The 204,619-nt window shown below is 50.8% G+C and overlaps 2 protein-coding genes across 9 annotated transcripts; one reads left to right on the top strand and one right to left on the bottom strand.

The window, feature by feature from the left end:
* Window positions 1–488: 488 nt before the first annotated feature.
* Window positions 489–153,597, top strand: PTPRE (protein tyrosine phosphatase receptor type E). Of its 4 annotated transcripts, XM_087862572.1 has the most exons (22): window positions 597–695; window positions 61,231–61,253; window positions 64,784–65,055; window positions 109,033–109,151; window positions 115,369–115,474; window positions 115,762–115,835; window positions 117,692–117,828; window positions 123,147–123,237; window positions 127,048–127,124; window positions 127,788–127,824; window positions 129,559–129,656; window positions 132,674–132,793; window positions 133,939–134,102; window positions 137,912–138,047; window positions 138,392–138,541; window positions 138,874–138,967; window positions 139,980–140,056; window positions 140,910–141,044; window positions 144,148–144,273; window positions 144,853–145,019; window positions 146,719–146,854; window positions 150,052–153,597. In XM_087862572.1, the coding sequence occupies exons 4-22, from the start codon at window positions 109,040–109,042 to the stop codon at window positions 150,124–150,126; spliced, it is 2,112 nt and encodes a 703-aa protein (XP_087718698.1). In that variant the 5' UTR covers window positions 597–695; window positions 61,231–61,253; window positions 64,784–65,055; window positions 109,033–109,039; the 3' UTR covers window positions 150,127–153,597. The 4 variants fall into 4 exon arrangements, with proteins under 4 accessions (XP_045665459.1, XP_087718698.1, XP_045665461.1 ...); XM_045809503.2 differs by lacking the exon at window positions 64,784–65,055 and having other exon boundaries at window positions 489–695; XM_045809505.2 differs by lacking the exon at window positions 64,784–65,055 and having other exon boundaries at window positions 598–695; window positions 133,942–134,102.
* Window positions 153,598–157,468: 3,871 nt separating this feature from the next.
* Window positions 157,469–184,476, bottom strand: MKI67 (marker of proliferation Ki-67). Of its 5 annotated transcripts, XM_087862571.1 has the most exons (16): window positions 184,225–184,476; window positions 183,639–183,818; window positions 180,346–180,424; window positions 180,123–180,238; window positions 177,238–177,304; window positions 175,329–175,374; window positions 173,753–174,835; window positions 172,189–172,358; window positions 170,638–170,959; window positions 170,429–170,547; window positions 170,159–170,330; window positions 168,158–168,313; window positions 163,564–166,926; window positions 161,942–163,461; window positions 160,462–160,905; window positions 157,469–158,788 (listed from the first exon to the last, which is right to left on the bottom strand). In XM_087862571.1, the coding sequence occupies exons 2-16, from the start codon at window positions 183,728–183,730 to the stop codon at window positions 158,723–158,725; spliced, it is 7,815 nt and encodes a 2,604-aa protein (XP_087718697.1). In that variant the 5' UTR covers window positions 183,731–183,818; window positions 184,225–184,476; the 3' UTR covers window positions 157,469–158,722. The 5 variants fall into 5 exon arrangements, with proteins under 5 accessions (XP_087718697.1, XP_045665463.2, XP_087718696.1 ...); XM_045809507.2 differs by having other exon boundaries at window positions 161,942–166,926; XM_087862570.1 differs by having other exon boundaries at window positions 161,942–166,926; window positions 183,639–183,758.
* Window positions 184,477–204,619: the final 20,143 nt, after the last annotated feature.

Below are 204,619 nucleotides of genomic sequence, written 5' to 3'. Positions count from 1 at the left end.
TGAACACCGCTTTCAGGACAATTAAACCCTTCAGCATCCTCGGGGTCACCCCATCCCGTCTTTACAGAGGAGGACACCGGCTCGGGAGATTTCGCGGCTCTCTCTACTTCTGGAGCCAGAAGTGGTACAGGGTGCCCTGTGCTCGCCTGTACAGGAGCCAAAGCTTGTCCGCAGCCAGGCCACTTCCTGGTGCCCAGGGCCAAGGCGGGGGCAAGCAGGGCCTTTCCCGCATGTAAGAGTGCCTGTCACACCTGCCACCCTCGGTTCGCGCCTGGGTCCCGGCAGTGGGGGCCCGGCCAGGGTGTCCCGGAAGGGGCACCAGCCTGGGAAAACGTCCAGGGCGGTGGGGTGCTTCCAGGTGGGGCCGGCGCCCGGGATGCGCTCCCCGCGCCGGACACCAGGCGTCGCCCCCGCTCCTCGCTGCGCTGGCCCCCGCCCCCGCCGCGGAGCCGGAGCCGGAGCCCGAGCCGGAGCGGAGGCGGCGGCGGGACCCGGCCGGACAAATTTCCTGCTCGGCTGCGGGCGGCAGGAGGCGGCGCCAGCGGCGCCCGGACCCCGCGGCCTCCGCGCGTCCCCACCACCTTCCTTCGCGCCGGCGGGGACCGAGGGGCGCCCCGGAGGGCGGCGGGCGGGCGCCGGGAGATGCGGAGCCGCCGCGGCGGCGCGATCGGCGCGACCGGACCGGCCCCTCCGAGGTGAGCGCGCGCGGGGTGCGGGCGGGGGCCGTGCGCCCCTCGGGTGGCGGTGCGCCCCGGGCGGCCAGAACAGGCCGGGGCCGGCGCCTCTGCTGCCGCGGCGGGAGGGAGGGGCCGCGCCGGGGTGCCGGCTCCCGGAGCCCGGTCCTTGGCGGCCCCGAGGCGCGCCGGGTGCCAGAGGCTGGGGACGGCGCGACCCTGGCCTCGGCGCCCCGGAACCCCCGCCCGACTTGGCCACCGCCTCGGCGGCTCTCGCGCTCCCCCTCGGGAAACGGGCACACAGAGCGCGTGTCTGCGGGTGGCGACGGGGCTAGGGGTTGGCGACAGGGACGTAGGTGAAAGCGGGCGAGAGCGAGAGGGGGTCCCACGGGATGTGCTTGGGGCGACACGATACAGGGGTAGAGACAGGAGCTTTTTGAGAAAGTGACTCGGAGTTGCGACAACTCTGGGAGGGGCGGGGGCCGCCATTCCGTGGCTGCCCCGAGGGTCCCGCGCCCTCGCCTTGGCAGGGAGGGGAGCGTCGAGTCCGGGAGGGGTCTCAGACATGCTGCGGGGAGTCCACCGGCGGCCGGCAGACCGGGCTGGCCCAGACAGGACCGCTAAGATCTGCAGTGTCAGTGGCGTGGGTGACCTGTCAGAGCTCCTGGACCAGAGGTCAGCGCGGTGCCACGCCTGCCGACTCCCGGGGACCAAATGGGGAAGGCTGGAAAACCCATCCGGTACAGAGACAGAGCCAAGCCCTGCCAGACCGTGCTGGACCTGACCTAAATTCCTCCCTGGCGTGGCAAACCTTTCTAGAAAGGTTCACGTTCTACTTGCAGAATTCTATTGATTTGTCTTCAATCGGGACCACTCCATCTGAGTTTCAACGTGGGGAAACTCAAGGAAAGGAAAAGGCTCTGTGCTTGTGTTCTGGTGTGCTAAGCCCCTTGAGTTGAATGGTGACCAGCCAAGGGTGGTGGCGAGTTTGAGAACTCAGTGGGTCCATGTTTGGTCAGCTCTTGACCCCAGGTGCCCCTTGACCCAGAGTGCCTGGAGGTCGTTGCGTCCCCAGGATTGGTAAAATTCCATCTCCGTGAAATAAAGACTCCATCCCATTTAAACTGAGTGGAGGGAGAGGTGGAGGGGGCGTCTCCCAAAACAGTGCACTGAGCCAGAGGGGGCATGACATGCTGGGGTGCATTCGCGTGGCCAAGGCTGGCTCCTGACTGCGGAGGTCACCCAGCCTAACTGATATGGGGCAGAGCTTTGTGTGCAAATAGCGTTGAGGTCTGCGCTTTCTGAGCCCAGGCTCTAGGCCTTCAGGGAGGAAAAGGCCAGCTGGTGACATAGGAACAGGCCCAAGAGATGGGACTATGCTGTCAGTGAGAGGGCCCGTAGTGGCACCCGGCCCTTCCCAGACATGGCTCTGCCTCTGACTGTGAGCTCAGGGACAGAGCTCTTTGTTCACTGGTATTAGTGATGCCTGTGGATCAGTACCCACCACAAGGAAGAAAAACCTAGATTCTCCATGGGTTGACATGAGCCAGGAGCCGGATTGGTCCCTAGAGAGGGCCAGGTCGTTGTACCAGTCGATGGTTTTAGATTTGAAAACATAGCAAAACCTATTACATTGACCCCCTGTGCCAAATCAGTTGCGAGAAGTGGGTGAGGCATGACCGTCACCGTGACACTTCTGGGACCCCTTGGAGGCCCAGATGCTGTGCACAGAGGCCACTTCTCACGCGTGCGTGCAAATCATCCATCCTTGAGAGGGGCTGCCGCAGCTGTGCGGGTGGGGTGGGGGTGCGTTGGAGGGCCATATGGAAGGTGGGGCACATGGAAGGTGGAGGCCTGACGAATCCACAGCAGTTGCCAGGTGCTTAGTAATGAAGCTGGAAAGAGTTTCAATTGGTCAAAACATATGCCTCCTTCACACTACCCCTCCATTGGTCCACTTGGCTCTGTCTCCGCTGCCGTCGTCCTGGGCCAAGATACCATAAACTTGCTCAAAACTCCCTCCTTGCAGGTCAGAGGTGAGTTTCCCAGCCCAAACCACTCCTCAGTAATTCTCACACCCAGCTGCCCCCTTGACGTTTCTCCTGGAATACGCAGTTCCCCCTCCCCCATTAGCCCACCATTTTCCCACTGTTTTCCCACCTTATCTATCGGATCACACCAGCCTCCCCATTGCTGTGGAAAGATAGGCTGGACTGTCATTTCCTGGAGGACAATACTGTATCCTCAGCATCCAGCCAAGCACCTGACAGTAGGCTCGTCATAATTGTCACGGGGCAGATAAACAAATGACCGAGTGGAACATTCTAGGAGCTCATCTTCTGAAGTAGTCTTCTTAGTGGGTGTCCCTCGTGGTTGGTAGGCAGCCACACATTTCTGTTGGTGTCGATTGGACTGGATCGTGGAGAGATGAGAGAGGTCGGTCTAGGGCTTCCATTACCAGTTCTTCTGGTGATGCTGAGCCCATGTGCTGAGATGACTGAGCTGGATCAGAGACTCCCAGTGCCCTCTGGGAGGCAGGTCTGGGAGCCGTGAGGGAGTGCCATGGAAGCTGCCCCCCATTCCTTTCCCAGAGCTGCACTTTCAGAGCTTCTGCGATCAAAATAGGAACAGATGTATCCATTAGGATAACGACCGGCCTTCTTAATATTCGATTATCACTAAGAAAAGAACTGTGTTTCAAGAGCATCTCCAGTTGTTTTGGCGGGCTCTGTCCTCGGGAACGGATGGCTCACCGCTCCCTGAAGGCGCCCTGTGCTTTCCAGATCCTCGGAGGCAGAGCTGCTCAGGCTCCTGCTCTGAATCTCCTTCCCCTTTTTCTCCATCTTACGAACTCCTATTCACACCTCATGGCCCACTTCGGACGCCTCAGGCTCCTCAAAGCCTTCCTGACCCCTCTCCGAAGAACATCTCTCTTCCCTCGAGTTCCATAGAAGGTTATCTGTACCTGTCCTAGAGCACTTATCAGACTCTTTTTTGTGTCCACCTGACTTTTTTGAAGTTTCTCTCTTCTACCAGGTGGTCAATGCTTTTACGGTAGAAGATGTGTTTTTGAGAGTTTGGACTTGAAGTTGAGGTATGGATTGACATAAATCCTGGCTCTGGTATGACCTTGGCTAAGCTATTCGAATTCGATGCCTCAGTGTTCTCCTCCGTAGAATGGGAGTGGTGATCTCTACTTCACGTGGCTATTTGGAGAGTGACAGGTGATACGTACAAAGTATAAGGCAGATGACTGGCACTCAGTAAACTGTGTCAGGCTACAGCCTACAACCTAAAACACCTGACGTTGTGCCCTGCGTGCATTAGGAACCAGGGAAATTTGAATGCATCAGTTAACAAAGTCGGAACTCATATGAACAGATACGTTTTGCTTGCCATCCAAAGCACTAGGTCAAATCAGTACGGTGTAACGTGCTAGCTACTTTAATTTTTTGGGTGATAATCTGAATGATTATGAAAGTTTTGTGTGATTAAGTATTTTAATCTCATGATGCCACCACTTACCTGTGCTCCAGGAACAAGCCCATTCTCTAACACGCACCCTCTACTCTTCGATGTTAGAGGGGTTTACGAGGCAGAAATGCAATTTTGTCTGCACATTAACCTGTGGTCATGGACCGAATTAAACCAGTCTGCAGGTGAGACAACACAAAAGTGAACTAAACCAGAGCCAAGAAGCAAGTGGGCTAGAACCAGGTGTGTAGACCCAGGGTCAAAAGTACGGCTTCTGGACGAGAGCATACAAGCCATGGAGCTGTGGGCTGCCCCCGAAACCATCACAGCTTCGCATCGCTTACCTTCACAGAGGGAAGGATGGCCCTGGGCCATCTCCGAGCCCCTCCTAGCTCCCGTGCACTGACCAGTCTCACCCTCTCCGCGGCTGCTGCGGGCAGTACTGATGACTCTGCAAGGACTCAATCCACAGCTGGGGCTGCCTCCCGTTCCCAGGTCATCCCTTCAGCCACATCTCTCTCTGTTCTGGGTACCGGATCTACCTAAAGTAAGATGTGGCTCGTGGGTACATTTAGCACTCTTGTATTTCAAATACTAACTGTAGACATACCGAAAATTGATTTTGGAGGGTTGGCTTCTCATTATTCTGTCACCTGTATTTTTTCCCCAAAGCAGAGTGCTGGATGGTGTTTTAGCTGGATGGGGTTCTGGACCAGCCACATCTGAGCTAATAGGGGTTTCACTGAATTTTACTAATCCTCGAGCCGACACAGGTGCACAGTGGCGGGGCTTCTGCCGGATGCAGGCTGGGAGATCCCTGGTTTGGGGATTACCAAGCCAGCTTCCTTTTCTTCTCTTGGTCTGGCTGCTGTTCCCCAAATGTCATTTGTTAAGGTCCGCCCCATCCAGGTGTTGTACTTGGGGAGTTTTGATGTGGTTCATAGCCTCTTTGAACTTGAACAGTACCCGGCTCAGAGCCAGAAATGTGGGCATTATGCCTTTCTTTCAACTACACAAATACTTCAAAAGGGCTGATTACGCTTATGAAATAGAAAAATTTTAACACTGCGTTTCAGGCAGACAACTTTCCTATTGATTCCCCCATGAAATAGGAACCAAATAAATATTTTTAAAGGATGTCCATTTTAAAATATCTTTCCAATACAAATCAAGACTTCCTGATTCATATAGCCCAGGAGTGTATATTGTATGAGATAACCAAAAGGGTGGAAAAAAGTCTTCTTTCACCTGGAAACAAATATAAACTCTATAGGAGATGAGGAAAAGTTCACAGGAAAAACAAAAATCCCTGATTACGTGCTAAAAGCCTGACGTGTTATTTTGGACAGGTATTTTGATGTCAGTGTTTCCTGGGTGAAGAATGAAGAATTGATAGGAAAACTTGTCTAGACCCCAGACTGGGGTTCTGGCATCACTAAATTTGATCCAGCAGGTGGGCTCACACTGGAATGGGTGTTCAGCGATCAGCCGTGCTCCCGATGCTGCATGGTCCTCTCCGGGGAGGGAGGGACACCTGCGTGACACCTGGGACTCACAGGGCATCCAGCACTTGTACGTGAAGCGTGGACGGTGGAGGATGGAAGCAATAGACTGGAGTGGGAGCCGCGCCGGGACAGTGGAGGTTGCTGCTTGCGGAAGGCTCTCCCCTTTGTCTGAATACCAGCAACAAACCTGACCAACAGGAGTTTGCTTTTTGGTACTAGGTTCCCAGTCCCAGGCTCAGAACACAGACTTTGGAGCAGAGGGATGGGGTCAGATTGGGGCTCGTGGCACTGAGGCTTTGAACAAGTGACTGACCCTTTCCCAGTGTGACTTCTTGTCTCTATAATGGGGACAGTGACACTTCCCAGACAGGGTTGTCGTGTGGCTGGGTTGCAGTCACGTGTAGAGAGCCCGGCCTAGGGCTTGCCGATCGGTCTGTGGCCTGCTACTGCGCCCGGGAGTCTGGGGGTGGTCCGCCTGCAGTCAGAGCATTGGCATAATCTGGGCTCTGACCCCTCCCCTGCCGCACTTGCTTCGTCCTCAGGGCAAGTCACTTAATTTCCATTCTATAAACGCAGACATAATTTTTGGTTATTAATGTCCGTAAATCTATTTGCACATTTCCAGCTGAACATTAGTCACCGATTTCTGTTACTAGGGAGCAAATTAGTTCCATTTTTCTGCTCACCCAAGATTTCAGAATGTCCTATCACATGGCTGCTTGATTACAATGTATTATTCGACGTGAGCTTTGTACGAAGACTTTTTATTTTGTTTCTCACTCCAAAAGGACTTTGCATTTTTCAGGCTGGGTCTCTGTAGTAGGACTTTTGTGGGTCTGTTCAGTTGGCTTTCGGCAGACTTGGCCCTGACTCCTTTGCCGGTGCGCTCGAGTGCCCTTGGCGGGTGGGGGCGCAGCCGCTGGCCCGGAGCCCGGGGAGGTGGCAGCTCCTGTCCCGGCAGGTTCCTCATGAAACTGGGCGCTCTGGTCTTCTTTCTTCTCCAGTTCAAAAGGCCGGCCTCAAAGCTGGACACCCACTTGCCTGATTTGATGTCATGGCCCTGAGGCCAATCCCCCCCCCTCCTCTGTCTGCTTGTCTGGATTCTTGTCGTGGGATAAAGCTTTCATTTTGTGGTGTGAAGTGTGGCATACGTGGCAGTCCGTCCATGGGAAAGGCTGTGTCCTCAGAGTGGGCTCACGTTTGAGCTCTGGTGCTGACTCGCTTCCTGTTGGGGTCTTGGGATGAAGGGTCAGAGGAGGCAGAGGAGGAGAAGGGCAGAGTGTGTCACAAAGCACAGCTTCAGTACAAGGCAGGGCTCCTTTTGAGGTAAGATGGCATGGGTCTTTGGCGATCCCATGTTTTCCCGTGGAGACAACGTAGCTCCTCCCTACAGAACGCTGTGGCTCATTTTCTAGATTCCAGAAATAGGTGCTTGTGAATTAAGCTAAGAAGTCAGTATTCAGCAGCACCGTTCCTACAGATGTTCATGTTTCTTTCCAGAGCTTTCCTGTCTACAGCACACTTCTCCACTGTGGTACATACAGAAGAGGAAAGTAAGAGAGGAGAGAGAGACAGCAACAGAGACACAGAGAGACAAAGAGAGACACAAAGAGATAGAGACACACAGCAAGGCAGAGATAAAGACAGAGATACAGCAGGAGAGACACAGAGAGACTCTCAGATACTGAGGTTTTTTCTTCTGATATTAGTCATCCGCAGCTACCTCCAAATTCCCTTTTTTTTTTTTTAAGATTTTATTTATTTATTTGACAGAGAGAGACACAGCCAGCGAGAGAGGGAACACAAGCAGGGAGAATGGGAGAGGAAGACGCAGGCTCCCAGGAAAGCAGGGAGCCCAATGCGGGGCTCGATCCCAGGACCCTGGGACCACACCCTGGGCCAAAGGCAGACGCTTAACGACTGAGCCACCCAGGCGGCCCTCCAAATTCCCTTTCAACCCAGAGTGGGAGCTGGCGATCCGAGACACGTGTGGTCAAGAGTTATAGGCCAGGGTGTGGCTGGGGACAGTCTCAGAAGGCAGAGGGGTGGCCCGCTTGGTGGCATCAGCACGTAGCGCTAATATTCAGAGCCGCACACTGAGTCCCTGAAGCAGAAGCTCTCCCACAATAACAGGGCAAAGTCAGCGTGAACGGACAAAAGCCAGAAAATTTGTCTCTTTGTTACATTCAGGGATTTACAGTAACTCTATCTCAGCGAACAAAATGCTGCCTTAGGGCACCCGCCTTATTGACTAGAAACCATGCAAATGCTCTTCCAAAGAGATTAGAATATTCCAGCTTCTTAAACAGGTAAAGATAAGCCCCCGTGCAACCTTGGCTGCCCTATGACGTTTGCTAATCAAACAGAAACTGGCCTTTGCTGCCACATTAATTCAAGTCATCCCCAAACCTGCACTGTTACTAGTAAAATTATTCCTTATAATTAGTGCTTTTTTTCAGGATGTGGTTATTCTGGCTCTGGGAGTAGCCTTGGTTTCATAAACAGCTGAATGTTTAAGTACTGGACGTAAGACTGCTTTGAAACAGGAACCCAACCCCGTCCTTAATTTTGAAGTGAGGCTGACTCAGCCGTCCGTCTCCCCGAGCTTGTGGCCGCACTTTATTAAGTGCATCAGTAATTCAATAAATTACTTTTTGCTAATGTTGCCAACATCAGCTAAAGTTCAGTCTTCTATTGGAGATGTTATCAGTCTGCCCATTTAGATTCCTTTGAGCAAAGTCCTGATTTTGGCCCAATGTCACGTAAGAATGCAAGAGCCAGAAATTTAATCATTTTGTACTGTATCGTGCCAAGCTAGGTCTGCTCTGAGCTAGCCAACAATATTCTTTCAAAGGATATTTCTTGGTTTTCATCAAATGTGTGTAGTATTTACAAGAGTCTGTAAGGTCATTTGGAAGGGACGGTTAGAGATGTTAAACATGTATTGAGTGCCTACACTGCACGTCCTGTGTGTTTAGTAGTGAAATCACAAAGAGAAGTCACAATGCCTGTTCTCTGGGTGTTCCACGTCCATGGGAGGCAGAACTCGTCACTTTCTGAGTGTGTTACGTGTCATGCTGGCTGCAGAGGTGGGCATGTGGAAGGGGTCCTAGACGGGCTTGGTTTTCAAGGATATTTTCTTGGCAGCCGACAGGGCTAGAACATTCAAGAGAGAGGGGCTCACATGTGCTTGCCCTGCAGTGAGGAGTAACATGTACTGTCTGGGGAGTAGCAGGTGTCTGGGAGGAGCTGGGGCCCCGGAATGGAGGGGGTGAGACAAGGGGACTGGACAATCTGGGAATCCCCAAACACTCGTAAGCCATTGAGCAGCGTGGGTCCGCTAGATGGACCAGTACTTCACCTGTTTGGAATCGTGGCCGCCTTTGAGATTCTGAGCAAGACTACAGATTCATTCTGTAGAAAAATGCATGTGTGCACACAGCCTTTCTGGTTTGGTTTGGTTTGGTTTTTACGGTTTCAAGAAAGTCTGAGGCCTGAGCCAAAGCCCCGCAGTTTTCGGCTAAGGAGACTGCATGCATCCGGACCAGACAGAGATTTAAGAGACGATGTTGGCCTCAGATTGTGAGCTGAGCTTGAGGTGCCTTAGGGGAGCCGAATGGACTTCTCAAACACAGACAATTGACTCTACTAGGGGCTCTTCAAACTGGCTGGGGCAATATCCGTGCTTCACTGTGCTAACCGTTCTAATTTTTCTTATTAAAACTTGGGTTACCGAGTACATTTGTGGTTATTGGACAGTATTCCCAATGCAGTAACATGGAATGGGTCACTTAATCATGGCTGTTGTCATTGGTAGAGCCAGCTCATAGGAAGTGGGTTAAGAATGGGCTTGTGAAGCCTCATGTGGTTGGCCACCGCTGGCCTCTGACAGGTCCAAACTCATGTCTAGTTATTTCTTTATAACCTTGCTCGTATGTTTTTAGGTAACCAAAAACACGTTTTCTGTACAAGCCTTTCAGTTTACCAAGAACCGAAGCCAGTTCTACCTTCTCAGTTTAGATGGCCCCTCTGGGGTTCGGCGGACAGTGCGACATCCCTGCGTAGAGTCTGAGCATGTGGCCAGCTGTGATGCCGAGCCTGAGACCCGCGCAGGGTCACAGGCTCTGCTGCAGGCACCATTGTCCTGACCCAGACGCGCCTCTTTCCCGTTCTCGCTGCCTCGGTGGACCGACCGCTTGTCCTCCCTCCTGTGTCGGACACTCTGTCCATATGGCGGGGGTGGGGTTCTCAGGACATGGAGGCCCCTCGTCGTCTTCTGTGAGATGAAAGCCCACCTTCTCTGTGTGTCTGGGTGGAAGTGCATTCTAACCTTGAGCAGGACCCCAAGGTGAGATGTTACTGGCTCACTGCTGTGCCTCCGTCTCTGCTCTGTGTGGCCTGTGTCACGCTATTCTTTTGGGTGTGGTTTCTGCCCGGCACATGGCTTCCGGGGGGCATTTTAGAGGCCGTTACAAGTGCATGTCTTCTGTGTAGCATGCTTTTGTTTAGCAAATGATTTATTGTTTGTTACATCGAAATGCATATCCTGGATGGATGGTCCGTGGCAGGCAGAGATCGATGACGTCGATTCTGGTTATTCACCTCTGTAATGGATTCTCTTTTTGCTTTGCGTACAGCAGGGATCTGTGTGAGTTTTGAGGAGACTACGCTTTCTTTCGTGGCTTGGCGTCTTGGCAGGCGGGGCAGCCTCAGACTGTCTGCGGCCGAGGCTGGGGTGCCGGACTCGGGAGCAGACTAGGGGAAGGCTGCGCTGCAGGCAGTGGGGACCCCTCCCTTCTGTCTCTGCGGATGGCGGGACTGGCAGACAGCATCCCTGACCCCTTGGCTGTGACCTAACATCATTTTAAAAATCCAGACCCGAGAGCCACCAAGTCCGTGGACACAAAGCCCATAGTAGAGCCTCCCTTCTCGAGGTCCGATACTCGGTGTGTGTGTTGGGGGGGTGGTGGTCATGGCAGTAAATAAAGCAACAGCTGTGATAATACTAGTAACCGCTGTATCGATGGAGCGCTTACTCTGGACCCGGCCTACTCCGAGTATTTTCAATGTGAAATTGCTACGTTTACGGCAACACGTGAGGCCAAAGTAGCACAAGGCTTGCTCCGGAGAAGAGGAAGTTCAGGGCCAGAGGGGGAAGGGCAGAGACTAAACGTACAGAGGGACCAAGTGGTCCTCACGATGGAGGAAAGGTGTGGGGGGTGCATGGGGCCTGCAGGGAGGTGGACCCCAGCCTCACTCAGGGAGCACAGCGATGGGGGGACACTTGGCCTGCCTGGGAATGATCTCATCTGAGGAGGGCGCAGGCCCCATCTCAGGGCTGGGGGAGGCCATGGAGAGCTCTGAGGAGGGAGGGGCTGGCATGCAGGATGGACGGGGACGAGCTGGGATCTCGGAGCAGGGCCAGGACAGGCTGTCTGGTGCTTTCCTTCGGCAGGTCGTGCATCAGAGTCCCCGGCGAGGTCCCAGAGCACTGTGGCTATGTGCAGGGAGGTTGGGGAGCTGCATGTCTTACAAAGCCCCCCTGGGAATCCCAACGCCAGGGTGGAGAATGGTGGGGCTTTCGCAGGGCCCAGGAATGAGGTCAGGACTTTCCAACACGGGGGCGGCCAGGAGGGAGGCCTCGACGCCTCGCAGGGCCGACCAACACACTGCATGGTGCTGACAGCTCTCAGGACCCAAGTGGGACCGTCAGGAGGGGACCAACTGAGTGTCTCAACTGAAAGACTTCTGTCCTGGCGAGTCTCCTGTGTGCTCTGCTCTCTTGCGAGCTCCGGCTCTGACCCCTTTGGCCCTAGCAGAGCGCTGTCGACTGTCGATAGATAAGCCACCACATGGCAGTAGTGACTTCACGAAGGCCGGTTCAAAGGGTTGCTTTTATTTTTATTTAAGATTTTATTTATTTGGGGGGCGCCTGGATGGCACAGTCGTTAAGCGTCTGCCTTCAGCTCAGGGCGTGATCCCGGCGTTCCAGGATCGAGCCCCACATCAGGCTCCCCCGCTGGGAGCCTGCTTCTTCCTCTCTCACTCCCCCTGCTTGTGTTCTCTCTCTCTCGCTGGCTGTCTGTCTCTGTCAAATAAATAAATAAATAAAATCTTTTAAAAAAAATTTTATTTATTTGGGAGAGGGAAAGAGACCACACGCGCAAGAGTGGGGGGGTGGGTGGCGTGCAGGGGCAGAGGGAGGAGAAGCAGACTCCCCGATGAGCGGAGAGGCCTATGCAGGGAGCCTGACGTGAGGCTCCAGGGCTCGATGCCAGGACCCCGGGATCATGACCTGAGCTGAAGGCAGACACTTCACCGACTGAGCCCCCCAGGATCCCCCAAAGGGTGGGTTTTAAAAGGAGGGCAGCTTGGGGCAGGTGAGGGCTAAACCAAAGCAGCAGAGAGCTGAGTTTGGGTTTCGGGTGGTGCGGTGGTCACCGTTGCTCCCAGCAGGCTCCTCGCCACGGCAGCCACTGGTGTGGTCATTGACATGACGTCCATTCATTCATTCAGTCGTTCAGCAGATACCAATGGGAGACCTGCCAGGTGTGGGAAACAAAGTCCACAAGTGCTGCTCCTCAGCCTTTCCCTGGGGCCTGGCCTTCCGTGTCCGTCTGTCCATCTGGTCCTGGGATTCCCCTAGAGGCCTGGCAGTGTCCAGGTCAGGCTGGCTGTGGAGACAGTGTGTGGTGAGCGGGCCGGTGGCACCCATCATGGGCGGCCCTGAGGTCCTCGCATCATCCATGGGGGACCGAGAAGGCCTTTGGTGCTGGGCACTGTGCCCTGTTCCCGACTGTGCAGATCCTGACCAGTGTGTGTTCACCAGGGGCCCTCTTGCCGCTGAGGTGTCCACGGCCCAGTGGCCGCCGTCAGAGCAAGCAGCACGGATGAAGCCTGAGGCTGGGGCCCTTTTGCCAGGCTTTCTCTTAGAGAGCTGCTGTCTGTCTCGTGGTCAGTATGCGTTCCCATGACTCTGCTCCTGACTGCAGCATACAGGGGAGACCAAGGCCAAGGTGGGCAGCCGGGTCACATAGACAGACAGCTGTGGGCCCGTGGTCATGGTCAGGCCTGTCCTCTCCCTGCCTCCTCTCCCTCCTTCCCACTTGCCCTCCTCTCTCTGGTTTTCCCCATTCACAGCCTGACCTTTAGGGCTGCTTCTTCCAGAACCCCAGACCCCACCGAGCTCCCACTCCTGTAGGCCCTCCACCTCTGCGGGGGACACAGGAGTTGATGGGGTGACTGCCGTGACCCCAGACACTGGCCCCAGGGGCACCGGCCAGGGTTCTGCCAGCAGCTGTGACCGCCTCGTGCCTCTGGCGGCTTTCCCACCCTGCACTCCTGCCAGGGCCAGAGACCTCGAGAGCGGGCACGTCACCGGTCAGAGCTGCTGGCATGCCATTCTTTTGCAATGACTAATAGCAAAGCTAGTCCAAGAAATAGCCAGTGTTTTCTCCCTGTTGTTTCCCAGTCTCAAGGAGATGGTCCAATTGCCTCATCGCGTGACGAGTCCAGGGGACAGGGAGTCGGGGTCCCCGGCCCCTAGCGCCTGGAGTGAGTGCTGCAGGTCTGTGAGAACAGGACAATGGGATGATTTGCCCCTTTGCTTCGGACTGAAAATCACTCTGAATCTGTTCAAGGGGTTCTGCAGAGTTTCTGCTTCGAGAAGAGTTCTCTCAAGACACCCCACAATCTCCTTCGGAGTGACAATCTGTCTTTAATGCCCCATGCACTTTACTCCTGGGCGCCTCTGGCAGGAGCTGGAGGAATCTGGGCAGGGGAGCAAGCCTCCGGAAGTTCGCCTGCTCCCGGCGCCCCTTTCCCGCTGCCTCATTTCTGGCGGCTGGACGCCGAGCCCGTTGAAGTTGCAGAGCGGTCCCCGTGAACTGCTGTGAACACCGCCTTGTCTGGCTGCAGGGGGCGACCTCTGTGCCGGAGGGCTTCAGCGCATTTCGGGGGAAATTAAACACTGCATCGAGATGCATGAAAATCCCATTAAGCACGGCGAGCAGGCAAAGATGTCCCTGGGAGACCGGGTGTCGGGACAAATTACAGCAAGATGGGAGAACGAACTGTGAAGGGTTGTTATTGAGCAAGAGTTGGTGCTCTAAATGGGAGTGAGTTATAGGGCACAGGCATGGCTCTTCTCGTCAGAAAGGCCGAGGGGAGGGGCGCCTGGGTGGCTCAGTCGTTAGGCGTCTGCCTTCGGCTCAGGGCGTGATCCCGGCGTTCTGGGATCGAGCCCCACATCAGGCTCCTCCGCTATGAGCCTGCTTCTTCCTCTCCCACTCCCCCTGCTTGTGTTCCCTCTCTCGCTGGCTGTCTCTATCTCTGTCAAATAAATAAATAAAATCTAAAAAAAAAAAAAAAAAGGCCAAGGGGAGGTGGGCGGCGTCTTTCTACGACACGAGATCAGGTAGCGGTGGGACAGGTCAGCAGGATTTCGCCATCGGCCTGCAGTCGGCGTGTTTCCCTCTGCCCACCTTCCCTGGCTGTACTTGCGGAATATTTAATAACCCCAGCAATAAAAACTGCAAGATTAACCAGGACAACCTGGGCAAATGTTCAAGAGGCTCCCATTGGGTAACAGACCATGGAAAACGTGGCACGACCCACATAACTTGGTGCTTTCATCTTTGCTAAAAAAACTCTTGGTAATAGATGATTTTTAAATCCAGACGTTATGGAGCATGGGTCCAACCGTGGCTTGCTACAGAGCAGCTGTTGTGCTGAATAAGCAGCCAGAAAACCCCACCCATCAGCACCATCTCCATGGTCCACAGAGGCATTCGGAGGAGTCCCTGGGATTCTTGGAAATGCACGTTCCCAGGCACAGAAGAGGCTGTCCTTCTGAGCAAGGCTAGTGCCGTTTTCTGGGCTCTAGAACAGAGCTGGCAGTCGTACCCCGTCCCACCTGTCTGCAGCCGGCACCCCTGAGGGCTCGCTGGGACTTGAAGACCCACTTCCATGACTGGCAAGCTGATGTTGGTTGTGGGCAGGAGGCCTCAGTTTCTCCGCCTGTGGATCCATTCATAGCACTGTCTGAGCATCCTTATGACCGAGCAGCTGGCTTCGCCCAGAGAGAGTGATCCCAGGCAAAGCAAGGCAGAAGCCGGGACACCTTTTAGGACCTCGCCTCAGGAGTCATGTTGTCTTTTCTGCAGTATTCTGTTGGTCACACCGGTTGACCCTGTTCGTGCAGGAGAGAATGAGCAGCCCTTTCCAAAAAGTACGTGGTGGTGAGGAATCCTCCTTTTTTATTATCCTGGATTTATGAGTTGTGGCGTTTCGCTGGACACCACTGAATCTGACTGTGGTTAACGAGAACAGGAACTGGGCAGAAGGTGACTGCATAGTTCTCAGAATCCACCGGAAGTCTGGAAAACAAGGCTCAGAAAAGGGACAGGAGCCCAGGAGGCTCTGAACCACAATTAAGGTGCAGCCACAGGAAGCTTTCGGTAAGGATGTGGCCTGTGGTCCGTGGCACTGATACTGCTGGGCATGGCTGGCAGTGGACTCTCACGGCTGTGGCTTCCGTGAACGCTTCCGAAACATCCCTGGCTGTGTGACTCACCCTGAAGAGTCCAAGTCTTGGTAGGATTGATTGTCGGAGCCGGTAGCACCTCCCTGCCGCAGTCTGGCTGCAGGTACGGGGAGGGCGGGCCGGCAGGTGGGATCCTGCCCTGGCAGGCTTAAGGGATGCTGGGAAGCAGAAGGGAGTGTGGAGGCTGAGGGCAGCCCCCAAACAGCAGGCACTCACTCTACTGCTTTCTACAGAGCTCAAGGGTTATTTTTTGTCTCAAGTGTACCCAGTATTACAACATTAAAATATTCCTGAAAAGTTACACTAATTCAATTTGTGGTTTATATACACTGTTGATATAGGCTAAAAGCTTAACACCTTTTAGAAGTCTGCAGATAATCCTTTTGTCAAGCAGCTAATCCTTTTAGAGAACAAATAATCACTTCTTAACCCTTTTATTTTTGAAGGTCAAGCCTATGTATACTGGGTTTTCTCAAGGCAGAGTAGCCAGCACTTAGGCTTCCTCTTTTGCTCACACTGAGGAAGTGTTTCAGGTTCATGGATAACTGCTTGCAATCTCTCCTGCTGTGTGACACACACACACACACACACACACACACACACACACACTGAGGGTTTTTTCCTTTCTCGCTGTAATTGATTCTTGTCTGGAAGGAAGTATGGGCTATTAACATTTTTAAAGAGCTTGTATTTATTTTATTTCACCTGCAAGGCTGTTTAAAGAGCCCATTTAAGACATAAAATCTCGGAGCATTTGCACGGGTGCAGATGCGCAGACATTCTTCGTTGTTATACCTGGAGAGTCACATTTGGAAGGTTCACCTTTCACATTATTTATTTATTTTTTCTTCTGTAAGAGGCTTTCACGTTACAGCAGAAATATTTTGTTCCATTTCCTCGAGGTGCTTTCACGCTTCCCGGATAAGAGAACGGGGCCCCGGGGTGACAGCTGGGCAGAAGCCTGGACGGGGTGGGCGTGGCAAGCCAGCCGGAGACTAGACTCTCTGCTCCAGGCCAGTGACAGGTTCCGCATGGCCAGAGCTGTCCTGATGGCCACGGGGGCACAGAGAACCAGCAGACGAGGAACTAGAAGCAGGCAGGGAGACCCGTGGGGCAGCTGCTCTCAAAATGTAGTAAAGAGATGAGAGAGAGTGTCTGATAATGGCTACCATTCAGGCGTCTCCATGGGTCAGGTGCATTCATAGTTCTTGTTGCTTTTTGGCCAGTAACAGGCAAGTGGAGTGGAGGTGAGTATGTTCTCGCACACCTCTCAGGGGGTGGCGTGCTGCAGACCCGCAGGGCATTAATACCTCAACGAGCCTAATTGGGCTACTTTTTTCTCCAGCACTAGAACCTGTAGGGGTCATTGGTTGATAGAAATGAAGTACTGGCTTGTATTTTCCGGGGCTGTGTTACTAAAGAACATAATCCTTTATCTACTAGAATCATACTCGTGGTGGCAAGGTGCCCCCCTCGGAGAGGGTACAGAAGGAGGCTGTGGCTTCACTGAGCGGGACTGAGTTGTCTTCAGTCTAAGTGTTGCATGTGTGTGAGATGTCAGCCCATTTTAAGGTTCATAAACTGAGACTTGGATTAGTGAAATGAGTTGTTCGAGGCCACATAACTAGAAGGCAGCAGGGCTGGGACTCGAGCCCAGGGTCGTCTGCATGCCAGGCAGGGCGCGTGGCCAGACCTGGACACTAGGTCTCCCCGAGGAATAACAGCTTGGAGGGGAGGCCGCCTGGGAGTCCACGTCTTGGCATAAAGTCTATAGCCAAAGAAAATACAAGTAACATATTTGAGTGAGGTATTTTAGTCATTTATATGAGAATACAGATGATTCTGATTCCATGGTGGGGCATAAAGCAAATCACTTTCCTGATTTAATTTTATTGTTAAGGGAGAATGGTAATTCCTACGTACCTGGTGCATTTTGACGTAGTAGGTATTATTATTGTATTACCATTATTATTTGAAGCACTATGGATTTTTTCCCTTTTAGGTGGCTTTTCCCATATTTTACGTTGTATTTAGCCATAAAACACAGAAAGCACCATCATTGTTTAGCTAAGAAAATTGATGCACTCTACAAAAACTATTAGAGAGGATATTGATTTTCTACATACGGTAATCCTGATTTGCTTTTTTTCCTCAAGATTCGTATTATTGCATTAGTGGTAACCTTCAGATTTATGGTTAAAGCAGAACTTCAGAGAAGATTTATTTGTGACATTTGCTGTTTTTCACTCACTTTCAACCTATTGCACAAGGCATCTGAACAAACTTTAAAATTCCCGTAATTGAACAAGGAAGCCATCCTCTGACTGCTCTTGTCTTGTTTCTCTAGAGGTCTTGCGTATGCCCACTTCCTGGCCTGCTCCCTGTTTCAGTAAATTGTGTTTCTTCCTATTGACAGGCCTCTGTGTCCTTCCTTAGGGCTTTTGGACTTTCTGCGCAGGAAGGAAATAGTAGAAAACTTAGCGCAGATACAGCAGTTCTTTAACTGTTTTGAAATGCACACGTGATCATTGCTTTGTATCGATTCCATCCGTCCTTTTGTGGGACGTTTGCCCCGTGCCGATCCATTTCCTTTTTTCATGTTTTGAATGGTCTTTCTCTGGGCACCGAGCACCATTTCTCCTGGGCGTGTGGCAGATTCGCTGTGCTGGGTCAGGTTAGCGTGCTCGTCTGATCCTGAGTCCATCTGCAAGGCTGCCTGATGAAAAGGGAAAAATAGTAAACATCCTGTCCTGGATGCAGACTTGAAGGTGTGTGCTGGGAATTCGAGTCTCCCTTTGAAATAACATTTTGGAAAGCGCAGTGTTGGGTAGATAAGGGCTGCCCTCATCGTGTCACATCAGAGAACAATTGTAGCATTTAGTTTCATATCGTCCTGCTTTCAGCCCAACTTTTATAGCCCAACAAAACACTGAGCGCTGTGTTAGAGGTCAAGGTCAGCACAAATCAGCTTTCACCCTGGGAAACGAAAATGAACTGAATAGCCACGCAAAGTGGCATGTTTGTTAAATATAGCGATGGTTGTGAATAGATTTATGCGTTCAATTTGTTTGCAGTTGTCAAAACCTCATTAATTGTGAGCCCGATGACATTGTTTGCTGTTTCAAATTAGTTTTAAATTACACATGTACTACTTAATCTTAAAAGCAAAATTAAACCTTGGATTGGTATACACTTCAAGTTATAACACTAAGCCATTCTATTTGGGTGAAGGAGTTTAATACTCGTTGTAAAATAAAATTAGGAGGTCCTTTGCATCCATGGTGGCCGATGTTAATTAGCTTCTGTCAACTGTAGTTTTTCAGGTCAATTTCTTCCACGATGTATGCCGTGTAAATAATAAAGTTTTAAATCCCTTTATACATTTAAATTATTATATAAATCCTTAGTATTAATGCAATAAAGTTTTTTAACAAATTACTTGGAAGTATGGGTTCTATGGCAAACAGGTGAAATTGGTGTGTTTTTAGAAATCAGCAAGGGTAGATATTTTATTTGTCTAACAGATACGGGGATTTATCAAGTCTCTCGGCCAGGTGCTAAGGACACAAAGGTCACGTGGTCGCTGCCCCCAAGAACCTGTTAATGTAGTGTGACCTTTTCAAAGGGTTCTCTGGGACAAGTGTGACCTAAGGTTTTCTACCAGGTGTGGTCAGATGGGTTGAGAGCTGTGGTCTGGAGCGGGGAACCCCCTGAGAAGGTGCAGGGAACACCAGCCATTTTGGCCACAAGACTCTCTTCTCTGTCCCATTCCTGAGTACGTTGGTTTGGGCTCAGGAATTCTTAACCTGGGGTCTTTTGAGGGTTTGTGGATAAAATTCAGTGGGTCTGTAAATTTAGATGGTGAAAAAATTTACCTCTTTCTTTCCATATAATTACCTTCCTTTGTCGTCTTATATCCCTTGTACCTCCAGTCTCACCCCTAACTCTTGGCGACCACTGGTCTGTTCTCCAACCCTCTAATTTTGCCTTGTCAAGAATGTCATATACTTGGACTCAGTACGTAGCCTATTGAGTCTGGCTTCTTTCACGGAGCGTATGGATCTCAGAGTCATTCTTGCCGTGGTCTGTATCACTAGTTCATCCCATTTATTTTACTGAGTAGTGTTCCGTTGTATGGAAGGACCACCATGCCTTTCATCTTTCCCCAGTCGGGTGGCACGTGGGTGGGTTCCAGTTTGGGGTGCGTATGAATAAAATGGCTGTAAATGTGCATATAAGTTTCTGTGTGAACCTAGGTTTCCACTTGCATAAGTCAGTAGGATGGGGTTGCTGGATTGAATGTCATGTGTGTTTAATTTGATAAAGAAACTTCCAAACTGTTTTCCATAATGGGTATACCCTTTGCTTTCCCACCAGCAGAGCATGAATGTTCCCATTGTTCTGCACCCTTGCCAGCATTTAATATTGTCGTTTTTTTCCATTTTTGGGGTCCCCCCCCCGCCTTTTTAAATCTTTGCCTTTGGTATGGGTGAGTAATGGGATCTCACTGCAGTTTTAATTTGCATATCCCTAATGACTAATGGTGTTGAGCATCTTTTCCTGTGGTTGTCTGCCCAATGCCCATCTTTGGTAATGTCTGTTTAAATCTTTTGTCCATTTTAAAAATTGTGTTGTTACTCCTATGTATTTTATTTTAGGTCATTGAAAGTATTATTCTGAGAATAAGCTTCACTAGATGGCCCAAGGGATCCATGTCACCAGAAAGGTTAAGAACCCTTGAGAGACACACCATCCTTAAAATATCTTTATTCTTCACATTTTTGCATTTGGCACAGGTCCTTGTTCAAAGTCTGTCACACGCCATCTCCAAGGTAGCAGCTTGCCCATGATAGAATATATTCCTTCCCCATCATTCTTTCTGTTCTGTGTACATAAAATGAGATTTCAAAACATCACCCTCAAGTGTGGGCGGGATTCCTTACTCCTCCCTCCCCTTCAGTGAGCAGTAAGGCATTTCTTCTGTTTTTATTTATGAAATTCTTTGGCCCTCTTTGATTCTTTTCTCAAATGGAAGGAATCTTAATTTGCAGGGAAAATGTGAACCAACATATTCCAGGAAAATGGTCCTATTCCAGCGTTTGAATTCAGAGCTCTTTCTTAATGCAGGATAACAGCGGGAGTGTGTGCGGTCTCTGTAAGACCGTGCATTGACAATTTTCTGCCTAATCTCTGTGTTTCCATCACAGCTCCTCCGTGGAACTCATGTCCCAGCAAAAGTGCTTTTTATCTGGTTGAGATGTTTTTTAACGGTCTCCTGTGGACTCTTTTAAGTGGACAGCTAAATGGTGACTTAGTCATTACCGAACCTACGACTAGTTTCAATACAGTCTTCGATGGCTAACATGCGGAGGAACCAAAAGCTTATTTCTCACCAACACATTGGTTTTGTTTCGTGCTTCTCCTATTAAGGAACATAAGGTACAGAAATGTCGTGTTATATTATTTTATTTTAATTTAATGAAAGGCCTGACTGAGGACTTTCTTCTTCCCCATCAGAGAGAAAAAAGAAATTGAACAAGAAAAGTAAACGCAATGTCTATGTTGAAAATTCGTGTTTGGCACGCACATTAAAATATGCCACGGTGAGGAACTCTGCCATGTGTTAATTATTGCTTAAGAAGGAGCACTGGTGGTGAATCGATGCCCTAAATTTTATAGTTGGCACACTTAGCCTCTGCAAGCGAATGTTAAATGCTTATGGTTTGGGGAGTAAGAGACATAAAAAAGCTTCTCACCTCCCAGCTGCATGCAGTCCTCTGTGCCAGTGAGGGTCTCCGTGGGTACAGGGCCCGGGACAGTTATAAAGAAAGAAGCACCTTGGGGAGTCCATTGCAAGTTCTGTGAACTCACGTACGCGGTCTCTGTTTTGGTGTCACTTCTGCGGTTTTTCTCTTAGCCTACAGAGAAAGGAGGGCGGAGAAGGTGCTTTTGCTCACTTGCACACGCGTGTGCTCATGGCCACTCTCCTACTCTACCGTGTCACGTTCCTACTGCTGCTGTGACAAATGAGCCTGCAGTCAGCAGCTTAAAGCGATACCTGTTGCTTAGCCCGCTTCCGGAGGTCAGAACCCAGCCCAGCTTCGTCTGCGTCTTGCTGGTTCTCTGCTCAGAGGCTCACAGGTCGAAATCGGGGTGTTGGCAGGGCCGTGCTTCTTATGGGAGGCTCTGGGATGAATCGCTTTCAAAGTCAGTTGGTGGGGTCCACGTTCCCATGCAGGCTGTCGGCTGGGTGACCGTCAGGTCTAGGCGACCCCTCTCCGTGGCTCTTGACTCCTGTCCTCCAGCGTCGGGCCAGCACATAGGGGGTCCCTCTCCTGCTTGGGTATCTCTGCCCTCCCCGCTGCCACGTCTCTCTCACTGGCGCCTGTGAGGGCTCATAGGACCCCACTGGGTCCACTCCGTAATCCAGGATGCTCTCCCCGTGTTAAGGTCAGCCGAGCAGGAACCCTAATTCCCTCTGTACAGTCCCTTCAGAGCCACACCCAGATTAGCATTTGGGGGAGAAAGCCGAGGGGTGGGGATCTTGGGAGATGTTGTCAGAATTCTGCCTCCCCGTGCCCTACACATGCACATTAATAGCCAAATCACAAAACTCAAGGTTCTCCTGAGTGACTGTTTGAAGCCCAGGGATTTGTTTCCATTTCTGAGACAATATGTGCTGAGATAATTCTGTGATATTTACACATTTGGTGTTTACGCCTCATGGACTCCATTATACATATCTTTAGGAATTCTCTTTACATAAATTAAGATGATTTTTCTCCTTCCCGAAAACATAGCAACATGCTGCACATTCTGGATGAAAATGAGGAATTGTTTACACCATGAGCCAAATTAAACTCTGGGAGGATTCTGATGCACGAGAGATAAAACGCGCTCAAATGTATAGCATATTTTAGGTTTCCTAGGGATTTCTTTGCAAGCATCAGCACAAATTAATATTAAGAAGCGATTTGATTATAACATCAAGACTATGTCTGAGGTTCCCTGGCATTTAACAAAGAGAGTAATTTTAAACACACATCATAGTTTCCCCCCGCAGGGCTGCCCAGGACACCCTCTGTTGCCTGGGAAAGAAGATCTGCCCCATGTGTGGAGTACAGGAGCTGAGGCTTAGAGTTGGGATTCCTTCCTCTCTCCCCGGTCCCACTCCTCCAAGCTGGGCCATTTTCGGCAAGTTCTGTGGTTCCAGGCCTCAGTGTTCCTGCCATGGGGATGATAATCTTGCGTGTAGGATTTAATGACGTGATATCTAAGAAAATAATCTATAACTTAGGGAAAGCTAGATACTTGGTACTTAAGACAACCAAACACACACACACACACACACACACACAGAAAGAGGGAGAGGGAAACTAATGATTGCAACTCAGCTTTCTTTCTCAAACTTGTTCTGAAAAAATTTGGGAACCATTATAGAGAAATGAGGTTTCTGCAATAAAGGTTCTTCTCAGGGGATGATCTTGGAATCGAAAGCAAAAAAGATGAAGCACGCCTTCCCCTTTTTCTTAGCACTCTGAGCAGGTTTTTGGAGGGTGCCGGGCGCCAGCCCAGCCTGCAGACACGGTCTCAGCTCACGGGGTCCATCGTATCACCTCCCTATTTCCAGCCCAAGTGTGAACACCGGTGTGTTCACATGATGTTCCTGTCCTTCAATGTGCTGGAATATTTATTTGCTTTGGGGACAAAGTTACACATATTTGTGTTTTGGGATGTGTTGTTGAAATCCACCCTCAAGGAGCAAGATGCTCCCTGCACCTGGTACTTGGCTGTCTCTCCCAACGGGAAGACCTCATCATGGCTGACTCGGTGGTGGTCCGAGTTTCCCAGAATGCTGTATTCCTCCGCAAGGACAAGCACGTTTTTAGGACATGATGGATGCTGGACCTTGGTCACCTCCCTAGCTCGGCCCTGACGCTGCCCAGCTTACATGGGATGTGTACCATGCGCCCTGTCCTCTTTCATGGGGAAGGAGGAGAAGCCGGTCCCCACCCCCCTGGCCCCGTGAGGTTTGGCGGCACTGTGGCACAGGGCCCAGCCAGTTTGGAAAGGGCCGCCCGGGCTGGGGGCGTGGTGGCCCGTCCAAAAGACACAGCCGCAAGAGGCAGCCAGGTGTGTCTGAGGTCCTGGGGGCAGCACCCCCCTGGCAGACCTCCTTCTTTAGATCTCTACGCAGAGGACCACTGTGTCTCTCACTGGCAGTGCCGAGCATGGGGCTGGTGTTTGGGGCCCCACTAGGACACCCCTCCTGAAAGGAGATCTCCTGCTGACCCTGTGTCCCCCTAGTTCTGCCCTCGCCATCGCCACCACTGCCTCCACGTACCTTTGCGGTGTTTGTAAGCCCTCTAATTAGCCGGGGCTCCAATCTGTGTCTGTCGTCCTCTCCTCCAGTTTCCATGGAGAGGCTGGCAGCGCGGACATATGGCTGACAGTGTCATCTCCCAGTGTACCAGCAGCCCCTCTGTTTCCTGTCGGATGTGGGGGCTCCCCTCCTCCTTCCTCTGCCCAGGTGGCTGGGCTCTCCTGCCCCCATGGTTCAAAGGTGGCCCTGCCCGCAGGGGGGTTGCTGTTTGGCCATGAGTAAGACGGAGATTTTGTGTTGAAAATCAACCCTGGGGCCTCTCAGGCTTTGGGCTGGCCCAGGGTGTGAGATCATCTCAGGCCAGCCCACTTCTGAGACTCACAGCCCTGTGCCGGGGTGCCCTCCCCCCGCCCTCCTTGTCCTTCCTCGTGATGACGGGTGCTCACCGTGTCCCGACACAACTGGCTGCTCTGTGGGCAGATGTTTATGATGTAGGCCCTTCAGATTGGAGCGATGTCTGGGCCCTTCACCTTCATCCGTGTGTCCCAGTTCAGCCTAAGGGAGGGGGTCCCCTTCTTCGGTCAGGGCCATCTCCACCACGGGCACCTTCTCTGACCTGTTTTGCAAAACACTCTGGCTTGGAGATGCTTCCAGCACCCCCACAGGTCATGCTGGCGACACTGAGGGCCGCAGTCTCTTACCAGTGCCCAAGAGAGGGTCTGCTAAAACCCAGGCGGTCACAGGACTTTCCCTGGATCCTCACCGAGGTAGAAGCTCCTGGATAAAGCTCCTGGTGTTGGTCATTTAGACTAAGCCTCAAAGTGGTGTGATTTCTTTCTGAGGCCGTGAGGCAAATACATATGGATTTTGCTACCGAATGTCCTGAGCTTCTTGCCTCTGCCAACCCTCGTCACCTTCTTCCCTGATGTGTAGCTGGCAGTGGCCTCGAGTCCCAGGTTGGCAGCTTCTGGGCCCCATTCCCCTCGCACGACAGAAGTTTGTGCATGGGGCAAACAACACGCTTTCTGCAGCACCCCTACCAGCAGCCCAGCCCCGCGCGCTCCGCTGAACGCAATACGCTCCAGGTTTTGCTTAAATTTGAAAATTCCTCTCTAATTATAACCCCCCCAAGGGTTGATGTCTACTTGATGTCTACCTTATACTTAAAAGCAAAGATGGAAGATACAGTCTTTCAATTATGGGATGAAGAAGCCATGGGAGTAAAAGGCCCAGCGGAAGGAATAGAGTCCATGGTATTGTCATAGTATTGTGCGGTGACAGATGGCAGCTATGCTTGTGGAGAGCACAGTGTCATGTATAGGGAAGATGAATCACTGTCTTGTACACCTGAAACTGAGGTCACATTGTGTCCCGACTCAAATTAAAAGCAAACAAAAGTGTACGAATCTCGCTGATCATGGCCCAGCAGAGGCAATCCCATGGTCAAGTTTGTACAGAGTGTTTCGTCAGTGGGTATGGATTTGAAACTCAACATTATTTGAACTGTTTATTCAATGCTATGGTATTTAACTAATGGCGGCTTGTTCATGTATATGTATATATGTCTGGGCTAGGATTCCCGGATCAGCATCCTTGGAGAAGCACTGATTCTGAAACCCAGTGGGTGTTGTGACTCCCCAGAACCGTTGTATCCCAGCTCACTGAACGTTTGGACTGTTCCCCCTGCTGACATTCTTGTGGCTAATTAGCTAAGTGTTTCTAATTCAAATTCAGTTTAAAGATCTATTTATTTATTTGAGAGAGAGAGAGCTTAAGCATGGGGGCAGGAGGGGCAGAGGGAGAGAGAGAGAGTCCCAAGCAGACACCGTGCTGAGCGCAGAGCCCGATGCGGGGCCTGATCTCACGACCCTGAGATCAAGACCTGAGAGGAAGTCAAGAGTCGGACGCTTAACTGACTGAGCCACCCAGGCGTCCCCCAGTTCAGTTTAAAGATGACCAAGTGTTTGTTGTTGCCGTCCTTTTAAAAGATGTAAATAATGATTCTTGGCACAGTGAAGATAGCGAGTCTGAGACTGATAGAGATAGGAGGAGATCTGGCTCAGAATCCCTGGGTATCTGTGCTGCTCCCTCCAGAGACAATTACATTCTCCAGCGGGTGTAACGCTGATGTTTTTATTCCTGAAAATACTTGAAAAACAACCAAAATTCAGAATCACATGAAGGTATTGATTCCAGTGACCTGGCTACAGAATTTTTATTAATGGGATCAAGAATTGAAATTTGGGACTTAAGCTGTATTTCACATGACAATGCTTTTTTAAGAATCTGCATTTTTCCCCACCTCAGGAAGAATTAAAAGGCACCTCCTCATGAATCATTTGATTAAAATTCCTCTCCAGCCCACTGTTCTGTTCACTCACTGTGGAATTGTTGAGAATCGGGTGATTTGCAACTTTGCACTTGCTCAAATGAAACCAGGAGTGTGATTGATAATTGGAATCCTGGACTCTCTGAAAGGAAAGTAGTTGTAGCAGTTGCCCAAACCAGGAACGGCATTTTGCAGACAAGGAAACAGAGGTCCTGGGGCCGTTTCTCATCCAGGTAGAATCGGTATCTCAGGAGGGAGGAAAGGGGGGAATTCCTGACTTGTGCTTTTTAAAATAAACTACTTAGAAGTGTGTTTGTGTTTGTGTGTTAACCCTTGGCTCTTACCTAGACATATTAAAAGAGATGTATGACTAATATTCAAGTAAGTAATACAATCTCATATATTTTTTTTAAAAAGCTTTCATTCCCCTGGGTGTCAGACCAGCAGCCCCGTTGGATGGGATGCTGGCTTCAAGTCAGGAGACCAGCACTCTCCCCATGTCCTGCCATCACTGTGTGCAAAATCGCTCTCCTGCTGGGGACTCAGTTTCTTTACTGTTAAGGAAATTGACCAAAAAATATCGCCAAATGAGATCATCGTTGTGAACAAGCCAGCATAGCAGCCCCTTAATTAGAGGGCCTGCCTGTGCCAGTGAGCCGGGAGCTTCGCCCTCATCAGGGAGTACTGCTCTGTCGTGACGTGATTTGCTGCTTAAACAGATCATTTTTAAAGAGCGAGTTTGTATTTTCTTCGGTCTACGATATTTTTAGAATTGATGTTACTTTTTATCGTATCTGTTTGAGGAGTACAACGGGAGGGTTTGATACACATACGATGAAATGATCACACAGTCAGGCTGATTAACATACGCATCACCTCCCATCGTTACCCTGATGGGTGTGTGGTGAGAATACTTAGAGCTGCTCCTTAGCACGTTTCAAGGGTACAGTGCAGTGTTAGTAACTGGAGTCACCATGCTGTGCATTAGATCCCCAGAACTTGTCTTGTAACTGAAAGTTTGTATCGTCTGAACAGCGTCTTCCGTTTCCCCCACCCCAGCCCCCCGCAGCCACCATTCTACTCTTTGCTTCTGTGAGGTTGACTTTTTTAAATTCCACGTATAAGTCAGATCGTGCAGCATTTGTCTTTCTGTGTCTGCCTATTTCACTCAGCATAATGTCTTCCAGGCGCACCTGTAAGCGGTAGGGTTTCCTTCTTTTGAAAGGCTAAATAATATTCCATTATATAGATAATGTATATAGGTGTACTGTATTACGCGTGTCACGTATCGCATGAATAATGCTTATGTGTATATGTGATGCGTGTAATATATTACATGTATCTGGGGTATTATGTATAATGTATACACAAGGTGTACATGTAGTGCATACTATATAAGACCATGTGTATGTATATTTGTCCATCTGTCTCACCTTGTCTCTGTCCATCCATCAGGGGACACTTAGGTTTTCCCTGATCTTAGCTATCGTGAATAATACTGCAGTGCGCGGCGATGACGTCAGGGTGCAGAGATTTCTTCCAGATAGTGATTTCATTTCCTCTGGATATATACCCAAAAGCGGGATCGTTGGATCAGTACTACTTTTTTTCTACCTTTTTATTTTAAAAAACAGTTTTAAGGTAGATGTCACATGATATTACCTCTTTATATTCTTTTTTTGCTACTGGTGGGAAGTGTGTGAGTTCGTATAATTGCTACTGTAATTATTTGGAGTCGGAAAAATAGAAACAGAGCCAGAAGGCAGTATCTCCATCCTCAGGCCTCAAATCTTTCCTCCCCAGCCCTGCCGAGACCCGAAGATCCCAGGGGGCTCCACACTGGGGTGAATTGGGACACTGTGTTTCAGATCTTCCGCAGAGAGCTGGAGGAACCCTGCCTGCTGCAGAGAAAGGCTTCCCTCTCTGCGAACACAAGTTTCTGAATGCCTTTCTGAACAAAGGCTATGAACTAATCCCCATCAGTCATGATCTGTAAATAGCATAACATTCCAGTGAAATGCTTTTCCAGATGTTTCAGCAAGTGAAATCATTTGTGGTTCACATTATAGCTTTTGCAGTGAAACAGGACTTGAGAACATTTCCCTCGTGCTCGCAATCATTCTGTCCTTTACAGAGTTCTTCTTGGGATGATCCTTTCTGGATTCCTTCATCGTTCTTTATTTTTCAACTTCATACGTTCCTAGAGCAAACATCCAGCCCATGTTCAGTTTTATCTTTGGAAGATGAATGCATTTTGTGGTCTCCAAACAGGATTCTCACATTTTAGGTCTAGTGATTCCAGAAAGAAAAACAAGCCGGAGGCCCAAACACAGGCTTATTTGTTATCATGAGCAATTGCTGCACACAGTTTGGATGGGTCAGCTGGACGCAGACCCCTGTATCTCCCTGTGGGGTGGCGGCAGGGGGATACAGGAAGAGAGGAAACGTGGCCCGGTCCTCCCTGGGATCCCAGGGCAGATGGAGAGGCCGTTGAGATACATGGGAAGTGGAAGACCAACCCAAGGAGATGTATTCCACGTGCAGGGGTGGAGGCGGGGCCCAGATGAGTCGAGGGGAGAGGTGGGTCCCAAAGGAGAGGCAGTTGGAGGTGGGCCACGTGAAGTGGCTGACGGTCCAGCCCATCTGGGGTTCTGGTCTATTCTATACACCCAACTCCAGAACATCTTTCTGACAACCTTGCCCTGATTTGGATGCTTCCTGGGTTCAGTGCCCTGGAAGCTCCTTTTTGTCTTCATGCAAAATGGTGGGAATGCAAGTTGGTACAGCCACTCTGGAAAACAGTGTGGAGGTCCCTTAAAAAGTTAAAAATTGAGCTACCCTGTGATCCAGCAATTGCACTACTGGGCATTTACCCCAAAGATACAGATGTAGTGAAGAGAAGGGCCATATGCACCCCAGTGTTCATAGCAGCATTGTCCACAATAGCTAAATCGTGGAAGGAGCCGAGATGCCCTTCAACAGATGACTGGATTAAGAAGCTGTGGTCCATATATACAATGGAATATTACTCAGCCATCAGAAAGAACCATTTCTCAACATTGGCTGCAACATGGACGGCACTGGAGGAGATAATGCTAAGTGAAATAAGTCAAGCAGAGAAAGACCATTATCATATGGTTTCACTCATTTATGAAATATAAGAAGTGGGAAGATCGGTAGGAGAAGAAAGGAGAGAAGAAGGGGGGAGGTAAACAGAAGGGGGAATGAACCATGAGAGACTATGGACTCTGAGAGACAAACTGAGGGCTTCAGAGGGGAGGGGGGTGGGGGAATGGGATAGGCTGGTGATGGATATTAAGGAGGGCACGTATTGTATGGTGCACTGGGTGTTATACGCAAGTAATGAATCATGGAACTTTACATCAAAAACTAGGGATGTACTGTATGGTGACTAACATAATATAATGAAAAATTATTATACAAAAAAATTCCATTTGCTTAGCCTAGAGGACAGGCCCTACCAAATACCAAATCCTAGCCAACCTCTACTCCTCCCGTCCTGCTGTCCTCCAGCTGTGCTCTGGCCCACACGCTCCTAATGAGCTGGACTTGCTCACCGTGATGTTCGTGCAGTCTGGGAAGTCCCCGCTACCTGCAGCCCTCATCCAAGTCTTTGCTCACGTAGCACCTGGTTCCTTCCTCCAAGAAGCCCTCAGGAACTTCTTTCCTCTCCCATGGAACAGGGGTCCTCCCGCTGCCCCTGCACCCAGGACATCGCCTCCTTCACCAAGTCTTGCTGCGGCTCCTGCTGTGGGCCAGGCACGGTACTAGAAGCCGGTGCCCCAGATGGACCCATCTAGTGTCGGAAGACAGAATAAAGAAGTGCACAGTCCTGCTATCTGTCATGGTCCCGTTCTGCATTGTATGACCCCCAGTTCACTTCTCTGTGTTCCCCAGAGACTGTGTCCTCTCCCTTGTGCTCCCAGGCCCGGCAGCCCCTAGCATTCAGAAGGGCCCCAGTGTGTGCTTGGTCATGAACACGTGAAGGGCTTCCCACCTGATCCCGTGCAGAGCACAATGTGGAGCCAGGAGGAGGCACTGAGGGGCAAGACGGGGTGAGATAAAGAGGAGGAGCGGGGGTGGTGGAAAGAGGAGGCCCTGCGGTGTTTGAGAGGTCAGGCTCAGGGCAGCTGAAAAGGCAGAGCTTGCACTAGGCTGTGGACGGTGCTCTGGTTTTGAATGTCTCCAAATGTTAAACTCAAGAACTTCAGATTCAACTTTCCTTCCAACCAGAACTCTCTGCCGCCTCTGTCTCCGTCCCAGGATTCTTGGGCAGCTGCCATTCAGCAATTGTGGGAACAACACATTTTTACTGAGTGTCCGTTCGGTTCCAGGCACAGTAGCCCCGGAGGGGTCACAAACACAGATGCCAGGCAGGTGAGGTCCGTGGCCCAGGAGAGCCAGGCAGGCCTGAGCGGGGAGGAGCAGCACCTGCCGTGGCCACAGGGGGCGCTGCTGCTCAGATTCGGCCCAGGTAGATGCACAGAACGCAGCCCAGTGGGCACATCTTGATTGTTCAAGAAAAGTTGGACATCTAGATGTGTTTGGGAAATGGTACAATTTAAAAATGTGGGCAACTGAATAAAAATTGTTTTGGGCACCGAATGAGCTGAGGAGGGTATGTTTCCTGCTGCATTTGGTCTCTGGGCAGTCAGCTTTCCACCCCAACTGATGCATTCTTGGTTCGTTTCTTTACTTCCAGAAGATACCTATTTCCATGCAATACAGCTCCACATCCTCCCCCTCCCTAAAACTATGTGATCTATGTGCCCGTGGGCACACTTGAAGGCTCCGTCTTTATGTCCAGGCTCCTTGGTTCAAGGACACCAGCCCTGGAGCCCTTACCTACGGCCAGGTGATTTGCAGAGTAGGGAAAAGATAAGGCAGCGGGACAGCCCAGTCTTCCTTCCAGGCCGAGGGCAGAGCCATGGCAAAAATGTGGATACACGTGGATCTTATCCACACACCCCAGATTGTGTCACCATTGGGGAAAAATGCAAAGCAAACGGGCAAAATGTCAATGCTTCTCTCCAAAGCCGAGTGTCTTTTTATAATATCTCACAGGGAAAAAATAGGTCAGCATCGCCCCAAATGCAGGCCAATTTTCCTGCAGTCCAATCAAGAGCATGGAGATATGCTGCTTGACGTGCCAGGAAGCTTGAGATCACCATGTCAGAAGTAACGAGGATGAGTGGGAATGGAAAGAGAGCCTTGAATCCCAGGGAGATATTTTAAGCCAAAGGGACCAAGGAACCCTGCTCCATCTGCTAGCAATCCGAAGCTGTAAAAATCATTAGCAATGAAAGAATATTGAAGAAACGAAGAAGTCAGGGGTTAGGGTGTTGTGCGTCTGGCTATCTAAAATGAGATTTTAGAAAATGAAAATTTTCCTTCAAATTATACAATATCCTTGATTTAGAAAAGCAAGTCAGCTAACAAGCCTATTTGACAGGTCAGCTTGATCAAATTGAATTTAGATCTAAAAACTACATCATAGGAAGGGCCCATCAGCAGATGAAGGGATAAACAAAATCTGGCCCATCCAAACAATGGAACATTATTCAGTCTTAAAAAGGAAGGAAATGCTGACACATAATGTGGATAAACCTTGAGGACATTAGGTTGAATGAAGTAAGCGTGTCGCAGAGAGACACATACTGCAGGATTCTACTCACCCGCGGTACCTAGAAGCTGTCAAATTCCCAGAGACAGAAAGCAGATCAGAGGTTGCCGGGGTGGGGGGGGAGTGTGGGGCTTGTTGTTTGATTTCAGCCTGGTGCAGAGTTTCAGTTTGGGAGGATGGAAACGTGCAGGAGATGATGGCGGTGGTGGTCGCACTGTGAGCGTACTTGATGCCGCTGAATGGTACGCTCGAAAAAGCACGAAAATGGTTAATTTTACGTTATGTGGATTTTACCACAATTTCAAAAAATCCTACAAGAGCGGGCACCTGAGGCCTGCATCTGCACTCAGAGGCCAAGACAGCTTTGAGACTAGGAAGTAATTTTTATCATACAGGCCAGGATACCTGAGTGACTTATCTCTTTATCTCTTGGGTGTAACAGAAACCCCAAGAATTTTTTCATAATTTTGTCTGTCTCTCGTTAACTCTGCCAGGCATCGGCACAGCCTGTCCTAATGAAAACAATAGGGTTCTTTAAACTTGAGACGGTTATTTAAGGAAACCGTCCCTATATGTATAGTTCGGAGCAAAATGTGCTGGTGTTGATACCAAGTTTTGTAAGTTTGTGTTTTTCCGAATACTCCAGTGGTCTACGTTCATCTCCCAAACTCCGGACTACATCAAGATGATTTAAAATTTGTTCCCTGGCCAGTCTCTGTCGTCCCCCCCGCCCCCCCGCCACTGTGACATCTGTATTGAGGGAGAAGACTTTGCTAGTCCTTCCCTAGCATGCAAGGTCTTGGGGATTCTTCTGGGGCTCCTTGATTCCTGAATTTTCCTGACACAGGGAAGGGTGGTTGGGAGCAGCCTGTGGCCTCCCGCCTGCCACAGAGTGCCTCACATTCACCAGCCGCAGCTTAGACCGGTGGGTTGGGAGTGACCATGCCCAGAGCTGAGCCCCTGTACTGGGGCGGGCAGTGTTGGCTGGGGTGTGTGTGTGGTGGGGAGGGGGTCTGACCTGGCTGCAGACTTCACGGAAGGAGGAGGAAGTGGTTCCCATTGGGATTGGGCAGGGGAGTCTAATAAGAAGTAATGGGGTTGCCCCAGCAAGTTGGGAAGCTCAACACGGTGGAACCCAAGAGCAGGTGAGGGTGTTCCCTTAAGGCCAACAGGTGAGCCCTGGGGGAGGGTGGAGGGCAGCAGCCAATCAGGCCTGGCTGCCAGGAGAACTGAGTTCCAGGGTGACTTACTGTGTAGAGGGCATGATGAAGATCCAGGAACAGACTGAGGGCTAAAGCAGTCCTGGGGATGAGGAGTAAGACCACAGCTGTGGTGACATAGTGACAGCGTGGTGGTCAAGCCTCGATGAGTGATTCTGGGAGATATGTGGTAAGGATTGATTGGATGGGTGGATGGATTGGTGGATAGGTGGGTGGATGGAAAGATGGGTGGATGGATTCATGGATAGGTGGGTGGATGCGTGGGGGGGTAGGTGGGTAGATGGATAAATGGGTGGATGGGTTGGTGGATAGGTGGGTGGATGGGTTGGTTGGGTAGGTGGGTAGATGGATAGGTGGGTGGATGGGTTGGTGGATAGGTGGGTGGATGGGTGGGGGGGTAGGTGGGTAGATGGATAAATGGGTGGATGGGTTGGTGGATAGGTGGGTGGATGGGTTGGTTGGGTAGGTGGGTAGATGGATAGGTGGGTGGATGGGTTGGTGGATAGGTGGGTGGATGGGTGAATGGGTTGGTAGACGTGGATGCCTAGGTTGATGAAGCTGGAGAAGTAGGCAAAGATCAGACCATGATAAGGAGTTGAGCATGATGTGGAAAGCCATTTAAAGAGTTTAAGCAGGAGAGTGACAAGTGGATCTGTGTGTATGAAAGATCCCTCTGATTTCATGTGAATAACAGGGTGGCGGAGGTGCAGGGCTGCAAGCGAGAGACGGGTTGGAAGTTTGCTGCAGTGAAAAGATAAGAGTGCCTTGAAATCAGGTGAGTGACAATAGGATAAAGAGAGTGAGCGAATTCCACAAATCTTTAAAAAGCACGGTTCTCAGGAAACAGTGACTTAGGTATTCGGGGTACAAGAGGAAGGTCCCAGGATGACCCCCCGTTGACGAGGCGGCTGGGAGGACGGCAGCACCTTCCTTCAGGGTGGGGGGACAGGGAGGGTCGGGTTTGGGAAGAGGGAGGGATTGTCCTGGCAGTCACAGTGCCTGTGGCGCCTGGTGGCAGTGATGTGTCTACAAGCCGTTTCCTCTGCTGGAGCTGAGGGCAGGTCCCATGGCGTCCCCACCCCTTCCCTGCAACCCCAGAACTCGGCGCAGTGCTGGCACATGGGTGGTGTTTAGGTTGTTGGACTGCTGGTGAACGTGGAGCTGGGATTGGACAGTGAGTCTCTAAAAGCCTTCCCCTCTTACTGTGTCACTTCTGCGACACGTACACAGGGCCTGGCAGGGGATTCAAGGAACTGGCAGGTCCACGTGGAGAAGTTTCCAGAGCAAACACAGTGGGGAAACCGTCTCCGTGTCTGGGCTGTGTCTCAAGCCTGAGGCAAAGTGCCAGCCAGACTTCCTGCTCGTTGCCCCTGGGCACCTGTGTTTCTCTCACTGCTCCAGACTCTTGTTTGAGGAGGCCTCTTTCTCATGACAAGTGTCACAAACACTGAATGTCACCCTTGTTGCGAAGGAAGCTGATGTGGACAGACTGTGTGTTGCCTCCCCCCGACAGGAACAGAGTTTGGCAATAAACCAAAGACTCACTATTACAACATGTCCTCGGGGAAGTAGGTCATGTGTCCCCAGGAGAGTCAAGCCAGCAAGAGGGAGAGGTTTGGGCTGAGCGGGGCTTTCTTTTTCTCAAAGCTCCAAAGGTGGGGGGCAGAAGCCATTTTGTTTTCCTGTCAGTGATGTGTTTCCTTCCCCAAGATTGGTCACTGTCTGTCCGCGCCTGCTTGCTCTGAACACAGAGATGCGTTCTCTGTCTTACCGTAGTCCTGGCTGATGCTGCCATTGTTGGGTGCCCTCTACCCTCCCCCAGGGCTGACCTGTTGGCCTTAAGGGAACACCCTCACCTGCTCTTGCAGCAGAAGAAAAGTGGTAGGTCACCTCTGCGGGACATTTGCTTTGCCCTAGTGCGACTCCATGGAATGTCCATTGAGGAACTTTCCACACATTTCCGAGAGAGGCCTTAGTGAGGAGGTGAGGCATTACCTTGCGGTGGGGGTGGCCCGAGGTGGGCCTGGGAGGAATGCAGCAGAACCAGGCAGGTGACCAGAGGAACACCTTCAGATGCTGTGGGTCAGTTCATGAAATGTCTGCGGAGCTGAGGTCAGACAGAGGCTGAGCGGGGGGGGCGCAGGAAGATGGCTTCTTCCTTCTGGCTCGGCCCTTAAGGGTCAGGAAGGGGGGTGGTTCCTTCAACAACTGGTGTGTGAAGGGGACTGAAGCCAATAATTCAGTGCGGTGATAGGAGAAAGAGGGACTCTTCTTGTTCCAGAAATATGTTTGCTTCCCCTGTACTTCTGAGACAGTCACGGACAACTGCTGGGGTCACCGACTCACCTTCACAACGAAGGGGGTGTGGTGCTCGAGGTGGGCTTCTGCTGTCGACTCCAGTTAGAAAGATCCCAGAGCCCAGAGCGTTCGCAGCGAACCCACCACACAAAACTTTAGTTCTTGCACCTTCCGTATCTCGCCTCAAAGAACTTTCCATTTTCTCGATATACACCCAAGACGTGGTCATGTTGTGGGTGCTCTCTGCTGGGAAAAGTGTCCCCGGGACAAGCTATAGTGGTGTAAAGGAAATGATACTTTTCTCTCTAAACGATTCCATATTTATGTTAAAGGATAAATACATAAGATGCATCAAAATCCTCAAGTGATTGAAAATAAATATATGTATCCACTTAACTCAGTTTTTAAATAAAATTATTTATTTAATTGGAGACCGCACCAGGGTCTAAGCACAAAGAGAAAACATGCGTTAAAATACAAGGAGAATGGCCGTTGGCACGTGTACCGTTCTGCTGACGTTGGTAATTTGCTAAGTGTCTGATACTGCTCAGCACCCTGGGAAGAATGAGACGACGAGTCAGACTCTGCCTTGTTTTAGGGACAATAAGCAAAGGACATATGCACGGAGATGTTTATTGTGGCAAAAAAAAAAAATCAAGTAAAAACTGTGAAGGCCATCAATTGGGAAAGCGTGAAGAAGATCGGTTCCACTTACAAGTCGTGGAACAGCATGCAGCCCGTAGAGGCGTACTTCGGATCCAGAAGGGCTGCAGGTGGGAGTCCTGCGAGGCATGAGTAAGGGAGAAGAACAGGATGCCCGAGCCCACGGTCATCTCCCCAAAGCCTGCACCTGTGAGCACTTGGCCATCGGCGATCTTGTGCACAGGGAAAGCTGTGCTAAGATGCGTTGCAAGTTTTCACGTAGGTGATTCAGAACACGCAGTTATGTGTTCAAGAGCAAAGGTGTGCAGAGATACACAGCGGGTTGGCACATAGTTGTACTGGCTCACACACGCTCCAGAAAAACACCTGACTTCGAATGTTTAGTGTATGAATTAAAACAGCATTGCCCCCGGGCGCCTGGGTGGCTTCGTACTTAACCGTCTGCCCTCCCCTCAGGGCGTGATCCCGGAGTCCTAGGATCGAGCCCCACATCAGGCTCCTCCACTGGGAGCCTGCTTCTTCCTCTCCCACTCCCCCTGCTTGTGTTCCCTCTCTCTCTGGCTGTCTTTGTCAAATAAATAAAATCTGAAAAATAAATAAATAAAAATAAATAAAACAGCATTGCCCCAGAACCCAGCCTGGCAGAAACATGGTTGACAGAGACTCACTCAAGTTCAGTGTCCCTGGAGTTCAGGGAATGGAGTGTGGGTGTGCAGGGGGTGGTGCGTGGGGCCGGCACATGATGACGCACCTGTCAGGCCACGCCCAAGGGTCTGGGCTTTATTTTGTGGGGGCGTGGAGAGCGTGCCTGTTGAGCCCAGTAAAGAGAGGTTGAGAAGGATGAGGGTCGGATCCGGGGACCAGCAGAGAGTTTGAGGACGTACATACCGCCCCCACCACCTCTTTTTTAATAGACTTTGTTTTTTAGACAAGTTGTACTTTCACAGAAAAATGGAGTGGAAAGTAAAGAGATTTCTCTCCTAGCCCCTGCGCCCACCCCTACCTCCGGGAATCAGAGCGGTACGTGTGTTAGAGTCAGTGAACTGAGCACGGACACCTCGTTATCTCTCACAGTCCACGCTGTACGTCGGGGTGCACTCTCGATAGAAGCCATTCTCTGGGTTTTGACAAACGCTCACGACACACTTCCATCACTTTCGTATCCTGCGGAATCGTGGCGCTGCCCTAAAAACCCTCTGCATTGCACCGATTCGTCCTCCCTCTCTGCTAACCCCTGGCAACCATTACTCTTTTTTGACTGTCTTCATCGTTGTGCCTTTTCCAGAAGGTTAGGTGGCCGGAATCCTACATATATGTAGCCTTTCCAGATTTGCTTCTTTCACTCGGCTGCGGGCATGTGAGGGTCCTCCGTGTCTTTTCTTGGCTTGGTACCTCATTTGCTTTTAGTGCTGAATAATATTTCATTGTCTGGATGTCGCACAGTTTACTTATCCATTCACTGACAGGGGGACATGCCAGTTGCTTCCACGTGTTGGCAATTATGAGTAAACATTCATATGCAGTTTTTTGTGTCCATGTTGTTTTCAACTCCTGGTGGTAAATACCAAGAAGCATCATTGCTGGATCGTATGATAAAGGTATGTTTTTTTTCAGAAAATGCTGAAGTGTCTTGCAAGGTGGCTGTACCATTTTGCATTCCCAGCGATGAACAAGAGTTTCTGTTGTCCACATCCTTGTCAGCACTCGGTGTTGTCCGTGTTCTGGATGTGGGCTGTCGTGACAGGTGCATAGTGGTCTCTCCTTGTTTGAACTTGCAGTTCCCTGATGCCGTACATGTGGACCGTCTCCTGTACTGATCGGCGTCTGTATGTCTTCTTCAGTGAGCTAGCCGCCTGGGTTGTTTTGCCCATTTTTTAACCAGGTGGTTTATTTTCCTATTGTTGAGTTTTGAGAGTTCTCTGTGTATTATGGATAGCAGTCTTTTATCAGATATATCTTTTGCAAATGTTTTTCTCCCAGTCTGTGGCTTGTCTTCTCCTTCTCTTGACATTGTCTTTGGGAGCACAGAAATATTTTACTTTTAATGAAGTTCAGCTCGTCAGTGCTTTCTTTCATGGATCCTGCCTTTGATGGTGTGTCTAAAAAGGCATCATCACACCCAAAAGCATCTAGATTTTCTCCTGTGTGATCTTCCAGGGGTTTTCTTGTTTTCAGTGTTACACTTAGCTCTGTGATCTGTTTTGAGTTAACTTTTGTGAAGTGCAAAAGGTCTGTGTCTGCATTCAGTTTTTTTGGCAAATGGATGTCCAGTTGCTCAATTATCATCTGTTGAAAAGACTGTTTTTCTTCATTGTATTGGCTTTGTTCCTTTGTCAAAGTTCAGTTGACTGTGTTAATGTGGGTCTATTTTTGGACTCTCTGTTCTGTTTCCTTGACCTATTTGTTAATTTTTATTCCCACACCACACCACCTTGATGACTGCAGCTTCAGAGCGAGTCTTGAAGTGGGGTAGTGACAATCCCTCAACCTTGTTCTTCTCCTTCGGCACTGCCTGGGCTACTCTGGGCCTTTTGCTTCTTTATGTAAATGGTCCCATGAGTTTGTCAATATCCACAAAATAACTTGCTGGGATTTTTATTATGATTGCATTGGATTTAGAGGTCATGTTGGAAAGAACTGACGTCTTGACTACATTGACTCTTCCAACCATGCGTGCTGGCGCCTGGGTTCTTGGATGCCTGACACTACGTGGTCAGATGGTGGCATCTGAAATGGACATTGAAGGTGAAGCAGGATGGGCACAGGAGAATGGACTTTCCCCTTGTGTGGTCCCCAGCGTCAACACTGCCATCCACACTGCCGTCCACATGGAGCCAACACCTCATAAGCCAGGGCTGGGCTGGATTCCAGGGAGAGGGAACGGTTCAAGACAACGGACAATGAGAAAAGCCTCCACTGTTTGCTAAGAGCCATGATTTCTTATCTGCTCATTTAAAATGTCCTTTATCAACTTTTTCTGCCCTTGGGCCCTTATGTAACTTCTTTGCCTTGTACCTGGGCCTCATGGGATTCTTTCTGGCTCTGCCGCATCCAGGCCCAGCAGTCCCCTCTCCTTGGTGTCTGTTCTCAGCTCTGACTTCACTTGGTCACCTCTGGCCCTGAGCTTCTGGGGTCTCTCTCTCTCTCTCACACACACACACACACACACACACATACACACCCCTTTTCACAACCTTAGCTTCTGTATCCCTGGAGCCTGCAGTGGGTCCCAAATATCCTTGGACCTCTACCCTGTAAATGTGTGAATCTGCCATCAGCCACAGCTCGCTTGAATTGGTGAGCATTTGGCTCCATTAGCCCCCCAATGTGAGACTTCTTCTTATACAGAAGCAAGTGGGAACCCCTTGTCCCCTCCCCTCGCCGCTCCTCCTTGCTGTGAGCGTGCATTCAGACGGTGCCAACAAATTGGCTTCTGCGGGCAGAGCTGTGGGCTAGGAGGGGCCTCTGCTCGGCCTGCACGTGTCCGGTGTGTATGTGGCCTTCTCCGGGGTGCATAAGTGCTTTTTTCAGCTCACACAAATGAGAACGATGAGACATTCAGCAAATCACCCCAGCTGTAGCTGTCCCATGGCATTATTGGTGACAGCCTCCCCTTTTTGGAGCTGGGCAGGCGGGAGGTAAGAGGAGAACAGTGCTGGGTTTGTCGAGGGGTGTTTGCACGGCACCCGGCGTGGAGAATTGAGAATACTTCCTTAGAGGCCTTTCTGTGGGGCAGGGGTATACTTCGAAGGGGGGCTGCCTGGTAAAGGCCAACGTGGACTGGGGGCTGGGCAGCACAGCAGGGAGGGGACATGGGGCTCTCCCAGGAGGCCACAGCATGGCCCGGCACCTGAGGGTGACCTGAGGCCGGCACACACAGTGTGGACACGTCCTGACCGAGGCAGGGCGCCCCTCGGTCTGCTCTGTGATGCCCGTGCCGTCAAGCACACCAGGCGCAGGAGAGGGAGCACAGCCCCTGGGACTGGCATCCTTCCAGCCCTGTGACTCTCCCTCCCCACAACTGTCTGTCCCCGCCTAGCTTCACTGCCCTTGCTGGTCATGAATCTCTCCGTGTGTTCCTGCCATTAGTACACCCCTGCTCCCCACGTGGCCGTAAGCAGCACTGAGCAGGACGTGGACTATCTTGCCCACACTCTGCTGCAGGCACGGCGGGCCAGGCAGGTTGCCTCGGGGTGAATGAATGGGTGGGGGAGTGAATGAATGAATGAGTGAGTGAGTGAGAGAAGGAAGACATGAAATGCACCTTGAGTGATACTTAGCACCCAGTCACTCAGGAGATGCTCGTTCTGGGGGGCGGGAGATTCTTAATTTTCCTGCAAGAATTACTGGGTTGTTTTAATTTCATTGAACCACAAGCATTTATTATCTTTCTGTATTTTCTAAGGTCTTGGTAACCACAGGGGAACACAGTAAGCATTCAGTCCCTCCTCTTTGCTGGGCTGTGGGGGTTATGGCAAGTGTGGCTATCCAGGCCCGTGGGGCCAGTCCCCCATGGGGGAGGCAGCCCCTGCTACAGCTCCCTGCGGCTGCCCAAAGGCCGACACCCCTGGAGTGTGGCCACTGTGCCGGGTCTTCCGTGGCCTTTCCCAGAACGCTCAGGGCCCTGCGAGGCCAGGCTTCATGTGGGGAGCCCAGGCCCCAAGGGTGAAGTGACTTGTTCCCAGTGGCTCAGCTCACCAGCCGGTGAACGCAGGGTCTGTGCGGCATCCACTGGCCGAGTCTGTCCTGCTGCACCGGGCACAGGGGCACAGACTTGCTCCCGGGGAGACAGAGGCTACCTTCCTCTGGAGGGGAAGGACAGCGGGAGTGTACCCGGGGCCGCAGGGTCTGCTGGCGGCTGGGGAGCCTGCAGGCATCCCGCCACTCTCTGCACCAGCACTTCCACTCTGCCCCGCCGCGGCCCAGTGCTACCTGTCAGCTAGCTGTCCGAACCCGATCCGTGCGCTCTTAAACGGCTGCGGTCAGGACATCGTTCAGTGTTTGTAGGACACATGCCATGTGCAACGCACTGCACCGGGTGCCCTGGGCAGACCAAGCAGCCTCCATCTCTAGGACCCCCACCTTCTCCAGTGCCCCGCAAGGTACAGAGCTTGCTTGGGGTCAGAACTCTGCACATTTTGTAAGGGAAGGAAGAACGAAGCTCTGACCCCAAGAAGCCCTTGGAGACTCCCCTGGAGACTAACGGTGCTGCTTATTAAGAGGGATGATTTTTTTCCCGCAGCCTGACTCTGGGGTCAAGCCTCCATGAGAGTCTCTGCTAGACGCCCTTCATAGGTCCAGGCAGAGAACGTGCTCCTGGCAAGCGTTCCCTTGATCTGGCTGGTTAGAACGGCGGGAGCTCTCGCCTTCACGGCCAGCACAGCTTTACTCTGGAGAGTCCTGCAGCTCCCTCCCATCGCCCCGTCCATCCCCTCCGTAAATATGTGCCAGGTCCCCGCCTGGCCTCTCTCTGGGATCACAGGCACTTATCACGAGGGCAAGACAGGGTGTACTTGTGAAAAAAGCCGCAGTTCACTTCGGTTGAAGGTCAGTGTGGGGTAAACACGGGGATGAGTCAGAGGTGGTTTGGAAAAGTAGTTGGCTGGCCTGGTGACGTGAGACATCAGTAGGGATCCACGGAATGTTTTAGAGCAAGGTCATGGTGAGATCAGATCTCAAAGGCTAACAGCTGGCCAAGCCTGGGGATCATTTGGGACATCATTGCAGGAGCCCATTCACCACACAAGCGGACATTTATTAAACACAAAGTATGCACCAGGCTCGTGTTGAGCACTCGAGGGTGAACGGGAAGTGGTCGTGCCTTTGAATTGCAGACAAAAGTAACCAGAATTGGACTGAGGCCAGAGCTGGCCAGGAAAAACAAGTTCTCGGTGGTCTCACAACCAGTGGGTTGACGCTGAAGGGGCTTTGTGTGGTCAGGAGCAGCCTAAGGCCGTGGTTCTCAACTGGGGGCAATTTAGCCCCCATCCAAAGGACGTTTGCAAACCCCGGAGACATGCTTTATTGTCATGACGTGGAGGGAGTTGGCGTTACTAGCGTTTAGTGGGTAGAGGCCCACAACGCACAGGCCATACCCTCATGACAAAGGATGTTTGGCCAAAGATGTCATCTTGCCGAACAGAGAACCCCTAGGCTTGGGTAATGTCTGGATGGGGAGGAAGGAAGGGACCTTGCCACCCACAGACACCGAGGCCTGGGAGAGGAGCTGGGCTAGGGTCTTAGGGTGCACCAAATCGAGGTGCCTTCAGATTCAGAGGTAGAAGTGGAATTGCGTGTCTGGGGCCCTCTGCTAAAGGGGGTGGGGCCCTGGGCTGAGAAAAATCTGCTGATGTGGGACGAAGGATGTGTGTTGAGAAGAAGGGGCTCCAAGGAGGACTGTTATGATGGCATCTAATCCCCACCTAGGCATGTGGAAATGCAGAGGATCCGCAATACTGAGGGTCCTTCTCCTGTCCTTCTCCTGCTGGGGTGAGCAGACAGCTGAAGGCCTCATCTCCATACTGCATACACACACTGGCCAGGCCAAATGTCTGGAATGCTCCCCCAGCGCCCTTGAGTCTAATCAACTCCCACTCTTCAGCTCTGAGCCAAGGCTGCTTCCTACAGGAAGCCCTCCCAGACTGCGAGTACAGCTCAGGTTGCCTTCTCTCAAAGAACCATGTTTGTTCATGTGAACATGTGATGAACGTCTGTCTCCCCCACTACCCTAGAAACTGCCTCAAAGACAGAGGGGCTTCTGAGTAAGCCCATCAGGATATCTGCAGAGCCCTGCACATAGCAGGTGGTTGGGAAACGTTTTATAGATTAGTACACTTTGTCCCTGATGCCAAAGCAAGAGTCCTTTTTGCAGTGCTTGTATGGCAAAACGAAGTTGGCAGATCCAAAGTGAGCAAGGGAAGCATTTCCAGTCCTGGAAAGGTGTAGAATGAGTGCAGGTGAGTCTCCCCCTGCCTCCATAGGGGAGCGACACGTGTGTGCGTGCACCTGCGTGCACGTGGAGAGGTGTGAAGGCCCTGGGCTGGGGGTGGTCTCCATCTGTGTGTGGCCGCCAGCCCTGGTGCAGAACACAGCACACGCTCGCCTTCTGGGAGAGCCCGGTGCCGTGCACAGAGAAGGAAGCAGGGGTGCTCTGGGTCGAGGCAGCCGTCTCCAGCCCCCGTGCCCATCTGCAGAGCTGTGTCCCTCTGTGCCTCAAACAGAAGGATGGTTTCTCCCCCTTGGAGGAGAAGCCAGGCCTCATGCTTTAATCTCTCTTACTTTCCATCCCTTGGTGAAAGCGTTCAGTTTTACTTTGTTAAAGCCAGAGTCAGGGTTGGCACTGGCCCCTAGGTCTTAGAATCTTCCTCCCGGTGTCATCAGCCTCTTTCCTGCTGACACCCCTCCTTGCGAAATTAATTATTTGAAGTTGAACCGGTGTAACTGTAGCCTATTACCCACTCCGACTGCAGGGGATCTTTTTCTTTTATTAAATTTAAACTTCTAGAAATATATTTTGATAGATGATGCTTCCAGCTGTCTCTAAGAATTAATGAAGTTCTTAATTCCATTTTTTCGGCCCTTGGCTAACTGTAGACAATTCTCAATTTTAAGGAAAAGATTTACTTCTTTATTAATAAACGTGAGAGCTTTGGCAATTCTGTCGTATCCGTGGGTGCTTGTATTAGGTGGTAATTAATCCTTCTCGCGAAGGTACAGATTGCTAACCCTCGGAAATATCACTTTGGGGAATGCAAGCTGTGCAAAGTAATGGTTTTTTAAAATGATCTCTGCACCGAGGAATGCTGTGAAGAGTTTCATTTTCACTAAGCACTCACGGTCAGTTGTATAATCTTTGGAACCCCGGCTTGTCAGCAATGTCCTGTGTGTCGGCCTTTTGCTGGAAGCTTGGAGGGTTCTCTGGCTCGCGCTCTGAAGCTGTGGTCCTGGTGAATGACACGTCCAGCCAGCCAGCCTTTCTCGTCTTCTCGCACTGAAATGCCCTGAACACATCTGGGCTCTGACGGCCTCTTTTCCCAATCTCTTAGAACCCTTTGAAGATACGGCATTCCACTTGTAAAATTCAGCCTCAGACGGATTTCCTTAATAAATATGTCACTACTACAGTGGGTGGGTTTGACTTCTCCAGAAGTTTCTTTAATTTGAACTTCCACACGGTATTTTTATACTCACCAAATGGCAGGAACGAGTCGCTGGTACCCTTAATGTTATCATTCCACACGTCACAGGAACGGCAAGGATCTTTAGAAGACAAAAGATGTACTTCAATTAGTAATTCCCATGGTAACTAATAGAGCTCCATTTTTTTCCCCCTTTCTATGGCTATTTTAAGGACTTAAATTGATTTACATCCCTGTGGAAATGTGAAAAAAGCGTGGATTGAGTAGTGCACTCTGCCAGGATTTGGGGGGGGTTCTGTTACAAACTGTGTCCCTCCCTCCAATCCTTGCGGGGGGTTTGCAGAAGGCAAAGGCCAGATCCTAATCAGAAATGCTTGTGTTCCCTTATAGCGGGAAGAACTCACGATTCCCCTTTGCATTGCTCTGGCAATTTGTATTAGAACAGAAATATAGAAATGATGTTATTTTGTATTCCTCTTACAGCTTATATTAAAGCATAAATATAAACGTATTTGAGTGGCCAGACATGAGAAATAAAACTGGCTTAATTTGAGCTAAGTTCGGGGGCCCCTTCTCAGGTGCAGTGAGGGGCTGAGCCCAGAAACCCACTCTTCAGGCCCTGGCTGGCTCAGGGGGAGACGGTCCCCTGCTTTGTCCCACTTGGGAACACAGACACTGAATTGGCTGACTGTGGGCCACACGCCCACCTTATTGTCCCGCACCGGCCCCTTTGCCCGCCCTGCTCTCCTCCTGGCCTTCATGCTGAGGTCGCCGGGGTTCTGGATTCTTCTGTGTGGTCACCGGTCCCCACGGTGGTCTGCAGGCGTCCCTGGCTGAGTGCAGTGCCGACTTGCACCCTCACTGAGCAGGGGAGTAGAGTAAGTGCTGGCAGGCTGCTTCTTCACTCCACCTCCAGCAATGCCGAGAAGCGGAGGGGCCTTTCATCCTTGTTTTGTCATGAGCAGTGGAAACTCAGGAGCCCAGACACACCATGTCATGGGGCAGAGGGGTTCCCTGCCCCCCTCAGCAGGTGTGTGGAGCCCTTGGACACTCATGTCCTGGTAAGAATTTCTCGAAGTTTCCTGATTATTAATGTTTTAAAGTGGGTCAGGAAACTGAAGGGACGATGGGACAAGGGGAGCTTTCTCGGGCATGATATACTGACAGATATCACAGCCAAGCAGACACACACAAACTTTCTGGAGAAGGCTGTGGTTGTGGTAATGCTAAAAAGTCAGTATTTATTGAGCACGTGACATGCGCAGATAACACAGCAGGCGCGCTGGGGAGTCACCTTGCACTTCCTGCACCATCACGAGGGGACTGGGCACTTGCTTTGCCAGGTATTGAGGAGTTTACTGGCCGGCGGGGTTTTCGGGGTGATACGAGAAAGTCCTGGGCAAAGCAGGTCAAATTGGTCACCCCACCCAGCACCCCAGGGTAAAGGTGGACTTCTCTCCTTTTGTAAATGGAAACCCCGCTGCTCAGAAAGGGGAGGTAACCAGCCGAGGCTCCTCTTCTGGCAGGAGGACCCAGGCAGGCCGGACCCCGAGTCCACCTGCTCTGACCACAGTGCCCAGATCGCGGCCGTGAGAGGCAGTCCTTCCACAGCGGAAGGCTCAGGGTCCTTCATATGACCAACACCTTAAAAAGATTTAAGTGCAAATTGGAGATTCCTATTCCCTTTTGAAAAGGAAATGATAAAAATCAGAAAATTATTTTTAAATGGAGACCATGCCTAAAGGTACACAAGCCTGTTCTGTTAGAAATCAGGCTTTTGGTGGTAAAGAACCGAACACTCCAAGGGCAAAGTCAGGCCGGCGGTACTGTTCCCTTCCATCCCTTAAGCGTGTCAGCGCTGATGGTCACCCATCGCCCTATTGTGGGAGGAAGGCACAATGAAAGAACATTTCTCAATTGACCATATTTGCATACTGACTTTTCAAAGACAAATTAGTTCATTTGTTTGTCTCTTTATACAGGATAAAAAAGAATTCCAGCGATGATCCAAAATAGTAAATCAAGTTAACACATACTTTCCAGAAGTACACGTACGTTTTAAACGCACAGACCTTGGAGTCTCCCAAAGGGAGCCAGCTGTGTCGCCAGCACCCAGATGAGGGAACGCAGCCTGAGCGGCCAGGCCCAGTGCCTGCCAGCGGTGACTGCTCTCCCCTCTTCTGACACCATACATTCAACTTATCTGCTTTTGAACTTTATGTAAATGGACTCACAGTGTGTAAAGTCTGTTTTTTTAAGGTTTCTTGAACACCGACAACATACAAGGAGCTGCGATTCTCAATGAATCTCAGTGACTTGACTTTGCGAGCATCCTGGTATGCTCTTATGGGAGCCTGGGTGTCCCTCTGTGGGTCACAGGCTTGTCTTAGTGGCCAGTCCTAAAAGACCGTCCTCACCTGCTGACCAGCGCACACGCTGTGCATGCTCGGGAAGGCATGGCCACTGTGTAAATCGACATGTAGACTTTGCCATAACTGAATTCAACAGAACATTTGACTTCTGTGTTGGCAAGGCTTCTGGATGCTGACGCTCTCTGCACTCTGGGCTCGAGCCAATAAGTCAGGACAATAAGGGGAAGCGGCGGTCAGATTGGAGGGGAGGTAGTGTTCCAAAGTTATCTTACCTGGTGGCCGCCAGAGGGGACGTGATGGGAAGGCACAGCTGTCTCAAAAGACAGCCCCCTTCCAGCCCCGGGGTCTGCCCACATGCTGACCCATTCATGAGTCCCGCCTCTAATGTCCAGAGAGCCCTCAGCTAGTGCCTGGGGCTGGAAGCTTCCACCATTTCCCTCCATTGTCATGTCTTGGTAATCTGTGCTCCTTATCCCCAAGTAGGGCTTGGGGAAATTGGGGAAGGGAGGTGGTTCTGTGTCAGGATGGTCCCTGTAATGCAGGGGGGGTGGGTCTGGATGCCACCTTCGCCACGTGCTAGCTGGATGACTGCGCTCTGGGCTTCTTCCTCCTTAACGCCAGCCTTCTACTCTGTGAACTTGGGACAGTAAGAGCTGGGCAGTTGCACGCATTCCATTAAACCTGTTTTGTGGCAGCACCTTGCACAAGTAAGCATTCGACCAGTGCCAGCGCCTTTTCCCTGGAGATAAGATGTGATTGCAATTGTGCCTTAAATTCGATCCTAAGCTTCCTGGCTGACAAGGCAAAAATGAAAACACAGTGGCTTGTATTGTTCTAGTCTGATTAAAAGAATGTTCCCAGTTTTTCAGGAAATATAAACACTTTCCTGGTGCAAGATTCTAAGACAACTTTATTTTGAAAGCTTAAGTAATACAGTTGAGAGGGTTTGCAACCATTTTTTTTCCACCAGAAGATGGAGAAATCACCTTTCTGTTTCCATAGCATATATTAATCCCTTAATTTAAAAAAATACTAGTCCAAGGCTATAAGTTAAGTATCAAGAGATTATGCATTGCTGTTAGGACTCAGTGAGTTCTGTTTCTCTGGTTCTTTCCCTGTCTCTTTTACTGGACATCTTATAATAATAACATAAAGGTAAAGGGCGTAACATCTAGGGTGACGGGAGGGAGTCCTTCCTGCACTGGGTGCTTGACACCTCTGGCCCCTTCGCATGTGTCTGCGAGGATGAAGGAGATGACATACTTTGCAGGGGTGTGTACACTCTCGGCATGAGCGTCTGTAAAGGGGAGGATCAGACTGGGGGGCTCTTCTGCTATAAATCACATGTCCGTAGGATCAGAGCCATTGTGAACTGGTTAGTCAAAAACTGAGTGATCTGTTGACACCCGTCGCGAGCGCTTTGTGAAAATGTGCTGGGTCATGAGTGTGCGGTTGTGCTCCAAGGGCCCGCGGGCATCGAATCCAGAGCCAGGAGCCTTGCAGGGCTCCCAGAGGTAGGGAGGCACGGATCTCTCTTCTCTTCACCTGCCTGGAGACTTCAGAATCTTAATTAGTTTGCAACTTCAGCCTGAATGTTCAAAACATGGCAATTGGGTTATTTGCTTTTTCACAGAGTAACTTAAATCTCTCTCTCTCTCTCTCTCTCTCTCTCTCTCTCACACACACACACACACACACACACACACACACACAGAATAGTGTGAAACCAAGGTGTTTCCCCAGCCCTCAGTGGCCGGGAATCCACCACACACAGACTCTGGACCGGGAGAAGTGGAGTCCAGGGGGCTGTGAAAGGTGCGAGTCTGCTTCCCACAGGGGTTTTTGGGGACCCTGTCCTCCACGGGCCTTCAGGGGCTGAGCTGCTACACAGCACCAAGAGCATCCTGGATCTCAGTGCTGGCCCTTCCCTTACAGGTGAAGGGTGGTGCGGGGCCCTGTCACCTAACCAGAGCTTTGCATGTGAGAGGTCTGCGTTTGCAGAATCAGAGCAAACCTTCCTCCTGGTCCCTAACACCCAGGGCCAGGTTGCCCTTCTTTAAGGAAGCTGGTCTCTCGTCCCTTATTCCCAGGACAGTGGGCAGGGGGCGGGGGGCAACTTCCCCAAAACGCCATTGATAACTCATCTATTTTACTTTGTTGTGTTGCCCAGAGCACCTAATTAAATGCATCAAAGTAGTATTCATTCCATAAATATATCGATATCTGCTGGTCACGTGATGACATATCGTAGCCACAGGTGGAACGAGACCTACAAGCTTCCCACCAACTCCTTATTTATTCTAAGTTCAGAAGCTTGAGTATTCTAACTGTTCTTTCGTTAATCCTACAGTGGGCTAAATTTACTAATGGATGCTGAAGTTTTCATTATAGCTGCTTTAATGAGCAAGACAACCTGACACTGTCTCTTCCTTGTTGAAGATTTTAGTTGGGTGGCATGCCTATTCATGTCATAGGAATCATTTATTGGAGAAAGGCCATTTTCTTTTAATTATGAACGTTTTGAATAATTAGTCATTTTAAAAATCATCCCTCTAGGTGAAATTTATCTGGGGCTGGTGGGATAGGTAGGCTTCTATGGCATTAGAATTAACTGATATAGCAAAAGCAACCGGCGCCATTATTCTGTCCCATATCTGTGACAGAACAGAACCATGGAGGGCTCACTGTCTAACACACAGCAGTGAAGCTCTCTGTGTCCTTTGTCACATGCAGAGGGCCGGCCAGCATGGCACACAGGACTGGAATCTTACAGAGAATACCAGTCCGACGTGAGCTGTGAGCGTCATTCCCCACATGTGCATACGGTGCTGACGTGGCACGGGTGTGTGTAGACCTTCACACCCCACCGAAGGCTGCGGCACAGAAGGACCCTGGTGGGCACAGGCAGTCCGGCCCAGAACGAGGGATCAGGGACAGTTGGAGCACAGGTCTGATGATAACAGATTGAGTTGGGGACAAGGTTTGATATGAAATTCAAGGATGTCACCTATGTTCTTGGGGCTTCTGTTTCCTCCTCTGTAAGGTGGGGAAGGTCGTTCCCAGCTCTCTACTCTGTGGTGCAGGTTTGGAGACGTGACGCCTGCAGGGTGTGTGATGCATGGGGTAGCCGTGGGGCAGGAGAGCCCGTATGCGGTAGCACTGGCCTTGCTGTTGTCATGGTTACAAGTGCGTTTCAGTCCTCTGATAGAATGAGCACCTAGGTAGGGAGGTTCCCATCGAGTCCTGCGGTGACTGCAAGGTGGTCCTTGGGGGAACCCTCGAGAGCCCATGATTTCCAGGTTAGTTTAAGCAGAGGGATGCTTGTTAGCAGTGGGGAGGCTCTGGAGTGAGACTCCCAGCTCTCCACTGGCCGGAGATGTGGGCCAGGTGTGTGGGTGCCTCAAGAAGCCTGGTCGGGACTCCCGCGGGGACTGCCAGACCACAGGGGTTTCCATCAGCGCTCGCTTAGGCTCCTGCCAAGTTCAGACATTGAGCTCCACGCAGTGTTCCCGCATTCAACTAACAGAGCTTTTAGCTTTGCAGAAACCAAGCCCTGTTTTCAATGAGCCAAACTGCCTTTGCATTTGTTCATGGAACTTAGATCTGAGTTGGGAGCTAGGTGGACGATAGTATCTCCATGTTCTCAGTCAGGACACCCCAGATAAACTGTGGGCTTTTTAAGGAAGTGGTGCTTCTTGACCAGGAGGGAGCTTCACTACAAGGGTCCTTCCTCTGGTCGCCGGGTCATGATCACTTCCTCCGCTGTGGCCCTGGGGTCTGCTCCTCTACGTGCAGATTGTCTCCCGGGAAGTGACTTTTGGCCCAGGCACCAAGAGCATGGGGTTCTCCTGAGGTTGGGGGCATCATTGCCCAGGGGCGGAGGGCCTGCCTCCATCTGGATTTTGTTTCAGGCTCTGCCTCTTGCTGACCACGTGACCTCCTGCTACTTGCTTTGAGGTCCTTGTGAAGAGTAGTTGGGTGACTCCTGTATGTCGAGTATCCGGTGTTGTGCCCGAGAGATCTTCAGTGCTGTTCTGCCCCCTGTGCATGTGGCCCCACCCCTCTGCCACCCCCAGGGGCCACACACTGGACTTTCTGTCCCAACAGAGCTGCCCCTTCTCCGGACCTCCCTCTCTCACTTCCGTGGTTTACAAAATCCATCATACAATGTTGTGTCCTTGGATCATCATCTGAAGTTGGCCCTGACCTTGTGTGTGGAGGCCACTGAAGTGCAGGGAAGATGTGGGGCCTGCCCAAGGTCACCCAGCTGGGAAGGTCACCCACCCTTCCACTGTGGCAGTGTGCACGGCTCTGGCCGGGGGAGCACACGCTGGGTCTTCCTCCCTCCCGAGGACTCAGGTTACAGGACAGACCACCGGCCATGCACGTGGCAGGTGGGGGTCCATGGGGTCCCTGCCGAGTGTGTAGACATATTAGTCTGGCTCTAACCCCCAGTCTGTCTCATCCCCACATTTACCCGAATGCCTGAGACCATGCAGATTGTCTGTTGAAGCAACTCAAACCCATACATTTTCAGATGATGCTTTGAGCTGCAGGGAAGAAAATACTCTTTCCTGAGAACGAGGGGTGCAGTGCCTTCCAGTGGAATGGGAGGGCTGACCTTTATAGGTAGACAAAACAGAATGCCAGCCCAACATTACACTTCTGTGGCAGTATATTGTTCCGGAATGCGGTGCCGCATATTTGTGCGATAATGCTGTTTTTGTTTTCAAGTGAATGCTGCAGTGTTCTTTCGTGTGGAGGAGGGATTCATTACAAGTTCACAGAACTTTTTCAGTGGTGACAGGGGGAAAAATAGGTGATTGTCCTCGCAGAGTATACCCAGCCTGGAGACGGTTTTGTTCATAGCTCAGCGATACATGAATTCTCCGAAAGCTCACCTTTCATTATGGACCTGGCATTAAATAGAGATACTTAGTTTTTCCCTTTAAGATGCTGCGAGGTACCCTCGGCCACCTGGCATTGTTTGAAAGCTAGCCTCTTCTCGGTGCCCAAGCACCTTACATGGGCTCCCAGCTGTGACCTATTTTAATGGGTCAGATCAGACAGTTAGGTTGGGAGAAGTTATTAAGCCAAAATATCTGAGGGTTTGCATTTGGAGGGCGGGCAGAATAACTGGTTAATGAGCAGATCTTTCACTTACCTGGTCTACTAGTTTTCAAAGTGTCAGGAATAGCTAACGAACTTTTGTGCTCTGGATACCAGGTTTCTGGAAAAGAATTGTGCTGTTTTCAGAGTGGTTTTCTTATGATGCTAATATATTTTTTGAGTCTCTCAGAGAAATCCTCCGGTGGGAGGGACTTGCCCATACAAGTCACTTCCAGGGAACTCTGAGACTGGGACCCCATCTCGAGCAATGGCCCACCTTTTACCCAGGCCCCTGAGTCAGGCCCGGAGTCTCCCTTGATTTCTTCCTCTCCTTACAGTCCATGAGGCTGGTGGGCTTGGCCCCCTTGATCTTTCAATAGCTAACTACCCCCAGCTCCGTCCCTCCTGCCACTGCCCTCAGGTGCCCCTCCCCATCTCTCACCCGGACCACAGAATGGCCTCCACATTGCTCGTGGATCCACTGTCCATGATCTGTCACTCCTGGCCTTTCTCCCCTTTTCAGCCACCATAGTGGCCTTCCTCATAGGGTCCAGGCTCACAGCCTTCTGCAGCCCCCTTGCAGCTTCAACACAAATCCAAATGCATTTGCAGCCTCCCAAGCCTAGCCCACCGCCCATTCCAAATGCGTACCTGTGATTTGTTGTGTATCTTGTGTATGTGGAGGTCAGCACTGGGTCCTTCTGTGAATTACCTCATTTATTAACCCAGCACAGTCAGGATTATTATTCCTATTTCCTAGGTGAGGAGGCTAAGGCTCAAAAAGGTGAAGTGACTTATTCCAAGGTCAAAGCCAGAATTCAAATTATTTGCCATTTCTAGAAAGTTCTACGTACTCCCTGGCTTCCCTGACTTTGTTTCTGTTGTTTGCCTAGGAATCCTGTTCTTGAGAAAGATGCCCTGACTTTGGCCAAACAGGGGTTAGATGCCACTGCTTCCACCTTTCAAAGCCCCCAGGCTGGCTGTGATGACAGTGTGCACCCCTGCATTTCAACAGTTTGATTATAAGCCTGTCTTTTGGAATTCCTTTAGGGGAAGGACCTCGAGTTCCCATCCATGTTTTTGTTTTGTTTTGTTTTGTTTTGTTTTGTTTTGAATCTCCAGATCTTCAGCATTTGGCACAGCACGAGCCCAGAGTAGTTACTCAGTGAATGGTAACCACTGGTTTGGTGCATTTCTTCACTCACCCAACTAGTACTTTCTGAGCTGCTAATAGGTGCGCAGAACTGTTTATGTAAGAAGTTCCAGGTAGAGATGACAGGATTTCCCATCAGAAAGCACCAAACTAGCTACAGATAATGTATCTTTGGGGTGAGAATCTGCACCTTGCTTTGTCATCGGTGAAATACGGTAGATTGTCCACAGCACAGGAAAGTGGAGAGGTGGCCGACTTAGTCTTAATCCACTGTCCTCCTATATTATGTTGCTGTGAAGGTGTGGTTGGGAAGGATTCACAGGCAGATGGAGGGAGCGGCAGATGACAGCTTTGTGCTTCAGGACCACCTGGAAGGACAAACTCAGGGTAGTCCAGAGGGCTTGGACAAGGGTTCCAGGATGGGGCCGGGCATGAGAAGCACGTGGCTATTTTGGGTGAGATGGTGAGATTTCTGGGTCAGGGAACAGTGTCAGGAAAGCAACCAATAGGAAGATCATGGTCTGTCTGGAGGATGGTAGACAGAGTTCTGTGTGTGTGAGGAGCTTCTAGTAATTTCCTGCTCTGGACACCATTCAGGGGAAGCACGCTGCTGTTTTTGGTGGGGCTGCTCAAAGGGGGGCTTGGTCTTAGAAGTGGGAAGGGGACCCCTGAGAAGGAGGGTGTCCGTGGACTCTGTGGGTGGCTTGCTCCCTCTTCTCCACCCTAGGGTCTGCCCTGGGAACTTCAGAGCTCTGTGAAGCAGTCCAGGGGCTTGCTGACCAACACATTCCTCTCTCTTATCCACGCCAATCTGATCAGAAAACATGCTATTTCCTTTATTCGTCAACAGTAGTTATTCTTCTAGGACAAGGAAACTGCATTTATTAATATCGGTGGAGTGGCACGGTTTATTGTCCCTTTGCCATGTGTAGAGGATTGGTACTAGCCAGCATTTTAATTAACAGCAACAATAGATAATTTTAAATTAAGGAGCACGTTGTAAGTTGTCTTTCATTCTGGGTCCTAGGGAATAATGATCCTCCCAAATAGTTATTTAACGCCATGGCTCATCCATTACGCTGTCTCGGGACATGGCGCTTTGCCCTCGGCTTCCACAGCACGCTGCTGTTTACAGCTGAGTGTAGGGATGGTCACCGCGCCTTCCCATGCAGGGCTGTGGGCTGATCACAGGCCGGGGGCCACTGGGTGGAACGCAGGGGCCTTCCCAATTTGCATTCTCAAAATTAACACCTATAAACACCAGTTTACCATCTGGATATTAGAGATAAGTCATTTTCTTTGAAGTTCACTGAAACTTAGACCAAGAAAAACATCTTTTCGATTCCGATTCAATATTCGGTTGTCTTTGGCATCATGTGCCCAATGAGCCCATCCTGAGTACCTCTCATAGTCTGAGTACAATGGAAGGAGGGAAATAGGCCTTGCTCTCAAGGAATGCTCCCCTATTGACCCCTTTCCACCCGGCCTGAGGTAGGAGAAACAGTGTCAGGTAAGGTGTGATCAAGGCTCTGGCAAAGGAGAGCAAAGCAGCACAGGGTGTGCAGAGAAGGCAATTCTCAGATGAGGTCTCACTCCCTCTCTGGGCTGGTTCTCAATCTCACCTGTATCCCTGCTTCACCCAACTGGTGGGGGCATTTAGGTGTGTTCAGGGGTGGCCACTGGGACCCCTTCATACTGTCCTGGCAGCATGTCACACCTGGCCCCCGGCATCGACCTCAGGGTGACTCAGAGCCTCCCCTGGGAGATGAGGCTGGTCCTCACACGTGCTTGGGCAGCAGCAGGCTTATAAGCATGGCCTCCCTCGGAATACCACGGAATTCATTCACCCATTCAGCGAGGGGACACGGACGCCTCCCCTGAGCCAGTCACTCCTCTACGCACGTGGGGCACTTCTCTCCACTTTTACTAGGGAAGACATGGCCTTGTGTGTGCGTTAGCAAGTTGTGTCTCTAAGCACGAGAGTCCGCAAAACAGGCTGAGAAGCAACCGGGGATGGCTGCTCTCCATTTGCCCATTAAGGGTTAACTTATAGTTCAGTCCTTTTATTCCAGGTACGACTTGCCAGCAAGCAAGCAGTAGCGGAAAAAAGGAAAGTGATTGAATCAATCCACCGATTTTATTTTTCTGCGGACTGGGAAAGCGGCTGATGTTTGCTGTTTCGAGGTACCAAGTCCTGAGCAGACGTGAGGGTCCTGGGTTTCCCCGGCTGTGGAGCCCGTTCTGTAGGCCAGGACCCCGGGCTCCACAGGGTGGAGAAGGGAATTGGTCAGCTCTGTCTAGAACACGGCTGAGCATGACTCGGTTTACTACCATTGAAAGGGATGGGAGGGCAGGACGGGAACGAGCACCCAGGAAGCAAGAGGTCTCTGCAGCCAAGGTTCCGGGGGGGCCCTACTGAGAAGAGCATGGCGAAGTAAGTTAGGCTTGGTCATGGGTGTGTGAGTAAAATCAGGGGCAAAGGAGGGGTGGGCTCACAAATGACCCCATTATGAAGTGGCAGACCTCCAAGGAGGGGCAGGACTGAAGAAACATCACCTGCAGACAAGCCCAGGGGCCCTGGGTGTTCCCGATCTGTGAGAAATTGTCACTCGTACATGACAGCAGAGTAGAGAGAACCATTACTTATACAGCCGGGATTCTGTGTGTCTGGCAGTTCAGTACATTTCCAACAATAGCTACTTTTTCCCCCTCATGGAAGTTTTTGAGGGAAGATGTGAAATCTGCACCTGGGAGAGTCAGGAGCCCCGGGTAGTGCCCCAAGAGGAAAGCTGGGTCCCTGGCGTCAGGACTGGATTTTAGATGCAGGTGGAAGTGCACATCCAGAGGGAGCTGAGGGCCCAGACGCTGTGTCTCAGTGGGACCAGGCCTGCTTTGGTCCTTTGGGTTCCTCCCCGGCGGGCTGGCTGCAGGAGGGAGGGCGTGTGTCTGGGGAGTCCTGTCTCCTCTCTTCTGCTTCAATGCCCAGAATCCAGCTCCAGGACTCTGAGCCCAGCTCTGCACAATTAGAGAGAGAGAGGCTCGTGGACACACACACATACAGGGACAGCCAACTTGCCACCCGGGGCCAGCTGGCTAGGGTGAGGGGGGTGAAGGGTCAAGCGCGAGCACTTTCCTTTTGCCTTCAGGGCTCAGGTTGAGCTGAGCGTGCTGTGGGCATCTGGCCCTGCTCAGAGCCCTGGCGCCGCCACGCAGTTGTAGGTGGACCTGGGGACACGCACAAACCCAATGGCCCAGGTCAAGTCCACAGTCCAGGCAGAGGGCCCTTTTGTCTTTAAGCATTTAGTGCAGCCCGTTCCATTCCCTGGGAGCTCCAGGAGGCAAAGAAGCCTGTCCCCAGGCCCTGGAGTCCCACTGCAATGCCTGGTGGAGGGAGGCCCGCTGGCAAGTTACTTAATCTCTCTGGGCCTCAGTCTTCCCATCTGCAAAGCAGGTCTAAACCAAACTCCTTCTGGGAGTATTGGGAGAATTCAGTAATCCCTGGGTACACTTAACAGGATGTCTGGTATAGACTACCTATCCTTATGGTGGATGCTTTTTCCGAGGATGTTTTCATAATGCCCCTGCCCTTGAGCACAAGAACCCCCACAAAGAACTACTCATGGGGCAAAGACTTTTTAGAACATGACAGTGACTGACTGTCACTATCTGAGAAGTGTTTGTGATGAGTGCCAAGAGAGGGGCAGGCGAGGAGGGGGACAGGCGAGGAGGGGGAAGGTGAGGAGGGGGAAGGTGAGGAGGGGGGCAAGTGAAGGGGGTAGATGAGGAGGGGGGCAGGTAAGAAGGGGGCAGGCGAGGAGGGGGAAGGTGGGGGGCAGGTGAGAAGGGGGCAGGTAAGGGGGGCAGGTGAGGAGGGGGGCAAGTGAAGGGGGAAGGTGAGGAGGGGGCAGGGGAGGAGGGGAGCAATAGGACAAGGTCCACCTTGTACCTTTCGCAGCCAGGTTTACACTGTCTCTGGCAGCAGGAGGTTTAGAACGTGCCTGTTCTAACCCTGAGCTCTGGCCCTTGGGAGGCGAGCACAGGAGAGGCCACCCTCCTGTCTGGGGTTGGGAGAGTATCCTGGGCCTTGGAAGGGAGCACAGAGAATCAAAGTCCCGTGTTCCCAAATTCCATGCTGATGATTGTGGCGGAGACGGATGTGGACGCATGGAAGCCTGCAGCCGTTTGAACTTGCAAATATAATAGAGTCCTTGGCCTGCTAATTGGCAGAGTTTCCTAATCCAAAGAGGCTCTCCCCAACTGTGGGTAATTAGGGAGGTACCATGATACACAGTTTGGAGGCTGGGGTTTGTGCTTCAGAAGTGCTCTCAAAGAGCAGGCAGGGGTGTGCGTGGGTCTTTGCTGAGTAGCTGTCCATGAATCATTTTTAAAATTTGCCAGATATTTCGAAGTCCAGCTTGTTGGTCATAGACTGACAAAATGGGTTGAGAAAGCGGGTCTTTCCTCCGGCCTTAATAACATGGTTTTCCGGGACCCCTGCCCCTGCCTTTTCAAGGTGGCTTGCTGGGGGCAGAATATGGTTCTCCCCATCTCGTCATTCGGGAGGTTTCCCGCCCCCAGTGAGATCAGCAGCCCCTTTCAGCCTCTCATACATTCGGAAATACTGAAATTAACAGCTTTGCGGATGCCTGGAAGGTAAACAAGGAAACTGTGAGACTTGGCAGCGTATGATATCCGTGAGAATCTGAGGCTCAGATGATTCAGAAGCATTGTGCAAGGTCCCCCGCCCGTCGTGTGAGTTACCGCGTGGAGGCAGAGTGAACTTGTTCCTTGACAGAGTGCTGGGGCGGCCGGCGCTCCGTGCCTGGGGCCTCTAGCTTTTCCACTGCAAGCGGCATACGCGATGCGGTCTCTTGTGGTCTCCTTTGTCATGGTTTTCTGCTCGTGGGGCAACCGTCTAAATTAATTGCCCTCCTCAGCGTGCTTGAGAGTCCCTGTGCCGGGGCGGGGGGAACAGCTCTGACCGTTGATGGGGGACAGCTCAGTGTCTCTGGAGACACTGGGATCCGAGGGAAGGCAGCCAGGGTGGAGGAGCTCCTCTCTGGGGTCTCCCCATCCCGATAAGACCGCGGCAAGCCCAGCTTTGTGGGGTACGGTTGCATGGTTTTGATTTTCATTTGTGTGCCCTTGCTTTATAAAATTTTAATCTATCATCAAAGTCCCCATTTTAGATACACTATACATGTGGGAATATATATGGGAGCATTTTTAAATAAAACAAAAATGTGCATCCCCCAATTTTTCAAATGCTGCTGCCTGTTTAAAAGAAGAGCTTGTAGATACCCCCTCCCCCCCCGGCACCGCACGTTGCGTTCTGCCGGCTCGAATGTTTAGGATGCCCTGGGCCAAGGGTGTGGGTGAAAGACAGTTTACTTTTGTCTGAGTTTGGAAAGATTGCCCGATTCTGTCCATCTCCGAGCTTGACAAGTCAGAATAATTATAATTTCTTCCTTAAATGAAGCGATCCCGATGGATTGATTCTAAATGTTGTGGTTTTGTTTTCTTCTTTGTGGGGTTTGAAGCACGGTAACGTCGCATGGTCTTTCTGTATCTTGTGAGCGATCAGGACTGAGCCCTGCAGCCTGGGGCCACTTCCTGCAGGAGCGCCCGCCGGCCTGACCTCGCCTGCCCCGCTCCCCGCCTTCTCGGTGGATTTCCCCTGTTCCATGTCCTCGCACCACCTCGTTCCCAGGGTCTAGCCTGGCCGGCGGCCTCCCCGCCTCTGCCCCCCCGGGAAGCAGAGCGGCGGCATCTGGATGCCCCAGGGACAGAGCTCCGCACTTCCATGGTCAGGCTGGCTCAGGCTTCTGGGAGCCGGGCCACTGCCAGAGACCCGCTCCTCCCCCTTCTCCGCCTCAGGAAGTATGTGGCCAGCCCGAGCCTTACCAGGTCTTCGTGGCACACAGACCACAGTAGAGCTTTCCCTGGGGTGAGAAGAGATTTTAGGGAGTTGCTTATGTCCGTGTCGTCCTCAATGGCCCGCCTTTCATGGGTTCTCCTGCTGGCAGCCACTGGTAGACACTAGGAATGCAAAGAAAAGGCTGGCTGGATGTCCCCACTTTGAAGGAATTACACCTTCACTTCGGGGATGGAGACCCAGGAAGGAAAGCAAACAAACAAGCAAACAAAAACAAACGACAGGGTCAGCTGTATTTGCCCGTGCAGCCCGACCAGGAGTGGTCTCAGCAACCTTGAGTTAGCGTCCCTGCTGCCCTGCCTCCCTGCTCTGCGTGACACTGGCCGAAGTCAAGGGGCTCCCCAGTCCTCAGTGTTCGCTTCTTTGAAATGGGATTCATCTTGCCTGTTTCATGGGACGGGCTGTGGGCTGGGGGACAGACACTGTGAGCGGCACTGGACTGGATCCCAAACCCAAGAGCTTCTCTCCTTTCCTCTTTTGGAGGATGGTGCTATTCCTGGTAAGACCAGGAAGCTTTCCAGGTGTGGAATGCTGCTGTGCAGGCGGCTGGGGGACGGCCCCTCCTGACACGGGCCGATCTGTCCGTGGGAACGGGCCTCCCCCACCCCCAGTTTTAAGTGTGCATATTTCATCCTTTCAGACATTGTGCTCGATATTCGAGTAGCAGTCTGCATCAGGGCCTGAGGCTACAGGAAGTGTTCCTGAGATGAGGGTTGACTTCCGAGTGTATTCTGGTTGCTGGTTTTTGTTCTAATTCTGTACTTTGAGAAACTGAGCGCTGTGGTTTCATGCTAACATGTGTGAGCCCAGACCCATACAGTATGTGATCTCTCTGGACAGCCTCGGTTCCCTGTGTTCTTGCTTAGTTTAAAAAAAAGAAAAGAAAAGAAAACAACATTAGTTCAAAGTTCAATCCAAATTGCTGTTTGCGTTTGGTTGGTCCTTAATGAATTGTGCTTATTCATTTGTTTAACCAACAATTGACAGAGAGCCCACCTGGTTCTACGCCCTAGTGGTTTTTTCCTGTGTGGTTTGTAGTTTGGTTTGACTCCAGCCTGCAGTTTTGCTTCTGCCTGTGATACACTTCTGCATATCTTTGGGTTTCATTTTACATTAAAATGACTCAACATGGCTTTGGAAGATAGTTCTGAGCATTTCTACAAAACCTGAAGTATTAAGGTTCGCATATACTTCTGGCTTCTCCCCATGCTTGGCCCCAGGCAAACATATGAGTAGCTCTTCCCAGCGTTTTCCCAGGTTCTTTGAGGGGTTTTACCTCTAGGGATCTCACCTCTTGCCCAACCATCAATGCCTCCCTCACCTTCTTACCATTTGCTTTGTGTTGCACTGGGCTCTGCTGCCCTCTGGGAACTCTGTGACTTTACTTGTTACCTGACCGACTGATCCCTAGTTATGTTTGTGGATTCTTTAAATTTTTTTAATCATGTCATCTGAGAACGCAGAAGTCTTATTTTTTGCTTTCCAATTTCTGGGTCTTTTATTTCTTTTTCTTGTCTTATTACATTGACTAGGCTTCCAGTACAATGTTAAATATGAGTGGCGAGAGTGGACATCCTTGCCTTGTTCCCAGTATTAGCCGGGAAGCATTCACTCTTCCAGCACCAAAGATAATATTAGCTGTAGAGGTTTGCCCAGGTAGACTTAACATTCCTTAATATTAGAAGAACGTTTCTTCTGCTTCTTTGGCTCCAAACCGACCTCACAGGACAGCTTTTAAATGAGAGCCACAACTTGCTATAATTGTGTGCTGAGGAGTATCGTCTTTGGTTTAAAATATCTAGCCTGGCCATGACTAAGATGAGAAGTATTCTATTTCAGTAGAAGACACCATGTCCTGCATTAGCTGTTCAAAGATAGTGGCGATCGAAACAACTAGGAGTGCAGATGTGTAGCGATAACTGAGCGTGCTCTCCAGCTCCAGCGTGACGCTGCCCTACTGGCCGCTCGTACAAGAACCAGAGGGTCCTGTCTACCAGCTGAGGTGTGGATAGGCAGAGCATGGTATATGCCGCCTGGAAATGCAATAGTATTCTTCCACAGAAGGGAATGAAGAACTGGTGTCACAACGTGGATGAGCCTCAAAAAATACTAAGTAAAAGCAAGCAAGTCACAAAAGGCCACGTATTGTAGGATCTCATTGGTGCAATGTCCAGAAATGTCCATGGACAGAAAGTAGATTTGTGGTTGCTGGGGGACAGGGGCTGGAGAGGGGATGGGCTGGGGAGCTAATGACATCATGGGCATGGGGTTTCTGTTGGGATGATGAAAATGCTCTAGATTTAGGTGATGGTGATAGTTGCACAGCTCTGCGGTTATGCTAAAAACTCCTGAAATGTACACAGGTGGACTTCACGGTATGTAAATTATGTCTTAATGAGATGTGAAACACGAAAAGGGCATAAAAGCTAAATTGTTGAGGAATGAGCAGGCTGGATAATGATTTAGCTGGAAAACCGGGGTGAGGGACCAACCCATGCGGGTTTTAAGACGCAGTGTCTGGGATGAGGGACTGAGGACGCTGCCTTGGGGGAGGGGCATCTGGGCCTGGGGGCTGGACCCCACGCGCTTCCGATCTCGGTCAGCTCCCACGTTCCCCCATCACTGACATCAACGATTACAGGAGAGTTTGGGGCAGGTCACTTTTGAAAGCTGATGACTGCAGCAGAATTTACCATCGTGTACATAAAAAGGCCTCAAAAAGACCCCAACGACCGAGCAAAAATGAGAACGTGCAACTAGTGCTGTCGAGAAAGAAGGAACTGAATGAGCAGTTACCACCTGGTAACCAGAAAACTAACCCTGTCTTTTTCTTCCCCTTTCTTTTTCAGACGATAGCCTTCGCTTTCCCTTGGTGAGTACGGAACTTTTTAAAAGAATTTTTTCCCCCCGATGTGTAGTTAACTAACAACAACAAAAAAAGTGCGTGGGATTTAATTGTTAGAGAAACATTATTTCTAGAGAAAGAAGACCAGTAGGGTCAGTGTGTTGTGTTAGAATTTTATGCCTGAGCTTGCTTGAATGGGCTCGTATCACGCAAAATTTGTCACGTCATTTTGTGTGTGTGCGTGTGTTTAAAATCTGGTTCAGCGGTTCAGTCTCTCAACCCGGATTGTTGAGAACACAATTTCCACATGCTGTCCTTTCACAGAATGGTCCGTACTTTTAAAAGAGCTTTGCTTTATCTCACCGCACACATGGGACGACTGTTGGGAAACACAGAGGCGCATAATTGCATCGATGGTAATTGCCTCTTAAGTTGATCTGCTGTGGGGAAAACCTGCTGAAAAGGAGCTTTTCTGGATTGCACTTTGGGTTAAAAAAAAAAAAAAAACAAAAGCAAAAACAACTGTGTCGTCATCACGTAATTTTATGCCTCTTGAGATCTAGGCACCATTCCATGGCCTTGATGTCCTCGTACTCAGAAAAAGAAACACCATGGCCTTTTTGTGTTTTCCTTAATGAGCTTACTGGTGTTAATTTCCCTAAAGAATCGCGGGAGGAAGATCTAAGAGCTTTGGAAGTGGTTGCGGTGTGTGGGCAAGTGGCGCCTGTGTGCATGGTGTGTGTGTCGCCTTGTGTGAGCGTACCAGGATGTAGGTGGCCAGGAAGTTGTGTCTCTTACGTGCATAACCTTATTGAAAAGACTTTGACTCTTAATTATTTTCAGGTCGGTGGGTCGCCTGTTATGCTTTGGCCGGCCCCCTCTGCTGCTCTTGGGGCACTATTTCATCTGGGCATAAGTGCTTGTAGTCTCCCTGGTGTGCTCAAATGCATTTGGTTTGTATGGACTGTTGCTCCCTATCTCAAAGGAATGCAAAGACAGCGATTTATCAAGAGAGAGAATGGGAAAGGCTCCATTTGCCACCTGCTAAACTAATTGTGCCGTCCCTGTTCTCTATCACGTCATTACCGGATGTTAACGATTTTGAATGGCATGACCTACTTGAGCAAATGCGGATGCCCATGGTGGGCTCCAAGAGAAGGACTATTACTAGAATAATATTACTGGATAGGAACTTAAGTTCAAGAAGTCTGCAATCCCTTATTGCCTCAGAATCCTAAGCAAGGGGTGTTGCCTCATCCGTATTGGTTTAATAAGGTATCATACATGCTACTTAGCAAGAGCAGTGGCTCCCTCCTGTGCTGAAATGAAACATTGAAGGGTCATGCCCCATAGACTCATCTCCTTCCCAAATACAAGATCCAGATTATGATTTGTTAAAAGCATCTGCCCTTTGCCTTCCTTGGCTCTGCACTCAGCACTGGCCCCTCCACACCCAGTCACGCATTTGCCTGGTCTACGGTTTCCTGTCCTGTCGGCAGGTTGGCCCTCTGCCTGGCCATGTCAGTCAACCCGGTGCCATCCTTCACCTCCCTTTCAATAGGAAAGTAAAGGTTGCTGTAGGAAGCTGTGAGTTGTTAGGTAAAAAGTGCTTCTTATTTCAGGAATTTTCTCTTCCACGTGAGGAGCATGACCCCTCTGTGGCGGCCACCTTATTTGATGCCTTTGCTTGGAATCTGCCTCTGGGATGTCGGGGTAGAACAGCAGAGTGATCTTTTAGCCTGTGGCAATTTCAGCGTTCAACATCTGAGTCTTGTTCCAAGAGCTTCAAGATTTCAACTAATAGAAAGGACTTTTTTTTTTTTCTAATTTGTGGGGTTAGAAACTTGCTTTTGAGTCAGTTAGAACAAAATAAATGGCTCATTTTGGACAGGGCAGGGGAGAGTAAACCTCCTGAGGCTGGCCACTGTCCCAAGCCACCGTCCACGGGTGGTGGGCGGGCTGCAGCGCAGAAGCCCAGAGGAAGCCTGCTGGCTGAACAGGGGAGCGTGTGGGAGCCCCCTCGGCTCTCAGCTGACAGTCCCTTCCTAGGATCACTGCGATGTCAAAGTGAGTTCACCCCAAGTTAGCAGCTAATAAGATTGTTGTAATTCACATCATCACATAATTATGTCAGTTGTTTCTGTTTAAAGAAAGGGTTCACCTGGGGAGCCACGTATGTGCCATTACTATAACGGAGATCCAAAGGAGTTCTCTTCTCCAGCAATAATCTCTGATTCTTCATTTAAAAAAAAGGCACTCCAGGGGCACCTGGGTGGCTCATTCAGTTGGCTGCCTGACTCTTGGCTCAGGTCATGATCTCATGAGTCGTGAGATCGAGACCTGTGTTGGGCTCCGTGTTCAATGTGGATCCTGCTTGGAATTCTTTCTCCCTCTCTCTCCCCCTCTGCCCCTCTCCCCGCTCACACACACATGCACTCGCTCTCTCTCATAAATAAATAAATAAATGAATAATAAATAAAATATTTTTTTAAAAAAACCATTCTACGTTAATATTTGACCTTAAAAAAAGAGAGAGTCGACTTTCCCCTGTTTAACTGGATTAAGTGGGGCCTTTTTAGCATAACCAACCACCATTCCCATGCTTTTCTGTTGTTTCTCCTTTTTGTAATATGTAAATACAGACTTGGGAAGTAATACCGTAATTCATATCAACCGTCAAACATGACCAGAGTTCCCTTAACCAGAGAAGGCTTGTAACTCTGTGAGTCTCAGTTGCATAGTATTTAAATAAAGCAATGGAATGTCAGAATTAAGAATTTATGCAAGACACGTAATTAAGGTTTAAATATCTTTTCCAGGCTCTTTGAGGTCTTACATTGTTATACCAAAGGGTATCCACCAGTAAGTAAAATTAAATGATACTGTAACTTGACTATTTCACTTTGGCTCATGGAAATACCAAAGGAATAACAGGCAACGAAATTAAAGTGCTGATATTAACAGTGAATTTAATTTTAAACTTAACTTAGAATATTCCATCACTAGCTGTCTCCTCTTTAATGATCTATCCTTCCTCCTCTATCTGTTTCAATACATGTGATTTTCCTCTTCTAAGACATTTCTCTTCCTTGGTTCCATTGATGCCAGTGGCCACCGTGGCATGAAAAGAGAAGAAGAATCTGAAGGTTTTTAGGTGTTTGCCAAGGCAGAGTGAAGCACTGGGAACGTGCTTTCTGCCCGTCTCAGCTGGGGCTGCATTTCTGCAGGTGGGAGAGGGCATTCTCGTGCTTGTCTCTGAATCTGCAGAAAGAAAACGAGAAGCTTCACGGATTATGCGCAGAGCACAGAAGACCTGAAAACGTTCTCAAATATTCGATTCCTACTTCCTGCCTTTGCTCTGTTCTTGGGCTTTTCTTAGCACCAGTCAATCCTCTGGGTTTCCCATCTGAGCAAAATGTGTTTCTCCCAACGGTGAAGGAATTATTCTCCCGTAACTGACCCTGGAAGTTGACAGTAAGTTGGAAGAACGCCTCTGGACCTGCTGGTGACAAACGGATTAATCCCTCATTTATTTCCACTTCCATTTTCCCCCCCAGGAAAGTTTCAACATTCTTCCAAGAAGTACCTCCTCAAAGAGTCTACTAGGTAATCGTTTGTCATATAGCAAAGCCATGGATACTAAGCTGTCACAGTTTCCACTTAGAGGAAATAGGAACACAGCTTTTCTATATAAACTGGCTCGCTCCTGAGCTCCCGCAGACCCAGTTCGGAGCCGGAATTCTTCGAGAAATCCTTTTCCAGCTGACAGGAAGACATGGATTCTCGCAGGCCACGATGGCTTCCCGGCGTCGTCCCAGTAGGACAAGAGGTAAAGGGAAGCTGGAAGGGGAATCTTTCTCGTCGTTTTGGATTTAGGTCGTCGTTGTTTGTAATATAATTCTGAAGGCATTAAAACATTCGGTTCAAGGAAGCAGTCATTAAGAGAAAATTTGGCAAGTGCCTCAGTTAACTTTGTCCAGCCCTGTGCAGGAAATCTGGGATTTATGGTTCAGGAAGCTGTTTTAATCCACCGCGGCCTGGCCAAGTGGTGTATGGGGATGGTGGACAGGAGCTGGCCGCCTAGGGGCCGGACGGTTGTCTGACTGCCAGGAATCCAAGGTGAGGTCCACTTTTAGGAAAACAATCCCCAGTTACGTTGACTGGATGACACATCAAAATGCCACCCATTTTAAGTTGGACATTTCCTATTTTTGTAATCAAACCCACCCTCTCCACTTTCCTTATCAACTCGATTGGTGGAGTGGTGTTTCAGTTAAAAGTGGCTCGGTGAGAACCTGGGAAGCACCTGGTCTGCAAGACCGTGAGCTGGTCTTCCAGGAGCTTGGGTTCGGATTCACAAGGGGGGGATATTCTGTGCTCAGTTTCTGTTGCAGTACAGATGGCATCCATGCCCACTGCCTGACGAGGGGCATCAGTCATGCGGGGCTGGGGGAGAAGGGAGGAAGACAAGAAACGTAGAAATCCTTTTGGGTGTATGACTTACGGAGTGATTTCTCAGACACCTTGGGCCCTGGAATCAGGAATGAGGTCTGCTGCCCACTGGAAGGAACGTGGACCCGTCCCCATTTGTACGGGAACTCGCCCCCACCTGCAGTCCTTTGTGGGTCAGGGCAGTGAGCCACAGGAGGAGAAATCCTTCTGTTCAAAAATTGCCCATTTGAGGTGACTTTCTTAAACAGCTTAGTATGATACAGAGTTTGGTATAAAATATTTAAAATGTTGGAAGAGAAAAGATCTCTGTGGAATTGTTGCACAAAAGTGTATTTCTGCATAGCTTTTCTTCTTGTTTTGAATGGAAATGAGCATAAGCAAAAAATAATAATAATAATTGGATTTGAGTTATTTTATGGTGGGGCCTGATTGGATGCTAACAGCTTTGAAAAAATACATTGACGGTATGTAACTGATTCCAGCTAACCCTAGAAAGATTGGTCTGCTATCAGAAATGGTAGAGATTTTGTGTTCGAGTGCTATATATAAAAATATGTTTAAAACCATTATGTGGGGCGCCTGGGTGGCTCAGTCATTAAGCGTCTGCCTTCGGCTCAGGGCGTGATCCTGGCGTTCTGGGATCGAGCCCCACATCAGGCTCCTCCACTGGGAGCCTGCTTCTTCCTCTCCCACTCCCCCTGCTTGTGTTCCCTCTCTCGCTGACTGTCTCTCTCTCTGTCAAATAAATAAATAAAATCTTAAAAAAAAAAAAAAAAAAAAACATCATGTCACCACACTTCTGCCGAGAAATGAATTTTCTCAAAATGTCATGTTGGCGGAAATTATTATTCATGAAAACAGAACTTGATCTATTTCCTGTTTTGCCAGATAACTTAAATGCCTTATGCTGAAAACATAAATTGCGTTCATATCCATGCACACACGCGTGTAGAGCACCTTACAGTTTACAAAGCCTGCTTAAGGTCATTATCTCACTGGAAAGACAGAGACCCAGGCGGGCTGAGAGAAGTGAGTTGGGAGGTCAGTGGGAAGGGACTCTTCAGCGTCCAGGGGCCCCTGAGCTGTCCACAGGCTCCCCTCAAACCTAAAAGTCAGGAGACTCTCATTAGCACCACCCACAATGAGGAAGCTGACCTGCCGGGGAAAAAAAAAAGTTTTCCATTATGAAAAATATCATTTTTCAGTTATGCAAATATTAGAGGACAGCAATAAATAAGGACGTATCCCATGGCTTCTGCCAACAGGTTGCTGGTAGATAATTACATTTTGGAACAACTTTATGATCAATTGAGTTGATCTTGGCCAGAGTTCCAAATGTTTCCGCACGTTATCTGCTGACCAAATCCAGTTTTCTAATCTTTCTTCACACACTTGCCAGGCTTCCTTTCGGCACAGTGCGGGGTTGGTCTGTTCCCTCCGCCAGCGTTTATCTGGTGTCCCCTGCGGGCTCATAATTGTGCAAGGTCTTGAAAAATGAAGTGGGAGGTCCTAGTTCTGACTTCAGGAAATATCGCCTGTAGGGCCTGTGTCTGAGTCCTTTCTGTAGCAAGTGTAAGTGTGTTTCGCACGGGAGCCTGGGAAAGGATTGGACACACATAGAGTGTAGTTCCAGAAAGCTGAATGACTTAGACGTGTCCCTTCGTGCCCTGAGTCATAGCTTCTTTGTCTCAAAAATCAAGGGCTGGGTGAGAATTTTTTAAAGGCCCCTTGCAGACATAAAGTTGGTGTTCTTGGGCGATGCCTGTCTGGATTTTGAGATAATACAGAAATCCCCCTGAAATAGCCACTGCTGTGAATCGGCCGAGCCTGGGCTAGATACACCCCTCGCCTTCCCTGCCGGGATGAAGTCTACACCTCACCATGTAAATGTTTTATAATCTTCGCTTGGAAAAGAAAGCGGCTGTCCTTCGCTGCTCTCTCTTCCCTCCGCTCGTTTGCGGTTTGCTCCGCCTGCCTCCAAAAGAAGAAGGAATGTAGAAAGGAGGGTTTTATGAACGGGGAAAACATTTTTGAAAAGCAATCTTCTTTCCGTCGTGTTGCTTACATGCACGGAGTCAAAACTGGGAATCCTTGGGCTTCGATTTTAAAACCTCAGCAAAGCATTAGGTAGTAACACAAAGGTGCTTTCTCCTCACTGTTCTGAGATCCATTCTGGCAAACGGTTCTGGGGGCTGTGTGATGCTCTGCGTTACCTGGAGAAGTGATTCACGGGAAGGTGGATTGCTTGATCTTGTCGGAAACCATGGAAACCCCCAATGCCACGTTGCTCCACTCTCCTGTGAGTAATCAACGAGAGACCGGCTGGAAAGTGCCTGTCGTGGAGATGAAGTGAGGGTCCTGAATGCACCCAGTGTGAGAGATCACACTCAGAGCCATCACTGTTTCCAAGTCCTGTTTCTGGCTTCCTTCCAATGTGAAGTCAACACCGACATTCTGTTGTGCTGTTTCCTGTTGTGGGTGGATTTATTTAATTTTTAATGAGTGATTCACAACCCATGGCTGTGTGTTTTCCTCCTGCTGAGAATTAAGACTTGTTTCCTTTAAAAAATTATTTTTGCTGTAATCTGGGTAACGTGGTGCTCAGCGTGTTTGAGACGACGGGACATGGCGCTATGACGCAGAGAAGACATTTCGCCTCCTCTGGGCTCTTACAAAATAGCAGTGTTGAGGTCATCCCGTGACAGGGGGGCTCTCGGTTAGAGGACGTCAGACCTCACGAAACATCCCCAAACCCTCCTCTCTATAAAAATGTTTTTAAACACTGTGTGCTGGTTTTAAACATTTTTTTTCACGTTGCTACAAATCCATTCCACTTGGAAAGCCATGTGGTCGGTCGCCCTCCCAGAGAGCCTCGTAACATAATCAGTTTCCACTCAGTCAGGCTTTCTCTCTGTCCGCCTGTTTACTCCAAGTGGCCTCTGTCCACCCAGCTGGGCTCACGTACCCCTTCTGCTCCGTTACCTTAATGGAAAATAGCGCCGGGGGTCGTCTTGGCGACCAGAGCGGTGGAGCTCCTGTCTCAGGGTCACTCCCTGCCTCGCTGCTTCTACCCTCGGCAGCTCAGCCCTGCGTCTTCGGATGGATGGGGCGTGAAGCCGTCTGGACAAGCACGTGCCCCACACCCAGCACCCGGGGTCCCAGCATGGGGTTTGTGTAGGAAGTCAGAAGTCCAGATACCTCTCCGATATTCGCGGACCACATCAGAAATCTTAATACTGCATCAGAACTACAAATAGCACATCAAGAATCCAAGTACCAGCCGGTTACCCAAGTACCTTCTCTAGAAATTCAGGCACCACGTCAGAAAGCCGGGTATTGTACCCGAAGCCCAAATACCTGGTCAGAAACCCAAGTCGAGCATCTGGGCACTTGTCATGCTGGTGCATAGAGGACATCTCATTTTTCACTAGAATGTGTTAACCCTTTTCAGAAATTCATTTAAAAGTAAAAAAAAATTAACTTTTATTTCAGCTGGGCTATCACGCATTTTATAGAAATTTCTCGGTTGTGTAAGTCATAGTGTCCCTGGCAAATCGGGAACAGTTTGGCGCTGGCCCCAGTCACAGAGCGCCGCGGGCCTGCGGGAGGGTCAGCGGACGCTTGAGGAAGTTGCTTCTTGACGTTTCTAATCCAGATTCTGTGAAAGACAGAGAACTAGTGTCAGTGGGATCTCAGCAATCCTGGTAGGACGTTTCCTAAACCCACAGGAAAGGGTTTTCTTGGAGGATATGGTTAAAGAGAATTAAATCCTCATCTTGGGAAATGAAAAGTCAAATGAGGAGAACTGCCTGATGAAACCAGCCGTTGGGCTGGAGGAAACGCAGTTTCTTGACTTCCTGTTTCCTGCCGTCCGTAACTTATAGACTAGGTCTGACGTCACTGAAGCTAGTGTCTGGTTGGATTCTTTGCAAAGGGACAGAGAACAGTCAATGTGGCTGCGTGCCCGCTGGTGACCTGTGGGTGGGGCCCAGCCGCTCTGGGGCAGCCAGTGTCTTAACATGGATCCCCAGGGGTTGCCCAGCACCCAGCAGACCCCGCAACTCCACAGACAGCTGGTGAAGGAGGGGATGAGCGAGTGGTCGGGCACGGGGAGTGGGGGAGAGCAGGCGGTCCCCAGAAAGAGAACGCCGCCAGTGCACTCCACGCGCCTGGGGTGGGGCTTAGCGCGCAGGGCCGGTGCAAGAGATGCTCGATTGCTTGTTCAAAAAGCAGGACAAAAAGCTTTTTCCTTTCTTCTGCCTTCTCTCTCTGGACCTCTCATGGGGATTGGTTTTTTGTTTGTTTACCTTCTGTCATGCTCCCTGGGGCATGGGGATACGCAAAGCAGCACAGACCCTCACCGATGCCCGAGGCTGTGCCCTGCAACTTGGTAGGGAAGTGCACACTTTGGGGGCTTGCAAGCAGACAGTCCAGAACCTGCCCTGGAGAGGTGGCAGAAGCTGGGCCAGGTGTGACTAGAGCTCCAAGCCCCTGGAGCGCTGCACCATTGTCCCATCAGACTGCACTGACAAAACAACTCAGGGATAAAATTAGTACAAATTAGGCAAGAAACCCCTTGCTCTGCACCCTTCTGAGTGTGTGTGTGGGGGGAGGGTCTCTGGGTGACCGCTCTGGTCTCACACCCCCGAAGCTGTCCAGCCACAAGAAATGATGGTCAGAGCACTGGAATGTTCACCCATGGATTTTGTAATAAGGGGCTTCTGTTCCCAACTAGCTCTTTAATTCTCCCTAATTTCATCAGCAGTTTCTGGGAAGGTGTTCCCTGCCCACCGGGGAACAGTCCTCCCCGTCCAACTCCAGGTCCACCTTACTACTTCCTGCCTCCCTCTTCACATTGTCATTCAAGCACTTACTACTGTGGTGTTTAGGCCCTGGGTCCCCTGCTGGAACGTAGGCACAGAAGGGAGGGCGCAGTGAATGACTGTGCATTTAATACTGCTTACACCGCTTTCTATCCTTTTTGTAGCAAGGTGGATATAACTAAATAAATGAAATTAACTCACACCCCCAAGTGCAGAGCACAGAGTCCAGATTTGCCAGAATGTGGGCGTGGCCGCCAGGGGACCTAGTTCAAATACCAGCTTGCCCTTAGCGGGCTGCCGGACGGCGAAACAGTCATGTGCCTTTTCTGGCCTCCATCTGAAGGACGTAGGTGGGTGCTCGAAGCCCCTAAATTCTCAGGGTCGGTGGATCGAGAATAGCACCAAGAATTCCCCAGCTGGGGCTCGGCTAATGGCCTGGAGCTTGCAGTGGGTTTGAAACTGGACAGCCCCCAAGGCTTTCTGTGGTTTCACAAATAGCTTCATGCAAGAGATTGTTATAAACACTGACGTGAAAGCCCTGTTTTCCTGTGACACTGCGATATTTGGCCAGTCCTTCTGGATGGACTAACAGGATGGCTAAAGTCAGCGTTGCTTGGAGCTGTGGCGAGTCTGCTGAGCATTGGGGAAAACTGTCGGGTCAGAAACCTCTTCATTCCTATGTGCCTCATTTAGCATTTCTGCCCTTGTTTGTATTCATTCTACACACACACACACACACACACACACACACACACACACACTGGGAAGAAAAATCCCAGACCACCTTGAACTAAATGGATTTGACCTCTATTTCTCAAATGCGTGCTAGTATGAAGTAGGGAGCTTTCTCTGAGAGTTCGGCCAGCCATCTACTCCACCTGCTCCCGCCTTAGCTGACAGCCCTGGCATTAAAGAGTCTAGTTTCTCCGGGAACATTCATGTCATGGACATCTTGTTGCCAGGACAGTGCAACTCCTCATTTCGAGATGATGTAAAGTCTCGTGTGTTCTTCCCGGTGTGGACGTGGAGCTGTGAAGGATGTCTAATTATTTGGAAGGGAGAGAGCCTGTCTAAGAAGGACATGCCATGCTGGAAGTTTCCGTTGCCCAGCAACATGTCATTTTACCTGGGTTTCACCAAAGGCCCATTTACTATCGATAGTGTGGAAAGGGGAAACCTGCCCTGTTCAAATCATCGCTTCCGTCATAGAAAAGCACGGCAGAGCGGGTCCGGGTGGACAGGCTGAGGGCCGCACACCAGTGGGTGCAGTGTGGGGGCAGAGGGCTCGGTGGCCCCCATTCTCGAGGGACCATACTGACTTAGGAGTAAGGCATATCAGATTGCTCGGGATTCTCACTGTGCAGTCTTCACCTTAAGAATCCCCTTCAGGGAGCGCCTGGGTGGCTTAGTGGGTTAAGCGGCTGCCTTTGGCTCAGATCATGATCTCAGGGCCCTGGGATGGAGGATGGAGCCCCTCATCGGGCTCCCTGCTCGGCGGGGAGCCTACTTCTCCCCCACCTTCTGCTCCTCCCTGCTGCTTGTGCTCTCTCTCTCTCTATCACAAATAAACAAATAAAATCTTAAAAAAAAAAAAAAAGAATCTTCTTCAGAAGGTTTCTAGCCAAGGCCACCCCGTTTTTGTAAGTGTGGCCCCCCAGTATGGAACCCATATGTGTGCATTCCCATTCATCCAGTACACGCCCCGGGGTCCCAGCTTCCACTCCACGCCTCGTTGCGTGTGAGCAGCTCAGCTCATGAGATCTCTTCTTTCCAGTGAAGGAGGACGCAGAGAGCCGCAGGGACAGCTCAAACCACACACCCTCAGGCTCTGCACTCACAGAAACCAGTCTGCTGCGTCCTGGAATGGGGGGGAGGGACTGTAAATGCCACGACCCCATTTCTTTATGGAGTGTGCGTTGCAAGAAGTGTGTCTGTTCATTGTTGTAACCTCGGCTTGAGGCCCTCTTGACATTCTTTCCTATGTGGGGAGAGTTTTCTTTCTGTTCCTAAAACAACAAACCTTCTCAGCTTCAAGCCTGGCCAATCTTAATAGAGTCGTGGCAAAAAAAAAAAAAGAAAAGAAAAAAGAAAGAAAGAAAAATAAAAAAAAAAGAGAGAAAAGGTAAAACAAAGTAAAAACCAAACAAACAAATAAAGGGCATTGGAGGGGGTGGGGGGCGGGGGGAGTCATGGGGAAAAAAGACCTGAATACACAAATACCCTGAATCAAATTCAGGTTAACTTCATGATTTGGGGCCAGATTTAGATTTGACATTTTCCTTGAAGTTTGGCTTTAGATAATTACCAGCTTTTCTGAATAGCTGGCTCCGAAGTCCGCTCCAGGTTATTTCTCCCCTTTTAATTAACACCATTTTGTCAGGAGGCTAAGCCAGCTCTTCAGACTATTTGCAGTAAGAGCTGAGGACAGCTGACTCTTGGCCCAGTGTCTGCAGAAGGTGAAACACTGAAATCCACGGCCTCCAGGGGGAGGTTTCCACCTGCCGTCTTCACGGCCGTGCCTCCCGTCCCTGCTGTGCTGCGGGGCTGTCCGGGGGTGCATACTTCTCAGAGCCCGACTCCAGGCTAGAGCCCCAGGGTGCCAGCATCCTTGCGTTTAAGTGCAGTTCAGCACTTGAATCCAACATCCCTTGTTCTGTTGAAGCCAGACTTCACAGGTCAGAGAGCTCAGGAATTCACTCAAGGGTACGTGTATGTATTTGTGTGTGTGTATGTGTGCACACTAGTTACAAGTAAAAGCAACATAGCAGCTGTACTCACGGCAGAACTCAGCCATTGCTTCAAAAATGAACGTGACAGAGGTGCAATTAATGTGAACTCCCAACCACGAAACATGTATTTTTGCTGATTTCTAGTTATGTCACTTTTGCTTTCTGAGAAGCTTTCCTTGGGTCATTGGAAACATCAAGAAATCCCTCCTGAAATTAAGGAGGGGAATCCATTAAGGTCTTGTGAGAGGTTTCTTCTGCTTGTTTTTAATCTCGTGGCACCCGTCGTTGCCGGGTCGCGTACAAGGGCACTTTCAGGAGGCCCCCTCCATCATGACCGCGACATGAAGCTAAGAGTTCCGTTAACTAAGTTTTACATAGTCAGGTGTTTGTTTTCAAAAAAAAAACCTGTGCCACGTGAAACAAATGGTTTGATTTAAGTGTGTGGTATGACTGCGGTGGGAAGCAGTTGAACACACAGCCGCGATGCTGCAGCATCACCATGGTAACCGGTGGAAATAATGGCCCCCTTCGGGAATAGAAGAGATCTCAAGCGTGTTGCAGGCGCGTCACATTGGCTGTCTGCAGGAGAGATGGTTTTCAGTGATTGTCTCAGAAATTTCTTATCATCAGAAAATGAATGAGAAGTGGCGTTTTCGGAAAATAAATGGATTTACCGACGACTAAGGTGACCCTCGACGTCGCCGAGGACTGCAAGGCTGAGATCTGAGAAGCTGATGATGCCGTGCCCGCCGCTGGTCCAGTAGCTGCTCGAGTCTGGTCACTGTCCCTGCCACACAGAGCACATCTCCGGGACTGTTGCTGAATTTTTTCTTTATTGGAGGCCGACATAATTGGGGATTAAATGGAATAGAGTATATAACTCTCGAGCACGGCGTTGCCCACAACAGAACTCAGTAAACAGTACTTGAAATCAAATTCTCAGGACCCAGTGAAAGTCAGTGCCTGGGGCTGGTCAGAGGAATTGTCATAGCATGGAAAAAAAAAAAAAAAAGGTAAGACGTTACAGCAAAGCACTGTCACACATCATGGGCCACTTTGGTGCCTGTTCGCGAGTGTTCCTCTGGAAGACAAGACACAGCGTTAGGCCTGACTGTGCACGGGCGACATTGGCACAAATCACCACGTCCCCCGGGAAGGGCACTTTCTTTATGAAGCCGCCAGTTTCCCAGGGATATGGTTTAACCCATAGAATGTGAAATAAAGAAGTTTCCACTTTGTCTCAAGGGAAGGAGAACTTGCTCAGAACAGGCAAGCAGCAGGAGTTTCGGTTTTTCGGAGAACAGACGAGAGAGTAGTCTTGTGGGTACGTTTCCCTTTTTATTTTAGGAAGTGCTGTGGAAGAAAACAGAGATATTTTTGACATGAGAAGTTGACTCTGCAAAGCAGCACCGTGCCTGAAATAGACTTGCTCTTCAGGCGGAGAGGAAAGCTCCAGGATGAAGGAAATTTACCTTTCAACCCTACATGGGGAGAAGCACTCGTAACGGATGTGCCAACGAGCCTCTTGCTTCCATGTTTGCACGATGGTTGATGGTTGTGTTTGGAAATGCATTTGAAAGATCTTTGAAATCTCGGTCAGCCTTGAAGGAGCCCTTTTGAAAGTATAGCATCAGCAGTAACTTTGGCGTGGGGGCTCGTGATTGGGGCTGTACGCTGTGCACGCCTCCTGTCTGCCCGCGGGCCGTGGATGCCTCCACTGCAAGCACAGTGCATGGGCCACGGGCTCTGCTCCCCCAGCAGGGACAGCCACCCCCTGCAGCTCCAGTCCCGGCAGCCAGCCTGGATTTTATGTTGCCTTTCTTACTGATTTATTTTAAGCTGGAAAAAAAAAAAAGTCACTACGCCACTACGACTATAAATTTATTTTTAAGTATTTATTTCAATGAGAGATGAGTGATCTCTCCTGTCCCTTTTCCCCTGCTGAATTTTTGGCTCTGGTTTCTGATGACATCGCCTGAGTGCCGGCAGCCGCTGGCCTCAGAAGGAGAGTTACACAGGGAATGCCCGCGTGAATAATGTATTACCTGTCGCCTCCGTAGCCCGCTTGGAAATACTCACACCGTCAACCAGGGACACTCCAGGGCTGTGGACATGGCTTTGAACACGGTGATCACCTAGGGGCTGCTCCGAGAGAGGTTGCTCCGTAAGTATCCGTGGATGTGGAATGGAGACGTGGAAGGGGATTTCTGGAAGCTTCCTCTTGTCTCTCATTTAGGTTGCGAGGAAAATGCGTTCTCCAACAGCTTGTAAAGTTTGGACCTCATGCTGGACTCGCCGGCAGTTAGGAACGTCACGGCAGCACTGTTCTGCGCCAAGTCCGCGTGGGTTTACTCCCCGGTTTGTAAGATGCGGCTTCCCTGTAGGTGTTGGTGCAGTTTGCGCAAGTGACTCATGCCAGCCGTGTGCCTGCCTGCTTCATACATTGCCATTTAACGTAGAAGTGCTTTCTCTTTCGCTTAAAATCTAGTAACGAAATGTACCCGAAGCAGTGAGAACAGACTTAAAATTCTGGACGTGCGTCTTTCAACGAATGTGAAAATTATAAAGGCATTTTCGGAAATACTTGACACGAAAGCTGACTAACCAATTATTTGGAACATTATCCCATAAAATCGGAGGAAGAGATTTTCTCTGCCTGCATTTCTCTTCTCTTCTCTTTCTTTCTTTTCTTTTTTTTTTTTTAAGCATACAGCCTGCGGTCGAAGGCCGTGTCACAGTGAATGGCACACGTTCTCACAGAGACCATTTGTGATTAAACGCACGGATTACTTTTCAATTGTGAATCTACTACCTGGATAAACCCAGATACGACTCACCCATGAATTATCTTTGATAGGTATGGTGAGAACAGCTTCCCTGCTGGGAGAAATAATAGGTTGCATTCTGTGCAGTGTTTTATTTCAACCAGTTTATCTCAGAACGCCCGTCTTTCCTTGGTACCCCCGCAAGCCCTGTTCTCCAGTCCAAGGACGCCGGTCGTCTCCGTGTTACCCTCAGAACCCCGCCCCCCCGCCCCCAGCGATGACTTGGGTCCCTGCCCCCGAGTGTTCCTCAGTGTGGAGCCACAGCATGCCCCAGGGGGCGACAGTGCCCAGTGACAGGAAGCTGCCTGCAAGCTTCACCCGGAGCCCGGGTAGAAGGGGGCCCCTGCATTTGGGCCTCCACCCAGGGCATGACCAATGCGATCCACAGATCACGGGAAATATGATGTTTGCTTTACCCCGTTTGCATTAGAGAGGACCTTCGGCTATTTGATGTTAGGAAGACTGGGGGGGAAACTTACTTGTGCTTTGTTTATGGTGGGAGTGGGCTTCTACCACCTTCCCGTCAACGATGAGCCACCCCAGCTGTTCTTTGCTAAAGAGAAATCTAACTGGGTGCCAGTGTATGCGTGCGTACTGTGCAGGGAACAGCATGCAGAGAAAAGTCAGGGACGCTGCACAGCGTGCCTGGGGCAAATTCTTCAGGACCGTTCAGTTTTACATTTGCTGGCTTTCACCTTGGGCAGCTTGGGTGCTGGTGTGCTGGAGAAAGGCCCATAGTGGGTGAAGCCTGAGCTTTCTGTGTGGAGTATTTTATCCCAGGTGTGCACGGGGTGGTGATGGCAGTTTGAGGGCGTTTGCATACAGGTGGCGCCCTGCAGGAGAACTCCAAAGGGAAAAGCATAAGGAAGAGAATGCTCTTCCGGAGTAAGATGGCAGTGGACGTCACTGTCTGACTCCAGGGGCCCCAGCTATGGAAACGGGTCAGAGGAGAGAGGAGGCAGCGATGGAGCCAGCCGGCAGGAAAAGTCGGTACTGTCAGAGCCCAGGAATGCAGGGGGATGATGTCTGCTTTTGCTCGTTGTCATCTTCCCTTTGCTCGTGCCCGGCACCCCACGTGGCACGTAGCAGGTAGCAGGCGTTCACGCAGCTGTTTCTGAGTACATGAAAATGAACTAAAGGACAGGCAACATGCAAGACTTGGGGTCACATGTCTTATGTATGATGTGTTCAGTCCCTTTACAGGTACCTACGTAGCTTGGAGTATTGAAAAGCAGCGTGGGCTTGGCCAGCCCTGTGTTCCAATCCTGGCCTGTCACTTCCTCACTGAGACCTCATTTAAGGTAGTGACCAAGGGGCCAAGATGAGGCTGCTCTTTCTGCGGCACTCGACCTGCCACCTGCCTGGGAGCAGACCCCAGGCAGCATCGCTCTTATTACCGTGCTTGTCATTTCTGCCTTCCTGTTCTCCCGATTACACTGGAGAGCACTGATTTGTATTACTATACCTTGTTACATTCATTGTGATTATAGTGCAAAAAAAAAAAAAAAAAGAAAAAAGAAGAAAGTGGCATAATAAGGTCATTAAGCAGTTTTTAAGTGTAAAATAATCTTGAATAGCTGGAAAATTAAAAGGACATTTTACTCCATCCATTTGTGGCAGTCTGTGAATGGACATAAGGCACTGGAGTTCTGCCAGTGTTTTAAAATTAGAACTAAAGAAATGAGACCCAACTTAATTAGTATAAATGTTGCCGTGTAACTTCTAATAATGAGTGTAATTTGCAGCACAGGCTCACCATGTAATTTTGCACAATGGGACCCGCACAATGGAGGACTAGTATTTAATCACGAGAAATGATTAATACAGAAGGGCGAAAGTTTGGAGCTTGGAAGTCTGCAGGGGGCCCCGTGTGCCCACTGGGACAGCCCATCTTCAGCAGCGGTTCCAAGGCCCCACGCATCCCACCCCAGAGTGTCCACCCCATCCCCCACCCCCCGAGGAAGCCGTGTCATCTGCTGAGCTGTGTGAATGCCCCACGTGACTCCAGGTGTCTGTGCTGTTTCCTCACCTGGAGAGGGAGGATGCTGATGGTCCCATTCTCTTACTCTTGTGGCAGGGGATTAAAGGGATTCATGATGGAAAGCACTCAGTACTTAGCACTGAGTACACAGCACTCAACAGATGTGGCTTACTCTCACTTCTGCAAGTGTTATTGTCCATGAGGATCTTGGAAGCCAAACTGGAGAGGGTGCCTTTTAACCCGTAGCACAGGATGATCTGTCTTTCCTGAGATACATTCGCATAGCAGAACATTGGCCATCTTAAACAGAACAATGCAGGAGCGCGTACTGCATCCGTAATGTTGTGTGAGTACCATCTGGGCCCAGTTCCAGCACATGTTCCTCACCCCAAAAGGAACCACCTGTGCCCATTTGCAGCTGCTCCCCGTCTCCCCCTCCCCCAGCCCCTGGCAACCACGAATCTGTGTTCTGTCTCTTCGGATTTACCTCTTGTGGGTGTTTCACATAAATGAAATCATACGACCTGTGACCTATTTGTCCGACGTCTCTCCCTTAGCAGTATGTTTTGAGGATGTGCCCATACTTCCTTCCTGTTCATGGCTGAATAGTATCCCATCGTGTGATGGACCACACTGGTTTTGTCCATTCATCCGCCGAGGAAGGTTGTTTTCTGCCTTTCGCCTATTGTGGCTAGCGCTGCTAGGAATATTCAGGGACAAGTTTTTGTTTGAGTACCTGCTGTGAGTTCTTTCAGGTAGGCTAGGATTACTGGGTGCCATTGTGGCTCTCTGTTTACCTTTCTGAGCAGTTGTCAAAGTTGCCCACAGTGGTGGCGCCATTTTGCGTTCCCGTCAGTTGTGGATGAGGGCTCCATTTCTTTCACATCCTTGCCAACGCTTGTTAGTTTCTTCTTCTTCAACTTTTTTTTTTTTTTGATTATAGGCACCCTAGTGGGTGTGAGGTGGTATGAGACTGTGGGTTTCCTGCGTGTTTCCCTAATGATCACTGGCTATCGGGCATCCTTGCCTGTGCTTGCTGGCCATTCAGAGGTTTTTTTTGGAGACATGTCCACTCAAGGTCTTTGTCCATTTTTTTGACTGAGTTATTTGTCATTCTGTTGTCAAGCTGTAGGTGTCTTTGTGCATTCTGGATGCCAGATCCTTACCCCCTATATATCATTTGCAAATATTTTTCCCATTCTATAGGTTGTCTTTCCCCTTTCTTGATATTATCCTTTGATGCACAAAAGTCCTTGATGGCTTTTGGTGGAAACTGAGCATAGAAGTGAAAAACTTTGAATCACAAAGAGAGAAAGTCCTTTCCTTCTTTATTCTCCTCCTGTCTTCCTCAGACTCAAAGGGAGGCTCGCTTTGGGTTCAGTGTGCCTTTAACATCTCTGAAACTTGCTAATCTACCTTTTTAACGAAAGGACAGCAGGCTGTGACCCAAGCACCTCCATTTCATAGCCCGCCTTCCTCCTGCCTCTGAGCTGATTATTAAGGTCATCTCTGTATATGGCTGGCAACACTGCTTTCCCCATTTACATGAATGAAAAGAGTTTCTTTTTATTTTTTTATTTTTTTAAAAAGATTTTACTTATTTATTTGACAGAGAGAGAGACAGCCAGTGAGAGAGGGAACACAAGCAGGGGGAGTGGGAGAGGAAGAAGCAGGCTCATAGCGGAGGAGCCTGATGTGGGGCTCAATCCCATAACGCCGGGATCACGCCTTGAGCCAAAGGCAGACGCTTAACGACTGCGCCACCCAGGCGCCCCAAGAGTTTCTTTTTAAATACACGTATTTGATTTTTTAGAAAAAATGAATGAGGGGCACCTAGCTGAGTGAGTCAGAGGAGCGTGTAATTCTTGATCTTGGGGTTGTGAGTTCAAGCCCCATGTGGGGAATAGAGATTACTTAAGTAAATGAAACTTTAAAAAAAAAAAGGAAGGAAGAGAAAAATGAGTGAATGATGTGACTGTGACAAGCTTGTGAAGGTGCTAAGAGAAGTCAGGGCTGCTGCTAGAGGCCCCCACGGGGTCCATGAGCAGGCGGCGGGTGAGGGACGCATGAGGTCCAACTGTCTGGTGATGGGGCGCAGAGCGGACGGACAGTGTTGGGCGGGCCTGCCATTACCGACTCGTCCTTGCTGCGTTCTGGGATTTTACTAGGCACTGCGCTGCACTGTTCCTTCCTGACTCCTCACTGCTGTCGGGTCAGGGAAGAAGGTCTCGTCCTTCAGAGCACAGGAAGTTGCGAAGTTTGCCTGACAGAAGAACATGGTGGGATGTGGTGACAGATGGATGTGAGACATGAGGAGGGAGGAGGGTCTGGAAGGATCTGGAAGGATCTGGAAGGATCCCACGGCCAACGAAGGGAGACATGGGCAGACAGGAAACTGGATGCATTTTTAGAAACCTTTCTTAGTTTCATGGGGCTGTTGTAAGACATCAACACAAACTTGGTAGCTTAAAACAACAGAAATGTGTTCTTTCGCTGTTCTGGAGGCTGAGGCGTGACACTAGGGTGTCAGCAGGGCCATGCTGCCCTTGAAGTCTCTGCGAGGGACTCTTCCAGCTTGGATAGCTCCTGGCCAGCCCTGGGTTCCTCGGCTTGTGGCCAAATTGCCCCATCTCTGCCTCATCTTCACATGACCTTTTCTGGGTGGCATGTCTGTGACCTCTCCTCTCTTCCAAGGCCACCAGGCATTGGTTTTAGGGCCCATCCTAATCCGTCATGACCTCATTTCCACTGAACTAATTACAACTGCAGAGACCGTTTTTTCCAAATAGGTCACACTCTGAGGTTCCAGGTAGACATGAATTTGGGAGGGCGGGGGGACACAATTGAACCCATACAACACCCATTGCATGTTGCCGGTTTCTCCTCTTCTGCAGAAGGTCCTGGGGGTGGCGTTGATACCATTGGGTTTCCTAAGACCAAACCTAGGGCATCCACCTTCTCTCTGGAGTTCGGGCCTCATCTGGGGGCCACACTACCAGCATCCCTGGGTGCAAATTCACAGACCAAGGGGAAAGTGGATTTTCACAGGCAAAGTTAAACCAGAGCACAAGAATCAACTTCAAGGTGCCTCTTAGACACTTAGATAATTTTGACATGAAAATCACTGCTTAATCTAAGTCTCTTTCCTCCTGTGTGAGTCAGCAATTAGGAGGGTTACAGCTTTTCAAGCTTGTTAACTTACACTTACACAGTTTCAAGATGCAGATAAGAGATGGAGCAGTATTTCTGCTGTGTCAGTCCTGGGTAGCATCTTTATGGAAAACTGCCCTGTGTGGCGGGGGAAGACTCCTTGGTGCAGGGCTGCTGTCCTTCGCTTCTGACTGCCTGACTTTGCCAGGCCCGGGCTACACCAAAGGGGAGATCAGTAAACACTTGGGTGGATAAAAGAATGAAGAAAGCCTACCCCAGGACGATCGAAGGGGCCCTTCTGAGCCCCAGAGACGGCACCAAGTGCCATGAGAGAATCTTTCACCAAAAAGAGCATTTCTGTGATGGCTCGGCCCTTTCCTCCTCCCTGTGGTCCTTGCATTTCAAATAAAAAGGACGTTCTTTGCTCAAAAGGGTTTGAGACAGCTGATGTCCAGTCTGACTGTTCTTAAAGAGGTCAACCTTTATTTGACCCGAACATTTCTAAACACAATTGAATAAACTCCATTTCTCGCGGCCTGTTTCCTATTTTCCTGTTACCTGACTTTCTAGCGGATTCTGACATTCATTTCTTTTGAGGTCTCTTTCCTTGCTTTTTTTTTTTTTTCCTGGTAACAAAACAAGGAATTCTCAAAGGACATAAAATTCTGTGATTCTATATTGATAAATATTTGAGGAGATGCAGCTGGTGTTTATAGAGACATTGGTTGGGGAAAAACAAAGCTCAACTCAGGCTTTTTTTTTTTTTGTAAACCTTTTGGCCATTTCATTCACTCACTGAACAAATATTTATTAAGTACCCATGTTAGGATCCAAGGGCGTTTCCCAGGTATAACAGAGTTAAAACGAAATTCTGAGTGGAGATATTTGGAATCCCGAACCCACGAAATGCTAACATTGGTTCGTGCCATAACAGTTCATAGATGTTGGGGGGTGGGGAGGAAGTGCAAGTAAATATTTTCAGTGAGTATTTGGCATTTACAGAATGTTCTATTTGTCCTGAGAGGAAGTGTTTCTCAGTTTAGGCAGAGTCCCATGCTCGCCTCGCTGGTCCTGGTAAAATCTTAGAGTTTCAGAATAATTCCCAGGTGTGATGAGCTTACTTTGACGGTGGAGATGTGGTTTTCTAAAATCTGGTTGTGTTCAGACTGCCTGGGTTTGAATTCAGGCTCTGCCTGTTGACAGCTGGAAAGCCCGGGGCAGGTTTCTTAACTTCTCTGATCCTCAAAGTCCCCCACCGTAAGGCATGAGGAGAGCCTCGTACATCTCCGAGAGCTGCTATGACGGTCAAGGGTGTATGTGTATAACGTGCGGGGAGCAGCGTCCACACCAGAGCACTGTCACTGTCATGACCAGGACCATCGCTTGTCCTCATCTGTCTTGCTTCTAGAAATGGTTGTCTCTGAAATAAGGGTGCATGTTCTGTCCCAGCTACCGAGTTCCTGTGTAGGTAAACATGCTGAGTCCTAGTGCTGACTTGCCGTCCTCCCTGCTGCTCCCAGAGGCAGGCTTGCACTGCGGGTGGTAGCAGTCCCTCCCCCCTCCCCCCACCCTGGAAGGAGGCTGCACTGGGGTCTCCTCCCATCCAAGCCATCAGAGCAGCCCTCCTCCTCGGGTCCAGGAGGCAGAGCATCGGGGCAGAGTCACAGGCGTCCGGTCATGTCCCCAGCCACCACTCCATAAATGCCGTTGGGTGTATGAACCCGAGACTTCTCACTGTTCCAGAACCGCCTGGTCATGCTGAAGGCTTATGTCTCTGGGACTGAAACTGCCTTAGGTTTCCTTCCCTGACTCAGAACACCAGAGTCTATTATAAGATAAAGAAAATTGATTCTGTTGCTTCTTGTTTGACTGCCTTTGAGCTGAACATGTTTTAAAGTGTTTATTCACATTCCAGAAAGGGTGTGAAGGGCTTTCTTCTTACCTTACAGACTTTCCCCAGAGGCTCAGTGAGGTCACCGTTTTGCTCATTTTATAGACTCAGAGAGGGAAAGTGCTGACCCAAGGCCACACAGACGGTGGCCCAGAGCCCAGGTCTTCCTGAACCGGTGGTCAAGGCTCCAGGCTGCCAGGAGAGCAGCCATGGCTTAAAAGATGCTGAAAAGAGTTCAGTAATTTGGGGTTTCAGACTTGGGATTCCCCAATTCCTAATTGTTTGAGTAGATTGATTATATCGAGAGGGATTTGTTCAGCACATTTCTGTTTGGGGAGGTTTCATACTAAGATACAAAATGTCTCTCTTGGTTGAGCGTGGTGACCTCGCGTCCATCCGTCTGTCTTAGTCAGGTGGACATTCAGTGGAGCGCCCTTCGAGAGAGAAAGAGGACATGTTGGTAATTCTGCTGGCAGCGGGCATGAAGCGAGACTGTCCAGGACGGGTGGGCACGTGGTCACTCTGTTCAAGGACCCGCCACAGCGGTGCGTCCCTCAGTCGTTCATTCGCAGGCCCTCTGGGCAGCCCCTACACGGTCCTGAAGCCTTCTTCCCGGGGGTGGGGGGCTCCTACCACCGCCAGTGCAGCCGTCTGCTGGCCGTGAAGCAGACTCGATAACCCCAGTTTGTAGCACTCTGCACACCTGCCCGTGCTCATTCATGACCTCCTTGGACCCTTGAACTGGGGATCCTCTGCATTTTGCACAGGCAACCTGCCTGAGCTCCTACAGACAGGAGGTGGAGGACAGGGGGCTCCCAGAGCAGGTTCTTGCCGAATGCCCTGGAGGCAAGAGCGGCTTGGCTTGGGGGACTGACATTTTTCCTCCGACTGAGGAACAAAAGAGCTGCTCCCCTCCCTGGGCACATGCTCTCCACCCAGTCTGGCTCCTGGGCTCCCCTCCTCACACAGACTCCCTCTCCCTCCCCACCTTCCTGCCTTTCTCTCTCTCTCCAACTTGCTGTCCCTGAGACTCCCCAGATACAACCGTCACACTTAGCAGTTGTCATCAGTCGGCTTATTACGGAACTGATAACTGGGCCGTTAAGCGGAGGGCAGGCAAGAGACAAGTGTGTCCTGAAGTCGTCTGTGTTCATTGCCGCCTCCGTCCTTGTACAGCACTTTGTTTGTATATAGTTTGAGTTATGGTTTCCAGGACGGTTAATTTTCCTATGAGTGGGAGAATCACTACCGTGAGAACCGAGTCTGTTCCCTGGATGTGGTGTGTCATTCGATTTATTAGTTTTCCTCTCGCTTCAGGCAAAAACTGTCCATTCCAGTGTGAAGTTTCTTCACTGAGGTAGAGATAATGGATCCACAGATTATAAAATAAAACTCCAGGCTGGAAAATGGGTGTGTGAGTGCCTGTTCTGGAGAGTTCGGGTGCTCCCTCTAATGCGGGCTGTGAGTTAACCACTTCATCAGGAATGGAGAGAAAAATTGCTGGAAAACAAATGTTTGCCCAGGCATCCGGTGCGCGGGCCTTTGGGGGTGTGCAGGTACCAGAAACCTCGTTTCTGGAGTGATGCAGGAAAGAAGCTTGGTGCCTGAGAGCCTGACCTTGCAGGAGGTGGGAGTCGGGAGCATTTTGGTCTCAGCCCTGGAGCACCAGGCAGGTGCTGGTGGACCTTTCCCTGGCTTCCCGACGGCGCCACCTGCTGGTCATCTCTGCCATCGCACCCAAGTGTCTAGCGACGACGCATGCGTGGAGACAGGGGTCCTCCTCGCTCCGCCTCGCCTCGCCTCCCCTGCGTCCCTGATGCTTTCAAATTCGGGAGCAAGTTGAGCCCATAAAACAAAATGTGAATTATGATATTTTAATCACTTGAAACCCTCTTCTCGGACACTCCTGTCACCGGACTTCCCCTTTCTAACACCATGCTTGTTATTCTGAGTTTATCTGCCCCATTAGGCTGTGAGGCTCCTGGGGGCACACCTGCATGTCCCTGGAGGTGCCTCAGCTGATGGCCAGCAGGAGGAGCTCAGCATCTGTGGCTGCCGCCTACCTTTCAGTGCCCTGAGCACCGGGATGTGGCTGTTGCTGCCCCTCCCACCAGCTCTGAGACCCCACGTGTGTTGTGTCCCCACAAATCCAGACAGGCAGGCACGGGAGCCCCCAGGTCACAGAGGAGGAGGGTCTCAGAGAAGTCAGCTACTTGGCCCGGGTGACAGGTAGAGGAGCCCAGGTGTGAACCCAGGGCCACCTGTCTCCTGTGTCAGGGCTCTGCACGGGGCTGGCTGCCTCCTGGAGCCTCCCAGTGAGTTGCAAGGACTATTGTGGGGCAATAAAATACCCCAGGGGATAGCTCTGAGGTCACGGTCACTGAACAGCCCAGCAGTTCCCTGAGCCATAAGCCCGGCTTCTCCTTGCCCTGTCGGTGAGGACAGACCCAGCAGCCCTAGGAGCCCAAACACTTAAAATATCCACTGATACCTGCTCCAGGCTTTGCTGGAAGCATGTAAAGCTTTTCACCAAGGCAGGAGCAGCAAGAGAGCCTGACCTCCGAAGATGGCTGTACGCTCAGCTTTCTCCTGAAACCATGCCGTTGACTGTCTGGGTTTCTGCTCAGTTCAGTGGTCATCACGCACACTCCATGCTAGTTATGGGAGTGGTATCATTTCCTGCCTGGGGACAGCTTCCCAAAGGAGGGAGTGGGGTTTTAGTCCCTGAGGCATCTCCAGCACCCCATGTATCTATGTGGAATGCAAATGGTGGAGCCCAGCTTTCAAGGGGTTTGGCTCCAACCCCTCTCCACACCCCTACCTTGACCCCACTGAAGTTCTTCTAAGGGGATAGCTGGTCTCCCTGGTCAGAATAGAAATCCTATCTCTGTCTAATCTTATTGATTAAACAAGGCCCCCGTCCATGCTCTGTGTCCAAAAGATACTCAGTAAATATTTGTTAAATGAATAAACAAACAAATCTCTATTACTGGCTCTTGGTTGTACTGAAATCAGCGTTTCTTTAAAAATTCATGAGTGTCATAATGTTTCCCAGTGTGAGAGCAAAGCATTTTATGAAATAGGCATGAATTTTCTATTAAAGAGAAGAGTATCTATTTATTAATATTCCCAAAGGGTAGCTTTTTTGGTTTGCTGCTGTGTTGCTGTTATAATTTTCCATAATTATATGGTGTTGATTGTAGTTTACTGACAGAGCATCAATAAAGAAAAATGTAACCCTGGAACTATGTTACTTAAAGTGCTAAGCTTTACCAGATGGAAACTAATCAGTTAGCGGGCTCAAATGTGGCAAAGAGAATATTGTCCCCCAGAACTGTAAGGAGAGGGAATGTGGAGTTGCTCTGCAGGTCCGAATGTGTGTGGTCAAAATACATAGCAGGTAAGGGCTCTGTCAGGAAACATGTTGGAAGAATTTAGGAATGGAAGGAAGTCATACTTCTGAGAGCCCTGGGGGCTGGTGGTAGAAGGATTTGGCTAGAAGTCAACATTCTGGGGTGTAGCCTGTTGAGAAAAGCAGTCCTGTAAAGAGTCCCACAGTCGACCGAGGAGGTGTGCGGGGAGGGCGCTGAGGGCAGGGCTATCTTTATCTTGTTGACCGTTGCCCAGCAGGTGCAGGAAAATCGCTGAATGAATGCGTCTAGTTGTGGAGGACTTCATTCCCTGAGACCCGAATGAGAACCTGCTTCAGCCATTCTCTAGCCGTGTGACTTGGGCCACGTTGCTTTTACTCTACGGTTGCGGTCATCTCAGCTCTAGGAGAAGGATCTAAATTGCTCCTTTCCAGATTGGCAGAGCGTAGGATGAGGGGCCGGGAAATTGCTCACCGTATCACGTACGTGGCACCCAGGAGGCCCTGGGACACCATTTGCAACATTATCCCATGAGCATTCAGTCTGAGGTTGTCAGGAGCCCATGCACCTTACATGTTGCCTGGGAAACGCGAGGCGTGCCACCCAGGGCGAGCGTCAAGTGGGCGCGGCTTTCAGAAGGGACCCCAGCCCCTACGTCCCCTCCGCACAAATGGGGCTGTGTAGGCTCTCAAGGAGCTTCTTTGAGTCATAAAATGGAAGGAGTTCTTTTCTTAGTTGCAGTTTGTGGGCACATTTTCTTCCCCATAACCAGAGGTGTGGTTATAAATAATTCATACTCATGGTTTGGCCCAATTAGCATTCTTCAGAAGATGGGGCCGGTTTTTGAAGTTGGTTCTTGAGGGACAGGGACACACCCTGTTGGGCTGGGCCAAGCTTCTGCCCTAATTAGATATTTACACAAGAGACCGGAGCGATGAGGGTGGATTTATTTTTAATAAAAGAAGATTAAAAACTGTGTATGTACAGCATATTAAGGAAAAGCGAACCAAATTAAAGTCTTCCCACGACTGCGGACAGTGGTGGCCTGAGAAGGGAGATTTCGCTTGGAATTAGTAAAATTTCTTGCTTTGAGACCAGAAGACATTCAGGCAAACCAGCCCCCCTCTGGCCCTCCCGCCACTGCATGTCAGCCCCCTCCTGCGGGGCCCTGAGTGAGGGTGGTGGTGACGGGGAGCCACTTGAAATCCGGAGACTGCGGCCATGTGCCCACGTGTGAGGTAGCAGCCACAGGCTGTGTGATGAAGGAGCCAGGTGGGGGCAACCTGGCAGGGCCTGGGGCCGAGGAGCAGTCACATGGCCCTCTGCAGACCCAGGCTCATGTTGAGGACCAAGCCCGGCAGCCACACGCAAATGCAGACCGGACCTGGTTTCCCCAAGAGAAGCCAGATCTCCAGGCTTTATGTGGACTCTCCTCTTTTTAAATATTTCAAACTAATTTAAAAAGTTTTTTTATAAGATTTTATTTATTTATTTGACAGCGAGACAGCCAGCGAGAGAGGGAACACAAGCAGGGGGGTGGGAGAGGAAGAAGCAGGCTCATAGCAGAGGAGCCTGATGTGGGGCTCGATCCCATAACATCAGGATCACGCCCTGAGCCGAAGGCAGACACTTAACCCAGGCGCCCCTAAAAAGTGTTTAATAGACATTAAGCCCCAAATAAATGAGAACTGTTCATCCACGGAAAGACTTGTAATCAAGCTCATAGCAGCTTTGTTCACAACAGCAAAAAACGGGGAACAGCTCAAATGTGTATCCAGAGGAGACCGGGTAAGCCAATTGTGGCGGTCATACATGGACAGTTCTTCCCAGTAGAAAGGAACAGACACAGGCACGTGCACGAGCCTCCAGCACCTGCTGAGGCAAAGAAGCCAGACACAGAAGAGTACGTGCTGGACGGTTCCATTCATAGGAAGTTCAAGAACAAGCAAAACTAATCGTCTCTGGAGATGGAGATGAACAGGGCCCGCCTCTCGGGGTCGGGGAAGAGCTGGCTGACATTACAGCCTGGATTGCAGGGGGCATACGTTTGTCAGAACTCATCAAACCATTGGCTTCAAGTGTGTGCATGGACTGTGTGTGATTAGACCTTTTAAAAAAAGAGAAACCTCTGAAACGCATCACAGAAGGAATGCAGGCTGTCTGTGGGTCTCCTTGGGTCCGCAGGCTCGATCTGCAAATTCTGCGCTACGGTGAACTTTCACCCTTAGATCCACAGCCCCGGGACCCTCGGTTTGCAGGTGGAGAAACACATCCCTCCCGAACAGGTGTCTGTGTGGTGTGGCTCGGAGCGGGTGTGCAAGCACGAGGGTCCCCATCCCGCCAGACCGCTGCCCACCCAGTGGCCCCCGCAATGGCACTAGTTTGAACTTATTGCTGTGACTTGGTCTTTTAGAGGAATGTGCTCACCTGGTTCAGACTAAGGTGACAGAGACCCATCAGCCTTCCTGTCTTCCTGATGGGAAGACCTGTTGCTGGAAAGGTGCTGTGCCAGCTGGGGTCTCAGGGAGATGGGGACAAAGGACATAATGCCCCATCTCTGCTGTGGACCCAACAACGGCCAGGCATTGTGTGAGGTCCTTCTTTTCCTTCTTTACTCTGGAAGTGCTTAGGAAACGTGGGCAGAGGATGATGTACATCTGAAAAATGGAGGGCAGACACGTTCGTGCACATGGATTGAGCACCTACTGTATGCCCACCAGACTGCTGAGCCGAGGGAGCTCAGATGCAGGGGGAGACAGATAAGTCAGTCAGCCAGGCTGCGTGGTGGTGAGGAAGCGGCCTGGGTACCGAGCACCCATATCACCTAGGGCACAGACTCCTGGAGAGTATGGCTGGGGTCCCAGGGATGAAGGCTGGAGAGGAGCTTGCCCAGCAGAGCCACTGGGGAGGGGCGTTGGAAACACTGCAGAGCTGGGAACTGCAGAATACAAAGGATGAGAAGCCTGGCATGCTTTTGCTGGGTGGGATGGTGGGGGGGGCACCAGGTGCAGGGGTGGGGAGTGGGGGCCACTCCCCCCCCCCACCGCCAGCTGAGCCACCGAGGAGTCTGGCTCAACCCTCCAGGCAGCAGAAGCCGCTGAAGAGGAAGATGTGGTGAAATTCGCCCTTTTTGAAAATCACTTTAAAAGCTGTATAGGGGCAGTAGAGGGGGACAGTCTGGGGACCAAGGCACAGGAGGGTCTGCCCTTCACCTCCCCTGGGACGCTTGAAGTCACACCACCAGGCAGGGCCATAGGGTCCCACATGCAGATACGGCACAAAGTCTAGTGGGGTTCTCATACCCATGACACGGCGGGTTGAGACACCGGGTGTCTGCCTTCCCCCCAGGTTGAGAGTGGGTTCCAGAAGAGCACATGACAGTCGTGTATTCCTGAGGTGAGAAGAGCTTTAAGGTGGGGATCGTGCAGGTGACTTCTGGATCCATCCTGCCCCAGCCGTAAATCCAGACCTAGTGCTGTCGGACTCTCCAGCTGGAGGGGAAGCTCCCATCCAGCCCCCCCGATGCTGCTTCGGGAAGCTCGGGGCTCTTCTGGGGGCTTCTAGGCATTGAATAGGAGGACCAGTCTGCACAGCGGTTCCCAGCTCCGAGCCGCACTGTCACCGCCATCTCCCAGCTCCCTGCCATTCTTGCTTTTGGATTTCCCATTTCGGGGTCCCATCAGAATAGGTCTCAATGACGCAGCCAGGGTCTGCATTCGGGTGGTCTCGGCGATGCACGCATTTCTTCTGTTCCTGGGGGTGCACCCCGCACCAGGGAGACACACATTAAAACCAGGGGCTCTTACAGGTGCCGAGCTGAGGTGTTTCAGCTCAGCCTCTGGGGATCTCCCCAGTCCCTGGGCCCCACCTCCTTCTGCCACCCCCGAGGCAGGATTGTGCAGTGGTTCAGAGCCTTTGGAATCTGGAAGTTCTGCTTTCGAGTCCCAGCTCGGCTACTACTGGAACTCAGAAGGCCTCCACACCTGTGCTGTCACCGCGGTGTTGTCCTGGGCTTCCCACAGGCCTGAAGCTCTGCCTCGGGAGCCGTTAGGACCAGATGTGTTCCAGCTTTTTCTTGTTTCTCCAGGATGCCATAATGGCCAGGCAGGGGATTTGCCTCTAGTAGGCAGATGTGGCCCCAAGCATATTAGCCTGGACATGAGTTTGCTGTTCTGTGGCTCTTTGATTCTGTGTCCTGCTTAAGCCCAGCTCGTTCATCCACTCATTCATTCATCCGTCTAATAATTTGTCCCCCAAACATTCCTGAGCATCTACCATGTGCCCTGGGCTTGCCCCCCAGCCTGTTCTGATGTCTCAGACCAAAGCCAGATTGGTGAGTGGGGGTGGGGATTGGAAGGGGTGCCAGGCTGGGGTCCCATAGGAGGTGCAGGGTTCACAGCATGCAGTGTGCCTCCTGGGAAGACCCCGGCCCCCTACATCTGTGCTGGGAGGCTGGACGGTCAAGAGGGATAGTCTGCCTTTGCCCAGCCCCCTCGTGATTCTCCCCGTGGGAACCCTTGTTACACCTGCAAGGAAGCAGGCGAGTATCTCAGGAAGACCAGCATCCTTCCAGGAAGACCAGGATCCTTCCAGGAAGACCAGGATCCTTCCCCTGGGCTCCCTGGAGGCTTCGCTAAGAGCTGGGGGTGGTGCGCTGTGTGCAAAGGGCAGCGGTGTGGCTGGGAAGGAGAGGAATTGTGCCCAAACCAGGGGTGACGGCTGGTTGCTGGCGGGCCTTCTTCCTGGGGGTTCAGAACGTAATCCATGTCACGACGTAACTCCAGAGACCGTGAAACGTGCGATCCTTGCGGTGTTCTCGGCTCAAGTCCTGCATCTGCTGCGAATGCAAATCCGTTTCTAACCGATTTGGTTTTGCTGATTGATCTCTCCATCCCAAGTTCAAACATATAAGCAGATCACAAATATAAGCAGTTTTATCACTAAATTTCTGCTGTTTGGCTGACCACAACCATGAATCTACTCAAGGACATTTTAGCATAAAAAACAAAACAAAAACAGCAACAATAGCAAAAACCTGCTTAGTGTCGCCGTGGCTCAGTGTTCAGGTTTTAGAGCGTGCAAAACTACATAAATCTGGATCTATCCTCTCCTCAGTTTCTATTTACAAATACGTGTGTGTGTGTGTGTGTGTGTGTGTCCAAATAAAATGCCCCAAACCGAACTATTTGGCTTTGCAGTAACAGCGTGGCCCGTAGCTTCTGCCATCCCGCGGCTGGTTGGCCAGCTGCGCTGGGAAGCACCAGCCCTCCCCGTGCGGCCCAGCAGGTGCCCAGGGTTTCCAGTTTCACAAGGGCAGAGTGATGGAGAATAATCACAGCCACCACTGTTCCTCCTCCATCCTAAGGGTTTAGCACGGGCTCCACTGGGAGTGATGGCATTTAGTGGGGGCCTGATGGTTCACTAGGAGTGCGTTAACCGAAATTTCAGCCCTGGAAGCGTGACGTCTCTCTTCACCCGGAGCTGTAGTAAATCCAGTGAGAGAGCGTTGTGCCGCCAGCCTTGCAGACCCTGCCTCTCCACTGGCAGAGGGCGTCCCTCCGTTCCCCGTGTCCTGGGCTGGCTGCCGAGGAGACTGTGACCTCCCTGGGCAAGGATGGGGTCTCTGACACCCCGGGAGTCTCTGCAGCCTGAGCCCTCCCCTGCGTGATGGAAGGAGGCTCACTGAACCGAGTCGGGCTGAACTTCACAGAAGCTAAAGCACCAGGATTGGCTGGAACCTTGTTCTGTCGCAACGTGCGGTCTCAGGACGGTCTCCTGTCCTCAGGCCACCTCCATCCTGCCCCCAGGGAGTGGGTGCTCAGGCACGCAGCCTGTTTCCAGCATATTAGCACAGTCACAGCACTGGTAAGAAGTTAAAGCTATTGCTGTCCGCCTCCCAAAGGATGCGATGCCCTGCACAGCCGAGTGCCCGCATTCGTTCAGTGCCCCGCAGCCGGCTCCTGTTGGGACCCCCAGGCACACAGAGCTCTCTTCTTGTTCTGCTGTGCCCAAGAGTCATTATAGATGCCCACTACGAGGAGAGGAGAGGGGTCCAGGCACCTTTAAAATGCCCTTGGGGGAGAAAAAGAAAGAGAAAAGAGGACTACTGGAGTTCCTAGTTTCCTGCTGGATCTTTTACCCTTTGCTTCCCATGAGGTTGCTTTTAGGTGAAGGCTCAGCATCTTTGTTTGACTTTCATGTCGATTCCACGTTCCTTTCTCAGGACTTTGATTTCCAGTGTAATCGGCCGCGGTTTTCAGGAACAATTTTAGAACATGCATTCAGGTATTGATCTCTGATAGAGTGGAGTGCCCAGGCAATTGGTGTGTTTGCTGGGACACATTAACCCAAGGTTGCAGTGAGAGGATCTCACCATTTAGGTGGAAGACGTTGGTTTATCGTCCCACCTCAGCATCTGCCCTGGAGGCAGGGATGGAAGTGTTGGTTTATTTATGAATCCTGTTTGAAGGATGTCAAAAATTGATTTATTGACATAGCCCAGATGAAAGTCATATGAAAGTCACACGATATTTACCTGATAAGCACCTTGAAGGTGTTCTGATCATATTCTGAAGCCCTGGAGAACTCTTAACCCACCTTGCTTAAAGCACAGCTCCCTCCGTCAGCAGGACCTGCTCTCCCCAGGGCCGCCCAGTGCACCTGCTCCCTGAACAAGCCCAAGGGAGAACATGGGGCGGGCCCGACAGCTCTAGGCTTTGTGAAAATGGCATCCGTGCCTGCGACCACATTTCTACCATGCATTCTTTGGGGTTTTAGTGAAATGCAGGTCCAGAAAAGGAGGAGTCCGACAGTTTGAGAATGGATGGCCTATGGGAAGAATGTACATGGGACCTGTCCTTTCACTCCCCAGGCTGTCCTGCCTCCCCAGTCAGAGGCTCAGCCTTCCACCAAGTCTTGTCCTGTCCGGGTGACATTCCTACAATCTTACGGGGCAAAGCTGCAGACTCTGCCCTCTGCCCCTCCCCCCTGCAGGCCCCTCCAGGAAGTACAAGGCCATGAGCTGACCCCAACTCACTAGGAGCTCACATCCAAGTTCAGAAGGAAGAAGAGACAGAAAGCCTCGTGGAACAGAGACCACCAGCTGTGGGTGCCAGCCCAGACCTCTAGGCCTGGCGGCTGGTTTGGAGAAAGCAAGGCTTCCCTGGGCAGTGGCAGGTGCCGGGCCCGGGACGTGGGTGAGACCATGAAGTGGTGTGGGCAAGGCTGGCATCTGCCTGGGACAGCCGTGTGAGCAGGGGTCAGGAGATGACAGTTGGGATGGAAAGAAGCCACCATCGCCCCAGGGTGCCCCTCCAGCCATACTGCTTTGGCAGGCTGTCGCATCTGAACATCTCTGTTAGACTTAGAAGGCAACATGATGAGAATGAAGAGTACTCCGAGTGCCTCTCCCGGGGAGTAGAGATCACTGTTCAGACTTGCTCCAGATCAATGGGGAGCACCCCTATCAGGACAGAGGCAATTTCTGATGGAAAAAGTAACAAGAACTGATAACATATGGAGGGCAGGGTCCTTGGTTTCTGTTAACTATCGCTTACTTATACCTGTACTGCTTAGCTTGCTGTCCTCTGGGCCCTTTTCCCCCTGAATTATAGTCTATTCTATAACAATAATTTGGTTTTGGTAAAATCCAAAGACCATCCCAAACAAAACTGTCTCGGCACCGCCGAGGTGGTAATTTTTAATGAATTAAGAACTCAGTGCAGTTGTATCATATGTGAATGACAGTCTACAAGCTAGTACAGTGTAGAGAAATCAGTTATTGCTCATGCGTGAAGCCCATGAACAGTTATGAGATGTCGTACGTGGTTCACAGTATTTGAGATGAGACAGCAAAGCCTTTGTCATCATTGTCGGCTTTATGGGAACGCTTTCAGGAGCGAAGAGTTACCGCTTAGAGGTTTTCAGGGGTTCCTTCGTTTGTTCTTTCAAAATAAGAGGGATGGTTTCCTTCAACGGGGAAAAAGTGTATCCGTAAAGTCTAGCCGTACCTCGTTGCTGTCTTATTTGTCCCCAGCGACGGAAACGTGGTAAGTTTCCTCTTCTTTGATGGGTGGATGAGTGGTCAGTGGGCTTGTTGGGGATTAAATGAAGTCAAGTATGGCGTGAGGCTCTGTGAAAATGTGCCTTTGAGAAGCTTCCTTGGATCTGTGGTTCTGTTGTCTTTACTGAAATGGAGGACTTCATTCTTACGGAATAAGCTTTTCACTTTTTATTCACGTTCAAGAGGGCAAGACGCATCATGGGAATTATGCATATTAGTGCGTGGTCCATAGGAGATCGAAATTGCAATGATCCCTTAACAGACTTACTCACATGCCAGCTTTCTTACCAGTCGTTGCTGGTGGCCCGGGTAGTGCTAGCCTGTCCTCAGGAGGACCCTTGCCGGTGCTGATCCAGGGCCCTGCGCGGGAGGGGCCGGCAGGAAGCCCCGTGTGGACCTTCAGAGATCAGACATCAGACGTTGTGATGCGCTGGGACTTCACATTTTTCTTGCATATGTATAAGGTTTCTTTTTTTTTAATTCTTTGATGCTATCAGTTTCAGCATGTAATCCAGAAATGTGCACACGGGTCTTTAGCAGCGTGTAATATAATAAAGCACTGAAATGAACTATAAAGGACCTTTTACTCCTAAACATAAAGGATTTTCTAAATTCTTTGAAGACCAATTGCCACTCTGTTACAAAGTCAGCACAGTAACGGAGGGAGGGTCAGCGGAACTCCCAGCAAGGATGCTTTGCTTAGCACTGTCTGTCCCTTCCTTTGATGGAGCTCGTCCTTTGCTCAGGGAAACCCCTTCTCCAGATTCTGAGCCTCCCATGAAGGCTGTAGGTTCTGCCCCGGGCCAGCTGGGGATGCATAACAATAAAGATTTACTGGCCTAGTTTATGGAAGAGTAAACTGAGACCTTATACCTACAGCCACCCACTTCTTTTTGTTTTTCTTTTTTCTAATCTAATAACTGGAGTTTCCAAGAGACCAAATTTGGGCAGAGGTTGAACTTAGATCTTCCACAGTTCACGCTCTCTCTCTTCTAAAACTTAGCCACTCATTTAACACACCATTCTTGTTCTTGAATGGAGAGACTAAAGCACAGGAGTGAGCTGAGGAGTCGGGCAGACGGGGAGTGAACAGCCCCTCCGGCCCCCAGCCCCTGCTTCCCGGCAGACCCCCAGGGTGCCTCCTTGGAGTCCCCAAAGCTGCATGGACATGAGAGATGAGTGACAGGCCACCAGGACAAGAGAGAGAGTGAAATTAAATATCACATGGCTTCTGTCCTGTCCTAAAGAACAGGTTACCCACTTGTTTGGGGAAAACAGAAAATTGAGTGGGTCAAGATCTATGTCCAATCACAATGTCAAATGCTATTGACCTTGCCAAACAGGATTTCTCTGAAGACTTTTAATTTTAGCTCGAGCAGTCCTCAAACCGAGCCTGAGATGTTTGAAACAAAACTCCCATTCTGCTGTGAAAACATCCAGATTCCCCGGGAGCCACTTCCCCTTGTGGGGCCTTTGACCTTGGTAGCCTGAAACCAGATGTAGGGAGTGCTTAAACCCTTTTGCATCTAAAAACAGGCAGTCCTTTTGTCTTCTAGAAATGTCCCTTTGTCATTTACCTGGAAAAATACATTTTCAGATGCTATTTCATGAGCTGGTTTTATTTCCCCCAATTAAAAGGAAAAGTAATGAGCTTTGCTGAAGAGCCTTCTTTTTTTTTTTCCCTAATGAGTTGAGAACTAATGGCCTAAAAATACGAGCCTATCCATTATTCCGGGGCCATCTAACCGGGCCCAGTGTCAGCAGCGAGGTCCCCCTGCCTCCCCCACGAGGGCAGTCCCACCTCCCAGCCCGGCCTACTCACTTGGAACCCCCTGTAGGTCCTGCAGGAGCTTGAATTCTCTGTCTTGGGGATGCTCCAAGAAGAAGGCAAGGTCTCAGGAGGTCCTTCATGAATTTGAGAGGAAGTCCATAGTTCCACTTCCAGAACCACCTTCTCATCCTGCTTGCCTTGAGGAAAAGCAAAACCAAGAACCCAAACAGCCCCCCTCAGTCTCCTCTTCTCTATTTGGCCAACAGCTCTCTCGGGCGCGCGCTTTCCGTCCAGGCCGGGAGGGCCGAGCCCGCGGAGACCTGAGGAGAAGGAGCTCCCCTGTGCGGGGCTCACGGCAAGTCTGCCGCACAGGCAAGGGCAGCCAGGGAGGGTGCCCTATTTGGAAAGGACTGACTCCAGCGCCTTCTTGGAAGGCCCGTTGAGACCGCCTAAGATAGACCTTCCGTGCTTAGTTTATCTCACTACTGCGTCGGGCTCAGTGTTTTCAGCGTAACGCGATCAGCTCCAACTTGTGAAAATAATTTCCATCTCCTCATCTCTCTTTTAAGAAAAACTGTTGCTTGGTGCTTGCATAGTAAGAGAGAGTGCAAAACAAAAAACAAAAATGCCGTTTTCTGGAAAGTCGTTTCATTCCCTGTGCCTGCTTTCCTCACTAGGAGGGAACTCGGGCATTCTCTGAATTGTCCCCGCTTTGGTGTGTGGGCCCCAGAGTCCGTGTGGTCCCGGGGCCTGGGGCTGAGCTAGCTGCGGTTCAGTGGGGGGCACACCGTGAGTGAGGAAGCGGAGATGTTCTTGGGGCAAAGACACACCACTAAGCTCCCCAGCACCTCAGCTCCCGCCGCCCTGCTCTGGCCGAGCCCCTTTCCCTGGGATGGGCCGGCGGCTGCCCGAGGGGCCCCACGCTGACGTGCAAATCCTGGCCCCCTTCTCCTGCGAAAGCCTGCCTCCCTAGGTCTCCTCTGCCCAAGTGGGCCGAGAGCAGCGCAGTCTCCAGGGCCCTGGATGTCCGTTCCCCCAGGACCTGCTGCAGGGAATCGGGGGGGCTCTGTTCCTCCCCAGCTCCCCTGGCCTCCTAGGTGGGCCCCCTCCCCGGGGCATGCTGTGTATTCCTCAGGGACCTCAGCCATCTCTGGGTACACCTGGCCTGTGTCTGGGGAACAAGGGTGTTTGGGAAATGAGGCAAAATATTGTGTCCCTGGCTCCTTTCCACTGGTCACCCCACAACCCGATACCAAGGGTTCTGTGTGTCCCAGGGAACCCCAACCAGACTCATGTGTGTGCATAGTGGGTACTTGTGTGGTCTCACCCCTGCAGAGCCCGGGATGTGCCTCAGTCTACAAAAGGAGCCACTGCTCTCTGCCCTGACAGCCTGGGGGTGGTGGGCAAGCACCTCACTGTCTCCGACCTCCCTGGCCTTGTCGGTCAAGGCCGAGGTGGCACCTGTCTCGCTGGGTGGCTGTCTGTCAGAGGAGGGGTCAGACAAGGGGACTCTGGAGGGCATCATGGGGGTGCAGGCCCCCGCTAGGCGACGGTCAGCCAGACCAGGGACAGGGCCACCACCCAGCATCTTCCTGTCATTTCTTTCTGTGTGTGTGTGTGTGTGTGTGTGTGTGTGTGTGTGTGTGTGTGTTTCCGTTTTCTCTCCTAACAGGTGGACTTCTCTGCCCATCTCCTTTTAATGATGTTTCGGTGGTTTCACATTTAGAAGTTTGCAATTACCTTTGCTCAAAAGCAATTAAGTTCCAGCCTTCCCCAACTCAGATAAAAAGCATGCCCTTTGCATCTTTCTTAACAAGCAGAACCTTCTCCAAAAAGACCGGATCACTGTGGATGCATCTGGAACGTGCTGAGGCTGCAAGTTGGGCTGCTTAAGGGGCTTTTATTATTATCATTTAAACCTTTCATCCATGTAAGTATTCACACCGGAAGCTCGGAAAAGGTCTAGATTTGTTTCTCCTTTACTGTGAAAACACATCTTTGTTCTTTGAGGTTTTGTTCTTCCCCAGTGCATAACAAAATGACAATCTTGCCCTGATTTTATGGGAAACAGGCACAGTGTCCGTAGGTGCCAGACAGGTGGATAGGCAAGGCCCCTGAGGCTCACGGTGGTTCCTGGGTCCTCGAGGACTTACTGGCGCCCAACGTGATAGGAGGAGGGTGGGGGGCTTAGTTTGGCTCCTGATGGCAAGACGTACTTGACTTGTGTTTTTAGCCGCGATTTCAGAAAACTGGCCCCGTCCTTCCCCGTCTGTTTCCGGAGTGAGTGGGCTGATGAGCCCCGGCTGCCCGTATGTGCCTGCCGGGACAGGCTCCCAAGCACCGACTGTTCTCGGCTGCCTGCTGGGTGGAGGGATCCCCACTGCCCAGAGTTCACCCCTCGCACACCTGAACCCCACAGGTGTCCAGGAGAAATCTGACCTGTGGGTCAAAGAAGGGCTCGTCCATCTTCTGGGAACATTTGGGTCCCATTGGTCATCATCCCAGTTGAAGCTGACCGACTTCCCGCTCTTGAAATGCGTCAGGAAACAGAAGGATCTGGCTCAGCCTCCTGGCCTTTGCTTTGCTTCCTAACCCAAAAGGGGGGGAGGGTAAGCGCCTGTGCCTAATTATGGTCGCCCCAGAAAGCGGGCGGGGGGGCATTGGCGAAGGTATAGTGCCCTTTCTCTATCTGCACTCACCTTATTTCTCCGTGCCCAGAGGGCCTTGAAGGGTCTATCAAGCAGCCGGAGGTCACCAGAAAGGGGCAAAGGTTGGTCTTTCTCTTTTGGCTCGCCCTTCCCTGAAAAGGCCCGGAAAAGCTGGAACAGAGAGAGACCCCAGTCGGGACCAGAGACGTCACCCCTGCCAGTTGGGCAGACCTGGCTGCTGAGGGGCTGTGCTTCTGGCAGAAACCAAGAGGCCAAGAGGCACAGCGTGCAGGAATGTGTCAGGACAGTCAGCAGCCTTGGAGCGGTTCTGACCTCGGCGGGGAGCTTGGGGGCTTCCCTCCGCTCTGGAGACCAGAGGCAGCGACGACGTGCATCCTCGGATTCCTAAGGAACGCTGAGCTTCACCAGCCTGTCACGTTATCCTCAGAACCTTCCAGAAAGGAGCAGTGGACATTCTTAGCCATGTTTTCAGGCTCAGCAGCAGAGTGAGGACCTGTCCCCAACTGCAGGTAGATAAGGGATCTTGTGTCCCTGTGGCTGCCTCCTGTTTTCTGTGACATAGGTAACCTCACTTCTGGGAGGCACACATGCAGCCATGCCCGGGGATTTGAGCACCGCCTGCCAGGCTGGGATTGGGCTGCTGTCTTCTTTCTCCAGCTGCCTTGGAAGGTCGCTGTGACCCACATTCCCAGGAAAGATTGTGGGGGGCAGGGCATACAATGAGCTTGGCTCTGCCTCTGCCCCCACGTGATGACAGGGTTCAGAGGGCTGCCAGTCACTGCCCGGCTGGAGGACGCTCCCCCCAGTGCCCAGTGGAAGGGGCGGCCTGTTCTGCTCCTGGGGCCCATGACTAAGTGCTGAACCAGCAGGGCCAGAAAGGCAGGGTTCCTGGCTGCCGGCTTCTGGCACCTTCCTTCACAGAGCAGCAAACCCAGGCCAGGAGTGGGGATCTGCTCCAGGAAGAAGCCCTCCCCCGGGAGGCCTGGAGACCCGGCCGCCCTCACGTCCATCCTGCCCACGCGTGGATCGCCCTTCCTGTGCTGCTCGGCCTGCCACAGCTGCTCCCGGAATGCCCTTCACGCTCCATTCTCCTTGGGTCCCACCAGTGCCCCCCCGGCAGGCTTCCCTCCTGCCCTCATCACAATTGCCCCCTTGGCCTCCACTCCTTTTTCCCTTGTGACCTCAAAGCCCCGTCGTCCTGTGGTTCCTTACCCTGCAGCCCTGTTGATGGCAGATTATCAGAAGCAGAAAGAAGACCCTGGCCGTTTCCATCCATGACTCTTGGGCTCCTCACGCCGAGCCCGGCTGGGTGGCTGTGTGATGGCTGATTCGAATGGTCGCTGGAGCCGCCTGGTGACTTGGTGTCTGAGCCAGAGGGAGCAGCCCCGAGGACACCTGGGACCCACTTCAGCTGCTGGTTCTTGGAGACTTACTCAGGGCAGAACCGTGTGGTTCCCAAAGTACTAGTTTCCTAGTACACGGTGGGGCCATGGTACCCAGGACGTCACTGTCCACCATCATTGATGGAGCACCTGCTGTGAGCCAAGCCCAATCTGGGCACCCACACCAAAGTCAAGACGTTGCTGGGCCCATTGGGCATCTGGAAGCAGGTGGCACAACTGTCCCGCTCAGCGTGAGCGCTGACCTCTCTAGGTCACTGTCCCTGACCACAGTCCCTGCAGATGAGATGGACATTGGCAGTCCCCCCAGGGGAGATGGCCAGAGCCGCCGTGTGCATTTCCCTCTGGGGGGTGTACTACTTAAGATCTGTGCATCTCCTTTCTGGATAATGCCAGATCCCAACAGAAGCTCTGGTCTATTTCTGAGTACAGAAAAATGTGTTGAATCACACACATGTTCCAGTGGAATCACGAGCTGTTTCAACAGAGGACGAGGAAGAGAGAATATGTGTTCGGTTGGGCTGAGTTTGCATTCTGAGCATGGGCTCCTCCGAGGTCCCTACAGGGCGGGGACTGGGGCTTTCGGGCCTGCTGGCATCCACCCACTTACGTTCCTTGGTGGCCCGGGGGCATCTGCCCAGCCGCAAGATCGGTCTCAGCCATGTCTGAAATGGTTCTTCTGCCAAGGGAGTGGGTGCTTCTCTCCGCAACACCGACTGTCAGAAGAAGACCCAACCTCCCCAGAGGAGGACAGAGCAGACATGGGTGCAGACATTCTCCACCAGGGCCGCAGAGTGGGCTCAGTGGTGTAAACAACAGAGACTCACCCACCGCTCTGGCTGCTTCCAGAAGGAAGTGATGGGGGAGCAGGCCTTCTCAGGGAGAAGTAGCAGTCTGTGTCCCAGGCAGCACGGCGATGCCTGTGGGGCCGCGTGGTTCTAATAGCCAGCCCGGCCTGAGGAGCGACTCGGGTTTCCTATCACTGGGGCCTCCTGTTTTGCTAATTGGGAAGCAAGATCAGAGAGGTGATGTGTTCTGGCGAAGGCTCTCATGGGGTCAGGGAGAGGAGAGAAGGAGGGAAGAGAGGATGATAGAGACAAAGAGACACTGAGCCCAGCTGGGTCCTTAGCCGCAGAGGCCGGAGCTCTTTGAAACCTGACATGAGTTGACGAGATGGAGAGAAATCTGCCGTGATAGCCCCTGATGACCTATTTCCTTCAAGAACGTTCATCGAGCATCGCCGCTGTGCCAGATGGATGGGACTGAGTGAGAGCCGCTCCCGCCCCCGGAAGCCCCAGGGCATGGAGAATTCTGCCTAGTGTTGTGAGCTCCTGCTTCAGAGCAGTCCTGTTGGAAATCCCCCCCCCCCCCCGTCCTTAAACACTGCCATCCTCAGAGACTCTGGGTCTCCGGGATCCTGTGCACGTTCTGGGCCCTCCTGAAGGCACTGTGTTCCCCCTGCAGCCCCCAGCTCATGCCGCCCCTGCCTCCCTGCCTCCCTTTCCTCCTCCTCCCCCATTGGACTGGTCGCTGCTCCCCTGAGAAGAGGCCTCTTCACCCTGGGCCTCCTTCCGACCCCTCTGGGCTGGGTAGTCCTGCCTCCAGCACGAGCAGGTGCGAGCCTCCTTGTGGGTCGGCTGTATGGTGATGAATTCTTTCATCTCTGTGGCCGGAATGCAGGCTCTGGGGGAGCGAGGGCGCTGCTTGTCTTGTTCGGGTGTCTCTCCAGATGCTGGCAAACGGTCAAGTCTCATAAATACCGCCGAATGAACGAATGAGCACGTAAACCAGCAGATGCTTGTAAGTCTACAGTTCCACTTGTTTCTTTGAAATCAAAGTCTGCTGTATACCCAGCCATGAAAGTCTAGTCCCCCTGCATCACCCAAGGTGGGTGGAGGCTGCGTGGCCTGGGGCTCACCCAGAGGGGGCCTGCCCAGCCCCCCCGAGTCAGCCGACCTCTCTTCTGTTGTCCACACTGCTGAGTGCAGGGTCAGTGGAGAGGGTGAGCCTCTGTGCCGGGTGCCTCTTCCTGGGGAGAGGTGCCTCTCTTCTGAGTGATGGGTGGACAGGACTTTGGGGAACATGTAGGACCCGTGGGTGGGAGTCTGTCAGATGGGGGGTGCCAGGCCATCAGTCAGGTGTAAGCATGGCTGTGCTCGCTACCTGCTCAGTTGTGAACCCTGAGATGTATTTTGGTGAGAGAAGGAAGACCAGGAGCTCATCCTGATGACGCTGGGTCCTGGAGAATGGCGGTCCCGGAGAGCCTGGGCTCCATTCCCAATGCCCCACCATGTTCTGTCCATGTGCCTTCCACGTTCCCTCCAGGGGCCCATATTTACCTCTTTCTCTGTGACAGGCCTGGGTTTTTTTGCTTCTTGTCTCTGTATCCTGTCCATTGTCATGTTTCTTCCATAGTTTTCATGTCACTGTAATTAAAAATGAGAATTTTAGTTATGTAAGTTGCACTGAAGGAGTCCAGGAAGGGCTTGGTGGCCTGTCCCCTTGGTTCTCCCGGCTTCTCCATGGTCTCAGGACAAGAGACACACAGGCAGGGATTATCTCTCTTTAGGGGTGATCACATCTGAAAGAGGAACCGCTCTGCTCTTCACTCTTTCACCACCCTTCCCTGGCACAGCGGGGGCAACACTTCCCTTTCAAGGACATGCCATGGTTACTAAAGAAATCACGCAGGGTCGCCTGGGTGGCTCAGTCGGTCAAGCGGCAGGCTCTGGATTTAGGCTCAGGTCATGATCTCAGGGTTCTGGGATCGCGCTTCCCAGGAGCTCCGAGAAGCATGACCATTCATTTAGATCAAAAGACTTTTCATAGTGAATCCGCTCATTCCCAAGTCCAGGTCTTGTTGTGCATTTACAGACGGTAAGGTTCACCGCTGTCAGCAGTCCCAATAGCAGGTGAATTTCACGAACCGTCCAATGATGCGAGCTGTAGATCCGTGTCCTTTTCAAACAGTGATGTTTCCAACAGAAAATGAGATAATGCCCATAGTGGTTCTGCTGTTTTTCATCCATTTCATGGAATCCAGATACAGCTGGGAGGCCCCTTCCGTGAAAGGTGAGCGCCTGGCACGATGGCTAATGTCACTGGAAATGCAATGAAAGAATTCCACACCTATGATGTATTTATTTATTTTGTGGGATAATATAAATAAATACATGTTGGCGGGGCTCAGCGTTTGTCGTAAATGTATCACAGTTAGAATGGGTTGTGACGTACGGATAATTTTAATTGTGCCCACACGCCAACTAAATATTCTGTCAGTTACAGTAGAAGCGATGGCTGTCAGATTGGACCAACAGTCCCACATGCTGAGTGACCGAACTACAAATTGATGTCATGAAGCTGATGTTGAGTTTTTAAAAATACTTCGGCTTGGGAGCACGCATGTTCTCTTCCCTGCCCGTCCGATCTCAGAAACGTTTGGGCTTTCAAAAAACGTGTTCTGTAAATCAACCTAAGTGCCCTCCAACGATGGTGGAATTTTCTGTAAACAAGGCCCTAAGTGTCGGCTGCATTTTGTTCTAAATTATTTGGAAATATTTAGTAAAAGTATTCAACACACAGAGGAGCAAAAAGTACAACCACACACACACACACACACACACACACAGAAACAAGAAACTCTCAGTGTTTTAAACTTTTAGAGAACTACGACTATTGAAAACATAAGTTGTGAACAGGAAGACATTACCATCTTTTCCTATAAAAGCAAGGAAGGAATAAAGCAAATGAAATGATGAGAACTTCCAAGATGCTCATTTGGAAAACTCTGAAGACAATTTTGTGAAAATTTTTAACTATTAGGGATATTGAAAAATATATTAAAAGCAAAACATATTAAGAACAGACAAGGCTAAGAAATCGATTGAAGCAGGTGAATATATACTGAGAGTAGGTATTCTGTTCATGTTCTCATTTTATTTTCATATAACCAATTTAAAAAGGGTTTTTTATGAAAAATACTGCTGAAATGTGCACTGGTGGTTTTGGTTTCTAGCGAGGGTTTTTTTTTTTTTAATTTTTAAAAATGGTTTTCAAAGAGAACTACTTAGTGGGTTCCCATTTTAATAAAACCAAATGCTGACCAATAATGAAATACCATAGGAAAGCGTATGACTGGAACTGTCTCAGCCTCTCGTTCGCACTCAGGAGTCCTGTTTTGGGTGAGAAACTACACGTGGCCATCCCGGGGGCTCTCGTCAAAGCTGGAGCGCATCTTTTTCTCTGCTCCTTTGTGGATGAGCAGACCGTGTTCTGTAATTGAGAGAAGAAACAGGTGTTTGAACCACGTGTGGTGGGTTGGAGCTGCGGGGGGCAGTCTGGCTCATTCTGCTCCGGGACACCCAGCGCTCCTTTCCGTCCCTCAGGACAGGAGGGGTCAGCAGGGTGGCCCCTCCTCAAAGGCACCGGCTCAGGGTCGGCTCCACATGCTCAGAAGCCCCGAAGTTCCCAGTCAGCTGGGGAGGCCAGCTTGGGTGTGGCAGGAGATGTCCCCTGTCCTGGGGAGGCTCAAGGTCTGGTGGGGAGACCCAACACCCGAACGACTTCGAACAAACCCAGGTGGTATATCCCAGGGAGAAAGAGTGTCTCAGGCTTGCTGGACCTCAAACGCTGGTGGGATCAAGGCAAAGGGGAGAGAGGGGATCGCCCAGTGAGGGGAAGCATGAGAGCAGGAGCTCGGGGAAGTGGACAGAGGTCAGGAGAATCCCTGCCCTGCCTTGGGGTCTCCACCTCCACGCGCCTCTTCTCCTCCTCCTGTTCCCTGGCCGCCATTTTCTAGACTCCCAGCCCAGCTCCTCGTGCCCCTCTTCCCCCGTCCCTAAGTGTAGCAGCCTCCTTCAGCTTGGCACCACCACCTCACGTCTGCCCCTCTACACACCCGAGGAGTGAACTCACCCACACGCAGAACCTTCAGCCCACACTCCCGTCCAGCCAAGCCCTAGGCCCTGAACACAGTTCCTGTTGGCACTCTCCACTAGAATGCTCCAGAACCCTGAGATGGAGCAGGCTGTCTCCGAGGACAGCGGGATGTTTCTCATGGGATTGCTGAGAGGGATGGGAGTTAACTTACCTCAGAACCTCAGATGGCTTATCACACTTCACGAGAGCTCGGTAAATGGGAGCTTGTATTATCGTTTTATACTTCAAGCCCAAATCATTTTTATCCCCAGACTAGGGACCCCATTCTCCCGATTCAGCTAATGAATGACGCCTTGTCCCACTCCCGAGACGGAAATCCCAGTACGTTTGATGCCCTACTCATGACCCCGTCCAGCTGAATACCATTCACGTGGATTCTGCCTTTGAAACCCCTTTCGAATCCCCCTCTCCTTGCCATTCGCATTGTCCTGGCTTAGTCCGGACCTCCTTACTCTGCTGCGGAGGCCAGCATGTGTCAAATTCTATGTGCGTGGGAAGCACGTGGGGGTCTCGTGAAAATGTGGGAGGTCTGGTGGTACCCGAGATGCTGCATCCCTAGCAAGCTCCCAGGGGCTGCCCGTGCCCCAGCCACTCCGGGGCAGCAGAGGCTGACGCCGTGTCTCTTGTGGCTCCTGACCGGCTCCCCGTGCTCCCTCTGGAAACTTCAGTGGCCGCTCGTTGCTCACAGCTGCAGTTGTCAACCGCAGCCCATACGAAACCTGTCACTGCCCCTTTATTTGGATGTCGTGCATCTGGAGTTGGGCCCAGGAACTGGCATCTTTTTATCATGCCCTCAAGGGGTTCTAATAAGACAGGTTGTTGATGGAAAAGGAGACTCGAATACCAAACTAAGCTCTCGAACACGACTTTCAAGGGCCTTTTGGACTCGGTCCTGGGCAGAGCGAATCATTGCTTTGTCACCTTCCTTCCTGAGCACTGTGGCCACGCATCTCTGGAACGTGGGGCTGCAGGGGTCACTGTTCTTCTGCACGTCCTTCCAGCTTCGTGAAGTCGTGTTGTGGCAGGACTGGACCAGCTCCAGGACCTGGCTTGCCCCACAAAGAGTACGAAAAAAGCATCAGATGGAGTGAAAAGGCAATTCTGATCAAACTGATAGCTGGCTGACTTTCCATAGGAGTAAAAATAAAGGCTGCTTTGTGGGAAACTATTTTGATAATCTCAGTTCTGAGATCCGACGTGTTTTATGCTCACAGTACTTAACATATTTGGTAGACTCCATACAAATCCTTATTCACTATGGATTTAACTACCGTTTTAAGGGTTATTTTTGTGCAGATTCGTGTCTGTGGTTGTTGGTAGCTTGCACAAACCCTTTGAGGGTGAATAGCCAGGGACAGGAAAGTTGTCATCTGCCTGGAAATATAGATGCCACAATCGACGGACCCGCGGGGTTTGGATTCTGTAAGGTTTAGTGCCCTCTGCTGGTCATAGCGGGCAAATCACCTGCCACTCCAGGGGGCACTGCTGACCCCATGGTATGGGATGTGTGATGAGATGGCCTTCGTCTGGCTCAAAAGTGTCAGCTTTCTCTTAGATCGTTGAACATTTGGCAAGGAAAGTTTTGAATGAATGCATATAACATGAAAAAATGATTCAACTAGGAAGTCTGAATCTCTGAGTTGTATTAAACCAGTGACTACTTCCTAATCAGTTACTCTGTAGCTTATTCAATTACGTAAAAACTTTGCTCAAGAACAGATTCTGTTTAGTGCCATCAGAGCTGCCCCTCAGGGCTTGAGGGCTTTTGTCTCTGGAGGTCCTGGGTTCAAATCGTGACTCCTCCCTCTCCTCTGACCCGACGTTGGGTCAGTTCCTCATCCTCATGGGGACTCAGTTTCTCAGTCCTGGAGGGTTATTGTGAGGGCAGTGCCCATAGGAAGGGCCTAGCAATGGTAGGTGCTCCCGGGACGCAAGCTAGTGTGTGTGTGTGTGTGTGTGTGTGAGACTTACTTTAAAGTCTAAAATGTATTTGGGAAAGAAACAAGAGGAAAGAGGTGAAAGTATGGATTGTGACTGTCATCGTTGTCCCGGGATAACTGCAGGCTCAGAATGATTCCACTTCAGCAGTGGTGATTGCTGAAACACGGTGATTTTTTGCTCATTCAGATGTCTTCTCTAATGACAAGGGACCAGTGTTTCTGGGCCTCGGTCCATTCATGTGGCTCAGTGAGGCTTTTTGCAGGGAAGTGCTGTGTGAGCAGACAGGCACCCAGGCTGACCACGGAGCAGGAGTGCAGGAGGGAGGGAGCCCACACCTCAGCCACGCGCCTCGTCACCGCCAGACCTCACTGGGCTCCTGTAGCCACCCACCACCTCCGGTGGTCAGTCCTCCTCTACGCCACCAAGATGGCAATGCCACATTTCCCCAGGAGCTAAGGTTATTTTGGCAAAATGGGGCACCAAGTGGGGATCTGAGGTGGGCCTACAGGTCTGGGTGAAAGAGCCTTTTCCCGTGTTGAACTGCATTGCATTCACCCACCCACCAAATAAAGACTTATCTCTGTCCCCAGGGGGCCCACGTGACTCCATCAGAAAGGAGCTGATGGCAGCCCCTCCTGGGGGAGGAGGGGGCTTCCCCCTGCCTCACTTGCAGGCTCAGATGGGAGGCAAGGCCAATCCCTGGAGCCATGCAGGAAGTTCAGGAGAGCAGCAGGCAAAGTGCGAGGCTGGAAGGGACACTGACCGGGCTGGTCTGCTCATCCCCATTCTTGTTGTCAACATCTCAGGACGGGGGGACAGGCCGGCCTTTGCAAGGTCCATCAGGCTCCAGAGCGTGGGAAAGGCCCGCACTCAGAAAAAGGACCGGTGGTGTAGATTGTGGTCGTGGGGGACAGCAGAGGTGGACCCTGTGCAGGTGGGCCAGACCCCCCACTTCCCAGCCCCTCGTCCCCCAGCTCTGTGACCACCTACCAGTTAACCTCAGGCCTGAGCCCACGATTCTTCCCAAGAGGGCTGCTCTTCTCTGGGCTGTCGTGATGCAAAATGGAAATGCTACACCCCTGTCACGGCAGACACCACAGAAGGAGCCCAGCGTGTTCAACTAATCATTACTGTGTGGCAGTCTACAAGCCGTGGGTAAAGGACCTCGCTGAGGCTCTGTGAAGCTACCCCTCCCGGCATTTTCAGACTTTTCCCTCCCTGGACACCCCCATATCCTTGTTCACCTCCCCTCTCCCTGCAAAACCAGACAAACAAGCAAGAAAGGAAATTAGGGGCGCCTGGGTGGCTCAGTCGCTTGAGCATATGCGTTTGGCTCAGTCGTGATCCCAGGGTCCTGGGATCGAGCCCCGTGTCAGGCTCCCTGTGTGCGTGCTTGCGAGCTTGCCCCTCTCCCTCTACTGCTCCCCTGCTTGCGTGCTCTCTCTGTCAAATAAATGGATAAATAAAATCTTAAAAAAAAAAAAAAAGAAAAAGAAAAGAAAGGAAGGAAGGAAATTAACCGGAACAGCAAGGGCTTTTATAACCTGGTAATAGTTCTCGGAGTTACTAACCTGGCTCGTCCCAAGGTGAGATTATTTCCCAAATGCAGGAATAAACTGTGCCGGGGGAGGTCCACAGACCCCCTCCCTAACTCAGACCGACACAGCAACGCTCCGAAGCATGCCCACCGTCGTCCCGTCCCCAGTCCGCCCTGTCCTCCATGAGTTGCCCTTCCCAGCGGAGGGCCCGGCCGCCCAAGGTGCGTGGCGGGGAGCCCTCTGAGCCTGTCCCTACTTCTTGCAGGTTCGCCATGGAGCCCTTCTGTCCGCTCCTGCTGGCGGGTGTTAGCTTGCCGCTTGCCAAGGCTCTCAAGGGCAACGAGACCACCTCGGCGGTCAGCAACCAGACCTCAACAACCTCAGGTGAGGACCCGGTTTCCTGCCCCTGCCCTGCCCTTGCCGTCCGCCCCTCCCGGTGGGCTCTTAGGACTGGGATGACACGGCTGAGGGAAAACACACCCCGTGTGGCTGACTTTCTTAGCGAGCAGAGCATTGAGCACGTAACTCCTATCAACACCTGCTGGCCAGACAAGCCAGTCGTTGGGAGTGTGAGCAGAACGAAGCTTAGCATCTGGACGGCATCGAACACGACCCTGTGCCGAGAGTTGGGTCAGCTTCGGTGGGAGGCAGGAGAGCAGGGGTTAATAATCCCACACCCCCCACCCTGGTGGGGAGCCGATTCAGACAACCCTGAAGGAACACTGATGAGTCCGTAGGGACATTTACACACTGACATGACCGTTGATGCGATCAAGAAGTTAGTATTGATATTCTTAGGCAAGATATTGGTATAGCAGTTCGATTTATACTTTTAAAAGAAGAGCCCTTACTTCTTAGAGAGGCGTGTTGAAGTCCTTACAAGTGAAACAGCACGAGCTCTAGGAGTGACCTGGGGAAGAGTAAGTGGAGAGCAGGAGGTGGGGGGGCATAGACCAACACGGCCGCCTCATCCTGATCAGAAAGGGGGGTGGCAGACATGCGGGGGTTCATTGCTCTGTTCTCCTGCCTTTTCCATATTTTGAAAGTGAGGGACAGGAAAGTGTGAACAGACACAGGGGATGACATGGGGGAATCCCAGGAACCCGCTAAGTGGAAGAAGCCAGACACGAGACCCCGTGTTGTATGGCTCCATTGACGGGAAATGCCCGGAATAGAGAAGCTGATAGAAGAGAAGGGACAGGGGCGCTAAGCAGGGCTTAGGGGATAAACACCAAGTGACCGCAGGTGGCCGAGAGGTGGGTGGGAATGTTCTGAAATGCTGTGGCAGCCCAACTCTGTGAATTAGCTAAAAACCACTGAATCATATGCTTAAGATGGGTGAGTTTGTGGTATGTAAAGTTTACATCAGTAAAATGAAGCAAATGCCAGGCAAAGCTAAGACGAAGAGGAGGGGGAAGAGGAAGAGGAGGAGGAAGGGGAGGAAGAGGAGGAAGAGGAGGAAAGGAGGAGGAGGAGCAGCGAGAGCCGGCGCTCTTGAGTCACGTGGCCCGTGTTCGGTTCTAGCTCTGCTGCTTGTTGGCCGAGTGACCCAGAGGAAGTTCCTGAGCCTCTTTGTGCCTCCGTGTCCCCATCTGTGAGACGGAGGTAGTAATAGTGCCTACTACTCAGCAATGCTGTGAGGATTAAGGACACAGGCGAGCTGGGGTGCAGGAGCCCGTCCACGGGGCCGCTGCTGTGGTTGGCAGGAGACCGCACCAGCGGAGGCCCGTCCCCCAGCCAGTCTCTGACTGCCCAGACAGTTGGCTCTTCAGTGTCCCTTGATATCTCCTCCTTGGATGTGTGCCCAACACAGACAGGCCCAACCGGCGAGGTCAGGATCCCCCAGGACTGGACACGGATTCCTGGGCCACCCCACACCTCCCTGGGTAGACGGAGGCCTGTCTGCGGCCGCCAGCTCCGGCCTGTGGCCAGGGTAGCAGGAATCAGTAACCAGCAAGGCCTCGTCCCCCAAGTGTGCCTCGGGGCCTCTTGCCAGCTCCCACATGCCTGCTCCGTCCCCTCTTCCCTCTCCATTCCCAAGACTCCCAGGCATAAAACTCAAGGACTTCTCTGATATGGCATTATTTGGTGAATTGTTTAGTGTTCTCCAGAGACACAGAATCTGTAATATGTATATTTATATTTTCATTTATATCTGTACCTGTATCTATATCTGTATTTATACTTATTATAAGGAATTGGGTCACACAATTGTGGAGGTTGTCAAGTCCAAAATATGCAGAGCCAGTATCCCAGTTTGAGTTTGAAGGCTGGCAAGTGGCTACAGAACCAGAGAGAGTGATGTCCCAGTTGGAAGGCAATCAGGCAGGAAGAATTCCCTGTACTCACAGAAGGCTCAGCACTTTTGTTCTATGCAGGCCTTCAACTGATTGGATGAGGCCCACCCACAATGGGTGGGGGGTGTGATCTTCTTTTTTGAGACCACCAATTTAAATGCTGAATCTTATCCAAAAAGCACCCCCTCTAGAAACACCCAGAACAAGGTTTGACCAAATATCTGGCAGCTTGTGGCCCAGCTAAGTTGACACAAAATAATTAAGCAGCATACTTGCTTATCACAAGGCCTTGGGAAAACGGAAATTACCACCTTCCCTCCAGAAGAGAAAGTTTGGGTGAGGTGATTAGAAGTGGCACCATTCGGGCTGGGGTCAGGGGGTTCAACCCCCATGCAACTCAGGAGCTTTGTATGATTTTCTGACCCCACACATGTCCTACAAATATACCCTTAGCCCCCAAGAGGAGGGAGAGGTGGAGCTCAGTCCCTGACGCCAGCCCCCAGCAAGGACAGCAAGAGCAGCACTGTCCTTGCATGGAAAGCCGGAGAAATCCAAAACCACATAAAAGGAAAGACAGAAGCTCCCAGCACATGGACGCTGAATTTGTCGTGCCGCCTCTTTGTCAGCTGGCCTCCGGGTGCCAGGTCACTGAGGTCGCTGGCATTATTCCACAGCCTGGGACCTTCCCAACCTGCCCCGAGGACAGTGTGTCCCTGTGCCCGGCAGAGAGGAGCTGGCTGCCGCTGGCCCAAGGCCTAACACCTGCAAAAACACTTAACGACAACAACAGATCTACCAGGCGGAGCATAGTGTGCCCAAAGCAAAGAAGCAACCGTGGAGCTGTGTGGGCGCTCCTACAGATGACACCCAGGGCATCTGTCGGGGTGACGCAGCCTCACCCCTGGGCCTCTTCGGTTCACTTGAGAGTAAAATGATTGGCTCATGAGACAGCTGTGGGTGTCAGGTGCTCCTTTCAGGAAGAGGGACTGCGGTGTGATCTCGTGCCCATCAGAAGGGATGTGACACTCACAGCTGCTTGCAGCTTCTGCTGGGAGCCTTATGGGCTGGGCAGTGGCTGCTGGTCACACAACCAGAAGGGAAATCGACAGTGGCCCCACTTCAAGATCTCGGTGATACCATGTGGACAGGCTCCATTGACCTAGAATTCCAGGGTGGGGGGAGCCTGTGTGAAGTGCCCTTTGAAACTTTGTTCCCCAAGAGAAGGGTCATTTGGGATGATTCCAGCGCATTGCCACAGTGTACCAATTAATCAGAAATCATTTCATTTGTTCATTGAGCAAAATGTATTAAAATGTATTCCTTTACACAGGAGTCGAAGGTAAAGATTCACAAACAGTGTAACAAAATGTTGCTGTCCATGTTACAGGAAGGATTCCTAAAAAATTAATAAGAATTAATTAATTAATAAGAAAAAGGTAACACAGGAAAACGGTGGAGGGTGTGACCGAGCCAAAGGCAAATATCGAATTGATGTTTTATTAATCATGAGATGATGCTTAACTCTGTGGAAGTTAGGGAAATGCAAATGAAAGTGGTATTATTTTACTTACCAGATTGACAAAAATTAAGAGAATTGCTCATAGCTGGGAGAAATAGGCTCCATCACCCAGTCTAGGGGAGCATGGCAGCTGGAAGTTTTGCAGGTGGCAGTCTAGCAGTTTCTATCACACTTACTGTGTGTGCACACGGATGCACAGAGTCCCCTTCCCGGGCCCTTCTATGGAAGCACTTTCAAGACACACAGAGATGAAGTTGCGAGATGTAAAACTGTAGCTAAGAGCCAAAAAGTTGGAAACAACCTAAATGCCCTTTGAAATCTTGGTTATTCAGAAAGTGGACATCCAAGAAGCAGTTAAACAAAATGAAGAGGCTCATGTGTGCTCGTGCAGAAGCTTTTCCAAGACAGATGACCCAGCGAGGAAGGCCAGTCACAGAGCTGGCCTGATAGCGGATGTCATCCGTTTTTTGTTTTTTCCACGTTTCACTTGGCCCAGGGGACACGGCCTGCAGAGGCTTTTTTCTGGACCATAGTGTTTCTCAAAACTGCATTTAGGTTAATTACTTATCCATATTTAAAAATCAGATAATTTTTTGCGTGAAAATATGAATTTCTTCTTTTGGCAAGCTGGCAGAACTGGATACTCAGGTGGGGGAGGGGGGCACTTCTAGTTCTCCCAGCCCCCACCAGCCCTGCCAGCTCCTGAGTGTTCCTACCTGATCTCCACCCGCCAGAACAGAGGCCGCTGCTGACAATTGTCTTCGTGATCTCCGAATTGTGCCCCTGGGCACAGCCCCACTCTGGAGCCCTGGGTCATTCTGCCTGGGTCCTCAGGGGTGTGCTATGGAGACGCCCACCTCGGTCACTGTAGCATTTACTGGAAGCAGCCTGAGCTGGACCCTGGAGCCTCCTGACAAAGCCCTCCAGGGATGGGCTGTCTGTGGTCCAGGCGCCCCGCAGAGCTCCAGGTCAGGCCCACAACCCTCAGCCACCAGCCCTCAGACGGGCGTACCAGCCGGTCAGTCACTGCCAAGATGCACGCTGAGCTGGGGCAGCCTGACCTCCGTGCAAATGCAGAAGTGCGGGGAGGAGAAGGGCACCCGCCCATGCTCTGTGGTTGCATTTGGCAGGGCAGGGATGGAGCCCAGTCTGGGGTGTGGAGCGTCCAGACCCTCGCTGGGGCTGGGCCCAGCTCTGCCCCTTGCTGCCAGGCATCTCCCCCATCAGCCTGCGCTTGAGTTGGCCCCAAGTCCCCGGCAGAGCCGGGAGGGTACTCCCTAGATGGGCAAGTGTGGAAGCCTCAGGCCAGGTCAGCTTCCCAGGGGAGCTCTGCAGCAGCAGGTGGGGCCAGAGGAGAGGGCCTGGCACACACGCTCTTAGCGGCTCAGCCTGGCGTCACCCTGGCTTTGCCCTGCTGCTTGGCTGGTGAGGTGGCCAGCCAGATGGGAGAGGCACTGGCTCCACCTGGGAGGAGGATGTCTTGTTCATTGGCCAGGTTCATGGTGGCCCGGGCCACCTTGTTTCACAGACCAACTGTCTCCCAGGGCATTTGTGCATCAAGTGGTCACTGGGGTCAGTGACTTTTGTCATTTCTTACAAATACCAGCATTAGCCACTTACGGTGGGGCTGGAGTCAGCATGAGGCCCTGGGGGTGGAGGTTGCTTACAACCTGGGACATAAGATGCAGATTAAGACCTTTAGAACACAGCAGGAGGGGGTGCGGGGGAGGGAAGCTGCAGGCCTTCAGGCCCCTACTGGGCTCAAGGCCATGCTTGGTGCTTCTGGGAACTCAAAGCCAAGAAAGCCCAGTTGTTGCCTCTGAGGGGTTTCCACTGAATCAGAGTGAAGGCGGTCCCCCCCAGGGCCTGTTCAGTCCAGCAGAGTGGAGTCTGTGCTTACAGAGACCCTCTGTGATCCACAGGAGGGGAGCCAAGTGGGCTTCCTGGAGGAGGCGGCATTTGATATGCTCCTTGGGAGCGGGACATTTTGGTGACAAGAGGGCAGCATGGCAGTCTGGGGAGGCAGGGGCTCAGTCAGAACTTCAGGGGAGCGGTGGCAGCCAGGTCACCAGAGCCCCTCAGAGTCTGGGCTCACTGGGCAGGTCCTGGGCAGCCACAAGGCAGCTGCTCTTCGTCCAAGGACGTGGGACCTTCTGAATGAGGAAAGTCAACCTGGACCAGTAGGACTGGTTGCTTCAAAGCTCAAAGCTCCGGAAGACCTGATGGTGGCATGGCCATACACCTCCGCCTGACCCAAAGGCCAAGCTGCACCCCGTGCCTGAGCTCATGCCCAAGGCCCCGGGAGCTCCCCACGCTGCCCTCAGATAGAACAGCGAGGCAACTAATCCTCTACTCTCCTCTGCCTCCCCATGATGGGGAGAGGCAGGTGCCCCAGGATCCCAGGGAAACAGGTTACTTGAGAGTCAGGGGATCCCCGTTGTGCCTTCACTGCCCCTCCCTAGGGAGCCAGAGACATAGTCACCGGGCCCTCAGTTCAAGCTCCCTTCCCTGTATCGGTGCTACCCGTCTCAGTGGTGAGCACGGTGGATCAGGACGGTGGCCTGCAGTGCAGACTCTAAAGTGAGGTGCTGGTGTGCAAGAAGGATGATGGAGGAGGTTCTGGTATCAGGGAAGAAGTTCTAATGCAATGGCGGGGCAACTAATTTGCAAACTGTAAAGGGCAGTCTAGTGTTGGGGCTCTTTCCTTGCCCAAACCCCACTTTGCCCGTTGTCTGAGTCCTTGCCTTGGGTCCCCCATTGGAATGGGGACCGGCTCTGCCTGCAGGCCCTCCTGACCCTGACCGGGGCGCGCCCCAGCCCCTGCTGGCCTGGCTGCTGCTGCCTCTGCTGCTCTTCGTCCTCCTTCTGCTCCTCGCCGCCTACTTCTTCAGGTAGGAGTGTCCCTGGGGCGCGGGCGGACTTGCCCCGACCAGCTCTGAAGAGGAAATGAGCTCCTCGAGGCTGCAGGGCGGGTGTGGGCCCAGGCAGAGGGTGGCGGGGCTGGGGACGGGCGGGGTTGGGGACCCGAGGGACTGGGGACCCGAGGCCGGGGTGACTCGGCCCAGCCATGAGCAGCAGGAAGAGCTTCTCCCGGCTCACCTGGTGGGTATCGCTGCGAAGGGCCCTGCGTTCCGGGAAATGTCCCTGGGCCCGAAGCTAACCGGTCTGTGTCTCCAAGGTTCAGGAAGCAGAGGAAAGCCGTGGTCAGCGCCAATGACAAGAAGATGCCCAACGGAATCCTGGAAGAGCAAGGTACCCAGGGGGCAGGGGGTGGGGGGTTGGGGCTTGGGGGGGGGAGGTGTGCTCTTTCTGACCACGCAGGGGGCTGTTGTCTGTTTTTTGTTTTAAATGTTAAACTCCTTCAGCTCTGAGACTCTGATCTGGCTTTCCCTGGTAGAGTGCTAGCATTTGCGATGGTAGAATTTTACCATTTCAAGACTTTTCTCCATTTCTCTCTGGTGGGAAACAGACACTTGAGGCTTTCAGTTTGTGGCTTCGTTGGAAACACTGTTCACATCCTGTCGTTTTTTACAGGGTTTGACATGTAATATTTTTCGTAAGCCCTTTACAGTCCTTCTAAGATGAGACAGCCTGGTTCATACCCTGAACGGCTCCCCAGAAATTCACGCTCTTTTCGGGTCGTGATGCAAAAAAGGAGCCAACCCGTCAATGTGTGTTGTGGGGATGGTCGCCCTCGGTGGAGGGCTTTCCCGGCCTTTCTTTCTGGCTCTGAGTTCAGTGCAGAAAGGGTTAACGCAACTTACAAGGCCCATTGTTTGTTTTCCCCCCACACATCTAGATGGCCGAGAAAGTTGTGTGAGGCAGGGGCTTTCAAAAGTATTGGTTCACACCAGTGACTGTCACTTCCTCTGGTCGCTTGCTGCCTGATTGTTCCATGGTTTGAGGGAACAAACATGCTATCAGATTCAAACACAGTTGCAAAACTGGCAGCAGGGAAGGTGGAGAGGCTGGAGGGCAGTTTCGCAGTGCCGGGGTGGCAGCGCCCCCTGTTTGGTGCTAACGTGGCCTCCAGGGGCCCCCTTCCTGTCCCCTCTCCCTGCCCTGCACATTTCAACAGCCTGAATGGGAGGGAAGAAGGTGTGGCTGGCAAAACCCAGAGGCCGCACCAGACTCCTGACACATCTCTTGGAGGAATGAGCCCTGGGAGGAGTTCTTGGCTGGGCTTCAGAACAGCTCTGCAGGTGGGGACAGGCCCTTTGCAAGCACGACAGCAAAGGTTTCATGTTGACCCTGTCAAGAATATCGGTGCATGGGGCCCCTGGGTGGCTCAGTCATTAAGCGTCTGGGATCCAGCCTGCATCGGGCTCCCTGCTCCACTGGGAGCCTGCTTCTTCCTCTCCCACTCCCCCCTGCTTATGTTCCCTCTCTCGCTGGCTGTCTCTCTCTCTGTCAAATAAGTAAATAAAATCTTCAAAAAAAAAAAAAAAAAGAATATCAGTGCATTTCCCAGGGAGAAAAGCGCATGCCAGGGATTTCTCCTTTTGTCTCACTCTGAATTTATGGAAGGAATTTGTCCAGGAACTCCCCTGAAGCCAGCCCTTCCCAGTGCCTCCCTGCTCGCTCCCTGCAAAACAAGGACGGTGTTTGTCTTATTTCTCCTGGAGCTTATGGGGTTTCAGCAACTAGGACTGTGTGTGTCACAAAGCAGGCAAGGCTGAGGCTCATATCCTAACCGATTCCTGGTGTATTCCCAACTTGAACAGAAATGATTCTTCCTAATTTATTAACATAATCATTCTCCCTATTTCAAACCTGGAAAATTGAACTGAAGGGTGAAGCTGCCCAAATCCTTTGCGGAAGGAGCAGGGGGCTGGGGGACTGAGATAAGGCGTCTGTGGTTGTTGGGAGCAGGTCACTCCCCCCCTCAGGGACACCCCTACTTGTAAATGGCATGGGTGTATTGCAGGGGACAGACCTCTGTGCTCAGATGCTCAGGGCCTCGCCTGGCCCTGGCTGCATGATCTGAGAGCAATGGGCCCCCCTCTAGCTGTGTCTTTCCTCTAGGAATGCTGTCAGTCTATCTGGTTAATGAGTCAGCCATCCGGGAGTACGACTCAGTGGCCCCCATGTTTCTTTTGGTCCCACAGAGCAGCAAAGAGTGATGCTTCTCAGCAGGTCCCCCTCCGGACCCAAGAAGTACTTTCCCATCCCTGTGGCGCACCTGGAGGAGGAGATCCGCGTCCGCTCCGCAGATGACTGCAAACGCTTTCGGGAGGAATTCAATGTGAGTGTGTGTGGGGGGGGGGGGGCGGGGGATCCTTTGTCTTCTTGTCCTGGGGTCAAAAACCCCGACAGGCGGTGCCTTATTTCAGGATCGATTGCCCAGAGACTGGAAACTCTTGCATCGGTCCTGACGCTGTCCCCAAAGTGAGCTTCTGGAGACCTAGTTTCTACTGCAGGGCACCTTCTCCTTTTCGTTGCTCATTCTTAAGATGAGACGCTTGCGGGAGATGTTCCTGAAGGCTCCTTCCAGTGCGAACACTCCCGAGTGCCATGTCCTAAAATCTAGCGTGACAGAAACACGGTTGTCTCGCGAATGTGGAAGACCAGGGTCCGAGCAGGTGGCAGTGGGACAGCTCCGTGTTGAGAACCGTGGAGCCCCCACCCCACCGCTGATGGGCTTCAAGGAGCTTACGCATCTCGCTGGCATAGGAAATGTCCCTCTTCTGATGCACCCCAGAGCTGAATTAAGCAGTCGTGGGGCTGCCTGAGAGCCCTTTGGTTTCGGGTCTGCTTCAGCCTCTTGTCTTCATCCGGCTACTGTGATTCTGGATGAATTTTTTGCTGTGACCTTAACGATGGCAGCCACCGACTCGGATGGCTTTCACCAATCCGGACAGCCCCCCGGGTAGCAAACCGATTCTCCCAGCTCTCAACACAAAATACGAACATGCATTCGTGACCCCCTCTCTGGTGTTGCTGATGTTATAGTCAATGTCCTGTGACCTGTGACTCTGTTAGACAAAGACAGAGAGACACACACACACAGAGGCAGAGAGAGAGGCCTGGGTGGGCCGCCGGGAGGACAGACACCAGGAAGAGCAGCCCTGGATGTCGCCGTTCAGAGTTTATCCCTGACCGTGTTTTGAGTTTTGCTTTCCGCACCCTTCCTTATTTCGCGCACGGCCACGTGCTGAGTGTGGAAGTAGCAAGAGGAGCAGCCGAGCTGACTGGCCCTGGCACGCGGCTCACATGGGTCAGCTGCGCCTGCCCCGCCGGCCTCCACCGCCGGGGGTGGGGGGACTTGGGGAGCAGAGCGGGCCCGTCTTAAGGACCTTACGGCTCCACGCGAGGCTCAGACAGCGGCTTCATAAACAGCAGTTTATGCAGTTGTTTTCCCCAAAGATGACACTGCGGCAGACGGGGCACATATCACAGGGAAGCGTCCTGTGAGGGCACGGGAGGTGACGGAGCATTTCAACTGCACTTTACTTATTTTTTAACACACGCCTGGTCGGCCTTTATCCTGCTTCCTTTTAATTGTTTCTAAATGTGTCCCTCCCCTCTTTTTTTGAGAAATTAGGTCATATTGAAAGACAGCTCTAAGCAGTATTGTTTTGCAATCTGTCAGCCACATAAGAGAAGTTGATTCTCCATGTCCAAAATAACTGTGCAGGTTTGCACAGTATGACTTTTCCCCTCCTGCCTTGTCCCATTTCCCCTCGCACTCAGGTTTCTCCCTGCGGAGGGGGTGGCTGGCCTCCCCAGCAGAAAGCCATGAGTCAGAACCGGCTGACTCTGGGGCCATCTCGAGGGAGGAGTGAGGGCCACTCCAACGGAGGAGGGCCAGAAATAGGGTTGGGCAGGTGAGGCCCCCGCCCCAGGCACAAAAAAACCCTCAGTTCGCCAAGATACATAATATTTAATGCAACAAGCAAATATATCCAAATCAGCGTGAACAATCCATGCTGAACAAAACAGTACATTTGTAAATAAAGACAGAGTCATGCCGACAGATTTCTCCCGTGGTCCCGGGCTCCAACGTGGCTGTCTCTGTTTTGGTCATCATTGGGTTTTTTTTGCTTTGATTTCGACTTTAAAAAAAAAAATTAAATGTTGCATTTGAATATTATTTTACCTTGATTCCTGAGTTTTGGGGCACCACTTTAAATTGGGTGCCTTGCTCTTACCACCCTCTGGAAGCCTCAGGGCAGGGCAGGGTGGGCAGATACCTGGCGCTGGGGGACTGAGGCGAGCTGCTGGTACTCTCTGGACCCCAGTGTGCTCCTCTCACGAGTGAGTGAGAGCTGGCCGTGTCCTCAGCCACGTTAGTGTGGCTTCGGTCTTGTCAGAGCCCTGGAGCCTGCCAGAACCGGCCCAGCCCTGGCCCAACAGATGAGCCCACTTGAGCTGGACGATTGTACCTCATCTCCTTCCTCCTCCCCCCCACCTCCCCGTCCTGAGTTCCAGTCCCAGAAACTGGGAAGGGACAGATGAGTCTCAAAGTCGTCCATCCAGACGAGTTTGGACATGTGTGTATTGTCGACCCAAAGCTTCAGTGGACAGACAGGGTTTGGTGCTGGGGTCAGCTCAGTGGAGTGGTCAAGGAGTGAATGCTGGCTTTGGCCTGCCTGAGTGGCTGGCCCAGCTTGTCTCTTACCAGCCTGGAGGGCTTGGGCCATTGCTTAACCTCTGCCTGCCTCAGTTTACTCAACTATGAAATACGGATGCTGCCTGCCCCCATAGGCTTGTCCTGACATCAAAGAGGTAGGTGTGTACCTAGCTTAGCTGAGAGTCTCCAGGAGAGGGGTCTGGGGCTGCCATACTTTATAGGACTACTTCTGGGAGCCTCCAACCTCAGTCTCCACCCCGCAATGATGGAGTGCTAGCCCAGCAAAGTCTGTTTCAGGCCCCCAGTTACGCCCCAGCAAGGGAGTGCTATTCAGGCCAGGAATATCCCACCTCCCCAGACAGAATCTTCCGAGTCTCAGACCAGCAGTTTATTCCAAGCCCGGGCCCGGATCCAGCCCCTATCATTAGTGTTGTAGAAAGGCACGGGGGAGGTGCCGCCAGGAGAGGTCCCGACACAGCATGCAAGCCAGAACTGTCCGCTGGAGCTTGCTGGAACAGCCCACACCTGGCTCCTCTCTGCTCTTCTCACTTGGCTACCACCTGCCCAGCACTGCAAAGCGGGGAGGAAGAGGAAGGGACGTGACCTGTGGCTCCTCCTGTGTGTTCGTTGACATGAAATCTCACCTGGAGCGAGCAAGCACACAAACCAACCCTCTTCAGCCAATGTATGTAACTGGACAGTCAATCCAAGGTATTTGTTGACCGGTTACTGTGAGCGCGGCTCACGCCCGCACTGCGGGGGTGACCCAGTTACGGCAGAACCCTCCCCCGGGTGCTGTCCCGTTTCCCCTGTGCCATCTGAGCGGCTCGGAGGCGCAAGTCCACGGGCACACTGACAACAGGAGAAAGCGATGGGCCAGCCTCTCGCGGCCATTATTCTGTGTGCTTGGATACGGAGACATGTTCCATATACAGAGCACTTCGCCTCTCACGCCAAGCGGCCCTCTGTGCCCCCCGCCGAGCCAGTGTCGCCACCCCAGCTCTATATTCCAGGTCTTAGGTCACTGCGGGGGGAAAGGGTGGCAGGGCTGGGTTCATGCTCGCCACCTAGACCCCTCCAGCCTCTCCACCCACCACGCTGTAGCCGCCCCACCTTCTGAGGAACAAGGAGGCTTCTCAGGTTCTCTCTTTCTTTTTAATGTATTATTTGTATATTTAATTTAATTATATTTAATTTTTAGAGCAGTTTTAGGCTTGCAGAAAAATTGTGCATAGAGTACAGGGTTCCCATCCCTGCACACAGGTTCCCCAACTAGCAGCATCTTGCCTTAGTGTGCTCCGAGAGTCCCAACTGATAACTAATATTGACTCGTCACTATTTCAAGTCCAGAGCTGGGGTTCCTGTGACATGCATCGTGTGGGTTTTGACAAACACATACCATCTTACATCTGCCATTACAGTATTATAATCCAGGGCTGAGGTCAAAAAGAACTTTCAGGTATAGAAAATGAGAAGTCCGGAGAACGTTATCACCAATTCCTTGTTTGGGGGGTCCAGAAGGTCAGTGTGAAGACGGCTTTGATAAGAATCAGGCCTTCAGGCAGAGAAGGTGCTGGTTCCAAGGCCCCCACCAGGCTGGCCTCCACCCCGGCCCTGCCAGAGCCTCTACCCACGGCCTTCCAGGGTGGTGACCCCAAAACAAGAGAAAGAAGACGCTGGTGGGCAGGGGCTCAGTCGGTGATGGAGAAGTTCTCCAGCCCGGGAGAGGGAGGCTCTGGGGACCTATGCATGGCAAGTTTGTCCCGTCTGACTCGCGGGGTGAGCAAGCCTCGGCCTCAGCTGCACTGTGAGGACTGCCCCCACCCCCCGGGGACCTTACACTTGAAGAAGTGAGCACCCTCCTCCTGGCCTCATGCCAGCTCCAGGCCAGACAGCAGGCCCCGACCCCGGGTCTGCCCCTTGCAGGCCGGGTGACTCTGGACGTATCTGCAGCAGCCTGGGGATCCGTTTCCTCATCTGTAGAACAGAGGTGATGCTGGTGTCATCTCAGGGTATCTTGGGAAGCCTGGGGCAGCTGACCGAGCTCCTCCTACAGGGCCTGGCACATCAAAGATGCGTGCTCAGTATTCACACTCGATACTTGAATTCCTGTGCCCCCCACCCCGGTGCAGTCAGTGTTTAGGTTAATGTAGAGGGACGTGATTTGGGGGTTCAAAAGGCTCTTTCCCACTGTGCATTGCAAGGGTATCATCTGAGTGCAGCGGGGGTCCCAGCAGCCAGCATATGCTGGAGCCAGCAGGATGGGAGGGGTCCCAAGTAATGAAAGAATAGAAGTCAGGGAACCCGGGGTTCAAGTCCACTGAGCGGCACATCGGTTCCAGGGTCCTAGTGGCCCCTCGGTGTCTTCATCCAAGGCTGGGGGCATTAGGACAGAGCTTCGGAAGCCAAGGGTCCACACAGGACCCCTGGGGAATCTTCATGCCGATCCAGGGTGGGGCTGGGGTCTGCACTATGCACAAGGGCCCGGCTGTGCGTCAGCTGCTGCCCCGCGAGCTCACGGTGTCTCAAGCAGGAGGCTCATGGCTGAGTTCTCTGCACATCATTCCACTCAGCCCTCAGCCCAGCCCAAAGGCACAGCAGGCCTTTCCAGCCACTCTGCACAGGCGCCCTTGCTCTGCCCCTCCTGGCCCCGAGCTCTCCTGTGGTCAGCCTGTATTTGTAGACTGCCTGCTCTGGGCCGGGTCCTGTGGCTCCCAGGGACTGGGTGACAATGCCCGGGCAGGTCCCTGCCTTCGTGCAGCTTCGGGTCCAACTGTGAGGTCATCGTTATGTCCACAGCTCTAGATCGCCCTGAGGGAATGCCGGCCTGTGTCTTCGTGGAGTCTCTGCCCAGCACCTGGCACAGCCCGAGAGGCAGAGAGGGCCGTGGACTGCAGGTGGATTGTTGAGACGGAGTTCTCCTCCTGCCCACGCTCGTTAGGGGAGCTCCGATTCATCACATTTCGTGCTAACTCTGTGTTCTTTTCTAGTCGTTGCCATCGGGACACATACAAGGAACTTTCGAACTGGCCAATAAAGAAGAAAACAGAGAAAAAAACAGATATCCCAACATCCTTCCCAGTAAGATTTTACCTTTTTTGCATGACGGGTGGCATTGGGAGTAAACGAGACATTCACTTGCAGCTCCCGGGGACCGTGCCTGTCCAGGCAGCATGGCGGTCCCGGGGCTCCGAGATGGGGGGCTGGCATCGCTGCTTGTCATTTGCCCGGGGAACATAGGTGCCCGTCTCCCACGGGGGGCTCGGGCCACCTCTGTTGTGGTGGGTCCGGCCACCAAGCCTGTGCTCGATGTTGAGACCCGTGCTGCCCAGGGGCCAAAGGGAAAGCCACCTGCAGGGGCTGGCAGAGAGCCTCCTACTAGATCCGGTCCTGAGCCCCAGTCTTGTGCTGCTGGGGGCCCTGGTCCTCTCCCCGTCTCAGACTCCGTGCTCCTGGCCACCAGCAGCAGGTCCCCTGGACCAAGGACAGAAACAAAAGAATAAGAAATGTGTAGGGCTTTGGCAGCTTTGTGGGAAGGCTTAGAAACCCCAACCGCTACAGGGAGCCAGGGGCTATGGTGTGCGAGCTCCAGGCAGGCCTTCGGGCCAGGTGGCTGACAGATCTGTCCGGGGATGTAGCTGGATGGGCCATGCCCTGGGGCAGCTTTCACAGCCTGCCTTGGTGCCAGGAAAAACCTCCAAGTTCCAAGCTGCCTTTATAAAAGCTGGCCGAGGAGGGTTTCGATACTCTTCATGCAGCTGGACCCCTCCTGCTAACACATCAGGCTAACACAACGGCAACCAGGAAGGGTTGAAATCCTGAACCCCAGGCCTCCCCAGGTACGCCCAGAGAACCTCCCTTCTCAGACAGAGCCTCCGCAGGAGCAAGGAGACCAGCCTGTGCAGTGGGCTTCGGTGCGTGGGCTCTTGATTGCATTTTTAGCATCAGGCTAAAGTCGATCTCTTCTGTAGGCAAGAGAAGCTGTGGTCCGCCCAGTTTGTGTGACCTCTGGCCTCTCAGCACTTGATAGAAATACTTCTTTCGCACTTTATAAACAGAGGATTTACATGTCTTTTTTGCAAAGGGCCCTGTGAGGCTGTGATCCAATTAAAACCAGAGAAATTAACCAAATAGTCTTTGGGCCAAATCGTATTTCTGTAGGCAGCCAAGGGAGCAGCAAGGAGAAGGGTCAGGAAGCTGTGTAGTCCTGCCGCTGCGGGGGAGGGGGCCTGGGCGGAGGTTAGACTCTGGACACGCAGTGGGGAGGATTCGGAAGGATTGGGCGTGGTTATCAGAGACCGGAGGAGGCAAGGCTCTAGGCTTGAACAGCTCGAGTAAGAGGAGAACCTTGATGGGAGGCTTGTGATCTTTGGCATATTTTGTGTCAAATAAAAATCAGGATATTTGGGAATTAGTATCCTTATCTATTGTTGGTTTAACTAATAGTTTCATTAATTAGTTTAATTTATGCATTCACCTGCTGAAGGTGTAGATGGAGGATGGAGTCCAAACCAAGCACTTTCCCAGGTCCCTGACCCCCATCTGTCTCTTACTTTCTAAACTCCTATAGTTTTTAAAAGGTGACATTTACACTGATGATAATTAAAAGTATTTTTGGTGAGGCCTCAGTGGGAGTGGAATTAATGGCCAGGTGTGGAAATTACCTGTACCCCAGCCCCTCTTCACAGAGGTGATGGCTCAGGGTGGGGCCCCACCTCCTCCAATAGCAGAGCCCACCCCCTGCACATTTTCTCCCAGCTGTGTTCTCCAGCTTGTGCTACGGAGGGAAGTGGGCCTTTCCTGCCAGTATAACAGTGTGACAGGCCCACTCCTGCCTCTCCCCACCCTGGGTGAGGGTTCGGTCCCAGCCCTTTCCTGCCCAGGAGCACCGTGTGGAGGAGACAGGGCACTGGTGGTCATCAGGGGCCAGGACGCTCTGCCCAGATGTAAGGTGTTTCACACTGATGGGACACGGGGTCTATGGGATGGCGGCATGGAGACACTTGGGACATGCCCTGGAGATGACCAGGGGGGTGGCATCTGGCATCAGCAAGGCACAGGCTGAGGGAGAGAGGTATCCGGTTAAATTGAGGAGTTGGCCAGAGATGCCCCCAGGGCCGGCAAGGGACCCAGGGCAGGAATGGGCTGGTTCGCTGGAGATGGTGCAGGGGGTCTCGGTCCACGAGGCTGGGCTGTGGAAAGCCTGGGTGGCCGGTTGGGAGACAGCACCCTCTTCTCTGGAAAAACAGCAACAGCTGATGATTTCAGGAAATAATGTTTTGAAAGTGAAGTGTGACTTTCAGAATAAAAAGACAGGAAGCTCTTAGAAACTGCGAGATTCTAAATCTAACCAGAAGGCTATTTTTTGCCCTCTGCTTTCTGTAGCTGAAATTTCAAAGTGTAAATTGTTCCAAATTATTTTCAAATCTTTATGCATGTTCAGATAGAGCTATTTCTGCTTCAGGGTTGTTGGTCCCCGAGCAGGAGGGTCTCACAGAGAAGTCGGCCTGTACTGTACATTTGGGGTTAGATATCCCGACTGCCTCATATGGGTCATGAGAGCCCTCACTGAGAGCCTCGCTGGCTCATCAGGCCCAGTGATGCAACGTCCAGACAATGGGTGTCTGAGGCCCCAGCACCTTCCAGGCACACGGGAGACGACAGCGATGATCCGGGATCCTTGCCCCAGAGCCACACCACAGACACATCCTTCTCAGTTAGTTTCAGTCCCGTGGGGACCAGGAGGAGAGAAAGCAGGGCAAGGACACAGAATTTTTCCATAATTAATGCAGTAAATTCATATGAAGTGCCCACTCTCTACCAAGCTCCATACCCCAGGAGCCACTGTGACCCTTGACCCTGGGCTGAGTCTGGGAGTCCTCAGTATTTCTGCTCCGGGAGAAGTAGGAGTGCACCAGCCTGGAGACCCAGGTCCGGGGCCACATCACTTTCAAGGTCCCATGAAACCATCTAATTTCCTTTAAAATCAGAAAAATATATAGACGTAATCCAGTCTGGATTACATTAAGCTTCATACTAACCAGTAACACAGTCAAAATAAATTTTTTTTTTTTTAATGGAGGATGTGGCCCATGAAGACGGGACTGACAAGGACCCACTAAAATCACAATGGGGCCCTGGTGGAAACCTCCCCGATGTGTCTGTGCACATACACACACCCCACAAACACACATACACACCATACATTCACACACAGAGAAAACACCCCCCCCCCCACATACACACATACACAGAGCTCTCCGCGGTCAGCCCTCCCACTCTGGAGATGCTCGTACCAGCCAGAGTCTTCCAGGCAGGTGGTCCACCATGCTCAGCCCGGGTCTGTGTGAGTTCTGCCCACTTTCCATCCCCGGAGCCTACCCGAAGGGTGAGGATCGGGGTGTGGAGTCTGCTTGTCCTTTCCCTGGAAAGCCTGGGAGAGTGAGCTCCCGTCCTTCCACCCGGAGTTATCCTAGGAACACCAAGACCTGTTAATACGGTCCCTCAATCGGGGTTTCAGGGAATATGGTGACCTCACTGTAAGGTCCCCCCACGGGCTGCTGCTCTGTGTCTGGGCAGATCCAGCAGCCCCCACTCCCGGACACTGAAATCCTTACCTCTGCTGGCACTCCATGGGCTTTACCGAGCACCTGGTTAGGGTCTGGCGCCGTCCTCAATGCTGAGACGCAGTATTCAGTGAAACAGAGGCATTCCCGCCCTCATGACATGCATGTTTAAACGTTTAAAAAGGACGCCTCCTCCGTCCCTGTGATCCCCGAGGGAGACCCGGTCGTGTCCTTCGCGGTGGTTAATGCTATAGGTGGAAGAAATGTACGGCAGCCATGATTTCCTTATCCTAATATCACGTTCTGTTGTTGCTTTTTTAAACAGATGATCATTCCAGGGTGATTTTGAGCCAAGTGGATGGAACCCCCTGCTCAGACTACATAAATGCTTCCTACATAGATGTAAGTCAGCCGTATTCCTGGCCCCCGCCCCAGCACGACACGCGCACCTGGACCATTGGGGGCTCAGTGTGAATCATGACTCTTCTCTTGGGGGGGACCAGGAATGTAACTGATCACAGCCATTGTGGGCAGTTTGGCCATAGCACAGAAAACACGGAAGCACCCAGGTCTTTCGAATTGGCCTCTGTCTGGGAATTCATTGTCAAGAAACGGAGAAACCCCCAGAATGTTTGTTACAGCGTTCCTCACGTTACTGACAAAATAGGATAGGAGGGACCAGTTAGACAGACACATGATAAAACCATACTCGATGGGTTGAGAATCCACTTTAATTGAACCTTAAAAGATCATTTAATATAAATTATACAATCATCATAAAAACACAATACAGGAGAATTGGAAAATATTAACCAGTTAAGAATATCTAAGTGTGTGTGTGTGTGTGTATGTGTGTGTGTGTGTGTATCTGGGCAAGTATTGACAGAAAAAGGTCTACAGAGGGATGAACAAAAGTATCACTATTTCTGAAATTACTAGTGAGTTTTCTTCCTATTTCTGTATCTTCCAAGATTTTCGTGATTACTATGTTACTTTCCAAACAAGAACAAAATCCTTCCACAAAGGTAATTATGAAAAACTACAAATCTGATTTTATTGTTCTAGGGTTACAAAGAGAAGAATAAATTCATCGCAGCTCAAGGTGAGCTCTTTATTGTTACTTTCAGAACACGATTTGGGTAAAATGACGTGGGTGGCGACCACGGCCTCATCTGATAGCAGGAATGCGGGGGCTTCATTTCGGCCTCTTGTGCGTGTGTAGTGCCGCGTCTGTGTTGAATGCGGTCTGTCCCACCTGTCCCTGCACTCGCGGCACGCAGGGCTGTCTCGAATCTCCAGGCGGCGGTCCTCTGACGCGGAGCGGCCGCGTGTCCTGGGAGCTGGGCGGAAACGCTGTATTACAGTCTGCAGCTTTGAAAGCATCCTGGGGTCGCTCTGCGCAACCGTTTGCAAAGCACTGAAGCTCATTCTCTGAACAGAGCTTCAAAAGCGCAGATGCCTTGGAGCCCCTGGGCCCTTCGGTCCCCCTCTGTGGTCAGGGCAGACAGATAAGGAGGATGACTGGTACGGCCATTTATAAGTGTAGGTGTAACAGGCACGTCGGTTGTGCGTCCACACAATGTGTAGACAGACAGACGCCTGCATGAGCCAAAGGCAGGGCACCCGGGAGGGCAGTGGTGACCGTTTTGGTGTGCTGCTTGCTACTTCAGACAATCTTGACCTTCTCTCTGCTGGCTGAGTGCTATGTGACTCCCACGTTGTTGCTTTTTTCGGGGGTTGGGTGAGTAGCTTTTCAGATCAAGGCCATAACCATGAGGAGCTTCAGCTCTGGAGGCACGCCCTCAACGTGGCACAAAATCCACTTTGTATGTGTGAGTGTGTCTGATCTGACCAATCGTCCCTCCGACCCCGGAGCTGGTGCAGGTCGGGATGTGGAGCCAACAGCAGGTGGCCTGGACTTGCTCCCTCGTAGGCGAGGGTCTTTCAGACAGCAGGTCCCAGAGTCAGTGCACATAAGCATCACTTGAGAACTTATTAAAAATACACAGTCCCTAGGAAATAGGGAAAAGCATGTACGCACACAGCCAGAGGACAACAATGTTGGAAAAGCTGGCAGATGTTAGCCGACACAGACGCATCTCTCTCCTAAGCAGGGGAAGCAGCCCAGGGCTGAGGCGGCAGCTCCAGGGAGAGGGGCCTCTTAATCTTCCTGCTCCACCCTCCATGGCGGATCACTGTCTCCCTCAGGGTCACAAAATGGCTGCTGCATGTCCAGGCACTGTGTCTGTATTCAGGCAGGAAGGAGGGCAAAGCGCAGAGGACTTTCTTCTGGGGACGCTTTAGCTTGTGTTCAGACCGTTCCCTAGGAACGTCAGCCCACATCTTCCTGGACGGCCCCGAATCACCGGCAGCTGCAGGGGCAGCTGAGAGATGAGGGCAGGGGTTAGATGTGGGGGGTGAGTGGGCCAGCGTGCAGCCTGTCTGTCTTTCACACGCAGACACTTGTGCAGCTCTGGAGTGGGCTCTAGTCTCCGGATGCTATGACAGGCCCCTGAGGGGGCGCACAGCACTCTGACACGCAGGCTGACCCAGGCCTCACCTGAATGCCCTTTATTGCTCATGAATGGGGTCACCCCCCGGGCGCAGCTGTGTGGCTCCCCAAGGACGTCCCAGCCCCAGCGGGGGAGCGGGTGCGTGGCTGTGGTGGGACGGGGCGGGGACGCCGCAGACCTCCGGGTCAGCTGAGCAGCCCTTCCGTGCGTCGCAGCAGCTGGGCCGTGGCGGCCTTCGCGGGGCCCCGAGGCCAGGGTGACCGGGGCTGGGACCCACGGTGACCCTCTTCAAGTCTGACCTTGGGCTCATCCTCTGCCTGCAGGCCCCAAACAGGAAACAGTGAATGACTTCTGGAGAATGATCTGGGAACAGAAGTCGGCCACCATCGTCATGTTGACAAACCTGAAAGAAAGGACAGAGGTGAGCCCGGCCTTCTGACCCACAGAGGAGTCTCTCGCAGCTTCGCGGGGGCTGCTCACCACATCCTTTTCCTATTCCTCTCCCTTATCGCCGCAGAAGAAGAAGAGAAAGAAAAAAAAAAAAAACCCCACCAGTGGCTCACAGCATTTTTATCTTAAAACAAATACACTGTGTTCCAAGAGTCTCACTGCCCCAGACATGATGCGAAAATGTCACGGAGTTACTTTTTTCAGCCCAGGGTCCCCGGCCGGCCGACTGCTCTCACGCCTTGGCGGGAGCCACGGACCTCAGAATTGAGAGGCTCAGCGTGGTGGGCATGTAATATGGCAGGCCTCGGACTAGAATTAAAAATGGATTTCCTGGTCCTCACCCAGACTAGAGAAATGCGTTAGAAAAACAAGGTACATTGAGGGAATATCACCCGTCACCCCCGTATTAGCTGTTTCTAATGTAAGAACAGGACGCGCGTACTTTATAAGAACTTGAAACCTCTATAAAGAAGGTTAAAGGGATTCACTTCCTACATGTGACAGATGTTCCTTCAGGTCCGCTCTCCTGGACAGACACTGGGGGGGGGGGGGTGCAGCGAACCAGCTCACAACCTCCCCCCGCCCCCAGCGATTTATATGCCGCTGGGCGGGGCAGACGTTGAACAGAAAGCAGATCAACGTAAACTGTGTCAGGAGGTGACAAAAAATAGCAGGGAGCACAGGGCCCGAGGTGGTCAGGGAGGGCCGAGCAAGCCAGGGGGACAGAGGACTCAGCGGGCGGAGTCCCGGGTGGGGGGGCATGCAGGGCTATCTTTGTGCCTTCCAGCCCTTCCCTTCTTACCTATGGGACACCGACCCCTATGGAATAGAGCAGAGCACAGCTTGATTGTGGCTTCGGGGCAGGAAGGAGGGGGAACCCCCAGAGGGAGGAGCACCCCCTCCTTGGGTATGGGGCAGAGCAGGGCCTGGAGTGGCACCGTATCTCCAAGGCTGGAGGGAACTTGACTAAATCCAGGCCGAGAGAGGCACCACCGGGCAGGGCGATGTGACTGCCAGGCCGGAATAATCCACTGGGGCCCCAGCCATGCTGGGAGCAAAACCACTAGAAATGCGTCGGGGAACCAGGCTTGGGCTCTGATGGAAGGCTGAGATCAGGGGCCCGTGGAAGGCTTCTCAGCAGAAAGCAGGGCCTGAGTTTTAGGAAGTGAGCTTGCTCTCCAGAGTAGAAGACTTAGAGGCTAGAAGGAGACTTGCTAGGGATGGGAAGACATTTCTAGCATGTTCCAGTGTGAGGGCCAGAACCAGGTAGCGGCAAGCAGGTGGAGAGGAAGGGCCTGTGTGGTGGGAGACCTCTGTCCTGCTGGTGCTGGTCCAGCATGTTGCTGGTCTCCACCGAGACCCACTGTCACGCACTGGCCTGGGACCCAGGCAGCTGAGCTTGGGCTCAGGGGAAGGGCTGCCCTTTGAGACGGAAGTAGCGGGCCTGGTTGGGGGAGTTCCACTGGGGCTCAGGGGGTACACTGGCCCACAGGCAGGGCAGGCAGGGAAGAGTCCCCTCCCGGTGCCACCTTAACTAATTTGTTTTATGCGTGCCAAACAGCACAGGAAAAAGCCTCCAGTCACCGTTTCCTGTTGGGTAGGATGGGGTTTTTGTTTTGTTTCCAAGGGGGGTTGGGACAGGGCTGGAGACGGCCACCCTTCCCACGGGGTGAATCCTGTCCTGTGGATGGAAAGAGTGACAGGAGACAGGGGATTCGAGGCAGGAACGCTGAACCCTTCCCACGCTCCGAGCAGATGCCTTGGCAGGACCTGGACCTCAAAGAGGAGGCGGATGCTGCCCTGGGAGCCCCGGGGTCCTCTGGGACCAGCGGCCCCCCTGCTGCCACTTGCATGGGGGAGGGGGGCGCGGGGGCTTGTTTACAAACAGGAGACCCAGTGAGACCAGCACAAGGGCAGTGGGTCTCCGAGAACGCCCCCACTTCCCCCGGCAGGCATCCTGTTGCCATGCCACTGGACATTTTCTCTCTGATCTGTCTCCGAAGCCTCCTACTGGATTTTTCCATTTCTCTGACTCAGAGCCGGCCTGCTTCTGTATCTTGATTTTCACCATTTCAGATGAGATCATTTCTCAATAGAGTTCCTTTTTCTTAATTGCTTACACTTCTGTTGTCTCCGTGGCTTCAACATTCTGGCTAAACATTGTGAAATGCAGTAGCTCTGACATCTCATGATCTGGCCGGAGGGAGGGGACCGTGGCCACGACGGGTCCAGGAGGCCGAGGGTGGAGAAGCAGCCACATGCACAGCCCTGTGGGGGGCCCTAGAACCAACCCCTAGGCCCCAGTGGGGGCCTTTCAAGGGGAGCATCTCAGGGGGTCCTGGAGGGACCCCAGGAGGCCAGGAATGGCCCAAACCAGCACCTTTGAGCGATTGATTCTCCTCAGGGTGCTTCAGAGATGTCCTGGAGGAGGGAGGAGATATTGTCCTGGGGCATTGCTGGGTGGTCCTCACGCACTCCTGTTGCCCTGTGCTCACGGAGGCCTCTTTCCCTTTATGCTGCGGGCGCACCGCCCCCACGTGTAGCCACTGGTAGCTCAGAGGGAGAGCCAGTAAAGAGACGGGTCTCTGCGCAGCAGTGCGCCCGTCCTCGGCAGTTCCCCGCATCAGCCTCGTCCCACGTGGTCAGGAGTGGGGAATGCTAAGCTGACCCCTCTCCAACAGCAGACCAGGCAGCTTTGTCCTGAATGAGGAAAAGCCATCCTGCTGGGTCCAGTGGGAAGTGTTTGGGGAACACGCTGTTCTCCGTGTGAGCCTCACCCACTGTGGGTCCAAATCAGAAAGGGGCCCAGGTATAGACTCAGGGCTGCCCCCCCACCCGTTGCGTGGCCCTGCTTTCTCAGGCTCTTTCCCAGCTCTGGGAACTGTCTGATGGAACCTGGTGTGTGCCGATGGCGGCGGGGCCGGGGGGTGCTGACGTCCCTTTCGGTGCCGCCAGACCTAGTTATCTCTGTGCAACCATCCCATGTAGGAGAAGTGCTCCCAGTACTGGCCGGACCAGGGATGCTGGACCTATGGAAACATCCGCGTGTGCGTGGAGGACTGTGTGGTTCTGGTAGACTACACCATCCGGAAATTCTGCATACAGTCCGTAAGCATTTTCAGTTATTGGCTTTCTGGAAAGGCGATCCTTCAAGAGAGCAGTGTCAAGAGTAAATATATGTCTAATTGTTTTTAATATGAAGAGCCTTGTCTCTCCCCCTGACCCCCAGTGTGGTAGCAGCTCTCATGAGTGGGGGCTTGGGAGGACCAGATGCCAGGTGGGGACGGGGTCGGGCTTAGCGGACTGAGGACGTGAATCTACAAGAGGAGACGGGTGCACGGGCCCACCTCACCATTTTGAGTGGAGGGAGTTGAGTCACTTGGGGGAGGGGGCCCCAGGATTGGGGTTCTCACCCCATAGCATGATGTCATTTCACACACTGAAGTCATGAGGTGGGACTTTTTTTTAACAGTCTCAAAAGTATTTCTGTAACTCCTCAGTATTTGTGATGCTTATTTCCTGCTTGTCCCCGCCGCATCCCTGCCTAAAGGAATACAAGGCATTCTTCAATACAAATGCCTGTGTACAAAACAGATGAAATAGAGATTTGAAAAATGTAAAAAAAAAATTGGGGAAAACAGAAGGTCATGGTGTGAAGAATCAGAGGTAGAAGGGTTGGCGTCGTTAGCTGCAAAATCGGAGTCTGAGGTTTCTAGAAGCCACAGCAAAGAAGGGAAAGAGGATGAGCTGTATCATTTTTACAATCCCCTGCTCGTGTCCCTTGCAGTCACACTCACACATGCATGCGCACCTGTGTATCCACTACCTAGCCCTCCGTGATCCCAGGACAGAGAGCCGCGCTCACGGGCCATGGGTGGGCTGGCCAGCCGCATCGTCTTCTCCCTCAAAATTAAGACGCTCTGGGGAGCGAAAGGGCATGTTGCTGGTAATGACGCAGACAGGAAGTGGGGCTGCCAGGCAGCCCGGGACGTGGCCGCCCTGCTCACCAGTGGGGTCCGTGAGCCCAAGGGCCAGCTTCAGGGATGTGTCTGGCTGCCCTGGGCCAGCCTGCCCTGGGCCTGGGACAGGTGCAGGCCCTGAATGCAGCCAGGGCGCCACCGGTGTCCTCACCGCTGCCCAGGGCCTAGATGGTGGGGTGTGTGTGTTGGGGGGAGCAAGCATCCTCAGAAAGTGATGTTGGGGAAGGGGGGAGGCTCTGTCCCCCGACTCATGTGTCCCCCTGTCCCCCGCAGCAGCTCCCCGAGGGCTGCAAAGCCCCGCGGCTCGTCTCCCAGCTGCACTTCACCAGCTGGCCCGACTTCGGAGTGCCTTTCACCCCCATCGGGATGCTGAAGTTCCTGAAGAAAGTGAAGGCCCTCAACCCCGCCCACGCCGGGCCCATAGTGGTCCACTGTAGGTATGTCCGGCTGGGGCCACAGGGCAGGGCCCCCAGAGGTCCGGGCCATCGTGGGTGATGACCTGTGGGCCAGTATCGGGGTGGGCAGAAAGGTAGGTGGGCCCCGACCACTGGAACAAGTGACACCTCAGAGTCTCCCTCGGGGTGAGAGCTGGGGGAACACACAGCCCACTCCGTGAGACCAGAACCCTTTCTTCAATGGCAGCTGATGGGGAACCCCAATACCTAGGACAGACAAACGCCAAGAGGCCGGGTAGATAGAGCTAGTGGGGCTCTGGGCGGGTTCACTTAGCCTGCCCTCTGCCATCCCTGGAGACCCCCAAGTCACCTCTGAGGGTAAAGCTGGAAACCACACTTCCATGGGGAGCCCCCAGTCTTGATACAAGAGTGTGCAGGGCTCAGCAGGGCTGGGGGCCATGGTCCAAGCACAGCAAAGAGCGGCCAGGAGCGGCCGTCTAGGCCCGGGCGTCCTGAAGCCCTGGGTCTATGGTCTGGGCTGCCCCTTCTCCTCCCAGTTGCGTTCTTGTCCTCTGCAGTGGGAGGGACAATCCTGGAGGGACCTGGGACCCGCCCCTGGGGGTGAGCTTTGCACGAAGCTAAGTACTACAGCGGCCTAAGCTGTTAGCACTGTGATTATTCCTTGGGGTGTGGAAAAGCAGCTTCCGAAAGTGAGCACTTTTTCCCTAGCAAGTGCCCTCTGCCTTTGCACACCTCGGGGTCCCCTGGTTGTCTTCACACTGAGCTTTCCTTGCCTCTGGCACTCGCGGAGCCACAGAGGCAGGGCGCAGATTAACACCGTCCTCAGCTTAGATCTCCATGCCCACCTTGGCTTCTGCCGCAGAAGGCCATGTCCGAGAAAAGGCCTTGGACTTGGAGTTGGGTGACTAGCTTGTGCCCATTCTGTTTTTGAAGACAGTGGGACAAAGATGAGGAGTACTCCCCTGCCAAACTCCCCATCCTCCTGGCGGGTGCTCGGTTAGAACCCGAAGACAGTTTGGGGGCCAAAGGGTCGGTCCCCGTCCTCCTGGCCAGGCATGGAATCCTGGACCTGCCCCTTGGGAGCTGAGGGACACTCGAGCAGCTGTGCATTAAGTGAGATGGCATCTGTGGGATCACTGGGGCCGGCCCTGCAGGCTCCCCCGAGCAGCTGCCCTGGGGCGGGGAGCAGCGTGGGCCAGACCTGCTTGGCTGCAGCCTGGGGGTCTTGTCGGCCACTCCTGTTCTTGCCCAGACTTCATGGAAGCCAGAGTCTCTGTGTTGCTGCTGCTCAACACCTGTGTGCCAGGCTCAGAGTGTCTGGATGACTGTGTGCAGGGGCCTTCTGTCCCTTGTCCCTTTTGTCCTTTGGCAGGGCCAAGACACTCCCAACCAACCTGTCTGTAATGGCCAAAACCATGTGTAATCAGGGTGACAGCCCGGTGAGCAGGGCCTTCCCTCTGCCAGGTGGAGGCCAAGCCCAGATGGAAGGGCCTGAGTGCCCGCATGGGGACTTCCGTGAACCCATCAGAGCCCCGGGGCCTGCTGTGGCAGAGACCGTGGGGACTTTGGAAGCCTTCGGGATCCAGAGTCCGGTGGCCTCAGCTGGAGAAGTCGTGGCAGGAGGGGCTCCACGTTCCGTTCCTCCTGACCCTTCCAGCTGCTGCCTCTCCCTGACTCAGGCTTCTTGTGGGGCCGGCTGGCTCAGCTCTGAATGGGGGTGGAGATAAGGACACGGGCTCTGCGTGTGGGTCAGGGGTGGCTGCAGGGAGCGGGTGCAGTCCTGCGTGGTCCTGACCCCTCCAGATCTGTCGTGCGTGGAAACCTTAGGGAATGACCACTGTCCTTCCTCTGCTTACTTCCTCCCTGCTGCAGGGACCCAGGACAGGTGCATTTGCCATTGATCTTGTTGTCATGCCAGGTCCCCCTCTGTGGCCACGAGTCTCTGCCTTTGCTGCTGAACGTGCACTTGTGTCCCTGTGGCGATGTTTTACCCTAGCGCAGATTCCGCAGCTCCCGGGCGCGCCGGCCTTCTTTTATGTTCTGTTTAGCTACCACGGTTCTAGTATCTGGGAAGTGGGAGGAGTGGCACCCTCCATCTCGGGCTTCCCACAGCCCCTCTGCTCCCTGGTGGGTCCTTCCCCTCCTGAACTCAGGCCCCTGGGAGCCGCCCTGCTCTGTGTGGGCAGATGGGCGGTTCTGGGCGCCTGCCTGATCACGGTCATGTGGTGACAGGAATTCCTGCCAAGAGTGCGGGCCTGCTGGAAGCCAGCAGGGTGGGGGAGAAGGCTCGGGCTGACGGGCAGCCCCCCCACTCCCAGAGATTCGGGGCGGAGTTGACTTCACGTCCCACCTCCAAGTCATCCTCACGCCTGAGCTCCTCGGCTCCAAGCCGTGTCCGGCCCGGGGGCTTCTGCTTCCTAGTTTCCATCGCTACGACACACTCATCCCCGTAGTTTGACGCTTGATCACTTAAAAGGAACCGACATTCTCTGCCCGAGTCCCCTTAGGAACAGCATCCCCATGGAGGTCAGCGGCCTCAGCATTTCCTGGGGGGGCCCGCGCGGTCCCTTTTCCAGGGGCAGAGCGGCCTCTCTCACATGCATGGGCCAGGCGAGGGGTCCTGTACGAGGCTCAGGGACCCTGACAGCCTTCAGTTGGTGATTCCGTGGCCTCCTTCACATACGTGGTGGTGGGGGGGGGTGTCTCCCCTGGCTCTGCCCCGGATGATTTTCTCTGGGCCTGTAAAAAACTGAGACTCCCCAAAGGCTCTTTCGTGTTTGACCCAATTTCCCCCCTGAGATGAGGGGGTCTGGCCTGGTGTGTGTGTGGGGGGGTCTTCACTGTTGTTCTAGCCCATTTTGGAGACTAACTGGAAAGAACGGTATCTCCCACCCACCCCCAGAGAGAGGAAAGTGGGGGGGGGAGGCGTCACTCACCGAGCTGTGAGCCTCTTTGTTAAAGGGGTTACTTTCCTTTTGTTAGAGGTTAACGCTGCAGGGGCTGGAGGGGCAGCCCCGTTCGGCGTGCATTCTGGGGAGAGACGCCGCATGCATGAGTCTGTGTCACGAGGGACTTTCTCGTTCAGCGACTGTGGCCGGAGCGCCACTGTGTGCCTGCTCTGTCCTGGGTGCTGGGGAACAAATATGCATGGCCCCACAGTCTGGTAGAGACCCACCTGGGACAGCAGGTGGGGGAGGGCAGGACCGAGGTCCAGTAGGCGCCATGCGGCCTGTTAGGACGGCAGGAAACCCAAACCCAAGAATCCAGTCAGGCAGCTTCCTTGCCAAGAGACGGCTCAGCGGAGACCCTAGGGACCCGCTAGCCTCGGCCAGCCCCGGGATGAGGGCGGGGAGGCCAGGGAGCGCGAGCCGGTGCCTCCCTTTCTGGCTGACCTTGGCTCAAGAGCCAGCCAACCGAGCCTGGGAGCCTCCTTCTTAAACAGAACTTACAAAAGTGTGACATTTCAAAAAATCCACTTACACACGCGATAACAAGATCGCATTTGGTTACAGAAGAATGTGACTCGCACAACGTCACAGGAGGCCACTAGAACAGATCTTCCCGAGTCGCCTTTCAGCAGTTTCTGAAATTAGAGAACAATTTGAGATGATTTCACCGAGATTATGGTGCCCTCTGGTGGCCGCGCTGGAGATTTGCTCTTTATTGAGGGAGGAAAGGCTGTGTTGAGGGACGGGATGGGCTCTCCCAGTGGAGGGCGGGGGTGTCCTTCTGTCCTGGCGCACAGGTCAGCTCTGCAGTCCTGTCATTTACTTCGGTGGGGGTGGGGTGCTATGTGCCTCACAACGGGGCATCTTTGCTTCTCCCTGAAGCGCGGGCGTGGGCCGGACGGGCACCTTCATCGTGATCGATGCCATGATGGACATGATGCATGCCGAGCAGAAGGTCGATGTCTTTGACTTTGTGTCCAGAATCCGCAACCAGCGCCCTCAGATGGTTCAAACGGACGTGAGTAGCGCCATCCCCTGGCCCAGCCCCTCGTCCTGGTGTGAGCTGCCCAGAGCAAACCCAGACCCCTTTGCCACCCCCAGACCACGCGACTGTGCCCCACACGGTGCGTGCACAACAGTGCCTGGCAGGGACGGCGTGCTCAGTAATGCCAGCTGTCATAGTCTCCTTCCTCGACGTCATAAATGGTCATTATCAATGGCTGGCAAGCGACGTTTGCCCCCAAACCTCCTTCCCTGGGCAAACGTGGGGAAGAGGGAGGCTCTGTTGGAGCCGCTGCGCTCTTAGCGGCCAGAGGCTGCAGGGCTCACGCGAGGGTGCGGGTGCTCCGGGTCTCCCCGCAGACGCAGTACACGTTCATTTACCAAGCCTTACTGGAGTACTACCTCTACGGGGACACCGAGCTCGATGTGTCCTCCCTGGAAAAGCACCTGCAGACGCTTCACGGCTCCACCACCCACTTCGACAAGATCGGGCTGGAGGAGGAATTCAGGGTAAGTGCGAACGGACTCTAGGGGAAGATGGGTGACCGGTTAAAGGAACCCACTTTCAATCACTGCCCCTCCTGATGGACTCCAGAAAAAGCAGGGTGGCCACCCCACCCGTGACTTAGGGGAAGAATGATGAGGAACTTTGAGAGCTGAACAGTGACCCGCGTGGGGGAGTGTGTCGTGCACACGGTTTTATTTCCCAAGATTCAGGAAACGTCTGCAGGCAGAGAAAGAGATTCACAGGTGCCCTTGACAGTCGTGCTGTTATGGGGTTGAGGGGTTTGCTCAGGAATGTGGGCGTTGTGACTGCAGGGTTGTGTCCTTCTTGACTGCAGAAACTCACCAACGTCCGGATCATGAAGGAGAACATGAGGACGGGCAACCTGCCGGCGAACATGAAGAAGGCCAGGGTCATCCAGATCATCCCATGTAAGGCCACCTGCAGCAGCCCCGGGGAATTTAAACCCTCACGGGAGGGCGGGATCGGGGTCGGCACCCTGTGAAAGTCTTTGATGACCCAGCTCTGTGAACCAGGGTTCAAGGGCAGGACACCCTCTGGGTCTGGAGTTAAGGGCCCCTGGGGGCTATGGCGAGTGCTGGGAAGAGAACACCCACCTGTGAAACAAGGACAGGTGACCCAGGCAGTCCTGTGTGTCAGGTGGGCATCTTGTGATATGAGACGTAGATGGTGGGAGAGGGAGGACTTCTTAGAAGTGTATAGATTTTCTTTGGTCATGACTCTGGGGCCGCCCAATTCCCATTTCATCCCATCATGCCCCAAGCCTGTACGTGGAGGTGGGGGTCCTGCCCCAGGCCTTGGGGAGGCAGAAACAGGCAGTGGTGAAGTCAGGAGCCTAGCCTGCTGAGGTCCTGGGTAAGGGGGAGGAGGGAGTGCCTGTTTGTTAAGGGGGGAGAAAAGGAACTGCACGGGGATCAGAGGAACCGCAGGAAGGGGAGAGGGTGCCGTCCTGAGGAGAGGGAGCGCCTCGTTGCGGGTGGGCTCCGGGCTCCTGACATGCATTAGTGGTCACCGAGCATCAGAAGTGCAGGGTGAAGCCTGCCTCAGCCTCAGACCCTGGCTTCTTGGCAGCTGTGGCCGCCACTCCAGGCCGCCTGCCTGACCACACTCCTTTCACTCCCGAAAATATTTTTTAATATTTAATAAAAACCAATATTTTTAATGCTCCTATTGTGGTATGAATTACCTCAATTCTTGACAAATGAAAATGATAACTGGAATATTTTCAGAGCTCTTCTACCAAAATACAATTTTCTGGGCCAATTTAATTAACCTGTTTTATAAAGTAAACCTTCCAGGGACTTGACTTGATGTAGTGATTTTATTAATAAGTTTTATATTTTGGAAGCTTGTAGCAACACACTGAAGGTTGCAAGGCAGGACTGGTGTGTGTACTAACGGAAGGGACGTCCTGCTTTGCAGATGACTTCAACCGGGTGATCCTTTCCATGAAAAGGGGTCAAGAATACACGGACTACATCAATGCCTCCTTTATAGATGTAAGTACAGCGGCCCTCGACGTGCTTTGCGAAGATGCACGTTTCCTTCATCTGTGATCACAGGGACTCTTAGTGAACTGCCTTTCACAGTCGGGAAGGAATCCTAAAATCTAAACCATTTCATTAGCAGAATTACTTACATGAAAAAAAAAGAAGAAGAAGAAGAAGGGAAAAAAATGAATTTTGGGAGTAGAGACCATAGGCGCACTGCTAAGTAATTGCTAGTTTCATTCTGTTTTTAAGACACAGTAATTTTTCTGTTACATCCCTAATACGCACCGGTTACCCACGGGTGCCTGCGTGGCTCTCTGTCCTGCACTGTCTGTGACCGGCTCCACGTCGGGCGACGGGGCTGTGTTCAGGGCACAGTCCCTGGCTGTCTCCGCGCACAGTGGGGTTAGCTGAGGAATAGGTGGGGAAGGGCATGGCAGCCGAGTCTGCATTAGAACTCCCCTTTGCAGATGGGGAAACTGTGCCAAAGGTCCCTTGGGCTGGGTGGAGGAACTGGATTGGAACCCACTTCCTCTAAGTCCACACCCGGTCCACCACTGTGTTGCTAACTGAGCTGCGACACAGGAAGTTGGGAGAGCAGGGCCAGCGGTGCTTTCGCAGGTGGCTGGAGCCAGCGTGGCTCGAGATGACCCTAGTGCTGCGGGGGAGGTGCCTCGGTTGCAGAGTGTCCTGACCCGTGGCAGAACGCACGTGTGCGTGGGTCTCAGCTGGGGCGCGGCTCGGCCGGGGAAGCTGGAGAACCTTTCCCGTCCTCCGGCCGTGGGCTCTCCTAAGCCCCTGTGTCTGCAGTGGAACCGGCAAGAACGGAGGTCACACTCTAACCTCTGTTCCCCGTTCGAAGGGCTACCGACAGAAGGACTATTTCATCGCCACCCAGGGGCCACTGGCACACACGGTGGAAGACTTCTGGAGGATGGTGTGGGAGTGGAAGTGCCACACGGTCGTGATGCTGACGGAGGTCCAGGAGAGAGAGCAGGTCAGGGGCGCTCGTGGCCGGCCTGGGCCCTCCGGGGGGCAGTGTGCACCCACGGTGGCCCAGCCCGCCTACACCACCCTGGTGGTCCTGCCGTGAATGGCCCACCCGCGGTCAGCTGCTGAGGCCAGGCCGCAGCGACGGGGGAGGGACACAGGCTGGAAATGAAAACAAAGTTCCATTTGCTTAGCCATGACCACCCACACTGGCTTTTGTTCTTAGCCTACGTTTGATTTAACCAGCCGTGTAAGTCTACGGTTTTGTATTTTCTGCAAATGCAAATCTGATCAAAACCTGTGGAACAAAACAACATTTACTCACTTTCTTTAAGACATAAGGGCATAGATATTGATATGGGCACCTTACAGACACTGTCCCGGTGGAACTGAATGAGTCCGTGTTTCCCTGTCCCCAACGATCCATCCGGGGCCTTTTTGTACTGTATTTATTTACCAACATAGTAAGTACTCACTCACGATAAGTACTCATAGTAAGAAACCACTACCCAACGGAAAAACCAAACTTTACCAGTCATGAACACCTACCTGGGGGCTCTCGCAAGATATAACCACTACCCTGGATCTGTGTTTTGATATCTTTGCTTTTTTTAAAACAGCACATGGAGATATAATTCACACACCATTCCATTCATCTTTTTAAAGGGTACAAGTCGGCGATTTTAATATATTTACGGAGTCGTGCAACATCACCACTATTCAATTCCAGATCATTTCCATTGCCCCCAGGAGAAGCCCCATACCCGTGAACGGCCAGCCCCCGCCCCTCCCGCCCCACGAGCACTAATCCGCTTTCTGCCTCTGTGCGTTTGCTTGTTCTGTGCGTTTCATGTGAATGAGATCATACAGCGTGTCTTTTGTGATTGAGTTCTTTCACTTAGCGCGTTTTCAAGTTTTAACCGTGTCGTATCAAGAATAGGTTCTTTTCTTCCTGATGACTAATATTCCGTTGTATGGGCGTACCACATGTGTGTACCATTCATCCGTCGATGGATACTTGTGTTGTTTCCACTCTGGGGCTATTATGAATTATGTGGGGAATGCCCATGTTCAAGTGCTTACAAGATGTGTTTTCTTCAGTAGACACCTCGGGGCAGAATTCCTGGGCCACGCCATAACTCTGTCTCTCGAACTCGTCTAGCTAGACATTTGGAAGGACGGCCGGACTGCTTTCCCAAGCAGCTGCCCCGTTTGACATTCCCATCAGTGTGTGCAGGGATTCCAGTTTCTCCACTGGCACTTTTTACTACTGGTCTTTTTATTTATTTATTTATTTATTTATTTATTTATTTATTTATTTTAAAGATTTTATTTATTTATTTAACACAGATAGAGACAGCCAGCGAGAGAGGGAACACAAGCAGGGGGAGTGGGAGAGGAAGAAGCAGGCTCATAGCGGAGGAGCCTGATGTGGGGCTCGATCCCAGAACGCCGGGATCACGCCCTGAGCCGAAGGCAGACGCTTAACCGCTGTGCCACCCAGGCGCCCCTTCTTATTTTTTTTAAATATCTGTTAATTTGTTATTGGAGAGAGAGCGAGAGAGATCACAAGCAGGGGGAAGGGCAGAGGAGATGGGGAAGCAGACTCCCCCCTGAGCAGGGAGCCCAATGTGGGGCTCCAACCCAGGACCTGGAGATCATGCCCTGAGCTGATGGCACGTGCTTCACTGACTGAACCAGCCAGGCGTCCCACCACTGGTCTTTTAGAAGGCACGCTGGTGGACGTGTTCTTGGCTTTTTCAGAAATCTTTTTGTATCCTACACGTGTATGTCTAAAGCTACTGTTCAGTTCCGCTCGCTTTCGAACTTGCTATAAAGGGCGATCGTAGCATGTGTTCTGCTGCCTTGCTTCTTGCGCTCAGAAGATGCTTTGGATCCTTTTCTACGTTGACGCCTCCAGCTGTGGTTCATCATCAGTATTTTATTGTGTCCCACTCCCATACTGCACATCCCGCATCCATTTATCTGTCCCTTCTACCGTCACGGGCATTTGGGTCGAGTCCATTTTATTATTTGACAAATGGTGCTACTGGCACATTCTCCTACGGGTCTGATGCTACGCAAGGAATAGCCTGGTCCAAAGAGACAGAACGCTACGCTGGCGAGTGTGTGACAGTTGGAACTGACCAGGTAGTTCCAAGTGCTTTGCAAGGTGGTTATGGATGCCAAAGTGGACAGGGGCAGTGGAGGAGAGAGATCATGCACTGACGTCCTAGTGTCATTAGGGATCTTCGTGTTTGCTGATTGACTAGGTGTACGTACCATCCCTTCGAGGCTCTGACTGGCATCCCTCTGATTCCTCGGAGGTCAAACGTATCTTCATATATTTATCGATGGCACGTCCCCTCCCTGCAGGATGCCTGGCCATGCCTTTCCCCCATTTTGCTAGTGAGTTGTTTGTTCTTTTTGTATTGATTTATAAGAACTCTTGACATATTCTTGATACTAATCCTTTGTCGTTTGCACGTGCTGCAGATATCTTGTCACTGTTACTGGCATGTAACTGGCATTTCACTCTCTCAACCATGTTTGTTGATGAAGTGAAGTTCGTTGTGTTCTAATCTGATGGCACCATCTTTGTGTCGTGGGTGGTTACTTCTTTTGAGGTCTTGTTTAGTAAGTCCTTCTGCACCCCAGAAAGAAAAGACGTTTTCTTCTAAGGCTTTCACAGTTTTGTTTTTGACTTTAAGTCTTAACCTGTCTGGGTTTACTTTTACGAGGGTTCAAAGCTGCCACATATGGTAGTGCAGGTTGTGCACTGCCCAACTCCAGGGGGACTGGACTGTTCCTATCAGCCCTGGTAGGGTGTGAGTCAGGGACCCAGCCCTTTTCCTATATGGAAAACCAATTTTTCCAGCTACGTTGATTGGATAATCTCTTCTGTACCAGAGTTCCAAATACAGACCTTTCTGTTTCTGGATTCCCCTGGTCAACAGGTATTAACGGGCATTCATATTTGTATTTGTAAGTGATTTACCCGGTCAGATGAAATACGCTAAATGGTTTGAGAGCAATCCTGCATCATATCGTCAAACCGTTAACAGCAAATTATTTCCTATGAGACTTAAATTTTTATTTTATCCCCCAAGGATAAATGCTACCAGTATTGGCCAACAGAGGGCTCAGTGACTCATGGCGAAATAACAATCGAAATAAAAAGCGACACGCTTTCAGAAGCCATCAGCATACGCGACTTCCTGGTCACCTTCAATCAGGTATTGTCACCAGAGTGCTGTAGGCTGTCGTACGCAGAAGGCACTGCAGCGGGCCTCAGGGTCTGCTCTGCTTGCGATTGTCCTGGAATGTCCAGCTCCTCCAGCCTTTCCTAACTGGTTTATTTGTATCAATGGTCAGCGCGGTGAATAGGGAGCCACGTTATCAAGGGGCAGATCTCCTCTGACATTCGGACCTCCATGGTCACCTGTCTCTTGCTGGAGCATGAGGATGGGGGAGCACAGACCAATCCCAAGAAGCCTTCCACAGCCCCCAACACCCTACTCAGGAGAAATGGCAGTGGGGAGGGGCGGGGCAGGATCCCTTAAAGGTGTCTGGTGGGCCCTGGCAGGGGCTCTGGGACCCATCTTCTGCATATCCTGCTCCCCACTCAGAAGGAAATTCTGCTGCCCTCTGCTCCAGGGGGTACACACGGCCTACAGACAGCCTGGCAGGACCCTCAGACCAGCCAGAGGGGGACCGTGCTGGCTGTCAAAGGCCCCAGGAGGGTGGGTGGGCCCGGGGCCTGGTCCTGGGTGGTCAGGGTTGTAGTGAGTGGAAATGCCCTCTCCTGCCTGCAGCCCCTGGGTCACCAGGAGGAGCAGACCCGTGTGGTCCGCCAGTTCCACTTCCACGGCTGGCCCGAGATCGGGATCCCGGCCGAGGGCAAAGGCATGATCGACCTCATCGCGGCCGTGCAGAAGCAGCAGCAACAGACGGGCAACCACCCGATCACCGTGCACTGCAGGTGAGCAGCCCGGGCGCCGGGGCGCCCCCTCCTGGTGGGGTAGATGCAGACCCCCGCCCCGTGTGCTGCTCCCCTAGACTGTATTTGTAACTTCCCCCCCCACACATAGCTTTACATGCGTAAATGTCATCTTACATACACGCAGGAGGTGTTGTGGGAGGAGGAGCCAGGAAATGAGTCAAACACACATTTCCAGGAGCTTTTGAAGTCCTCTGAAAACCTGCCAGGCACAGCTCAGACAGCCGGGCTGCCCACCCCTCCCTGTCCTCTCCCCCGGGTGTAGGGAGCCGAGTCCGTGCTACAGCACATCCTCGCGGCAGGCAGGTTTTCTGGAGCCCCCCGAGGATGTCCGGGCCGGGACTGCTACCAGAGGGCTGCAGCCCCACTCCGGCCCCGAGCCTGTCAGCCCAGCTCCCAAGTCAGGCGCAAGAGAGGCCAAAGGAGGGACGTGCTCGGGGGATGCTTGGAGACGATAAGCAGCGTTGCAAGCGCGGAAGGGCGAATCTGGCCAAATCTAGAGACTTGCCAGCTCAAGGTCCGGCGCTGACAAAGCTCTGGCTATGCCACCCCTCCCCCACGCCAGCAGGGGGCCTTGGTCACCATTACAAAGCTCTTCCTAGCCAGAGTTTGAGGTATTTTCATTCTCGGGGGTGCTCATGCGTTTCTAAAGCTGCACTTCTATTTCTTCCTCCACACGTGGCATCCACTGTGTTTTGCAACCGCCGCTGGCCCCAGCCCACCCAGCCCTTGGAGCCACCAGAGCCTGGGCAGAACCCTTTGCCTGGGACTGGCCGGGGCGCTCTTCCGGCCTGGCCAGCAGGTGGAGCACAGGCCTCCGGTTTCAGTTCCTGGGGGGCTTTATAGGAGGCATTTAGAATAAACAGAAATGATTCCCTTTGTGTTCTGCCTCCACAGACCCAGAGTTTAGCACACGGAGGGCACCAGGGATGCAAAGGTGAACAAGGTCCCACAAGGGCAGATGTGGGGACAGGTCATTGAAATAGGACAGGAGCCTTAGAATCAGCCCACACGCGGGACTCTGGTCCTGGAGGGTTTTCTGGAAGAAGCCAGCCAGACCTGCCCACTTTAGGCCTGGTTGCCTGGCTCTCCTGAGCGTGTCTGGGCTCTGCTCTTGTAGGATTTATCCAGCGTGTCAAGAAAATGATCATCTTAAAGACAGTAGACCCAGACCTTCATTGCTGGGAAGTGTCCCTTCTCTAAGCTGTTCCTGGCAGTGTCTCCCCCCTGTCTTCACCCCACACCTTCTGAACCAGCCCCTCTCAGAAGGCGGTCCCTAGCACAGAAGGAGAGTCTAGACAGAGATGACCTCTCCCTCGTCCCGAACCAGGAGGATCTGCATTTCTGACAAGTTCCAGGCAATGCTGATGCTGCTGGTCCGGGGACCACACCCCGAGAACCACCGGTCTACACAAGAAGGAGGGGCAGGGTTGCACTAGCTTGAAAGCTTGTAACCTGTGTCCGTCCAACTCAAGAGATACCTTTCTGCTGCAGCTGGGCAAGTGTTTTTAGGAATTTCGTGTTTGCTGAGTCTTGCTCAGGATAGATGATCGTTAGGAATCCAAACTCTGATCGCTTCCAGTGACGACGGCCTCTGATGTGTGGGAGCGGCTGCGGGCTATCCCTTTCTCATCCCCTCGGCTGAGTTTGGTTATCTGCATTAAGTACTTTTCGTCCCCAGTGCTGGAGCCGGGCGAACAGGTACATTCATTGCGCTCAGCAACATTCTGGAACGAGTCAAAGCCGAGGGCCTTTTAGACGTATTCCAAGCTGTGAAGAGTTTGCGACTTCAGAGACCACATATGGTGCAAACCCTGGTAAGAAATGGAGCCATGAGGATGTTTCTGGAAGGGTCAAGAATTGTCTTACATTGAATTTGATGTCCATTTCATTAAAGGAGCTCGCGTGTGTGGGGAGAGGAGGGTGAGTGTCTCAAGGGAAAGAGCCCATGGTACCATTTGCGGTGAAGCTTTACGGATCCCCTTCTTTCCTTGTCTCTGGCTGGGGACTGTCCCCTGGTCAGGACACGGGAGGAGGGGCGCATGCACGGCTTTAGACTATGAGACCCCGTTGGATAGATGCACTGATGATACCAGCTTTCTGTGTCAAAGTGACTCTTCCACCGTATTCCGGCACCGTTCTCTTTCGTTGACAAATCCACACACTTTCTGGCTTGCACAGACGTGCTTCCTCGCCAAACGTGGTAATTGTCCTACCCCAACAAGTGCTATTTCAAACACTGTTATAACCCGTCGTTTTTCTCCAGTCTTCCTATTTTTAGATTTGCCCTCCCTGTCCACTCACTGCGTGGCTAACAGGGATCCCAACTCCAGCAGGCATAGGAGGCGGCAGGAGAGCCCTTCCACAACCTTCCTGTCGCAGGGGAAGCCCAGCCTCTAGAATCTCCTGAGCCGAGCGGGATTCACCCCCCACCCCCAGGCTGGGTGGGAGCACGGTTCTCACCCTGGCCTCACGCTAGCCTGGCCTGGAGAGAGTTCAGATTTCTCCATTGCCAGGCTGCCCTCATGCTTTCAGGGGGTGGGACCCAGGCATGCATCGGCATATTTAAAGCCGTCCCTGGTGATCCCAAAGTGTAGACAGGTCTGAGAGCCACTGTGAGTAAAGGAAGCGGGGTGCCTCCCGGTCCCCCACACCCCTTGCCCATGTGCCCCTCTTGGGGCCGGGCCATGACTGAGAGCAGTCAGGAGATGGTGCCAGGGCCCCTCCGTTCTTCTTACAGCCCTGGTCCCCGTGCAGACAGTCCTTCTTGCTAGAGCTCTGGAAGATGCTCGAGGGGTCCTTCTAAATGTCATGCTGCCTCCTGATAGCTAGTACCTCCCAGGAGCATCACGAACGTGAACGACTTGGGCACGGAAAAACCAGACGCAGACCCCTCCATGGAGGGTTTTCTAGATCAAAGCAAGAATAATGAATAGGAACACCCTCCAAAAAAAATGCCGTTTTTAATTCTGAGCCAGACTCTTTCAGCTTCTTGCCTGTTTTTAAGTCCACTGCAGGCTTCCCCAGGCAGAGGCCGGAGCTTTTGTCCTGCCCAGCTCCCAGTTAAGTATAAACGCTAAGCCATTCCGTTGATGTTGGGCTTCGGGCTGTCATCCCAAATGCACGGCTGGCCCCTCTTGTGGCTCTGCGACCTTGAACAAGCTTCTTCCACTTTCTGGACTTCAGCTCCTTATCTGTGGAACATGGGGTGATGGCACCTGCCTTTAGTCGACGTGCACATTGGCTTCGCGTATATCCGTCAGGGGCCCCACAAATGTCTGGCCTAGGGAGGCCCCTGGCGACTGTAGCAAAGAGCATCTCTTGTCTGGCTCAGCATACAAATACTTCTTGGTTTCGAAGGGACCTCAGCTCTCATAAATCCGTCTGCTCTGACCCATGTGTCCTATCTCCAAAAGCCTCTCCATCTGAGCGCCCCCCTGACTCAGCTCTGCTCTTCCCACTGCACCTCTCCCCGCACCCCTCCCTGGGAAGCTGCCCATGGCTGTCGTTTAGCTCAGGTCTGTGCTCTCTGGGCCGGTGACACAGTTTAACAGAGCGTTTATAACCTGACTTTGAAAGCCAGCAAATTGCTGGCGTCTGCAAGACTCCAGAAATAGACTTTTAGGCAACTGGCATTCCAAGACTAAAAGTGTGGGGTTTTTTGTTTGTTGGTTGGTTGGTTGGTTTTTTTCTGGGAACTTTGTGCCTTGATTGGAAATGTCTGTGACCTGAGGTGTGGCCCGTGTCATCCCAATAAATTGCAATAATACAGACCATTGATCCCTGGCCACCAGTGACTTGGACTCAAGACACAGTGTGTCTGGGTCACAGTTAGTCTTGTTTGCTGCTAAAACTCAGAGTGGTTAATGGCATCTCCACCTCCTCCCTGATTGCAACCAGCTTTGATGTGTGGCTGAAGGAACTTCCAAATATTGGGAGAGAAGAAGGGAGGGGCTGGAGGCCACACTCAGTCTCTCCTGCTTCCAGCGTGCCAGGGTCTGCAAGTAACCAGACCCTGTTAACTTAAGAAACAGGTTAGCTGCCGTCTGCTGTTACCCAAATCTTTGGGGTCCACTCCCCATCTGCCCATTGATCGTCATGCACACACAGTTTTCCAGAATCTCTGGCAACTGCCGTTGACTCCATCTTTTACGTGTCTTCCTGCGGAGTGCCCGGTATCGGCAAACACCGCAGGTCCTGCGCGGCCGCCCCTCCATCCACCCACCGCCCTGGTCCCCAGGCTTACCCCCTCCAAGAGCCGAGGGAGGACAAGAGACAGATGATGTGCAGACATGTTTTAATGAGTTAAATGACTTAGAGAGAAGGCAATATCCTTCTGAATTCTAGCAAACTTTATATAAAACAATGTCCCCTTTAAAGAGTAAACGTAGGCTTAAAAATAGCTTAGATTTTCATCTTTTTTAACTTCCATAGATCACTCCTTTGTTACTTTGTGAAGTTTATCTGAAGTTCAGTATTCTGACTCTTCTCATTATCAGTTCAAAAATAGTTGTTTTCCAGTTTAAATATGAAAACTGAAGACCTTTTACTCAGACTGTCCTAAAATACGCCAAGTTGAAACTCACCATTGACGTGTTCTGTATAAAACAACAGCGTTAGGGGCGCCTGGGGGGCTCAGTGGGTTAAGCGTCCGACTCTTGGTTTCGGCTCACGTCATGATCTCAGGGTCCTGGGATCGAGTCCTGCGTTGGGCTCTGTGCTCAGCAGGGAGTCAGCTTAAGAGTCTGTCTCCTTCTGCCCCTCCCCCGCCCTGCTCACACTTTCTCGCGCACGCGCTTTCTCTCTCAAATAAATAAATAAAATCTTAAAAACAACAACAATAACAACAACAACAAACACCCAGCTTTATTTGGAAATGTTTCTGTGCCTAAAAAGTAACTATTTTATAACCGGTCACACTATTTTATGTCTTCTTTTTAAGTGTTTCTCCTAATTAAATTAATGGAAGTTTTAAAAAATATCATTTTAACGTATTCTTGTATTTTTTTTCCAGGAACAGTATGAATTCTGCTACAAAGTGGTACAAGATTTTATTGATATATTTTCTGATTATGCTAATTTCAAATGAAAATTCCTGCCTTAAAATATTTTTTAATTTAATGGTCAGTATATTTTATAAAAATCATGTTAATTTATTTCATAGTTGACATTAATACCCGTCCTAATTTCTTTGTATATATTTTGTTATGCTTTAAAGGTCACCTGCTATAAAGTCATTAAATCTTAAATACCCCTTTTAAAAACTGGAATAATGTATTAAGATCAAGTAATAGCCCATAAAATATATTTCTGCTAATATCAGTAAATATTTTAATTTGGCATTAGGTTCATCACATCCCCGAATTTCACACCTGCAGCACCTCGAAACGTTAAAAATCTTAATATGCAACGTGTGTTTACGCAGGAGAGTAAACACAAAGCCCGCTGTTAGGAAAGTGGTCGAGGACTCAAAAATCAGTTGAAAATTCTCTTTCCTGACAATGATTTTACAGCCCTGAGCAGTGGCGTTTTGTGGAAGGTAAAACGTTCATGAGGATACCTGTAAATAGGGAGTTCTGTGAAATCTTCCATCCCAACTCACGTTTTGATTTTTACATTTAAAGATCGAAGACGCTACAGGCTGAATGCAGGTATAAAACCCGCCAGCGCCGTTGGTGGCTGTAGCGTGAGACTTAAGCTCGCGTTTGCTCAAGGTGGGTCCCGGCTGTCTCGGCTGGAAGAGGGGAGGTGGAGGCGTCCGTGGTAAGGTTCACCCACGGCTCTGGGTACAGCAAAACCAGCTCTCGGGCTGTGCTCCCACGTCGCCCCTCGCTGTCCGTCTGTCTGGGCATGGGACTCAGATGACCCCCTGAGAATCAGACCAGCTGCCTTTCTCGCCCTCGCCTCCCGTCCTGCCTCCCCCCCCCCAGCTGGTCTTGAGCTGTTCCACGCGCTCAACACCAACTCTCCCCAGTCCTGACGTTCAGATCAGTCCGAACGTCTGACTCGCACAGCTGCAAGGAGCACACGCTTGGGGAGACGACCACAAGCAATTATGCTTTAAACTTTCTGAGAAGCATTTTGGTATTTCAGAAGAAAAAAAAAAAAAACCTTGTAAAAGCTAAGATTGTTTGTAAGAAAAGAAATCTTAAAATCTAGATTTATATAGCTTTTTTAAAAGTCCCACTCCCCAATATTTAAATAAAAGAGAAAGAGAGAGAAATCCTTAAACCTAAGGCTAGCTTATTTTTGAATGGAAATACTACTGAGACCTTTGACACTGGGTAATGATGATCTCACTGCCGGACAGGATTGGTTTGTGAGACCCAAAAAAAGGGGGGGGGGAGAGGAGGAATGTAGAAAAGTTTAATTTAATGACAGTGATTTTTCATGGCCAATAGGTAGCCGATGAGCACAATGTATTAAAAAAAAAAAAAGACACCTGCTTTAACTTACAAAAAGCATTTAACATGTGCATTTGGGGTACTTTTTTCTTTTTTCTTGCTTTTTCAAAGAAATATAAAGGCCTTATTTGACATTTCCACTGAGAAGCGATTGCACCCTCCTATTGCACTGTCCATCCCGTGTCCGTCCCTGGTGTGCACAATGCAACCCCAGGGCTGGTTACATGCTAATCGTCACTTTGCGGTAATCAAGCCTCCGAGGCTCCCCTGAGCACCCCCAGGCAAGAGGAGCTGCCAGCTGGAAGGGCATGAGCACAACTTTGTGACCGCTGCCTCCGCACCTGCCAGCCGCATCCCTGGGCCACACACGCACTGCCAGACACCCCCCTCTCCCTCCCGGTACAGTGAGAATGCATTGGGGTCGAGGAGGAACATGGAGGGAACTTTGCAAGATGCACCAGTTGGTCCCATATGTTTTCATTGTTAAAATCCCAGTCCAAAGCCTTTCTTTGACGGAAGGAGAAGAGAGAGAACCAAGCTTTTGTCTGGCACCAACCCTAGAAACCGAGGAGGCTAGCTGTGACTAGTATCGTATCTGAGGGTTCAAAGTCAAGGGAATGAATTTGGGTCTAATTTAGGAACCCTTATTAGAATCTGTCAGGCCTTTTCGTGGCCTACCTGGTATCTCTTGGATGGAGATTAAGATCAAGCTTATCCGGGGTGCCCTCAGGAAAGTGCCCCATGTGTGTGTTCTTCTGGTCCCTGTGTCCACTGCAGGTGTCCTGGCACCCACTGTGGCCCTTCCGGTTCTGGAGACAAAGCAGAAGCCACTGTCCCTTGGAGGCACTTGCCTTTCTGGGGGCCTGGGAATTGTAGCCTCATGGCCTCTGCCCAGCCCCCCCCCCCACCAAGTCCAAGGCCTCCCCAGTCCAAAGAGTCTCTTTGGGCACTTGGGGACCGGCTACCCTATCTGCCAGCCAGATAGCTGACCTCTCCTTCCCCCTCGGTCAAAGTAGGTCCATTGTAGATAACAAACAGCGCCACGAGGACAGCGCTCAGGACGCCGTTCTTCCCCTCACGTTTTTGTATGTTGCATGCGGTTGCATTCAAATGCCAAATAGCGATTAGGAGCCTACTGTTCTGATCGACAAGCCATACGGTCACTGTGTGACTCACCTTACTGTTTCTCTCCACGTGCTAGACGAATGAAGAATGCATACCAGTGTTTTAAAAGGTATTTTTATGTGTTTTTAAAAACTTTTTAAAATGAGCCTGACATGTCTGTTTCAGCATTCCGAGACATGCCCATGTTATTTTTAAAATGTATGATTACTGATACTTTTGTTTAACTCAGTTGTGTTTAATTTATGTGCAATCTTTATAATATATGTATGTATTCCCGTTTCAACTATCATACTTTCTTTTATTACATCTATAATTTGATCTTGCTCTGATTATAATGCCAGTGAATGTTGCTGAATTCTTTGTATATGCAAATTGCAAGATCTAAAACATTCTGATGCAAGGATAAATCTTTACTTTGACTTCCAGCCTGTGTCTCTTTCTTCCATGAAATCTCTTCATTTCATTCCTGTGCCTTACATCCTTTTAGACAAGACATTCATTAGGAGGTAGACATTGATTTATGTGGACAATTAATTTAGGACTTCTAAAATCTAGCTCAGCCCTGGCATGGAAACAGCGCGGACACTGGGCATGGTGGCTGGGGGGTTGGCCTCAGCTTCCAGAAGGCGTGAGCTGTGTGTGCAGCAAGAGTAATAACTCGCCCTCTGGGAGCCTGTGCTCCTACTAGAGTCCAAACAGGAATCTGTGCTCTGAGCAGTGGTGTCTCGGAGTCCCCAAGGAAGATGACAGAATGCTTAAAGTCCAAGGCCATGTGGAATCAGAAAGTCCTTCCAACAGTGCTTTTCTTCCTAAAATCTGAAATCCTGTTCAACCTCCCTCTGCACATTCATATGTCTCTGGTCATCCCCAAATCTCTTTCTGCACCCCTTCACCTTCACCTCCTTCCCGGACCCACACACTGGCGTCCTCTTTCAGAAATGCCAGGCCTAATGTGGAATTTAAACATACGCTTATTATTATTTGTTGTATTTATTTAATAAATTTTACGAGGCTTGTTATATTTTTTAAAATGGATGATTTCATAACCTTTTATTTCCCTTTATCCCTCCTCCTGCCCCCAGATATAAGCTGCTATGAAATGCCATTTGCTCCTATGGGCCGTTTAATTATTGGGTGTTCCTTATGGGTCTGTCTGTCTGCATGTCCCTTATCGGCTCTAGGTACAGCAGGACCTGGGGTAAAGGGACCTGGGAACTGTAGGTACAGACAGGGGAGGTTTGGGAGAGTGATGGTGGGGACAAGAATGGTCATCAACTAGACAACCGGGGACCAGGTGCCTCAACCAACCCAACCAAGCCCACAGCCTCCGAAAAAGAAGAAACCCCAGGCCGGCCACCAGGGCGTCTCCCCCCCCCCCCCCCATCAAATGGAAACATTCAAACATGACTTCACATGCTAATGACCTTGGACAGACTGGCAGGTTAGCCCAGCAGGTTACCCAATGGCTGAAGGAGCTTAGCCCCCCACGAGGATTGAATGATGTGGATCAGGGACGTGCCTTTTAGCAGGCTTCATGGCATTTCCAAGCGCTGAAGGACTCAAGGGTGAGACACATCCGAACTTAGAGAATTAATATATGAAGACTTTGCATCTTAGAAGTGACGGAACATGTCCCGTGTGCAGTTGTGTGAATCGCCTTTTCGGTCAACGTTCTGTCTTAGCATCTGGCCGTGCCCGCACGTGCGTAGCCTCCTCATCGGCCTTTAAAGGGCTACTTGGAATTCTCCAGACCTCACAAACTCTGATGGTCATCCCTCCATGATGGACATTGGCTTGCACGCTCCAGTGTCACGATGAAAACATCTGCACACCCGTGCGTTTGCTCTCGGGTAAAAGTGCTTCTCGAGAAGAGCTCCTAGGGGTGGAGTTTCCAGGTTATACGCATTTTAATATGTATCCTCTTATAGTAACTGCCAGATTGCCCGAAGATGCCCCAACTCGTTTACCGCCCATGGCCCAGCTGGTGCCCTTTTCCCTACGCATCACTAACCCTGGATATGAGCAAACCTCTTAGTTTTTGCAAAACTTAGAGGCAAAAAAGTCATACTTCATTTCAACTTGCATTTCCCTAACTTCCAGTGGGTCGAGCATCTTTTCACACTTTTATTATTTGTATTTTATCTGTGAATCACCAATTCGTATTTTTTATCCATTTTCCAAATTTTTTATCCATTTCCAAAAAGTCGTCTGACATTTTCTCATTGATTTATTGTGATTCTTTTTATCACATAGACACTGACCCTTTGTTACTCGTATTAGAGGTATTTCCCTCCAATACTTTACAGAGGATTGTCATCGATGGCTGTTTAAACCCCTTGTCCAGGAAGCTTTGGGGCTCACCAGCTTACAGAGTGTGTTGATGAGCACGAGGCTGGTTCTGCCCAGTGGCAGGGCTGTCTGTGGCTCTTGCGTGGAAGTACCCAGTCAACATACCAAACAGAACTTTCCTTCCTATGAAATCATCGTGGAGACGTGAAGAAGGGCTTCGTGTGAGCAAGTCACAGGCATTTTGTTCCTTTGTAAAGACCAACATTCATGAACTCCCATTTACAGATTACGGAATGCTCATGTGCCCGTGCTGGAGGTGCCGAGATGGGGAGGGCCGTGACCATGTCCTCGGGGGCCTGCTCTGTCTGCACGGCCCTGGAATTGCGGGGGGAGGGGGGGGCTGAAACTGTGTCTGGGAAGATGATTCCAGCAGCTCATCTAGAGGAAGTTCCTAGGAAGCCCAGCAAATGATAATATCCCAGCCACGTATCTTGACTCATTTTTAGGGACGAGGTAGCCTTTGCTTTATGGAGTTGACATGTGCGATGGCGTCTCTCCATGACAACCTGGAGGCCTCTAGCCGGTGAGTGCCGGGCAATTGAGTCCCAGGTTCCCTGTCCTGACTTGTGTGGAGGATTGAGGGAGGCCTTCTCTTCCTTTCTTCCTCAGCCCCTCCAGGGAATGATAAATTCCAGACACACCTGACCACCTTTCTCTACCTCCTGAGAACCTCTTCCCCAGGACAAGTGCACTGACCCCCGGCCCCCACCCCCAGGGCTTGTCCTGCACATTCTCTTCCAGGATCTAGACCAGACTCTGGCGGCCAGATGAAAGACCGAGTCTGGCAGCCCTGGGTCAAATCCTGGTCCCTGGACCCACCCCTTCTGCCCAGACTGGTCCGATGTGGCTGGGGGTTCCAGGAGTCCCCTTCTCTGTGTAGGAGGGCCGCTCCCGCAGGGCTAATGTGACAGCTCCCTGGCCAGGAGAAAAAGTCACAGTCCTGCCCTGGCAGACTTGTAGAGACACGGACACTCTGGCAAAGCAGGCCTTCTGACACAGCCCCGGTCTGCCGCTCCCTGCTCTTGGCTTGCGTTTTTGCCTCCTTTTCCCCCCACTCTTCCTTTAAGAAAAAGCCCGTGGGTTTTAAAATGTCATTTCAGACACCTGGCTGGGCACCTGGTGTGGCTGGGCCACTGGAACATGGTGACGGTGAATACCTGGTCTGCCCTTCACGGAAGGACAGAGCTTCGTCCTAGCGAGGAGGCCGACTCCCGGTCAGTGCGCTCTTTCCGGAGCACATGGCACAGATTAGCACAGGAGGGCTCCGGAGCAAGGACACGGCACCCAAGCCGGACCAGGAAATGGGGGACCCTTGAGGGGCCTCCACCAGAGCCGAGCTCAGGCCTGGAGGGAACCATCTAAGAAGCAGGGAGGTAGGGAGAGTCCCAAGCAGAGAGAAGTGGTGTGTGTGTGGGAGTACGTGTTACTATGAGTGTGGACTTGCGTGTTTGAGTATGCGTGTAGTACTGAGTATGTACGCATGTTTGCATGAGTGTGGGGGGGAGTACGTGCTCGTATGACTGTAGGGATGTGTGTGAGTGTGTATAGGAGGACGTGTTACTAGGAGTGTGTACGTGTGTAGGAGTTCGGGTGTGCTCGTATGTGCGTTACTGGGAGTGTGTACGTGCGTGTATGGGGAGGGGGCCGGCCTAACGGAAGTCAGCCGCTGGCTGGTGCAGAATCAGGTACAGAAAGTCAGAGAGCCTGACGGGCAGATCATGCAGAAGTGAGGAGGCAAAAGTGAAAATTTCCCCTCCCTGAGAACTTTCTATCAGATGGATGTTGCTCACTTCGACTCTGAGGCCCAGAGAAGTTAGCAAACCACACGGCAAGTGGGAATGTCTTTCTCGCACCCTGTTCTCAAACACAAAGTTGGCCTCGTTGGTTACTAACTGTCGGATGCTTCCCCGAGTGAACCGTGTGTCCTGGGGACAGGATCGATCAAACACTTGTTGGAATGAGCTTTCCTACCCCAGGACCTGCAGGCCTCTAAGAGGAAGACCAGCCTTGCTCTGCTCCGGAAATGCACACACTCACGCAGGTGAGGAGATGTGCCGATATGCTGCAGTGAGGTCTTTGGTTAGAACGGAACCCTAAAGGGTTTTTTAATTAACCAGTATATCCCATTCCCCAGGCATATGGCTAATTGAAATTTTTCTATATGCAAGGTTCATAATTATTACTAAATCTGAAGTGTTAGCAGAACAACTTAATCAGAGAAAAATCCCATTATTTTACATTTTCTTGTATTTTGCTACCACAACGACACATTCATGACTTGCACCCTCAAAGTGGCTTTTCTCAGCAGGGCTGCACTTCCTTGACTTCTCCCTGGTCTTCCGCTCCCCAAGATCCCACCCCTCTTGGGCCCAGTTCAACCATCACCTGCCCCGTGGAGGCTCTCAGGTGTCCCTTCCCAGCCCCACCCCAGCGCCCTCCACCAGGCCGGCCCTCTTCCGGACAACCTCCGCCAACAATGTCCCCAATGCTGTTACAGCAGCCGGACTGCAAACACAGCTACCACTGACCCAGAGACGCGCCTAGATTCAGGCGTTCATTCAGCAGATATTGTTTATTATGTGCTCCTGGCTCCATGCCAGACACAATGGGATCAGAATGGACAGACAGGGACGCTATAGGGGACAGCAATCCTCTCTGGTCTTCTATCCCCACCTCACCCTGGCTGGACAGGGGAGTGGGGAGGACTCGGGCAGGTGCCCAGAGGGAAGGTGTGCTGTTTTCTAATTCAGGGAACACAGAAAGAGGAACAGGACAAAGTGGAACATGGAGGTGGAGATGCCTGGCACGCAGCTGTCCGGGTCCGAGACCGAAGGGGGCCGCAGCTAGCATGGACAGCGCGGGAATCAAGGTCCCTCTTTTGGAGGAGGGTTTGGGCTGTTTCCTGAACAAGGGGACACGCTGGAAAGGAAGGAGGCCAACAGGGGCAATCAGAGAAAGCACAGGTGGGAGCAGATTCAGGAGAAAGCTCAGAAAAGGTAAAAGGAAAACGCAAGAAGCTAGGAGAGCTGTCGCCATTCAGAGACAAGTGGCATCCTGGCTGACGGCCCTGAGACTCAGCGCCGGATGCCTTCTCAGATGTGAGCACTCCCAGGTCGGACAAGGTGCTTGAAGCGGAAAAGGCAAGCCGCCTGTCAGCCCTGAAATACAGTGAGCCCTACGCCCTGCAGCTGGGGCCACCAGCCTCCTCCAGGTTACATGTGTCTTCCCTTCCGTGGTAAGGACCCTGAGGATGGGGCTGTCCCATGCAGGTGACCAACAGCCCTCGTGAGGGGACCCAACGTGTCCCTCATGGTAAAGAAACAGCTGATAAATTTGTTCATCTGCCCATTCAGTTTCCTGAGTACCTGCCCACTGTTGGGGACCCAGGGACAGAAGCCCCTGCTTTCACATTCTGATGTGGGACACGGACCAACACAGAGCATTTACAGTGCAGCACAGCAAGTGCTGGCGTGTGGGGCTAACAAGGACGGGCCAGGGCGATAAACTTCAGGGCTTCATTTTGCCACATTAAAGGCCACGCTTGGTCCCAACCCCCGCCCCCCACCTGTCCCCAAGCCAAGTTTTCTATTTTTATCACTTTATGAGACCGGCAGTCCTCTTCATGACCTCCAATGGGGCCTTTGTGAACAGACCACTTGGAGACAGAAGATTCTAAGCTTTCTTTCCTTAAACACCCGGATAGCATTATTTACAAACTTCCCTTTGAAATGTACCCAAATATTATAGTCGAATATATGTCACTAAACTGAGCTTATTACTTTTTTTTTTCCCTTTTCAATTTCTTAGCTAAATATCTTCATTGTCCCGACGACCTCTGGTTCTTAATTTCTTGATGCACACATTGTCATTGTCCTGTTTGGAAAGAGAAATAGAACTCTTAAGTAATTGAAAAGAACAATTTTTCATAACCAACTCTGCAAAAACCCAAATCCTTACTCGGTGTGACGCAGGCCCTTAGTTTTAGGAAACTAATTTTAAGGTTGGAAATGAGTTTTGAGATGTGGCTTGTGAAAGTCGCTTTTGTTCTTTAAAATGTTGTTACTATTTGGTTTTTCTAGTTTAAATAGGAGGCTTTGTAACTTATTTTTAAGTTAATACGTAATAAAAAGAAAAGAAAGAAAACGTCCACACAAATACACACATTTTTTTTTCAGTAATTAAAAAATACCATTCAAAAAAGTGAATTCAAATGCTCAAACAGGACAAGACGTTCTGGGTCTTCTCAATAATGTCTGCGTGTGAAGCAGACGATCTCTCCAAACTCGGTGAGCGTGACCACCTGCTCCGGAAGGAGCCGAGAGGGGGCTCATCCCTCTGGACAACCAGATAAAACAAGAGACCATCTGCCTTCTCAGAACCAGCGGGCTGTCTGCTCCTACTTTACACCGTCCCCCAACCCAACAGCCCATCAGAGGCGGACCCCCCAGGGACCTCACCAAGGGATCATTAACGCGTCACTGAGGGGAGGGAAGGGTCAGGAAAAAAAAGGCAAGAATTCAAATAATCGAAGACTGAGTTTGAAAGCAAATGACCGGAAATTCTTGAATACTGACTGCAGGTGTCCCCTACTACGGCACAGATGGTCGTCCCATGACTGAAATGTCAGGGCAAGGTCAAGGTGGAGACCCACACGCGGAGCACAAGAGAACGGGCGTTACAGGAGCTAATAAAGGGCTGGGCGGAATACCTCTGTTCTCCCCGACCACAGTCACCTGCTCTGTCCCTGCTCCCTCACGGCTCAAAGGGGGGCAGGGGCGCCCAGGGACACCCCGGATGGTGCCATCACCGCCATCCCGGCACGTAGGGAACAGACCTCTTCTGCCTTTGCAGCCGCACCGAACCGGACAGTGAAGCTGTAGGTTCGAGCAGTGGCCCACGGCACTGGCCTCTGGGCTCGAAATGGGTGCTAAGAAATTTATACCACTCCCAACATGGAGCTGCGGAAGCCCCTTCTTTTAAACTAACAAAACCAAGTACTCCCCAGAAGGACACCAACTGAATTCAGTCACTGGTTGTGGATTTATTCAGAACCCAGGCGGCTCGTGCTGCGAAAGGTGACCCAACATTAGCAGGCATTGAGTACCCCTTGCCGTGTGGACACCCTTGGCTTCCATCCGTTCTAGCTTTCCGAAGGAACTCCTTGGAATGCCAGACAGGACCACCTTTCTGCGTTAGTAAGTTTTGCTGAACTAACGGGACACTGAAGACCTCTACCTAGAATTTTCATACTGGGTATGTTGCAGGCAGTCAGAACGTACTGACAACATAAATTCCTTGCTCCTCCTGGATGGTGTCTTCATAATGTCAATTTTCTACTGGAAGTGGAATTCCCAAGACAGATGCAGCTAACTACAGCTACGACAAAATACACGGGTTAGACTCATGCTTCCTCCACTAGTATAACTAGGAGCCGGCAGCGTGTCACACGTCATGTTTTCTTTGCTTTTGCACATGTGGCAAAATTATATCGCAGTACTGTGTGCTCATGAAAAAAAAAAAAGACAGAAAAACAGTAAATTACTTGCCTTTTTAATATTTTCGGCACTTCTCTTGGCACTCCGAGTTACCCTTTGTTGGGGTTCGCCCTCGAGAGTATTTCCTGCAGGAGGGACTGTAATTTTTCTGGATCTCAAACGCACGGGGTCTGAAGGTTGCTTTACTTCTTCCTCCTGCTTCTTCCTGTGGACACCCACTCTTTTCTCCCTTTGCTTCCCCTCGGCTACGTCAGGTGAGGGCGTCTTACTCGGTCTCGTAGACCTCAGACGCATTCTGCTTTCAGGGGCTTTGCCCCCAGATGTCAAATTCTTGGCTCCGTCTTCTGGGGTTTGTAACATCGTCTCTTCGGACGTCATCAAGGGCTTCTTGTCACTCGTCTTTGTTTTCGGCTTTTCTCCTGCTGTTATGACAGGTTCGGGTCTTTCCTCCTCTACCTCAGTTTTATTTGGCCGTCTAGAGCGCAGGGACATTCCCTAAAAATGTCAAGACATCGCAACATGCCACTCATGAGTAATATAATTCTCACAGTTCAACGCGGAGAGAGAGGCGATCAAAGTGAACTTAAAAAGAATTCGCTTGAACAGTTAACAGCTGTTTTCTAAGACGCCAGGAATCCCTCTTTTCCAGGGAGAAATCCCCTCTACTGATAAACTGAATAAGCAATTCAGCCTAGGGGCATCTGGGTGGCTCAGTGGGCTAAGCATCTGCCTTCGGCTCAGCTCACGACCTCCGAATCCTGCGATCGAGCCCCGTGTCTGGCTCCCTGCTCAGAGGGAAGTTTGCTTCTCCCTCTGCCCCTCCCCGGCTCCTGCTCGCACATGCTCTCTCTCTCTCAGATAAATAAAATCTTTAACAACTTTAAAAAAAGGAATCCGGTCTAAATTTCCATCACCACCTCTGGGTATCATATACGTCAAACCGGATTACAACAAGCGTTAAAAGAGCATTTTAGAAAAATGCTCCCTTTTCAAGCAGTAAACGATTTCCTAATCCTTTACCAATCATTGCCGGAACAGGACGCGAGAACTGCAATTTCTGGAACTGAATTTACAAACTTCTCTCCGTGCAGGGGTCACCCTTCCTACCTCACAAGCCGGACAGGTAGGCTGTTCTCAGGACGAGATTCCCCACACAGATTGTCAGTAAGGACGGAGGCAGGTAACACAGCGCTTCTGCTTGTGGGGTCCGGAACAACACAGGACTGAGCTCCCACCTTTTCGCAGCACCTTTCCCACCTCTGCAGATGAGCATAACTCAACCAGTTCCTGAGAAACTCTAACCAAAATTCGTAGGAATAATTTTGACTAGCTATTTTCCCCCAGTCCGTCTATCAATCCCCAAAGGATTCCTGACATGGGTCTGCAGTTATTCAGGGTGGAACGCAGGCCCCTTTGGGAAAAGATATTCACATATAGGTTCGAGCTACGAACTGTTTATGCCATACATTAGCCCCAGTCAGAGAGCCCCATCCAAGACGGCATATCACGACGCCGGGACCCCCAGCCTCACCTGATGTGGAGGGGTCGTCCTCCCTGCTTCTCGTCCCCTTGCTTTAGTCTCCCTGCGGCTCCTCGGTGGGTCTCCCAGGAGTTCCATCCTTTCTGCCACGACCCTCATCCTCTTCTTCACTGTCAGGGGTTCGGGTGGGCCACACTCCTCTGTGGGAGTCGTCCTCCTCCTCTTCTGGGGCGGCTTCTCCTCTGCAGCTCCCTGGGCAGGGGTCGCAGAGCACAGCCTCTTCGTTCCTGTCGAACTTCCCTCTGTCCCTCGTTTCCTCTTGGAGGGCAGGGAAACACCGCCTTCACTTCCAGATTCGACGGGCTCTCTGTGGGCCCCGAGGTCTTCCATGGCTATTACTCTTGGGGCCCTGAGGCCTCTTCGCAAAACTTCCACAGGTTTCCTCCTGTCTGGAGTTTGCTCTGGAGCTCCCTCAATGCTCCCCGAGTCCTTCCCGGGTTCCTTGCTGCGATCTGGCCCTGGGGACAACTCTTTGAGCCTGGCCAGGTCTTCCGGGGGCTGGGCCTCTTCCTTGGGGGCTCTTAGCCGATTTTTCCTGAGCGTTATATTTTCTGCAGGGCTCAGCTTCTGCTTTGAAGTTTCATTCAATGATGTGATGTCTTCGTCAGCACCCCCTGGTTCTCTGTGTGACTGTGTGTTTCTCCCCCGCATTCGGGTGGACTTCCTGAGAGCCGACGGCTCTTCCGCCGCGTCCGCTTGCTGGGGAGAGGGCTTGAGTCGCCTCCTTCTACTGGTTGGCTTGTTGACTGGCTCTGCTAGTGGAGATGTGCAGGGGACTTTGGTGGTTTTGTCTTCAGTCACTAGGTCCTGGGTGTGCTCTGGGGTTTGGAGGAGCTCTCTGAGGCCAGGCAGGTCTTCTAAGGACTGCACATTTTTCTTGGCTGTTCTTGACTGCCTCTTGCTTCCAGTTACATTTTCTGCAGAGTCTAGTTTCTGCTTTGCAGTTTTATTCAACAATTTGTTATCTTCATCAGCACCCCCTGGTTGTCTGAGTGACTCTGTGTTTCCCCTCCGCGTTCGGGTGGACTTCCTGAGAGCTGACGGCTCCAGCGCTGCATCCGCTTGCTGGGGAGAGGGCTTGAGTCGCCTCCTTCTGCTCATTGGCTTGCTGACTGGCTCTGCTAGTGGAGATTTGCAGGGGACTTTGGTGGTTTTGTTATCAGTCACCAGGTCCTGGGTGTGCTCTGGGGTTTGGAACAGTTCTTTGAGACCAACCAGGTCTTCTAGGGAATGGACCATTTTCTTTGGCACTCGTGGCCGCCTCTTGCTTCCAGTTACATTTTCTGCAGGGTTCAGTTTCTGCTTTGGGGTTTCCTTGAACTGTCTGATGGCTTCATCCCCACCTCCTGGTTCTGTGTATGTGTGTGTGGCTTCCCTTGGCGTTTGGGTGGGCTTCCCGAGAGGGGAGAGCTCCTTCTCTAAGTCCACCTTCCCCAGAGGTATCTTCAGACATCTCTTCATGTGGGTTGGTGTGTTGACTGCTTCTGCTAGTGGAGATTTGCAGGGCATCACTGCAGTTTGGACAACAGCTGTTAGTTCCTTGGTGTGCTCTGGGGTTTGGAAGAGCTCTTTAAAACCGACCATGTCTCCTAGGAATTGGGCCTTTTCCTTACCTGCTCTTATCCATTTCTTGCTTCCAGTTACATTTTCTACATGGTCTGGCTTCTTCTCTGGAGTTTCTTTAAACAAGTGAATGTCTTCATCATCACCTCCTGGTTCTCTGCATGACAGCGTGGTTTTCCTTGGTGTTCGGGTGGGCTTCCTGAGAGCTAAGGGGTCTTCCTCTAGGTCCACTTTCTGGAGAGGGGTCTCGAGCTGCCTCTTTCTACTTGGTGCGTTGACTGGTTCTGCTAGTGGAGATTTGCAGGGGACTTTGGTGGTTTTGTCATCAGCCGTTGGTTTATCTGTGTGGTTTGGTGTTTGGAAGAGCTCTCTGAGGCCAGCCAGGTCTTCTAAGGACTGGGTGTTTTTCTTAGGTGTTCTTGACTGCCTCTTGCTTCTACTTACATTTTCTGCAGAGTCTAATTTCTGCTGTGGGATTGCCTTGAACAATCTGATGTCTTCATCACCACCTCCTGGTTCTCTGTGTGTGTATGTGCTTTCTCCCTGTGTTTGTGTGGCCTTCCTGAGATCTTCCTCCAGGTCCACTTTCTGGCCAGGGGTCTCGAGCTGACGCCTCCTACTTGGTGTGTTGACTGGATCTGCTAGTGGAGATTTGCAGGGGACCTTGGTGGTTTTGTCATCAGCCGTTGGTTTATCTGTGTGGTTTGGTGTTTGGAAGAGCTCTCTGAGGCCAGCCAGGTGTTCTAAGGACTGGGCGTTTTTCTTAGGTGTTCTTGACCGCCTCTTGCTTCCAGTTACATTTTCTGCAGCGTCTAATTTCTGCTTTGGGATTGCCTTGAACAACCTGATGTCTTCATCGCCACCTCCTGGTTCTCTGTGTGAGTGTGTGCTTTCCTCTGGAGTTTGGGTGGGATTCCTGAGAGCTGAAGGCTCTTCCTCTACATCCACTGTCTGGCCAGGGGTCTCGAGCTGCCTTCTTCTACTTGTCGGTGTGTTGACTGGCTCTGCTAGTGGAGATTTGCAGGGGACTTTGGTGGTTTTGTCATCAGTCATTGGGTTCTGGGTGTGCTCTGGGGTTTGGAAGAGCTCTCTGAGGCCAGCCAGGTCTTCTAAGGACTGGACATTTCTCTTGGGTGTTCTTGACTGCCTCTTGCTTCCAGTTACATTTTCTGCAGAGTCCATGCTCTGCTTTGGAGTTCTGTTAAACCATTTGGTGTCTTCATCACCATTTCCTGGTTCTCTGTGTGAGGGGATGCTTTCCCCCAGCATTTGGGTGGACTTCCTGAGAGCTGAGGGCTCTTCCTCTAGGTCCACTTTCTGGCGAGAGGTCTCGAGCTGACGTCTCCTACTTGTCGGTGTGTTGACTGGTTCTGCTAGTGGAGATTTGCAGGGGACTTTGGTGGTTTTGTCATCAGTCATTGGGTCTTGAGTGTGCTCTGGAGTTTGGAAGAGCTCTCTGAGGCCAGCCAGGTCTTCTAAGGACTGGGCATTTTTCTTGGGTGTTCTTGACTGCCTCTTGCTTCCAGTTACATTATCTGCAGGATTCATTTTCTGCTTTGGGGTATCCTTGAACAATCTGATGTCTTCATCACCGCCTCCTGGTTCTCTGTGTGTGTATGTGCTTTCCCCCAGTGTTTGCATGGCCTTCCTGAGATCTTCCTCCAGGTCCACTTTCTGGCCAGGGGTCCCGAGCTGACGCCTCCTACTTGTGGGTGTGTTGACTGGTTTTGCTAGTGGAGATTTGCAGGGGACTTTGGTGGTTTTGTCATCAACCATTGGTTTATCTGTGTGGTTTGGTGTTTGGAAGAGCTCTCTGAGGCCAGCCAGGTCTTCTAAGGACTGGCCATTTCTCCGGGGTGTTCTTGACCGCCTCTTGCTTCCAGTTACATTTTCTGCAAAGTCCACTTTCTGCTTTGGAGTTCTGTTAAACAATTTGATGTCTTCATTACCTCCTTCTGGTTCTCCATATAAGGGCCCACTTTCCCCTGCTGTTCGTATGGCCTTCCTGAGAGCTGAGGGTTCTTCCTCTATATCCACTTTCTGGGCAGCAGTCTTGAGCTGCCTCCTTCTACTTGTTGGTGTGTTGACTGGCTCTGCTACTGGAGATTTGCAGGGGGCTTTAGTGGTTTTGTTATCAGTCACTGGGTCCTGGGTGTGCCCTGGGGTTTGGAACAGTTCTTTGAGACCAACCAGGTCTTCTAGGGAATGGACCATTTTCTTGGGTGTTCTTGGCCGCCTTCTGCTTCCAGTTATATTTTCTGCAGGATTCAGTTTCTGCTTTGGGGTTTCCTTGAACAATTTGATGTCTTCATCATCACCTCCTGGTTCTCTGTACGACAGCATGGCTGTCCTTGGTGTTTGTGTGGGCTTCCTGAGAGCTGAGGGTGCTTCCTCTAGGTCCACTTTCTGGGGAAGGGTCTCAAGCTGCCACTTTCTACTCGTTGGTGTGTTAACTGGGTCTGCTAGTGGAGATTTGCAGGGGACTTTGGAGGTTTTACCATCAGTCCTTGGTTTATCTGTGTGATTTGGTGTTTGGAAAAGCTCTCTGAGGCCAGCCAGGTCTTCTAAGGACTGGACATTTCTCTTGGGTGTTCTTGACTGCCTCTTGCTTCCAGTTACATTTTCTGCAGAGTCCATGTTCTGCTTTGGAGTTCTGTTAAACCACTTCATGTCTTCATCACCATCTCCTGGTTCTCTGTGTGAGGGGATGTTTTCCCCCAGCGTTCGGGTGGGCTTCCTGAGGGATGATGACGGCTCTTCCTCTAGGTCCACTTTCTGGGGAGAGGTCTTGAGCTGTATGTTCATCCTGGTTGGCATGCCAACTGATTCTGGTTTTGAAGATTTCTGGCACTTTTCTGCAGTTTTGTTTCCCACATCCATTAGTTCCTGGGTGTGACTGGGGGTTAGGGAGAGACCTTGGATGCCCCCCAGGTCTTCCTTGGGTTCTGTGTCCTGCTGTCTCTTGAGGGTGGTCAGGTCTGCTATTGGTTTCCATTTTTGCTCTGAATATCTTCTCGATCTCCTCATATCTACCATCTTTTCAGAACTGTCTTCTGATTTGACAGGTTTCTCACATGCTTCAAAACAGCTCTCCCATTCCTCTGTCGCTCCCTCTGGTTTCTGTCTTCGCTGTGGAGTTTTCCTCAGACGTTGCCCGGAAGTGTTCTCGGCAGTGTCGGTGTTTGCTTCTTCGGCCCTGGGCCCTGGGCCCGGCGTCTGCGTACCTCTGAGCTCCGCGGACCTTCGAAACTTGTCTGCGCTTGATGCTGCCTTTGGAGGCTCTGCCTCTGAGCCTGGAGCTTTCTCGACATCCAAGTTTACTCTAATAGCCGGCCGTCTGAGAGCAGAGCTGACAGGACTTTGATCGGATGGCTCTTGCGGTGCATTCTGAGTCATGGGGAATATAGTCTCTCCTACAGAAAACAAAAACACACATGAGAAATAGATTCTCTTCCCTGTTTGTGCCAATTTGGTATTTTCCCTTTATGAAATACTGCAGAAGAGCCAATAATTCAGCCTCCTAACCAGCTAGCTAAGCTCACAAAGCTGGCTACTTATGTGGCCATGCGTCCGTCTTACATATGAACGGCGCACACTTAAGAATAATGTTATCTGGGGGCGCCTGGGTGGCACAGCGGTTAAGTGTCTGCCTTCGGCTCAGGGCGTGATCCCGGTGTTATGGGATCGAGCCCCACATCAGGCTCCTATGCTATGAGCCTGCTTCTTCCTCTCCCACTCCCCCTGCTTGTGTTCCCTCTCTCGCTGGCTGTCTCTCTGTCGAATAAATAAATAAAATCTTTAAAAAAAAAAAAAGAATAATGTTATCTGGTGGCAGACTGTGGAGTCATGTTGAGGTGATGATTCGGATCAGATAAAAGAAAAAAAAGTCCTTAAGAAGGGACTCCTGAAGGCCGCCACACGGTGTCTCGGGCATCTGAACACAGCCATTCTTTTCCTCAAACGTGAGAAGCTAACAGCTGTTTCTCCTGTTGAACCACCCACACCCTAACACGGTTTATGCTCCGTATGCTTGGGGTCCATACCGCACAGGAAACACCTGCTTTTCAGTGGAGGAGGCTCCGTAGTGTCGGTGTTCCCTCTGCGACGGGCAGTGGGTAGCCAGTACTCAGGGAGAGAACAAGACAGACTCGTTTCTCCCACCTCGGGCTCACACCGCGGCACAGGCCATCCAGATCAGCAGCGATAACCGCGCATGATCTTTCTCTTGGGTTATTTACAGTTATTTCGAATTTGAGAAATTTACGTAACTATAATGAGCGATCGTTCTAATTCTCTGCTGGTCAACCTCTTTAAATAGAGACGGCAGAAACGTATGCAGGGACTTTGCAGTTATTAAACTATAGGATTAAAATTATTAATTAAATTATTAATTACATTTATTAAAAAATATTATTACAATTATTCCTTTTTATGCCACTCGCTACATACCAACGTTAGTTCAACTGCTAATAGGAATTTCCCCTAAACACGACAGAACAGAGAATCTGCAAATGGTGTTTTTTCGGGAGTATCTATTGTAGAGATATGATACAGTATCTGTTGTAAAAAAAAATATAATGATACCATTTACAATTCCTACTGAAAACATCAAGTGCTCAGAGAAAAACAAAACAGGAAACCAACCAAAATTTTCTGAAGTGCACAGCAGAGGTTTTTCTCTTGAATTAGGTACTTCCGGCTTTTTTCCGAGGAAATCCTCTGATTTTGAAAAAGCATTGGGACATAGGCTCATTGCTTGTGGCTTCATTTTCGCCGGAGTCTTGAACATTTCGGTTAACCCTGTGATGTGAGAATATTGGAAAAGCAATGAACATATTGTTCAAACGTGTCAACAGCCACGCCAGTCCTCAGATACACCAGAGGGAGTGGCAGAGAGCGAACAGGGAACCCCTCCCCAGAATTCTTGGGAGACGGAGTCTTGTGTTAATAACGAACTCCTTTTGTTGAAGAGTAATGAGAAGTTGGAATCGTATCTCTTCTTTGCCTTTCCTCTTGGTGAGAAAATCTAACGAAGGCAGTTGCCATCTCAGTCTTGGCCCGTTGCCCTGCTCCTGAGCATTGGCTGGGAGACAGAGGCCAGCCCCCTCTACCTCTCCCCTCCAGACATCCAGAAATCTAGCATCCTCATGCTGCCTAGAAAAGTCCTAACTTATGTAGATCTGGGTTTCACGTACAAATAAAATGTCCCCAATTTTTTAAAAAATGACTGTCCATCGGGCAGCCCATTAATAGTATTGTCAAATGATAATATCACCATGTTTTCATTTTAACACCAAAAAGTAGTATTGACATAATAGAAAAGAACCATACAGTTCTTTCGATGGAAGATTTATCTTTCTGAAGTACATTTCCTCTCCTCATTCTGCCATCAATGGATCAACATGCCCTGTGTGCCATCTGTTGGCAAATTGTATTTGGGAAGCCTGTTCTTAAGGTCCTCCAATCAGCCAGTTCACTTAAAAATCTCATCCCTCTGCCCCAGTTCAGGCCTTCCTTAAAATACCCAGGACCAGTCTTCGGCATAGGCTGGTGTTTTGTCATCAAATTACTCACATCAAGGGGTGGGAGTGTTTGATTTTCTAGGACGGTGTCTTGAAGGAAGTTGGGGAAATCCACTCTCCTGGACACTAAGTATTTAAGTTTCTACTAATTTTATCTTAAAAGTATTTTTGAGAATTGGTTTCAATGCTTGCTAACATAGATGTTGGTTACACTCATCCGTAATTTACAAGGATGCACGTAAGTGCATGTGCCTGCAGATCGGGGGGCATATACTCGCAACTTTTTCTCCTTGAGCGTGCTCTCAAAACTGGCTATGACGTTCTGCATTTTTTGTGGTTTGTTTTTTTAAAAAGCTGAATGTATTGATCCAACTATGACTGTAATCTCAGGGCACCTTAGGCGGGTTCTGTACAGGAGTACAACTATTCCATCTTAAAATATGCCAGGAAATAAAAACAAGAATCCATTTAATGGGAGGTGGAATCAAGTCTCACCTGCCTCCAAAGATGTTCGAGGCAGAAACCAGTGGTCAAACCATGGAGCATGAAATCCCAGCCCTGGGCTCTTGCCTCGGCTCTACTCTAGGACAACCACAAGGAGGTCACATCCCACATTTGCAGAGAATGGAAACACTGGCTCAACCATTGATGCTTGAGGGAAACCTTTTCACGGGCCTTTGTTTCAAGACACAGTTAAGCTTCATGGTAGGGAAAGAGAGCATGAAGCAGCAAAACATTGCTCAGACCAATGGCTCTAACTTTGGGGCAATCGATTAGCAGAGACGCAGGGATAGGGCAATTTGAAGGGCAAGCCTGCTCTCCTTAGCATAAAGCAGCTTTCAGTTATCCACACCCACGCCGCAGTCCGAGGTACAGGTGTGGGTTTACCATTCCTACCTGCTTCTGCAGGACTCATGAGCCCCCCTTATTATCAGGGACCCGTTCTTGCTCTCCAATCCAGCCTTCTCTTCCTTGAACCATCACCACCCCAGGAAGGTAAATAGAATGTTTATCCTCCCAAAAACCACTCACAGCAGATACAACTGTAGCACCCCCCCTCCATATCTTCCCACGGAGGAGGGTCAGAGGGCTAGCGTTTGTAAGACCCAAGCCAGGTTTTTACCTGAAAGATCTTCATTAAAGTCCATTTTTTTGCTGAATACAAAGCTGTTGAGCATTCTGTAGGGCCGAGCGGGCACGTGTACTTTCTCAGTGTGGGCTTTCCCTATTATTATGGTACAAGGAGAGTTGGCGTGGCCTGTGCTAAACTGATTGTGAACATCGCTAACGGGCTTCTGGAAAAAAACAGAACGAGATGAAGAGAACGTCAAAGCGTAAATGCACACCCCACAGAATTGTGCGTAAGAGTACGCTGCGAAAGGGCGCCTCCTACCTTTGGAGTATTCGCTCTCCGGTGCCTTTTGCTCAGCTGCCTCTGGGGACCATGTTTGACCACTTTAGCTTGTGTTTGTTTGGCTCCGAGTTTTACGACGTCCGCCCACGATTTTGCCACTGTCAGAAGGAGAAAGTGTTGAAACGTTTCCAAACTCGTCCCGGTGAGAGAACAAACCTGACGCCATTATCTGCCAACGCAACACTCACCAATTAAATTGGCTTCAGAAGCACCACTCCTTCTTTTGGAGTAAATCCTCTGCAAGATCTCATGTTGGCTTCGATCGATGGAAGTTCTCTTTGAAGGCAAGTTGCCGCTCTTCCTTGCTCCCCTCTTGGGAACGTCTGTGTGATGAGGAGACTTGCTGCCACTGGAGACCGCGGACACCTTGCGTGACCGACGGCGGGTGTCATTTGCAACTGGTGACGTTTTCGTCGGATTCGGAGCTGGAGATCCCTTCCACTGGTCTTGTGCAGTCACTTCCAAACGGATTTCTGAAGAATCTTCTTTTCTTGATGGTTGAGGGTATTCCTGATGAGATTTAAATGTTCATAAGAAACCTTACCACAAATATAACACCTCTGTAGTCAATGTGAAAACCCTACCCAATTGAGAATTATTTTTTAAAGTATTTTATCTATTTATTTGTCAGAGAGAGAGCACACGAGCAGGGGAGGGGCAGGCAGAGGGAGAAGGAGAAGTAGGCTCTCCACTGAGCAGGGACCACGGTAAGGGGCTCGATCCCAGGACCCTAGGATCTGACCTGAACCGAAGGCAGATGCTTAACCCACTGAGCCACCCAGGTGTCCCCCCATTAAGGATTTTAGCTGTTTAAATATTCACCGACTGTCGGTCAAGTGTCAGGTAGAAAGGGGAATCTGTTCCCCCCATTTAAGAAAAAAAAGAATGGGGAAAAACAGTGAACAAGTCTTAGCTGGGGTATTTTGGATAGAAAGGCAGAAGGAACCTCCCAAGGAGTGATACATGAGCCTGCTCAGAGCTGAACTGGAGAAAAGCACCATCTGTAGGTGTCTAATCCCCTTCGGTCTACACGGAAGGATGGCTGCTCCTTGCTGGGAGCCAGTGTAAAATGGAAAAGGAGCCAGACATACCTTATACTCCTTTTGGTATGAAAAAGAAATTAAGACTGCCCAGGCCCTCTGACGAGGATGAGCCGTGGGGCCATAACTTTCTAGAGACCTGAAATCAGGAGGACAGCACAGCCTAGGGTAGGAGATTAGAAGTTCTAAAGAGCTGACGGTAAAAACCATAGGTGTGCTGCCATCAAGATTTTCCTTTCACCACATAATTCTAGAAGAAAAAACATTGCCTTATGGTTATGTGTCATGATGTCTCCAGATTTTGTAACGGCTAGTGTTTTTTTGTTTTTAAGATTTTATTTATTTATTTTGAGAGAGAACGAGCCAGAGGGCACACAAGTGGGGGGAGGGGCAGAGAGGGAGAGAGAATCTCCAGCCGACTCCCCAGCTTAGGGCGGAGCTGGACTTGATCCAATCCTGAGATCATGACCTGAGCCGAAATCAAGTCAGATGAGTCAGATGCCTCACCGACTGAGCCACCCAGGCGCCCCTGAAATTGCTAGTTTTTACGGAACCCCCCGAGCAATCACCTGTAAGCCTGGCTGGCAGGAAGCCCCTGCAGGAGAGGGCAGCCCTGAGGCTCGTGCTCGGCCACGTTAGAATCATGCTTAGAAGCCCAGGGAAGGCGCTCTCCTTTAGATTTTTTAATCATCAACGTACCTTGATGATTTTCTTCAGGACAGGCGGAGTGTGGCTGACGAGAGAGCGTCTCGGTGTCTCCCCTCTCTTGAGAGGTGTATTAGGGGGTAAGTTCTCATCAAACAGCTCCGGCTTCAGACGACCACCAAAGGAGACCCGCCTTCTTTTCAGCGGTGTTCCCTCAATCTTATCTGAAGTACGGAATACAAATGTGGAGAGAAAATGGAAGATACAGACTTACACAGACTCCCATCAGGTTGCAGTTAGACAAGCCACTGGGGAAGTCCGCGGAAACCTAACACCGCCGCATTTCATGCCTTTGTAAGGCTGAGGGCACTGGAGCTGCTTGAAAGGCTCAGGAAAGATCCAGGGACAAACCAAAGAAAGGGCACGTCCTAACTGGACAGGACAAAGGTTTTCCACAAAAGGGTGAAAACTCCTGTGTAGACAGAGCTTGATAAAGGGACCGGGGAGGACCGGTGGCTTCCATGCTGGAGCTGGGCAATGACAGAGATGGTGTTGCCATAGCGACCCAAGAGGGCTTTTTCAAAAGCCACCTGTGAACTCAGGCCTCACCCAGACCTATCTAGCGAGAAGTCATGAACTCGACAACTTCTCCAGGTGATCCGAATCGGCAAGTCATGAATCCCAACCCACTGCACATCCTCGTGAGCCAGCACACAACAGAAATCCCTTGCCTAAGTGATGCCCCTTCGCGAGACTCATGGGGACACTGTGATGGATGCATGCGGGTCTCATTTCCGAGCGCGGCGCACCTCGCCCGAGGGACCCTCTGCAGAGCAGAGCCCGGGCAGTAAGCCCGCTGCTTCGGAACACCTGCAGAGCCCCGAGAAGCGTGGTGAACGCCCAGGGGAGGTGCAAAACCTACTCCAGCGGTCATAGCTCTGCCACCCGCTGTGTGACGTGAGGCTCTCAGCTTCCCTACTTGCAAGAGGGAAATCCCAGGAATGCCTGTCCCGTGGGCACTCCTCTGCCGGCGTGGAGGAGTGAAAGTGTGAATGTCTGGAAAACACCTACAACAGAGCCTGACGCATAAACCCATGGGTATAGTCCACTGTTTTATAAAAAACAAAAAACTGCTAGTAGGAGACCTTGAGAAGAGTATAAATCCCAGCGAGACACCCTCTATTGAAACATTTCCAAGGGATTGATTTCCCTGGACTTCAGTTACGGGACCAAACTCAAGGATACAGGGGCTTATGGCTCAGAATTAAAACTTCTGTGAAAAGCCATTATGCTTATTGGGTGTATCTTCCTTCCTATTTTCTCGGAGGTGGGACGGGAGAATCCCACATGGTTTCGGACCCCCTTACGATCCCCGGCTGTCTCCTGCCTGACAACCTGCCCCTCTCCCGGAGGCCCTGGGTACCACTGTCCAGGACGGGAGGGCGAGTCCATCGGGGCAGACGGTGCACACGGCCGGCTCCCCAGCACAGCGCCGGGCCTCACGGACCTCCTGCACCGGTGCACTCACTGCTGAGGGGAAGATCTCGGGGCTTCAGACCTAGAAACAAGGTGGGTGTGAGCCTGCAGGGAAAATAAACGCACAGGTAAGTAAACTTACTAATGGAGTCACCAGAATGGCCGCTATCAACCGAACTGCAGCCCGGGAACCCAGAGCCCAGGTGCCCAGCGAGGGCGCCCACTTTCTCAGGCTGGTGCCCGGAAACGTCTTGAATCTTCCTTTCAACTTGAACGGGCAGTGGAGCTAAAACAGTGTGATTCTGAGTTTCTGGTTCTGTGGTTGGAATGTCCACACTGGTAGGAACACTACCCCCCTTTCTGGAGAAGTGTTTTTCTGGTGTAGCCTCCAAATTATCAGCATTTCCGACTTTAGTGGGTGTTTGATTTCTGGTTGGGAACTTCTGAGGAATAGATGTTTTGTTATCTGTCCCGAAACCTTCCCTTTGATCCAGACTCACGGATTCACTTTCGCTGGGAACACGCACGTCTTCACTCCGACGTTTTCGTGAGGAGTTGTGTGGGGAATGTTGGACCAGGGTCTTGGTTCTTGTCACCTCCTTAGGAGGTATGCTGGGTCCCATGGTCTCCTTGGGTGTCTCAACAGCCTCCTCATCTTTTCTCTTGTCCTCAGTCTGGCTGATTCCTTGTTCTCCCAGAGAAGGGTTGGCCTTAATTGGGGTGAATCGACCCGACCTGGGTCTGGATTTAAGCGAGACCAGGACTTGTGTCCCATCTTGTAACCCACGAGAACATTCGTTTTCTGACGTGCGATGACTCCGTGAGCCCGATTTTCTACCACTCTGTAGGACATTTCCTTTTTCTGATTTCACATCAAACTCTTCCTTCATTGACTCATAAAGCTTCCTGAAGGGAGACTGGTGGTTTTCGCTATTCTCTGGATAGCATGTAGAAGGGAAAGACTTCAGTTCTCCATTACAGCTCACTAAGGGTCCGCTGGAATCTTCCTTAAGATCCCCGGCTGTAGGATCCATAGCATTTCTGTAGTTCTCTCCAGGAAGTTCTGAGGAACGAACACCATTAAGAGTTTTGCTAGCAGTGTGATCTTCGGGGCCATCCGAGACTGTGCCAGCTGCTTTGCCATGCTTCACGTGTACCAGAGGACTTCCTGAAATATTTTCTTCAGAGAGTTTTGAACGGGCATTGGAATCTTCAACTTTCCCATCTTGGCAATGAGTTATGAAATAAGAAACAGAAAGTGCAAGATTTTCTCAGTGATTAACACCGCGCAGTATTCAAATTTTACAACCATTTCAAATTGTCTTGTAATCTAGTTTTTCCCTTAGCCTACAAATTACTCAACGTCAAAATGCGTAATAAAAGTGTTCTGATACTCGAATTATGATGTGAACAAATAAATCACATCAGGGTCCTATAACCAGTATAAGGGATCACCTGCTGTTAGCCTGCTCAGTTAGACCGACACCGTGTTCAGTTTCTTTACACTTGGACGTTCCGATAAGCATGGCGCCCTACACCTCTCTTGAGGAAATGTTAACTCAGGTGTCTGTCCATCTGTCGTGTTAAGTACTACAACCTCCTAACTTTTGTGAACTTAGATGCAGAACGCTGGTGTTCTTGGTGTCTCTTCCTTGCCCTAACGCTACACAGAGAGCTGATCTTGCAGGATCCCAGAATAAAACCAAAAAACTACTAACCAGGGTCGGAAGAGAAGCTAGATCTTGAGACCCGATGCAGAGATTCCTGTGAATTGGCAAAATAAAAACAGCGATTTAGGTGCTTGTTCAAATACCAACGGTCATATTCTTGCTATGGATGCTTTTTCTTACCAAACTGTTTTATAGGAATTTTAGAGACTTTGAGAAATGCGCCAAAGACAGGCAGGGGCAAGTGCTCATAATACAAGTATTTCTTGGCTGATTTTAAAAAATATAATGATAGAATAAGAAACAAACTTGAAGCTCAAAACTGTTTAAATGGCACCTCAGTTGAGTTTTTCTAACTTCCTCAGACTTCTTTCTCATCACCATATGAAAGAACCGAAGCTAAAATTAAACATGACCTACGCTCAGCATCTGTGAACCTACCAAGGGCATAGGATTACTGACTTAATACTTAGTTTTATCAGAAAGAGGCTGCAGGACCTGTGGGTGAGCTGAGGCCCCACCTGGCCTGGGTGCGTGCGCCGGCAGGTGCACTGGAGCCCGGATGTTCAGGCAAAAGTGAAACGAGCACATCACAGGACCGCGCCCTCCGAGAGCGACAATCAGATCCAGCACTCCCACCTGGCCCCCAACTGCCACCTTCACAACCTGTCAGAAGACTTTTATGGGGCGCGAGGAACAACCACAGCATAACGATGATGTAAGGTATAAAAGTTCAATGTTGCTTCAAAGGAGGGAAAGTATCTCCTCTGAATTATTATGGGAAAAAAAAAATCACAAAATATATCCAAAGGCAAATAATTTAACTTGGCTCTTCAATCAGTCTCAGATTTCTTGGTATCTGACACGTTGCTTCTCTAACTCGCCAAGTGAGGAATTAGTTTCTAATTCCCAACTTGAAGTTGGCCAAGGACCTTATGACTAAGCAATAAAAATGAACTAATATTTAAAAATATGTACCTAACATAAGCATACAATCCCATTTTTTGTACCATTATGTTCCATAGACATAAAAATCACTGTCAAACTACTGTAACACGGTCTCTCTATTCCGCTTCAATACTGACTTTAGCACAATCCAGACAACGAACAGCTCACAGGCCTTTGAGACCACTTCTAACTCAAAGTCCAGCGTTTTGGTTGGTTCTCTAATACCTACCAACAAAGTGGGTAGAGAACCTCAAAAGTTAGTTCTCCTCCAAAGCCGAAGAGGGGCAAGGTCACCATTAAGGTCATTCCTCTAGGGAGGAAGCAGCACGTAGCTGGAGCAGAGATTTTCAGTTGAAGGGCTTCCTGCTAATTTCAGGCGTAGGTATGAAATGACTTTTTAAGCCAGTGAATTACAGCCTGGTCACAAGAGACCAGCTTGGGTAGCTTCATAAAGCTTCATAAACTCTAAGGATGGGCCCAGAATTGCATGCCGATAAAGCCGCATTGTTTGGATGGACACAGTAATAAGATGCTCTCACACTGATACAGTGCAGTAACGCTCTCCCAGGGGCGTGGGTTGTCTCTCCATCAAAATTAGGGAGAATCTCTGGGACTCACAGCTCTGATGCGATCATTTCAGATGCATAAGGATGGAGGAGCGTAAGGATGTCCCCCAGTAACTGGGGACAACACGAGCCACTGATCTGGTTCCCAGATTTCAAATCTATGTGATGGGCTGTCCTAACCAAAGGCTGGCAAGAAGATCAGATCGTGAGATACTCCAGGAGCCTTCAGGCCAAAGGGTTAAGACTGACTTAGTCTTCTCATTGTGGAAAAAAAAAAAAAAAAGCTTATTTGTAAGTGATTTCAGTATGTCTAAGTTCAACTTGTTTAAGATCTCAGGTGCCTGCCCCTCTCGGGGAGTCAACCTCCCTTGTGAGACACCATTCACTGACATGCATATAAATGATTTCGTAGTGTCGTGCAGAAGAATCAGATAATCCCCCATCACCTGTTTGCGTTGTTGTCCCAGGAATTCCGTTGACTCGCTTCCATTCTGATGATTTTCATTTTCATACCTGAAGTGCACAGAAGGATAGACACACATTCAGACTCCAGCTCTGTGACTGACGGGAAAGCTTCCTTGTCTCATTAATGTCCAAGGAGCAAGGGACAAACTTCAGGTTTTATTCAAGAGATTCACCTTATTCATGGAAATAAAGGTAGAGTTAGAAAAGATTTTACGTGAAAAAAAAAAAAAAAAAGAAAAGATTTTACGTGAAAAACTTGGATAGGTTGTCTCAGATTTCTTCTGGAACACTATTGTCAGAGGTGGGGACCCAGATTAATTTCTGAACGCTGATAAACCGTGTGATTTTAACACTATCTGAGTACCTCCTCTGTGAAAACCTGCATATGAGAGCCAGTCGGATTCCCCCTGGTTCATATCCGTGGAGATCATCTGAGGGCTGTGAAGGTCACCTGGGAAGCTGAGGCCTGAGTCCCCTGGTGATGTCACCTAGTGCAAGGTCACCACACAGCCACCCTGTAACTTAGGATCACTGCGACCTCCTCTTCCCTGACTACCGCCTCTGTCTCTGAACAAAGACTGGCACATTTTTGAAGATGTAGACAGATTTAACAACATTCACAGTCCTTCTACCAGACCTTGGGCAGAATTCACAGAACCACCTTCTATGGGCATGATGACCTTGGCCTCTGTGAGGCGGCCTGATCTGAAAACAGCGGGGTGTCTGGAATTATTTCTCCAGGTTGCAGAGTTCACGGTCAAGTCCCTCTTCCTAAACCCCTTCCCCATTCTTGTGTTAGAGGTATTTAATTATCTCAATTAATCTCAATCAGAACAGCATCTCATTTGGGGGAAGAAGTTCTGGTTTCCATGCCACATCAGATACTCCCTGCCTAAAGTCTGTTCGATAAGCATGCCCTTTAAAAAGGAAGGCAAATTCATGGGAAGCCCAGTGGAAAAGAGGACCACTTGACACATAGGAAGGATCTGCTTAACACGCATGGAGGCAGTAATGATGACCAACGTGACCCAAGGGTGGGTGTGCTGCCGACAAGAGACAAGATACACAATCAAAGGCGCCTACGGATGAACGTGGCAGGATGGGAGGGGACACGCCGAGCAAACAGCAGCCAGAAGAGAGCTGGAGGGGGCCTACGCGAACAGCAGACCAAAGAGATTTCAAGATAAAAATTGCTCACGGAGACCAAGCATATTTCATGATAAAAGAATCGATCTATCCAGAAGATAAACCGATTGTAAAGAAAAGGGCACTGAACAGCCGGTGCCAAGAGACGATCTGAGCCTTAAGGATTAGGAGAAGTTGAAAGCGATGTGCTGGAAAATATGGTACATGCAATTACTGACACACAAGCATCACGAAAGGTACAGAGTATCTCGGAAAGATAAGCAAGAGAGCTTCACACACCAGGAGAGAATTTTAAGTTTCAACAGAGGATAGCCTCAACACACACACAGCAAAAACAGAAGAGCTAAAAAAACAGAAAGAAACAAAAAAATCCTCAATGTGTGATTTCAACCTACACACCTGAGTAAGAATCAAGGGCTAAATTACTGCTGATTCTAGAACCAGGGATTTGAATCTCATGGACGTACGTGGACAGAACCACCACGCCGCCCCGAGAGCCATAGACGCATATCCTTTTCAAACACACAGGAGAGATTAGTAAAAAATTTACCACATCTGGTCATAAAGCAAGCCCTCCGCTCACTTCAAAACCTGGAAATTTCCCAAACGTCCGTCCAGAATGAATAAATAGTGTATAACTGTGTATATAACCGGGATATTATTTCAATGAAATATTTAGACACCGAGAAAGAGCAAACTGGGACATCCATGCTCTGGCTCTCACAAGCGTGGGAGCAGAAGTCAGCTCCAAGTACATACTTCATTGTTTCAAATTTATGGAGTTTAATAAAGACAGACAAAGCCATGGCGGTTAGAGACGCATGCTTAGGTAGCAAAATTCCAAAGACTTTATGTTATCGGAAAAGCCACTCGGGTGGTTTACTTGGTGGGGGAAAGAAGCAGTGATCACAAGAACTTTCCAGAAGGTTCTGGAAATAGTCTATTTATAGCTTGGGTGGTGTTTTAGTTTGCGAGGGCTGCCACACAAAATGCCATACACGGTGGCATCAACACAGAAATGTATTTTCTCACAATGCTGGAGGCCGGAAGTCCGAGACCAAGGTGTAGGCGGACTGTTTTCTCCTGAGGCCTCTCTCCTGCGCTGGCCAGGGCCGCGCCTGCTGCCTTCATGTGGCCGTCCCTCTGAGCACCTGCTCCCCTTCTTCTGTGTCCTCATCTCCTCTTCTTACCAGAACACCAGTCAGATTGATTAGGACCCACCCTAAGGGCCTTCTTTTAACTCAGTCACCTCTTCAAAGGCCCTGTCTGCAAATGCAGTCATACTCTGCTTGCCGGGGGTCAAGACTTCAACATGTGAATTTTGAAAGGACACAATTCAGTCCCTTCGCAGATGATAATCACCCAGGTGCTCACGTCACGATAAGCTGAGCTGGACATCTTGTCTTGTGTCTTTTCCCCAGGAGCGTTTTTACTTTAAAATGAAACAGAAACGGAAAAATGCACGCGGCTTCACCACACTCACAACAAAAATAAAACCCCGTGAGGCTCTGGTCACGCTTCTTGGCCCAGCTCCTTGCACCCGGATCCTCAAAGGGGGTCATCCCTGCTACACCCACGTGACCATAGATTGCGAACCAGGGGTGAGAGTGGCCGCCTCAAACGCGCTGACGTCATCAGCAGCCCAGAAAAATCACAGACGTCTGCCAGGCTAGTCCGGGGCACTTGTGTCGAGAATGACTAGTTTTTACCTTTCACCCACCTGAAAGAACGATCGACAATGGTGATCACATCTCCATGCTTTAGGTGAACAGGCTGTGCGATAACAGATCCGTTCACTTGTGTCGGATTGGTGGAACTGAAATTAAACAGTATCGCCTGCAAAGTAGAAGAAAGGGGAAAATAGGTAATTGACGAATGGGTAAAAAGTGAAATGAAAAGTCAAAAAACAAAACAAAAAAATCAGATTTCAAACACCCGCTTACCTCCTGCCCACTGATTTCAATTTTGCAATGCTGTTTTGACACGACAGGGAGTTGGATACGAATGTCACATTCAATACCCCTTCGATGAAAGAAATCAAAAGTTTTAGGCTGCTGCAATTTTTTAGAAATTCCATGAATGCTTCAAAATAAAACAGCATTTGACCATATGTTTGATCCATAAATGAAATGACAGAAAGGGATAATCAATTGGGCGATCGGATGACCTGTGCATTTGGCGAACAATTTTGACAAGTACTGTAGAAGCGACTATTTTAAATCTTTAAGATTTCGGGTACTTGAAAACAATTATAATGGAAAATATTAGAATACAAAACTGGATTGCCTTTACTGAAATACCTATGCTTATAAGACCCAAATAAGTGAGCACTTTCTATCAGTTTGGAGAACTGTAACGATTTCTGATACTCTGTGCTTTTTTTCCATAAAGAAAGGTTTACGTGTGTTCCTTTGTAATGTTATGTATGTTTAAAGGTTTCATCGTCACTACGGCTGCTGTGTTCTATGCTAACACCTGTCTCTTCACATACCAAAAGAAAATCACATCAGCGCCTATATCACGGGGTTGTTCAAACACTGAATGAATTACAAATGTCTGCCATTTGCCTGGCACACAGTCAATGCCATTTACTCATTAGCTTTCCATTGTCTTAAAACGACACTGTATTAACGGACAGATTCACAAGTCTACTATAAAAAATACGAATGCAGGCAAGGAATAAGCATTCTTAGATTCAACTTCGCTTTCCACACAAAGAACATCAGCAGGAAGCAGCAGAAGGGAGAATTTCCAAACCCACATGCAAACTAATCCAAATGGTCCTTAATAAGTTTCCTTGGGTCTCTGGGGTTCCCTTTACTGTAAGTTCGAACAGTTATATACTCTCCGCTCTGTTCTCAATACACTATTCTGGAGCTGGGACTATCTCTTTCTAGAACGCATACAAAAGACACAGTGGTATAAAATACGCGTAGAGCTGGGATTGAACTCCCAAGGGCTGATAGGCTTGGTTTGTGTGAGGGTGAGTGTGCGCTAAGTTTCTTGTCCCTGCATAGTTCCACGGTTTTTCCATGGCCTTCGTGGAAAAACGTGGTTTAGTGGTTTCAGCCTGGTGTGGCGAATAGATTGTAAAGGACAAAGCAGTTTATTGGTAGCTGTGGATAGAGCAGTGCTAGCTCTGTCCATATAAAGAGAGACATGGGCTCAGCTAAGAGGTGTAAGCCATCTGGTTGTCCCAAATATTAACACTAACCGGGGCTCGGATGCACAGTCGTATTTTGTTTTATGGTCTCCTAACCTTTCCAGCCCCGGCACTTTTGGACAAAACTTTGTCCTCATTTAAAATGAGGTTTCGTTGTTGGGTTTCTGGGTTTGTTTTTGCTGGGATTTGCCTCATTCCATCCATGAGCTTTGCAGGCAGACAGATGGGATGCAGAACTTAGGTTCTAAGGTGTTTCTTGTAGTGGAGTCATTGGTTGGCAGGAGTAAGTCATGCTTTTTCTCTAAAGGGGGGCGGGGTGTTAATCCACGAGACGAGCTAAAGTTAAGTTGTTAGAAGAACTTCTCAACTGGAAATTTAAGCTCTGAATTTTGTTGCTCTAATTCCTAAAATAACTTGGAGATGCTGCTTATCTGTCCAGGGACCGCTCTGACTCCTGGAATCCCACCCCTTCTTTCACTTTAAGAAAAAAACAAATAATTGTTGCAGAGGTCTCTGTAATCTGCAGCCCTTTTGTAAGAAGTACTTTTCCCAAATAAAACCAAAAGAAGAATATCTCTTTCTACCTATGTCATATGACCAAACACTTTTGAATGGGTTTTAAATGATAAAATCCCACATAAAAAGATATTTAATCACTGCTGTAGAATAGCCAGAATGACTGACATTTGACACCAAAACGTGTATTCTTTTTCCTTTGAAGAGATAAGAAGCTATGGAAAGTGATCAGCTACTTTAAACTAAAGAAGAGAATTTGACTTCTAGGTTACAGAATATTCCAGCAAGAGAGAGACACAATCTCATTAGAACTGAGAATTTGTGTGGCTGCAAACTGCCAGCTAGAATCTCCATGGATCAGTGGTTCTAAACCTCAGGACCGTTGACATTCTTGATAGTAGGGGCTGTTCTGTACATTGCAGGCTCCTTAGCAGCACCCCCGACCTGTGTTCACTGATGCCACTGGCTTGAGCCTCCCACAGTGACATAGAAAAATGGCCCCAGACCTTGCCAGTTGTCTCCTGCAGGGCAAAAGAACCCTGAGAACCATTGCTATTTATGATTCCACGCTCAGCCCATGCATCTGCTAGACACAGAATGCCAGCTACTGATCACCTGTCTCTCGCCAGACCCTACCAGGCACTACGTACATAATTATGAACTAGACAGTCCCTGTCCTTACACAGTTTTTAGTGGGAGACAGAACCAAAGACTCATCACCCTGTGGTGTTAGGAAAGACAAGTGCAGCGTCCACCAAAGGCTTCTCTTTAGGTAACATTTAAATAGATATCTGAAAGTTGGAAAGGAATCATTCACATAGGGAGATAAAGAGAACATTCCAATCATAAACGTTTAAACTGGCTAAAAGCACCAACATGACCTAGAGCTCAGAATGTCTGCGGTGACACAGAACAAGGTAGGGGTGGGGCGGGTAGGACAGGACAGGGTGTGGGTAGAAGGTGTGTGGGGGGGTGTCCCACCTCACAGGGCTCCACAGAGAGGGTAACTTATCATTTTATAAGAAATCCCATGTTATGAACCCTGAGGAGTGTGCCTGTGATACAGGGACCATAGTTATTTACCACCAACACAGGCCAGCAAAAAGAAAGGCGTTCTTAAAACTCTAGCAGGACGTCCTTTCATTTTTCCAAAAGACCAACAAGCCAAATACAGAGCCTCCTTCCCTCATTTGCTCAGTAGGCTCCCCCACAGCCAAGGCACGCCAAGCTTGGAGGGGTTTCAGATGAGCACACTGGTCATCTAAAGAACGCCTGCAGTGAATCAGTATTTGAGAATAACCTACATTTTTCTCCATTTAAAGATTTTATCAAATCAATTTTAAAATGTGTTTGATTAAAAACAATACTTAACTATATAAATATTGTTTTCAAAATTCTATTTCCTAATAAACAACTATGTTATGTTGACAAGAGGTAGGAAAGTCCCTAGCAAATCTGGGGGCAGGAACCACTCCTAGGGTGTTTCCAGTCTGTTAATCTATGATTAGGATAGTAATGTCTTTTAAACTAAATTGCCCACCCATGTGCAGGGCTCACCTTCCAAACAAGCAGGTGCTGAGGCTCAGTGGAAAGTGGGGGCCATCCACCCCACTCCTTTTGATGGTAACGAGGCGTCCTGTAGGACCCATTTTCTAAAGAAGATGTTGAGTATAATCCCTATAGGAAGGTCATGCATCAAACCGTTTGCTGAAGCAAACTTACTGCAGGAACATGCCACTGAATAAAACAAAAACAAAACACGCGGCGGGGGTGGGGTGGGGGGGTGTTACTTTAAAAGCAAAGAGCTAGGGAGTCTCTTGTAAGTGACCAAATGAATTGACTTTTATGATTCGTCATGCTCCTGCCACCCCGACCCACACCTTACTTGGCCCCTGGGGGAGCCCCAGCCAGACCCTGGGCTGCACCCCAGGGCGTCCCTCCAACACCCAGTGCTCCCAAAGACCCACGGCCAGGACGCCGCCCATCAAGGTCGTGGCTGCCGGGAGTTCCCACCGACACCCCCTCCCCAGAGCCCCTGTCGCGCTGCAGGCACCGGTTCCCGCAGAGCAGAGGGGTCCCCACGGCCCGGGCCCTCAGGCACACCGGCCGCCCCCCTCCCCGAGGCTCCCAGACAGCGGCTCACCCAAGACCAGTCGCCCGCACAGCCACCAGTGATTCCACCGCTCCGCCAGACGCAACCCAAGTCCTCACCGGGAAAAGCCAGAGACTCGCCCACCTGCGTCCACCGCCCGCCCCTTTCTCCAGGGACGGGGACTGCCCGCGGCCGCCGCCGCCGCACTCCTCGCTCCCCCCCGCCGTCGCCTTCGCCTGCGACCAAGTAGCCCAGCCCAGCTGCGTCCGGGAGGCGCCCGGCGTTAGCAGCTCCGCGCGTAAAGCCGACGCGGCGCCCTCCCGATTCAAATGAAAACAACGATTCGAATTTGGCGCTAAGCGCTGCGATTGGACGCGGCGGGGCGACGGCAGGCCAATGGGCAGAGGCGAGGGCGGGTCGGGGGGGCGGGGCCAGAGGGAACGGCGCGGGCTCCGCTGGGCGGGGAGGGCAGGCTGGCGGGCTCCCTGTGCACCTGCGGAAGACGCAGGGTTCTCACCAGGAACAGAGTGCAAAAGGCGGAAATGGAACATGGTCTTACTGCCAGGAAACCTCCCTTGCCTCCTTTTCTTTAAGGACAAACACAATTGTACACAATATGGTACTCGTTGCTGGGGGGTTTAAAAATTTTTTAAACTTCCCAAATCTCAAAGATAATCAATTCTTACAAGCAATTTCTCGTGTCTTTTCCCAGTTATACGTGTCATTAGTCCCCTTCAAAAACACACTAAAAAGATCATAATATGCACATTGTTCCAATACTTTATGTTCTCTGCTTAATTAATCCTGTGGATATTAATATTGAGTACATCTTCCCCTTTTACTTTCTTTTTGATGGCTACAGAGCATTCGGCTTCAGAAACCATAATTCCCTTAATCACTGCTATTGCTATGCGTTTAGGTTTACAGTGTGTTCCCATTAGAAAAAAAATCTCCAATTAAAAAAGCTTGAGCAATACAAAATGGATGGCTTCTAAAATAACCGCAGGATTCTTTTCCAGAGCCCCCTTCCCGGTCGGTGGGCGGGGGTCCTGTGGACAAGTGTGGTGTGAATTGAACAGAGCCAGAACATGCTGATGCCCGTCCTGCATGTCACCCCCCCCCCCCTCCAGCTCACCCCACACCCCACGGAGTTTGGCTTTCCTTGGTCAGGAGCTGCCTTTCTCACAGCATAGACTGGGGACCCCCGGGGATGTCTGAGATCCTTGCAGGGAGTCCCTGAGGTCAAAACCATGTTTGTGATAACACCAGTCTTTCTTTGTCCTTTCACCCTCCTTTTCTCAGGAGGGTGGAGATCCCTGAATGCAGAAGCAGATGTGAGAAATCAGCTGTCTTAACCGTATCAAGTATTACAGATTTTTGCAAAAAACAGAAAATACTACTATTCATCTCGGTAATTAAAAAAAAATAGATGTATTTCATAAAAAATATGTTTTTATGTTAATATGAAATGGGTTCATCATTGCTTTAAAATGAATTGACAAATGAAGTTGGAACCTTTCTGCTCCCGAGTGGTAACTCAGAGATAGCGCGACGTCAGGAGTATGGAGAAGCTCCTAGGGATGAAATATGAATGCATAGGACCTCCAGCTCCTGATTGTCTGTGACAAGGCTGATGGAGCTAATTTAAACGCGTGGATGCTATGGACCTTCTTTAGGGGATTAGTTTCCATCTTCTCCCCCTTTACACCACTTGCATCTCTGAGCAACCCCATCAAATGCTACTTTTGTCACTCTAATTACTGCTTGTTACCAGGGACGGCCCTGTGACCTTGCTGGGGCAGCCTAATTAGAACTGGGAGGTGCTAGACTTCCTGTCAAATCATCTTACCAACACTCTGCAGTGCATCGCGCTGGTTCTCGAGAGCGTGCAGGAGTTGCAGGAAGACTTAGGGGGTGGCTGGCAAAGTGGTGGATCTTGACCTGCGGGACAGCCCTCTTTAAACTGCTGGGTGGTGTATATTAGCAGTGGGGCTTTCTGCTGGATTCGAAGCTAGGCCTGCAACCTAAGAATTCACTGAAAACAGAACCTCAGTCCTGTGAGAAGAATCCCACGTCCCGTTTGCAGGGTCGGCATCTGGACCCCAAGCTCCACTCCATACCATCAGAGTCTAGAATAGAGTGTAGAGTGGGGACCCTGTGAAAGCAACAGTCACCTAAGATGGGCAGGAAAAGGCTTTGGCCTGAGAAGTTTTCAGGGAATCAATTTCCAGATTCTCACGGTCCTCATACACTTATGTCCAAATCAGTCAGGGCAAGAAAGGGTCTCTAGGGGTTTCCCTGCCCCTGGGCCCCTTCTCCCTGGCCCTGTGCCTCCCCCTTGCTACTTTCACTTGCCTGAAATTTACTTGGGGAATTGCCCCAGGCACCCAAGACGGGACAATTCAACAAGCCTCTTAAACTCTGTGCCCAGCCACCTGATTAGACAGTGTATTTCCAATAAACGGAGCACATGTTTAAAAATATTTATCACCTTTGAAGCACATACCTTGTTTGGTCATCTGTATTCCAGTAAATATTATGTTCTGTAGTCCCTGACACCTCGTCCAGTAGAGAAGGTGGCAGGAGGAAGGCAAGGGGCAGGGACGTCCAGGTGCCCCTCCTGGGCAGACTGCGGCCCCACAACTGTGGTCAGTCTGGGGTGAGTCCCACCCTGGCACCCTGGGAACTGCCCCTGGCAGATGCTCCAGGTGCACGGATGACCCCCGACCCCCAAAGGCTGCAGGAAGGGGTCATGGTGCCAATCATTAGCGGAGTCCCTTGCTTCCCAAATTCCCTTTCACTCCAGATGTCTCAGTCAACCCTCCTTAGACCAGCCTTCCAGCCTCTAGGGCAGACGAGGGCCTTAAAGTGGAGATGGGGGACAGAATAGGTGGCCAGCCCTAAAGCTGGATTCTTTTTCCTGGGACCCCAAAATCGGGTGTACCTGGTTCCCTAAGCAAGATCCCAACTGCCTCTCACCCAGCTCTTTTGCCAGCATTCCATGGGTGGGTGGCCCGGTGGTCTGCGGGGTTGTGGGTCCCCTGGGTTCCCAGCCTCTCCCCACACTGGGTCCCCCAGGCCTTTCTTCCTGGCTTGTCTGGGAGGCCAGCTCCACCTAGGTCCAAGCACGTGTGGGACCACAGCTCTCCCCACCTTCAAATTCTGTCAGCATTGCCCCATTCTCCGAGTCCCAACTCTGAAAGGGATGTGACATAATCCTGTTGATCTCTGGGACCTCAGCTCTGGTCCTTCTGTAGGGCCATCTCCACAGACAGCGAGGGAGTGAGCTGCTGCGAACTGACCCCAGATCATGTGACTTGCTGGCTAACGCCCTGTCCTTCAGAGGTTGCTAATTGCTTTTGGGATAGAATCCAAACTCCTGCCAGGATCTAAGAGGTCACATGAGACCTTGGACCTTGGGCCTCCTTGGTCTCCTTGATCCCAATCCATGTTAGTGCCCCAACTACCTGAGCTCTCCTTCCTCAAAGGTGCCCAGTTCTTCTAGCCTGAGGGCTGCTGATTCGGCCCCTTTCTCCCCAGAATGCTCACTGGGCCAGGAAGAGGAGGTGAGCTTTGCAGAGTGAATGAGCCACTCCCAGAACAGGAAGTTGAAGAATCTGCCTGATAAGGAATGATCCTGGATGTGCCCAGACCAGCGAAGACCAAGGGGAGTTTCCACATCAGCGCGTGTACTCGCACTCGACTAATCTGGAGAAAAGCAGAACCAGAACCTTCATCTCTCCTCTCTGATTCAGAAAAAAAACAAAAAACCGGGACAGAGCATAGTGTTGAAAAACATGAAAAAATTTTTTGAAGAATTTTTTTTTTATTTAAAAAGGCTAACAAGAATATGCTGTCACTATAGAATATTTGGAAAATATACAAATAAGAAGGAAGAAAAATTTATCCCAAGATGAACAGAAAAAAAATCACATTTTTGTCTGTGTAATGTTTCTTTTGCTTAATAATCGTATCTGTGTATACACATACCATTTTATTTCTTATGCTTTCCCTTATCATTAAGCATTTTCTCATTCATTCTTGGTGAATATCACCTTGATAACCCTATTTCAACCGTGTTTCAACATTTAAGTTTTTTGGTAACATTTAATTATTACAAATAATGCTGTGATTAACATCTTAAGCAGAAACCTCATTTTGATGTAACAGGTTATGTTCTTAGTTTCTATCTCCCAAAGTCTAGTTGCTGGATCAAATAATATTTGCTTCCTATCATCTAATTGCTTGCTTTTCAAAAGGCTTGTAACAATTTATCTACCCAGATCAATGCTTAAGAATGCCTGTCTTACCATAGGCTCTTTGCATTCACATTTTAAATTCTCTACTAACTTGATAAGCCAAAGATGCTCGATTTGAATTTTAAAATTACTAGTTAGGTTGAACACTTTTCCTTACCTATTTAAACTTTTCATCTTTTTGGCTTTGGGGCAATTGTCTTTTTGTGCCCTTTGCCTAGTTTTCTGTTCATGCCCTAGAGTTTTCCTTATTGATTTATTTCACATATATATAAATCCTTGCTCTGCAGAGTTAGTGGAATTTTTAAGGTCAGTCATCAAGCCAAAGAATATTTAAAGCCAGTCATTGGATTCCTTAGATAAACGTGTGTAAAGAAGAAAACTCTCCAGCTGTCTGAGAAAGTTCTATGTGTGGCTGACGTACATGGTGTGGCCGGGAGAGTAAGGATTCAATGAAACAGCCATTGTCAGAGATGACCCCAGAACTCACAGTGAAACCCCAGTACTACAGGAGAAGCCCTCTCACCCAAGTAACAGAAAAAGGAATTACAGTGAAATGCATAAACATCATAACAAAAGAGAGAATTACTTCCCTAGAGACCAGTGAAAACACACCAGGAAGTTAGGTTCCTCAAGTAAAGAGGCCAGCAGGTGACAAGGGCTGCAGAGACTTGGTGTGGGACCTGGAAGGACTCACGGCGCGGTGTCTTAGCCTGACTTGGGGAAACTACTAGGGATAAGCTTCAAATAACCGAAGACAGATGCATTTCATAAGTTTCAGTGTTGAGTATTCATTGTAAATTTAAATGCGGAACTAGGACTAAATGATCATTTGAAGGAAGAGACTATTTTACATAGCAGGGATTTGCAGACAATGGAAGCATAGCACAGGTGGGGTAGAGGAAGAGATGTATCAAAAATAAAATCAACGCCCTGATGGCCTTTTAGGTATAAACGCGGAGTAAAAGAACGTTATTTCCAAATTAAATATTGTGACAGAGAAGGTTTTAGCTAATTTTCAAGACTGTTCTTATTAGGGACACCTGGGTGGCTCAGTCCATCAAAGCGTCTGCCTTTGGCTCAGGTCATGATCTCAGGGTCCTGGGATCAAATCCTGCATTGGGCTCCTTGCTCAGCGGGGCGTCTGCTTCTCCCTCTGCCTGTCGCTCCCCCTGCTTGTAATCTCTCTCTGACAATAAATAATAAAATCTTTTTAAAAAAATAAATAAAAAGAAACAACTGAAAGACAAGCCATATAATGTAAAAATGAAGGAGAGAGGACAGGGAGTGAAGCTAATTTCTTTGAACCCATCTTCTTTGATAGATTTGACTTTTGCATCATATTAATATTTATGTAGATAAAAAACCAATTAGGCCAAAGAAACAGAAAACCCTAAAAGTAGACATTAAAATGAAACTGACTACATTATAAGGCAGCAACACAGCCACACAGAAAACAATAATTTAAAGTCATTTAGATAATAATTTAATGGTACAACTCTTGCTAATCATTCCCTAAGAATAAAATGAACAGATAACAGCAAGCAGTTTTCAACAACTGTATTGGTGGTAACATTGAAACATTATTCTGAGCTTATATCCATAGTAGGATAAAACAAAGAAGTAATTTTGTGAAGATCACTAGGAAAAGAAAGTTTTTCAGTCTGAGAAAAAAAGGACTTGAATATGAAACCAAAGAGTGAAGTGTTCTGTGGCTGCCCCCCAAAGCAGGAGGGACCCTCACCCCAAATTTGGTTTGCATATAGAGACTGAAGATGCTGTGTCCACCCTTCAGAGGGTATGAAAAAGTTAGTGATGCACATTCTTGAGGTCTCTGTAGGGAGCAGAACAGGTCTGAGTTGGCTTCAGAGAGCAGGGAGAGGGGCTGGCTAGGTTTTTACTGTGCTCCAGAGGGGGCTGGTGGCAGGAGCTGGCTCCTTGAAGGAGGGGGAGGGGCTTGGGCTTTCTCACCAGTTCACCCAGATGTGGGGCAGATCAGGAGTGAGGGGTGAGGCTCCAAAGCTGTCAGCATTCAAACATCAAAAAATAGAGCCTGACTTTTTGTTACATTAAGTAAATTTTGTTTTGTTCTGTTTTAGAGAAGGGGGAGGGGCAGAGGGAGAGGGAGGGAATCTGAAGCAGGCTCCACGGCCAGAGTGGAGCAGGGCACGGGGCTCAATCTCACAACCCTGAGGTTACGACCTGAGCCGAAATCAAGAGTCGGATGTTTGACTGAGCCACCCCAGTGCCCCCGTTAAGTAAATTTTGAATTGGATATGTTAGTATGAACTCACGGTATATTATTTTTTAAAAACATTCAAAAGAAAAGGGGTGCCTGGCTGGCTCAGTCCGTAGAGCATGCAAGCCTTGATCTGGGGCTCTTGAGTTTGAGCTCCGTGTTGGGTGTAGAGATTACTTAAAAATAAAATCTCTTAAAAAAAATAAAATAAAGTTTAAAAGAAAAGAAATATTTCCTGATATATTCCCTGAAAAGACCTTGAACTTACCCAATAGTTAGGAGTGTCCTTACCACCTAGCTTGCGGCTGCTTAATACCATTTCCCACTAAAAGGAACCTAAGTTCCTGTAGAAATGCTAGCCTCCATACGATGGGCAGGGACTGGGCTGGGATGGGATGACGCTGGGACATTTCGTCACGAGGAAGAGCAAGGATGCTCCTCGAGGACTACTGGGATCATGTCTAAAGGCCACAGGAGCCGTTGGGATGCCCCCCCCCCCCGCTCTTCAGGGGGGAAACTTGGATCTTCAGTAAAACATAAATAAATAAATAAATAAATAAATAAATAAATAAATAAATAAATAAATAAAATAACCACAGTGAATTAAAACAACATAAAACACATTGCAATTCCTCAAGTTCGCCATGACTCCCTAACCAAAAGAAAGAAAAGAACCTGGTTGGACTCCTTCAGAGGGTGGGAGGAAACCAGCCCATTCTGGCAAAGAAAGGGCGGAAATCAAGCTTTCCTCAGCCTTCCTTGTGAGAAGGGTGGGTCAGTGCAACTACACAGGGGATTATGGAAAGTCTCCCTTCAGAGACGCAAACAGTAAATGAATAAAAAAGGACATTGTAGTAGAAGATCAGAACTATGCAAATCCGTACTGAAAGCATGCACCTGGCCAGTGGTCATCCAGGGCTACTCATCACAGAGACACGGAGGCTCACCTGCCACGTGCACCTCTATGCGGAGGGTCTGGGAAAACGCGCTGGACAGGGATTCGGCCCCCAGACGGAGCTGCCCCGTGTACCGGAAACACGTGGGACAGGGGAGCCGTGAAACTGCGCCTGCCGAGTGCAGTAGCGAAGTCCAGCCTCGACAGCCTGCAGGACAATGACCATGGCTTCTTCGATGTCGTGCAAGGAGACAGACACACAGGACGAGGGAACCTATGGACTGAAGCCAGGGATCAGCAGGTCCTGGGCTTCAGCCATGCTGGAGTAAACTGGTTTCCCACCTCCCACTGCCGACCACTGAAAAACGGAGCGAAGTGTAAGGCAGCTCTTTGCTCCTTCCAGGCAGCACAGACTAGTTCTTTGAGAGAGAAGGAAGCCGGTGATGTGAGCTCCATGTCCTGCCCCGGTTCCCGCAGGGGTGCGGGGAGGTGTGGCACTACTCAGAGTAGTGATCTCACGGTGCCGAGGGAGCAGCGATTGGGGTTTGGGGAGGCCAAGAAGGGTGGATTTGTGGAGCACGGGGCTGCCGCGGGCCCTCAGGCATGGGCCGGACTGCACAAATGCAGGACCACTCTGCAGGGCCTGGCAGGAAGCAGCCACTGTAGGTGTCTGTATCCAAGGAAAACAGCCTGTTAAAATAAGGGTGCAGGGGACACTTCCAGATCAATAGAAACCGAGAGAACTAGAACTCATGGCCAACACACCAGGGAAATGCTATTTAAAACCACACTGAGATACCGTTACACACCCACCGACACAGCTAAAATTAAAAAGACCGAGCTCAGCAAATGCTGGGGGCGGGGGCGGGGGAGGGGAGCAAGTGGAGCGCTCATCGCTGCTGGTGGGAACATAAGAGGCACAACCGTGCTGGAAACTCCCTGGATGGGTTCTTATAAAGCTAAATCGACGCCTTACCCACAATCCAGCAATCCCACAACTCGCAATCTGCCAAAGAGAAATGAAAGCATGTTGCCACAAAAGGACTTGTATAAGCAGCTTTTTCATTATATCCAGAACCTGGGAGCGATCCAGCATTCATCAACAGAGTATTTCCTGACAGGATATATTATAGTATGGGCTGTGTTATATTCACGTGGCAAAATACTACAAAGGAATAAAAAAGGAGGTGTTAGCATATGGGTGGTTGGGGCTGAATCTCAGCAATATTACCTTATATGTCATGCATAGACGCAAAGGGGTAGTGTGTGTCCACTTATGTGACTTTCTGGAACATCATTATCTCTGTGATGTTGGAAGTCAGATCAGTGGTTTCCTGTCCACCGGGGTGGTGGGGGGACTGGTTGCAAGAGGGCAGGAGGGAACTTTCAGGGGTGCTGGAAGCCTTTTCTATTTTGATTAATGTGTCGATCACACAGGTGTTTTTATCTGTCAAAACTCTTTGAGCCATACCCTTAAGAGCTGTACATTTCAGTATGTGAAAATGCTTACCTCAATTAAAGAAAACATTTTTAAAAAATCAAATGTAATTTATAGGTCCTTTTTGGACCTGATTTAGGAAGATAAACTGTTAATAGCACTTCTATGAGGCAGTGGGAGAAATCAGGGCACAGACTGAATATTTGATGGTACTAAGGATCTATTTCTGCTGTGATAATAGTATTATTACTGTGACAGTGGTATTATAAGAGTCCTTCTTTATTAGAGAACCACACTGGAATATTTATGGAAGAAGAAAAATGATATCTGGGATTTGCTTCGAAATAAACCAGTAGGGGTCAGAGGTGCCAGTGGGAGTGTCCTGGGAACATAGATGACACCAGATGGCCGCGAAAATCATCCGTTGAAGCTTGGTGATAGGTACTTGGGGATTCATTACGTTACTATTACCACCTCTGTATATGTTTAAACTTTCCCATGAGAGGTTTTTAAAATCAAGTGTTTTCCAACAGTGAGAACATCAGGAAGCATTTCATGGGGGGAGGGGAGGACAGGGTTCTTGGCAGGAGGGGGTGAAGTCCTGAGAGGCCAGTGGAGACCCACCCCCTTCCTGACCAGGTAATTAATTCCTGGGTCCTCCTTGCTAAATTTGGGCTCTAAGCGATGGGCTGGACCTACCTCCCTGTGCCCTCCAGCACCTTGACAGCCCCTTTCCCACTGGGAGTGTCCTCAGTTACACACCCCTGCACAGCCAGACAGACCCTGTGCCAAGCCATGCTCCCCCCGCCTCTCAGAAAAGGGGTTCTATTTAAAAATTTAAAGGACATTAATTGCCAACATTTCAACAAAAATGCAGCTTTTTTCCCTTCTTTTAAAAGAGCAAAACATCAGGCCACCTCCATCAGGCAGGCCTCCACCATCTGCGGAAGCCCAGTGGCCAGAGCTGCAGCGGCCCCTGACCCGCCCAGTGCGCCCCGCATTGTCCCCGCCTCGGCCTCGGTGCGCCCAAGCTGAGTGCACGCAGACCCCCGAGAGCGATGGCTGGGGCCGCAGCGCCACCTGGCGACCAGGTCGGGCCACCGCGCTCTTCGGGTGGAAATGCCCGCTCTTTGGGCCTGCGAGCAAGAGGGGCACACAGGTGCCGGGCACCAAAGTCAAGACCTGCGCGCTGTGGGTGGTGCCATAGGCCTATGTGGTACCAGATAGAGTCGCATTCATGCGACTTTAGAAGTTGGACAGTTCCGTGTTTCCACCTATCGTTTGTGCCTGAGGTCACTGAGGTTTTAAGAGATGTGCAGACCTGGGGGAACAGGACAGCCTTGGCTAAGGCGCAGACCACCATGGGCCCCCTGGCAGGCTGCACGGTGCCCAGGGAGGGCCCCAGAAACTCTGAGGTCTTGTCTGTGCCATTTCTGGAATGACGAATCCTCCCCAAAACCCGACCCAAACCAAGTGCTGCTGGAATAGGTACGATGCGGTTGTAAGCCATCATAATCCGAACGGCTCTGAATGAAGTTAAGCCCAAGTCTGTTCCAAACTATCCTGGGAGAATGTTTTCTAATTGACTCCTGAAACCTTTGAATCAATATTTCAGTGTGGAGCTAATTGCCTTGATTCATTTGCTGCTGCTTTAATAATAATAATAATTTATTATTTGGAAACTTGAACCTTTTATTATAAACTTACTAATTTGAAAACTTCAGAGCTATCTGCCCAATTAGCCATTCTGTGTGATAGCATTTATTAAGTGTTGAGCAGTGTGTGAAAAAGATGAATAAGACAGTCCATGTTGCCAGTGAGAGCACAACCTGCAGGGAAAAATGCCCGAGAGGCTTACTAACACGGTGTGCGGCGGGCCACAGCAGCCCCCGCGTGCTATAGAGTGATAGAAGAGTCCGGTCTAGGGGAGGATGTCAGTAATCAGACTTCGCAGTAACCACTAGGAAGATGTAACCTTGGGATACTTTGGTTAAGCTCTGCTTCTATGCTGCTGGAAATAGTGTCCAGGTAAACCGTGAAGACACACTGAACTCAGAGAGACTTGTGGCATGTTACAATGCGTTTTCATGAGCTTACAGAGCTGACATAATTATGATTTTATTGAGGGCCCGCCCCATGTCAGGCACTCTGCTGAGCATTGCAGGTCTTTCCTGTGCCCTCGATACTGAGGGACCAGGTGAGGGGACAGAGGTAGCTGGTGTGGATAATTTAAGGAAGTGCCGCTCTCAGGGGCTGCTGACCCTGCACTTGCAGGACCCTGAGAGTGAGCGCCTCCTTAAATTTTGCACCCCCCCCCACATGTGTGTCTCTCTCACCCAACCCTGGTGTCCATTTTACAACTGAGGAAACCAGGACACAGAGAGGTTAATTATGCTTCTGTGATGACACAGTCTGGGTGTTTCCAAGTTGGGAATTTTATGGCTTTGTTTGACGTTGCCGCCCTTACTCTTAACACCTAAGCTCTGTGGTTTCTTCTTGTGTCTCTAGGAGTCCTTGGCCCCCAAAGTGTGCACAGAGACTAGCCCAGAGTTTTGAATGGATGTTTTTAATTAGGCCCCTTTTCAGTGAAAACAGGAAGTGTCTGCGTGCCAGGCCCTCTTCTTGGGCTCTCCCGCCCTTTCCCTAACTTTATCTCATTAATTCCTCACAATGGCCCGCGCTCCTCTCTCTCTCACCCTGCGTGTCTGAAGAATATGTGTAAGTGGGGGTTAGTTAATGAAGACCTATAGGCATAGTTCATATTTTGCACCACTGTTTCGATCCATTTTTCTCTTCACTTCAGGCTGACCATTTTCTGTCCCAGTTTGAAACCCTCTCTAGTCACTATTATTTTCACCAAAGACGAAGGAAGGCAGGATGTTGGGAACAGCCAGTGAGGAAACTTCCCCAAATCTGCGAACTGTGGGCAACGAAATGCCACCTGGCAGTGGGAGTGGATGCATGACCCCTACACGGGACAACGTGCGCGAGTCTTGCAGACGTGACACTGAGCAGAAGGATCCAGATACGAAAGGACTATGCTGGGCACTTCCTCATTTGTGAAATTCAAAACCAGACAAGGCCCGTCCATGGGTTTGCGGTCACCCTTGGGTGGAGGGGACGCTGGGAGAGGGCACAAGGGGGCTTCGGGGGGCTGACAAAGTCCTCGTCTTGTTCCGGGTGCTGGGGGCAAGGCAGTATTTCATCTGTGGAAATTTACTGAGCTGAATACCTGTGATTCGTGCGCGTTCCCATAGGTGTTTCATGGTCCAATAAAACACTCCGAACTGAAAACGAAACACAAATGAGACTGAGGCTGATTTTATTTACTGGAGGAGATGCAGCTTCCTTAGCGAGCCTTTTGATAACAGAATCATTTTAGATTTAGCAGTGGCTTCTAGACTTCCAGAAAGGGTCTTTAACAGACATCGTCATGACAATAGCTCCTACAGGATGGAAACGGCTCAGTCTTCTCTCTCCTCATCTCCTTGTCTGCCTCAACCTTCCCCGTGGCCCCGGCCCCCACCGCCCCCCTCCCAGCAGCTCACGGCCAAGGGCAGAGGGGGGAGGTCTGCTCTGGGAGCTTTAGGGAGGGGTCAGGAGAGGGCCTGGGCCTGTGGCTGTGGCAGCTGATGGCCCCAGACTGGTCAGCCCCGAAGACTCCTGGCTCACCTGAAACCAGCTCTGCTGTTTTGTTAGGAAATCGGTTTCCCAAAGTAATGTTCGGTTTTCATGTTCCTCAGGAAGATGCCAGGTTTCTGAAGGAGGAAACACTCTGATCGGGTATAGTTAGTGTGTATGTTTGACCAACGCACTCTGAGCCTGTCCTTGCGTGGGACACAGGATATTGTGGGGAAGAGGCCTGGCGGTGGCTGCCAGGAGAGAGGGGGCCAATCCTTATGGGTCTTCCGACTCCTCAATCCTGCAGGGAGCCTCTGGGGACCGAAGGGACACTTGGTGGTCACATGTGCAATTGAGACCCACGAGTTTCCTCTATTTAAAACAGTGATTACAGGCATCTTAGGAACCTCAAAATTCATGGCAGCTGATGAAACCTGATGGTCGATTTTTCTAATAGCTTGGTTTTTTTTAACCCCCGGTTTCCTGGTATTTTCTCAAAACCCTCTCTCAACCTTATTGACAATCTGGGCCATATGGGCTTCCGCTATTTTTCCTTCAAATTTCTTATGGATGCAATCATAACTTTGGCTCTAGACCACATTCCATATATGTGCTTCATAAAATATCACAAGATTCACAGGGTGACAAGATTAAATTTTCTTAGAAGAACATAACCCAGGAGTGCCTGGGTGGCTCAGTCAGTTAAGCCTCTGACTCTTGGTTTGTCTCAGATCATGACCTCAGGGTCGTGAGGTCGAGACCCTTGTTGGGCTCTATGCTCAATGGAGAGTCTGCTTAAGAGTCTCTCTCCCTCTCCCTTTGCTCCTCCCCCATTCCCGCGTGCACACTCTCTCTCTCTCAAATAAATAAATAAATAAAATCTTAAAATAAAAAGATACTAAAAAAAGCATGTAACTTGTTGTTTGTTTAAGTGGGTCTTGCGGAAGATTCCTCTTTTTTCCGAGTGGGGAAACCAATAGGTGGGGCCTCAGGACCCTGTTAACTTTAGAACTCCAGGAATGTTTTATGTCCATTGTTATTTATAAGCTGTCATGATCCAACACCGTCTAACTGGATTTGGAACTTGGCAAGGCTTAATTACAATTTCCCTTCTAAACGGGCATAGATCTGTCTAGTTCTCACAGCCGGAACACGGTGCTTACAATCCTATGTTGCTGTCTGCAGATCTACAAGATTTGTGTTAATTACATTGTGTAAGTTTTAATTAATCTGTATTTTTTTTCCAAGAATGGTATTTTTTTCATTAAAGAAAGCCAGTAACCACCTCACACTCTCTAGCCTTATATTCTTTTATTTTAGAGGCAATTCACACTCCTGTTGGCACCCTCTCCCAGTGTCACCATGGCCGTGAGACATCTCTATGTCTTTGGTTGGTGAAACGTCAGGGAACCCATCACTGATGGCCTTGGCTTGACTTTGAGGCAGGGAGGTGGTTTCCTTTCCGCAGCAGCCAGCTACAGCCCCAGAGCTGGCCCGAGCAGCACCCTGTCCACCTGCAAGTCATTAAAAAAAAGAATTTATCAGTGCAAACTCTTTGTCAGGCATCTGCTAAACTCTACGGGGGTCCTCTCATTTTCTCTTTACAAAAACTCCGCAGGACGGTTTTACAGAGAGGCTTGCAATCATAAATACTCCACTTCGCTGGTGGTTATCCAGCTGAGTTTACAAACAAGTCCACCTTAACAAAGAAAAAAAATCAGAAATGTGCTGCATCTGATGAAGATATAAACTAGTTTTACGAGGTTTACAATCCTCCCCCTCCCCCACTACCAAGCAACCCTGTCCATCCCTCCTCTTTCCTGAAACTCCGTCCCCAGAGGTCCTGACTCCCATGTTGTACTGATGAATTCTGTGTCAGTTCCTCTCCTTGGGGCCTCATTTTAGGCACCATCACTCTGTTGTGAAGGTGAGAGGCGCTCCCGCCGCACGCTTCCAGCTGTACACCCCCCCCCTTCTTCCACTCGCAGCGCAGTTTTTGGGTCGGAACAGGTGCACACTGCCGTAGCTACAAAATTGCTGCTCGACGCTCGGCCATGTAGTAGACATTGGCTACCATGTACTTCATCGCACAATGTTTGGTTTTGCTTTCCAGGAGTCAATTTTCTTTGCTCAGTTTTGTGCATTGATCATGACGTCATCTATGGCCACACCCTCAAGACCTCTGTGTGCCTCCCATGCTCTCAGAGTTTCACCTCTCCCAGAGCTCCTGACCTGGGCACTGGGTCTGCACCATATGCCCCTAGACCCTATATTCCAGAAATGTTCTCTTCTTCCTTTCTAACTCTTAGGCACGCCTGCCGGTCATCTCCTAAGAAGAAGTGCCTGGGAAGTATGTTTTCTAAGAACTCGTGTGTCTGAAAACGTCACTCTTCTGCCTTATGCTTGCTTCACCCCTAGGTAGGAAAGACGTTCCCTTCAGACCTTTGGAGGCTTCAGTCTACTGTCTTTTAGCTCCTGGTTTGTCACCAAGAGTCCTCAAGACACCGACACCAGAATTAGTTCCTGATCCTGATAGGGGCCTGATTTTCTCTTCACGTTTTCCTCTCTGGAAGTTTGCAAGATCTTCTGCTAGTCCTTGAAGCTCAGAATTTCTACCATAATGTGTGTTCCCGTGGGTCTCTCTTCATCAGTTGTTCTTGGGCTACTTGTAGGGCCCCTTCCATCTAGAATTTCAGGATCTGGGACACTTTCTAGAATGATTTTGTCAGCTAATTTCCTCCCCTTGGCCTTCACTGTTCTCTTTGTCTGGAAACTTCTGTTATTTGGATACTTGACCTTCTAGACTGATTGTCTAATTATCTTATCCTTTCTCTCCCATTATCCATAGGTTCTTACTCTGTCTGGGAGATGCCTTTGATTTGGCGCTCTGATCCTTAGTTGATTTTTTCCCCACCTTTTCATAATATTCTATCTGTTATATGTAAACTATTATTAGAAAGTAACATTTCAAAGTTTAATGTTTTAAAAATAAGGGCAGGAAAAAGAGAGACAACATTTCTGACTGTGGGAATATGTGAAGAACAGCAGCCAAGGGACATCGTTCTAGTCTAGATAGCTGGGAATTCACCTGCTTGCGTGCTGGAGGACCTGAGACAGCTCACCTGTGGGGGTTCTCTCCATGCTGGGTCTTTGTGCCCTGGGAAGGAAAAAGTGCTCTCTTCGTCATTCCTTCCTGTCCTGTCTGGGCCACTGGCGACTCAGCAAGCCTGTGACTGGAAGTCACAGTGGTGGATGTCTCATGGACTCCTTGTGAGGATTGAATGAGTTAATACATATAAAGCACTCGGCAGAGAGCCACTCGCGAGCAAGAGTAAAATTCCATTAAGAGTATTACTATTGTAATACTAGTATTACTGGCATTATACTAGTATTAACCATATTGATATAGTTGATAATATATTGCTATCACTATTGACATACTTGATATAACTATACCAGTTATAACTGGTCAGTTATCTCCATGCAGACTAAACCCTCCCAGTTACTGACTGCATGACTCACCTAACCTCTAGGCCGGCTGGGGAGGATATAGAGCCTATGGTTTCAGACTGTAAGGAATTTACATTTGGTCTGGGAGGCAAGAATCGGATGCCAAGGGACTGCAAAGGTTTTTTGTAGTTCAGTGGGAAAGTGGGTAGCCGCTTCACCGTGTTCTGGAAAGTTCCATGCAGAGTAGGCAGGCTTTGGAGAGGAAGAGGCTGCTGGGGAGCAGGGACAGGTGGTATGTGGAGTGCAGGGGTGTCAGTGGGGAGGGTAGGAAGCCAGGGGCTGGGAGAGGAGTATGAACCTATTGGTTTGCTTGGGCTGCCTGACAGCTGAAACTACAGAAATGCATTTTCTCATAGTCCAGAAGCTGGGCATCCAAGATCAAGGTGTTGGTGGGTTTCTCCTGAGGTCTCTGTCCTTGGCTTGTAGACAGACACCTTGTTGCTGTGTGCTCACATGGTCTTTCCTCTGTGAGTGCATCCCTCCTGTCTCTGAGTGTTCAAATTTCCTCTTCTTACAAGAAGACTCATCATATGCCACTGGGGCCTACCCCAAGAACCTCAGTCTACCTTAATCACCTTTTCAAAGGCCCCCCAGTATAGTCACATTTGGAGCAACTGGGGCTAGGATGTCAACATATGGATTGGGGGGGGGGCACGATTTAGTCTATAACAGAGTCTATGTTCTTACAGAGACCCTGGGGACAGTGCGAGGTGGGGAAGAGCGGGTGGGGCTGCTGAAGGTGGAGACCTTCTGGGGTCCAGCTGGGAGACGGCAGGACAGCAGTGACCTTGCTGGCAATGCACAGAGTCCAGATGTCTTTGAGCTTCCTGGGCAGCAGAGAGGACAGGAGGCAGAGAGAGGCCTTGTAAGTAAGAAGGTTGAGACCTGGAGGGGAAACCCATGAGTTGAAGCCCAGCTTGGGAAGCCCCAGAGGGGAGCTCATCTGGAGAAGGGGCTCCAGAGATTGGGGCCAGGAGGGGAGAAGCTTGGCTTTGAGCTTTCTTCCAGCCCTGGACGTCTTCAGTCATTTTCCTTATTCTCTGTTGGCCTCTCGTCTTGCTATCTGGTCCCTTCATTTCCTTTTTCTTCAAAACTGAGAGAGGGCAAATCGCCATGGGGTGCTTCGGGAAGCAGTCTCCCTGTGTGGACCCTCTTCAACCCCGCTTGGTCTGTGTCCGATTCGAGGCCTTGTTTTGGCTTGGGTCGGGACAGATCCCACTGACCACCCCCAGCTGGGGGGGAGGCAGGATTGCCAGCTTTCACTTCAGAAGCCAGGCGGCCTCTTTCTTGCTCATAAAGTTTGCATTTCTTGGGCTCTGTGACCAGCTCCGACTTGCTTCTAATTGCTTGGGTAATGGGTGTAATCATCAAACCCAGGATGATGGACGAGGCCATTACGTGAGTGGTTGCCTGTCAGCAAGCTGTGGGGGGCTGCATAACAGAGGGGGCGAGAGTCTCCTCTCCCCGAGCAGAGCAGAAGCCCCTTTGTTCTGCTGCAGGACACCTCTGAGCGCTTGCAAACGGCATCCGTTCTGGACTGGGAGCCATCAGGTGGGGAGCAGCTGAAGTTAAATGACCGAGCTGGAGTTGTCTCTTCATCATTATGATGCTTCTACTGAGGCGATCTCCTTTGTAAACACAGAAAGTGGTTTTATAATTTGCTCTCAGGCAACGGAATGGGGGCTGTTTACTCCTGCGTTTTTACAGCAGCTAAATCACAGCCGGGGCTTTTCAGAGCTCAGCAAACCGTCATAATTAAAAACAAAAGTTATTAGTTTCAACGCCAAGCAGTAAATTAATGTGAAGACTTGACTGGCTCCATAAAGAAAGTTCCCTGCGTCCTGGGTCCTGGAGAGACCCTAATACCTCGGGCAGGGGTAGGGGCGGGGCTCACTCAGGTGTGTCAGGTCGCCCCCTGCTGGGGTTTGCCAACTGTTGCATCTACAGCCGTCAACATAGGAAGAACGTTGAGTGGGCTTCTTTGATTTGGTGCCATCACACTTAGTCTCCCCCCTTCAGTTTTCACGAAGTCCATGGATGGAACCAAAACATGGAAGGAACAGAACAATGAAATGAGTTCGGAACAAATGAGCTAAAGCCCCTCCCCTGCCCCCACTTTCTTCTTGCATATCCTCTTCCTAATTCTCCTGTTCCTTTTCTCCTTCCTATTCTTCCTAACTTTTCTGCGGTCATTGGTTTTTCTTGATTACCCCTGTCTCAGGACACGCACGGTGAGTCTTCCTCCTGCCAGCTCTGAGCCGTGGAGGGTGCACGGCTGGTCCACAAACGGTGATTCGTAAAGAAATGAGCAAAAAACTGGGCCCCAGATCTCCAAATGACCATGGGCCACGCACACTCGGGTGTTCTAGAACTATTCCAAACCAGCTCCGGTGAGGAGAGGGCAGTTATTGTTCTCTCTGGGTCTCAGTTTCCATCTTTAAACCTGGAAGTGGATTTCCATTTTTCTCCCTGTATTTACAAGATCCTTTATTCAAACGAATAATGAGGGGACAGGAAGCAGACCCCGTGAGCTCAGCCTTTCCCTTGTAGCCTCGTTCCACCTCTGAGGTTCCTCTGAGGTTCCGGGGGGCTCAGGAGCACGTGCAAAAGCCAGCAGTCTGACTCCTACGGCCCTTTGTAGCTTTGCACTCCCCGGACTTGTGAGTTTACACCCACGACCTAATGCATCAATGTGGCCTCAGGTCAGTTGCTTCCTTGGACTGGCTGTGTCCATTCTAGGATGCCATGTCTTCCAGGCCAGGCCCTCTGTGACTCTACGAGGCCACCTTCACCCAGAAGGGACCCCACGGGAGGGGCGTGCCGCTGTCCTGTCTGCTGGCTGCCAAGTATCACCATTTGTCCACCCCCAGCCTCTTCCTCCAAAGAAGCCATCTCTCACCCTTGTGGCCAAAGACTGAACAAGGCCAGCAGCCCCTTACAGTTGACCTCTTTTTTTCCTTCTAACCCCCTGCCTTCCCTCCATGTCATGAGTCATGAATGTAGCTTCTAGAGTAAGCCTTTGAAAACAGAACTTTTTGGGTGTCACTTCCCTCCTCAAAATCTAAATGCCCCCCCCCCCCCCGGGGATGCATGAAACTAAGTCTCCCATTCTGGGCATAGCGCTCAGGGTTGAGCTCATTCAGTTCCTACTTGTCCTTCCAGATTCGTGTGTTAGGTGTGCACCCATCACAGGCTGGCTTGCTGGCCGCCTTCCACACACGGAGGAGAGGAAGGGAAAGCAGAAAAAAGGAAGGAACGAGTGGAAATATAGGAGAAGTGGAACGGCAGCCACCCCTCATTCTCACGCCAGCTCCCTCCTCTCTGGGGGGCCTCCCAGGATCCAACCTCCCTGCTGGACAGAGACCGCTGGCCCTACAGCTCCTCCCACTAATGGTGCAGTCCCTGGTTCAAGATTTCATAGAAAGGAAGGAAGGAAGGAGGAAGGAAGGGAGGAAGGAAAGCAGAGAAGAGCATAGAATAATGGCAGAGTGGTAGGGACCAAATGAGCTGACTGGGATTTCATCATAACTTATTAAAAATCTCAAAGTTCATCTCGGCGTTTCTTGGTCTGTTCTGTGCGAACTGGAATGTGCTGGACCGGAGGTGAATGCGTGCACGTGCTCCCCCAGCAAGCTGAAGGTGCATCCAGCAGGGCCTCCTACGCCAGCAAGGTTAGCAGGCTTGTCCCGTCTTCTACGAACGGGCATCTCGGGCAAGCGTTTCTTGTCCACCGTTTATTCCCCAGTGTCATGCTGGGACCTTGGGGGATACAGCCATGACCAGCACGGAGAGGTGCCACCCTTTGGGGCCTCACTACCAGGCTACTGACATGGACCCCCAGCTTCACAGGAAGCACAACCCCCCCGGTTCTGCCGGACATGACTCGGGTTTGCAAGTGGAGTGGGCTGGGTGAGGCCGAGAGCGTTGCAGCCTGGGGGCTGGTGACCTGAGCCCAGGGTTCCTGCTGAAGCTTGTCCTCGGTTGGGGCAGATGGCAGAGAACCTCGGTGCTCAGGCTGAGTTGGAAGCCAGCTCCCCCGTCTTTGGCAGCTGTTCAACCTCAGTTTTCCCATCCCTAAAATGGGACGGCGCGGACTCTGCAGGGTTGTCAGAGCGTTAGGGGACTGGATGGTTTCCTAGTGGGGTCCCAGCACAGCTGTTATTTCCGCTCTAGTGTTTTTAACTCCTACCCAAATCTGGCCTTCGATTAGCTGTTTACAAAATGGCCCGAGGAGAGGCGGGCGTGTGGGTGCCTGTTGTTCTAACTTTGAGGGGCTGGTCCTGATCCACCAGGGGGCCTGCTGATGGTGTCTTGGACCAGGTTTGGGATCCTCAGCGTGTCTGGCAGAAGATGCTGATATCTGAGAACTTGGGTTGGAGGCTTGCTAGGAAGGAACAGGCTTAGGAACGGAGCTGTGTTTTCTGTTGCGAGTTTCTTAACCTCACAGAACCTCATTTTTCCCTCTGTGGAAGGAGCAAGCCTGCTTC

Source organism: Ursus americanus, chromosome 6 (assembly GCF_024610735.1).
Source record: "Ursus americanus isolate L20-20 chromosome 6, mUrsAme1.1.p, whole genome shotgun sequence".
Classification (NCBI taxonomy): Eukaryota; Metazoa; Chordata; class Mammalia; order Carnivora; family Ursidae; genus Ursus; species Ursus americanus.
This window is presented reverse-complemented; position numbering and strand designations above follow the sequence as displayed.

Coding starts and splice junctions, on each gene's coding strand:
- MKI67 (XM_045809507.2), bottom strand. CDS start 183,730: ATGGGTCCTACAGGACGCCTCGTTACCATCAAAAGGAGTGGGGTGGAT. Junction 180,239..180,345: donor TTGAAATCAGTGGGCAGGAG/GTAAGCGGGTGT, acceptor TCTACTTTGCAG/GCGATACTGTTTAATTTCAG. Junction 172,359..173,752: donor CCATTCTGGTGACTCCATTA/GTAAGTTTACTT, acceptor TCCGTACTTCAG/ATAAGATTGAGGGAACACCG.
- PTPRE (XM_045809503.2), top strand. CDS start 109,040: ATGGAGCCCTTCTGTCCGCTCCTGCTGGCGGGTGTTAGCTTGCCGCTT. Junction 132,794..133,938: donor GGAAATTCTGCATACAGTCC/GTAAGCATTTTC, acceptor TGTCCCCCGCAG/CAGCTCCCCGAGGGCTGCAA. Junction 138,542..138,873: donor GGCTGGAGGAGGAATTCAGG/GTAAGTGCGAAC, acceptor TCTTGACTGCAG/AAACTCACCAACGTCCGGAT.